The sequence below is a fragment of the Microcebus murinus genome, chromosome 6, assembly GCF_040939455.1.
Source record: "Microcebus murinus isolate Inina chromosome 6, M.murinus_Inina_mat1.0, whole genome shotgun sequence".
NCBI lineage: Eukaryota > Metazoa > Chordata > Mammalia > Primates > Cheirogaleidae > Microcebus > Microcebus murinus.
In genome coordinates this window covers 35,414,463-35,643,160 of record NC_134109.1, presented here as the reverse complement: position 1 = coordinate 35,643,160, position 228,698 = coordinate 35,414,463, and the positions used below count along the sequence as shown (strand labels likewise).

At 44.5% G+C, this 228,698-nt stretch overlaps 5 protein-coding genes and 1 non-coding gene across 13 annotated transcripts; 3 read left to right on the top strand and 3 right to left on the bottom strand.

The window, feature by feature from the left end:
* Positions 1-6,431: 6,431 nt before the first annotated feature.
* LOC142871699 (U7 small nuclear RNA) lies at positions 6,432-6,493 on the top strand. Its single transcript, XR_012919915.1, has one exon. It is a non-coding gene; the product is annotated as a U7 small nuclear RNA (small nuclear RNA).
* Positions 6,494-61,065: 54,572 nt separating this feature from the next.
* Positions 61,066-82,502, top strand: CHURC1 (churchill domain containing 1). 2 transcript variants are annotated; one of them, XM_012777738.3, is made up of 5 exons: positions 61,066-61,199; positions 69,379-69,514; positions 71,917-71,990; positions 79,330-79,439; positions 82,460-82,502. In XM_012777738.3, the coding sequence occupies exons 1-4, from the start codon at positions 61,161-61,163 to the stop codon at positions 79,420-79,422; spliced, it is 342 nt and encodes a 113-aa protein (XP_012633192.2). In that variant the 5' UTR covers positions 61,066-61,160; the 3' UTR covers positions 79,423-79,439; positions 82,460-82,502. The 2 variants fall into 2 exon arrangements, with proteins under 2 accessions (XP_012633192.2, XP_020141337.1); XM_020285748.2 differs by having other exon boundaries at positions 61,146-61,199; positions 71,920-71,990.
* Positions 82,503-85,272: 2,770 nt separating this feature from the next.
* GPX2 (glutathione peroxidase 2) lies at positions 85,273-88,540 on the bottom strand. The gene is made up of 2 exons (XM_012777732.3): positions 88,282-88,540; positions 85,273-85,951 (listed from the first exon to the last, which is right to left on the bottom strand). The coding sequence occupies exons 1-2, from the start codon at positions 88,501-88,503 to the stop codon at positions 85,601-85,603; spliced, it is 573 nt and encodes a 190-aa protein (XP_012633186.1). The 5' UTR covers positions 88,504-88,540; the 3' UTR covers positions 85,273-85,600.
* A 5,453-nt stretch (positions 88,541-93,993) lies between these two features.
* On the bottom strand, positions 93,994-115,135 carry RAB15 (RAB15, member RAS oncogene family). Of its 3 annotated transcripts, XM_020285745.2 has the most exons (8): positions 105,414-108,123; positions 104,809-104,873; positions 97,874-97,934; positions 96,930-96,990; positions 96,398-96,475; positions 95,644-95,733; positions 94,305-94,370; positions 93,994-94,152 (listed from the first exon to the last, which is right to left on the bottom strand). In XM_020285745.2, the coding sequence occupies exons 3-8, from the start codon at positions 97,918-97,920 to the stop codon at positions 93,994-93,996; spliced, it is 501 nt and encodes a 166-aa protein (XP_020141334.1). In that variant the 5' UTR covers positions 97,921-97,934; positions 104,809-104,873; positions 105,414-108,123. The 3 variants fall into 3 exon arrangements, with proteins under 3 accessions (XP_020141334.1, XP_012633180.1, XP_075860069.1); XM_012777726.2 differs by lacking the exons at positions 104,809-104,873; positions 105,414-108,123 and adding an exon at positions 114,810-115,135; XM_076003954.1 differs by lacking the exon at positions 105,414-108,123 and having other exon boundaries at positions 104,809-104,901.
* Positions 115,136-126,622: 11,487 nt separating this feature from the next.
* Positions 126,623-187,936, top strand: FNTB (farnesyltransferase, CAAX box, subunit beta). Its single transcript, XM_012777725.2, has 12 exons — positions 126,623-127,092; positions 143,029-143,093; positions 150,925-150,997; positions 153,866-153,957; positions 162,878-163,024; positions 163,131-163,214; positions 166,790-166,876; positions 173,311-173,440; positions 175,891-176,023; positions 182,779-182,890; positions 183,713-183,827; positions 186,477-187,936. The coding sequence occupies exons 1-12, from the start codon at positions 126,949-126,951 to the stop codon at positions 186,606-186,608; spliced, it is 1,314 nt and encodes a 437-aa protein (XP_012633179.1). The 5' UTR covers positions 126,623-126,948; the 3' UTR covers positions 186,609-187,936.
* Positions 187,937-201,226: 13,290 nt separating this feature from the next.
* Positions 201,227-227,434, bottom strand: MAX (MYC associated transcriptional regulator X). 5 transcript variants are annotated; one of them, XM_076003956.1, is made up of 6 exons: positions 227,170-227,434; positions 226,408-226,434; positions 218,366-218,473; positions 204,005-204,128; positions 203,437-203,521; positions 201,227-202,755 (listed from the first exon to the last, which is right to left on the bottom strand). In XM_076003956.1, the coding sequence occupies exons 4-6, from the start codon at positions 204,023-204,025 to the stop codon at positions 202,568-202,570; spliced, it is 294 nt and encodes a 97-aa protein (XP_075860071.1). In that variant the 5' UTR covers positions 204,026-204,128; positions 218,366-218,473; positions 226,408-226,434; positions 227,170-227,434; the 3' UTR covers positions 201,227-202,567. The 5 variants fall into 5 exon arrangements, with proteins under 5 accessions (XP_075860071.1, XP_075860072.1, XP_020141336.1 ...); XM_076003957.1 differs by lacking the exon at positions 227,170-227,434 and adding an exon at positions 226,971-227,149; XM_020285747.2 differs by lacking the exon at positions 226,408-226,434.
* Between the last annotated feature and the right edge of the window lie 1,264 nt (positions 227,435-228,698).

Sequence of the window (228,698 nt, the reverse complement as noted above, 5' to 3'; positions counted from 1 at the left end):
CCCAGAGTGCTAGGATTACAGGCGTGAGCCGCCGCGCCCAGCCTAGAATCTCCAATTTTTACCAAACTGTGGGTTTCTAGAGATGAAAAGCAAAAGGTTGTCCTATGGCCTTTTTGTGACACCAGCATTAGGAGACAGCAGGATCACCTGACTTACAGACCTGCCAAGCTGTAACAGCCTTTGACAAAACAAAATTATCACTTTTGGGGGAGGAGTTTCTGCGTGCTCCCAATGCCGTGAAATGAGCTCTGCCATAGCCCATCTATTCTCTTCACTTTTATTCCTGTATTAGTCAAAAGCAAGCTGGGGTATACGCTCTTCACTTTGGAGGCAAATTATTTTTGGCTTTTTAAAAATTTTATCAGTTTGATTTTTATTGTGTTTGTGTTATTTATTAAATATATTTCATGGTCAGGCATTTTGGGCCAATCTTGATTTTTTTTTTTTAAACCCACTCTATATGCATAGATAGACCGTGGAGTTCAGATAAAATTTGTAATGGCCTCACAGTCCTTAATAGATTGAAAGCCACCACTGGAAAGCACGCTTGCAACCACAGCCTAATGCACCCAGTGAAACACTAGATGCCACGTTCCTGTATCACCCTGTGATCAGAACGAAAGCAGAGAACTGCTACTCCTGACTGGTGGTGAGTAACTTGATTATAATGCATCAGGATGACTGGAATTCCCTTCTCCCTACACAGAGAAGCTGATCTCAACAACAGAACAAAGACTGTGCGGTAATTAAAAACCCTGCCCCAGAGGTGCAGTGGGCAGTGGACCTCATTCTCCTTAAACCCTTTGAAAGGGTCAGGAAACATCGGAAGGCTGGGAGAGGCTGGGGGAGTTGCAGAGCCCCTCAAAGCTGGGGTACGTGTTCTGCAGGCTGTGGGTACAGGGGTGACTGGACCTCAAACTTTGCAGAGGATGCTCTGCCAAAGGGGTCTCAACAACACACCGCTGTTGAAAGCCTGTGTTGGGACAGAGGAGCACCTAGGATCCTGCAAGGGCAGCAGAATGCACAGGTTGTCACTATTCGTAGCTGGATGAAAGAGCAAGGCAGATAAATGTGTGCACCTGTGTTATGGCAGCTGATTAATTCAATTAATATTTACTGCGCACCTGCAGGACTCATGGCCACATACTGTGGGCAAAGAAAGTATCTACTGCCTTCAAGGAATCATGATCTGGTTACAATAAGGCAATGACAGGGAGATGACATAACAGTATATTCAGGAACCGTGTGGCCCATACGCATCCGTGGCTTGTTTAAATGGTGTCTAAACATACGACAGAAAAGGCCGTTGTCTCACCGACCCTTCACATCCTTGGATGCTAAGAGCAGAAAGACGTCAACTCGGCCACCAGATTCCAGTCTGCTCTAGAGTTCTGCTGTTAAGCTGGAATGGAACATCAGGAGCCCCTGCCACCGACTGGGAGCAGAGGAGCAGCAGCTCCTGTGGACAGGGAAGTGCTTGCCGACAACGTGGGCATCAAAGGTCGAGAGTCTGTACCCAGCCCATAAGCCATCAGGAGCCATTGCCCGCCCACAGTGCCTCCTGCCTCACATCTCTCAGCAGTTGTGAAAGCCACTCGCCTATGTGTAGTCACTTCAGGAGGTGATCTCCCCAGTTTTTCCACCAGCTGATTTTTAGCCTCAAGTCTGGTCAATTCTTGGTCCCGTATCTAATCACCAAAGCCCCAGAAAATTAAAACAGAATGTCATCAGGAAACAGTGGCCCAGCAGGCCTGTGAAAAGAGCCCAACTTGGCTGCTGGTCTTTCTTCCTAAAAAACAAAGGCTAAAATCCTCGTCACCTGAGGGCACGTGCTCTAGCCACATGAAGAATGGGCAGATCATATCAGAGACAGCCCTCCTCCAAGTGCAGCATGAGCCTCAGGCTAAGAGGACCCTAATGTGGGCATCTAGGGGAGAATTTTCCAGCCTGTGCCCAGTGAGAATGGAGTGGAGGGAGGATGAGTAGGGAAAAGCCTATTTATCTATCCTTCAGGGACCTTCCCAGGTTGGCTGTAGCTCCTGGCAAGCCACACTAGCTGTGTGTCAGAACAGCAGCTCAGAAGTGGAAATCCAAGGCCTGGGAGGAACCACCGAAGTCCTCAGCCTCACAGCAAGCAGGACTCCAGAAAGTCTGAGATGAGAGCATTTACTACCATGAGACACCAGCCAGCTGGTGGGAAATGCTGACCTGTTATATTCCCTTCCTTTTCCGGCCAGATTCTAAATAAACCACTTGAAACTCACTGCACAGCTCATGCTTAACAGAGCATGCCACCCTTTGCTGTCGTGTCAGCCGGCACAGACCAGCACTCGAGAAGCCTGCCTGCTCTCCTCGATGCTGCACGGGCACCACCGCAAACCCTCTCCCGGGTGAGGCAGAGGGAGGCCCCCCAACCTCCACTCCCCCCACCCAGCTGTGGCCAGGAGGCTGCTGCATCCTCCACCTTTAAGGCGGGTTTAATGGTTACACTGATCGGCCAGCCAGCGCCGCTCTTAAACGCCTTCCGAGAATAGGGGAGTCCATGGCCCTCTTTGATAATGTCTTCCAGCCACTCACCATCATCACATTTATAAGTTTTATGTTTTGCTTCAATTCCTTCACTGCCATTTAAATCTACTTTTTAAATATAAAAACCAAATGATGCTTCCTCCTGTTTTACCTTCAACAAAGGTAGAAATCTGAATACAGGCATACACTTAGGTTACTCTCACTTGTCTTGCTTTTTTTTTTTTTTTTTTTTTTTTGAGACAGAATCTCGCTTTGTTGCCCAGGCTAGAGTGAGTGCCGTGGCGTCAGCCTAGCTCACAGCAACCTCAAACTCCTGGGCTCGAGTGATCCTTCTGCCTCAGCCTCCCGGGTAGCTGGGACTACAGGCATGCGCCACCATGCCCGGCTAATTTTTTATATATATATCAGTTGGCCAATTAATTTCTTTCTATTTATAGTAGAGACGGGGTCTCGCTCTTGCTCAGGCTGGTTTTGAACTCCTGACCTTGAGCAATCCGCCCGCCTCGGCCTCCCAAGAGCTAGGATTACAGGCGTGAGCCACAGCGCCCGGCCTGTCTTGCTTTTAATGTCATGATCCAAATGACTTTAGCTTTTCACTGTGGGTCCCATTTTTGTTAATCACGTTAATTTTCACAGCCACTGCAAATTCCCCTCGTTTCTCTCAAATGGGAGCTCCCAAATGAGATTCAGTCCTGTGCAGAAGGCTGGCTAGACATTTGAGAGGACGGTAGCATTGTCAATATTATAATTATATCACTTACTCATTTTCACCCCATGGTTTAAATTAGTTGGGACTGGGGCACAATAAACCTTCTTTGAGGTCCAATTTTCATCAGTATTGTTAATAAGTTAATTACTGTGTATATTACATTACTGAATTACAAAACCACAAGTCAACTAGTCCATCCTTACTGAATTACAAAACCACAAGTTAACTAGCTCGTCCCCACTCACCTGCCAACACATACAGAGTCCAATTGCTTTTTCTTATTTACCACTTTCCAACCTATGATCCATCAAGTTAGCTTTTGGTTTAATTATAGCTTATAGAGTAGTTCCAACATTTTCAAAAATACAGTTTGAAATTAGAAAAGTGGAAAGATAAATAAGGGCTAGTTGTTTAATATCTATATACCACTCTTGACTTATGCCATCATGTTTATGTTAATAATAATCAACTGACTTTTAATGAGCACCTACTATGTGCATATACTGAGCTAGGCATGGTGGAAAGTACCTTCCCCTATACTCACAGAGCTTCCAGTCTAATTTAAGAGACATCATATGGGTCGTAATCCTTTATCTGCCACAATTCTGAAATTCAAAAAGCTCTCAAAGCAGAAATTTTTTTGCAGTTTATTTGGTGGCAAAATCTGCCTTGAACTGAGGTTAAGTTATAACCTTTATTTATCCTCATTTGTATAAATATTCATAAATTTTGCTGCAAAAATAAAAACATGTTTGATTATGGGATGCTGCCCTAAACACTAAATTTAAATTTAAAACTAAATTTAAACTAAATCTAAATTTAAAACATTCTGAATTCCAAAGCATATGTCCCCAAATGGTTTCAAACAAGAGACATGGACCTGAAAACTGACATGAAAAGGGAAACAGCACAAGTCAGAGTTTCCCTGTTGACCGAGCAGGAGACTAGGCAAAGATGGGGTAGTCCTGTTACTTAGTTCTCAATACTATGTCTAAAAACTACAGCTAACAAATGGGTGTCACAGCCATGTTTGAATTAACCTTTTCAATTTGAAAAAAGATAGGGACAATTATAATGTGAAATTCTGGCCCCATTTTATTAAAATTTAGGCACTTGAACCTAACGCAGGCCAGACAAAGCAATATTTGTGCATCTCCTCTTTGAGGGCAGAATTTTGCCTTTTCACCTTCTGAGTGGAATCTTCCTCATTTCAGGTCCTTTGTCCAATTCCAACATCAGGTATTTCCATCTCTGTTGCTGAGATGAGGGCTATTACTAGCATGAAGTCACCACGAGAGTAAAGTAAGGACATTTTTTTTTTGTTCTCATTAACCAAAAGTCACCCTTGTTGCCACGGTAACCAGGAGGCCTGGGAGAGAGGCCGGGTGGTTAATGACACTCAGGTCACCGTAGGCAATAATGAATAAGAGTCCCTGAGTGCCGTAGTCTGCAGGCCCCTGGTCTAGAGCATCACCCCATCTCATACCACGCAGGCTCCACTGTCCGGAGACAAAGGTGAGCATGACCTGGGGCCTCTGGGCCACTCCCTCACGTGTGGCAGAGCCTGAAGCTTCAGCTGGATTTCACTCTAGACCAGGAGGGGTCAAACGACGACAGCCCCTGGTCTGTTTTTGTACCACTCACAAGCTAAGAATGGATTCTACATTTTTAAAAGATTGTAAAACAAACAAGAATATGTGACAGAAGACCACATGCAGCCCACAAAGTGGAAAATATTTACTATCTAGCTCTTCGCAGAAAAAGCCTGCTGACTCCTGCTTTCTCACCGTGAAGAGGGAAAGGAGAAGGCTCAGCCCCACCGGGATGCAGGAGAGGGGACGTCAGGTGGGCGTATGAGTGACTTCCAAAGCAGTGGCAGGAGCAGGGCCTCGCAGACCCTGTCCACACATACATGTGGGGGGCTTCTTCAGACTCCCACCTGGGAACTTGCCAGCAGGATCTTAAAACTATCGCAGGAGATTCAACCTCAGACTTACTTCAAAAACAGCCCACTTTTTCTTACAGTATCTTTCTTCCTCTCCATTACATCAATAAGGACACATCGGCAATATCCTCAAGTTTCAGGGCCCTCCCCAGCACCTGCTCACCAACCCTGGCTTCTTTCAGAGCCTGGACCTGTGCTGTCATCTTGGCCTGGGCTAAGGCACAAGTCCCTCCTTCCCCCAGAAAGTGAAGATTCCAGTTCTTGGGAGAAGCCAAATAAGGAGAAGCCCTGCACTTCACATTCTCTTCCCATTCGTTAGGTTAATTGTCAGTGTGAAAACTGTGTAGAAACGAGGTGATTTCATGGGGACCCCAGCCCTCCCTTCTTCCTGGCTTCCTTTCCCAGTGTCCATAATTCTTCCTGCTCTCTCCTCTCTCTCCTTTTCCTTCTGTCAAACTCTGTTCTTACGAGGTACCAACAATGACCAGAGTCTGACATGCTCCCATTCTCATTCAACACAATCGCAAAAGACCAGATCATTACATGTGGTCTTTGAGACATTTAGAGATGAAAGTATTAAACCCAGGACTAAGCTGGCCCCGATCCAGTTCTTCTTTCCATCCATCTACACATTCACATTCTTTTGAACCTGACGCCACCTTCCAGGTAAGAACCCACAACCCATAGAAATGTCCAGAGAGACCCACTGCTTACCCTGTTAGGCTCCCTTTAGACTCTTTTTACTTTCTGAGAATAGAGAACCCTATCAGACCCACAAAGAAACACAAACCAAAAAAAAAAAAAAACAAAAAAACCTTAGATACCTATTGTTTAAAAGTTCATGTATGTTATCTCTGCTAGTGGAAAGGCAATACAAGGATTAAGGGCCAGGGCTACAAGCAGATTTCCTGGGTTCAAATCCCAGCTCTGCCACTGATTAGCTATGTAATCTTAGACAAAATAACCTCTCTGTGCCTTGGTTTCCTCATCTATAAAATGAGGATACTAACATTACCTAGTTTATGGAGTTGATGTGAAGATTAAAGACTTCATATATGTAAAACACCTAGAACAATGCCTGGCACCTAGAAAGAGTACAATCCCCGTTAATGTCAGGAGCGGTATTAGTACGAGTTTGCCCCTCCATGCCACTGTTTGGACTCACTCATTCTTTCCCTGCAAAGGCATGCTATGTGTCAAGCCCGGTACTAAGCATAGGGGTTACAAACATGATTAAAACCTGGTCCCTAGTGCAACAGCTCTTTTAGAATTTGTCTAGCAGGTTTTCCAGTCCTCACTGGAGGATCCCCGCCTCCACCCGATGCTTTAAAAAAAAAAAAAAACAGGTCCCTGCCCCCAGTAGCTTGCAGTGGAGTATTTGAGACAGTTGTAAACACAGGCTCGGCTCCAACATGGCGTGGTGAGAACAAGGATAGAGAAGCAGAGCTCTATGGGTGCACAGCAGACAGCACAGAAGGCCTTCTGCGAAGGTGGGCGGGTGGGGATCAGAGCTGAGCCTTCGAGGAGGAACAGAAGTTACCCAGGCACACTTGGGGAGACGGAGAAGAGGTGGCAGGCAAGGGCATTTCGAGTAAGAGGAAAGCACAGCACAGCCATGGAGGGAAGGCAGCAGCAGCCTGGAGCTGACGGGAAACTGACAGCAGCTCAGGGAGGGGTGAGAGCTGAGGCTGGGGCGAGGCAGGGGCCAGGGCACACCTGCCGTGCTGAGGGACTTGAGTGAGGGGGAGTCAACAAAGGGGCCTAAATGCAATAGTGTGGCCAAGTTTGCCTTCTAGAAAGATCCCTCTGGCAGGTGTGTAGAGCTATGGATTTAAAGGGGGAGGGACAAGAAGACATGCAAGGGAAATGATTAGGATGTTACTGCAGTAATTGAGACAGGAGATGATGTGGGCACGAAGCAGGGCTTTGGTAGCCAGGATGGGGAGGGGAGATCAGGTTACAAAGCTATTTAGGATATGAGCAGGTGAGTGGAAATAGCAAGTGAGAGGAAGGGAAGGGCCAAGAATGACTCCTGTACCTTGGGTGACCAAGTGGATGATGCTTCTATCAACCAGGATGGCGATTACAAGAAAAGGAAGAAGTTAAAGGAGAGGAATGATGAGTTCAATGGGTCAAAAATGTGTATCCTGCCCTTACTCTGTGCTACCCATAGTGTTAGGGGTTGGGGACACAACAATGAAACAAAATGGACAGGCTCCCTGCTCTTGGGGTGCTCTCAGTCCAGCAAGGAAGACAATAGCCACTGAATGATTATACGTAATTAATTTTTAATTTACAGTTGCAGAGTATTACAGAGGAGAGGTGCAAGTATCAGACAAATGTTATTAGGGAGGTATCTCCTAGCCTGAGGGTGGGCCCCTGAGAAAGGGGCCTTTAAATGGATACCTATGGGACAAATAAGAGTTGGACAGGAAAGAATGGGGAAAGAGTACATGCAAGGCCAGCAGCAGGAATCTTAGACATTCCATGGCAGGTCTGGGTGGAAATGCTTAGCCTGAAGCGGGGTCCCCAAGTCTTGAAACCTGCGGAAATGGCTGGAGCCTGGAGATATTTAGAGTCATCTCAGTAAATAGGTGGCAGCAGAAACACTGAAAGTTGGCAAGATTATCCCCAAAGAGGGCACAGTGTACCCAGAATGGGAGCTACGGATGAACCCGGGGCAACTTTTTCCCTGTTATATGCCCAGGAAGTCATCAAAGAACATAACAAGTCAGGAGACAATCACATCAGGAAGCTTCGGTGGGAGAAAATTCCAGAAGCAGGGAGCACACAATAGTGTCCAGCACCCCAGAGAGCTTTAGTGATTCTTTTGTTATTCACAACTGGCAACTGCAGTGACAGCAGTGTCAGGAGGGTTGTGGGGACAGGAGCTGATGGCAGCAGGGAGTGGAACAAATGAGCGTGAAGGAATGGGTATAGCCCGTTCCTTCAAACTGTTGACAGGAGAGGGTATGGAGTTTGGTGGGTACACGGACAGGGCTGCAGGGCCAAGGGACAGCTTTATTCCACGAGAGAAATCCAACTTTGTCTACAGGCGAGACAAAAATAGCCAGAGGGAGGGAGGACTGAAGCCTCAGATGCCGTGTGCCAGGCCCTGAAGGGCATGGCAATGTTTCCTGTGTCCACCGGCCTAGGATCTCACACACAGTGGGAGTTTAGTAAAACCTAATACTTATCTTGTGGGGCAAAAACATTTAACAGCGGTCCAGACCCCTGATTGGAGACGGTTCTCTCTCCACCAGAGGGTCCCACTCTGGGCTCCCTAGACTAGTTATGCCTCCGCTGGTCTTGTAGAATTTCCAGTAGCTGGGCCAGGGTGCGAGGAAACCTCCTCAGGTTACACCGTCCCATCCTCCAGGATGCCGAGAGGCTCAACCCCTGCTCCAGGCCAAGGCCTCACCCTTCATTAAGGGGAAAACTGAGAAACTTGGTATTATTTCCTGGTGAACAAAACAGTGGTGCTACCTCACCCCAGAAACTCTCCTACAGATGAGCCCTCTGTGCACAGAGAGGCTGGCGGAGAAGGGCCGCTGATGCCCCGAAGATGGGCCTGGCTCCACCGTCACCCCTCTCAGGAAGTGGCGCCGGAATGAGATCATCCTCGGGGCCCTGGCCCTTAGTTCACGGCAACGCGCCAGAAAGCCAGCGCCTTTCACAAGCACTCCGTGGTCAAATGACAGCAGGGACGCCTGGAACCAGTTGGCTCCCTGGGACAGAAGGGCGGTGCCCTGCTCCATTCGCCAGGCAGAGGGCTTCCCAACCAGCCAAACCCTGTCAGGAGTGAGGGATAAAACGAAAAAGCAGCAAAAGCTTGAAAAACCAAGAAGAGAGGGGGAGGAGGAGAGAGAAAGACAGAGAGACAGGCAATCAACAAGGTGTCTCTGAGAAGAAAAGTCTAGCAAGGACTATTCATCTCACCACAGGGCAGATCGCCAGAGGACACCAGCACAGGGACCCTGGCCCATCCCCGCAGGAGAATTCGCTCTCAACACGGCCCTTTATGAAATATGAAAATGCCGCTCTCACAAGTTATTCTTTATGGTTTGGGGAGATGAAAAAGGAGAGACTGTACTGATAAAATATTTCCAACACAAGACACTAAACCTCATCATTCCTTGTGTTTTAACACAAGATAATTGAATGAAGACAAGCGTGGACCTTCTGTCCTCCAGACGTGGATTTTCCACACAATTCCACTTGGAGCCACCCGGACCACAAAACCCATGAAAAACAAATACATGACAAAGAAAGAAACGAGGGGTCTGGAGCCGGAGGCCTGAGAGCACCAGCAGGGAAGGAGCCACGTTCTGTTCCTTCCTCCCCGGGGAGACCTCAGGAGGGACTCACTCCAGCCCCACCCCTTCCCGGGGTACCGCACCAGCACCCTGGTAGGACACCCGCTCAGTGCCGCCAAGAAGCTGGCAGGGCTGGAACGCAGGGCAGAGCTGCGGAAGCACTGGCTGAAGCCCAGACTGCGGCCCGAGGAGTGAGGCCTGGCAGATGGCGAGGACACACACGGCCCAGCTGGCCTCAAGCCTCCTTGCCTGGTTCAGGAGAGGGAAGAAATGGGAGGAAAAGAGGTGAAGAAAAAATGGAGGTTCCAGAAAAGCCAGCAATGGGCTGACGCTGGAGTCTGGAGCTCCCGCTGGCTTAAGTGGACAAAGCACAGTGAAGCCCAGAAGGTCGTGTCACCAGGTGTCTCGCTCCAGGAGCAGACAGGACGGCTGCTGGTTACCGGGCAGCTCGCCTCCTGAGAAACCAGCTTCCTGACGCTCACGTTACAGGGTCGGGCCAGGGCCCTCCCGGAACCTCCCTCGCCAGGGCTCTTCACAGCTGCCACCTGAGAGGGAACATCCGGCTGGAGGGAGGGAGGAGCCCCCCACCAAGTTCTTTCCCTTACCTGACCTGCCCGAGCCATCAGCATGACGCCCTCAAGAGGTTTAGCCAAGTTCACCAAGGAAGCAAGACTTCAAGGTTTTGAAGGGAATATTCAGTCATGCTGGGATGCTCTGGGCAGGTCATTTCTCTTAGTCACCAAGCCGTCTTCCATTTGAAAAGGAAGAGAGCACACCTCCCAACCTGCCCCCAAATGATTGATAGGAGCAAACTTTGCAAATCGAACACCTTGAGTTTAATAACACCTCCCAGGCACACCCTCCACAGGGCAATGAAAGATTCGAAAGGTTTATGTCGTTCAAAGCACCTCAAGGGAGATGAGCTCTGTTTGAAAGGCAAGAGTCCTCAAGAATTTTTTTCCTGCTTGGCATGAGAGGAGGACAACTCGGCCCCAAGGACTGATGGCACTAGAGATAAAACGCAAGCTGTAGCTGTTCATGATACACTGTGAGACCCCGGACAAGTTCACTCCCTCTGTGGGCAGGGAACAAAGTTCTTAGTTTTCCTTTGGGACGCAAAGAAAATTTGAGTCCATGCTCTAATTTCCTTATCATTAGTCCATATGGTTTGGTGAAACCCCTTGAGGGATTAGCACCAAAACCAGTCAATGGAGACTGGACTCCAAACCAAGTAACTCCAGAATGCCGAGTATGAAACCGCAAAATGCAGCGTATCTTCTGCAAGCAACCAGAGTACACAAATTTGATAGTTAGGGTACCAGAAAACCAAAAAAATCTATGACAAATCCTCAAGTGAACTGGTAAAGTCTTTGCTTAGAAATCCTTTGGTGCATAGTTGTGGCAATAATCAAACCACTAAGAGCATCCTCCCAAACAACTGTTAGACCTCAGAGAGAAAAATAAACCCTAATTCTGGGACCTATTTGGGGTAAATAGGAACAGGTATTCTCTGGAATATATAAATTACTTGTAGTACAAGGGGCTTCAAAGAGGCCCCTTGTATATCTACATTCTTGTTCTAGATTTTTATTTTATTATTTACCATTGCCAGAAGTAGGGGAAATGTTAGTTGCCAAAACTATTTGTATTCAAAATTTTATATCTTTATAGGGTCCATTTCTAATAGGACCTTGCATGTTTTAATTCTTTGATCCCTTATAACACATAATGAAATCAGCTAAAAATTAACAAATTTGCTAAAGAGAAACCAAGCTCTAACGACAACAGTAGCTAGCATTTTTGCTCACCTACCATATGCCAGGCATCTGACACACATTTTTATCCACATCATAGCACAATCCTATCTGGAAAGTGGGTATTATTATTCCCTACTTTACTGAGGAGGAAAATGAAGATCAAAAAGATTAAATTACCTGCTGAGGCCACACAGCTAGCAAGTGTCAGAACCTGGATTCGATGCCAGGTCAGACCGTAGCCAAAGCATGTACTCCCTCTGCCATGCCACACAACAGGAGTTTCTACTAAAAAACAAAGTTGCTTCACAAGGAATGGAAATTTACTATTCCCTGCACAAACAGAGGGTGAGCATAAGTGCTAGGTGACATTGGGCAAAGAAGCTGCTGGGCAGCTGTGTGAAGCTTGATTTTTGTTTAAATCCTTTAAAGGGTAGGGCAAGTGACTTGGGGAAGCAGATTTAATATATTTCTCAGAGGAGGCTACAGGGGAAGCCAGCAGGTACTAACAAGGGCACCATCTATAGAAGCTGGAAATTCGAGCAGGTACAAAACAAGATCAAAGTCAGGCGTGGTGGGAAGCCCCGCTGGGGGAGGGGAAGGTGAGCAGAGCCCGGGCACCCTTGGGGGACTGGAAGAAGAGAGGGGAGATAGAAGGGGAAGCTGAAACTGGACACTGAGTTAGTAAAAGAAAAGGAAGGAAGGGAGGAAGGAAAGGAGAGAGGACAGGAAAAGCCGAACAAAATGGCAATGTCATTTGGTCTAAGGATACATCCTAACAAAAGGTTGGTGCCTGGACCGTGTCTGGGAGAAGGGGCAGGTGACTCCCCTGGGCTATGAGAAAGGTCTTTCCTTATTCTCTGTGTTAGGAGAGAATGGGGCAAACCTGGCCTCATTTTACCAGCCCCCTTTAGCTTGGAACAGACCACCCACGCCCTAGGAGTTTAGAACTAGCGCCATATTATCAGAGCACCAACAAAACAAAACAAAAATCCAGAAACAACCTAATCAGGCATCATTTAAAACTGTTTAAATAAAGTACGGTTCTTCCATACCACAGAATACATTGGAACAATTGTCAATGAGGTAAATCTACAGGTATGTATCTGTGAAAAGTCGACCTTTATGTATTAATAAGTAAAACAATGTAAGCTGTTAAATAGAATATAAGATATTTCCTATAAAAATAAATAGCAATCATATTTTATTAGTATATATATTAAAAAGTTGGAGGAATATGCATCAAGTTATAGTCAATGATTATCTAGGGGATAAGGAAGGTGGATGATAAGGAAATTTCATTTTCTATGGTCTGTATTTTTACAATATTTTCTATTAGTAAAACTTTGTGTTACATTTATAATTGGAAAGGAGAAAGAAAAAAAGAAAAAGAATAAAAAATTTTTAAGTGTTCCCAAAAAGACCAGGAGTAAAAAGTTCAAGTCTTCTACCTCATCTCAATGAGAAAACGCAAAATTGCCTAAATCTTTAAAAAGTCAGCTACTTCCCACTTCATACTCGTAAACTCTAAAAGAACTGCAGCAAATAGGACTTGATGATCCTTGAGCTCTGACCTTCCCAAAAATAGAGTGTGGAACGGCAGGAGCTGGACTTCTTAGCAAAGAGTCCTCCTGTTTACTGGGCAAGAGGAAATCCCCCAGCGACATGAACCACGCAAAGAAAGTGCATTCACACCCAGAGAGCTTTCAGGAAACAAGATCCTCTCTTATCACCATCAACCAGGAGACTCATCTTTCACCAACTCATTGAATGAGCCCCTTTGTTTCCCCTAAAGGATCATCATTTATTCTTTCCCTGCTTCTATGGACCATCCAGGTGCCCCAGAATTGGGCACTGAGAAACACAGGAGTCCCAGTAAAAAACTCACTCGTCCACATTTTCAAGAGAAACAGGACCTGGGCAGGCAGGGCCCTGAGGAAAGTGGACAAGCACCCAGGTAGGTGCAAAACTGTGAATGCCAGGATGGTCTGCTTGTGACTATGCTCTGAAACTTATGGGTGTGTCACCTGTGTTCTTTTTCATATCTCATATGTCCCATAGTGGAACACCAAGAAAGAAAAAGAATGAAGCCTGCTTCAGGGTGTCGTAGGACAGGTGCAGTAAATCCATCGGTCTGAGACAAATACGTCCTCTGTGCCACGCACTACTAGAGCCACAAAAAAAAAAAAAAACAAAAACAAAAACAAAAACAAAAACGAGCAGTAAACAAAAAGTTCCTGCCCTGAGAGCAGACAGTCAACTCATAACCTCACATGCTACCTAGCAGGGTCCCTTGTACATGGCAGGGGTTCAAAAACCGTTCCTGAAATCACACTGCTCATCTGCAGTGGGGCATGGCAGTGCTGACTGGCCACCCCACTTCCTGACGCTTTCTGGCACGGACCAACCCTTTCTTTGTCCATTCCTAGATGCCTTATCAACCCCACTTCCTTTCCAAGGGCTCCTCACCCTCTTAGCATGAAATCATATTGTCCAGCACACAAAACTTCCCCTGACCTCTCTCAAGCCATCCTTTCTCCTCCATGCCCATAGAAAAGCAGTCTGCATTCACTGCCTTCTCCTCCTTGTCCATGCTTCACCTAATTCTTGACTGCCGAGTTCTGACCCTCCACGGAAACTGCGTCCTTGAGGGCCACTTGAGCCTCTTATGAGGCTAACAGCCTCCTCTTAACCATCTGTTTCTCCAAGCTGGGTTTCCATGGCTTTGGATTCTCCTGGTCCTTCACCCTCAGTGTGCTGTTACCTAGCAATCACATCCACTAGGTCCTCTATTTCTGCCCACCCCTTAAATGTAGGCATTACCCAAAGTTAAGGCTTCTGCTCTCTTCTGTCATGTGACACTCTCCCCTTTCTGTACTGACTGAAAGCCATCAAAGTGACACCCCCGGCCCTGGCCCCTCCTGGGCCCCAGACTTGCTATTTCCCACTTAACATGGTCAACACTGAATTCTTTCTTTGAACCTCCTCCCCACCCTCAGAGATGCTCTTTCTTTTAAGACTTAAATCTCAGTCAGTTAGCAACAGCAACCTCCCAGATTCCTGAGCTGGAAAACTCCAGTCGCACTGAGCACCCCTCGCCCCTCACTTCAGCGCCACTGGACACTAATGCACCTACCAGTTTTATAAGGATCTGCAAAAATGCTTTAAGACTTGAAAAAAATTGGCTGCCTTCAAGTACTAAGACTATAAAATCAAAATTAAGTATAATTCCAAAATCCTTTCAAATATTTCTGACAGCAAAAACATAATACTTAACATGGAACACTGGTGAATTTTACTGCCTTTGATTCTCTCTGTGGTGAGGCCTGCAAAGATTGACAATAATTCCTAACTCACACAGAAAGTCCAGATACTTTGACTTTTCCGAGGCTCTTGAATTTACCGCCTTCCTTCCATTCCCACTGCCCTAGCTTAGACCTTCTTGAGCCCACCCTTATTTTTCTGAAGAGTGTCATAAAACACAGTCGATTTGGGTTCAAATCTAAAGCTGGGCACTTAATTGACCACGTGAACTCAAGCAAACCTAGCTTGATTAGCCTCAGCCTCCTCATCAGTAAAATAGGAATTATAATGTCTAACTGGAAAGACTGATGGGGGGATTAAATGACTGAAGGCATTTAGAGCCCCTCTCATGGCACCTGGCATATGACAGGGGCCCGTAAGCAAGTAGCAGCAGCAAATAGCGGCAGAGTCTCAGATTTCGAAAACCATCTGGGCCATGTGACCTTGTCAGAAGTCATTCCCCTTCCTAGATGCTCATGTAAAATAGAAATTCTTACTTCAACATCATGAAATCAGGGCTCAAATTCCACAGTGCTTCTTATAACTCTGAAATTCATCATGAAGAAACAAAAGGAGCATAAAATACTGTGCAGCTGTTAAGAATGGAAGAGGTCAGTCTCTACGTCCCGAGATAGAAAGATGTCCAGGGTGTTTCATCATTAAAGGCAAGTCACGGAGTAGTATGAAAAATAAACAACCACAACATATATATACACACACACACACACACACACACACCCCTACACAAACACTTAGATATCTATATCTATGTGTGCCTAGAAAATCTCTAGAGGAATATACAAGAAATTGTTAATAGTTGTTACCCCCAGTAATGAGTCGAGGAGTGCCATTTATAATTTTCTGTACTGTCTGAATTATTTTTACACTGGGTAAAAATAACATGTTCATTTTATAATTTCTAAAAACTGATTTTTTTAAAAAGTTGTAGAAGACGAGGAAGGAGGAAGAAGGGGAGAGACGGGGAGGGAGGAAGGTCTGGGCCACAGAGCAGGAGACCTGTGTTCCATCCGGCGTCCTGCAACTAACTTTGCAACCTCAGGCAAATCACCCCCATCTGCGGATCTCCCTTATTGGTAAAATAAGGGAGCTGAAACAGATGCTCTTCCGGGACTATTTCTAGTTTATTAGATGATGCCTGCAAGATACTTGGAGTAGATTTTATCCATGGAACATGTCTATTTGAGGAGTCTTGATGCTTTAAGCATCAGGTTTTAGAAAAACGAAAATGCATACACAATTTCATTTTGACCCCCTTCACATTGCGATGAGAAAGCATTCCCACCCTTTTACAGACAGAGAAACCAAGTATACACTGTAATGATCACTTGCCAACCAAACACACTGCTCGCTAGACTCTGCTGTTTGCAAAGAATTATGCCTGCCAGGAGTTTTATGGCTCCCAATTCATTCTGTGCCCCTTCTGCAGAGGAGGCACAGGCTTATGCAAAACAAGCAGAAGGCACTCTTTGCTTATAGAAACAGAGTGAGATGTAAAGTGACTTCCTCCGGGTCAGAGCATAAACAAAGCTCACTCCCAGCATATTTAGAAGTATTGAACCCTCGGGATCAACTCTGTCTCCCTCCCCCACCTGGACTGAAAGCTTCACCTTGAAGATGCTTTTCACTGCAGTCATTTTCTGAGCGTTTTCTGGGTCAGACGCAGTGAGAGCAGCTACACCGAGGCTACCAACAGAGTAGCTACACGGAGGGCGCGGTACTGAGTTACCAGCGCTACTACATACCCACCGAGCTCACCGTGACCACAGTGAGAAGAGCCTGGCTGGACTGGACCAGAGGAGTATTTTTCCAGTCTCCTGGGCAAAGTGACTTCCCACAGCTTTGAAATGCAAATGACCTGGTCTGTCCTCACCCAGCTGGGTCTCTGCCTCACAGTGGGGACTGACTTCCTCTCCCAGAGCAGTTGGCTTTGATTCTACCATGATACCTCAACTCCTTACACCAGCAAACACCTTTGTTCTTCTCATGTCTCTACCCAGCAAGGGACCCTCCTCCCACAACTTTAAATTGAACATCTGGGCATCAAGATTTCCTGACAGTTCCAGAAAGCACATACAGAATTCACACACCCACCTTGCAGAGAAAGACAGACCCTGGTCTATGGCCCCTCCAAGCAGTAGCCTAGATTTTATTTTTTTTTTTTTTTTTTTTTTTTTTTTTTTTTGAGACAGAGTCTCACTTTCTTGCCCAGGCTAGAGTGAGTGCCGTGGCGTCAGCCTGGCTCACAGCAACCTCAATCTCCTGGGCTCAGCGATCCTACTGCCTCAGCCTCCCTAGTAGCTGGGACTACAGGCATGCGCCACCATGCCCGGCTAATTTTTTTTTGTATATATATTTTTAGTTAGTCAATTAATTTCTTTCTATATTTTGGTAGAGACGGGGTCTTGCTCAGGCTGGTTTTGAACTCCTGACCTCGAGCAATCCGCCCGCCTCGGCCTCCCAGAGTGCTAGGATTACAGGCGTGAGCCACCGCGCCCGGCCAGTAGCCTAGATTTTAAATGAGGAAAGACAGAGACCAGAGCATGGCTGAAACACTACAAAGTAAACCATCTCTGAAAATGAAAAGGACTGTTCACCCAGAAAGCACGCAGCCCTGCCACTAACTAACTAGTAGTTGGCCTAGTGGTGACCTTTGCTATGGCTCCCAGTAATTCTTGAGATGAAATGATGATCACTGGCATTCATGGCTTCCAGAGCTTCTAGAAGCTGCTACTAGTTTATCTCCCACTGTCACCTCGGGATCAAGTTTGCTGACTGCTGTCTGCTTATCACTGGCTTTGTGACGCCCCTCAGAACTCCGGAGCCTTCCTTAGTCAGGCTACCCACGGCCTGCTCACAAGGCCTAACTTTGCCCTCTGCCATTCGCCATCCTGGGCGCATCTCATCATCCGCTTATCTGTTCATCTCAGACCCCACCACGCATTTATAAAGGCCTGGGAGCTCCACTCACCACCTCTGGAAGTTAAATACCGGCTCCTGTCAATCAGTGGGCACAGAACGAGGCGAGAGAAGAGCACGGCCGGGCTGTAGTGGGAGTGTGTCCATGACAGAGAGTTTTGTTGAAAGAAACAAAACACACTCAAAGGCCTGAGCAAGCAGAATTCTGGCGAGTCCAGCCATTGGTGACACTCACTTTCTGTCCGGGCAAAGCAGAAATGAGCACAGAACAAACCAGCCAATAAGTACTGTCATATTTTACCTGGTAGTTTCTATTTCGATACGCCTTAAGGACAAACAAACAGGTTAAATGTACCCAGAAAAACAAAAGCACTAGACTGGAATTTTTAGTCTTTTCTCCTGAAATGTTTTTCTTAACTTTTTCCTGTGATAAGACAAATCTCGTACATACGGGTGTGAAATGCCCACTCAAAGAGCCTTTCATAGCTGCATTCTGAGGGTCAGCCTCAAACATTCCCTGAAAAATGAGGTGGGAGTGACTGTTTTCTGGATGAATAGCTAAATTTTTCTAGCAACAGACACATCTGATGCAAGTTAAAATCAGCTGCTACTTTTCCCTCCAATAAATGGGAAGCAGTTGGAGAATACAGAAGTGGGAAGACAGCCTCCACTCGGGCAGACAGCGTCCCTTGTCACTCCTTACCTCCACGCCATCAATAGTGTCTTCTTTAAACCCCTCTTCATAATCGCCTATGGATCTGTAATTTCTGGGTTATGTTCAGTGCTGAATATTCTTGAAAGCTCCTCATCAGCCAACTCAACCAGTGTTTCCTGAGCACCACACGTGAGCCAGGCCCCAGGTTGGGCACCAGACACTGTCTCTTCTTCAAGGAACTCATAAACCGGAGGACAGTCAGACTGTGCATGACCAAGTGTGAAAAGCAACAGGGAAGAGGGAAAGAGGTTTACAGGAAAGCTTCAAAGGGCGGTTATGTCTGAGTGGGGACTTAAGGCATACATGTGTACAAGGTCAAGGCTGAGGAAAGGGAGAAAGATTCCAGGTGTGGGAGAAATAGCAGCATAGTCGTGGAGGCATGAAAAGGCACCTCAAGCTTAGCAAGTCACAAGCATCCAATGCAGGGTAAATGGAGAGAGGACGAAGCAGGCAATGGAGGGGGGACAGAGTGCAACGATCCCTGCTTGCCCATCACACTTTATTTTGGGGTGATGGGGAGGCGCCGAGGGTTTTAAAGCAGTGGAACGACTCAGTCGGACTCGTGTTTTTGAAAATAAGTCAGAGGTCAGGGTGTGGGATGGGTTAGAAAGATAGAGACTGAAAGCTTGAAGGACAGTCGTCCAAACGGAAGATAAGAATGGTGATAGTGAAAATTAAAGGAAAGAAGCTGATTTGAAAATTTCAGAGAAAAAAACGAACAGGAGTTGGCAGCCAAGAGGATGTGGAAGTGTGAAAAGAAGAAAGACCAAAACTGTTGCCGATGTTCTTGCTTTAGAGGACGGTGACAACACAAACCTAGCTATGAAAAAAAGGCAGAAGAGCGGGTTTGGGGGAAGCAGAAAGCTGAGAGGTCCCATTAAGACGTTGTGAGTTTGAGACATCTTGATATGACTAAACGAAGACGGCCAACAGACTGCTGGGATTCATCTGGATGTCAGGCTAGAGTTAAGGATTTAGAAGCATTGGCAGTCTCAACAATTAAAAACTGGCAGAGAGGAAGGAATGAAAAGAAAAACAAAGAAGAAATAGTGGGAAACAAGCTAGAGGAGAAAAAGGAGAGCCTGGGTCACAGAAAGCTAGAGAGGGCACAGTTTCAAAGGAGAATGGTCAAACGTTGCTGGGAAGTCAAGAAACCTCAGGTCTGGATGAAGGCTATCGCAGTTGACGATAATTCAGACCTTTCCCGAAGCAGTTCTGGTACAGATGCCTTATTATGGCGGGTATATTGCGCAGTACTAATTAGCATCTTCATCCTCAGATGCCACAGAACTATGTCAGAAGTAGGAGTCAGAACATTAATTATTTATTAAAAGCTAATAAGGAAATTCAAGGCTATTAGGTTAAATCATTGGAAATATAAAGCAACATATAAAGGTGCACAACTAATTACCTCTCTAATTTCAGACCATTAAAGATGCAGGATAAAAAGCAAAAAGAAACTCTGAGAATCAAGAGTCATATAATGTTGGCCTCCACCCAACCAGGTGGGCACAGTGGTTCACATAACTGCTCTAGAATAAACACACGTGGGTTCAAGTCCAGCTGTAACCATACTCAGTGGGTTATCTCAGGTAAGTGAACTTTTCCAAGCCTGTTTATAAATAAAAAATGCACATGAAAGCCCTCAGCATAGTGCTTAGCATATATTATTTTCTCAATAAATGTTGGCTTATTGTTAAAATAAACTCATTAGTATTATACAATAATACTTCACATCCAACTTAATGTATATGAACTCAGTTACATGTAAAGTCAAGCATTTATTTTTTAATCAATAAATATTGTTGAGCCACTCTCCTATGTGTACCAAGAATTCTAGAAGCTGAGAATATTTTTTTTTAAAGAGCAGGACCCAGTTCCCCATTGCAAGAAGCTTGGACAAAGAGTGCACAGGCAGGTTGACAGTTACAAAACAAGATGATCCATCCTGTAACAAAGGAATGAGAAAGATGCTGTGAAAGCAGAGGCACTCGATGCTACCCCAGACCTGGTAAAGGAGAGGGGCTGTCAGACAAAAAGCTACAAAGCTTAAGCTTTACAGGGGAATCTGCAAGGAAAATTTTAAGAATAATAATAAACATTAAGGCACCATCACACACACAAAAAGCCATGGGAAAAAAAATGTCAGAGAAAGAGGAAGTTCTTTGCCCAAGGGCAAACAGCAAGAGAATAGGAGCTGGAAGCAACCCAGACTCTTGTCATGCAGCTCAAGGAGATTTTTTGGCTAAAATAAAACATCACCTAATGTTTATACCCTTCCCCATCTGAGTTTGGGCTACTTGTTCTACAAAGCAAATTAAACATCTCCTGCCTGTCCTCTAAAAGTCTATAGTCTAAAAATAGGCAAACTAATATATGAACAAATTCAAGAACTCTGATGACAAACTAGCCCCCAAAGTCAATGTTTTCAAATGCTTCTCAATTTCATTTTGGCCCCAAAGGAGAGAATGTTAATAAATTTTTGCCTTTCCCTTTGGAGATGTTAAACACCTGGCAGAAATATTAAAATTTCATGGACAGGTTCCTCAAAAAATTAAAAATAGAATTACCACATGATCCAGTACAACATCACATCTGGGTATATATCCAAAAGAAGTGAGAGCAGGGTCTCAGAGAGATATTTGCACACCCATGTTCATAGCAGCACTATTAAATAGCCAAGGGGCAGAAGCAACCCCAGGGTCCGACAGCAGATGGGAGGAGAGGGAATGGGGAGTTAGTGTTTAATGGACACAGGTTTTGAGTTTTGGAAGCTGAAAAAAGTTCTGGAGAAGGATGATGGTGATGGCTTTACAGCAATGTGAATGTACTTGTGCCACTAACTGTACGCTTAAAAATGGTTAAAATGGTAAATTTTATGTACTGCATATTTATCAAAATTTTTAAAAAATAAATTAAAAAAAACTGCAATGATTGGTATGTTAATTAAATAACTATTCTTCATCATTTAGGGACAAATGAAAAAATTTTGTTTCTGACAGCTAAATAAATGCAATGCCATCTTAATGTAGTTACATGTAAAGTCAAACATTTATTAATAAATAAATATTTTTGAACCACTCCCCTGTATGTACCAAGAATGGCCCTAGGAGCTGAGAATATTTAAAAAAAAAAAAAAAAAAAAAAGGAGCAGGAAAGCATGAGATCAGGCATATCAGAAAGTTCTTTATCCAAAGGGGCAGCGTCCTGTTACCAATCCCTGGAATGAACACCTTTGTAACCCACTAAGAAGGTGGCCTTGTTGGCAGCCATCATTTGACAATTTTTAATTAATATAATCCCTGGGCACCAGCACCACTCCATTAGAGGATGATTGTCAATGTGCACGTTTCAAAAATTACTAACTGAACTTCTGTACATGCAAACGCATTAGTTAGGGCGTTATGTAAGACTTATGGCTATAATTCACAAATTAGTTCTTGCCCTTAGGAGTTTACTGTCTAGTTGAGCAAATAATACATGTATACAAGAAAAGTTAAATAATAATAAAAGAAGTCTGTGATAAATAAATGGTACATGTGACCATCCCTTTAACAAACTTGGAGAGAGATTATAAAAGGCTGGAGTATTCCAGGAAGACTACATAGCCTTGAACCCAAGTCCTGATGGAAACCACCCAAATCTGGGAGAAATGTTCAAGACTCAGCAAACAGAAGCAGACAAACCTAGTTCAGGTAGAGGGCTTGTGATGGGACATGGTACGAAATAAGAGTAGAAAAAGACACTGCAACCAGATTACAATGGCTCTTAAAAGCCAACTTTACGAGTTTGGATTTCTACCTCTACCTAGAGGAGAACCATGGGAAGCTTTTGAGCAGGGGTGTTACACGAAGAACAGGGTGTTTCAGTGTGGGACGGCTTGAAGAAGAAGACCCTGAATTGACAGAAGCTAGACTCCAAGACACTTTAGTATATGTCTGAGGGTTACTAAGTCACAAAGCCTACTACTAAGTCTGAAACCAAACATGTGCTATTGTTAGGTTAAACCTATGACTTTAAAATATGTCAGGGCAAATGCTCATACATGCATGGAATTTATCTTAAAAGATACACAAGGAAGTGTTGAGAGTGGTAACTTCTTAGACTAGGACAGGAGGTAGGGGAAGACTTTTACTTTTCATTGCATATCCTTGTATAATATAAATATACATTTAAACCAGGTACATGAATTTATTGTATAATTAAAAAAAATTTTTTTTCCAAATATTTCAACCAGTAAGCATCAAAAAATATTTGGGCTTTAACCATCAAATTCAAAACATTTCTAACTAAAAGTAAAATATATTTCAATCTTTGTTTCTACCATATCTTAATCTCCATCACATAGTGGAGATGTGACAATGATCCAAAAGTATTAGTACAAAGCACATCTAAGGCTTCACTTCAAAACAAATAGATGTCATGAACCACCCACAATAAAACATCTCATTTTTGATGTATTTAAATGAAAAGTCTGCCTGAGACTATTCCAAACCAACTCCTCAATGAAAACAGAATAGTCCACAGTACATTTGATAAAATATATCACCATCTCAGTAAATGGCCTTTTTATTCTTCTAGTTGTTCAGGCCCCAAACAATTGAGTCATCTTGACTTATTTTCTCTCATCCTCTGTATCCAAATCCCATCAACTCTACCGTAGCTTTCACTGGACTCCCTGCTCCCACCTGGCCCCCCACAATGGAGCCTCCTCAGGGCAGCCAGAAAGACCCTCTTAAAACATGAATCCGAATAAATCACTCCTCTGCCCACAACTTCCAGTGGCTTCCTATCACACTTGGACTAAAACCCAGAGTCCTCACACGGCCACAAAGCCTGCAGACCCAGTTTCCTCTCCGACACTGTGGTCTGCTGCCCGGCTGGCTCCCGCACTCCAGGCGCACTGGCTTCCTTGCCATTCCTTGGACACAGCAGCCACCACCCCCGTGGGGCCTTCACACTCACCCTGAATCTCTTCTCCCAAACATCTCGTCTCAGCTCAAACGAAACCTCGTCAGAGAGTCCTTGTCTGACCATCCTACCTCAAATAATACCACCTTTTTTTCCCTCATGCTACTTTATTTTTTCTTTATAGGACCCAAAATTATGATACAAATTCATCTGTTGTTTAGGGCTGTCATTTCGTGCCTGTCTCCCCCAACAACAATGTTGCTCCATGACATCAGACCTTTTTTTCTGCCATGTTCACTGTTATATCCCTGGGGGCCTAGAACATTTCCAGCAAATAAATGAGAGTTCAATAAATATCTGTTGAAGATTGAAGTTGTTGAAGTCCAAAATGAGGCATAAGCATGATAATGCCCAGTAAAATCGGGGTAAGAGAACAAAAAAGCCAAAACACAATCGACAGGCATAAAAACCCTTCACTTATCTACAGCAAGCTGCCAAGAACCCATTAATTCTTGCTTTTGGGACATCATCCGTGTATGCTCTGGAGGGCCATTCTTGAGGTTTTGTGGCTATGTTAAAGAGTAAATACTATAACAAGTTTCCTCTTCCCTCTCCCCAGAACCAATGAATTTAGATGGAATGTTCCGAGGAAGAAAGAAAGCAATCACTGTCTCAACCAGAAGGCCCAGAATATTCAGTTACTCCACTGAGGAGATCTGGAAAAAGCCCCAGCCTCGGAACTAGGAAACTGGGTCAAAGTCAGATTTTGGAATAAACTACTAGAGGGACCTTGGGTAAATAAATGCACATTTCTAATCCTGTCTCCTCAATTGTAAAGCAAGAATAATGAGCTCTTCCCTTCACATGGCCACTACAAGATAATATGAGATGATGCATCAACAAAGACATCCTGAAAACTGATGGACTGCACAGCGTCTGTGTGGTCACCATCTTGCCCTGGCTGGCCTCCAGTTCACATTCGCCACTGCCGCTGGTGAGCTTTGTCTAAACGGGGATCTGATCGGGTCCCTTTCTAGCTTAAAAACTTCCAATGGCTCAAACTTCTTCACCACAAACTGAGCCCAAACCACCTCTCCGGTCACATCCCCACCACATGGGACTACTCCTTATCCCCCAATCTAATCATGCTCTACTGTACGTCCAGTGCAACTGCACGCCTAGACCCTACGCCCCACTCACACTGCCTTCTTCCATTAGGGGAATCCTAGGCACTTTCGAAGGCCTTGTGGGATTCCCCAACCTGTCCCATGGCCTTTCTCTCAGGCATCTGTTGAATCATTGCTTATTTGCAAGCCCATTTCCCCATCAGATCAGTGGTTCTCCATCTGACCTCCTTCTGTGTCCTCAGCACGTAACAGTGTAAGGCACATGGTACATGCTCAACGTTTTGAATACATCTCAGGCTTCTCCAGCTCTAGCTCTCTGTGACTTACGGCTTAGAGTCAGTATTATAAAAGCCCTTTCTTTGCTTTTCTTACTTTTCCATCCCTGAGGAACTATGCTGGAAGGTAAAATTGACCACTCCTAGGGGTCTTCTAGAAACAGGTAGGAACTGAGCAGAGGGACAGAATGAGGTTACAGGCCTCTTTCTAGACCTCATAAGTTATATCTTTAAAGTATGCATTGTCATATTTGAATTGCTATAAATTCTCAAATGAGACACACCCATATTTAAGTCTGATACAAATGGCAATTATTTTCAACATATCTATTTTCACCATTATTCAAGTTTCTGCTCCTTTTCACCATGGTGGAAACTCCTAAATTGACTATAATTCAAAACAATTATGGTTCTTTAGCTGTCAAGGTGCCCTGTTATTCTTTCCATAAAAATCTTGGATGATCTGAGCCCAGTTCAATGCAAAGTCTATTTTTTTCTAACCCTGTGCCTTTTCACTTGCTAAATTTATAACATTCAAATGAAAGAAAGGAAGGAAGCCCGCTTTTGCCCCCACTGCTAACATGATGTATGTCTGAGTTTTAATTGCCCTTGTAATTATACCCTCAGCCAGGTCTGCACAGGTATAGTGTGGAGATAAAACATTACGGCAAAGCCTGCAGAGGCCTTGATGAGGTAGGAAGAAGACGGCTCTTTGTAACTTTCCTGCAACAAGAAGGAAAGAGAAAAATGAAAGGTGGTCTGGAAATGTCCTATGCTAGCCAGACAATTCATTAAGGAAGCATTTTTTGTCTACGGCCGCCTCTAAGACTGCATGAGCTGTAAAGGCTAGGGATCCCTGGTGGTTTGATATCCAGCCGAGGCTGGCTGAAAATGGAAGAACTTGGATCGCTTGGCTGTGAATTAAGAAATAAGCACAGCAACAAAGGGAAACACGGTATGACATTTTCTAAATATTTACCAATGGGAGTTGACAATCTGTGAGTAGAGCCAGATCTGACAGTGAATTCTCCTGACTGCTTTCTACACTATTCCTCAATCACCATCTTTATCTCCAAAACCAGGTGACCTTCACCTCTTGGGGTTGTCAGAGGAAAGAAACATCTCTGTAATAAACCCCGGAAATACTACACGATGGCTCTGGCACACGGACCACTGCATTTATGCTTCCTTCCCACATTTCTCATCTAAAATAAAGGAGTAATCACAAATATGTCTGTAAAAACCAGTTGAGTCAATACAAACTACTTTTAAGATCAAATACTTCTCTCCACAGTCATTTTCGGCTTGTAATATCTGTATGGTTTCAGAACCTAGTATCCATGAAATCCCCTGCCAATCCTCTATAAAATCAAATTTCTCATCAGCCCACACAGCATAGTTACTTTCACTCCTGATCCTCCTAAATCCATTAAGAAATGTTAATTTGCAGGTCTGAGGTTACAGAAAATTACAGATAATGAAGAAGTATATCTTACATCGCTTTAAACCTCCCACTGGTCATGTTTCCTATCTTTTCAGGTCTGGGGCAGACAGTAAAATTTTGTGTTTGATTTTGAAACTTAAAGTAATGCTCTTCAGGATCAATTTGGTGATTTTTTTAGGTAGAAACAGGTACCTGACAGTCCCAAAAGTTCTATAAAGTCCTTCCTCATCTTCCCCCCAAATATATATAATTATTTGTCTTAAGATTTGTACTGTCTCTAGATAGTAATGTCCATAACTAGTGTGTAAAATGTATACATCTGTACACCTAACAAGCAATGGGGAGATTATAAAACAGTTTTGAGTTTAACACTCATTCAAGTCTTCTTTCCTGCCTATCTTCAATATCTTTTCTTTCAAGATTTCACTAAAATGAGCATATTGGATATTAAAATATGTCTTCTCATAATCTCCCCAAAAGGAAAGACAACCTCAGTAGTTTTTGTTTTGGTTTCCAGAAACAGAGTCTTGCTCTGTCACCCCAGCTAGAGTATATTGGCATCATCATAACTCACTGCAACCTCAAACTTCTGGGATCGAGCAATTGTCCTGCCTCAGCCTCCCAGTAGCTGGGCTACAGGTGTGTGCCACCACACCCAGCTAATTTTTCTATTTCTTGTAGAGACAAGGTCTTGCTCTTGCTCAAGCTGGTCTCAAACTCTTGGCTTCAAATGATCCTCCCGTCTCAGCCTCCTAGAGTACTAGGATTATAGGTGTGACCCACAGCACACTGCCCTCAGTAGTTTGATTAGGCAGAACTTCAGGAAATAAATCACATTGGCCTTGAGAGTGAGTCAAGAAAGAAATGAGCTCGAATGACAGGAAGTATGAAAGGCATGTGCTGTAGCTGCACATAAATAACCAGGTAAATTCTGTTAGGTCTCCCTTTTAAGCAAGTAATTACACAAAGGGAAGTCTGGACTCAGTGACCTCCAAAGTCCCTTGCCACTCCCAGTGTTTGTCTCATGAATTTTTTATAGTCATCCTCTATCCTATCACACCGTCCCTATGTATCATCAAGCCCTCCTGGCCACTTCCACGACTGAAAGGAAAATCCGTTTAAAAAAATCCATGCTTTGACTACTGCCAAAACTACAGCTCTGTCCTTGAAACAGTGACCTGCAAATAATGGGCAAGGCTAAAAGCCTCTGAGAAAATAAATGCCCAATATTGTCCTCAGGCAGTATTTTTTAAGCTTCTTGGATATAAGCAGAATTATTACCTGAGATCCTAGGAGTGAAGATTATGAAGCTAAAAAACAATGCTACAACCAACTCTTGCCAACTTGTGCTTCTATATCCCCCACCAAATGTCTAACCTTAAAAAGAGGGTGGAACCAAACAGCTGAGTTTGAATCCTGGCCCCATCTCTCATTAGCTGTGTGATGTGAGGCAAGTTATTCAATCTCCCTAAACCTGCTTCCTCACTTGCAAAATGCTGATAACATGAGCTACCCTGCAGAGTTACCGTGACAATTAAATAGGATAATATAAAGAAGTCTCTGAGCATTCATTTATTCATTCCCTCATTCATTCGGCAAAGATTAACTGAGGGTCCACTACCAGCCAGGCACCGAGCTAAGCACTGGTACATAAAAGATAGAGTAAATAAAAGCTATTATTATTTTTATTTACCAAAAACAATCTGTTTCCAGAGTTGTGGCAGACCTATCAGACTCTGACTTTCATTCAAAACTTTCATTCACACCTAGTTTGCCAAAAATATTCATTTTTATTTTGTGAAATATGATCCCAGGTGGGAGTCTGCCTCCTGCCATGACTTCACCCTCAAAGCTAATCATCTAGCAGGTGTTCTGCTATAGGACACCTTCAGAACACTTGGAGCAATGACCAGAGCAAACAGTGGTATCCCAGCTCTCCGCTGGGCAAGCTACTCAAAAAAACTTGATATGCCTGTGCTACAAGCCTGTCCCAGATGCCTGGGAGTTCTTAGGTGCTTTCAATTCCATGAGTGGACTCTGAGTCTTCCCAGAACTTGAGATTAACAGGACTGGCTCATCCCCAATCATTGCCACTGGGGCATCAACAAAGCTAAAGAGCAATAGCTAAGGGGTCTAAAGGCCACATTTTCATAAGAGGTTATCTCTTTTAATGGTGCTTTTCTCTACTGTTTGATAAAATTCTATATAAATGACCCACCTCTAGAGTTGGCTGGCTTCAAGATTGGTGGGCTCTTCTTCAATGTAAGATTAATATTCCTGGCCAGGCGCGGTGGCTCACGCCTGTAATCCTAACACTCTGGGAGGCCGAGGCGGGCAGATAGCTCGAGGTCAGGAGTTCGAAACCAGCCTGAGCAAGAGCAAGACCCCGTCTCTACTAAAAATAGAAAGAAAATTAATTGACCAACTAAAAATATATATAGAAAAAATTAGCCGGGCATGGTGGCACATGCCTGTAGTCCCAGCTATTCGAGAGGCTGAGGCAACAGGATTGCTTGAGCCCAGGAGTTTGAGGTTGCTGTGAGCTAGGCTGACGCCATGTCACTCACTCTAGCCTGGGCAAAAAAGTGAGACTCTGTCTCAAAAAAAAAAAAAAAAAAAGATTAATATTCCTTTTCCTAGCTAGCCTGCAAGCCTCTGGGCAAGTACAAACAGCTGTGTTAGATGCTGGGCATCCAGTACACATTAACAAGCTTTTTGAATTTATAAAAACGCATTCCGATGGCATTTTGGAACCCAGGGCTCATAGCCAAAGAGTAAAAGGTGGATCCCGGAATAGGAATTGACCTGCCCTGGGTTATAGTGTGGGGAGTGGTTAAAGTGGGAATTCTAGAATAAAATTCAGAACCATCTGAATCATCTGTGAAGCTAAGGAATAGGTTAGTGGACAGTTTACAGGTGCCTAAAATTTTTGCTTTGCAGACTCCTCTCCTTTGGGAGCTACCTAAATCACTCTCCTTAGAAACTGAAATACAGATCGCATGGGTTTTGTATGACTGCCTCCTACCTCGAGGTGACAGCCAGTCTCTCCCCACAGAAGTTCTCAGTACAAAAGTGCTGTTACTATATTCCCCCACTCCTCCGCCCCCCCCCCATCTGCTGCATCTAAAATTTAAATTGCAAAAAACAGTGGCTTCTTTTCATTTTCCTTCAGCGAGTTAAGCGTGTTATTAACTCCTGGCGCCGCTAACTGCTCACTGAAAACAGTGGTTTGGATATTAATAGGCTATAAATCAGGGCCCTACCTGAGGCTCGTCGTCACGGAAACAGTTCTCCAGCCCCGCAACTACTTCCCCACCCTTGGAGCGATGGATGAGTTGGTGGGAGTTGGGGATTGTTCTAAAGCCTGTTATTTCTCTCACTTTCTGCTAGTTCTCGGGACCAAGCTGTTGGAGGGGGAGGCCCTGGCGAGGCAGGTGAGGGTACAGTGACGATAGCAGCTTAGAGGAGGAGAGGAACTCTTAGGGAGAGGAAAGGCGGGGGTCTTCGAAGTATGGCTTGGGGCACTCGCATATTTCCTCCCACTGCCCACACCGGGCTACTCTTCGCGTCTTTCCCAGAGCCCGGGGTCCCGGTCCCCTCCGCTGCCCTGACCTGTCCCTCCTGCCTGGGCGCTGGGTGGCCCGGGGAGCGCGCACCCAACTTCCCCAGACGAGGATGCGAGCGACCCCCCGGCTGGGAAGCCGAGCACTGAGAGCGGCGCAGAGGTCAGGCAGGAGGAGAATCCCCTCAGCTCCCAGGCCAGGGTCCTGGGGGAAGCAGACAAGAACTCGCACTCCCTTCACCTCGCTCCCAGCTCCCCCGGGCAACTCTCCAGGATCCGGCTCTCCAAAGCTAGCGCCCAGATCGCCAAGCGCCTCGGAAGCCGGCGCGCGCTCCCGCGTCCCGAGGTGATCCTTGCCGCAGCTGCCAGGGCCTCCCGGGCCCCGCACCCCTCCCACCCCACGCCCGGCACCCACTGCTGTGCCCTCACCGGGTCCCCTGGGCCCCGCGCGTCACTCGCCTCCTGGGCCCAGCGGTTCCCTGCGCTCGCGCCGCGCGTCCCAGCCTTGCGCACCCGCACCCAGCTCCCTCTGGCCGCGGGGCCCTCCAGGGACTCACCTGCGCTGGGGCTGAAGCGGCGGCCACCCGGAGCCCGGGGGCGGTGGCGGCGCAGGGGGAGTAGGGCAGCGCGGGGCTCCTGGCACAGCGGCCGCCGGGAGCCTGGTGCTGCCGAGCCGCGGACCCGCCCAGAGATATAAATAACATTATCTGAGGAGGGACATTCCTGCCAGGGGACATCGCTGCTGCCGGGACCAGATAGTCCCGCGGCGGGGGCGGGGAGGCGGGGCCGTAGCCTCCCGCAGCGCCAGGCCCAGCCCCCGCCTTCCCCACCCACTCCCGCACCTGCCAATCAGCCTCCGCGCCAGGGACACCTGCCTGGCCTCCGCCGGGTTCCTGCAGCTGGCCTCTGCCTGCCGGCCGGCCGCCTGAACCCCGGGTGTCCCCATCGTCTCTCACCGCCCTTAACCGGGCGCTACCCCGATCCCCCTGCGGCGGGAAGAGGGTTGGATTCTGCAGCTCGGGCCTAATTCCTGCGCCCTGAGTGGCGAGCCTGGTGGCGAAAATGAGCACTCCTGCCTTTCCCGCCCTGCGTCCCAGTCGCTTACAGTCCGATATTTAGAATATAGTAAAAGACATGCTTAGGCCGTAAGGTGGGAGCGACCGGCGCCGAGGCGGTGCTCCCCCACGGCGGCGGGTTTGGGAGGGACAGATTGTTCCCCGGGGCTAGTGCGTTAGAAAGCGCGCTCCTGGGCAGGCTTCTCCGGCTGGCGATGAGAGCAGATGCTGGGAGGGCAGGAGGTGGGCACTGGGCCCGAGGCCCCCACCCTCAGCCTGGGCTCGGTGTCACTGTTTCTACCCGCAAAACCTGGTGTAGTCCAGAACCGGGCAATGCCGGCGGCACACAGCCTGCAGCCCCAGGACGCTCGCCCATTGCAGGGACCGTAATCAACAGGCAAGCTGCCACACCTGCCCACTAGCACCGCCTGGCAGGCCCGGGTCTCCCGGCGAGCGGGGGCTTCCTCACTTGCAAGACGGGTGGAGTGGGGTGCAGTAGGCAAGAGAAAACACTAGAACTGATGGTGCCTAAGGGCATCTCTGAGTCACCTCTGGAGAAAGACTCAGAAGAACATAAACAGTTTGCAAGGCAGTCCATTTTCTTGACTTTCTTACGAGACAAGGTCATTGTTCAATAAGATTTGCTGCACACCTTGCTGTAGCTTTCATCTCTCTTCTCCTCCCGCAGTGCCTGGGATGATTCCTCACCTGCCATCAACCTAGATAATCTCAGTTATTATGGAGACGGCAGTGGAAATGAAAGGTGCATAGATGCAGTAGGAAACTTTTAACTTTTACTGATGCTGCCTGGTATTCTTAAGAAGAGAACAGATTTACTCCTGAGTTATTTGCTTGGGAGTATAATTATGCTGTTTTCCAGGATTCACCAGGAAAAGGGTGTTTAATTGCCAGATGTTCAAGCTTAATTTATATATTGAATGTATACAAAGGTGTTTCACTTCCTGCTGTAGTCTCACTTCTTGAGAGTGAGCATTTAGACACTGAGATGTGTTAAGTGGGGCAAACTCCCCAGGTATTACAAAGATACAACTCTCTAACCCACCCTCCTCTTCTCTGAGCCCTCGTTACAGCTCAGTTTTCCAAGAGACAATAGTAATATAGGAAAGATGATACAAGAATATTCATGGTCATCCATTAGATTAGCAGTGATCTCTTCCCCTCCTTTGCTGATAATATTTAGGAACCCATTTATTTATTGTGGAGTTAGAAACAGGTCTTACTCATGAAACAAAATTATTTAAAAATCAAATCCTGGCAAGGAAAGCTTAAGAAAAACAGGCCAACTTCAAAAGCTGAGACTGTTACATATCTCTAGTTACAAATCCTTGATCTATTTTTGATAGAAAAAATGGAGGAAAATTATGTATTTATGTTTTTTAAAAACCTTGTATGAATAAACTTATTAAATAAATTCATGATTCTCTAGAATTACAGTTCTGCAGCTACATAATTATATACTCCATGATACAGATAATTCCTTAGCTGTAGGTTTGTGGCACTGAACTGAATAGTTGTACACATATTTTTCTTTCTTAATATTTATAATTTTCAACCACAAGAAAAAATTAATATGACAAAAGCTCCAAATCAGCAGGCAGATTACCCCAAGATTTTACAAACCAGCTCAGCTACTTTAGTTATCTCCACTTTAGCTGAAAGCTAAATAATTCAATACAACCTCATTTGCTACAGAGCCTGTTATCCTGACAGCATCCTCAAATGCTTCACAGCTAATAGAGTTACAGTGAAATGATAAATTAGAATTGAGGGAGAGAGGAAGTTTAGAAGTACCCAGGCTTTGTGAGAAAAAGGGGCAGATCCCAGGGCACAGGGATGAGAAATTCCGGGTGGTGCAAGAAGGAAGAAGGAAAAGCTTACTGAACAGTTTATTATCGAGGTCATTGTTGTGGGCAACAGGGATCAAGTCTGCAGGGACCTCCTCAGAATAGTATAGAATGCCTCTCAGAATTGTCTGTGACAGGCAGGTGATTGGCCTTCATCCTGGTTGGTCAGGGAGCTGTCCTTGCCAGCCTCCCGACATGTTTACATCCTACACTTCCAAGCTACCCAGCAAGCTCCCCCACCCCCCACCTGCAGCTTTAGAAGAGTTCTGGGGCCAGAAGAGGTGTGCATTTGAGAATAGATGCTGTCAGCCAGCGGGTGAGGGGTAAGCCCTCCTAGAACTGTCTGCCCAGCTCTAGCTGCAATCAATACATGAGGCCAAGAGGATATATGTCAGGACACTAGAGTCATCTAACATATGAGGGAGCTTTCAGTTTCTATAGTCTCTGAATTTTGCACAATGAGCTTGTATTATTGGATAGTGAGTAGCGACAATACAGAAAATAATAAGATTGGATGGAGATAGTGGATTAAACACATACATTTAGCTTCTCTTATCCCAAATTTCATAAAAAGATATGTCTTAAAAAGAGAATAAGCATCTAAAAGCACAGGGAAATAAGAAGATTAATGTTTGGAGACTGGGAAATCCTGAAATATAGAAAAGACACAAGATCTGATTCACAGAGAAACAAAATCAGAGGAAACGAAACAGGTACAGGAGAAGGAAGAGTTTAGGGAAGTTTCAAGCAAAAGTCAAAGGATTCAAGAGGAGGAGGGGCCCTGGGACAGAATAATTCACTGGGGAGCCTCCTCTTTCTTGCTTACCTTGAGTATCAGGTGTTTGCCTGTGGGATAAAGCAGTTAGTGGGATCCTGGGACCCAATGGGCAGGGCTCAGGTATCTACTGACCCCTGGAGATGTCAGGGACCCTTCAATCTCTCGGAATGCATGTCTCGCCCTCCTTCGCAGCCCCTGAAGACAGGCTATGCTAGACAGAAAGGGCAGGCAAACCCAGTCCCACATAAGAGGTAATAGTACCGAAGCACAATTCACAATCACGAAGATGTAGAATCAACCCAAGTGCCCATGATTTCATGAGTGGATTAACAAAATGTGGTATACGTATACCATGGAGTACTACTCAGCCATTAAAAAAATTAATACCTTTGCAACAATCTGGATGGATCTGGAGACCATTCTCCTAAGTGAAGTATCACAAGAATGGAAAAACAAACACCACATGTACTCTCTATTAAACTGGAACTAACCAAACAGCACTCATGTGCACAGATGAAAGTAAACTCAACAGAAAGCATGCAGGTGGGAAGGGGAAGGAAACGATGGGTGAAATCATACCTAAAAGGTACAATGTACACTATCTGGATGATAAGCACACTTATAACTCTGACTCAAGCAGTACAAAAGCAATCCATGTAACCCGAACATTTGTACACCTGTAATATTCTGAAATTAAAAAAAAAAAAACATGATAGGATAATCAAGTCACCAAACACATTGTAGGAGGAGGGGAGCCCATGCCAGGAAAGAGAAGTGCCAAAGTCAACTAACAGAAAGAAATAATATCAGAGGAAATTAAGTGAATAAAGGAAACAGAAAATTAATTTTAAATGAAATTTATTCAGCAATATTTGAAAGGATATTGCATCCATGACAAATAATCAGTGATAAATCTTAGAAAGTCAAAAAGTTATTTCTGATATTAAAATTTATTAGCTGATAAGCAGAAAAGACCAAAGTGAAGAACAGATTAGTGCAAGCAGAAGCCAACAAATTTTCCCCTAACACAGGGCAGAAGACAAATGAGATGGAAAGATGAGGACACAGGTGAAAGCCATGTAGGCAAGATCCCCAAAGTGCAACATCTGCTTAAGAAAAATTATAAAAGGAAAGAAAAGAAAGTGGAAGAAGGTATTAATAATAATGAGAAAACAGAATAAAATGTCTCTGAGTGGAAGAAAAATATGAATTTTCAGATTATAAAATCCTATTGAATTTAGAGTCAGATGAAGATTTTTAAATATAGTTTACAGTTTTATGAATAGTTTTAAAGTTTATGATTTTATTTATAAACTCTAAGATAGTGAATAAATTAAATCATAAACCAAAAACTGTAATAAACTAAACTAACTTGCTGTGTCTTAAATTAAATTGATCCTAGAAAAAATTTTGAATCACGGAACAAAATTTATTTGTTTGAAATAAATAAAGCATTTTGAATTAGAAATGCACATATATATATGAAAGCTACTGAAAAACATAAATACCAAACCAAACGAACCTGAACCTACCTGATGTTCCACTCAATTCAAATCCCTGCTAATAACAATGGAGCAATCAAGAATTCATGATAGGCCGGGCGCTGTGGCTCACGCCTGTAATCCTAGCTCTTGGGAGGCCGAGGCGGGCGGATTGCTCAAGGTCAGGAGTTCAAAACCAGCCTGAGCAAGAGCGAGACCCCGTCTCTACTATAAATAGAAAGAAATTAATTGGCCAACTGATATATATATAAAAAATTAGCCGGGCATGGTGGCGCATGCCTGTAGTCCCAGCTACCCGGGAGGCTGAGGCAGAAGGATCACTCGAGCCCAGGAGACTGAGGTTGCTGTGAGCTAGGCTGACGCCACGGCACTCACTCTAGCCTGGGCAACAAAGTGAGACTCTGTCTCAAAAAAAAAAAAAAAAAAAAAAAAAAGAATTCATGATAATGCACAGAAAATAGTGCCTAGAGCTCAATAAACATTACTTCTCCTCTTCTTGCCAAGAGATGCATTTCATGAAACTAAGCTAAACTGTCCATTCCATTTCTGGAAACATCCAAGGGCATCACATCCTCCACACTTTCAAAGACAAAGAAGCAGGAGGATGAATTCAAAAATCCACCCTTTACTATATAGAGGAGCTAAGTTCTAGAGATCAAACTTGCCCATCAGATGCCTCAAATAGAATGGACAATGGAAGGAACCTGCAGCAAGTTTGCAAACATCAAACTGCCCACCCTCTGAAGGAGCAGGTGACACAATTTCAAATTTTCCTCCACCAGTAATGGAAAAAGGCAGAACAAGGCTTGCATCCTCATCCACCCATCCGTGGAAGCACTGAACAGGCTTCGGAATGAATGAGCATCTTTTCTTATGTAGCCATTCCTGAGCTTTTCCTCCTTTACAGGATTAGATTTTGTTACCTCGTGGGATCTTGTGCAGATGTAATGTCATGCTTATATTGGGGTGTGCTGATGAGCTGGTGCCTGCAGGTGCTGCTGTCCGTCCTACTGCAGTTGCCTTATTCAACAGGCTGTACTACTTTGCTAGGGCCCCCATAACGAAGTGCCATATACCAGATGGCTCAAACACAGAAATTTATTTCCTCACAGTTCTGGAAGCTAGAAGTCCAAGATCAAGGTGCTGGCAGGGTTGATTTCTTCTGAGGCCTCTCTCCTTGGCTCATGGATGACAATCTTCTCCCTCTGTCTTCCTGTCATCTTCCCTCTGTGTGCACTTATGTCCTAAACTCTTCTTATAAGGAGTTATGTTGAATTAGGGCCTAGCCATATGACCTCATTTTACTTTAATCACCTCTTTAAAGCCCCATCTCCACATACAGTCACTTTCTGAGGAACTGAAGGTTAGGACTTCAACATATGAATTTGTGCAGTGGGATCCAGTTCAGCCCATAGCACAAGCCTCTCATCTTTTCTTACAATGAATTGCTGTGGAGCATCCTCCCTGCATCCTCACCCACACTCCAGTTTCACTTTCCTTCAATTCTTCTTCCACATAGTAGCCAAAGTGTACTTCAAAAAAGGATATCTGATCCCATCACTCTTGCTCCTTTAAGTCATCCAGTGGCTCCCTATTGCTTTCAGGATATAGTTTTAAATTTCCCAGCACTTAGCATAATATCCGACACATAAGATGTATTTAATAAAAGCCTGGTGAGTGAATGAGTGAAAAAATGAATGGATGAATGAATGAATGAATGAATGAACGAATCATGCAAACTAAAAGAGGTTGCGATCTTCAAGATTAACCAAAGAAATAGGTTATTCAAAGTCATTTCTATTTGGCTTAAAGATGCATATTTGTGATTTTTTTCAGGAGATTCACTTTCCTATTTATGTTCGAAAAGGTGATTTAAATGAATGAATGTTCCCTGAGACATGGCTGGCAATATTTGTACCTGAATTTCACCAGCTCCTCAGCCACTTGGGCACATCTGTACCTTACTTACTGTCTGTGGGTGAGAAATGGGATCACGGTTACCACCAAGTTCATCTATGGGGCAGGGGTCTGCCATCTTCCACTGTCTTCATAATAAGGTAGAACAAACATAATAGTGATGGCTCAGATGGCTTTTTTGTCCCTGTTGGTTCCACGCTTTCAGTGCCATTTTCAGACCTCATCCTTGGGCAGTGGCTCTATGCTAATCCCCATGCTCCAATGTGCCAAAGCCTTGAGCACACAGGATTAAGAACATAGGGAGGTGGATCAAAAAGCATTTTAAGGGGTGAGTTAATGTTGTTTTGATATTAACACTCCATTTGAGTGCCCCACAGAATGGATAGTCAGTATGTGAACAATCAAGAGTACCTAACCCCGAAACCTTTGTTCTCTTTCTTTATTAATATTCTATCAAGCCAGAAACTCAAATCAAGCAGAGAAAAGACAATTTTAAAAAATCAAGTTTGTTAATGTGAAATGACAGCTGGAGTTTTAACAATTCAACCAATTAAACACTTTTGTGTTTATATGGTAATTATTGCCAGCATAAATGGTCTTGTTAATTGCTTTTATTTGTTAGTAAGCAGTTTCCAAAATCACAAATATTTTTTTCATAATACTAACCAAGACCTTTGGGAAATTTTTAATAAAGTTTGGAAACATATTGCAATAAAAGACTATATTACCTCTGCAGATTCATCTCATTTTCTATTCTGTGGGATATTTTTATAGCTGCTCAGCATCTGTTTGAATATTTCTTTTGTTTTGTTTTGTTTTTGTTTTTGTTTTTGTTTTGAGATGAGGTCTCACTCTATTGCCCAGGCTAGATACAGTGGCATTATCATAGCTCACTGCAACCTCAAACTCTTGGGCTCAAGCTAAATCCTCTGCCTTAGCCTCCCAAGTAGCTGGGGGACTATAAGCATGCACCACCATATCTGGCTAATTTTTTTTTTTGTAGATATGGGGGTCTCACTGTTACCCAGGCTGGTCTTGAACTCCTGGACTCAAGTGATCTTCTTGCCTTAGGCCTCCCAAAGTCCTAGGATTACAGTTTGAGCCACCACACCCAGCCTGAATATTTCTTCAATGCTTTAAAGTCTACAGGAAACTGATTCAACTGAATCATGATATATTTCATAGAACACATAGAATACATCAATATATCATCAACATGATATATTTCATAGAACACATAGAATAAAACTGGTTCTTACTGAAAACATAATTTTCTTTATTTTGTATGTGAAATCTTATTTTTAGAAGATTATTTATCATTTTCTCTTTTCAAAATGCCTTACAATAGTTTATATGCAATTTCATGCAATTTCATATGCTATCATTATCCTTATTGCTAGTAAAAAAAAAAAAAAAACAAGAAACTTGGCTTTTACAAAGATCATATAGAAATCCAAATCTCTTGCTTATTAAAGAGTTATTTATCCAAGAAGCAGTATCTCATGATCTTTAACAAGTTCCCATTTAATGTAGCTGATCCATATCATAGTCTAATAATTTAAGTCAATAATTAAGTCAAGAATTTAGCCCCAAATTATGCTAAGCATGTACAGTAACATTGTGTGCTGCTTTTCCTCTCCTATCATCATCTTAATCATTAAAATACACTTAACTTAAGCACCCACCTATGGACCTTCCATAGCAGAAACCAAACCAAGTGAAAACTCTAGGCCCTTCTTTTGGGAAGCGTTCCAAGTAGCACATGACCATTGGTATTCCATCCATGACCCCACCACCACCTAACACTATTTCTCAACTTTCACCCTTCACCTCCACCAAATACTGCCAGAAATAAACAAGTAGACGCCTGCTCCATATGATTGTAAGTACTTGATACATCCTTTGCCTTCATTCCAAAGACTATCCAGGAACCAGCTCACTTATTTCATAACTAAAAACAAATATTAAAATGCAATGACCCTGAAAGAAGATAGCTTTTAAGGTAGGATCTTTTAGTATTGGAGTAAGAAAAAATGTGAGTGCCATTCAGTGGCATTTTAATAACCAAGTAATATTTTTGTAGAACGTAGCAGGGTAGACTGGAAAGATTGGTAGTTGTAAAGGCAAAAGACTTGGATTCCAGTTCCCCTTAATCTCTCTGTGCAACAATTCCTCATCTGCACAATTATTGGCATTGAATTAGCTAGTCTCTAAAGACTCTTTTAACTCTAGCTTTCTATATTTTATGCTTAGTACTAGATGTTAATTATAATAGTGAAAAATTGGAAATCACTTCAATGTTCATAAAAAAGGAATTGGTTAAACCAGTTATGGTGTGTAGGTACACACATACACATATAAATTCTATGTAGCCATTTAAGTGATGATGTGGTTTCATATTTATTGATTGGGAAAGATGTCATGACATACTATTGAACTTCTTTAAAAAGTAGGTTCCAAATACTTTCCATTTTACTAATAAATAAAACATCAGGAAGGATATTCCTAAATATCTGAATGATTTCTAAATGGTGAGATTGAGCGTAATTCTTCCTTCTGTATTTTTCTATGATGTTTGGGTGTTTTATAAGCATAGACCATTTTCATAATAAATAAAGTTTGGCCAGGCGTGATGCTCATGCCTGTAATCCTAGCACTCTGGGAGGCCAAGGCGGGAAGATCACTTGAGGTCAGGAGTCTGAGACTCGCCTCAGCAAGAGTGAGACCTTGTCTCTACTAAAAGCAGAAAGAAATTAGCCAGGCAACTAAAATAGAAAAAATTAGCTGGACATGGTGGCACATGCCTGTAGCCCCAGCTACTCGGGAGGCCGAGGCAGTAGGATTGCTTGAGCCCAGGAGTTTGAGGTTGCTGTGAGCTAGGCTGATGCCACAGCACTCTAGCCCAGGCAACAGAGTGAGACTCTGTCTCAAAAAAAAAAAAATAATAATAATATTTTCAATTTGGGGAAAGTATAATAAACTGTAAATAGTGAATATTAGACCATTTCCTGCAAACAGGCTTTGATAGAAAAGAGGGTAAGGACAAGAACAAAACAGCAGTGAACTAAAGGAAAACAATGTCTAAATTTTTCATCAGTAACTCAGATAATAAAGTACATTTGCCATGAAGGTAAAAAACAAACAACAACAACAAAAACCTATCCTTTTAATACAAACCTGGCATGGCTGAGCTGCTTTTCTGTCTGGGATACCTCGCCAGTGTGGGAGATGGATTTGCCTGGCCCCTGCGCGCTCCCTCACCAGTCCGTCCCATGCACAGGGGGAAGTCTGTCAAGCCATCAGACTGGCCACTGGATGCAATCTGAGGCTGTGGAAAGAAATAGTCCTGTCTCAGTTCATTCTGTGTTGCTATAACAGAATGCCACAGACTTGGGAATGTATAATTAACAGAAATTTAATTGGAAAGTCCAAGATCATGGCGCTGGCATCTGGCAAAGCCCTTCATGCTCAGTCATCCCATGACTAAAGGCAGAAGGGCAAGAGAGCGCCAAACTCACTTTTATAATAAACCCACTCTTGGGATGATGAACACACTCCTGAGGTAATGACATTAATCCAATTATGGGGACAGAGCCCTCATGACTTAATCACTTCCTCAAGATCCCACCTCTCAACACTATTACATTGGGGATTAAGTTTCCAATGAACTTTGGGGGACACATTCAAACTACAGCAGATCCTCACCATTTTATGACTGGATTGAGCTTATAACTTTGTCCTTCCTTACCACCATTCTTTAATTGTTTCCTAAGGTTGCCTAATCAATCTTGATAATTACACTTATCAAAAAACCATGAAGAAATGCAGAACTAATTATTAGAAGATAGATTAAATCAAATAGGAATTCATTCATAAGTCATCAAAGGAAAGGAATAAGTTTTGTGTGTGTTTTCTAAGAGACAGGGTCTTGCTATGTTGCCCAGGCTTGCCTCAAACTTCTGAGCTCAAGTAACCATCCCACCTCAGCCTCCCGAGTAGCTTGGACTACAGGCTCATGTCATTGCACCTGGATAAGAATAAACTTTTAAAATACAAAATGGTGAATAGTAGTTTTAACTCAAGTTGAAAATTGGTAGGAAAAAAAATTCTTGTGGGAGATCACAAATTAAATACAGGTCAGCAATGTGGTTGTCATCATTCAAAAAGTGTGAGGCATGGTTGCAACACCCAACAGGAGGGTCTCAATGGAGGATGAGAGATTTGTAAGTCTGACAGTTTAAGCTTTTGGTGCACTCTACTTGAGGGATCCTTCTGTTGCTTCTGTTACTTAAATCATTACTTCCATAATATTTGTTTTTCCCCAATTGTATCATGCCTTTCATACTAAATTCCTTGATTCAATTTGGGAGTCAATGGCTAGAGAGGTTAACTATCTAAGAACAGAGAGAGTGCCTCCTTCTTAGCCAGAGGGAGTTACATTCTAAGGTTCTAACAGAATTTCTAAGGTTCCGATCCAGAGCACCTCAGCATGTCCACTGGTCTTTGTCTACCGGAAGTGCTGGAGGTATGCAAGACCACGGTGGGAAACTAGAAGTGGAGTCACTACAAGTCAAGGACAGCCTATGTATAATTTAGGGTAGTATTTTTTACAAATGTATTTATTTTATTTGTCATATTTTGATTCCTGAAAGGATTTTTGAGGAGGTTCTTGCATTTTATTTACCAGAGCAATGTCTTCTATTAGTCTTCTCTTCCCAACTAGATTGTATAATGCTTGATACTTAAAAATATGTCTTAAGTTTCTCTTCTATTGCCCAGGGTGCCTGGTATAATGTTGAATAATGACAGATGGGCAAAAATAATGCTGAACATTTTAATAGTTAGCAAAAGTACATAGTTACCAATGGTTGCTTTAATGAGTAAAGCCATGTTGCAGATTCTAGCTGTCTCCTGGAGCCCACAGAAGACATGGTGAGCATAGGTGACCATATGTCCCACTTTGCCTGAGACAATCCTGGTTTGCACCTATTGTCCCGATATAATCATTAATAATGTTCCCTTGTACTCTCAGAAGTGTGCTGGTTTGTACAATAAATTATATAAAGACTTTATCAATCAGCCACACCCAAGGAGCTTCCCAGTAAATTCCAATATACAAAATGTAATTTGGTTTTAACTGTAAATGAAAGCTTTGTGGCAAAGGACAACCACAAAGTACAAAGTTAAAATTATATTATTAACTACTTGCTATTTCCTATGTAAGATGATCTATCTCTGTATAAATTTAAGTCAATTCTGCCCTCTACTGTCTTAATGACAGTACTATGACACCATGAAGACAGAACTGTTTCAGCTTCATTGATGGAAGCTGATTGTGTTAGTACTGTTGATCACTTTAGAGTGCAGGTCCTCAACCTTGCTTACTGCTATATTAGCTTTTATATTTTTTTTTCTTTTCAGTGATACTAACAGTGGTATATATTAGCTTTTAAAAGTCCCCACTGCCCATGCTGTGTCCCATACCAGTTAAATAAGAATATCTGGATGAGACCCAAGCATCATTTTTTTCTAAAGCACCGTAGTTGGTTCCAATGTGTAGTCAAGGCTGAGAATCATTGCTTACAATGTCAGATGAAATCGTGAAATAGTCTATTGCAGTTCACTTAGCTTTTTGATTCCATAATCCAGATTAGACTATACTTCTAATCATGTCTGGGGGAACCTTGGGGATTGGAAGAAAAGATGCTTATATCAGGACAAATCTACATCACTACTGGAAAAAAATGGCATTTAAAAAAGCCATTCTAGGCTGGATGCAGTGGCACACGACTTTGGGAGACTGAGGCAGGATGATCCCTTGAGGCTAGGAGTTCAAGATCAGCCAGAACAAGAGTGGGACTTCATCTCTACAAAAAATACAAAAATTAGCCAGGTGTGATGGTATGTGCCTGTAGTGCCAGTTACTCAAGAGACTGAGGCAGGAGGATCACTTGAGCCCGGGAGTTTGAGGTTTCAGTGAGCTGCGATGATGCCACAGCACTCTAGCTGGGGTGACAGATCGAGACCCTGTCTCAAAAAAAAAAAAAAAAAAAAAAAGCCATTCTAGGCTGGGCACAATAGCTCACGCCTGTAATCCCAGCACTTTGGGAGACCAGGAGTTCAAGACCAGCCTGGGCAACACAGCTAGCCTCCATCTCTACAAAATACTAAAAAAAGTTAGCCAGGTGAGGTGGCATGAACCTATGGTCCTAGCTACTCAGAAAGCTGAGCCAGGAGGATTGCTCAAGCCCCAGAGTTTGAGGCTGCAGTGAGCTATGATCCTGCCACTGCACTCCAGTCTGGGCAACAGAGTGAGATCCTGTCTCAGAAATAAATAAATAAAAATTAAAAAGCCATTCTAAAGGATAGCTTTTTCCTTGGGCATAAAAATAGTTTTTTTACTTATAGTGATGATATGGACAGTCCATCAGCCTTGACGCCATAGCTCAGCCCTAATTCTCTGTTGATGGAATTATCTGCTGAAGAAGCTCTAGGATGGCCAAGAAGATCAGACTAGGAGATGGGGGCAAATGAGGTAGAGCCCATTACATTAAACAACTGCTTCCTTTTTCTTGAATGTTCACAGACTTGTTAATGGAGTTTATCATATGGAAAAGCATTGATGTGAAAGCCCAGGAAATCTGCTGGAGTGGAAGTTGCACTAATTAGAACATTAACTAAATTAAGTCACTGGGGAGAGGTGGATCCCAAAGGGAATAAGAGAGGAAGGAGAAAGATACAGAAAAAATCATTAATCATCAGCAAGAGAGAGACAGCTTTTGCAAAAAACTAACCAAGAAAATGTTTTAAATAATAACCTAAAAGTTTACTTTCCACTCCTTTTAAAAAAAAATTCACCAGAAAAAGATAATGGATCTAGCATCTGAAATTCGCCCTGTTAGAAGAGATTTTTATTCCTCTTAAACTCTTAACTAGAACGGTGGGATCAGCCGTTAAGTGTTAGCATGAGAAAGAAGGGATCACTTAGGAAGTCTGACAGTGAGCATCTGAATAAAAATCTCCTGTGGCCGGGCGTGGTGGCTCACGCCTGTAATCCTAGCACTCTGGGAGGCCGAGGTGGGCGGATTGCTCAAGGTCAGGAGTTCAAAACCAGCCTGAGCAAGAGCGAGACCCCGTCTCTACTATAAATACAAAGAAATTAATTGGCCAACTGATATATATATAAAAAATTAGCCGGGCATGGTGGCGCATGCCTGTAGTCCCAGCTACTTGGGAGGCTGAGGCAGAAGGATCGCTCGAGCCCAGGAGTTTGAGGTTGCTGTGAGCTAGGCTGACGCCACGGCACTCACTCTAGCCTGGGCAACAAAGCGAGACTCTGTCTCAAAAAAAAAAAAAAAATCTCCTGTGAAACCAGCAAAGGCCTCCTAATACCTAAAGGAATAGGGAAGAAGAAGATGTATGTGGCAGATGGTGAGGTCTTTATACACCATGTCTGCGATTGCATTACTCTGTTCTTCAATCCAGCCAAAGGCAAGACTCTTAGCGTCAGTGGGGACAGCATAGACGTTTGGAAGCAACATCAGGAATTATCCTGAATGATTCTATCTGTGACTGGTTCTGTTTGTGAGATACACACTGATACTGAAAAAAAAATTCCTTTGCAAGTAATGAATAGAGACAAAACAAAAATGTTTCTACAGATGTACTGATGCATAAGAATAGTTCCTACTCTTTTCTGGGTAACAGACCCCTGGGAGTATCTGATGAAAGCTATGTACCCTCTCCCCAGAGAAAAATGGGCATTTATACATAAAGTTTAAGAATGTGTGATTTATAAAATAATCTGCAAATGGATTTATCATTAAAATTATTACTATAAAACATTTTTTAAGAGCTTATGTTTACAAATATTTGAATTGAGCATTTCATAAACTAAGTTAAACAGTAAAAAGTGTCTGTCTTCCAGCTATTTATAATCCAATACGTAATGTTTTTATAGCCATATAAAGGACATACAGATGCTACAATTAAGTAAAAGAATTTTCCTATTGATAGGAAGCAGTAAGAACATTTTGAGAGATGATAAGCAAAGGCAGAGTTATTTGAAGGCAACCCCCAACCTCTTTCCAATATAATCAGGGAATTTAAAACATGTATTGAATGTCCCTGTGCACAAGGTATAGTACTAGACCCCGAAGGGGATCAGAGATGAAGGCATATGGTCTTTGTCCTCAGTCTGCATTCACGCTAGCAGAGTGGAAATAAGAGAAGCACACAAATGACTCCAAAATAAGGCGGAATTTGATAAATGCCATATAAAAATTACAAACAAAATATTTGAGGGGAGGGTGCAGACAGTAAGATCCCATTTAATAGGAAGTGAAAAATGATCCTCACACCTTCTACCCTCCTTCATATGTGAATTACCTGTTGTCTTTGTGGGGAAATTTTGCATGGCCACTCCAGATAGAAAGACCTCTTTTTCATGCCTGTCAATCAGTTTGAATATGAAGAAATTGTGGAAATTAAGACAGAAAAGGTAAAGGAAAGGCATATTGTGTCCGGCTTTAACCACCAGGGTGAGGAGCCAGTACCTAATTCAGTTGACAATGGTAATTCATTGAAGGCTCTTAAGCAAGGCACAGATAGGATCGGGACCTCACAACCGTGCTTTAGGGAAATTAATCTAGCAGCAGTGTGTAGGCTGGCTGAAGTGAGGAGAGACAGGAGACAGGCTATCACAGTAGTCAAGGCGGGAAGTAATTAGGGCCTGAACTAGGACGGTGGCTGAGAAAGTAGAAAGCAGGATGGATGTCAGGCTGGGGAATCCGAAGGTTTTTTAACAGGGGAGTTAATTGGTGGATTTGGAAAACTCTTGAAAACCAACCAAACAAAAAACTCTTCCATATTCTAGGAATACCAACCTAAATTTCTACCTGAACAGAAAGGGGCCCCCGTGACATGAAAGAGATTAGGTCCATTTTAATCACCTGCTGATGAGTAACTGTTGAATCCTTTGTCAGTTCTTTTCCTACTCGTATTTTCTTCCTCCCATGCTGTAGTAAACTGCTTGCTTGGAGTTCAGAGGAATAAAAGTGCTCTGAACAATCTGAAAAGTCAGAATTTATTATAAGCAAATAAAGTGCTATCTATAGTTCAATACAAAACATAAGTTCCTTATATCCTTTTAAAAATGCTTCCTTGATCTTGGCTATTTCTTGAATTTTCACTCCATTTTTCTCTCTCTTTACCACCAAATATCTCACAAGATCAGCCTTCACACATTATTCCCCTTGACTCAGCACCTACTCATCCCTTCACCTTTATAACGTGGAGCACACCTGTACAACGACAATAAAATCATACCCTCCAAAGACCCCAATGTCATCCTCATCATCAAAAACTGTGAATTTTCTCCTTTTTCATCTTCCTTGACCTCTTTCCAACATTTGGCTCTGTAGACCAACCTCTCCAGCTTGAAATTTTCTCTTCCTTTGGTCCCCTTGACTCCACACTGTCCTGTGTCCTTCCACCTCTGGGATCTCTCTTCCGCTATCTTTACAAGCTGTATTCCTCCCTACTTTACAAATATAATTGCAACCCACGTGATAATCTTGGGCTGTCTGCTACCTATGAACTTGAAGCACACTTTCCTATTCAATTATTCAATGCTCCACAGAATTCTTCAATCCACATCTCTAGCCATGACCTCCTGTCTGAGCTCTGATTCCATAGTTCCTACTGGACATTTGGAAATGGATGTCACTAACTCATCAAGTCTAGAACAGAGCTTATCTTTTCCCTCAAAAAGCTACCTCTTCCTCTCAACTCCCCCACATTCATCCATGACACTATCATTTTCTCGGTTACTCAGGTTTGAAATCTTGTCCTTCTTGACTGTTTCCTCTCCTTGCATAGTTGGCCAGTTGCCAAACTCTATTTGTCCTCCCTTGGCAAACTCTCTCAAGTCTGTCTGTTCATATTCCTTTTTTACTGTCACCACTGTAGCATAGACTCTTGCCATCTCTCTCCTAGACATTTCCCACACTTTTGAAACTAGCTCTTCTCCTTCCTCTTTCTTTTCCTTTTACTATATTGAGCAGTTTAGCTGGGAATAGTAATCTTCCAAAAACATTTTGTTGTAAGTATCATTTCCTACTTAAAACTCTTCCATTAGATTTCTATCACCTACAGGATAAAAGTTAAGTTTCTTAATCTGGCATTTAATACCCTCCACTATCTTTTCTTTACTTTTTTCTATTCTTATCTTACACAAATCCTCTACACAAATTCTCTTCTCCAGCTAAAGTAATATTCCAATTGCTCCCAAATATGACATACCCTTAGGGCCAACAGTTGCACAGTCCAGAGGGCACTGTTCACAGAGAACATATGTGAACGGTGTCCCCTGGAGTTGTGCCACGGCTGCACTTTATTCCCACGTTCAATTTGGTGCCTTTGTTCTTGATCTTCTCCCTGTAGACTCCTCTCTTCTCGCCTATGCCCTAACTCTTCCTTCAAGGCCAACTCAAGTTCTGCCAGCTCCATGGACTTCCCACCAACTGCCCTATCCATTGATAATCACACCCTCCCTTTATTTCCTACACTACTGGCCTCTACATATATGGTAACCATATAATTTATCATTCAGGTTGTGATGTTTGAGAGTTCAAGGGGGCACAATTGCGCTGAACCAGCAATAAACTGGAACCATCCAAGACAAACTGGGCCATATAATCAGACCACTTATATATTATTCATTTTGCACTCAGTATGTGTTATATGGTAACTTTTATTTGTTGGTTTGTTAAAATATATGTATGTATTTAAATGTACATGTCATTTTCTCAAGATAGTAAATCATCTGAGTGTAAATCATATATTCTCCCTCTTTGCTCTCCTGGTGCCTGGTGTCTTACATATAATATACACTAAAAATTGTTTGTTCATCATGATGATGTCTTTATTATTTAGGAATGAAACATGGGATAAAAGTGAACTTTTTTTTTTTTTTTTTGAGACAGAGTCTCGCTTTGTTGTCCAGGCTAGAGTGAGTGCCTTGGCGTCAGCCTAGCTCACAGCAACCTCAAACTCCTGGGCTTGAGCGATCCTTCTGCCTCAGCCTCCCGAGTAGCTGGGACTACAGGCATGCTCCACCATGCCCAGCTAATTTTTTATATATATATCAGTTGGCCAATTAATTTCTTTGTATTTATAGTAGAGACGGGGTCTCGCTCTTGCTCAGGCTGGTTTTGAACTCCTGACCTTGAGCAATCCACCTGCCTCGGCCTCCCAAGAGCTAGGATTACAGGCGTGAGCCACCGCGCCCGGCCTAGAAGTGAACTTTTTTTTTTTTTTTTGAGACAGAGTCTCACTTTGTTGTCCAGGTTAGAGTGAGTGCCGTGGCGTCAGCCTAGCTCACAGCAACCTCAAACTCCTGGGCTCAAGCGATCCTCCTGCCTCAGCCTCCCGAGTAGCTGGGACTACAGGCATGCGCCACCATGCCCGGCTAATTTTTTATATATATATCAGTTGGCCAATTAATTTCTTTCTATTTATAGTAGAGACGGGGTCTCACTCTTGCTCAGGCTGGTTTTGAACTCCTGACCTTGAGCAATCCGCCCGCCTCGGCCTCCCAAGAGCTAGGATTACAGGCGTGAGCCACAGCGCCCGGCCTAGAAGTGAACTTTTAAAAGCAGTAAATTCACCACTCAATTATCATTCTGGCAGAAAGACAAAGATCTCTATGTCCATAGAAACAGATATTGACTTTAAAAAATTTCTTCAAGATATTGATGAAGAATGTGACTCTGGCACATGGTTCTGCCTTGGTACTTTATTGCTTAAAAATGTCTTTGGTTTCTATCTTGACAGCACCGTCTTTCTGTTGTTCTATCACACCGCAGAAAGATGACAGCCCCAACCAGAGGATTTATGGAAATAACATCAAAATAAAACTACATTTGAGAAAATGCAGCTGTGAAACTAACCTGAAACAAAATATTTGGAAGTTTTGATTCACCTGACTTATTTTGCTTAATTTACATTTGACCTCAGTCCAGCATTATCCCTGCTAAACTACCAGTAGCCAAAGGAGGAGGAGGAAGACCTCAAAACAAACAAAGAAAAGGACAGCAGACAGTCATGATAGCTTAGGCTCTGAAAATAAACTAGAACACAAACTGCAAAATGAAAGACACGTGGGGAAGAGATAATTAGGACAGAATCATCTCTCAGGAGTAAATACTTAACAACACTACAAAAGAGCAGCAGGTCAAAATGAAGTGTGGGTATGAGTCAATGTTGAAAAGTTCTGGGAAAGAAAACCATCTTGTTCAAACTACCAACAGTTTGGGCCTTTCTAAAATCCCTCCTACCAATTATATGACAACTAACATGAGGCAGCATTTATCTATTTTTACACGAGATGATATAAGGATGTTTGTCTTTGATGACTCCTCTAAAATTTGGTTCTCAAAGAGGTTTCATCTGTAAATGTTTGGACTAACGTTTTTGCTTATATCTAATAGCAGTCTCTGAGCCCCTCGTAACATAGTCATCTTAATAGACACAATAATATTTCTAAAGATTCTCTAAATAGTCTCTGCAGTTTGATACAGAGCTCCTTGGAAAAGACGGCTCCCTAACATTCCCAGAGATGCTCTGCTTCCTTCTACTTATGATCTTTTTATATCTGGACTTTGCTGGGATTATTAAATATATGATCTCTTGGAGTTCCCAAACCCTTCATTTGGTGTTCATGCAATTCTCGAAGTCACCATCTGCCTTGGAAGTTTGAAGCCATAAACAGTCAACTCTAGTGGCAGATGTGCCACCGAAGTGTATTTCCTACCCCCTTTGCCCTATCTTTCTGCTTCCTTTTCTTTCTTTCTTTCTTTCTTTCTTTCTTTCTTTCTTTCTTTCTTTCTTTCTTTCTTTCTTTCTTTCTTTCTTTCTTTCTTTCTTTCTTTCTTTCTTTCTTTCTTTCTTTCTTTCTTTCTCTCTTTCTTTTTTTGTTGCCCAGGCTAGAGCACTTTATTTCTTGTTCACTTCTTTCTGCTTGTGATTTTATTTCATCCTTCCCCCTCCACCCCCAATCTTCCCTCAGATATAGTTAGGGCCCTTTGTGGCAGGCAAGGCTAAACATTATTGATATAAGCATTGATCTTGGATGCAGAGGAGTATGTTAGATAACTTCTTAAGAGTTCTAGCTCTGGGATTCTCTGAGGCTGCAGTTAATTACCACCTCTTGATTACCAGGCATTCATTCTTATATCTTCATTAGGTTCTCTGGAATAATCATCATCATGGCTAACATTTACGGAATACTTAATACATATATCAGACCCTATGTTATGTGGATTATCTCCTTTGATTCTCACAACAACTCTGTGAGGAAGGTGTATTCCCATTTTGCAAATGAGGAAAAAGGCATAGATAAATACCTTGTCCAATGTTTCACAGCTAATAAGTGACAATTAGGATGTGAATCCACATATGTAGGTCTCCACACGACCACTTTGATGGAAAATGTGATCCTGATATATAGTAGGAAGAAGCCTGAGTAATTTTTTAAATTAATTACATGATAACTTCCACAAGCCTTGGCATAATTATGAAGTCAGCCTTCCCTGACATGTGCAAAAGTACAGAAGCATGGAAAACAAGTTTAGAAGGGGTGGCCCATAAGGTAGGTAAGTAGCACAGATCTAAGTAATGTCAAATTCTTTCATGATAAGGATAAAGTTTTGCACATGTTCCTTCTGTTATGGGAACACCTGACCCCCCAACATCCCATAATATCTACCCAGTATTTGTTTTATTTTGTTTTTTTGTAGACTTGCTCTGTTGCCTAGGCTGGAGTGCAGTGGCATCATCACAGCTCACTGAAAGCTCCAATTCCCTTCTACCCAATCTTTCTTTTTTTTCCTTGAGATAGAGTCTCATTCTGTTGCCCGGGCTAGAGTGTTATGGTGTCAGCTAGGCTCACAGCAACCTTGAACTCCTAGACTCAAGCAATCCTCCTGCCTCAGCTTCTTGAGTAGCTGGGACTACAGGCATGCACCACCATGCCTGGCTAATTTTTTTCTATTTTTAGTAGAGATGGGGTTTCACTCTTGTTCAGGCTGGTCTTGAACTCCTGACCTCAAGCAGTCCTCCAGCCTTGGCCTCCAGAGTGCTAGGATTACAGGTGTGAGCCACTGTGCCCCACCAGCCCTCTACCCGATCTTAAAGAGTCTGCTGACTCTTCAAGTCTCCTGGGAAATCTTTTTTGAGAGGGTGTCCCTTCCTCTCTCCAACCTCTCCCTACGCTAGGATTCCTGCCCTTTCTCTAGGCCCCAGTAGCATTCCAAAGACCAGTTATTGCATTACATTGTGACCACTGGTTTTTCTTTCCTGCTGGATTTTGATCTACTTGAAGACAGGTATGGAGCAGATACTCCAAACGTTATAGGAATTGAATTGCTTTGAATTCCTGAGCTTTAATGTTATCATCTTACTTTGTTAATGAGCTTATAAGGGGGGAGGTTCACTGTTGTTTGCTGCATAGAAAGTCAATTATTGAGACAACAGGACTGTCAAGGAAGAAAGGATTTATTATAGTGGATATGTCTACTGGGAGAAGAGAGGTATGAACTGTTTCAAATCCACCTTCCCCATTAACAGGGTCAGGGGTTTTTTGGGAGGTGAAATGAATAATGTATGGGGGAGTGAGCATCATTATGTGTTTGGGGTAGAGAGTAGGGCACGTAAGTGTAGTGAGAAATTATGTTAGTATATATTTTATGATCAAAAAATGGCAGATAAGTCTCTCCCAGGGCGAGGATTTTTTTTTTTTTTGAGACAGAGTCTCACTTTGTTGTCCAGGCTAGAGTGAGTGCCGTGGCGTCAGCCTAGCTCACAGCAACCTCAAACTCCTGGGCTTGAGTGATCCTTCTGCCTCAGCCTCCCGAGTAGCTGGGACTACAGGCATGTGCCACCATGCCCGGCTAATTTTTTATATATATATCAGTTGGCCAATTAATTTCTTTCTATTTATAGTAGAGACGGGGTCTCGCTCTTGCTCAGGCTGGTTTTGAACTCCTGACCTTGAGCAATCCGCCCGCCTCGGCCTCCCAAGAGCTAGGATTACAGGCGTGAGCCACAGCGCCCGGCCTGGGGCGAGGATTTTTGTATTATAATGACTTAAGGGGTAATATTGGTCATTTTTTAAAATCTCGTGTGTAGACTCAGTGGGTCCTTTGGCACAATCTGGGGTGGGGTATCGCTTATCTTGTCTTTTTTTGACAAACAGGTGGTGTAAGATTTTGTAGTTATCTTGTGGCTGTAAGGAGGTTCTGTCGTTTCTAGGAGAAAAACTTAAAGGAACATATTGGTATAGCAAAGGTATATGGTTTTGGTCATTAAATTTTATTGAGAGTTTTTGTGGGTTTTTTGGTCTATTTTGAAACTGTAGTTGTTAAGTTACCAGTGTTGAGATAAAATTTTCCGTCAAGGCCACTTAGAGTGGCCAGTCCTAGCCACAATATGAACACTGAAACATCATTTAAAATATGAGAGAACTAAAAACACTATTAAAAAAAAAACCCTTTTTACAACTTCTTCCAGGTATATTTGCATTTTGAGCACCATGTTAAATTTAGAAACAAAAGGATCTCTGATGCAGACATCTCAAGTACTAACTGAACTGGTGAGGGAGGACTAAGAAACCACACTGGTAAAAGAGTCACTACTCTTCTTCAGCCCAAGTCAACAAACCATTATGGATCCAAAGATCTATTATATAATAGAGAAACACAAAGATAGTGCAAAGAACCAATCAAAATCAGGAAAGCGTTACTAAACTTCCAGGAATGAGGTGGCAAACTGAACTCTGAGTTTTCAGATCACTTCCTGGAGAGCAATGAGGTGTTAAATCAAATGATTTAAGGGCCTGTTGTTTTCCTTACTGAGTCATCCATGCTGTAGGCAGAATCTTCCTTCTGGTGGGCACAGCATGAAGATATGACTTAGCAAGACGTTCTTGGTGATTTATTGAAGAAGAGAACATTCAATTTAAAAACAAGTTTTTTTAACCAAAACTCCTTCTCCTAAAAAAAAAAAAAAAAAATTTCCTTCTGAAATTTTAAAATCTTTGAAAGTGAGGACCTGCAATGAATAGGGTGAAATCTAAATGAGACTGGTGGACTAGTGGCTGCTGTTGGCCATGGCATTTGGGGTAAGGTGGCGGGATGGGTGAAACTGTGTGCTCAGCTTTTGTAATTAATCAAAAAATACCTATTGTGCACCCACTATGTATCAGACATAATGCTAGATGCTGGGAAACAAGCATCATTCTCAAGGAGTTCACAGTCGAGTCCTGATTATGCATCCATAACAGGAGAGTGAACAAAGTGCTGTCATAGGTACTTAGAATGAGATACTCATATCCAGTCTTCACGTAAGAGGTGATGTCGAAGCCATGTCTGAGACTGAATATGAGTTCAAGGGCTATTCTGGGCAGAGAGAGTAGCACGCAAAAAGCTAGAGAGAAGACTTATAAGAATTTGGTGTGTTCCACAGCTCTTGACTGAGAAAAAAAAAATAAGAAAAAAAAAAGAATTTGGTGTGGTTGGGGCCATGATGGTGAGACTAGAAATAGGAAATGTGGGATAATAAGGAAAGGACAGCAGTGGGGGAATTGGGAAGCCCCAAGGACAAGGGGCTAGAGAAGTAGGCGGGGCCAAATTTTAAAAGGCGTTGAGTGCTTAGGCTGTGCGAGGTGGCTCACGACTGTAATCCTAGCATTCTGGGAGGCCGAGGTGGGTGGATTGCTTGAGGTCAGGAGTTCAAAACCAGCCTGAGCAAGAGGGAAATCCCATCTCTACTATAAATAGAAAGAAATTAATTGGCCAACTAATATATATAGAAAAAATTAGCCAGGCATGGTGGCGCATGCCTGTAGTCCCAGCTACTTGGGAGGCTGAGGCAGAAGGATTGCTTGAGCCCAGGAGTTTGAGGTTGCTGTGAGCTAGGCTGACACCATGGCACTCACTCTAGCCTGGGCAATAAAGCAAGACTGTCTCAAAAAAAAAAAAAAAAAAAAAAAGGCTTTGAGTGCTGTAGGAAGCAATTCCTTTATCCTGAGGGCTATAGGGAATCTTGGAGCTTTCAAAGCATTGACATAATGAGATTTATTATAACCGTTTCTTTCTTGGCACTGTCTACTATAGTTGCTTAATAATATGCCTCAGTTCCCTCAAACTTTGCTATGTACTTTCTTACTTGTTCTCAAAGAAGATTTTGTAAAGAGCAACAAGTACAAGGAACCAGAAGAAGAATCTGTTATTAGGTGTGAGCCCCAACATAGCATCTACATAGAAGACTACCTGTCTCTTTGCGCCTTTAGGTAACTTTCCACGTCTGCTTCCTGCAGGAGCTTGGGCATTCGTTCACCCTCCAGCTCCTGTGGTTTCCCTCCCCAGCATAACCCTTCTGTCACAGTGTCACCTCCAATACAACATGCTCACTCGGTATTTTGGTTTTGTTTTTTTTTTTTCTTGAGACAGAGTCTCACTCTGTTGCCTGGGCTAGAGTGCCATGGCGTCAGCCTAGCTCACAGCAATCTCAAACTCCCAGGCTCAAGCAATCCTTCTGCCTCAGCCTCCCAAGTAGCTGGGACTACAGGCATGTGCCACCATGCCTGGCTGATATATATATATATACATATATATATATACTTTTTTTTTTTAGTTGGCCAATTAATTTCTTTCTATTTTTAGTAGAGACGGGGTCCCGCTCTTGCTCAGGCTGGTTTCGAACTCCTGGTCTTGAGCAATCTGCCCACCTCAGCCTCCCAGAGTGCTAGGATTACAGGCATGAGCCACCACGCCTGGCCATGCTCACTTCGTTTTTTCAACTGCACGTAAACCACCTTGTACAAATTCGTTAAAGTCCACAGTCTCATATTACCCAATTCAGCCAGACACAAAGTCATATAGTTGAGTCATTACCAGTCCCCTTTCCTACTTTATTAGCCTCCCTTCTACCACCTCAGGCTTAAGGCCAAAATTATTTCCTTAAAACCATTTAGTCATATGTAGAAACTCGTATTTCCAAAACATTTGCATATCATTTTATAAAGCAACCCTGTGAGGTAGGTGTATTTATTTTTGTCATTATTTTCCAGATGAAAACATTGAACATCAGCCAATAAGCGACTTGTTTATGGTCCTTTTGTTATTATGATGCAATTAGTACTAGAATCTAATATTTTAACTTTAAATCAGCGTGTTATTTCCCAAATATTCCTTGTACCTTCTGTGTATCCCTTCTCTATTCCTAGTCAAAACTACTCTTTTCAAGACTATGAAAGTTTCTTGATTTCTGTAGATTTTGTGCCTGAGTTATCTTAAAGTAAAAAACAAAGACCTCTTGACTTTCCTTTTCTCACTCCCCCAGTTTCTCTAAAAATTCCAAACTCCTTCACCTTTCAGAGTCAATATAGGTGGAGGAGAACAAAAGTCTACTCTAAGTCTTACTATATCCTTGGGGCACACATTAGGGAAAAAACCCGCAATAAAATATATCTAAAACATATCTGATTGGTCATCTGGCTAGCTCAGTCCGTAGAACATGAGACTCTTAAAACATATCTAAAACCCAGTTACATTTTGATTATTATTATTATTATTATTTTTGAGACAGAGTCTTGCTTTGTTGCCCAGGCTAGAGTGAGTGCCATGGCATCAGCCTAGCTCACAGCAACCTCAAAGTCCTGGGCTCAAGCAATCCTGCTGCCTCAGCCTCCCAAGTAGCTGGGACTACAGACAAGCACCACCATGCCCGGCTGATTTTTTCTATATATATTAGTTGGCCAATTAATTTCTTTCATTTATAGTAGAGACTCTATAGGGGTCTCTCTCTTGCTCAGGCTGGTTTTGAACTCCTAACCTTGAGCAATTCCACCCCCCCCACCCCCCACCCCCCCCACCCCCGCCTCCCAGAGTGCTAGGATTACAGGCCACCGCGCCCGGCCACATTTTAATTATTAACTCCATCCCAATCCATGAAAGAAAGATTTGAGAGATAGTATTTCCTCAAAGGCTACTACTTAACAGATTTTGACATACATCAAGAAAATTTTTAGTGGAAATGTTCCTCTGTATTTGAAAAAAACGTGAGATGAGCTTAACAAATAGAACCAAAGGAAAATGGTGGCTATTCCTTTGCTTGTAAATGCCGTGTGTTTCAAAAGCTGGAGCTTATAACCTGTATAGGGGAAGTAGCCCAAAGTGGGCTATAAGAACCATAAAGGGAAGAAGGTCCAACTCCACTGCTGAGCTAAGGAAAAAAAAAAACAAAACTGCTGACTCTGAACTTTTAGGAGCCTTGTTATACCTGTCCTCATCCAGGCTCACTTGTGTTCACTCTCTTAACCCACAATTGTGGCTAATTCATTCATCCCAGGCAGGTGAACTAGGTAAAGACAACCACAGACTCTTATTTCACACTTTCCTTGAGACAGTGGAAAGAATGACATACACCTTCACCAGGCAGACAGAGCTTCTACTTGGAGATGAGCTTCCTTTCTTCCATCTGTGGGATTGGTCTAACACTGTTACCACAAAGGCTCAGGGCACTTCCTTGCACTTTTTATAAAAAAGGATAAAGAGGATAGATGATCAGCATTGCATCCTTCAGCCTCTTGGCTTTGAGCATCAAAACAGGCAAACAAAAAAGGTAATACAAACTGTTAAAAGGAAATTCAAAGCATTCTTTAGGGAAAACGTTAATCTTGCCCCAGGCATGTAGTTTAGCACATGTAATTGAGCCAGCAATTAGAATCATTTTAACATTTAGATTTTCCTAAATCAATTTCCTTTCACCAAGAGATAATCTCATGCATACACTGCATAGGCATAGGTGTATTTGATATACACCACTGATATCACATGTTTATTAAAGACTCATGTGGCCAGGGTATTGTCCCGGAGAAAATTCTATTAGAAGATAATATTAAATACTAAAATATTTCTTATAAACTTTATTTTACATAATTACTTAAAAGAGAAAATAGATTATTTTTTACTGTTTTGCTTATTTTACACCACTATTTGTTCATTCCTTTCAGGTGCTAATCTCTTTCTGCTTTGTAACTTCTATTTTCCTTCTTCCATCTGTCAACCTCAGTGACATTTATATTCCTATTACCGCAATCACAATCTAATTTCTGGTCCTGTCCAACTCCTACCTCCAGTCTCATTTGCTGCCTCTCTTCCCTGAACGTGGCTAGATTTAAATGGAAGACTTCATTGGATGGATGGCACTAGCTCTTGAACTTTTGTGCCTATGAATAAAATGACCTTTTTTTTCACTTGCTCATTTTTTTTCACTTGGTCATTTAAATAACAAAATATGATATCACTCTGGGAAATAAAAAGACACTCATAAATATGTAGATTGTCTTTCATGCCTCAGTACATAAAATCAGTTTGTGCCAAAGGACATGCTCTTTGAGATCTGCGACTGCAATGTAATTTTTAATTTATTTAATTTTATTTTTGTCAAGTATGTTCTCTGTCAGTGATGAGGCACAAAGCTATACATCTCCCCCTTGTGGTTCCTGCTAGTGTCTGCCTTTCTTATTTCCAATTTCTTCCAGTTCCAGTAAGCCCCAATAAAATGCTGCTAAAAGCCAGACGTGGTGGCTCATGCCTGTAATCCTAGCACTCTAGGAGGCTGAGGCGGGCAGATTGCTCGAGGTCAGGAGTTCAAAACCTGCCTGAGCAAGAGCGAGACCCCGTCTCTACTATAAATAGAAAGAAATTAATTGGCCAACTAATATATATAGAAAAAATCAGCCGGGCATGGTGGCGCATGCCTGTAGTCCCAGCTACTCGGGAGGCTGAGGCAGAAGGATTGCTTGAGCCCAGGAGTTTGAGGTTGCTGTGAGCTAGGCTGACGCCAAGGCACTCACTCTAGCCTAGGCAACAAAGCGAGACTCTGTCTCAAAAAAAAAAAAAATGCTGCTAAAATAATCTTCTCAAACCACAACTCTGGCATCACTCTCCTGCTCAAACCTTCAATGGCCCTCTATCCCCTAAAATTCAAACTCCTTGGCATGGTCTACCTGAAATTTCTAAACTAAAAATCTCTGCTTTTTTTTCTTTTGGTAATTTATTATGTTTTTAGGGATAGGGTCTTGCTCTGTTGCCTGAGATAGAGTGCAGTGAGCAAGAGTGCATCACAGCTCACTGCAGTCCCCAATTCCTGGGCTCCCACTTTAACCTCCCCAAGGATCTGGGACTACAGGCACATGCCACCACGCCTGGCTAATATTTTGTTTTGTTTCTGCTTTTTGAAATCCTGTACATTCTTCAAGGACCAAATTCCTTTTCCCCAAACCTCCACCTGGGAGTAGTCTTTTCATTTTGTGCTCCTATTCTGCAACCTGCCAGTAATTATGGGTATCAATGCTGACTTTGTCTCTCAGACTAAATTGTGAGTATCTGGAGAGCAGGAAAGCCCAGGCTAGAGTGAGTGCCGTGGCATCAGCCTGGCTCACACCAACCTCAATCTCCGGGGCTCAGTGATCCTACTGCCTCAGCCTCCCGAGTAGCTGGGACTACAGGCATGCGCCACCATGCCCGGCTAATTTTTTACATATATATTTTTAGTTGGTCAATTAATTTATTTCTATTTTTGGTAGAGACGGGGTCTCGCTCAGGCTGGTTTCGAACTCCTGACCTTGAGCAATCCACCCGCCTCGGCCTCCCAAAGTGCTAGGATTACAGGCGTGAGCCACCACGCCCGGCCAGGACAATGACCTTTTATCTTCCTGTTGTCCATACAGTTCCTTGCACACTAAGGCACTCAACAAATATCTACAGAATGGACTAAAATAGATATAAAGCTTAATTAAATTAAAAGTCAGCATTAGCCTTTAAAAACAGAGAAAGCATTTAACAATGAATCAAGTGTAGATCTGTCTAATAAAAATGAGAGCTATGCGTGTAATTTTAAATTTTCTAGCTGCCACACTAAAAAAAGAAACGGGTGAAATTAATTTTAACAAATATATTTTTATTTAATCCAATACATCAAAAGGTTACTTTAACATGTAATCACATAAAATTATTAATGAGATATTTTACATTCTTTTTTTCATACTAAGTCTTCAACTCTACAGTGCAGGATGTACTTGCAGCACATCTCAGTATACTTGCCACGTTTAAAGTGCTTTATAGGGTGGGTGTGGTGGCTCACGCCTATAATCCTAGCTCTCTGGGAGGCCGAGGCAGGCGGATCGTTTGAGCTCAGGAGTTCAAAACCAACCTGAGCAAGAGTGAGACCCTCGTCTCTACTATAAAAAGAAAGAAATTAATTGGCCAACTAATATATATAGAAAAAATTAGCCGGGCATGGTGGTGCATGCCTGTAGTCCCAGCTACTAGGGAGGCTGAGGCAGCAGGATTGCTTGAGCCCAGGAGTTTGAGGTTGCTATGAGCTAGGCTGACACCATGGCACTCACTCTAGCCTGGGCAACAAAGCGAGACTCTGTCTCAAAATAAATAAATAAATAAAATAAAGTGCGTTATAGTCACATGTGGCTAGTGGTTATTATATTAGAAAGAAGTTGAGCCTAGGACAGGAACAGTAGGAACAATAGTCCTGGCTGACTACTGAATAGTTTTGCTACCATAGACGCTTTGTTGTCCAGGCTAGAGTGAGTGCCGTGGCGTCAGCCTAGCTCACAGCAACCTCAAACTCCTGGGCTCCAGTGATCCTTCTGCCTCAGCCTCCCGAGTAGCTGGGACTACAGGCATGCGCCACTATGCCCGGCTAATTTTTTATATATATATCAGTTGGCCAATTAATTTCTTTCTATTTATAGTAGAGACGGGGTCTCGCTCTTGCTCAGGCTGGTTTCGAACTCCTGACCTTGAGCAATCCGCCCGCCTCGGCCTCCCAAGAGCTAGGATTACAGGCGTGAGCCACAGCGCCCGGCCCATAGACAAGATCTTTAACCCATTATTTCTTAGGTTTCCTCAGCTGAAAAGGAGAGACATACATTTCTTGCCATGCTTATGAGGTTGTAAAAGCATAAAATTAGGAACTGAAATGAGAACACTTTTGAAAGGTTGAAAATATCATACAATGAGGGGCTTTATAATTATTCTAAGAACAAGGTAAGCTCTGATGGCTCTAGTTCTTGCAGTGTTTTTTTTAGCACACCCGTGATTTTGAGTAACCATTGCAGATACTAACCAGAGGTTGAAATACTAAAGGTTACAATTTCAGCGCTTCAGCGGAGATATAATTCCCATATTAGCAAACCCAATTAAACTGGCTTGCTTTGAAATGGTTATTAACCCCTTCTTTAAAGAAGCTGGATCCCAGAGTCTCCTGTGCTCCACAGTCTCCACTGATCTGAAGGCAGTAAAGCAAGGCTGAGGGAGGGTGCTGATGTTCTTCCCATCGAGCAGTAGGTGAGATGGAGACACGTTATTCAGAAGCACAGAAACAGTCTTTGGAGATTTGTATTCAGGTTAATTATATCATTGCGAATAATAAGATACTTTCCATACATAGAGAAAGGAAGAGGCGTGAAGCCAATCACAAACATTTCCAGACTGAGATTGGGAAATGATGCAGGGTTAATCGACCGGGCCATTTTCTATTTACATAGTGCTTGCCGGCCACTGAGGTACTTCTGTGACACGTAGAGAGATGGAAGCACGTTCCCCATCGCTGTGTCCTCCAGAGGACTCTGGTACGCGTTCTTTTTAGGAGATTCTCTGCAGAGCACTAAGCGCCTCTTCCCAAAAACTTCAGTTATTGTTTGTTCACCTGCCGTGATCTGATCTCTGATGACTCTCATTGCCCTAAGAATTGGTACAGAATGGTATGTATGTATTTAGAGACAGAGTCTCACTTTGTTGCCCAGGCTAAAGTGAGTGTCGTGGCATCAGCCTAGCTCACAGCAACCTCAAACTCCTGGGCCCAAGCGATCCTCCTGCCTCAGCCTCCCGAGTAGCTGGGACTACAGGCACGTGCCACCGTGCTCGGCTAATTTTTTTCTATTTTTAGTTGTTTGGCTAATTTCTTTCTATGTATAGTAGAGACGGTCTCGCTCTTGCTCAGGCTGGTCTCGAACTCCTGAGCTCAAGCAATCCTCCTCTCTCAAGCCTCCCAGAGCGCAGAACAGTATTTAAAGTGTGGACTTTTCAGTTTTCTTTATGGAGTAAGCCTTTCTGTCAGCCTAAGCTCAGGAAGGCGCCTGTGAGACCTTTGCTCAGTCCAAGATCCACTTTCCCTTCCGGCCTCATCTGCCAGTCTACCGTTCCTTCCTCTTTCTCGGAAAGTTTCCATACTCTTCGCCTACGGATGTTGCCGCGGAGACTGTGCCATGCCCTAACAACAGTTGCTAAGGGGCGGAGACTTCGACTAGGTTCCAAAGACCAAATACCCAGCGTTGAATACTTGGGGCGCATGCGGCAACTTTCTCTTAGCTCTCGCGAGATTTCGTCTTCCCGGAAGCGGTGAACATCGTTCCCTGTTAACAGCGTCGCGATGTGTGGTGACTGTGTGGAGAAGGAATATCCCAACCGGGTGAGCGAGTGGTCGCCGACAGCCTCCCGCTCCTTTGGCCCACGCCAGCCCTTGAGGCTTCTCATACCCCTGGCCAGCCTTACCCGAGCGCCCGTGCGCTGGGCGGACTCGGCCGCACTACCCTTTCTAGTGACCCGGTATCTGTATTTAGGCACTTGTCACCAGGGATGGCCTGTGGCCGTCCGTGCTCACTCGTCCCCGCCCTGGCGGCTGACATCAGCCATCATGCTCATTCTCCTGGGCTCCAGGGGACAACAGAGGAAACCCCACCACCACTACGACCCCGGTCGACACCCGAGGGGCTCCCCCACCCGTACTGCCGGTCTCACCCTCAAGCTCGATTTGAAGTTGAATTTTCTTACCGAATTATATCGCTGGAAGGGACCTCTGAGGTCGTCTGTTCTAACCCATTTTGGCAGATGAAGACAGATGTCTAGAGAGGGGAAATCACTTGCTCAAGTTCACATTCTAGTTAGTGTGAATGAGAGCCAGGACTAGAATTCAGGTTTCCTGGCTGTTACTTTCAAATCTCTATTCCTCTCAGACTCAGGAGATTATGAAGCTTGTCTGTTCTCATTCATTCAAGGTGTACTTGTTGAATATTTATGTGTATATAGCTAGATTACTTTGCTAGGCCAGAAAGGGATTCTTTATTTCAAAGAAGAAATAAGAAGCTTTTGTGCTGCCTAAGAGTTTACAGTTTGGGGGCTTATGTGATTAACAAAAAATGACTCGCACAGTCCATAATGCTATTCAGGTTTAGAGAAAGGGGAGAGCAACGGGGATAATTTTGTTCTCCCTCCAAAAGGTGGACGTCAGTTGGAGCTTGAAGAATAGTTGTGATTAGGGTAGAAAAGAAGGAAAGGAGGAGCTGGAGGCTGAGGGAAAATAACAAGAACAGAATTCGTGCATTGATTGGGAGGTAGAAAATCTCCATAGTCGCTTATGTTTCAATATTTTATGAGTAATACTTAGTCTTTTGAGAAGGATATATAATAGTGTGAATTCTCATATGGTACAACCACTTTGGAAAAAAAGTTTAGCATTATCAAGTCAAGTTAAAGATATGCACACTGAAATGACCCAGCAATTCCCATTCTAGCAAAATGCATGTGCATATGCTCTTGGAGACCTGTATAAGAATGTTCATAACAGCATTATTTTTGTAGTAGTAGACTGGAAAAGTAACCGATATAGAGTGACACACCATAAATGGATGAGTAATGGAAGGAATTAGAGCAGTGTTCTCACCAGGACTGATTTGGCCTCCCAGGGGACATTTGGCAATGTCTGGAGACATTTTTGGTTGTCATAAAGGGGAGGGGGCACTACTAACATTTAATGGGTGGAGCCAAGGATGCTGCTAAACGTCCTACAATACACAGGACAGCCACCACAACAAAGTATTATTCATCCCAATGTCAATAGCGCCAAGGTTGAGAAACCCTGAACTAGAGTAATGAAAATAAACCAGAATTACATGCAGCAACCTGAAGAAGTCTTAGAAATACATTGTTGATGAGCAAACACATAAAGTATAATTCAAAAACAGGCAAACTAAATTATATTATTTAAGGATGTACCTGGTGGGAAAACTATCAAGAAAACATTCTATTACCGTAAAGTGGGGATAATGATCACTGCTAGGGTATAAAGTTATGATCTAGATGGGTCATATGAAGAGAAGTCTACCTGGGTGCAAGCAGTATTTTATTTCTTGATTTGGGTGTTCACTTAATTCTTCATTATTCTGTACATTTATGTTCATGTAGTTTATTGTGTTCTATTTCACACATTTTTAAAGTTTAAAAAGATTTTTATGAAACCAGTAACATTGCACATTACAGGGACCATGAGGGAGAAGTTTGCAGTAGAGAATATTACAAAGATTAGGTTGGATTCTTAAGAGTAGACCTAACTGAAAGACTTAAAAGTCATATTGAGAAGTTTAGATTTTACATTTTAGGCATTGGGCAACCATCAAAATAATTTTTAATAGGGAAATGTTTCTGAAATCTGTTATTTAGGAAAATGAATCTTAATGGCTGTATGTTGGAATGATGGGGTGGGAGGAGTGTAAAAGGATAATCCCATGGCATTTGGCAGAGCCATGGCAACAGCATTGTAGGCATAAGATAATGAAGATAGGGCCGGGCGCGGTGGCTCACGCCTGTAATCCTAGCTCTTGGGAGGCCGAGGCGGGCGGATTGCTCAAGGTCAGGAGTTCAAAACCAGCCTGAGCAAGAGCGAGACCCCGTCTCTACTATAAATAGAAAGAAATTAACTGGCCAACTGATATATATATATAAAAAATTAGCCGCGCATGGTGGCGCATGCCTGTAGTCCCAGCTACTCGGGAGGCTGAGGCAGAAGGATCGCTGGAGCCCAGGAGTTTGAGGTTGCTGTGAGCTAGGCTGACGCCATGGCACTCACTCTAGCCTGGGCAACAAAGCGAGACTCTGTCTCAAAAAAAAAAAAAAAAAAAAAAAAAAAAAAGATAATGAAGATCTTTTTTCAAAAAAAGAATTAACAGGACTCAGTCAATTTAATGTAGGAGGGAAAAAGGGATGAGCTATACATGATCTCAAGGTTTTCAATCTAGGCAACTGGAAAATTGGAACTATCATTACAGAAATTGGAGGCATATGGGAGAAAAACCAAAAAGGAATGGGGGGGGGATGGTCAAATTGTTTTTATCATGCTTCATTTGAGGTTGAAAGTGTATTATCTGAGGAGTCAAGTGAAGATATACGATTGCAGTTTGGGTACACCTGCGTAGATAGATGAGTCTACCAAATAAAGGTGTCAAAACAGGATTTGTTCTCTGAGGAAAAGAAGATAAAGAATTAAAGATTGAGCTTCAAAGACTAAAGTAACATAGGAAATAAATAAAAGTATAAGAAAGAAGAGTAAAGGATTGAGGTGATTGAAAAACCAGGAAAGTGTCTTTCAGAGATACTTTTCTGTCATAAGGAAGAATTAAACTTTTCTTTGGAATTTTCAGAAGGCAGATTTTAAAATAATTAATGGGGCCAGGCTCAGTGGCTCACACCTATAATCCTAGCACTCTGGGATGCCGAGGCAGGTGGATCGCTCAAGGTCAGGAGTTCCAGACCAACCTGAGCAAGAGCAAGACCCCGTCTCTACTAAAAAAAAAAAAAAATAGAAATTAGCTGGACAACTAAAAGATACATATAGAGAGAAAATTAGCTGGGCATGGTGGTACATGCCTGTAGTCCCAGCGACTTGGGAGGCTGAGGCAAGAGGAACTTAAGCCCAGGAGTTTGAGCTTGCAGTGATGACACACTGCATTCTACTCAGGGCCACAGAGTGAGGCTCTGTCTCAAAAAAATAAAAATAAATAAAAAATCTTGAATCAATAACCTAACCTTGTGCTTAAGACAGTAGAAAAACAAGCAAACTAAACCCAAAGCAAGCAGAAGGAAGGAAATACTAATAATTATAGTAGAAATTAATGACATAGAGAATATAAAAACAATAGAGAAAATCAATGAAACCAAAAGTTGGTTCATTAAAAACCATATTCTCCATTTTTAATTTTAAACATTACCTGGTTAAACATATACATTATACTCATATGTACATTAACTGTTAACTTGTACCATCTGAAATAATAGTTTTCTAGGTAAAGCAAATTAGTCCAATCCTTGTCAAAACAATTACAAACCGGGCGCGGTGGCTCACGCCTGTAATCCTAGAACTCTGGGAGGCTGAGGCAGGTGGATTGCTCAAGGTCAGGAGTTCAAAACCAGCCTGAGTGAGACCCCGTCTCTACTATAAAAATAGAAATTAATTGGCTAACTAATATATTTATATATAAAAAAAATTAGCCGGGCATGGTGGCACATGCCTGTAATCCCAGCTACTCGGGAGGCTGAGGCAGGAGGATCGCTTGAGCCCAGGAGTTTGAGGTTGCTGTGAGCTAGGCTGACTCCACGGCACTCACTCTAGCCTGGGCAACAGAGTGAGACTCTGTCTCAAAAAAAAAAAAAAAAAAATTACAGATTTCTCAGTAGATTTTATAATATACTGTCATATATATCATCATAGTTTTTAGCCATTTCTTCTTGCATACTTCATACCTTTACAAATAATCCACCAGGATTTATTGGAATCACATTTTCTATGGGCGCTTAACTTTTTCCTTTCTTGAAACTGTTATGGTTTACTATAATTATTGTGGAGTTGATTTGGATTATATTCTTCTTTTTCCTCTTATTATGGGAGCCTCAAAAGCTTCCCTGAATATTGTGTACATTAGTTTACCTTCCCAAATTTGGTTGTTAATAGTCTTGCCTCATCTAATAAAAGAGCAATGCCTCACTGATGAAGGTTACCCTCGCTGCTTTCAAATGACCAGGGCTCTTAGAGAAAATCCTGTCAGTTTCTTATGTGCTGGGCTTGCATTTTGCCATTTCAGGTATTTATTTACTTACCACATGACCAGATAACAGGTCTTTCTTTTCTCTTCTATCAGTGTTTCCTTAGGTTAAGCCACATTGTGCAAAGCACCTGTGTTTATGGGTACAGTCCAGTTGAGAGTGCTATTTATTTGAAATTGGCATTTGAATCTTTTTTCTTTTAAGACTGTTCTGCTTTCCTTAATTTCTTGGAGTCTTTGGCAATCAGCTTTTTAGGTTCAAGGCAGTACCACTTCAAACCTCAGCAGACTTTTTTGTAAAAGTTTATAAGCTGATTGAAAAGAACTTAAGAATAGCCAGGTTATAGGATATAAACTACCTGATTTAAAGAGTTACTATAAAGCTGCAGTAATCAAGAGAGTATAATATTAGTACAAATATGTTTACATAAGGGAACAGAATAGTCAAAGCAGACCCACATGTATATGGTCATTGATTTTTCCACAAAGACACTATTATAATTAAATGAGGAAAAGACGGTCTTTTCAACCAGTGTTTCCAGAACAACTAGATAGCCATATGGAACTAAATAAACCTTGATCCTTACTTTATATCATATGTAAAACTTTTTTCAGAGTGGATCATAAAACTAAACCTACAAGATAAAATTATAAAATTTCTAGAAAAAACATAAGAGTTTTGCAACCTTGGAGTAGGCAGAAATGTCTTAGGAGAAAAAAATGCATAAATCATAAATGAAAAAATGTTGAGGCCGGGCGCAGTGGCTCACACCTGTAATCCTAGCACTCTGGGAGGCCAAGGTGGGCGGATCGTTTGAGCTCAGGAGTTCGAAACCAGCTTGAGCAAGAGGGAGATCCCATCTCTACTAAACAGAAAGAAATTAATTGGCCAACTAAAATATATAGAAAAAATTAGCCAGGCATGGTGGCACATGTCTGTAATCCCAGCTGCTTGGGAGGCTGAGTCCAGGAGTTTGAGGTTGCTGTGAGCTAGGCTGATGCCACAGCACACTGGCCCAGGCAACAGAGTGAAACTGTGTCTCAAAAAAAAAAAAAAAAAGACACCATTAAAAAAAAGGCAAACCAGTGACAAGGAGAAAATATTTATAATACATATATTTGGCAAAGGACTTGTATCCAAGATATCTAAAGAACTCTTACAACTCAATAAAAAAAATAAACAACCTAACTTTCAAAAAAAAGACAAAAGACTTGAATAGACGTTTTGCAAAAGAAAATAAATGAATAGGCACCTTGAGAAGATGCTCAATGTCATTAGTCATTAGGGAAATGAAAAATTAAAACTGCAGTGAGATACCACTTACTATAATGAGATAAAACATCATTATAGTGACTAAAATTAAAAAAGGCAATAGCTAGTATCAGTGAGAATGTGGAGCAATTGGAACTCACATATTGCTGGCAAGAATATAAAATAGAAAGCTTTGGAAAACCATTTGGCAGTTTTCTTATAAAGTTAATTATACCATATTTTTACCATATTACTCAGCAATTATACTTCTATTTACCCAAGATAAAGGAAGACTTATGCCCACACAAGACTTGTACATGAATCTTCATTGCTTCTTTATTCATAATAGCCCCAAACTGGATCAACCCAAATGTTCGTCAACAGGTGAATCCTACGGGGAACATTAGTTGGCAATAAAAAACAACGAACTACCAGTACATAGAAAAACAGGTGATCAACATGGACCTTATGTTGAGCAAAAGAAGCCTGAATGTAAAACACTGATTCTGTTTATATAAACCATTCAAGACTAATGTATAGAGAAAGAAATCAGATCAGTGGGTGTCTGGAATGGGATGGAGATTAGAGATAGACTACAAAGCATGAAAGAACTTCCTGGAGAGATAGAATTTTTGTGTACCTTGATTGGCGTAGTGGTTTCATGGGTATAAACCTTGGTTAAGTCATTCTCTTGTACCCTTACAATGTGTGAATTTTATTATATGTAAATTATATCTCAGTAAATTTTATTTTATTTTAAAATTAAAGCATTTGTTCTTAATAGCTGGAAATGTATACTTTAATTCCAAGGCTTTTTTCCCTTTTGTAGTTAAATCAATGTGCCTGTGATTTAATATATAACTCTGTATAGTAAAATCTTGATTTCTGTCACCAGAGTTACTGTCTTTAATACGTAGAACTAAGAAGCCACTCAGAAGGGAGAGATTGCTGGGCGCGGTGGCTTACGCCTGTAATCCTAGCTCTCTGGGAGGCCGAGGCGGGTGGATTGCTCGAGGTCGGGAGTTCGAAACTAGCCTGAGCAAGAGCGAGACCCCGTCTCTACTATAAATAGAAAGAAACTAATTGGCCAACTAATATATATAGAAAAACTTAGCCGGGCATGGTGGCTCATGCCTGTAGTCCCAGCTACTTGGGAGGCTGAGACAGAAGGATCGCTTGAGCCCAGGAGTTTGAGGTTGCTGTGAGCTAGGCTGACGCCATGGCACTCACTCTAGCCTAGGCAACAAAGCGAGACTGTGGTATCATTTAAAGTGATTCTTAATTCTCCTGATACTTCTTAAACTCCCTGAAGGTAGAAACATATTTGGCTCATCCTTGAATCATCGACTGTGCTTTGCACAGTATGAGACACATAGATGTTGGAGAAATGTTGATTTGAATTATTTTTAGTCACATTGATTAACTATTTTAAAATACTTTTTAAGTTTGTTGCTCAGAAATGGAGTTGGGCTAGATTATTTGTAAAATGACTTTTAATTCTTAGCAATTATTAGAAGCCTTTAGCAAAGACTTCCCTTGATGCAGGAGCATAAGTTATCTGCAGTTTCTTAGTGATATGCAAACCCTTTCTTTCTTGAATACCATTGTATCAATCTGATTTATTGAAAAAGTTAACCTTCTCTACCTGAATCACACATATCCTTAAGGACTAACATCTGTAGAGCTGAATTTATTTTTTGTTGTTGTTTATTTTGTGGTATGATCAAAGCGTGACAGAAAGCTATTTCAACAATCAACTGAACATCACAGTGTATGAGATCTTCTTTACCATTGGCTCAATGTTTCAATTTTGATTGAATTTTAATTCTAGTTTTGATATACCTCCTTTAATATTATTGGCTACTAAATTTTTCATTTTCATATTTTATATTCTTAAGATTTCCTTAAGTTGTTCCTAAATATGTTTTGTTTTGTTTTGTTTTGTTTTTGAGACAGAGTCTCACTTTGTTGCCCAGGCTAGAGTGAGTGCCGTGGCGTCAGCCTAGCTCACAGCAACCTCAATCTCCTGGCTCAAGTGATCCTCCTGCCTCAGCCTCCCAAGTAGCTGGGACTACAGGCATGCTGCCCGGCTAATTTTTTGTATATATATTTTTTAGTTGGTCAATTAATTTATTTCTATTTTTAGTAGAGACGGGGTCTTGCTCAGGCTGGTTTCGAACTCCTGACCTCGAGCAATCCGCCCGCCTCGGCCTCCCAGAGTGCTAGGATTACAGGCGTGAGCCACCACGCCCGGCCCTAAGTATGTTTTTGCATTTAGTCCTCCTTGTTAAACATAGTTGCAGCCCTCAGAGACTTAAGGATCTAATATTGTGCTTTAATTTTATTTAACATGAATAACAGTTCTTTAGGAAAGCTAGTAATTTCAAAAATTATTTGGTATAGTCTTCTATTATAGCAAGTACGTTCTGGCCTTTTTTTTTTTTTTTGCCTTTAGAGTCTATGAATCATTTTCACTAAAGATTTTGGAATATAAAGAAATTAAATTCCTAATTCTAATATTTTAGGGCAACACCTGCCTAGAGAATGGATCTTTCTTGCTGAACTTTACAGGCTGTGCAGTGTGCAGTAAGCGGGATTTTATGCTGATCACAAACAAATCCTCAAAAGAAGAAGATGGAGAAGAAATAGTAACCTATGATCGTAAGTAGACTTTTTTTTTTTTTTTTTTTAACACGAGTCTGTTAGCAGGTATCAGTTTTTGGAAGTTGATATGTTGTGTAAAATATTCTGAGGTCTATTTTAATGTTGTATTGCAACAAATAGTTACCAGTTAGGTTTTAAAGAGGAAGGTATAATTAATACCTCATTTATCTAGCATCACCAGATATTCTACATAAATGTATTTTGCATAAAGCTTGTGTGCTTCAGGCACTGATTTTTTTTTTTATTAAATTGTTTTTCAGCTCAATGCAGAAATTAGATTCATAGAGAAAAAAAAATTGTTTTTCAGGGACATATTTTTAAAGCCTTTATGCTACTTTGAACAAGATATAGAAACTTTTATTTTTTATTATTATTACCTTAGGGTTGTCCATGTGAGTTTTCACTTTGTACTATATTTTATTTTATTTTATTTATTTATTTATTTTTGTTGCAAAGTTAAGGTATTATGTACTATATTTTAATACAGTGATGTCCTCCAACAGCTATTAATGTGTTTAGGGCTTTTTGCCCCTATACTAAATGACCTTGGGATGCTATGTTTTTGTCAGTTTTGTTTCTATTTTTGTAGCTTTTTTTTTGTCTCTCTCACTGTCAGTCTGTTGCTTCTTAGTTTTGCTTCTATAAGCTACCTTCATATGGTGCTCCTTGTCCTCAATACGGGAACACCAAATAGATGAACTGTGTTAATAAAAATAAATCAGTTCTGAAGTTGGCACTAAGAATTTCTATGAGTAAATTAAGTATATATACTCTTCAGTGTCCACCTATTGTGACAAATATTTAAACTATTCATATCCTTTTTTTCTTGCCTCCTGGTTCTTGGGTATGTTCTGAATAAATGAGAAATAAATGTGCAGATAATGATATTTTGAAAGAAGGGTATGAAAGGCACAAAGCCTTTAGAATAGAGTCAGACAATTGAAAATGTGTGGGGTTATTTTATTATTTTTTTTTTTTGAGACAGAGTCTCACACTTGCCCTGGCTAGAGTGCCATGGCGTAAGCCTAGCTCACAGCAACCTCAAACTCATGGGCTCAAGTAATCCTACTGCCTCAGCCTCCCAAGTAGCTGGGACTACAGGCATGTGCCACATGTCCGGCTAATTTTTTAGATATATATTTTTAGTTGTCCAGCTAATTTCTTTTTTTAAATGGAGATGAGGTCTCGTTCTTGCTCAGTCTGGTCTCGAACTCCTGAGCTCAAATGATCCTAGCCTCCCAGAGTGCTAGGATTACAGGTGTGAGCCACCACGTCCAGCCTGAAAATGTTTTAAATTGGAAGAATCTTTTTCTTCTTTTTAGCCTATGCTTCCTTTAAACTGTATTTTGTTCCAAGCAATGGGGCATAGTTGTTAAGAGCAAGGGACTAGAGCCAGACTACTTGGGTTTGAATTCGGGTTCCAACACTTCTTAACTTGGTAGTCTTCCTGGTTACTTAACCACAGTGTACCTTTGTTTCCTTATCCCTAAAAAGGTGATAGTGATAGTATCTACCTCATTGTTTTTGAGACAGTGGTTGTTTATAGTAGCACAGTTTCTATCATTCCTGAGAATAAAAGCTTTTACATAGTTAAATGGGTCTAGCTAGTGTGTTTAAGAAACACACTTATGTATTTGTTAATTGATTACCTCAGAAAGCTTTCATTGGGAATTAATATATACACATTCAATCTCAGAGTTTAGACCCTTAATTATTTAGTATTGCTATATAATAGTGGTCCCCAACCTTTTTGGCACCAGGGACCATTTTCATGGAAGAAATTTTTCCACGGACAGCAGGGAAGGGGGATAGTTTCAGAATGATTCATGTGCATTATATTTATTATGCACTTTATTTCTGTTATTAATACATTGTAATATATAATAAAATAATTGTACAGACCTCTCTGCTAATGATAATCTGTATTTGCAGCTGCTCCCTAGTGTTAGCATCACTTCCTCAGCTCCACCTCAGATCATCAGGCATTAGATTCTCATAAGGAGCACTCAACCTAGATTTTTGCATGTGTAGTTTATGGCGCTGCTGATCTGACAGGAGGCAGAGCTCAGGAGGCAGAGCTCAGGCTGTGATGCAAGCAATGGGGATCGGCTGTAAATACAGATGAAGCTTTGCTTGCTCATGCCTGCTGCTCACCTCCTGCTGTGCAGCCCAGTTGCTAACAGATCACAAACTGGTCCACAGATGGGGGTTTGGGGACTGCAGCTATATAACAGATACAGGATTTTTTTTTTATCAAGGTAAATATTATAATGGGTTTCCTGCTATGTTAAATATGACAAAGTTAAGATCTTTTTAGGGAATATCATGCTGAAAATAGAAATTTTACTGTTTGAAGAAACTTTCCAAGACTTAATTATGAAAGTCTCACTTTGTTTCAGCAGATCTGTGTAAGAACTGTCATCATGTAATAGCCAGGCATGAGTATACCTTCAGTATCATGGATGAATTTCAGGTAAATGTATAAATATGGGTATGTTATGGGGGGAGGGGGATAAGAAAAGTACCCTTGAAAATCTAGATATAGTTTTTATAAATGAAGTGCAAGCATATATGAAAGGAGACCATCCCTCTCTTCTACCTGTACAAGTTGAAAGACAGACTTCAGATGTGGGTGGATCCATATAAACCTCTTTTCACAAGAGTCACAATGTGTGTGCTTTACAAATGATATCTCAGTCCTGTCTTTTTTGTTTATAAAATGTAGCACATTATGGCTTCTTGTGAAATTACTATTGTGCTGCTTTTTTCACTGCTCACTTATGTGATTGCTCCATTGTCTTTAAGTGATGGCCTGTCCACTGCCAATTTCCTTCGCGTGGAAATTGTGATAAGGAGAGTATATTTGTTTTCCCTAGTTAGCATATAGAGTTGAACAACTCTGTAGTCTCAATTGCAATAAGACATTTTAATATTATTTGTTAAGCAAAATTACAACATGGGTATATCAAGGTTGGAGGTCAAAAGCTGAACCACTATGAAGCTAGAGATTAGGGGATATATTATAAGAATTAGTCCTTTGACAATTTTGAGAACATGTGGAGAATTCCATGGGAGGTTGGTGTAAGCCCCGAGTTGCTGAAGACTCACAAGTCTGATGGTCAGGAAGAGAAGCTGGACAGTGGGCGCAAGAGCCAAGCACAAACTGGAACCCGTGTCTGCCCCTCACTGCCTGTGTTTTCAAGTCTTCAAACTCTGTAACTTGTTTTGTATGAACTACATGTTCACCCATGGAATATAAATATCAGGGTAGAACTTTTTTATTTTTTGAGACAGAGTCTCACTCTGTTGCTCTGGCTAGAGTGCCATGGCATCAGCCTAGCTCACAGCAACCTCTAAGTCGTGGGCTCAAGCAATCCTTCTGCCTCAGCCTCCCAAGTAGCTGGGACTACAGGCATGCGCCACCATGGCCAGCTAATATTTTCTATATATTTTTAGTTGGCCAATTAATTTCTTTCTATTTTTAGTAGAGACGGGATCTTGCTCTTGCTCTTGCTCAGGCTGGTCTCGAACTCCTGAGCTCAAATGATCTGCTGGCCTCGGCCTCCCAGAGTGCTAGGATTATAGGAGTGAACCACCGTGCCCAGCCATCAGGGTAGAACTTTTAACAGAGAAGGGAATTTTTTTAAGTCCTTCAAATTTGGAAAGTACTTTAATTAGAAAAAAATCTTTCATAACAGAATCATAAAATAGTATAACCCATCATCTTCATTCTTATTTTAGTGTGGAAAAAAGTGCTTAGTCACCTGATCTGATCTGATATGTTGTGGTTAATCTAAACAACATCTTCATTATATCTCCTCAGCATCCAAACATTATGCCTTGGAAAATATTTATATGATATGTGTAACTTAGGAAAAAATTGATATTTTGGGGAATGAATGGGCTTAATTCAAAACAGCTCTATTTTTTGTATGGGAGGAAAAGAATGCCTATAACTATTTTCAAGTCCTTCCTGAAGCTCACGTGAGCTTTTTAGAGCCCCTAAATGAGTATCGTGATGGTTGTTTATGTCCTAACCAAGCCATTGTAAATCACTGCCATGAGACTGAAGTCTAGCTCATTTTTCCTTTGTGATCAAATGCAACCATTTTCAAATTACTCTGGAGTGGGAAGAAGAAGGTAAAGAAAGATGGCTTGTAGTCATGATTCCTAGAGACTATGATATTTTCTTGAAAAGACTCTTAAACTGGACTCTACCTTGTCTTCTCTACTCCAGCATCTACTCCCCCCACCAACACATTTTCTGGACTTTGCCATCAGATTACATCAGATTATTTTTCTTAAAGTGATGTTTGCCAGCCATCTCATTGGCCTTTCCATAGCACACCTTTAGCTACAGTACAATATCCAAGCTCCTCGTTCCAGGATTCTCACTGGTCTGGCCCAGCTTCCCTTTTTCTTATTTCCCACTACTCTTCCCTACATACAGCACATGTAGCATTGTCCCAACTCCACACTCTCTCTCTTCCCTCCTATTATAGGGGAACATTTTCATTTATTCCTCTCCAGTGCTACCCCTATGTATTTCCTTTGGCATCTCATGTTACCTTCTCTTTCTAGTGTCATCTTTTAAAAAAAATAAATCCATGGGGTTAAAAAAATTTTTTTACATTAAACATACTTAGCCCTTCTTTATTTGTTAAAAATAAATTAAGGCCGGGCGCTGTGGCTCACGCCTGTAATCCTAGCTCTTGGGAGGCCGAGGCAGGCGGATTGCTCAAGGTCAGGAGTTCAAAACCAGCCTGAGCAAGAGCGAGACCCCGTCTCTACTATAAATAGAAAGAAATTAATTGGCCAACTGATATATATATAAAAAATTAGCCGGGCATAGTGGCGCATGCCTGTAGTCCCAGCTACTCGGGAGGCTGAGGCAGAAGGATCACTCGAGCCCAGGAGTTTGAGGTTGCTGTGAGCTAGGCTGACGCCACGGCACTCACTCTAGCCTGGACAACAAAGCGAGACTCTGTCTCAAAAAAAAAAAAAAATTAAAACTCTTTGATTCATCCTATAATCATCGCTTTCCTTCCTTTTGCTTCTTTACTTGAATCAGTCTGAACCTATTTCCCTTATTTCCCTATGCTCCTCTTCAATACCTACAAACTGGCTTTCATTTTCACTGTACTGAATCTAAAACTGTTCTGCTGTCGGTTTCCTATAATCTAACCAAATCCTGTGACTTTGCCTCAGTTCTCTTTTCTTAAAATCTCTTCTGGGTCTGGTTTTGTTAACTGTTATTTATTTATTTATTTATTTGAAGCATTTCTACCCTTATCCATAGTGCTTGACTTTTTTCCTTTTAAAATCATTTTAACTTCTCCTTTGCTTTAATTTCCTTTCCTGTTTTCCCTGACACCCCTGAGCTTTGGTCTGTGGTCTGGAACCTACTCTGTGCTCCCTCATATAGTGAGTACACATGCACTCAGGTTGAGACCTGTTAGACACCTTTTACGTTTCCTTCTCTGGCCCTATCCTTCCACCTGCCTTCCTTTTTTCCTTTATTTCTCTTGCCTTTTTCCAGCTGTGCTACCATACCTCATGTCATGGACCACACCCATTCAAGCCAAAACTACTGCAGGATCCCCCGAACTGTAGTCCACACTCCATGTTCATCTATCTTCCTTGAACATGTCATCCCGCACTCCCCTGCTAACAAACCTCCCAGTGCAGCTTCATTTCCCTTTTATTCCATATGCAATATGCTGCTCTTTTCCATATTGCCATCCTTATTCATTCCTCTCCCTTGATTTGAATTGTCCTTTTCTCCACCTTCAAGCCAAGTAAATCTTACCTATTCTTAGAGAAATTAAAATTCTGTCTCCTTGCTCTTCATAGTCCAGCCCTTGCTGCTTCTCCCTTTTCTGAACTTTTATTGTACCTTTGTCAGGCCCTGACTCTAGTGAATAGCCACTTGGGAACTTTCTCCTCAGCCTGATGACCACAAGAACTCTTCATTCTCAGCTGCCATGACTTATGGGGAGCCTATCCCAGCCTCCATCCAATCTGGCAGTAGTTCAAGTTCAAGGTGGGGTTCCTCACCACCACTTTCATTTTATTTTAAACGTCTCATGGGAAACTTAGACATAACCAGAAGTGGGCAGAATAGTGTACTAACCTCCACTCCCTGGCTTCAAGTTTCTTTATTTATATTTTACCATTCCCACATCTGCCCACAAGATTGTTTCAAAGCAAATTCCAAATATATCACTACCTCTGTAAATATTTCATTATGCAACTCCAAAAGATAAGGCTTCTGCTTTTAAAGCAACCATAATGTCATTATTGAACAAGGTAGGATTTTCTGATGGTAAGGCTAGATGGGAATGTGGAGACAGTGGTGCAGTTTAAATGGAAAATACATTATAAATAATTATAGGTATTCTTTAGTTTTTTAAATCCCCCTAGCAAAAGCTCTTAAATGGACCGTGTGTTTACCTTGGGAAGCAAGAGGGAAACTTTAAGACTACTTTCTATTCCTCTGTGGGCCAGGGATGGAGAGGAATTGGAGTCAGAATTAATAGGGAGGAAAAGGGGTAAGAGACCCTCACAATGAAACAAAGGATCTGGTCTTACCCAAAGGTTATTCTACCCACACCGCCTTTCCTTACAAATCTCTTCCCCTGGGCCCCATCCAGATGGAGTCTTTGAGGGTCCCCATGAATCACTGGGGGGAATTATTCTCCCTACTTGGATGGTTTTTTCTTTTTTAGAGACGGGGGTCTTGCTCTTGCTCAGGCTGGTCTCGAACTCCTGAGCTCAAGCGATCCTCCCGCTCCTACTTGGATGGTTTTGATAAAAGGTGTCCAATTCTTCCATATTCCTGGCAACACGAGAAGATGTGTTCCTGGCATCCCAAGTTAGAATTCTAGACATATTTTCCCACAGAAGCCCTGCTATATATGGTTAAATTCCATAGTACTTGTATAATATAAATTTAAAAGACTTGTGGAGTTTCCTGAGAACCTAACTACCATATATAACATTACTTTTGTGGGAAACTGCTTTTAAATTTCCAAATAATTGACTTGCAATGAAATTTGGATTCCACACCACCTATAAACTAAAGATTCCAGATGTATTCAGTCTCTCTGATTTAATAATCTTTCCAGATTATATTATGTTTTATTTTTATTTTTTATTCCAGGTTAGATTATAAGTTTTGTAAGGTCAGACTTTATCCTTGTCTTCCTCCACATCTGGCAGTGCGCCCAGCACATTGCAGAGCACATAGGCACACTCAGTGTAAACTTGTCAATGGATAGATTGGTTTGAAAACTCAGTATTTGTCTGGCTTCAAACTTTTTCCCTTTGTTGCTGTTACTTTTTTTTGAGACAGAGTCTCACTCTGTTGCACTGGCTAGAGTGCCATGGCATCAGCCTAACTCACAGCAACCTCAAAGTCCTGGGCTCAAGCAATCCTTCTGCCTCAGTCTCCCAAGTAGCTGGGACTACAGGCACGTGCCACCATGCCCAGCTAATTTGTTCTATATATTTTTAGTTGGCCAATTAATTTCTTTCTATTTTTAGTAGAGATGGGGTCTTGCTCTTGCTCAGGCTGGCTTTGAACTCCTGACCTTGAGTGATCCTCCTGCCTCGGCCTCCCAGAGTGCTAGGATTACTGGCGTGAGCCACCGCGCCCTGCCATTACTCTGTTACTTTTTTCTTCATTTACAGTGAGAGGTTGCCATCCCACTAGTGCTGTCTGGTGGGTTAAAACAGTAGAAGTATTTGAGAGCAGTAAAAGACCTTGAAGAGAGTGGATTTTTATTTTTTTTTTATTTTTATTTTTATTTTTATTTTTTTTTGAGACAGAGTCTCACTTTGTTGCCCAGGCTAGAGTGAGTGCCATGGCATCAGCCTAGCTCACAGCAACCTCAAACGCCTGGCTCAAGCAATCCTTCTGCCTCAGCCTCCCAAGTAGCTGGGACTACAGGCATGCGCCACCATGCCCGGCTAATTTTTTGTATATATATTAGTTGGCTGATTAATTTCTTTGTATTTATAGTAGAGACGGGGTCTCGCTCTTGCTCAGGCTGGTTTCGAACTCCTGACCTCGAGCAATCCGCCCGCCTCAGCCTCCCAGAGAGCTAGGATTACAGGCGTGAGCCACCGCGCCCGGCTTGGATTTTTATTTTTAATTTTAATTCATGAAACTTGAATTTGTTCTCTGAGCTCTAGCCTCCATGTATTTCTGCTGTTTGTGTAGAGTAGACTTTGAAATTAAATGCCATCTTTAAGAAACAATCTTTCCACTGCCACAACTAAACTCTGCTACTGAACTCACCAATAGGCAATAGAAAGGCAGCTAGCTGCCTGCTTCTGATTCTTTGTACTAGTCATTGTTTACCTCCGCTGTCTTCTCTAGTGACTGTCTACACCTGAGTAACACAAGCTGCCTTGACTGATCAATTTCCAGACAGTTTGCAAACTCAACAACAGGTGTGGAAGGACTAGTAGATTTAACATAAATGTTTGTTTTCCTAAAGAAGATAAAAGGTTTTTAAACAAAAAGTTTAAGAGGCCAGGCACAGTGGCTCACACCTGTATTCCTCACACTTTGGAAGGGCAAGGTAGGAGGATCCCTTGAGCCCAGGAGTTTGACGTTGCAGTAAGCTATGATGATGCCACTGTACGATAGCCTGGGCAACAGAGAGAGACCCTGTCTCAAAAAAAAAAAAAAGAAAGAAAGAAATATGTCTCTATTGTTTATGACTATATTAAATATTCTAGAAAGGGACAGCTATAGGAACAGGACTTAAAAAAAATTTTTTTTAAGTAAAAAAAGAACAGGACTTTGCCCTAAGGATTTTTTTTTTTTTTTTTTTTTTTTTTTTGAGACAGAGTCTCGCTTTGTTGCCCAGGCTAGAGTGAGTGCCGTGGCGTCAGCCTGGCTCACAGCAACCTCAAACTCCTGGGCTCAAGCAATCCTTCTGCCTCAGCCTCCCGGGTAGCTGGGACTACAGGCATGCGCCACCATGCCCGGCTAATTTTTTTTATATATATATATCAATTGGCCAATTAATTTCTTTCTATTTATAGTAGAGACGGGGTCTCGCTCAGGCTGGTTTTGAACTCCTGACCTTGAGCAATCCGCCCGCCTCGGCCTCCCAAGAGCTAGGATTACAGGCGTGAGCCACAGCGCCCGGCCTTGCCCTAAGGATTTTTGCCTAAAATAAAATCCCTTCTGTCACCAGTCTGGACATTTGTTAATGTCTAAGCCTAAGAAACATAAAACTTTTTAAATATATCAAATTCCAGACAACTAGCTTTCTAAATATGAGGCATGACATATTAGTGAACTTAACATAATTGTTTATTTTCCTAGAGTAGATAAAAATAGCTTTTATGGTTTGGGAATTTTCTCCTTTTTTAAAAAATAAATCATTTCTGTTGCATATTAGAAATCATTTCTGTTGCATTAAATATCTTAGAAAGGAGCAGCTCTAGGAACAGCAATTTGTCCTCAGGGACCCACACTCAAATTGCTTCATTACTTTAAGTAGCAGCACTCAGCTAAATATGTGTGCTTTCTAAGTCCAAGAAATAGCCAGGCATTTCCAAGATAACATTTGTATAAATAGAGCCTCAGCATGTATTCAATTTGTGTAAATAAAATGCTCTGGAATACACAGAAAAAGCATAAGACATTACTGATAAGCATTGAAGAAATTGATCTAATGTACAGAAAGAGTGTCCATGACAATTTGTAGAGAACAGCTTTACTAAACATAGTAAATTATGGAGCATCTTTCTCCCTGTTCCTCAAGGTAACTGTGCACTTTGTCTTGTTCTAGGAGTACACCATGCTGTGTCTGTTATGTGGCAAAGCCGAAGATACCATCAGTATTCTCCCTGATGACCCCCGACAAATGACTCTGTTATTCTAAGGACCCTTGTAATTAAGGTATGTTAGTTTACAATATAGCAAGCCCAATGGTTTGTCTTACTTAGTTTATAATGAAAATTCTTTGCATATTATTTTCTGCTTAGACTTACCTATCCTTTAAAAGAAAAAGTAATTTAGGCCGGGCGTGGTGGCTCACGCCTGTAATCCTAGCACTTTGGGAGGCCAAGGCGGGTGGATTGCTCAAGGTCAGGAGTTCGAAACCAGCCTGAGCGAGACCCCGTCTCTACCAAAAATAGAAATAAATTAATTGACCAACTAAAAATATATATACAAAAAATTAGCCGGGCATGGTGGCGCATGCCTGTAGTCCCAGCTACTCGGGAGGCTGAGGCAGTAGGATCGCTGAGCCCCAGAGATTGAGGTTGCTGTGAGCCAGGCTGACGCCACGGCACTTACTCTAGCCTGGGCAACAAAGTGAGACTCTGTCTCAAAAAAAAAAAAAAAAAAAAAGTAATTTAGAGGCTGGGCACAGTGCTCACGCCTGTCTGTAATCCTAGCACTCTGGGAGGCCGAGGTAGGCAGATCACTTGAAGTCAGGAGTTTGAAACCAGCCTGAGCATGAGCGAGACCCCATCTCTACTATAAATAGAAAAAAATTAATTGGCCAACTAATATACATAGAAAAAATTAGCTGGGCATGGTGGTGCATGCCTGTAGTCTCAACCACTTGGGAGGCTGAGGCAGCAGGATTGCTTGAGCCCAGGAGTTTAAGGTTGCTGTGAGCTAGGCTGACACCATGGCACTCACTCTAGCCTGGGCAACAGAGTGAGACTCTGTCTCAAAAAAAAAAAATAATTTAGGAGATCATTATTCTCTAGAACTGAGCTTTTCTGCTCAAGTTGGAAGCAGAACCCTCAATGTAGCCAGAGTGAAGCATCTGGTTTGCAGTTATGTGGCCAGAAAATAAGTAGAATAGGAGCACACCTAGTGCCCTGATCTTGCTTTCCAATAAAAGGAACCAGGGCTCCTTGGAAATAGGACTGCTTCTGGCACTGGGGCAGGAAATATACAAGATGATCCTGGAGCATCTTGTGCTGCAGAAAGATGAAGTGCTAACTTAAAAAAATCACAGTGATTGGGAGTATGTCACATAGATGGTGGAGCCAAGTGAGGGAGCTCCCAGTGACCAAACCTGGAACAGTTTCAGCAACAAAATAAAGTAGTATTGGATTATAATCCAAACTATATGATAAATATCAGTGAGTCCATACTGATATAAATAAATGAAAAAATAAATGGGAGAGGATAGACAAATCTCTAGTGCAGAAGAATTCCAAATAACTTTTGTAGATGCTTAATTGTGAGGTCTGCGTAGTGACTTCCTTGCAAAGAGTATAATATGGAAAGGGGGGAAAAAGAGTAACTGTACAGTGGAGAAACCTGACAAACACTAGCTCAGCCATGGATCCAGGTTAACATCATCCTTGGTGTTAACCATCATCCAATGGTAAGCCCTGTTGATGGCATGTACCCTTGATATGATGTGATGAGAATGGTACTTTACCTGTGGTCTTCCTACTCAAATCCTATAGCCTCAGTCTAATCATGAGAAAAACATCAAACAAATTCCAATTGAGGGACATCCTACAAAATATCTGAAATATCTGACCAGGGCTCCTCAAAACTGTCAGGGTCATCAAAAAACAAGGAAAGTCTGAAAAACTATCATAGACAAGAAGAGCCTAAGGAGACATGATAACTAAATGTAATGTAGTATCCTAAATGGGAGCTTGTACTGGAAAAAGGACATTTGGTAGAAACTAGGGGAATCTGAATGAAGTGTGGACTTTAGTTAATATGAATGAATAGAATGATTTCAATTTCTCCAAAGGGATCTTAGAATATCTTACTTTGCATAGTTGAGTGAGCACTGGCTTGGGAGTTGTAAACTCTGACATTTAGACCTCCCTGCCATTTTATAACAGTATAACCATTAAGCAAAGCATTACCCTGAAATTGATTGTCCTGTTTCTATAAAATTGACATAATAAAAATTGCTATTATACTTCCTTCATAGTATTGGTAGGAGATCCAAATGCATTAATATTAATATAAAATACTTTGGAAAACATATAAAGTACTAGATACATTGAGGTAGCTTCAGTTAATTCTTATCTTTCTGAGACCGAAATATTAAGGGTCAGGCATTAGAAACAATTGTTTCCTCTTCATAGCTAAGAGATTTAGAAATTCTGAACTAAGACTTTGCTTATAAGAAAAAAAAATGAGCAAAATTTTGTAGATACCAAATTGTATAACAACTATTATATTTGTATAACAAATACAATATTGTATAACAACAGTAATAAAAGTTGAGGTTTATTGAGTACTTAGTATGTGCCAAGGTCCTTTTAAGCACTTATTTAATCCTTATTAATAACTCCATGAGGTAGAAGTTGTTATTCCAGCTTTAGAGCCCAAAAAACTAAGGCACAAATAAGTGAAATAGCTTGCTCAATGTCACACAGCTAGTGTAGTGACTCCCTCTCAATAGTAGTGTTCCATTGTAAACATGACGTGTGAGGGTCTGGCAAGGTTAGGAAGAGGTTGAGAATATCAGTGACAGCCCTCTGAGGCATCTAGGCATGTCAGATCAAGATTTATTATTCAGAGAAGTTAAGTCAGCTGCTCCGTAGGGATAGTTGTTTTATTCCTGGAAAATATTTTCCATTTTGCAGCAAATCTATATCTGACCTGCTGAGGAAATCATTTGGTGAAATGAATCCAGAAAGCAGAGAAAATGCTTCATTACTTTAAATAGCAGCATTAAGCCCATTATAGCCTCTGAATTGTCCCTTATTGGAGTTTGCTAATGCTTCCAACTTAGTCATTTGAAGCTCAAGAGTATGATTTTGTATGCCCCTGCCAATGTCCTCGTCTATTGCAAAATGGATAATTATCTATTTGTTTTGGACTATATATTACAAAATCTAAAACATAAGGTCCTATCCACATATTTCATTATTATTAAACCAATATTATGCTGTTTTGTGATACTTTCTTTTTTTGTTTTCTAGAATTCTTCTGTGGATCTAATAGAATAAAGACCTCTTGAACCCAGTTCCACTGAATTCTTATTTTTCTGTTCAAGTAGAGAGGAATCAGACAAAAGCATTGTTCTTCTTAACTTCCCTTCCTGAGATAGAAGAAATCTCCTGTGTGTATAGATGGAAATGTGGACTTGTTCTGGCACCTCATTTTTTCTCTACACGTTCCATGATGTACAGATCTGGCTAGTTAGGCTCTTGAAGTTAAAAGCTCAGCCTACATTTGGTGTTGTGTTGTTTTAGCTAGCTCTTTCTCAGATGGTCTTGGGCTTTCCCAATATTAATTAATCGACATATGAGATAGCTTAGGCACTACCACATACGGCTTGTTACTTCTGAATTATCACTACGAGGTATATGTTTACTGTTCTTTTTTTCAGTGTATCAAAAATCCTTTCAGTTCCACTTCATTTGTGAGATATAGTATGATTGGGTAGAAAGGAAGTTAAGAGAGCTGGTGATATTTTGATTTTTTTGTTCTTTTGGAGGATTTGGTTTTGTTTTTGTTTTTTTGTGGGTTTTTGTTTTGTTTTGTTTTTTTGAGAGTGAGTCTCTCTGGGCGCTGTCATCTGGACTAGAGTGCAGTGGCGTCATCATAGCTCACTGCAACCTCAAACTCCTGGGCTCAAGCTGTCCTCCTGCCTGGACCTCCCAGAGTGCTAGGAGCCAGCACCCCCTACCCCCAAGCTATATTTTTTGTAAGAGCCCTCAGATTAGTGATTCTCTCTGTCCCTCCTCTAAATTGAGTAGCATTATCTCAGCACTTCTGGGAGAGCTTTTTAATGAGCCTTCTCCCTATTTCTGAGTCCCCTAGGGAAATTTGATTAAAAGATTTGTTTATCTAGGAAAGTGGGTAATTATATTAAAGGTTTGCCTTGTCTGTTTGTGACCATAAACTAATACTTCTGAGAATGAAAAGTAGGACAAAAAAGATGAGGAGGAGAGGAAAGGAAACACTTTCTCATTTCTCTTCATTTTAACAACAGCACAACTGAAGATCTAGGATGATGCAAGTGCTTAGAAAATGGTTAATGGGAAGCAGAGTGATTAAATGAAAAACATTTTCCCGTTAGCATTGGAATTCTCAAAGCTAAAAGGTCCTTTTAAAAAGTTCCTGTTTTCCTACCCTCCCTGAGCCAAACTGGTCAGATCTTGTCTGAAGGAAAACAGCATTTCCCGCCCAAGTGAAGAGCCCTCATTCCAGCATTATGGCCCTTTCTGACTGCAAAATCACTTGCACTATAATTCCCATTCCTTTTGGAATCCTAAATGATTTTTTCAACTTGACCCAGGGCCTTAACTGGTGTCTCAGACCCTAAATTGCCTGTGGCATGATGCCAACATCCTGGATCACTGGGTCTGTTATTGGACATAATAACAGGCATTAAGATGATGAACAAATCATCCTGGCGTCCAACTTGAATTCTGTTTCATTTCATCAGGAAAGCTGTTTGTCTACAGTTATTGCTCTAAAATCAGTGCATGGTTCTGCCCCAAAAGAATTCATGTACCAGTTGTTGGCTTGAAGAACAGGAATCTGAAAGCCTTGAGGTTTCAAAAGAGTCAAGTTAAGAGTGGCCTTAATTTAGCAGAAGACACTGCAGAAGGATGCTAGGGGATTCCCACTGTAACACTCAGGTTACTCTTTTGAAATAAAGCTCCATGGATGACAGCATTAGTTGAAGGTCAAGCAGTAGAAATGCTTAACCTCTATTTCACATTTACTTCTCAGATGATGCAAGTGCTTAGAAAATGGTTATGAGAAGCAGAGTGATTAAGGGGAAAACATTTTCCCCTCAGTGTTGGAATTTTCAAGCAGTATGTTCAGTTTGGAAAACTGTCCCTTCAGGGCGTCAATAAAGAGAAGTAAAATATTCCATCTAGTGGTCAAAGAAGGGAAAGATAAAATGAGAAGCTTTCAGGACAAGGTTTATGGGGCAGAGTAACAAGGGCAGTGGCCTCTCAGCAAGTGTCTTCTCCAGAAAGTGATAGAACTTGGTCTTCAGTGTTGGTACTCTTGAAATATGCCTGTACTAGATGAGGAATCTGGGACACCATCCTAACCAAGCCACTCAGCGAAACTCCTCACAGTGAACAGTGATCATATTGGCAGGTTATAAACCATCTGATTCTCTGAAGGGAGACCCTCTCCCATTCTCACCTTCATGAAGAATAAGTGAACCCAGTCACTCATACCTCTAAGTTTTTTGTCTTGTGCTGGAATTTGTGAATATGTGAGTTTGAGAGGAACAAGAGTGTAACATGAACTTTAAAAAGGAGGGAAAATCAATCTACCAAAGGATCAAAAACAAATGTTACTCAACAAGGTAATCAGGAAGAAGATAAGGTACTCTTTGTGTTCCCAGTAACTGCACCCTTTATACCCTTGCTTTCAGTAGAAGTTGACTAACATGACTTCCTGGTAATTTCCCAAGGTACAGGTCATATTTAATACCTAGTTGGTCCAGTACCCACAGTGCTAGTGCTTCCTGACTGTAATCCTACAACAACCACCTGTACTCTGAACCAGAGGGCCCACTATCTTTTCTTCCTGTACCTCCCATTATTCCTTCTTTCCCCCAGTTCTGGGGAAGAGCTATAAAGCAATAATACAATTCACATTTCCTGCAAATCCAATTGCCACTGCAGACCTTAATCAGAGCCTGCTTTCCAGGCAGTAATTAGGGTGTCCCTTTATTCAGAGCCTCCCTCTCCCAAAGCTTAGCATGCTACCAGCTCCTCTGTCCCACCTTTGTCAAGGAAGAAGACACAGGGAGCCTGGCTGTTTCCACACCTGCCCTTTATTGGACTCAACTAGCAGGGTGGCTCCAGGCCATTCACGCTTCTCAGACACCATCCACAAGGGTTTAGGAAGGTGTCATCATTCTGTGAAGACCCAGAGCCCACCCAAGTCTTAGAGCCCCAGGTTGAATCACCAGCCAGAGGGTTAGGAGAGGAAAAGGAAACAGGTGGATGGGAAAGGCAAGGCTCTTCAATGAAGGAGGCTGATGTCAAGGGGACACTTAGGTCCAGCAATGTCTCCTGAGGGCATGCCCAATCCTAAGGAAGGTACTGGATGGATGGGAGATGTGTGTGTTGAGCTGCCCACACCTATATGGCCACTTTGAGGAGGCGCCTGATGTCAGGCTCAATGTTGATGGTGTGGAAGGTGCGGCTGTAGCGTCGGAAGGGCTCCCCCTCCGGCCCTATGAGGAACTTCTCAAAGTTCCAGGCCACATCTGAGCGGCGCACCGGGCTCCAAATGATGAACTTGGGATCGGTCATGAGGGAAAACGGGTCATCGTAAGGGTAGGGGAGCTTGTCCTTCAGGTAGGCGAAGACAGGATGCTCGTTCTGCCCATTCACCTCACACTTTTGGATAAGGGTAAAGGTAGGCTGGTATCCACCCCCAGGGCGGACAAACTTGAGACTGTTCAGGATCTCCTCATTTTGACAGTTCTCCTGGGGGAGGAAAAAGACAAAGGCATGGAAAAGGGAGGGGGAAATAAAGGATGGACAACATGCATATCATTAACCCTCCTACACTCCCTTCCCAGGATCATTCTCTTCTTTCTCGGTGTGTATGTGTCTCTTTCTCCATGTGCTTTGCCCTACTCTTGACTTGCAATTTTCCCTCTTATAGTTATTGTGTGATGGTTTGCTAGTCCATTTCTCAAAGTTCTTACAATTCCTAGCTTAGCTGTTCTTATACTTAGAAATTTAGCACTTTTGAGCTGTTGCTTCTATCTCCAGTCTACCCTGAGCAGTTATTAAGGTGTTTGAAGCTTCGAGGAACCTTGAGTTCGGTGCAGAAGAAAGAAAAGGAAAGGAGGCAGGTCATACTGCCTGGAACCTCCGCTTGGACTCACCTACCTGCCTACCCATATAAACATACATACACACACACACACACACACACCTTCCCTTTCCCTCTGCCTTGGTTTGGCCTCTTATGCTTCCAATTACATATGTGTGAGTACAACTTTTGCCTGTGCCCTACTCAGCTCCTCAAACAAAGGGTGAAATTGAGGCCCTGAGGAATGCAATGTACAGCTTCTTGCTTTCATCTTGCCTTGTCCTAGAACTGATGTGCAAATGGGAGGAAGCTCTGATGAAGGAAGACCACACCCAAAGAAGTCTAGTTTCCAGGTGCCATGAACGCAAAGCAAGTTAGACACAACAATGAATGTATTTTAAATGGAACTACTTGGTGGCCAAGAAGAGTGAATTAAATAGGATAGAGGGTTTTGGGTTCTGGAATAGGCTAGAGAGATGGGGAGTGGAGGAAATAAGTGCTTGATGGCTAAAGGTTGTGAATGTGTAATATTCCTTTCACTTCTAGGCTGCTATCCAGAGACTCCTGTATCACATAGCCATTCACCGTATTCAGCTGTGAATGCTTCAGCTCAGAACCTGTTCCCTGGATTCCTTGCCCAGTGCCATCTCTGTCCTATCCCCATCTCAGCTTTCCCCACCCCTGACAACCCCAAAGGCCTGTAGGAACCCTTATTTTCCATCCCCTTCTACCTAGTTTGAGTCAAATAGCTCCCTCTGGGAGAAAGTTCCTGTCTCTAACCAGTAGAAATGATTAGTACAGTCATTTCCAAGCCACCATGACATGAGCCCAGAAATGATCTTTATTAGACTTCCTATTCCTTAATGCAGATGGCTGGCTGGATCCTGGTAGGCTATAGACTCCCTCTAGCAACTTGGTGGCCTGAAGAGATGATGTAAGGCTGGCGGCACTTCTAGGGTACGAGGCAGACCTCTCAAGAGGTTCTGCCCTTTCTGTCTCTCCTGCTCTAGCAAAGGCTAGAAAGAGAACCGAGACAGGGAAAAAAGAGTGAGAGCAGTTAATAGTTTGGGCTCAGGTTTGTCAGAGCCAATGATACTTCAGCCTTCCTGCTTATATCTCTTCCTTGCCTTCATACCACTGTGAATTGAACTTAAGGGGATTATTATTAGAGGGTTCACTTGGGGACATTCTGCCTGCTTGTACAATTAAAATCATAAGTGGAAATAGAAGAATCCCTACAAGAAAAATTGAGGTGTGTGGGCTGAAGATCTATAACAACTTTACTCGTGTATCAGAGATAGAGAGGTACATGTGATGCCCGGAGGAGACATGCCCATTGAAAACCTTTCCCTTTCCCCTATTCACTTTCTACTTGGCTAATTTAAACCAACAAACAAAAAATCTTCAATCTAAATAATGAAGTTGTTTCTGTTGGCACAGTGCTTTATATTTTTCAAGTTACTTTTGTATATTCTATCCCTGAACCTTATAATATTCCTATGAGCTAAGTGATATTATCCCCAATTTACAGATGACAAAACTAAACCAGAATAATCAGGTGCCTCTTCCAAAGGCACAGAGCCATTAAACAGCAAAACCAAGTCTAGCTAGAACCAAGGTCTCCTGAGTCAGTCCAATCCTAGTTTGACTCTTGATCTTCTATTTCTTCCACTCATTTGTTCAACAAACATTCAATGAGTTTCTTCTGTACCCTAGGCACTGAGGACACAAAAAGAGAGAAAAACAGACCTGGCACCAACCCTCATGGAGTACAGAGGGAAGACAATAAACAATAAAACTGCACACCTTCAGGGTTCAATCTTAAAACATATGTACTTCCCCTTGGCATTTCACATGCACCTAAAGACCTAGATTAAAAAAACATACCCCACAATTCCAGACACTCCAACACACAGTCAGTCGTTCAGCCTCCTCTCTTATCCCACTCGAGCTATACCAACCCAAATCCTTGGGGACAATACAAGGGACCCCTCACCTGATGTCCAAATTGGTTGCAAGGGAAGCCAAGAACCACCAGGCGCCTGGGAAAGCGGCATTGCAGCTCATTGAGCTGGGTGAAGTCCCGGGTAGTGGTGCCTCAGAGGGAGGCCACATTCTCAATCAGTACCGCCCTGCCTCGGAACGTATTGAAATCTACCTTCTCGCCATCCAGGCTGATGGCACTGAGGTCGTAGAAGGACTTGGCGATGTAAGCCATGGCAAAGCGCAGAGTGAGCCGTGCAGAGCTCGTCAGCCTACTTAGGAGTCTGTCAAAGGGGTGGGGACGAAGGAGGAGCCAGGAAGGAGGACAGAAAGGATCTAACAATGGGGCTTTGATTATCCCCAGGATGACTTAGCAAAAACAGGCACTCACCTGTAAGTGCCGTTGGAGCAAGGTTTATAGACGCTGAACAAAACCACCTCTCCGCCCCACCCTGCTGGCCACCTCTGAAGGGCCAATTTGGTATTTATGAACAGATGTGAATAATTCACTACTTGCAGGAAACCAGAGCCCTAAAGGTCGAATGGGGAGGAAAAAAGGGAGGGAGGGAGGGATGCAGGATTGACTCCGACTTGCCCCAGCAAGTCGTTCCCACTTGGCACAGACATTTATTGAATACCCCTGAGTGCTAGTCTCTGAATTGCGCAGTGAGAGGTCAGGGGCTGCTGAGATCTGAAAGATGAGGAGAACTGGGGCTAGTGTGCACCTGACTCAGACTCCAACTGAAATGTACATATTACGTTCACATTGTTCTCTGCGGCTGTTACTTTCCACAAGCACAAAATCAAAGGGACCCTTAGGAGGAAAGTGTCATTTTCTAGAAAAAAGTGGGTTTCAGTGCCTCAGTTTGCACCAGACTAAGGAGATGAAGTTGTGTTTGTTGTGAAATCTTTCAGTGAGTGGTGTTACTTGCCCTGGAGAACACCCCTGCCCTGGCCCCTGCACTGTGTGTCTCCTACATTATACCCCCACCTCCACCTCATCCCCCAAAATCATGAGGATGCAGTCCTTGCACGCAGAACGCATGGCCACAGTGGATGAACTGCACCTCCGTCCCTCTCAGACAAAGGGCCAGTCCCCAAGACGTCACAGAGGGGGCTTGTGCAGGTCATCTCCCCACAGGAGGGAGTCAGAGCTGCTGTGGTTCTAGGCCCAGGTAGGCGGACACTTGATATTTTCAACACCAACCATGCGACGTATTGCAAGACATCTGCTGGGAGCTAGTGTGGGCGCCTACCCCCAGAAGCCCACAGAAACCATTAATGACCCTAATGCCACTTCATTCCTCTGAGTACCTACCAACTCAACGTGGGACTTTTTTTTAATGCCTTGATTTCTCCATCAGTAAAACTAGCAATTAGGCTTTACCTGGCTTTGGGATTTGAGAGTGAAATCTCAGTAACCAAGCAAATGTTTACTATAGGGTGTTTTCACAGGTGCACACCCATTGGGAATGGTCACCTGGTACAAAGAATAAGCAAGTCTGGGGAGCAGCTGGCCCTGAGAATCTGATTTGTTGAGGAAATAGAGGAGCTACTCACCCAGGGAGTGCCCAGCTTTTCTGCCTTGCACCTTGTTCTCTGCTGGCTGCTCCCTAAAATCAAATTTCCATTACCTAAGTGGATAGAAGGGGTGACAGGAAGTGTAAGGTGAAGCATGTACCCTGCTGAGGCTGGGTGGAGTTTCTAGAAGCAGCTAATAAGCATCCCTACCAAGCCACTGAGTCACCAGGACTTGGCACTGACAGGGGGCGAAACTCTACTTGCCAGGTCTATCTGCATGCCTTGGCCTTGCCCCAAGACTCTCTGTGCTTCCATAGACACCTTACTCAATTGTCTTTGGCAAGCCCTCTTCAGGAAGGCCGCAGAAGTTCCTGAGCCAGGAGTGGGGGGTTCTTTCCTCCTTAGGTACGTGCCATCCCCTTCCTGCAAGTGCAACTTTGGACCCTTCTGAATCTCCCAGGGTTGTTTTCACAATTGAGTAAAATTGATGAGGCTCTCCCAAAATACCTCTTTGTCTCCAACTGTCCCCATTTTCCAGAAGCTTATAACTTTAGGTATGCATTAACAGGCATGTGACTCTTACGACTTTCTGGAGGCCCGTGCTTGTTAAGGACACAGCACCAGCTTAGTAGGCAGAAAGCCTCTGCTGGTGGTTCTCTATTTTAACTGCAAATGAGAATTGCTTATAGGGATTTTTCTAAATAGAGATTCCAAAGCTTGACCCTCCAGAGATTCCAATTCCGTGGTTTCTAGCCACAGTCCTGCCACTGTTACTTTGGTCTGTTAGGCAAAGCTTTAAGCTCTCTAAGCACCTGTTTCCTCATCTGTTGAACATGGATAAAGATAACCACCCTCTCTATCTTACAGGATCAAAGGAGATAAAGTATCACAATTGCTCTGTAAACTGTAAAGTGCTAAGATCTTAAGACTACCATTGCCTTACCTTTACTCCTTTCTTCATTCTATCCTTACCCCAAAACATTCTCTGCCTCCTTCATCAACTCCATAGCCCAAAGTATAATATTAAACACCTGCACAGCCCTGAGATTCCAGTCTGCCTCTGCTGCCCTGAGGTATTTAATCACATAGCTGAAAGATTATTCAATCCCTCTTCATGCCTTCAGAAAGACCTGTTCCATCCCAAACAGATGAGAAACATCTTGCCTTTAAAGGCTCCCTCAGACGGTGGCTCAAGCCTATAATCCCAGCACTTTGGCAGGCTAAGGCTTGAAGGACTGCTTGCAAACCAGAAGTTCAAGACCAGCCTGGGCAACATAGTGAGACTCCCTCCCTCCCTCCCTGTCTCTACAAAAGATGAAAAAATTAGCCCAGGTTGCTAGGGAGGCTGAGGTGGGAAAATTGCTTGAGCCCAGGATTCGAGGCTGCATTGAGCTATGATTGCACCACTGCACTCCAGCCTGGACAACAGAGCAAGACTCTGTCTCTTTAAGAAAACAAAAAGATTCCCTCAGACACAGATGTTTAACATCCTCCCAATAACTGTGCTTAATTTTATTTCTGCAGTGTGAGCCCACTGCAGGACAGTGCGGCCTTTGCCAAAGCTTCCCTGCAGGTGGCACGAGGGAAGGTGCAAAGGCAGACAGTGTTTCCTATTCCCATTGACATTTTCCAGCTGCTGCTTTCGGGTTCTGGAGCCTTTAAAACCAGCACTGCCTCTCTCCCTCCCCACACCACACACAGGCAGCCACCCCTGTGATTTGAAATAGTCTTTATTTTGTAAACATTTGTTTAAAATAGATGAACCCTGCTCACAATTCATATAATGGACCCGAGACACAGTACGTGAAGTTCACCCGTCACAGGGAGATGGAAGGGGCTTGGGCGCAGGTGGCAGGCCTGGGACTGAGCTGAGTCTCAAGACAACAGGTGCCCAGCAAACAGGCAGGAGCGCCTGCTCAATGGCACGGGCCTTAAGCCACAGCCCAGAATGGCCCCGGACTGCAGAGGTTTAGGGGTGAGAGGCCGACTCTAGTACCTGGTGAGCATGGCTGCAGCCTACAGTCCCAAATCTCTGGCTCCCACTCTCTTTCCCTGCTGCGGATGCAGCTCAGCGGTCCACAGAATCGGATTCCATATTTTCCCTTCCAGAACCCCCAAGGTACAGTATAAATATAGTCCCTCTTTCCTGAGGGGGCTAGGAGAGACAGACAATGGGGTCTGCCTGGTCCCCTGTGAAGCTGCAAAGCTGATCTGCAGGCTGGAGCCAGTGCCTCATACATCTCCTCTCTCAAGCCCCTGGCTGAGGGCCGGGTCCCAGCCCTCACTTGATGCTGCATAGGTCTCAACACCAGAGGAGTCAGTCCTCAAGGAAGCAGCCCAGCCGTAGTCATGGCTCCATCCTAGAGTCAGCTCTCTGTTTCTCAATAGGCAATGATTTATAACTATTCCTGCCCTTTTCCTCCCTCCATCTAACCTAACCCACTCCGAAATCCTGAGCCACCCTCTCCTGCTGGTTTGTGTCCTGGTTTGGTAAGAGCCAGGAGGAAAGGTTTGGTGGTTTTACCCCCAGCCCCTTTTTCGGAGGAGTAAGAAGTGGGGTTCTTATTCCTCATATGTGCGCCCTGGATTCGGGTCCTTGGTGAATGCCTGATGCGCAGTTCTTTGTTTTGGCTCCAGCCCCAGCCACGCCACAGGGCTCATGTATGAACAACCCTCTGACCTAGGCCTCTACCACGTGGGGAAGGTGGGGAGGAACCCTAGTAGGACTGGTAAATGTCTCATTCCTTTTCGAAGGGGCCTCCTTCAAGCTACTCTTGGGCCACATGGGGTTAAAGAAACTTCCAAACACAGAGCTCTGGAGGAGGAAGTCCTCTTCCCTCCACCTGCAGCCACAGTGCAGTTGGCAAACCCTCCAGCCTGCTCAGGAGCTAGAGGGCAGGAGCACTTGTCTCAAAGGCTGAAGAGAACAGCACCAAGCACTTCCACCCGGGGCCTGCCTTCTCTCTTCCCATGAAGACTGCCCTTCTCCCACAAACTGTGGATCCCAGGAGAACCTTGAGAGCTGAAGGCTGGGCTCAGTACTCTGCCAGGATGTCTGGGGAATTGCTCTTCTTACCCCAGAAATGGAAGATGGGGCCCAGGAGGTCCTGCTGCCATTTTCCCCCCTGCTTTGCAAAATGCTCTCCCTTGCCCTTAACCTGACACGTAGGAGCTAGTCCTTCATTCCCAAATGCTCCTTCCCTCAAGTGCTCGGTAGGCTTCACAGTACCACTGGCCCCAGGGCTCTCCCTGCCCCTGAAGTACCCTCAGGCCTTGGTCCACATATTTAAATTCAGGAGCCCAGGTGGAGAGAAATTGTGTACACGCTGCATGGGAGGTAGACAATGGAGGTGACTTTTTATCCCTGCCACCCCCCATCACTTATTTTCCATCTCTGAAGCACCTGCCTCTGAGCTCAGTTCCCCAATGAGGCAGGTGGACAGCCAAGCAAGGCCAGAGCTCAGGCAGGGGGAGCAAGTAGAGGTAGGAGGACCACCAGGTTGGTGTTTCCTTCCTACCTTGATGTTCCGCTTTCCCAGGTCACTGGGGAAGCTGGCCCATGGCGGCAGAGGGACAGTGAGGAGGGGAGGAGGAAGCAGCACCCTGTAGCCTTTGGCCCACCCACAGAACAGGGTGGGGGGCTCTCCCTGGAGCAGCGGATGGCACGTCCCCTCGAGCCTGGGTCCATTCCCTTGGACAGGGTCAGGAGGAAAGGAAAGCACTGCACCTGCAGCCACACGGCAGGACGTACAGGGAAAGGGGCACGAGGGGCTTTGATGCGAAACACACTGGAGGGGAAGGGGCCAGAGAAAGACCAGTGGGGAGAAGGGAGAAAAAGCAGAGAGGAGACAAAATGCACCGAGAAAGGAGGAGCCTTACAGGGGCCTCAACTCCAGCCTCGGCCACTGTCTGGGGAGCTCAGGGCGGTGACACAGTGCTCGCAGCACGTTCTGGGGTCACAGCAGGCCTGTGGCTGGGGGAACAGGCTGAAGGGTACCACTCCAGGGTGGAGGGGCTGGGGCAGAGGCTGCTCGGGGATGACAGCAGAGCTGCTCTCAGGGCCAGGCAGGGGGAGTGGCAGCTACCGGCATTCCACAGGGTCATCAAATGAGAGGGCAGCAGCAGGGCAAAGCCAGGCTCCCCCGTCTGCCCACAGGCCTCCTGAGGGAAGAGGGCACCGTGTGGGGCACCCCACGCAGGACTCTCAGCACCAGCAGGTTTTGGAAGAGTTCGCTGGACCATCAGGTTTGCCCTCCTCTTCCTCCAGCTCTGCCAACGCCAACTCGTTGCTGGCACGTGTCCGGAGACCCTCCAGCTCCTTCCTGTGGGCCTGCAGCACCAGCTCCGTCAGCCGTGTGAACGACTGGAAACCAAGGGCACAGGTTAGTCAGGCGTCCTCTCTTCATCCCCTGGGCAACCCGTGAGGCCTATCTTATCCTGGGGCTCCACCTCTCACCTCCCCACCTTGCTGGACTCGGCCAGCAGGAGCAGACAGCTGGGCGCCAGGGTTCTCACCTCTTTAATATTGAGATTGGTGCAGGCACTTGTTTCATAAAAGTCCATGCCATACTCCTTAGCCAGCTGCAAGAGAAGGACATTTCTGAAAGAGAGTCAGTAAGGGAAGGGAGGTGCCCACACCACCAGGCACACCCTTCTGCCACTGCACTCACAGACTGTGCTACCTTGTGACAATCTCTCAGAGCAGATGACTTCTCAGACCACACTGGGAGCTCCAAGACACAGGCTGGCAGAGGTGGGGGCAGAGGCTCCACAAACACAGTTCCCTGACCCGCCCACCCCCCAACACACACACACACACACACACACACACACACACACACACACACACACACGTCGTATACCAGGAGACAAAGACACCAAGCTGTTTTGGCCGCACGGCACATTCATGAGAAACAGGGGATCTGAGTCCAACAGCCCCACACAGCAATAACAGGGCTGCCACTTAGCAGCTGCACAGCCTGGGGCAAGTTACCTGTTCTCCCAAAGCCCCGGCTTCATCATCTGTCAAAGGGGCCTGATAGTGTCTATCATCTGAGGTTGTGGAATGATTAAATGGGGTCATACACCTAAAAGCACTTGCTTAGCACAACGCCACACACGCGGTACTTGATAAATACTATTATTCAAGTAGGCTTTGCCTCTACTTTCAAATTTGTCAATAACCATGTATTATTTTTTTAATACAAATAATCAATTTTATTTTAAATGCTAATGGAAAGCTATTGACTGAAGAGGAAGAGAAAAACTCTTGAGGCCCATTGAGCAAGTGGATGACTTGTCTGAGAAACATCCCTCTTCCTTTCTGTGCTCCAGGAAGATGGTCTCCCTGCAGCCTGGCCACTGCCCCCACCCCATCCTCCTACCCTCTCTGCCCCGGGGGCTTCTCCAACAGCAGTGGCCTTCCTCCCCTCATTTTCCTTCCTGTCTCTTCCTCCTCCAGGCATAAGGAGGCATGGGGTGGGACACGAGATCTGTTTCCCAACTGGAAAATGGCAGCTGTGCCAGGATGCTGTTAGAGACGTCAGCAACTTGAAGTCCTTCCTCATCACTAACCCGGGGATGGGGACCTCTTAAGCAGAGGGCAATCTTGCTTTGGGGAACTTGGACGAGGGAGACTTGCTGTCCAAGAGGTCTTTGTTTGTGGACTTTGTTTGTGGACCCAAATCACTGTCCTGAAGGACGGAGAGGACACCGCTGAGCATGGCCACTCCCCAGTCCTCAGGATGCAGGAACGTGTGGGAGGACCCACCGGTGGCAAACACATTCACACTCTTGGGTCCCCACGCTCAGGGCTGGCCCTGGACATGCGACAGAGCAGCCGGGGTAGACTTACCTGCTGCCCTTGCTCTCTCCCCACCTGCCGTTTCTGCTCCTCATCGGCCTTGTTCCCTATAAGGATCTTCTGGACGCCTTCTGGTGCGTACTGGGGGCAAATGGGCAGAACTGCCAGTGAGTGCCACCCTTCCTGCCCATCCCCCACACCACCTGTACTAGCCCAAACCGTCACCGAGTTTAAGAGCCTAGGGACAGGGTGGGCTGACTGGATGCAGGTGCCAGGCTCCCCCAAGTACCATGACTGATACCAGGGAGTTCTGGGGACAGCTTAGGGCAGGAGATGCTCTTAGCTAACATTGGTGTTTCCTTGAGTTGGACGATTGGTATCTGAGCTGAAAAGGACATTGGACTTGAGTCCAGCCCTCATTATAAAGATAAGTAACTGGGGAGCCAGAGAGTCCAAATGGCTAGCTCGAGGCTGAACAGCTGTTGTGCAGAGCCAGGACTGGAACCGCAACTGTGCAACTCCACCTGGACCTGAGGTTTCAGGAAGGAAGCTGCTCACAGGGCAGACTGGGAACTAACTCGTTTCCAGGGAGGACACGGCCATGGAGGCCTGGCGGGGTGTGGAGTGTGAGGGCGTGCCAGCTTCAGCCCCTTCCCCAAGTCTTACTCACCCAGAGCTCTTCATCCAGGGCTGTGGGAGGCCAGGCTTCCTAGAGGCATTTACGCACCAGCCCCGCCTGGCGCCCTGGCCTCGCCTCCCCTCTGAGGCACCCTCTCCCCCCTGGTGGTGAGGCGGCATCTCCTACCTCATCCACATCACTGACCCACTTCATGATGTGCTGGTAAGAGCGCTCGCTGCTAATGTCGTAGACTAAAAATATTCCCTGAGAGAGAGAAGAAAAGAAAGATGGGGAGGTGGATGCACACAGAGAGTGCATAGTCACGGGGCCAGCAAGGGCTGTGGCACCTTAAAGGTTGGGTCCCACCCTCCCTTCTCAGCATCCAGAAACGTCTCCTTCTCTCTCAGACCCTGCTGACCCCACTGCCACTTCTTAGGCCCATCACAGAACTCTCTGGGGTAGGGAGGCACCACGTGCTCTGGCCTGGACCTTTGGCCCAGGATGGAGATGAGGTTGGGGCCTGCCTACAGTAAGCGCTCCGCGAATAACTGATGAATGAATGGTCAGTGAACAACTGACGGATGGCCTTGAGCTCCCTCCCCAGCAGGCAGTCTGAGGGCCCTATTTTAGGGGTCAGTGGCACAAAAATCTCAAACACCCATAGCTAGGAATGTGGGTGGCAGCTTCCCACTTCCAAACCCCCAAAAAGGTGGCTCACCTGGGCCCGTCGATAGTACTGCTTTGTGATGGTCTGATACCTCTCCTGCCCCGCCGTGTCCCTGCAGTACAAAGCCAGTCCGTCAGAGGAGCAGGGCCACGAAAGCAGGTGGGGAGGGGAGAAGCAGAGCTGGGAGACCCTTTGCCCTTGCAGGAAACACTGAGGAGGTGCAGGGTAAAAAATCAGGGGTGCTTATATCCCTAAAGGGAGGAAAACACACCTGACTCTGCAGCCAGAGGCCTGGTCATCTGTACTGGTGCTGACGAGGTCTGCAGATCCCCAGCCCCTCCTGACAAATGCCCCCTGGCAGATATCAGGAACCACAACCATAACTGGGCCTCGGACAACTCTCTAGAACTGAGCCATTGTGGCCAGATTTGGTTGGGCAGAGGTGGGGGAGGGATGCTGCTCCTCCCCCAGTCCCTATGGGACCTCTGAAGGCAATGCCCATACTATTCTGGAACTGGGAGGCAGCTCCAGCCACTGGCAAAGCCTGTGCTTCCAAGGCCTTCAGGCCAAAGAGCCACAGTGGCCCCCTGTGGCTGCTTGTGGAAACTGCACTGTGCTGTCCCGAGGAACTCTCGCCTGGTCCCACCATAAATGAGGGGGTGCAGCCCGCCCTGTTCCAGTCTTAACCACGGTGCATCATAGCCTAAGGAAAAAGGGTAAAGCCTCACTCTAAGACAAACTCACAGTAATTTGCCAATTCCTTCTAGTTCCTGCCCTTGGGAGACTCCATGGTCAATGCCATGAAGTTTCTTAAGAAAGAGATTGGCCATTAAGGCTCATGGGAGTGGAGATAGGTTTCTGAGACTTCGTGTCTCTCCATCATAGAGTCGGCCAGTTATCCCAGATGAAGCCTGGGAATCACACACATGACAGTGGCAGCCAAGGAGCAGCCCAGGGTCATCTCCTCCTCCTCCTCCACCTCGTCCCCAACTCACCAAATCTGTATCCGCACTTTGATGCCATCTACCTCTATGGTCTTCATCTTAAAGTCAACACCTGGAAAAAGGAAGAAGCAAGAAGGTGAGAGGTGAGTGGGAAAGGCTCTGTGTACTCACAGTTGAAGGGATTTCATTTTGGTTTAATTTGGCAAAGAGAGGAGATGTGGCAACGGCCTTCTTTAACCAAAAACTGATTCTAAGGAAGTGTCTGGAGCTTCGAACGGGGCTTTCCTTTCTCCCTGAGATAAAGTTGCTGACAGAAAAGGGCTTGGAGGACACAGGAAGCCAGAGTGAGGCTGGGGAAACCCACTTGACCACTGCTCCACTGAATGGTGGAGTCTTCCTACTCATAGTTCCAGAGAGAACCACTTGTATTCATCCTTCCTGAAATTCAGATCCCTGGGAACTGCAGCCCATTTCATTTGCCTGTTCTCTTTCTCCACCTTGCCAATGACCAGGAGGGGTTGCAGCGTGGTTGGGAACGTGGGGAAGGCATGCGGACTGTTTCAACCATGGCTGTGCATGAAGGCTTGGCACCCAGCAAAAGCCCACGAAGGCCTCGGTGGAGCTGTTGTTGCTAAGTCCTGTTTACTGTTGCTGTTTACTAGAAGGAGCATGGGCTTGGAAGTCCTAACTCTGGCCACTTAATGCAGAGCTGTGACTTTAGGCACCTAGCTTCATCGAGCCTCCATCTCTTGGTCAGTAAAGTCTTCACTGGGGACATTACCAACCATCTCAGAGGGTTGCTGAGAAGACCAAAGAGATACAGTGCCTGGCCGAATCAATAGCAGCCATCGGAACCTAGTACAGTGCTGGTACATAGCGGGTGCTCACGAGTGACTGTCATATACCCAGATGAAGAGGCGGCCGCATGACGTGTCAGTGGGTGAAGGATAGGAAGTGCAGCGTTCTCAGCCCCTCTGCCCACGGGCTGGAGGAGCTAAGCTGCCACAAGACACAGGAGTACAAGGGATGTGGCCGACGAGCCCTGGGCAGAGACATATTTGGGGAAATTTGCAGGTCAAGTTAGCACCAGCAGCTGCAGCAGTCCTGATTCTGAGTGACAACAAAATGAAGAGGGGAGATGTTTCAATCTCCCTAACCCTAACTGTACCCAAGCACAGTGCCCAGTGATTCAAGAGCTGTGTCTAGGGGGTTAATGAAGCTCCCTGGAGCCAGGTCAGGAGTGGACATCTTTAGCCAGAGCTAAAGGCAGAGTTCTGGACAGCCTGTCTCCAGGCTGCACTGCCCCGCCCAGAAGGCCCCCAAGATGCCAGCATCCCTCACACCTCTGCCCTTCCGCCTCTGCATTGGTTATTTGCCAAACACGAAAACATCTCCCTTATCCATCCTGTCCCCAGCTTTCTGCAAATACAAACAGACTAAATTCTGTCTCTCCCTTCCCACCACTGAGACCAATCATCATTTAATTACAAGGGAGAAAAAGATTCAGAACAGGCGACCTGAACTAAATCAAGTTGGTCAGACATGAATCATTTTTTGCCTGCCCAAGCTGATTCATATCTACTGGGTTGTACTTTTCCAAATGGGCCATGTCTGGCTGCCATTCTTCCTTGTGTGCAGAGAAAGAGCGAAGACGGGGAAGAGGGAAGAAGGAGAGAGGCACCTGGCCTTGGTGGGAGGCAGGCGCCCTTATTCCTGTCTGGACAAACAGTCATCAAAAATTTGCTTCTCCCTAATACCTGCCATGGAAGGGAATAAAAAAATTCTTATTGTTTCATGGTATACAGGGCATTCTTCCAAGCAGAACCAGAAATTTTGTTTATTATTTATAATAGACCTAGCTTGTCCTCATACCAGCCTAGCGAGCCTGGCTAAGGACAGTGCCTCGTGCAAAGTGGTCACAAGGGGAGTGGGGAAAGAGAAGGTTTTATGTCTTCCATGAACATTTATGGGAACTACGTGCCCTGCACAGTGCTCAGTGCAACAGAGCAGTGAAAAAGACATGGTCCCTGCTCTTATAGCACTAAGTGGAAAGGAAGCAAAGGCCCCGAGAGGTAAATAACTAGCCAAGGTCAGCACAGAGATTCACACACAGATCTGTTCGTGCTGTAGCCCATGCACGAACCCTTGCACTGTTTCCTGGAGGAAGAGAAGAGAGTTAAGTGTTCACTAGGCAGACTTAACCCTGCTTAGTTTCCTGTCTCCCTGCGGGGCCTTGAGAAGGGCTTTGCTGGAAGAGGAGCTTCCAATATTAAGGGGGATGGAGGGAGAGAGGAAAGCAGGCGACTGTTACCAGAGGCAGGACTGACAAGGAGACAGGGACAGACACTGGAAGTGAGGCTGGGCTGTGATTCCGTCTCACCTCCTCCCTCACTTCTTAGCCGTGTGGCCGGGGACCAAGGCTGGGGAATTCTGGGGCTCACAGCAACCCCCACATCCCCCACCATCTTGCAACCTAGGCCCTACTGGCCACCCATTAAAAATTGTCTTAACATCTCTGACAAGTAAACTGCTTCCATTTTGGCTATTCATATGTACTAACATTTGATGGGAGAAACAGAGTAAGTCTACGCCTTTGGAAACATTTTCCTCCCTCCCTGCTCACCCACCCTTTTTTAAATTTAAAAAAGGTTAACAGCCCCAGGAACTTCAAGTGGCATCTGTTCCTTCTGCTCTCCATTCCCACACACCCTGGGCCCCTCACCGTGTCACCTAGCACTCGTGTCCTGGCCCCTTCCCTCTCCCTGCATGGCTGCTGGTTTTTTCCACTGCTCAGCACTGCAGGACAAAGTCAACCACTGGCCTTATTTTGTCCCCTACAGACTCCTGTTCTCTGACCTCGGCTGGCCTCACTGCTCAGCAAATAGTTTATTCACATGTGTGTCCACCTATCACATCCCCATAGCCACTGTCCTTCCCGCTAAAGGCATCAGCCCCAAGGCGCCCGCTCCCCAGCCCTGTGCTCTGCATAGCGCACCTTCTCCACTGTTCCACGGCCCAGAGAAAGGCACCTGCTGAAGCCTCTCCCCTGAGGCCACTTCTCTTCTGCAGTTTCCTGTTCTCTCTGCTTCCCTGGGAACAGTCCTCTGTTCTTCCCAAGTCTCACCTCTCCTCTATCCTGGTCACCCCATCTGGGGCACTCCCCTCTTTGCTGCATCTTCCGTATCCGCGGGAAGAAGAGATGTTCTCCATCTACTTCTACCCCCGGTGCTTTCGCATTCTGGCTCCTCCAAGGCAGCCAAACTTTAAGGTGCACACGAATCACCCAGGGACAGTGTTAAAATGTAGAATTTTTTTTTTTTTTTGAGACAGAGTCTTACTTTGTTGCCTGGGCTAGAGTGCCGTGGCGTCAGCCTAGCTCACAGCAACCTCAAACTCCTGGGCTCAAGCAATCCTTCTGCCTCAGCCTCCCAAGTAGCTGGGACTACAGGCATGCACCACCATGCCTGGCTAATTTTTTTTTCTATATATATTTTTAGTTGGCCAATTAATTTCTTTCTATTTTTTATAGTGGAGACGGGGGTCTCGCTCTTGCTCAGGCTGGTCTCGAACTCCTGACCTTGAGCGATCTGCCCACCTTGGCTCCCAGAATGCTAGGATTACAGGCGAGAGCCAGGGCACCTGGCCTAAAATACAGATTCTGATGCAGTAGGTGTGGGGTAAGGCCTGAGGTCTGCACGAAGCTTCACTGGAGCCCGTGGGTCACACTCCTGAGTAGAGAGCTGCTAGGACAGTGCTCCTCAAAGTGCACCCCTGGGCCTGCAGAGGCGGCAGCAGCAGCAGCCCTGGGACTTGTTAGAAATGCAAATTCCTGGGCCCTGCCTCAGCTCTGCAGCTCAGGCCTTTGTTCCACCGGATCTCAGGTGGTTCTTACACATGCCTAAGTTGAAGAAGTACATGTGGACAAAAGCTCTGCACCTGCAGTGTCCTGAGTGGCAATACGGGGCCTTGTTTCTCCAGGTGCACTTTGCAGATCCTCAGCTTTAGAATCACCTGGGGTGATTTTTTTTAAGAAACACAGCTACCTTGACTTGCCTACAGCTGCTGAATCATAATTTGAGGGTGAGGCTCAGAAACCTGTACTGTTGACAGCACTGTGGGTGGATTTTTAGGTGGAGGAAAGTTCGAGAGTTCTAATGTAGTTGAGGAAACATCCGTTGGCATTGAATCCTCGGTTTGGCACTTGCTGTGTGACTCTGGGCAAGTCTTAACTTCTCCCAGCTTTAACTTTCCTATCTGTAGAGCGAGACACTCGCCTCGTAAGGGTTGCTGTGGGGTATAAATTAAACAATGTAGGTAAAGCACCTAACACATCACAGTTCTCTCATTCCTACCTTCCCTCTCCTGAATAAAGGCTTCCCAGGAGCAGCCAGGAAAACCAGCCCAGAGAACCCCTGAAGTGGAAGGAATTACAGACTCGTCCCTTGCTACCTAGATACCCTCGTGTCCAGGGACCTGCAGCACCAACATCATCAAGGAGCTTGTCAGAAATGCAGATTCTCAGGGCTCACCCAGCCCTACTGAGGCTTATGCACATTGAAGTCTGAGAACCACTGTCTAGGAAGGGCACAGCGGCTCACGCCCGTAACCCTAGCACCCTGGGAGGGTGAGGAGGAGGGGTCACTTGAGGTCAGGAGTTCCAGACCAGCCTGAGCAAGAGTGAGACCCATTTCTACTAAAAATAGAAACAAAACAAAACAAAATTAGCTGGACATGGTGGTGCATGCCTGTAGTCCCAGCTACTTGGGAGGCTGAGGCAGGAGGATTGCTTTGAGCCCAGGAGTCTGAGGTTGCTGTGAGCTAGGCTGACGCCACTGCACTCTAGCCTGGGCAACAGAGTGAGACTCTTGCTCAAAAACTAAAAATAAAAAAGAGAACCCCCGACTAGCACAGCTCCAGGTAGAACCACACCCAAAGCCCATGCTATTAACACTACTTGTCTTTATAGCACACCCCTTGGCTGTGGAGCCCCAAGCTCTGTGAAGGAGGCAGGAGTGGGTGCAGCCACAGAGAGGCCCAGACAGGCCAGGAAACTTACGCCTGCTCCCACATCCCATAGCTGAGCCAGACTGCAAAACTGGTCCCTGAAAACCTACCCAGGCTGTCCTTCCCTCGACCAGCGGCTTCCAACCCTTTGAGGCTGATGAATCTCACTGCTCGTTCACTCACATGTGGCATACCTGTTCTGATACTACAGTACAACTAGAAGTGAGGCAGCGGGTGCACACAGAGCAAGCCTGATGCTATGATCTGAATGTCTGTGTCCCTCCAAAATTCCTATGTTGAAACTTAATCCCCAGCGCAGTGACGCTGGGAGCGGCTTTGGTCACGAGGGTGGGGCCCTCATACATGGGATCAGTGCCCCTGCAGATGAGGCCCCAGGGAGCTTGTTTGCCCCCTTTTACCTTCTGCCCCGTGAGGACACAGATAGAGATGCCACCTTTGTAGCAGAGAGCAGTCCTCACCAGACACCAAATCTGTTGTCCTTGATCTTAGACTTTCCAGCCTCCCACGCTGTGAACAGTAAATTTCTGTCGTTTATAAATTACCCAGGCTGAGGTCTTTTGTTATAGCAGCCCTAACTGACTAAGGCACCCATCATAACCTATTTTCAGGGACACCCTTGCTCCTTGAGATAGTTCATGACTGCAGTAAGCCCAGATTCATCACCCTGACAGTGTCCCTATAAGAGTGTCTACTTCCTTTCCTGGGTATAAAAGGAATAGGGCTCATAGTGTTAAGATACTAGCAAACCGCCTCTACTTAGCTCCAGCAGATGCTGGTGGAGACCCTGGGGGCCCCAGGAGGAGAAAGTCAGAAGGGCCCTCTCCTGACCAAGTACCCAAAGCACAGTGAGCAGCTCATAGTTTTGCCCAGCACAACATGTGTCCAGCGTGGTGTCTGCCACACCCAGTGTCCCTCTCTGGCTAGAACTTCTCAGCCCAAAACTCCTGCTCAGAGAAGCAGAGCTGGGTGCAGCATGTTCTTTGTGCAGAAGCAGCTTCTGACGGGACCATCCATGGGCTTGTAGGCGACCTGGCCCACAGGGCCAAGGAAGTTAGCTAACTAAGCTGATCAAACCAGCTCCCTCCAGACAGGGCAGAGGGGACCAGCCAGTTGGTGGTGAGAGGAGCAGGTGCAGACAGACACTCAGAGAGAGGAGGAGGCCTGAAGATGACGGGCAAGCTGGCTGGAGTTGGGGCTGGGTCTGGCCATAGCTGCCAGTCCAGACACCAGGTTCAGCTCCTGGGTATCCACACAGCACATGCCCCTTTTCTTAGTGACACCTGGGAGTGTCTCAGGGTTGCCTGCGGCTGTCCACTGCTGCCTAGTGGCTCCCCCACGCCGGGGGCAAGATGCTTCGGCTACGGGGCTGGGAGGAAGACATCTAAAATAATGTTCCCCACTCCTTATGCCTTACGTTTTTTGTCTTCTAGCCCCAACTAGACATAAAGAACCAAGAGGCAGAGAATATTTTGTGCCTTACAAAGTTTTGTTTGCTTTTTTTAAAATCTCAGCCCCTGTGCCAGCATAGTGCCAGGCACAAAAGCAGTTCCAGGAAAGGAACCCCCACCCAGCATATGGAGGGCTGGGTGCCCGTGGCTCAAGAGCAGGGACAGGTTTCCTGCCATCTGAACACCTCACAGACACTGGCAAGAAAAGCTCCTCGGTTAAGTGACTGTGCCAAGTCCTGATATGGCCATGGACAGTGCTGCTCTCGACATGTCACCGTGGCCTGAGGCAGCCCCAGGCCCTTCACTCTTCCTTCTGTGTCCCTGGCTGTGTGGCCTCTGTCCCTCCAGCGGCAGGCCCCAGCGACTGCCAGGCCACAGCTGGAGCCTGGAGTGCAGGGATGGCACTGCCGTGGGAAGAAATGGGAGGACAGGCGAGGCCCTCCTCTGGGCATGAGGGGTGGAGGCAGGACCAGGGGAGATGCCTGGCACTCACTTGGCCCTAAGACAGCTCACCTTGGGCAGGTAAGCAGGGAAGAGCTGAACGAATCTCCAGTCTCGCAGAGGAGGTACTGTGAGGACTGTGGAAAGGAGACAGGGCACATCCAAATGAAAAAACACTCCTTCCTAGGCCGGGCGCAGTGGCTCACGCCTGTAATCCTAGCACTCTGGGAGGACGAGGCGGGCGGATTGCTCGAGGTCAGGAGTTCGAAACCAGCCTGAGCAAGAGTGAGACCCTGTCTCTACTATAAATAGGAAGAAATCAATTGGCCAAGTAATACATACAGAAAAAATTAGCCAGGCATGGTGGCACATGCCTGTAGTGCCAGCTACTCAGGAGGCTGAGGCAGGAGGATTGCTTGAGCCCAGGAGTTTGAGGTTGCTGTGAACTAGGCTGACGCCATGGCACTCACTCTAGCCAGGGCAACAGAGTGAGACTCTGTCTCAAAAAAAAAAAAAAAAAAACCAAAAAAAAAAACCACTCCTTCCCATCACTGTCTGCCTCCAAAGAAAGCCCTAGAGTGTAGAGGAAGCACGGCTCAAGAAACAGCAGCACGGCCATTGAGAACGCGATCAGGAGGTCAGACTCAGTTGCAATCCTACCTTTTACCACTAATTACCTGCATGGTCTTAGGAAAGCCAGTTAGCCTCTCTGCCTGTTTCATCACCTGGCAATGGGGGTGACAATCTCTGATGTCACAAAAGGTGTCAAATCCATAAAACGGGGTCTAGCGCACAGAGCTTTATGAAGTGTAGCAGAAGCAGCTATGGGTCTTCCTTAGGGAAGGATGAGATTAGGAGCCCAGAGACCCAGCATGGGGCATGGCCAAGAGCTCTGAGAAATGGGGTGGGGGAGATTCCTGTTGGGGAGAGAGCGCAGGGTGTGGCAATGAGCATTAAGCTGGAATGTTCCAGCTTAATTAATGGACATTAAGCTGGAATGTCCAGCATTAAGCTGGAATGTTCCAATGAGAAGAGAAAATGCCACTCCTGGTAGAGCCCAGATGGCTCCTAGAGTATGGCCACAACCTAAATTCTGGCACAGGTAGGGAGTGCCTGTTGGCAGGCCAGCACCTCATGGGTTAATGTCAGGTGCCAGCGTGCCTGCCGCCAAGTGCCACATGCTTCAGTGGAAACAGGACTGCTTCTGGGTGCCAAACGTTATCACCATCATCAACCACAGCCCAAAGGCCCAGCAGCGTGACCTGAGCCTTTTCATTAGCAATGAGACTCCACAACAAGAAACAACTCAATACACCTGAAACCCAAGGCAGACACCCAATCCCCGGCCGCACTGGCTCCACTTACCAAGCACCAGTCCCAGGAATGCCCCGTCCCCTCCCCTGCAGGAAGTGAGCATGTGCTGAACACGTGGAGCTCCTGCAGGTTGTGGCAGGAGGTCACCTCCAAAGAGGTCACCCCTGAGCAACCCTAAAACAAGCTTTAGGAAAGGGCAGACCCGGGGGAGGTGGTTGCCTGACTTTGCCACCCAAACAAGGTATCACAATAATCCCCACTTCAAACCCCTCTTCTCTCAGCAAAGAATGTATCGGGAGACCAAAAATGCCATCTCCCCTCAGCTGAGGACAGGTGAGGGGAAGGACAGGGAGGGGAGTGACAGAGAGGGAGAGCTGGGAGACGAAGCGAGACAAGGGGTCCTGGCTCACAGTGTCCCTCGCAGCATAGGGGGCACCTGTGTCCAGATCTGCCCCTTGCTCGTCAACGTCCTTCCATCTGCAGACTCCCAGCTTGCCACTGGCCTACTTGCCGCCCGACTTTCTCCTCTGCAGAGCTGCTCACGCTGGCTCCGCTCTGGGGAAAGGTGGACTCAGGCTCTCTGAACAAATGCATTAGCACTCGCACCGCCTTGCTCTGGGAGTGATGGGAAGCAGAAAGGAAACTTGGGGCCTGGGTCTGGGCAGACAGAATCCTGCTCTTCTAACTCACTCCAAGGCTGTGTTTTAATGTCTAGAGCACTGGGGTCAAGGGCTCTGATTCAGATGCCCCCCACAAGAGATACTCTAGATTTCAGAGTGATACTATTTCTTGTTCAAATCTCAAACAGATGCATGCACGCCCGCACACAGGCACGCACACACAGACAGACACACACACACACACACATATACCCTCAACATAGGACAGTCAAGAAAAGGGGACCAGGACAACTTTGGGGGCCACCACCTTCACATATAAAAAATCTTAAAGGGTCAGACCTTAGAAACCCCAGACCTCAGACCCCAGGGGCTGTTATCACATAGGAAGGTGTCCAGCCAAACATGTACCCTCCAGAGGCTGGAAGGAATGGATGGCCCCAGTGCTTGAGTGCTAGAAGCTCCTAACTCTAGAGGCCCTTGCTGTAGATATGGTCCTGGAAGGTGGAGCTGATGGGCATCCTCTGACACTAGCAGTGACCCTGAACCACAGATAACCCTGACCCTAGTCTAAGACACTGACCCCTCACCTCTGCATACACCAAGGAAGACCCCACACACACAGCAATCACAGGAGGCCCTTGCTCACTCCCTGCTATGTATGAGCTTCTCCTATGACAGGTCTCTGAGCAAGAGTGAAAAGCTACTGGAAACAGTTCACTCTTGCAAAAGACCCCTCTCTTCTCACACTCCCAACCCCATGCCTACCATGATGAGCTTCTCACTGTCTTATGAGTCCCAAGAAAACACTACTACCTGCAACTTCCCTCAGGGAAGAGCAAGAGTCCTCTAGGAAAATGCATCCATATATTCATTGATTTGTTCATTCATTCATTCAAACTGCTATCAAATATTTCCTATGTGCCAGGAACTAAGCTAGGTACTAGAAGACAAGCAGTGAACAACACAGAAAGATCTTTGTTGTCAGGGAGCTTCCCATTCCAGTGGGGAAGACAGATAAGTAACTAACACCTAACTTCAGAGAGCAGTGGGTGTTACAAAGCAAAAGCAGGAGCAACAGTAGCACCTCGTGTTCAAGCTACTTTAGACTGGCTGGTCAGAGAAGGCCTTTTAAAGGAAGTGACATTTGAGGTGAGACCTGAATGACAAGAAGGTACCAGCAGGAAGGAGATCTGAAGGAGCCTCTGTGATGTGGGCAGTGTGCTCCACCCCCCTCCTCCCTCCCCTTTGGCAGACCTTGCACCTGGGCCTCCCCTCCCTGAGCTGGGTGGCAGCCAAGACCTGCCAGGCCACCAACCCCTCATTCCTGCAGGGGCCTCCTCCTGAGCCAGCATTGCAGACAGGGCTGTGCTGACTGGCAGCAAAGGTTCAGGGAAGAAGAGGGCCTCCAGGTGCCTCTGCCGTCACCCAGAGCCTAAAGCAAGCTCCTGGCAAGGATCGGAGCTGAAGCTGGGATGACCATGGTGTGGCCGCTCCCAGCTGGCCCCAGCCAGGCTGAAGGGCAGCAGCCCCATTCTCGAGGCTCTTCCCCACCCCCTTGTCCCCTGGGGAATCCTACTTACTCTTTAAAACCTCACCTAAATGTCACTTCCTCTTTGAAGCCTTCACCAACCTCCCCAGGAGGGATTTCTCACTACTCTCTGATTGCAAAGCATCCTGACATTTCTTCTGCATAATAATCTGGTTGTTTGGATGCCTGACTCCCCAGCTACACTGTGAGCTCCCAGAGGGCAAAGCAGCGTCTTACTCATTTCATATTCTCAATGTGTGGCAGGAGGGAGATCACTAACTATCACTCAATGGAGTTGAAAAAAATGAAAGAAAAACTGAATGAGTGAATGAATGAATAAATGAATGAAGTCAGTACATACCTGGAGAAAAGATCAGCAGGGAGAAAAGTTTAGGGATAGCGACCAGAGAATATACCCATATTTGAAAGTCACCTGCTGGCCCTGTCTTTAGAGCACAGTGCCACAGTCACAGAGTTCTCAGTAAACCTGTGATCAAAATGGTGATGGGGACATCTTCAGAGGCCCTCCGCTGACTCCTCTGTCACAGGCCTGACTCTCTCTCCAGGGGACCGTGCAAAGGGAGCAGAACCTGCCATCAGTGGGGGCACCGCCACCCTTCAGTCCCCGAGCCCTCACGGGCACTCACCCTCTCCCCCTCAGCCAGCAGGAGAGAGGTTCTATGTGGCAACCTGCAGAAGGGACTTCTGGGACAAAGGGCATACCCAAAGCCAGTCTGGAGTAACCGGAGGACAGGGGACAGTTCAAGTTTGGATCATCTCCATGCAAGACGGGAGTCATAGCTTCTCTCGGGGCCTCACTTTTCCCAGTTATAAAATGGGGTTGATGATTAGCCCTTTCCTCCTCAGTGGGAGGAATCAAATGTCCAGGAAGCCCTTGCCTCCTTGACAAAGCTCACTGGCCTGGCAGAAAAGCCAAGGAGAGGTCAGAGGCCTCTTCAGAAAACTGGCAGTTTTACAGGGAAACTGGTGCAAATATTGGATTACAGAAGGCGGCATTCTGAGAAGAGCTACTGATCAGGGTAGAAGGGTAATGGCCAAATATCAACTTTCATGTTATAAAGCTCATCACCAACCTGTCTGGGAAGGAGGGAGGAGGCGGGAGGAATAGAAACCAGGGAGTGCAGAGAAGCAGGAGGGAACCCAGCGCTCCAAGCCGTGGGTGAATCTGCAGATCTGTGGATGTTGCCTAGATCAGCTGAAACCCTCTGCGGGTCTCAGATATGTTCTTTCCAGGGATTGTGTCCTTGGGGAAGATGAGGGTGGCTGGGTCTTAGCCTGTGTCAGGAGGAGGAACAGAGGCCTGAGCCCTGAGGCAGAGCCACCCCTGTCCCCTTGAGTCATCTGATGGCCCTGTACCTCCTCACTACCTCACACTTCCTTCTCAGATGCTGGCACCGCCAGGGCAATGGGGGTACTGGGGCAGAAACTGAAATGAAACACAGAGCCTACCCGTGCTCCCCTGCACAGGAATCCGGCACCCTGGTTTCTGTTTTGTTCACCCCTGTATCCTCAGTGCCTAGCACGGCGCCCGGCACATGGTGGTGGTCGGTAGACAGTGTCCGAATGACCAAATGCACAAGTGATGGAGAGCATGACCTCTCAGCACACTGTTGACAGTTTATTAATCTCTACAACATTCTTATAAGTCAGGAATAATAATAATAAGATGATGATGATGATGGCTACCATTTTACTGAGGTCTCTGCCAAGTGCTTTGTATCCATTAGCCTCTGTAATCTTTGGAACCTTTAAGTAATATTCTGTTACTACCTTCAATTTACAGATGCAGAAACTAAGCACAAAGATGTTACCTAAGTGTCTGAATGTCACAGAGGCAGTGAGGCCGCAGCCTGGGCTCTTCCCATTCTATTCGCCTCTTCTCACCTTCCCTTCCTTCCTACAGGGCCTGGGGACAGGGTGGGAAGAGACCGTCTCAGGCTGCCTGAGGGCTGGAGGGGAGCTAAGACCTGCCAATGCCGGGCAGCACCAGACCCAGCCCTGCCCCTCCGCAGGTGTCACACTGCACCTGTACCCAGCTCCTCTCAATCCGGAAACCCGCAGCCCCCAGGGCCCTGGTGCCCAAGCATTTGCCCCAGTGACTGTTAGGTCACTCAATTCCAGGCTCAGACCTACCCCCTCTCCCCCCAGCCTCTTCCTCCCCGTTCAGTCTCCACAAGCCCTTGCCCCAGGCAGTTAGAGGCAGTTCCAACAGAACTTCCTGAGAAAGGTGACTGGGCAGCAGCAAAGCCAGCCTGAGAAAGCAGCCCTGAAGCCACAGGAGTCCAACCAGTCCGACCAGAAAGTCCACAGGCCACAGCCTCCTCCTCACCCAGAAGGGGTGTAGCCCCAGGGTGGCCTTTAAAACAAAAGGTCCAGAGACCAGGTGGCAGGTCTACTCAGGGAAGACCAAGGATGGGAGGGAGAAAACCAACTTCTGTGTAGTCCCTTTAGTTTGCATTCACCACGCAGAAAGGTCCTCAAAGGTCCTTTGAACACAGACGTCCAGGTGGGACATCTTCTCCCTGCCTGGCCAGATCGCACAGGTCGCATGAGATCCTTTCAGAAGTTGCCAGTTTGAGCAGTTTGAACCACTCTCCACTTCTAGAGGGAAACTACAGCAGGCAATTATGCGGAGGGTGTGGGTGCAGTAGGGGGTGGGCGGCCTATATGCCCCGAGGCTACCACAGCCTCCCACTGCTGTCCCTGCTTCCAGCCTTAACTCCCTCTCCCAGCCAACATCGTCAGGACCCTCCTCAAAACCCTTTACTGCCACAGCCAAGGCTCACGTTCCATCTTCTTAGCCAGGCCCAAGGCCCCTACGCCCTCTGCCAACACTTATTCCTTAATTTGACATGAATGGGGACCTGCCTGGCCTCACACTGGAAACTATGAAAACAAAGAGGAATAAGATTTGGCCTCACCCTCTGGGCACTTATAGTTTGGGAGACAGAGAGATAAACAGAGGAACATTCTCACTCTTCTCCCAAGAGCTCCCCTTTGCAGCAGCCAGACTGCCCAGAGTCCCAGGGACGCCCACGCAGTTCCCACCTCTGCCGTCTCTGCCATGTTGCTCCATCTGCTGCCCGAGCAGCCCACACGCGGAGGCCGAGCTGCACCCTTCCCTGCCGGTTCTAGGCCACAGGGCCTCTCCTTCTCCAAACCTCGGCAGCACTCAGTCTGGCAACAGCCCTCACGGTCCCACCGCCATTCGCTGGCCACCTCATGGCACGTCTCACGTCATACTTTAGCGTCTGATACCCACTGCGAGACCTTCGTTAAGAGTAACCGTAGTGATCATAATCGATCCCTTACATTTGAAGTGTGCTTCACCAAGTGCTTTCAGATATATTATCTCATCTTGGCAATAGCTCCTTTTCGCCTGTCTTGCCTCCCCAATGAGATTATAGGACTCTGTGGGCAGAAAAAAGTAGGCAGCTATATGTCTCTAAAATGTCTGGCGCAGCACTTTGTGGTGAATGCTCAATTCATTTAGCAGGTACTAAAGGGGACGACTGCTCCCCTCTGCACCCAGCCCCATGTGGGCCAGCACAGCAGCGGGGCAAGAGAATGCTGGTAGCAGAGCTCCAGCTGCAGGGCCACCTCCCCACCTGCTGGCCAGAAAGAAGAGACAGATGGGGAGAGGGACACTCAGTGCCTCAGTCTAGGGAGGTCTCCTCCCTGCTCCCTGGCAGGCTCATCTCTGGAATATCACAGGCTCCTGGAATACACAGTAACTCACAGAAGTGCCATTCTAGGTGACATCAACATGAGGTGAGCCAAGAATCTGGCTCATCTTGGCACTAACTGGTGAATTGTTTTGTTTTCCCCATTCATTAAAAAAAAAAAAAATACCCTGGGGGAGGGGAAAGGGGCCTAGGTCAATGCCCAGACTGGTCAAGAGTGTGTTTTGGATAAGGCACAGCTTGAGAGTGGTGACTGTAAGTACTGTTCATCTTGGAACGTCTAGGTCTTAGCGCACAGCCTAGCACACAGGACACGCACTTTAGGACTTGGTAGCACCCATTTCCTTGGCTCCTTGATTTGTCTCCTGGCTGCCGCTTCCATCTCCTTGAGAAACTTTCTGTATCACTTAAGGAAAAAGCTTTTCTTGACCATCCAACTCCTTCCCTTAGGTTTTACTTAATGCTGAAAAACAGACCCAAGACAAGGTAGAATGACAAGCCCCTTAGTAAGCTTTAAATAAAGCATTTAAGAAATGCAGCGGGGCAGGCTACAAAAGGCTGGTGTGTGGAAAGACAGATTTCTTTCTATTCCACAGAACCTAAACTCTCGAAGAGTCATGTGTGTCCTGTGGAAAGCGGGACCAGGCCATGAGCAGCAGAGGAAGGACTCTGGGAACCATCTTCAGGTTTTAGACCAATGTCCCAAGGGTCTTGTGGGGTGAGGGCGCTTCAGAGACACTTCTACCAAGTTCACTGATTTACCTCGGCCCCAAAGTGATCTGCCCTGGAGGGTTTCTGGGAAGTCCCTGTGACCTATCTACTATCCACCCATTAGCAGGCAGAAGCTGGAACAAGGGAGATGGCAAGGTGAAGAGATAAGGAGAAGGGCTGGTGATTAGAGGTGTGGGACAAAGGACTCTCTTTAGTGAATGTACCAGCATCAGAGAGCCATCCTGGTAGGTATTTTAGAAACAAGGGTTCCCTCATTTTCCTGCTGAAAAGGAGAACACGAACACGTGTCTCCTAGGGGAAGCTAACTCCCACGACACTAAGCAGCAGTCCCAAGAGCTTCTGGGGTGGTTGAATGAAGCCCTCAAGGAGGAAAGCCCAGGTCACTCCTAGGACTTGGACCGTGGCCAGGATACCAGGGTGCAAGCTACTGCTCTTCAGGTAAAAGCCAGGGGGCCTCCAGGCAGCCCACAGCTCTCAGCAGATAGCTCAGCTGCTCCTGGCACAAGGCCCATCCCGAAAATAGCCACTGCAAGTTTCCTTAAATGATAACCTGCTGCCCTTTGTCCCAGAGCCTGCAACCTGTCCCCATACCCCAGCTGGTTCCTCTGCCACTCCCTTCGCTCACTCCCACGCCTGTCTCCAACAGCTGCCTCTTCCCGGAGCCTGACCCAGCAGGCAGCCCCCCCTTGGCCAAGGCTCCCTATCTGTACCTTACCCTTCTCTCTGAAATGTCTCTCATCCAAACTGTGGCCCAGCCCAAGCTCCTGGGTCTCCTAGAGGCTTGCCTTATAGCTCCTTTGAGAAACATGGATGAGTTCCCTGACCCTAAGTTCTTTGAAGATAGCAAAACAAAGAGAGAAAGAGACCAATGAGCTCATTGATAATGACAACAGTAAGAACAATCAGCATTTGCCCAGCTTCACAGTGGGTCTTTGTGCTAAGTGCTTTTACACATTATCTCATTTAATCATTACGACACCTTGAGAGCTGGGTACCAGTATTATACCCATTCTACAGATGAGAAACTAAAGCTCAGAGGCTTAAGCGATATTCAAGGTCACTCTGCCCCAAAGTGAGGTCTCCAGGTCTGTCTGACAACAAAGCTCACCTCTTAAGTCAGAAGGCTCTGTTCCTCCTGGCTCTATCTGCTCCCTCCTCTGTCTTGGCAAGGAGTTTGTTTTGAGGGAGGGGGGAGGGTGGGGGTGAAGATGAACCCTCAAGAGGAAGCTGAGAGCTGGGTCCTCCCAGATGGCAGCAGGGACTTCTAGGAGAGCATTCCAATTGGATGGCCAGCCAGCAGGTGTTTCCAGGGGCCTGGGCAGTGCGAGGCTACTCCAGGCTGAGCAAGCATGGAGTCTGTGAGGTGGAGGTGGAATTCCCTCAGCCCAGGCTTCCCAGAAGAGGGGGCCTTTCAGAGGGGAGGCCTCAGACCCACTCCCAGAACAGAGTGCTGTCTAGGATGCCAGCAGGCCTTGTCCCTTTACCCAGAGGCTTCGGCACTGCCAGACCAGAGACATATTCTACGGCAGGTCTGCCTGCCTTCTGACCCCGGGGTCTGGACAGGCATTCCTGCCACTCCTCCACCCTCTTTAGCCTTCCTCAAAACAAACGCGTGGTCCACTGGCTCATCCCTGTCTCCTGCACTGTGGCTTCTCCCCTCATCAGTGCCTCCTCCAGGTGTCCCGCCTTGCGCTTACCTTCGCTGACTCTCCCTTCCTCCCTTCCCCATCCTGGCTCCACAATGGGTCGCCCTGAAGTGAGGGTACCTCAGTGACTCCCTGAGCACGAGCTTTACTTCCCCTCCCCCTCTCCAATCGGGGGTGTGGGGATTTTATTTCAGTGGCTATGATTCTCGCTGCCCCAGCTCGGGGTACCAGGCCTACACCCGCTGCCCGTGTTCTCCCTCGATGGGGGGGATGGCAGTCTCCCCGGCGAGGGGGCGCAGATCCTGCTCTAGTCCCGGACGGCAGGCAGCAGGGACCCCCGCCTGCAGGGACCGGTGCTCAGGTCCCCAGCGGGCGGCCCGCTCGCCCTGAGATCCATTCCCGGCCCTGGCCTCCTGGGCCACCGCCTCTAGCCCGAGGGGCGGACAATTCCCTCCTGGCCAGGGAAGGGGGCGGCAGGGGACCCCGCCGGGCGGGGAGGGTGGGGCGCCCTCGGGCCACCGCCCCTTACCGATGGTGGAGATGTGCGAGGAGTGGAACTCGTTGTCGGTGAAGCGGCACAACAGGCAGGTCTTGCCCACCCCGGAGTCCCCGATCAGCAGCAGCCGGAACAGCACGTCGTACTGCTTCGCCATGGCTGGGGCTGGAAGGGGCTGCAGGGGCCGGGGGCTGCGGGCGGGCGGCGGGCTCAGCCCCGCTCGGCCGCTGCCATCGCGGCCCGCGCCCGCCCGGGGACGCTGCGGGCGGCCAGAAGGAAGCCGGGCGCGGCCTCGCCCGCTCGCTCGGCGCGGGGAGCGCGGCTGCGGCGGGAGCAGCGCCCGCTCTGAGCGGCGCGGCCGGCGCGCGGCGGTGGGCGGAGAGAGCGGCGCCCCTGCCCGCCCCTTCCCCCGCGCCGCCGCGAGAGGGGGCGGGGAGCGCGCCGGAGAGCGGGCGGCCGGGGCGAGGCCGGGCGGGCCCGCGCCCAGCCCAGCGCAGCCCCTCTGTGCCCGCACCCGGGAGGGCTTGGGGGGCGTTTTCGTTTTTCCGCGGACGTTCTGAATGGGGGCGTTGGGGTCGAATCCCACCCAGCCCACCTCTACCGTGCTCGCTTTCCCGCAAATCCCACCCCCGGTCTGGCCCCGGTAACTCCGCCCCACCGGGGCACCTCGCCCCTGCAGGAGCCTGGCCGGGCCTCACAGTGGCTGGTCCTCACCTGGGCTCACCCCAGGTCGGAAGGCCTAGAGCGGGGTCTGGATTCAAGACTCATCTGAGTCTCCGTGAGCACTCGAGTGTTGCTGGCATTCTTCCTCTGCCACCTGGCTTCCCCATGACACTGTGTGACTCTGACGTGGCCCCCCCTGCCCAGTTTTTCTTTAGGGAAAATGCCTACTGACTCCCTTCACCAGGACGAAGAGATAGATGATCATAAAAACATCTCTAAATGCAAAATCCTTTGGAGGTGTTGTGCAGGCGTAAGTCTCTTGTTTTCCCTGTAAGCTGTTTAGGATAGGTGCTCAGGTTGCCAATACATCGTTTCAGATCACTAAATATCTCTGCTGTGGTGTACACTGGTGGCCCCAAAGAATGAATGGGCCTCTCTCGAGACCCAATTTACTACTACTGAATGTGCTAGCACCGGAGAGAGGCAAATAAATGCTCTCTGGAGTTGAGAAAATTGCTTATTCCTAAGAATGAGTATTAGGGGAAAGCAAGTCTAGTCTATTAGATCTTTAGAAAGCAATGAAAAAGGGTGTGTTTTCAGCCAGGATATTGGATGGAGAATGTATTTTTCAGTAGTAGGTCAAAGAAAGTGGCAAGTCCATTTACTTCATTTGAAGAATTATATTTCAGGCAAAGTGTCTATAATTAAGAAAAAAATCCTGAATCTAATAGCTACCTAAATTACACTAAAAGCTAAAGAAACAGAGCCTGTGGATTTCATTATTTTCAGGTGCGTTTCTCTACACTGGGTTTACGCTGGCTCTCAGGTGCATGCTGAGGGCTCTGGAGTTAGGCACGCTTGGTTTCCATTCTGAGCGCCACTGCTCATCAGCTGTGCACCCTTGAGCACATTACTGAACCTCTCCATGCCTCAGTTGCCTTATCTCCAGATAAGGATGTTTAGAGTAACTACCTTACAGGATAGTTTGAAAGATGAAATAAGATAATGTGTAGAAAGGACCTGCACAGCCCTTGACACAGTACTGAGTAAATGTGAAGGTACAGAAAACACCCTGTCAGGTTTTCCCGATGTATACCTGGGTGCTGAGAATACCCTTAGATGAATATGGCCCAGGATGTTTTTGCTCAACTTAGGCCCAAACTGCTGTGATTTTCTTCCCACCACCACCAGAGTAGAGCACAGGTTCAACTCAGCCTCTCTGGGCACCACGGCTGTCTTCCCTCTTATCTGCGCTGTAATGGTAGGTACTCTCCACACAGTCCTGATCGGGACCTTTAGTGGCTTTTTGCTGGCTTCTGTCGGCAGAAACAGAAAAGAAGATGCAATCTGAAGTGGATTCCTCACTCCACTTTGAAAGAAATGGCTTTCCCTAGACAAGATGGGAAAGGGAATGAGATTTCCTGAATGAATCCACATCATACTTGGCTGACCTCAAACTCAGTAGCTTTAAAAAATGGTGAGGAGGAATATTCTAGAAGTCTAAGCTTCCATTATCCATTCTCATCCTGGCTCAGTCACTTTCAGAGCCATCATATAGAGATGTGTGTGTGTGTGTGTGTGTGTGTGTGTGTGTGTGTGTGTGTGTGTGTGTGGTGAGACGGAGGAGCTAAGACTTGGGAACAAAGTTAACAAAAGAACCAAATAGACTAGTGGAGACAACAAAGTTTGCTTTTAACCAGGATCTTCGTAAATGAAATATCTAATCCATCCCCTTCAGTCACTCAGTGGGACATTTTGGCATCCTCCCACCTGTGGTTACCTTGGACTGGGACAAATTTCAGTAGAGCTGGGAGACATCCGAGGAATGGTTGCTGAACATCTCTCCCACAAGAAGCCTCCTAGAATCAGTCTCTCAATAGTGGTATAGTGATCCTTCCACCAGGGAGACAAGTGCCTGCCCCTGCTCACCCCACCCCCACCCCAGACACACTGAGCATGCTCCCAAGGGCACCACTGTGGGATACGCCATAGCAACAGCTGAATGACTGGAGAGATGCACCCATGGGCAACCCATCACCAAGACTCAGCACAGCTGGATCATGGGGCTCCTCATTAGCCAAACCCTGCGCCTCTTCTAGACCCACACCGTGTTTCTAACCCTGGGCGACTGGCAGTGCATGCTCATCACCATGTGCTCGCCGTGCAGAAGGGTTTCCGCCTTGTCTCTGGCTTAGAAGAAACAGGACAGACACCCCACCCCATGGTCTCAGTACTGTCCTCCATTCACATCGTTTTTCTTTTCTGTGATAAAGGTGGAGGAAAGAGACTCTGAAATGACAAGGAAAGAGGGAGAGGGAAGATTGTCAGAGGCATGAGCATATTGGGGCTGGAAATAATTCTGATGGTAATCTGTGCTGACACAACGTGACCCACAGTACCATTTCAGGTTGTCTGGGTGTCTTGGCCACGATCTTCAGGACTGCATCGATTTGCTAGGGCTGACATAACAAAGTACCACAGACTGGGTGGCTTAAACAACAGAAATCTATTTTCTCACAATTCTGGAAAAGTCCAAGATGGAGGTGTTAACAGGGTTGGTTTCTTCTGAGTCTCTCTCCTTGCCTGTAGATGGCACATGGTCTCCCCTATGCCTGTCAGTGCCCTCATCTCCTCTTCTTAGAAGGACACCAGTCAGATTGGATTAGGGCCCACCCATATGACCTGAATGACCCCTTTAAAGGTCTTATCTCCAAAAATATAGCCACACTTAGAGGTACGGGGGGTTAGGACTTTAACATGAATTTGGGCGCAATGGGAACACAGTTCAGCCCATAAAAAGGACCAAACCAGGAACCTCATCAGGTAAGATTTCTAGTTCAGAGGTAGTTTTAGGAATTATTTCATTCTTTCTGAGTGGGGAATCAAAGTTGTGGTGTCTTTCTTGTGGCTTCCTGATAGGTAGTCTAGACCGTCCGTGTGGAGGGTTTTGAGATGGGAGAGTCTCAGAAGAGAGGGCCTTCCCTTTATGAAACTAGAGTTGAGAGATAGGACTAGCAACCATGAGCTATGCAATGTATGTCATATTCAATTTTTATTGTCAAAGTTATGGTTTTGGAAGACAAGATATAGTCTGCAGTTAGGAATACATGCAGGAATGAGTCATTACATGTATTAGGTAAGATAATGCTAATTGCTGTAAAGTCTAATGGGCAGCAGAGAGTGGGGCGTGAGGGTGGCTCTGTTCCACAAAGTCACTTAGGCACCCAGGGTGGCAGAAGCTCTGCTGCCTTCAACAAGAGGCTCCCATTGCAGGACTTCTTTTCAAAGCAAGATCCGCCTTGCGGGAAGGATGGGGAGAGTGTCTGCTGACCAAGAACACAAGATTACAGACTTTCCTTTTTTACCTAAGACCCCCTCTGACATTGCCCTATAGACAGCAGGGGAGGAAGGGCTCTGTCAATCAGAGAGGGTATTCTTCTTGACCCTGTAGTTCTAAACTAGCAGACTTGGCCGGGTGCAGTGGCTCATGCCTGTAACCCTAACATTCTGGGAGGCGGAGGCGGGTGGATCCTTAGAGCTCAGGAGTTCAAGACCAGCTCTGAGCAAGAGCGAGACCCCGTCTCTACTAAAAATAGAAAGAAATTAGTTGGGCAATTAAAATATATATAGAAAAAATTAGCCGGGCATGGTGGTGCATGCCTGTAGTCCCAGCTACTTGGGAGACTGAGGCAGGAGGATTGCCTGAGCCCAGGAGTTTGAGGTTGCTGTGAGCCAGGCTGACACCATGGCACTCTGGCCCAGGCAGTGACCAGCTGCAACTGTCCTATGTGGAAGGGGAGCAGGACTGGGGTGGGCAGCCAGCATTTCTGACACATATAAAGAAGGTTCACAGTGGCTCCCAACCCTAGCTGTGTGTAGCATGACTTGTGTAGCATTTAACAAAATGCATGTGCCTGGGCCCATCCCTAGAGATTCTGTTTCAGTAGGTTGGGCTGGTGCCTGGGAGGATCTAGATTCTTAAAATCTTCACCAATGACACCAATGCACAGCCAGGCCTGAGAGTCATTAGTATGCCCGTAGTGTAGACTTCTGGCATTGCTCTCAACAGTTTTAAAAATCATTTCTCAGAATTTTCAATGTGAACAATGTTTAGTTGGCTTCAACCCAAAACAGGACTGAGAGTCAATACTTTTGCATAGGTTTCCAGTAATAGAGTATATGTAGTGATTAATAATATATAGTATGATTTATTTTCTTTTTCTTTCTTTCTTTCTTTTTTTTTTTTTTTTTTTTTTTGAGACAGTTTCACTGTGTTGCCTGGGCTAGAGTGGACTAGAGTGCCATGGCACCAGCCTAGCTCACAGCAACCTCAAACTCCTGGGTTCAAACAATCCTCCTGCCTCAGCCTCCTGAGTAGCTGGGACTACAGGCATGCACCACCATGCCCGGCTAATTTTTTCTGTATATTTTTAGTTGTCCAATTAATTTCTTTCTATTTTTAGTAGAGACAGGGGTCTCTTGCTCAGGCTGGTTTTGAACTCCTGACCTTGAGCGATCCACCCGCCTCAGCTTCACAGAGTGCTAGGATTACAGGTGTGAGCCATCACGCCCAGCCAAGTGTGATTTCTTTTATACCAATATATGACACAATAAAATAATGCAGGCAGCCTGAGTAACATAGCGAGACCCTATCTCAACTAAATGTTTTTAAAAAGTTAGCTGAATGTGGCAATTCATACCTATAGTCCCAGCTCCTTGAGAGGCTGAGGCAGGAGGATCATCTGAGCTCAGGAGTTTGAGGCTGCAGTGAGCTATGATCATACCACAGCACTCTAGCCCAGGCAACCGAGTAACATCCTGTCTGAAGAAACAAAGAAGAATGTAATAATGCAGGTATGTAGAATTGATTATTTATTGATTTCTGAGAAGCTCACAGTTGTTCTATGTGCCATAAAATCATTGCACTATATTTAGAAAGCTATTATTTTTTTTGGTGATTGGAAACATGATATATTTCCTTTTGTGTATTACAGGATATAAAAATAAAAATTGCATTTCACAATTTCTAAATTCTAATGTAATCATTTAAAATTATTACTGGAGAATATTTACTCTACTGAAATATTACTAAATACAAATATTATATATTAAAAGGTTATTGTCATTACATATACTAGATTCTACTTAGTAAAGATAAATAGAATGAATTACTCCTTCACTTAGTCTACCACCATGAGACAATACACTCTTGAGGAATATATTCTGTGTAAATACTATTTCTTATTTTATATTTTTATTTATATATACATGTTTCATGTTTGCATTTAAAATTTTATATACTTAATATATTTGTTTGCATTTATACATTTATATATAGTTTATTAGATAGTAAGCTTAGGAAAGGTAAGGCTAGTATTATTATGTTCATTTTCATTATCTTCTATAGTATGTTACATGAACAAGCACACAAATATGTATTACAATGACCGGAAACCATTTAACTTATTCAATGGTGATTATGTGTCAGGGAAGTACAGCATTGAAGAAAACAGGCAAAAATCCCTGCCCTGTAAAGAGACAGAGCAAGGCCCTGTCTCTAAATAAATAAACAAATAAAATTTTAAGAAGGAAGAAGATTTTGAGTTAGACTAAAGAATTTGAGTAAAAACTACATTCTAGTGAGGGAAGACAGGTAGTAAACATAATAAATACATACAATATAAAGCCTACAATCTGGTGATGAGTGTAATGGAGAAAATAGAGCAGGAGAGTCGGATAAGGCATTAATGGAGGGGGAAGACTATTCAATTTTATATGGGAAGGTCAGAAGAGACCTCGAGGAAAGGGATTTTTGTCAGGCATAGTGGCTCAGGAATGTAATCCCAGCACTTTGGAAGGCTGAGGCAGGAGGATCGCTTGAGGCCAGGAGTTTGAGCCCAGCTTGGGCAACATAGGGAGACCCACCCGTACAAAAAATAAAATAATGGTATGCACCAGCTACTCAGGGGGCTGAGGCAGGAGGATCACTTGAGCCTAGGAGTTCTAGACTGCAGTGAGCTATGATCACACCATTGTGAGTGACAGAGCAAGGCCTGAGTGACAGAGCAAGGCCCTGTCTTTAAATAAACAAAATTTTAAAAAGGAAGAAGATTTTGAGTTAGGCTAAAGAATTTGAGTAAAAACTACAAGAGTGAGGGGCAAGCAATGCATCTATCTGGGGAGAGCATTGCAGGGAGAGGGCATAGCAAGCATGCATGCTCTGAGGCTGGAGCAGGCTGCATGCACAGGGAACAGCCAGGAGGACAGTGTCAGGAGACCGAGCAGCAGAAGAGCACAAAGAGAAGAGGCCAGAGAGAAGGTCGGGGCCTTCTAGGCTACCTTGACTTAGAGTGAAATGAGAAAAAGTCTTAGAGTGAAGGGGTGACTTTGCTTGCATTTAAAATGGCTCAGTCTGACTTTTATGTTTTGTCTTAGACCTTTCAGGCAACTGTAACAGAATACCATAAACCGAGTGGGTTATAAACAACAGAAATTTGTTTCTCACAGTTCTGGAGACAGGGAAGTCCAAGATCAAGGCATGCACCGATTTTGTATCTGGTGAGGGTCCCCTTCCTGGTTCATAGATGGCTGCCTTCTCTCTGCCAAGTAACAGATGATGGTGGCTTGGACCCTGGCAGTGGAATTGGAAAGCAGGGATCAGATGCTGGATATATTTTGAACAGAACTTAAGGGGAGTGAGAGAGAAGCATCAAGAATGGCTCCAAAGGCCGGGCGTGGTGGCTCACGCCTGAAATCCTAGCTCTCTGGGAGGCCAAGGTGGGTGGATTGCTCGAGGTCAGGAGTTTGAAACCAGCCTGAGCAAGAGTGAGACCCCGTCTCTACTATAAATAGAAAGAAATTAATTGGCCAACTAATGTATATAGAAAAAATTAGCCAGGCATGGTGGTGCATGCCTGTAGTCCCAGCTACTCGGGAAGCTGAGGCAGGAGGATCGCCTGAGCCCAGAAGTTTGAGGTTGCTGTGAGCTAGGCTGACGTCATGGCACTCACTCTAGCCTGGGCAACAAAGCGAGACTCTGTCTCAAAAAAAAAAAAAAAAAAAGAATGGGTCCAAGGTATTTGGGGCAGCACGAGAGGGGCGGCAGAGGGGCTGGCCCTAGGAAGGAGCTGGGACAGTCATTCTGTCCAGGGAAGCAGGAGGCACAGGACCTCAGAGTAGAAGGGCGCAGATGATGTAGAGGCGTAAATGTGGGGGAGGAAATTAATTACCTAGCAGGATAATAGAGGAGTTCTTTCCGTTTTCCAAATGTTCCCATATGCAATATTACATAGTTTCCCAAGATATTAAAAGAAACAATTCATTCCAACACAGGCTTGTGTGAGTAATGCAATGAGCAGTTTCAAAGCTTATTCTCTAAGCCTGCTCTAGGGACAGAAGCGACCTCTAGTGGTCCTTTTAGATGATTACTTTTTTCCTTTTCTTGCTTTTGAAAGTACAAAATAGGACTGTCCACATTTAATATTATTATTATTATTATTTTGAGACAGACTCTCACTTTGTTGCCCAGGCTAGAGTGAGTGCCGTGGCGTCAGCCCAGCTCACAGCAACCTCAATCTCCTGGGTTCAAGCAATCCTGCTGCCTCAGCCTCCCAAGTAGCTGGGACTACAGGCATGCGCCACCATACTTGGCTAATTTTTTGTATATATATTTTTAGTTGGTCAATTAATTTCTTTCTATTTTTAGGAGAGATGGGGTCTCGCTCAGGCTGGTTTCGAACTTCTGACCTTGAGTGATCCGCCCGCCTCGGCCTCCCAGGGTGCTAGGATTCACATTTAATATTATTTTTTAAAGAAACACGACTCACAGTTTAATTTAGAAAAGATTATCAGGCATTTGAGTAAAATAAACCCAAACCATCTGCAGTCCAAGCTGGAGTTGCTATTAATTATCATTACTAAGACTCTCTTCTCTAAATACATCATTTTCTGTGGTACCACCTGTATTTGTGTTCATTCTGCTTCTTGAATGAGTGGTTTTATTAAACCTGGAGGAGGGACAACTGGTGGACCATTGCTTATCCAAGGCTGAACAATCTTCTCGATGCTCCCAGAGAGTACAAACTCCTCACAGTTTTCACTACCAGTGTCACTTGATTTTTGGTTGTCACTGGGTTTCCTCTGCATTCTCTGGAATGCTCCCTCACCTTGGGTTAGTTAACTCATTTCTTCATAGAATTCTTTCCAGGCCTTCCAGACTACCCTTAGGTCTCCCCTGTTACGCAATCTCACAACGCCCTGTGCTTTCTGACTCATGCCATTTCCTCCAACTGTAATGAAAGTCAATTCTGTAATTCTTGTTTAATGTTTGTTTCTTCTGGTAAATCATGAAACCATCAGGGCAGAGACTGTGTCTGGCATCTTCACCACTGTCTCCGTAGCACTTAACTGAGTGCCAAGCACATACCCCGTGCTCAATAACCATTTATTAACTAAGCAGACACCATCCCGCAGGAGACTCTAGCTCCTATTATCTTGTGGATACCGATGCAGAGGAGACTGAATTTCGGTAATGACTTTCTATTTCTAGAATACAATTTGCAGTTGCTTAAGGTGCACCTGTGAGAGATGCAACACTTTGTTACAAAACTGTTCCAGCTATTCTTTCAATAGCACAATCTTTAGAATTCAAATGTCATATTTCGTAAGCAAAGAAACTCTTTTACCAGGAAGGCTGAATCCTTAGATATGACCCTAACTGTATCAGATTTTTTCCCTCTGGAAACAGAACTAAGGGAAAGACATATAAGGAGACCATTTCACATTGTGCAGCTATATCTATGATCCTAAAGCACATAACTCCACTTATTCCCAGATTTGGTGACATTCTGGTGCCTATAGGTTTTAATTTGGCAATAGTGCCACTAAGATGGGCATGCTGTTCACCCACCTGAGGCCTTTATGCCATCCCAGCCTCATCTTTGGAATCTTTCTGAGTGCTTCTAATTACCACCAGAGACTAAGAACAGGGGGATGGCCAGTTGTACATTATCACACTGGCCTACATTTCCTGGATCCAAAAAGTGTGATGTGGAATTGAGTGGGAACAGAGTGAAATGCTCTGAGCAGGAAGTACAGCTTGTCTCCAACTGTATCTGGAATGTCTGCTATTACTGTATTTTCTCCCCTCCCTTGCAAATAGTTTAACCTTTTAGTATTATAATTTTGGTATAGTACTTTCCATGCATGCCCTGAAAGAAATTCTCTTCTTCTTCTTCTTTTTTTTTTTTTGAGACAGAGTCTCACTTTGTTGGCCAGGTTAGAGTGAGTGCCTTGGTGTCAGCCTAGCTCACAGCAACCTCAAACTCCTGGGCTCAAGTGATCCTACTGCCTCAGCCTCCCAAGTGGTTGGGACTACAGGCATGCGCCACCATACCCAGCTAATTTTTTCTATATATATTAGTTGTCCAATTAATTTCTTTCTATTTATAGTAGAGATGGGGTCTCGCTCTTGCTCAGGCTGGTTTCGAACTCCTGACCTCGAATAATCCGCCCGCCTCGGCCTCCCAGAGTGCTAGGATTAGAAATTCTCTTCTATTGCTTGTCCAAAGGCAGCAAGATTTTCCTAAAGTCAGAACTCTAACATTGTTTTCATGGGGGTGTATGTGATGATTCAGTCTACTCGGTAAGAATGTCTTTTATTCTGGCTGGGTATGGTGGTGCATGCCTGTAGTCCCAGGTACTCTGGAGGCTGAGGTGGGAGGGAGGATCACTTGAGCCCAGTGATCAACTTCATCTCTAAAAAAAAGAAAGGAAGGAAGAAAGAAATTTTTTTTTTATTGTGAACACAGAGCAAATAACAGAATTAATACATGCGTAAATATGTATATTTGTGGCATGTCCTCTCAAGGTTGCTCTTTCTTCTTCGTGTTTTTTTTTTTTTTTTTTTTTTGAGACAGAGTCTCACTCTGTTGCTCTGGCTAGAGTGCCATAGCATCAGCCTAGCTCACAGCAACCTCAAACTCCTGGGCTCAAGCAATCCTACTGCCTCAGCCTCCCGAGTAGCTGGGACTACAGGCATGCACCACCATGCCCGGGTAATTTTTTCTATATATATTAGTTGGCCAATTAATTTCTTTCTATTTATAGTAGAGATGGGGTCTCGCTCTTGCTCAGGCTGGTTTTGAACTCCGTATCTTGAGCAATCCACCCACCTCCGCCTCCCAGAGTGCTAGGATTGCAGGCGTGAGCCACCGTGCCCGGCCTCTTCCTCATGTTTTTTTTTTGTTGTTGTTTGTTTGTTTTTTTGAGACAGAGTCTCACTCAGTTGCCCTGAGTAGAGTGCTGTGGCGTCTGCCTAGTTTACAGCAACCTCAAACTCCTGAGCTCAAAGGATCTTCCTGCCTTAGCCTCCCAAGTATCTGGGACTACAGGTGTGTGCCATGACTCCCAGCTAATTTTTCTATTTTTAGTAGAGATGGGTCTCACTCTTGCTCAGGCTAGTCTTGAACTTCTGAGCTCAAGCGATCCTTCTACCTTAGCCTCCCAGAGTGCTAGGATTACAGGCGTGAGCCACTGTGCCCCACCTTGTTTCTTCCTCTTGAAGAGCTCTTTCCTACATTGTTCATCTGGATGGCTCCTTGTCCTCCTTCAGGTCTTAGCTTAAACGTCTCTCAGAGAGGGTTGGCCTGACCGCCCAATCCAATTAGTCCCCTTTAGTCTCTCTCACAGACTCTGTTATTTTCCTTCATATCATTTATTACAAGTCTTCATATATTTACTGTGTTTATATATTCAATTTCCTTAGTATGTAAAGTTCCCATGGGCAGGGACCTTGTTTGTTTTGTTCACTTTTGTATTCCTAGGGCTTGGCCCTAGCACAATGCCTGACATGTAGATGTTCTACAATTATTTGCTGGCTAACTGCCTGAATATTTGTTTCACTTACACTTGTTCTTTCTACTGCATTTTAATTCTTGCTACTGCACTACAACCCCCAAGACGTAGGAGAAAGTTACATTGCTCTTTCCCTCCATCACTGATTACTGAGCGAGCAATTCTGCACATTTGTTGAGAGCGAAGCTGTCAAGTACTCAAAGGTGCACAAGACTTCTATTAATATTAGCATAGTGAAGCAATACGGAGAGCTGTCAGAAGCGCTTTCAAAGTTACACTCATTGGGCTCTTGGGCCCCTGAAACTGCAAACGACAGCATTACAATTAAATGAGAATTAGCAGAATGTCAAAGTTTTTCTTTTTTTAATTGCATAACAAACCGAGGCATCTTACGCCATCTCTCTGAAATGAAATTCAGATGTACACATCTTTGCGCTCCAGGAGCTGAGCTCTTGCAACAGCACCTCTTCCCAATAGGGGGTGGCAGCATCTCAGTAACTCACTCCCCGAAGACGTGTAGGTGGGAGGAGAGATTCGCGTTCAAAATCTTTTTGACTCTACCCGCTCCCCGTAGCGCCTTAGCCCGCTCGAGTTTCAATGCGCGTTGTTGCTTAACGAAGCTGAGTCCTACACTCCGCCCGCTGCTCTCCCGGTCATGGCTTCTCCGAGTTCCTTCACCTATTATTGCCCTCCATCTTCCTCCCCTGTCTGGTCAGAGCCGCTGTACAGTCTGAGGCCAGAGCACGCGCGGGAGCGGTTGCAAGACGACTCGGTGGAAACAGTCACGTCCATAGAACAGGTGAGGTGTGGCAGGACTAGGCGAGGTGCCCGCGCGGGGGCTTCTGGGAGCGGGAGTCCCGTCCGCAGGACCGCCCGGGCTCGGGACTCGCCGGGGAACTACAACTCCCGCAGTGCACCGCGGCGCTCCCGCTGGGAAGCCCTGGGCGCCCAGGCTGGGGCTTCGGAGAGCTGAGCGTTTGTAGGGCCAGGTCGGGGAGGGGTCGTTTCAAGGTTGGGTTTGGATGAGAAGATAGCACCCAGGTCCGCTCTGCCTTAGAGAGCGGGAACGGTCGTGTTCTGTGCCTAGAAGACAGAGGCAACCCCGGCGCATCAGACAGCCCACTTCACTCACCGGGACTTCGGGAGGTTCTGAGTCCCCAACCTGCTCTCAGTTCCGGGACAGATGGGGAGAGAGGGGCCAGACTGCAGTCATGCCATTTCACAGTCTGTTTATTTCTGATCTACAGTGCTAGGTTTGGGGCCTGCCTCGTGGGTGGGCATTTTGGTAGTAGTCATTTCAACACTAGTTATGTGTCCGACACGGTATTTCACGCTGGAAATGCAAGGAAGTAAAACAGCCCCTGACCGGACTGGGAAGCCTGGTTGGAGAAAACAAGCAGGAAAACAATACAGTTTGGAAAGTGCTCTAATAAAACTATGAATTTTGGAATACTTATCATTCACTGAGGCCTAAGTAGGATTGAACCTATCAGTTTGAAAAGTGTTTGGGGAGTGAGTAGTGAACTATAGTTTTGTTTTTCTTCCCATTCCCCAGTTGGAATTGTTCCCAAGGTAGTTATTGCAGAATTGTTTACCCATCTGGCGCAAGAAGTGGTTAGGATGATTCTTTTTAGCACTAACAAGTAAGCATCCGGCTACTTACTAAAATAAGATCTCTTAATAAGTGAGATCAGTCTCCAGGCTTAACCTTGGAGGGACCTGCTTTGTTTTTCATACCTGAAGTTGGAAGCCGCTCTTTAGGCAAAATTAATAGCAATAATTATTGTACAGTTATGTTTAAATATAAATTTATAACAAAAATAAGGGCTCTAATACCTGGTTATTCATGAAGTAGCAGAGAGACTATTTTAACTGAAATTTATACTTCATGGATTTTAAGGTGGCAGAGGAACTCCTTACCGTATGAATCTAGCTCCTCAGGTTGATTAGTCCACCACTGTGTCCTACAGAAGTCTGCAGAAGATTGCAAAGAAATCTCACATCAATGAAAAACCTACAGCATCTTCACAGTATTTCCTTCTGATGGATTGTTCAGTATATTCAGGTCAAGTCTTTTTCTTTTCTTTCTTTCTTTTTTTTTTTTTTTTTTTTTGAGACAGAGTCTCACTCTCACTCTGTTGCCCGGGCTAGAGTGCCAGCTAGAGTGCCGTGGCATCAGCCTAGCTCACAGCAACCTCAAACTCCTGGGCTCAAGCGATCCTCCTGCCTCAGCCTCCCAAGTAGCTGAGACTACAGGCATGTGCTACCATGCCCGGCTAATTTTTTTTATATATTTTTAGTTGTCCAGCTAATTTCTTTCTATTTTTAGTAGAGATGAAGGTCTTACTCTTGCTCAGGCTGGTCTCGAACTCCTGAGCTCAAACGATCCTCCTGCCTTGGCTTCCCAGGGTGCTAGGATTACAGGCGTGAACCACTGTGCCTGGCCTTGTCTTTTTCTTTTTATCTGACCGTCACCTTAGACTATGGGATCACCTTTTATGTAGTTAATTGAATTGACCCAGCAGATAAGCATATGAATAGGATTCTCATGGAGAAAAGGGAATCACAGGTTGGACTCTTAATTTAGAGCCTAAAACAAACTTCTACAGTTAGAGAGGCAAGTCAAAAACAGGAACATTATCAGGAGCTTTTCTGATATGCGTGTACTCTCTTTTTTTTTCCTCAGTAGAGTGCTGAAGTTTCCACATACTTAGTTCCTACCAGGAAAACACCAGCATTTATGTTGTAAGTTCCTACCCATAATGAGTGACACAAAAGTGGATACAACAAGGTTCTCATCTGGGAAAGGCCAGAGCCAGGAGTGGATATTCTGTTGTGAAATACTGGTATAATAGAGTAATTTTCAAATCTAGGCCCAGTGGTATGGTAGACAGCAGAGCATCTTATTAATGTTTCTTTTCCATGTCATTGTTATAGCTCACATTTTAAGAGCCTGGGACCAACAGGAAGATACTGTGGTATCTTGTTCTCATGGCTGCCTCACTATTTTAATTATCGCCTTAGTTAGTGGCCCCAACCTTTGTGGCACCAGGGACTGGTTTCCTGGAAGACAGTTTTTCCATGGAACTGGGATTGGGGCTGGGGGAGGTGGAGCTCTGGGGCCTGGTTCCTAACAGGGCCTGGACTAGTACCGGTCCACTGCCTGGAGGTTGGGGACTGCAGATCTTAGTGGTTGTTTATTGAGCCCCAGCTTAGTGCTAAATGCTCTCCATACATTGTATCATACAATTCTTATACATTTTATGGATGAGAAGACTGAGGCTTAGAGAAGTATCAGGTTGGGAGGATAATGATGGTACATTCATCAGAAATAACAACCTTGCTAGGAAGAATTGTTGACAGAGGATGCTACTCTTATTCTTTCGGTTTTGATTGATGCTTCTATTTACTGACAACTCAATTTTGTGCCTTTGCCAATAAGAACAAATACTTGTCACCTGCTTCCTATCTGATTATCAGGAGACTTTGTCAATCAATAATTTGATAATAGGAATTAAACCCATAAACAGTGGGAAAAAACCCTTAGCTATGGGTCCTTCTGCCATTCATTGATTTTCATTCCTTCAACAAATACTCGAATGCCTTCTATGTGTCAGGCATTGTTCTTGGTGCTCGGCATAAGTCAGTGAACAAAAGAGGCCAAGTCAATGTCTTTATGAAACTTTTGTTCTAGGCTAGGGGGGCAGTCAATTAAAAAAGAAAAAAATATCTATATGTATATAAAATGCTAATTAGAAGTGCTGTGGAAAAAGACAAAGCAGAAGAAAGGGGGTGGGGGTGCCAGGAATGGGTAGGGTGGGAGCAGGGGAGGTTTTCACATAGGTGATGAGGGAAAACCTTTGATGAGACCACACTTGATCTGAGACCTGAAGTAGGGAGCAAGCCATGCGTGGACCTGGCAGAAGAGTATTTTGGGCAGAGTAAGCAGCAAGCCCTGAGGCAGGAGTATGCCTGGTGAGCACAGAGGTTAGCAAACAAGAGAGTAGGAGATGGGCTCAGATTATGTAGGGCCGAATCAGCCCTTGGAAGTACTTTAAAATACCTCGATTGAGATGGGGAGCTATTGGCTGGATACCTTCCATTCACTGCCCCTGATTCATTTGACACTTTTCCACCCAGCTCTGTAGATGTGTCCCAGGAGGTGCCCTGCACTGACAGGCTCCCTTGCCTTATGGCTGCTGGTGTATTTGGCCTTGGGAAGTATTGCTAGGGGGTGAGAGAGAGGGAGAAGAATGCTATTGGTGTATTTCTTCTCTCCCGCTGGAGTTTCCTACCAGGTGCCGCCTCTGTGGAGCCCTTTGTCTCTCTCTCCACTCTTCTTCTCACTTTTAGGTATAGGAGGAGTCAGATAGCCCTGAGTTACCAGCTCCAGATACTGCACTTTACCTTGTGGTTTCTCTATACCCGCTCTCACCTTTGTAAATAGTCACTTTATAAACTCCCCTCAAATCACCCACTTTGTGCCATCTGTTTCCTGCTAGACTCAGACTTATGCATGATCAGAGGGTTTTCAGCAAAGAGTGACATAATCTGACTAGCATTTTAATAGGCTCATTGAGGTTACTGTCAGGAGTAGAATGTGGAGAGTTGAGGATGGATGCAGGGAAGCCAGTTCGGAGGCTATTCCAGTATCTGAGTGAGATATGAGGGTGGCTTAACTGACAGTGACAGTAGTGGAGGAATGAGCAGCTTCTGGATATTTTTTGAAGGTCTCTACCTTGATAAGCTGTTTTGCTGATGGATTTGATGCAAGAAGGGCCTTTTATGACACTAGAAAGCAAGATGTGGTTGCACTGTTAGTGCCTTCCTTCCTTGTTGTGCCATCTGGAGTCACCCCATTGCAAACACTGTGATTCAGGCCAGTAGGTTAATACTGGTAGTCTCAGAGGTAGCAGGCTTGCCAAAAACAGTTGTTTACAAAAGATGCTGTTCCTGCTTTTCATTTCTTTTGAGACAGTCTCTGTTGCTCTGGGTAGAGTGCTGTGGTGTCATCATAGCTCGCTGCATGCAACCTCAAACTTCTGGGCTCAAGCGATCCTCTTGCCTCAGCCTCCCGAGTAGCTGGGACTACAGGTGCGTGCCACAATGCTGGCTAGTTTTTCTATTTTTAGTAGAGATGAGATCTCACTCTTGCTCAGGTTGGTCTTGAACTCCTGAGCTCTCAAGCAATCCTTTGTCCTCGGCCTCCCAGAGTACTAGGATTACAGGTATGAGCCACCTCGCCCAGCCCTGCTTTTCTTTTAGTTTGCCCTTCAACAGGGGCAGAAGCATCCTCCACTTGAAATGATGTCTTTAGACAGCATTCAGTCAAATGGCAGTGAACTCTAGGGGAAATATAAAAGAATCATTAGTCTTGTTCCCTGCCCTCAAAATTCTTTTCTCTTAGAAAAAGAATATGCCTGAAGCATTCAGGGTGCTAAATTGTGCCAGCATTGCATGAGGATTTCTGGAAGGGGAAGAGCCATCTGTGTGGCCAAGGTGTCAGGGTGACTTCATGGAGAACCGGGAACCGGGGTGGGGCTGTGAAGAGTAGAGGTAGGGGCAGCCGTTCCAGGAGGAGGAGCATCGTGAGGGAGGATGCAGGCTTCCGTGGGGACAGTGAGGAAGACAGCTTACCAGCAGTAGAGGGAGCAGGTTGGGTGTGAGCTGGGTGGGAGGGCCTGTCAGGTTGGTGAGAGGCAGGCTGGCTGCTGGCTTCTGTGTGGGCAGTGGGCCACCACAGAGCCTGAGGAGGGACTGGCAGCGTTCCTGGAAAGAATCCTGGCCCCCTGTTGACTTGCTTCCATAGTTACAGGCTCTGAAAGATTAGTAAATGGAGATAGAACAAATCACTAAATATGATCAAACTTCCCAGTTTCTTATGCCTCTGGTAGAAGGAATTAGAGCTCCCCTTGATTAAGTAGTGGTCAGTAGGCTAGGTTTGTGAACCAATTTTACTTTATTGAAATTTAGCATATACCATATTGCCCAACTCTAAGGTAATCCCAAATATCAAAATTTCCCCATAAAAAAGTCCAAAAAAAAGTTTTTCAGTCAAGTTGAAAATACATTTACTTTTAGGTATGTAGGTGAACAAAGCAAATGCCTACTTAGAAAATTTATGTTTAGATTTAGGTACATATACCTATTTAAAATCACATACTTTATAAAATAACACTAATTTTGAAATATTCATTTTCTTCCTCTTGTTATTCATAAAATGTTTTATTCAAACTCTTTACATGCATCTTTGATTTTAGTATTTTTAGCATTGTTGGAACTGCTTTTTGAGTCAGCCAATGTTATTCTAGACCACATGTTCAGTTCTTTGAGATTCATCTTTTTTTTGTATATAAGATGTTATCATTGAACATTTTTTCCCAAGTTACAAGTATCCACTTGCATAACATTAGAATTATTTTTTACAATATGTCCAGTTGGTGTATAGTTTTGATCACTACAACTTAGCCACTTTATTACTTTTTAAAATGATCTTTAAAAGACTGGCTTATAATGGCAGTTTACACATGGAAGTGTGAGTTCAAATCCTCAGGAATAATGACTAAATTGTGTTTGTCTTCTTTTTTGCTGATACCACTAGCCAAAGTGGCCCAAATTAGACCTTGACCAAGGTTGTTTTAGGCTATCATGTCAACCTCTACTGGTACTTTGTATTCAAAATAAAGAAATTGAAAGAACTTCCCACAGAAAGAGGTACTTTGTACGTATTTGAGTATGATGTATGGGATTTTTTTTTTTTTTGGAAGAATCTTACTTTATGTTAACATTTAACATATTAATGCTTTTTTTTTTTTTTTTTTTTTACTTCGGCTTCTGCAATAGCATGAATTTCAGGCAGCAAATCTGCTTTCTGGAACAGTTCTCCTCTGGGAGAGAAGGGGAGATGTAGGAAGAAGGGAAGTGATAGTGCTATGAAAGTTGGTGCATCATGAGATTGGCTTTAGATAGAAACTGAGAGAAAGTACCAGATGCACTAGTTGGTTTTTAACCACTCATTGGAGAATGTAAATTATTCTGTGCTTCTATTGATTGCATTTCTAGAAAAACTCCATGAGCTATCTTTTAAACAGAGCTGTCGAGAATGCAGGCAGATGGTTAGTTCTTTATTTATTGCCATGGCACCTAAGTCTTGGAGCCTTTAGCATAGTCACTTCATCGCTGGCCCCTAGAGTCTAACACAATCTATCATTGAAAAACACAAACTAACACACACATTTAGTCATGTGTCACTTTATGACATGGGGACATGTTCTGAGAAATGTGATTCTGTTTTTGTGTGAACATCATACAGTGCACTTACACAACCTTAGATGGTATTGCCATCTACACAAATCTACATGGTATAGCCTACAATACATCTATATATGGTATGGCCTTTTGCTCCTAGGCTACACGCCTGCACTGAATACTATAGGCAGTTGTAACACAATGTATTTGTGTATCTAAACATGTCTAAATGTAGAAAAGGTACAGTAAACATACAGTATAAAAGATAAAAATGGGCCGGGCGCGGTGGCTCACGCCTGTAATCCTAGCACTCTGGGAGGCCGAGGCGGGCGGATTGCTCGAGGTTGGGAGTTCGAAACCATCCTGAGCGAGACCCCGTCTCTACTAAAAATAGAAAGAAATTAATTGACCAACTAAAAATATATATACATAAAAAAACTAGCCGGGCATGGTGGCACATGCCTGTAGTCCCAGCTACTTGGGAGGCTGAGGCAGGAGGATCGTTTGAGCCCAGGAGTTTGAGGTTGCTGTGAGCTAGGCTGACGCCATGGCACTCACTCTAGCCTGGGCAACAAAAGTGAGACTCTGTCTCAAAAAACAATAAAAAAAAAAAAAAAAAAAAAAAAAAAAAAAAAAAAAAAAAAAAGATAAAAATGGTACACCTGTATAGGGCACTATCATGAATGGAGCTTGCAGGACTGGAAGTTGCTCTGTGAGTCAGTGAGTGAGTGGTGAGTGAATGTGAAGGCCTAGCACACTGCTGTACACTACTGTAGAATATAATCACTGTACACTTATGTTATACTAAGTTTATTAATTTTTTTCCTTTTTCAATAATAAATTAACCTTAGCTTACTGTAACTTTTCTACTTTATAAACTTTTTATTTTTAAAAACTTTTTGATTCTTGTAATAACATTTAGCTTAAAACATAAGCACATTATACAGCTGTATAAAAATATTTTCTTTCTTTCTTTCTTTTTTTTTTTTTTTTGAGACAGAGTCTCACTTTGTTGCCCAGGCTAGAGTACCATGGTGTCAGCCTAGCTCACAACAACCTCAAACTCCTGGGCTCGAGCAGTCCTTCTGCCTCAGCCTCCTAAGTAGCTGGGACTACAGGCATGTGCCACCATGCCCGGCTAATTTTTTCTATATATTTTTGTTAGCCAATTAATTTCTATTTTTAGTAGAGATGGGGTCTCACTCTTGCTCAGGCTGGTTTCAAACTCCTGACCTTGAACAGACCTCCCGCCCTGGCCTCCCAGAGTGCTAGGATTACAGGCGTGAGCCACCACGCCCAGCCATCCTGAATCTTATAATAATGACAAGCACCTGTCCTTTGAGTGAGGTGGGATTATTGCTGATAAGATAAATTTTTTTATCTGTGGGCCATTGGGAATCCCACTAGTGTTCATTTTAATTTACGATATAAACATAGTTTTCCTGGCCAGGTGCGGTGGCTCACCCCTGTAATCCTTGCTCTCTGGGAGGCTGAGGTGGGCGGATTGCTCAAGGTCAGGAGTTCGAAACCAGCCTGAGCAAGAGTGAGACCCCCGTCTCTACTATAAATAGAAAGAAATTAATTGGCCAACTGATATATATAGAAAAAATTAGCCGGGCATGGTGGTGCATGCCTGTAGTCCCAGCTACTCGGGAGGCTGAGACAGCAGGGTTGCTTGAGCCCAGGAGTTTGAGGTTGCCGTGAGCTAGGCTGACGCTACGGCACTCGTTCTAGCCTGGGCAACAAAGCGAGACTCTGTCTCAAAAGAAAAAAATAAATAAACAGTTTTCCTTCGTTACTTTTAGAAGCACCTGGTGTTAAAACAAGGTTTTTTAAAAAAGGAATTGATTCCATACCTATTTTTTTAGGAAAAAAAATAAAAATAAAAAAAAATAAAAAAAAAATAAAAAAAAAAGGAATTGACAGTGAGGGTACTGGTTCTCAAATCTGGCTGTACATTAGAATCACCTGGGGAGCTCTTTGATTTCTCCCCTCTAGCCTCCCCCAACACACCTCACACCAATTAAAGCAGAACCTTTGGGGGTGGGACCCATGCATCCATACTTATTTAAAGCTCCCCTGGTGGTTCTATGCAGCCAAGACTGAGAACCCCTGGTACTGTTCGTGGAGGATTTCAGCCATGCTGGACAAGAACACAAGCTGGGTAAGGAGACTCAGCCTCCTGTTGAATCATGGAACTGTAGGGGAGGAAAAAATTTTCTCTCTACTTTTTCTTTTTCTTTTCTTTCTTTTTTTTTTGAGACAGTCTCACTCTGTTGCCCGGGCTGCAGTGCCATGGGATCAGCCTAGCTCACAGCAACCTCAAACTCCTGGGCTCAAACGATCCTCCTGCCTCAGCCTCCTGAGTAGCTGGGACTACAGGCATGCACCACCATGCCCGGCTAATTTTTTCTATATATTTGTAGTTGTCCAATTTTTTTTTGTCCAATTAATTTCTTTCTATTTTTAGTAGAGATGGGGTCTCGCTCTTGCTCAGGTTGGTCTTGAACTCCTTGATCTCAAACGATCTGCCTGCTTTGGCCTCCCAGAGTGCTAGGATTACAGGCATGAGCCACCACGCATGGCCTCTCTACCTTTTTTGAGTTCTTAGCAGGGACCCCCTATTTACAAAGACAGATTAATGAGAGAAACAAGCTTATTAACACATCTGTCCTGTGTTTATGGAAGATACCCAGAGAAATGAGTAAATCTCCAACAGGTGGCTTATAATTCAGGCTTAACTACCATCTTCAGTTGAAACAAAGAAGGATGTTGGGAGGCTGGTAATGGGAAGGTAACCTGAACACAGTAAACAAGGGTAAGGTTTGGCGTGCAAGCTGGTGACTTCTGCATTGATAAGAGTCCCTAGTGGTTTAGGGTCATTCTTCTCTTCCTGGTACAGAAAGAGACAGGTGGATGTTTCCTTTATACATGTACATTTCCTTTACGAAATGGTAACTTCTACTCTGTTTTCAGAGCTTCTCCTGTGTCGGCTGTTTCTTAGAATAATCAGCTCAAAATAATCCTTTTGCCAAAGAGGCTTATTCTGGGGTGGCATATTCTGATCTCCTGTGTACCCAAAATATTAAGTTATTTACTCAGAGAAATGTTTGTTAAACATTTAAAAAATATTTATCTTTTGTTATCTTTTATTATCCTTTGGATTATCCTTTGTTTTATTCAGAAGAACAGTATGGTGAGCAGTTTAAAAAACAATAACAAGTAATTATGAATGAAGAAAGTACTATTTGAAGTACAACTTTACACATCAAGTACACTTTACACATCTGAATTGAAATTTAGTGACTGTTATCACTACTAGAAACTTTGATCAATCAAACTTTCAACCTAAATTGGCAAGCAGAGAGTGTCTCTAAGAGAAAATATTTGATACAGGATATTGCATTGGGAATATACATGCCATAATAAACTGTATACATATTCAGGGAGGTAAAGGAAGGCAAAGGTTTGTTTATTTATTTATTTATTAAGGCCATGCTGTGTTAAGGGCAAAGGTTTTTAAAGGAAAAATAAGGATTATGTAATTGTTTTAAGATAATTATGCTTGGCCACAAGGACTAATAACAAGGGTGATGCCAGTTCAATCGTGGACAGACAATTGCTGGACAATAGGTCCTTGCAGAAGTATCTTTTGTGATGGCATTTGTGCAAGGTTGTGGTTTTTGCAGAGTCTTTTGTGATGGTTTTTGTTATCAGGCATTAATGCATGAGAAGCCTCCTTCATAGCCATCCCTGGCTCTGTTTGTCAGGATTTTTTAACACAGGTGACTCCATTTGGATTCTCACAACTTTCATAAATGTTACCATGCATCAGAATTCTCTGGAAGGCTTGTTAAAAACAATTGAGTGGCTCCCTCCCCCACCTGAGTCTGACAATTTACATTTCCAACGAGCTTAGCTTGGTTCCCAGTGAACATGCCTCTTGGAAGAGAAATTCTGGTTTCTGTAACCCATAGATGCATTATTCGTAACAGCCGAAAAAATGGAAACAGCCCAAATCAACTGATAGATCACATTTTGTTTACCAATTTATTTATACAATGGAATAATATTTGACAAAAAAATATGTAACAGAAATATAGGCCAGGCACGGTGGCTCATGCCTGTAATCCGAGCACCCTGGGAGGCTGAGGCGGGTGGATCATTTGAGCTCAGGAGTTTGAGACCAGCCTGAGCAAGAGCAAGACCCTGTCTCTACTAAAAATAGAAAGAAATTAGCTGGACAACTAAAAATATATAGAAAAATTAGCTGGATGTGATGGCACATGCCTGTAGTCCCAGCTACTTGGGAGGCTGAGGCAGAAGGATTGTTTGAGCCCAGGAGTTTGAGGTTGCTGTGAGCTAGGCTGACGCCATGGCACTCTAGCCTGGGCAACAGAGTGAGACTCTGTCTCTCAAAAAAGAAAATACAGTACTGGTACATGCTACAACATAGATGAGCTTTGAAAACATGCTAAGTGAAAGAAGCTTGTCACAAAGGACCACATATTGTATGATTCCACATATGTGAAATTTGAGAATAGGCAAATTTATGGAAATAGAAAGTAGCTTAGTGGTTAGCAGGGGCTAGAGAAGATAAGAAATTGGTTGTGATGGGTAAGAGGCAATCCCAATACTGGGTATCTACCCAGAGGAAAGTAAGTCATTTTATCAAAGACACCTGTACTCGAATGTTTAGTGCAGCACAATTCACAGTCACAAAGATATGGATAAATTTAAGTGCCCATTCACTTCATGATGGTTAAAGAAAATGTGGTATATATACATTATGGAGTACTACTCAGCCATGAAAAAGAATAAAATGTCTTTTGCAGCAACTTGGATGGAACTGGAGACCATTCTAAGTGAAGTATCTCAGGAATGGAAAACTACGACATGTTCTCACTTATAACTGGGAGCTAAACCATGGATATACATGGGCACAAAGATGTAAAGAAGGGGGGAGGGTGGGAAGGGGATGAGGGGTTAAACACTTACCTATGGGGTACAGTGAACACTGTTCTGGTGACTGCACACTAAAAGCCCTGACTTAAGCACTGTACAGTGTATCCATGTAAGAAAAACATTTGTATCCCCTTAATGTTTTGAAATCAAACACCAGTTCTTTAGAGAAAATATTTATTATTATGAACAGCTGACCTGTTATACTCAGGTATTTATCAGAATTCATAACTTGAATTTTCACATATGAATCAGTCACTAACTGCATTGGAATGTAACCTGGAAATCCAAAGAGAAATGATGCTTTAAGCATTTTCCACTTGTGGTATGACATATTTCCATGTTTTGTCAGGTATCTTAGTTTAGAAATAAACCTCATTTTCCTTGTCTGCTTAAGCTGCCTGAGTGGGAGCTAAAGATGGGACTTCTCACGGAAGAGTTGTGGACTGGAAGTGTTTCTCCCTAGGTGTCCTGTTGTCAGGACGCTGAGGAGGAGGAGGCTCATCCACTAGCTTTGGAATGTTACTGAGTCATATGGATTTGAAGAGGCCTGTACTGGGGTAAAGGAAGTGAGGTTTCCTCCCATTTGATTTTTGTTTCATTCAGAATCATCAACTCAGGGAGTGCAGATGGTACTGTTATTTCTAACTGTCAGTGGGTTCTGCGTTTGTGAATTTAACCAACCATGGATTGGAGACATTTGAAAGCCAGTGGCTGGTGCCTGTAATCGCAGCTACTCAGAAGGCTGAGGTGGGAGGATTGCTTGAGGCCAGGAGCTCAAGACTAGCCTAAGCAACATAATGAGACCCTGTCTTTGAAAAAAAAAAAATTGCATCTGTACTGAACATGTACAGACTTTTCCTTTATCATTCCCTAAACAATATGTACCTAGCATTTACATTGTATTAGGTATTATATTAGTATTAGGTATTATAAGTAATCTAGAGATGATTTAAAGTACAGTCATGTGCCATATAATGATGTTTCAGTTGACAGACTGCGTATACAACAGTGGTCCCAAGAGATTATAACACTGTATTTTTACTGGACCTTTTCTATGTTTAGATATGTTTAGATATACAAATACTTGCCATATGTTACGAGTGCTGTTACAGTAATCTGCTGTGCAGGTTTGTAGCCTAGGAGCAACAGGCTATGCTGTGTAGCCTAGGAGCATAGTAGGCCATACCATCTAGATTTGTGTTACACTCTGTGATGTTTACACAATGATGAAACCACCTAATGACGTGTTTCTCAGAATCGATACTTGGTCACTAAGCGACGCATGACTGTATACAGGAGGCTATATGCAAATACGCCACCATTTTATATCAGGGACTTAAGCATCTGTGGATTTGGGTACCCTTGGGAGGTCCTGGAACCAATCCCCTATGGGACAACTGTATTATCACAGGCAGATCTTTATTTAATGATCTAATATGTTTCTTGTATATTTTTCTATCCCGTGCAGCTTACAGCTAAGAAGGGCATGGCTGAGAAATGCAATCTGTGTTCCATTTAGGCTGGTGCTTTATTTTAGTTGTGTATGAGTGTCTGGAATGGAAAAAAGGTAATGAGGGTTCTGGGACAACTTATTCCTCCTGAGTCAGATTCTCATGATGACTTCAGACTGTTTCTTTTGAAATATTGTAACATCTTGGGCCGAACACAGTGGCTCACGCCTGTATCCTAGCACTCTGGAGGCCGAGGTGGGCTGATCGCTTAAGGTCAGGAGTTCAAAACCAGCCTGAGCAAGAGTGAGAACCCTGTTACTACTAAAAATAGAAAGAATTTACTTGGCCAATTAAAAATATATAGAAAAAATTAGCCAGGCATAGTGGTGCATGCCTGTAGTCCTAGCTACTTGGGAGGCTGAGGCAGGAGGATCACTTGAGCCCAGGAGTTTGAGGTTGCTGTGAGCTGACGCCATGGCACTCTAGTCCAGGCAACAGAGTGAGACTCTGTCTCAAAAAACAAACAAAACAAAACAACTTACTGTAACGTTTTAACCAGATCATCCCTCAAATTCATGTTCAAAGGCATATATCAAAGCATATCCTAAAACCAAATATAAATGAAATTTAGATTGGCTGCCAGTTTAAGTGATTCATGTCACTGCTCCCCTTGTCATCACAGATAATTCTTGCACACCTGTCAAAGCGACTAGGAGGTCTAACTCCTAACTCCAGAAATAAATGACACATTTTTGAAATTTCCCAGGGAGGAGATTACTATGTATCTGGAAATCTCTACAAGAACATTCCTCACTACAAAGGTCAGGGTGTGGAGAAAGGTGAAACCCTGTGCCCTGTTCACCAGCCTGCCCCCAGTACCACCCCGAGGCCTTATTGGAGCTCTCCTGTGGGACCACATTATAGTGTGGCCTTCAGAGGAGGCAGGTGGTCGAATTTCTTTTGTGACCTGACTTTCTGAGAGTTAGGTTTACTTACAGTGGGAACCCAAAAGGCATCATAAAGCCTGTGAAACAAAAGCCGCAGGAGTCTGGAGAGTCCGATGCTGTGAATCTAACTTCTACCACAGACAGCTGCAGCAACGCCGGCATTCCCGGCCTCCCCCCCAATAAGGGCAAAGCTACCCCCTCCCCTATGTCTGCAGGTATTACTCCCCCACAAAAAAACTCTCTATAAAACCCAAGGCTTTTCCCTCCCTTGGGGTGGACACTTTTTTGGCCTCCACCCATCTGCCCCCAGATGCACAAAATGAACAGCATTTTGCTACCTGAGGCTTCGGGTGTGTCTGTTGGCTCCAGACCTAACACTGAGATCCTTTGTTTTATGGGACTGTGGAGTCCTCTGTGTGACATAGGACCAGACTTGCTATTTCTTTGGTGTTTCAACAATTGAAGTTCTTATAAATGTCTAGGATGACTTCAATATTTTTATTAACCTGTTCACTCTGGTAATGAGAAGTATGCCCCGTGGCAGGCACTGGTTGTGTATTTGAGGGTAGCCAGTTAATGAACACTCAGACCAACTTCATAGAGCAGACAAGAATAAGTCTTTCAAGAGTAGGGGAGGAAAAAGATCATTTTCCCTCCATCCTTCTAAGTATTAGGCTGGGATCCCTATAACAAAAGGCAGATTAACAAAAGAAAAATAAGTTTAATATGTATATTTCATGTATACATGGTAGATACCTAGGGAAAAATAAGGGGGAAAGAGGTGGTCTAGAACTCCAGTTTGTGTAGCATCTTCAATTAAAAACAAAGAAGGGTGTGGGGGAGGCCAGATATTGTTGCCACCCAACCAGGTTCATTTGCCCGCTGCCCAAGAAGCCAATACGCTGAGTCAGGAGGTTTCAGGCAGAGAAAGAGTCTTTATTTCACATAGCGCTAAGTGAGGACAGGAGAAATTTCTCAAAACTGCCTCCCCAAGAATTTGGGAGACAAGAGTTTTTTAAGGGTAGTTTGGCAGGCAAGGGATTAGGCAATTAGGTTTGTTAATTGGGACAAAATTATGGGAGTGTATAAATCTTCCTCTTGTGGTATTTCAGTCCCTGGGGTCACAATTCCAGTTGAGTCACTTTCTTGGTATGGGCCGCTGGTCTGGGTGGGCCAACCAATCCACTGGAAATGCAGGGCCTGGAAGATATCTTAAAAACTCCCTTTAGGTTTCAGAAAGATGATGTTATCTATGGAGAAAGTTAAGAGTCTTTATGGACACCAGCTATGGGGAGAAGTTAAGAATCTTTATAACCACCAGCTGCGGCCTCAGAGTGGCAATTATAGGGAAGCAAATGGGGAGATGGTGACTAATTAGTATTATTTTTAGCTAGGTCTTTACCATAGTTCTCACCTTGTATCCCGTTATGGAAGGGTGGTTTCAGTTTGGGGAGATGACCAGGAAAAGTTTGGTAAAGAAGACTAAGGTTTGTTACTTAGATTTAAGTAGGTGCCTTCTACATTGATTAAAGTTTCTTGTGATTTAGTTTTTTCCTCCCATCTGGTACAGAGAGGAAGACACACTTGCAGATGGAGATTTCCTTTATAAATATACATTTCCCATACAAAAGGGTAACTTCTCTGTCTTCAGAGCTTCTCCTGTACCTGTAGTTTCTCAAAAACCAGCTCAAAATAATTCTTATGCTATTGAGGCATATTTTGGGGTGGCATAATCTGGTCTCTTACACAAGCAAAAGGCATGTATCTTCATTTGCTCCCTGAGTAATTAATTGGTGCCAGAGAGCCAAACACCAAAACTGCCATTAGTTTGGATGTTATGGATGAGGTTTCTGGAGTTGCTTGTGATGCCAACATGGTACTGGGGATTTTCTCTCTCTCCCCACCTCTCTCTCTATATCTCTCCCTCCCTCCTTCCTCCTCCCTGCCCCCTTGTCCTAAGCCTGTCATCCAGAAGAACCCCTGAATCTAGTCTTACAATACTATCAGGTACCAAACCACACCAAGCAATTCTAGCCAAGAAGCATTTGTGGCAATAGGAAGAGAAGTGGATAGAGGTCTCATCTGTATTTGTTTTCTCTCTCCTATCTCCTGCATCCTTACTAGGCAAAAGTAGAAGAAAAGATCCAAGAGGTCTTCAGTTCTTACAAGTTCAACCACCTTGTACCAAGGTAAGCTGTGGTTAGGAATTTGGGGGATCTGGGAGGGCACCACCTCCTGTGGGACACTTTCTTCCTTTCGCCTTGCCTTGTATGTGTCTAACTATGGGGGACGGGGGAAATCTGCTGCGAGACTGGTGTTTCTTGACCCTGTGGCTACCTGGATGTGCTTATGACTCCGACTCCTCCCTCTAGTAGAACGCTGTTTGGAGGAGACGCTCCACTCGAACTGAGCCGCCAGGTGTTACTGGGGATGCCCCTCGAGGCCTAAACTCTGAGGTCTGAAGATGGACAGAGGAATTCCAGGGTTTTGTGTAGTTATGACCTGCCGCTCTGGTGTTCGGATGAGAACTCTCAAGTTTTTCATACTGCACTTTGAACAGACAGAGTCCAGGGTGATGGCAACGGTTGGATTCCTTTAATGTAAATCATTATTTGACGAGAAAAACATGAGAAGTTTGAACTTCTCCCAATTACCAATCGTTAATCATTGTGCAGCAGATCCCAAGGATGAAATTTCAAATGAGAAATATAATGCCTTTTGTTTTCCTTGGAGCTTAGGAAGTTAAAGTCTTCTAAGCCCTGTGAGGTCAGAAATTCCAAAAAGGAAACTATAAAAAGAAATGTGATCATTTGAGCCTTTCTCTCTCTTTTTTTTTTTTCCAGTATTTTATAATGTATCACACTAGAATTTTATAAGATTGTTTGATTCTTTTATTAGTATTTCTCTTCCAGGCACAATTTGTTTCTCTGAAGCCATCCTGTGTTATATTTCCAGCCATCAGAATTGATCAATCAGTAGTCCAGAACTGTGTGTGGTCACCATTCTACCTTAATGATAGAAAGCTTTTCTTTGACAACCTCTGAACAAAGTGTGGTTAAGCCACTGGCTGATTCACTGTGATTGGGAAGCTGCAGGGTCTACAGACCAGCCTCACCTCCTTATGTCTCCTGACTGCTGAGACCTTCTAACACACCGGATCCTGGCAAGCCAGGCTCTGGGTACTTCTGCTTATTGGAACATTACAAATGCTTCCAGCCTTGTTACCTTTGTGTCTTTTTTGCCACCATTTCCTTAAAAAATAATTCTGATTAGCTAAGACGAAAAACAGTTGGAAAAGGCAAGTACTTAGAGGGAAAGACAGATGGGAGGGTTAACTTCACCTTCCTTCCCTGGGGAAGGAAAGCAGGAAGATATTAGCTAGAGGAGTCCTCCCCCAAATCTCTGCATTCACCCAAAGGTCAGGCCTCAATAAAATGAACTATTCCTCTTGTCATGAGCCACAGCTGGAGATTAGCAAATGATGCCATTTATTTAAACAGCTTAGGAGAATGAGCTCTTATATACAAAGCATCCATGGCAATTCCACTGCCCCTATGCACTAGCAGGTGCCAGCAGAGCTTCGCCAGAGGTGGGGGACTTGGAGAGGGGTGTGACTGCTCTAGGAGGGGCTTTGTTATGAGCAGTTGCCCCCCCAGATGACTCACCTGATTGGTCTCTGAGTCACAGTCTACTGCCTGGGCTCTGTGGACACACATCTGTGTTCTCCATACAAGGGACCTTTGATTATTTGACATCCCTTTTCCTCCTACCATCAAGATAGGGCCCTGGGACTCTTTTATTCTTACTGTGATAAGGGGGAGAATGGGAGGTTATAGTCTGTCTGGGAGGAGGAAGCTTTTTGGGGAGTGGTATTAGAGACCACAGAGGAGTGAAATCCCCTGATTCAGAGGTCTTAGGTCAGATGTGGGTGGAAAACAAAAATGTTCCTCTTGGGCTTGGTTCCTTGTGGAATTAGGATGTATCAGGGCTCTCTGTTATTTCAGAAATCTGACAGTTTCCTATTTTATCATGGGTTGTCTATGAATATGAGTGTTTTTTTTTTTTTGTTTTTTTTTTTTTTGAGACAGAGTCTCGCTTTGTTGTCCAGGCTAGAGTGAGTGCCGTGGCGTCAGCCTAGCTCACAGCAACCTCAAACTCCTGGGCTCGAGTGATCCTCCTGCCTCAGCCTCCCGGGTAGCTGGGACTACAGGCATGCACCACCATGCCCAGCTAATTTTTTATATATATATATCAGTTGGCCAATTAATTTCATTTATAGTAGAGACGGGGTCTCGCTCTTGCTCAGGCTGGTTTTGAACTCCTGACCTTGAGCAATCCACCCGCCTCGGCCTCCCAAGAGCTAGGATTACAGGCATGAGCCACAGCGCCCGGCCTGAATATGAGTGTTTTAAAGAGTGCTAATAATATTAGAGATATTACACGTTTTGGCTGAATGACTAAGTACCTAAATCAAACATATCAATATAAGGCTGAAGCCAAACATCATAGAATGAACTTTTAGGATATGAGAATAAATCTGAAAACTTATCAGAATTTTAAATTACTATCACAGTTTCAAAATTTAACATTTTAGTAGCCAAAATTTAAAAGTCTGACAGCATAACGCAGGAATAAACCTTCAGTGTTAGCTAAAGTCCATATTTGGATATTAGCAGTCAATCTAGATGGCTTGTGTCTCCGAGGTTATGGTGCTGATCAGACGAGACAGAACACACATCCCAGGACCACTGACCACACACAGGCCCAGGGATGCCTGCGGTGATGCTGAAGTAGGCATTTGCCTATTCAGCCTTCCAGAGGCAAAGCTGAATAGCAGATTTGGCTGAAATTCAAGGCTGGAGCTGAATGTCAGTATATTCTGCAACTAATCCCCATCCCAAGAATGATTTTCCTCTCTCTAAGGCTGTGACTCTACTTAGATATGGGGTCATCAGTCCCAAGGAGCTCTTTGACCATGCTTTTAATGGTTTTGTTTATGAACGTCCTGCTTTCCCACAAAAATTAGTTTTTCCTTGCCTGTGGGTAGTCATTTTCACTGTTCCACACACTTAATGGATTCGCCCTTTTCCATGGCTTTAATAAGATTCCTGCAATGCATAAAGTACACATGCACCACTCTCACATATAATTTTAAAATTGTTTTCTCTTGGGCAAAAGGGGCCTGGTGTTCCTCAGAAGTGAGAAATATTAATAATGTCCCTGTGCTAACAGAGCCCTGGAGGTTAAGTGTTGACAGTGGCCTGGAAGCCTGACCACTCTGAGTCAAAGCTCTCAAAGCAGGTCTCACACAGGTGCCTGCTTAGTATCCGTGTTTCCTGCCATTTCTAGGTGTGACGCTATTTTAGAATTTCCCAAATCCAGAGCACTGAGAAGATACAGTCCTTACGTTCTTTTCAAGGTCTTACAAATAAGTTGACCTTTCCTCAAGTGGCTTATTACTCATGTGCCAGATGCTCGCTGTTTGGCTAGAGAGGCCCTTGGCTTTAGTGGGTTTAGAAAGTTCCCAGGAACCAACAATGGACTGAATCCCCTGCCCTCTCATCTGTCACACCAAAGGCGTGATGCCTGGGGATGGTCCAGGTTTGTGGGGAGGGAGGGTGTTTGCTGTCATTCTACTCTGCTGTATTCACATGAAGTCATTCATTTTCTCAGCAACAGTGTCCGGAGGGGACCAGAGACTCTGTTGGACTCTGGGAAATGGGAGCGAGCAAAGCTGGCCCCTGTCCTGCCCTGCTGGGCTCTCAGTCTCATGGGAGAGGTGGACAGTAAACAAGACACACAGACACACAGTTATCAGTGGGATGGACTGAGAGAGAATCACAGGGAGGGTCTAATTTTGATGGGAAGCCAGGGAAGGTCTCTCAGAGAAAGTGACATTTATGCTGAGACATGTAGGATGAGTAGGGTGGGCTGAGTTAGGAGATCTGGGTGGGCTCCAGGCAGAGGGAACAGCATGTGCTGAAGTCCTGAGACTGAAAAGAGCAGAGCGCAAAGAAGGCATTGTGGCTGGACATGAGTGAGGGCGCAGATGAGGCTGGAGAGAAGTGGGTGGAGGCACTCCGTGAAGGGCCTTCAAGCCCAGTGAGCTGTGCTCAAGGAATACGACTTGTGTGGCCACCCAGTGCATGCATGTTTGAGAGTTCTTTCTCAGGCAGTGGAAACCTAACTTCTGATAGCCACAGATTTAGCTGGTTTTTGATTGCTTTTGCACGGCCCAATCTCCAGTCCCCCATGCACAGTTGCATGGACATCCTCTTAATCCACTTGAGTTCTGACACCCTGCATGACACCCCTGTACCCCTCAACTCCTGCACAAAGCCCATGTTGTTTGACTCCATGTAACTGAATGGTTTGGGGGCTGACTTGTTCAGGGAAAAAAGGGGAGGAGCTCTAGCTTTTGTTTTTGAGAAAGGGTCTTGCTCTGTCATACAGACTGGAGTACAGTGCTGTGATTGTAGCTCACTACAGCCTGAAACTCCTGGGCTCAAGCAATCCTCCTGCCTCAGCCTCCAGAGCAGCTGGGACTATAGGTGCCTACCACCACACCCAGCTAATTTTTAAAAAATTATTTTTGGTAGAGACAGATTGCCCAGATTGGTCTTGAACTCTTGGGCTCAAGTGATTCTCCTGCTTTGGTCTCCCAGATTGCCAGGATTATGGGCATGAACTACTAAGCCAGGCCTAGCCTTTCTTTTTTTTTTTTTTTTTTTTTTTTTTTTGAGACAGAGTCTCGCTTTGTTTCCCAGGCTAGAGTGAGTGCCGTGGCGTCAGCCTAGCTCACAGCAACCTCAAACTCCTGGCTCAAGCAATCCTCCTGCCTCAGCCTCCCAAGTAGCTGGGACTACAGGCATTCGCCACCATGCCCGGCTAATTTTTTGTATATATTAGTTGGCCAATTAATTTCTTTGTATTTATAGTAGAGACGGGGTCTCGCTCTTGCTCAGGCTGGTTTCGAACTCCTGACCTCGAGCAATCCGCCCGCCTCGGCCTCCCAGAGAGCTAGGATTACAGGCGTGAGCCACCGCGCCCGGCCTAGCCTTTCTTTTTTAACTTTCTATGTGGGAAAAAAAATTCAGATAGAGGTGAATTGGGAGTGAAGGACTGGTAAGGGTATTGGTCAGCTTGGGCTGCCCTAACAAAGTACCATGGACAGGGTGGCTTCAACAGCAGTTTATTTTCTTGCAGTTCTGGAGGCTGGAAGTCTAAGGTCAAAGTGTCTGCAGGTTTGGTTTCTCCTGAGGCTCCTAACTGACTTCAGCAAAATTTAATTTCCACTAGGCTTCCCTAACTAACTGCTTTATCCTTCTATTCACGTCATGTGGATTTTCAAACACATTCAGCACTGTGGCCAATCCACAACCCTCCCGTGATCTTGATTCCTAGTTCCTGAGAAAATTGAGGCCGACCCACCTGAGCTTTCTGTTTCCTCTTCCCACTTTGAAGTCCTACATTTGGCCAGCTTCATACTCGTGCCCATCATTTCTGGCTCCAAGAGTGGAGAATCCTTCCTTATTGCAGACTCACCCCTCCTGCCGTACCCTCATCCCAACCCCCTCCCTCTTCTCTGGGGACCTTCCCTGATGGATTTATCTGGGCTCTTGCATTTTCAGCATCTGATTTCTCTCTGCTCACTCCCTTGCACTATTGCTCCAGCAATAGTGAGTGAACTAAACTAACTTGAACGTGCCATGGTGTCCTCTTCATTTTGCTTGGCTAACTCGTGTCCTTCTGGCCTTAGGCTCAGTGCTGTTCCACCTTGGGAAGAGTTTTCTGACCCTCCCTGCCTTCCGGTGGCTGCCAGGACCCACCGCACCTCCCTGAGCACAGTGTTTATCAGACAGGCTCCACTTGCCATCTGTGGGCCTGGTCCCCCGCTGGACCTTCGCTGCGGGGGCAGAGCAGCATCCATCCCAGCACCAGACACTCCGCCCACCCCGGGTGGGCGCCCTGAGTCCTGACTGGGCTGGACCTTCCTGAGAGAGAAACTGAGTCTGGCCCCCTCTTCTTTATGGCTTTTCCTCACCACTGCCCTTAACGCTCTTGAAGGTCACCAGCCACTCTGTGGTTTTGTCTTTTCCCTCAGTCTTGCTGTAGCATCTGCCACTATTAAATGTCATCCCTTACTGCCTGTGACAGGACCCTACCTCTGGCCTTGCCCTGTGCATGTAAACTCTCATTTCTCTCCTTCACTAGCTCCGCATCCTCCATGCCCTGAAAGATGGGTATTCTCTCAGTTCTGTGCTCAGACCTTCTCTCCGCTCTCTTACCTTCTCTCGTGGCTTCAACAGTCACTTGCAGGCAGGTAAATAAACGGTTCCTCTCCTGAGCCCCATGTGTTTCCAGCAGCCCAGTTGACACCTTACCTGAATATAATTCCAGTGCTCTAAAATCCACATGTCCAGAAGTCAGCTGATCACGGGCCTCACACTAGCTCAGGCCGGAGTACCTGCCACCAGGCCAGCTCCCCACAGCTTCCTACCCAGCCTCTCCTTCCCATCTCTGCCCCCTGCCGTGCTTTCAGTCAGTTCACTTTGTAAACATGGATGGAGTACCGCTGTCAGAGGTTTTCTCCAAAGCACTGTTCTAGTCATTTTTTTTTTTCCTCAGCTCAGAAAGCTTGAGGGCTTCCTTTTCTCCACTAAATTGAGTAGAAATTCCTCAGCTTGCATCCCAGACTCCTGTGAAAAGGGTCTCAGCTGCTTTTTCTACCATTCCTCTTTCATTCCTAAATTTAGGCCAAGTTATCCCACCTGTGACTCCTCTTGTGCACTTTGTACCTACAACATAAGGCAGTAGCTGTTAGCTACCTGCAGCTATGTAAAATTTAATTTCAAACTTCTCCGTCTACCAGGGCCCTTCATCTCAAATTCTACCTCTTCCACATGAACTTTCCTGTCTGCTCCTTTCTTTATGAGATGCTTCCCTCCCTCTTGAGCCTCATTAATTTTTATATGTTTGTTTATTTTTAGAGAGAGGGTCTCACTATGTTGTCCATGCTGGTCTCAAACTCCTGGGCGTGAGTGATCTTCCTGCCTTTACCTCCCAAGTAGCTGGAACTATAGGTGCAAGCCACTACAATCAGCTAAAGTATTCTATCTTTCCTTTATGAATTTCCTTGTATTGTAACTGTTTATGTACTTACCTCACTTTTGAATTGGAAGATTTTTTTGAGGTAAAGACTACATTGGGATCTTATTCTGAGCATAGTACAGTGGGAGTTTGATAAACAATTGTTGAATTGACTACCTAGAAAAGGGAATGGTTCTCTTGTTTCAGTAATCAGCAAGCACAGTGAATGTCTTGACATTCTGTTCTTGTTTCCTTCCTTCCATATTCACACAGGCCCCCGCGAGCCCAGGCAAGAAGTGCAGCCTCCGTCCTTTGCCCTGCCTGTGCAGGTGGCCATGGGCGGCACATTCCATCTTAAAGCCAGTATTGTTGACATCGGTGCCAAGGACAGTGACCGGCCAGGGCTCTGGGTCACACGTGGGAGGTAGAATTTCGGGGAGGGAAGAACAGAGGGATGACCAGGGACAGGCAGCGTACAGACTAGAGACCTTGGGGACGTGACCCCAGAAGGAATGACTGAAACAGCAGCAACTAACGGAGCCAGGGAAGTGGCGAGGCTTAGGTTTAACAGGATGGGGAGACACCAGATATCTGTTCTTAGACCCTGGAGGAGCTTTCTGGGTGGGCTGTCACTGCCTGGCTTCGTGTGCTCATTGTAGCTTTTCAGTTATCCCAAAGTCACCTCTTTCAGCAGACTCTCACTCAAAACGCCTGCTGGCATGGTCTGCAGACACTTAGAGATGTTCAGACGCAGGCCTCTTCTCTCTGGTGTGGCTGCCCTTGCAGCCGAAGAAGTTGCTGGTTGTCCATTCAGTGACTGGGGGACGCCCTGAAACCGAGGGTGCACATATGTGTGCACGTGTGTGTGCGCGTGCGTGTGGTGGCAGCACAGGCTATTCGAATGGGCTCACAAGCTGTTTGTCTTTCCAGGCTTATTTTACAGAGGGAGAAGCACTTCCATTATCTGAAAAGGGGCCTTCGACAACTGACAGACGCCTATGAGGTAAACGCGCCGCCCAGGAACTCTTTATGACAAGTTATCAACCATGTGTTCCTCCTTTTTTTCTTTTTTCTTTTCTTTTCTTTTTTTATTTTTTGAGACAGAGTCTCGCTTTGTTGCCCAGGCTAGAGTGAGTGCTGTGGTGTCAGCCTAGCTCACAGCAACCTCAAACTCCTGGGCTCAAGCGATCCTCCTGCCTCAGCCTCCCGAGTAGCTGGGACTACAGGCATGTGCCACCATGCCCGGCTGATTTTTTCTATATATATTAGTTGTCCAGTTAATTTCTTTCTATTTATAGAAGAGATAGGGTCTCGCTCTTGCTCAGGCTGGTTTCGAACTCCTGACCTTGAGCGATCCTCCAGCCTTGGCCTCGCAGGGTGCTAGGGTTACAGGTGTGAGCCACCACATCCAGCCCTCCTTTTTTTCTATATGGAGTAAAAGGCTGTGGGGCCTGACCTGGTGCCAGTTCATGCCACGTACCATGTGGCTCTGGCGGGAAGCAGGGTGCTGTCACAGAGCTGGGACTCCCACCTCTGAAAGGAGCAGAACCAGGTCTCCTCCAGGGTTAGTGGGGCACCCTAGATCGGGTGGGGCTTTCTTCTGCCATTACAGCACAGCTGAGGGGTTCCATGCTTGCTTCTGGAGCCCTTGACAGCTGGCTAAAATCAGTTGCCTACTCATCCCTAACCCTTTGCCCTCTAAACTGATCTGATTTCTGTACTAGCCAGAGGACCAATGTGTGAATCCCAGAGAGTACTACTCGCAGTTTGACACTGTAGGCCCAGACTCAGAGCGGATTTTAAGTCACATTCCCAGCGCCTGAGGGCTCGCAGAGGAGCCACAGGGCTGGAGGAGGTGGAGGTGTGCTGGGGTGGGGTTGAGTGGCAGCAAAAAGGGAACGTGCACTGGGGTCCTCCAGTCTTCCTGCCCCGCTTTACGCAGAGCACCTCTACTTTTCATCTGCTTTTTTTTTTTTTTTTTTTTTTTTTTGAGACAGAGTCTCGCTTTGTTGTCCAGGCTAGAGTGAGTGCCGTGGCGTCAGCCTAGCTCACAGCAACCTCACACTCCTGGGCTTGAGTGATCCTTCTGCCTCAGCCTCCCGAGTAGCTGGGACTACAGGCATGCGCCACCATGCCCGGCTAATTTTTTATATATATATCAGTTGGCCAATTAATTTCTTTCTATTTATAGTAGAGACGGGGTCTCGCTCTTGCTCAGGCTGGTTTTGAACTCCTGACCTTGAGCAATCCGCCCGCCTCGGCCTCCCAAGAGCTAGGATTACAGGCGTGAGCCACAGTGCCCGGCCTTCATCTGCTTTTTATTTAGAGTTCTGCATTTGATTTGTGGCAGAGATCTGCCACCTCAAATGCCAGTGAGGCCTGAGCTGGCAGCACAAAGAAGTGAAGTGGGCTGGGTGGAAACTGAGGCAAACTGGAAGCCTCACACCTTTATCCTGTTTCCACCTGTCGCTGCCATGTGGGAGTGCAGGCCCAGGGTTGCCAGATCTTTTTTTTCCCTAATGAAGCCGGAAATTCATATTTTGATGTGACTCTCCTAATAGCTAAACGTCGCAACCAATTGCAGTTAAACAAAAACATCCACAGGCTAGATATTGCCTGGGAGCCATCGGTTTTCAGTCCTCGACTCTAGTCCTCAATGGTTAGGGTCCAGTCTGCCCTGACACAGTTAATTCCATAACAGCTAACAATGTATTGAACAGTGTGCTAAAGCTTACCCTGCATTCTCTCCCTTCATCCTCATAACTACACCGTAAGGTAGGTTGGCCTTTATTTTTTACAGATAAGCAAACAGGCATTGCAAGATTAAGTAATTTGCTCAAAGGCATGTAGCTAACAAGAGGAAGAGTAGGGATTAAATTGGGGCCACAGTAGTGTCTTCAGTTGCCCACCCGTCTGCCCCCTCCGGGCACTGGGTTAGCTGCAGTTGGGGACATCACATTTTTGAAGAGGGCAGCTTGGCTGATGGCAAGAGCACTGGAATGAGAGTCTAAAAACCTGAATTTTTTTTGGTCTCAGTTCTGATATTTACTACTTTTGTAACCTGGAAAAAGTTAATCTCTCTGGATCCATTTATATACCTTTAGTCTGAAAAAGTGGAGCAGTACTACTCCCTGCCCTGTCTAGTCTTGAAGGCACAATAACCACTTATGGCTTGAAATAGGATCGAGATCTGTTCACATGTCACCTTTGGAAGCCTCCGCCTCCCCAGCTCCCCCAGGTAGGATTAGCCAGTCTCTTCGTGTGCTCCCTCAAGACTCTGTTTCTGCCCATTACAGCATTATCCAGGTACATGTACTCATGTGTCATGTTCTGCCTTGTTCCAGAAAGACATGAGGTGACTTGTACTTGTGTGTCTGTCTGGTGCCCTTGTCCTCAACAGATAACCACACACATTCTGTAGCCAGGCATCTCAAGAATAGGAACCAGATTTTATTCATTATTTTGCCCCTAGTGTCTAATACAGTGGTTGGCATTAGTAGATACCAGATATTTGTTGAATCAATGAATGAATTAATCCAGGAAATCCTTTTCTTAGATAATATATCTCCCTGGGTCTCTAGGAGCCCTTAACTTCTCGGCACGTAAGAAGTCTTCTGCTCAGCCTGCCTTAGATGCCTGCCAGGGAAGCACCCATTGGGTTCAAGGTCAACTTTTTAAATCCCATTGTCTTTTCCCACAGATGGTCATTTAGCCCTTAGCTGAGGCCACAAAGCAAAGCATCCTTGTGTTCAAGCAAGGGTGCCCTCCTCCCCCTTGCCGGGCTGCCGGGAGGAAGACAGATGTGGCCTTGTCAGCAGTGTCTTGGAATGGTTCTGAGTAAGGGGTGTGTTTTCTCCCGTCCCTCTTGCAGTGTCTGGACGCCAGCCGCCCCTGGCTCTGCTACTGGATCCTGCACAGCTTGGAGCTGCTGGATGAGCCCATCCCCCAGATAGTGGCCACAGAGTGAGTCTGGCTTCGGGGAATCTGGTGTTCTCTGAAATTGCATTTTGAGTTTTGGGTTCTTTCTGTTTTATTTGTTTGGAATGGAAAAAACCAGAGTGCTACAAAGAAACCCTTGCCTTTCTCATGACCTCCGGAAGCTTCCTGAAACTCCTCCGCTTTCGAAGCCTAATGTAAGCTGGTGGGTAGAACAAGACTTTGAACTCCCAAGAGAAGGATTCTGGTTTCTTCTGTGGCCTTTTCTTTTGGCTCTTGGCTCTGGTCTTTGAGAAAATTCTTCATCATCAACTCTGAGAGACGTGATTTCGCCAGAAAGTACAGTGTGCATTTGAATAGATTCTGTGGGGAAGCGTGTGCCAACTCAGTGAACAAAAATGCCTCTGCCTGCCTCGAACACCTCCATAGAAGTGCCTCCTCCCTGGTGCCTGGAGGACAGTACAGGCTCTTGAGGGGACTGGTACGCTACTGTCCTGGTATACAAGTGCCATGACTCACAGTTTTCTGAAACCTCTGAGTTAGGGTTCGAGATCTCAGCAACTGAGATTCTTCCCAAGCTGCTTGTGTAGATGAGATTCTCAGAGGCTCATCACACTTGGTGTCTTAAAGAAGGAAAAACTGGTCATTACTCCAGTCTTAGGGATACCTGGGTTAGGAAAGAGCAGCCAGGGATTGGATCCAGGAGATGCTCCTGGAGCGAGCGTGTCCCCTGGTGCCATCTGGAGTTCATTGGCCTCCCCTGCTGCTCCCCAGGGCAGCGAGGGTCCGGGACGGGGTCTCCAGAGCCAGGTTCCTTTTCCTGCAGCCAAGGAGGCAGCTGTGCCAGGACGCGCAGAGGCTAGCCCGAGCCCCGCTCTGCGCATGGTGCCCCTGCCTCGGTCACACTGTCAGGTCAGGAGAACAGAACTGCACATTGTCTCATTCATTCTGTCTTAACAATGACCCCTCATTCTTGCCTTCCTGGGCAGGGTGTCTTGTGATGAATGCGGATGGGGAAGATAAGAAAGAACTAGGCCATTAACCCTTGCTATCCGTAGGTTGCTCTCTGAGGGGGCGGAGCCTGCGCGGGTCTGTCATCGGGATGCGGCTGCAAGCCTGCCCCGTCCAGCACCGGAGGTAGAGTTGGACAGAGTTTCTGCAGTCACAGGAATTTCATTGTCAAAATAAAGGCCCATGTGTTTTTGAAATACCAGCCGGGGGCCGGGGGTGGTTTGGGAAGTTTCCCCCCACACCTACGCAGCCAGGATGTGTGCTAGGAGAATGGGAAAGGCGAAGAAATGGGAGGTGTCTGAGCGTGAGTGCAGAGGGCGCTGTAGGAGGACACGCCCTGGGAGGCAGGAAGGGAGAATGACAAGGGGGTCCTGAGGTGGAAGAACTCGGGTCAGAGTTGACTCGACTCGTGAGTTCTTTTCTCGCTTCTGTGATTGGCGTTTTAGAGTGAAGGCTTTTCTGAGGAAATAAGCGTCAGCTGCTTTTGTGGCAAAAATCACACAGGAAGACAGGAATCCTTTCTTTAAAGGGATGTTCACAGTGAACAGTTGGAAACAACCTAAATACCAACAGTAGAGGCTGCTTTAAAATTTATTTTAAAGTTTAAGTAAATTATGGTGCAATACATATAATGAAATACTGTGTAACCATTCAAAAATTTATATAAATGTATATATTTGTATAGAGAGATATGAAATGAAAAATAGTTTAAAAGATTCAACTTTGATTTATTGATTTATTGATTCATTGATTGACAGAGTCTTACTCTGTTGCCGGGGCTAGAGTGCTGTGGTGTCAGCCCAGGTCACAGCAACCTCAAACTCCTGGGCTGAAGAGATCCTCCTGCCTCAGCCTCCCGAGTAGCTGGGACTACAGGCATGCGCCACCATGCCCGGCAGATTTTTTCTATATATTTTTAGTTGGTCAATTAACTTCTTTCTATTTTTAGTAGAGATGGGGGTCTCGCTCTTGCTCAGGTTGGTTTCAAACTCCTGACCTTGAGCGATCCTCCCGCCTAGGCTTCCCAGAGTACTTCAACTTTTACAGAATAAAAATATAAATGATTGTATGCATAGAGAAAACCAGAAGGATACACACACACATTTGGTAGTTATTTTTGGATGGTGAGGTTAAAAGTGGTTTTTACATTTTCTTTTCTAAGCTTATTTGCATTTTCTAAAATTTCTATAATGAACGTTTGTTTTATAACTAAATGTTTTAAATATAAAGAGTTGATTTGTCCTGATTTCAAGAAACACTTGATAATTAATGACTGAGTTTCTGCTTCACAGCTGCCTTGAAAGCTTTTCTGTGTGGTTCTTATAAATTTAATGAACTTTCAAAGAATTACATAGTTGAAATACTATTATTCCAATAATAGTATTTTGTGCCTAGTAGGCAGTTAATTCTAGGTGCAGATAATATTTGTTATGAACAGTGCCTAACAGCTCTGACCTATTAGGCAATAAACTATTTTTAGCAAGATACAGAGTAATCTTAATGACTTTTATAAAAATTGGGGCTGGGCGTGGTGGCTCACGCCTGTAATCCTAGCAGTCTGGGAAGCCAAGGCGGGAGGATTGCTCAAGGTCAGGAGTTCAAAACCAGCCTGAGCAAGAGTGAGACCCCCGTCTCTACTAAAAATAGAAAGAAATTAATTGGCCAACTAAAAATATATAGAGAAAATTAGGTGGGCATGGTGACACATCCCTGTAGTCCCAGCTACTCGGGAGGCTGAGGCAGAAGGATCGGTTGAGCCCAGGAGTTTGAGGTTGCTGTGAGCTAGGCTGATGCCACGGCACTCACTCTAGCCTGGGCAACAGAGTGAGGCTCTGTCTCAAAAAAAAAGAAAAACTGAAAAAAAATCTAAAATGGGATTTATTTTTTAGTCTATCTGAAATAGGATGATACGTTTTTACTTATTTTGCACAAGGAAAAGAAATGCTTTGAAATGTGGTCAGATTTTTTCCTTCATACAACTACTAAGGTGACCCAGAGGCAGAGTTTAGTTTGGGAGTTTTATTGTTTTCTTGCCCTCTTTCCCTGCATGCAACATAGACACCCTATACATACACAGAGGTTTCTCACTTCCCTTATTCTGTTCACTATTGTGCTTCTATTTGTTTGGGGAACAATGATGAGCTAGGTTCCCTCTAGTGGCCGAAATCACTTTTGTCAGCTAATGTTACTGCTAACCAGCAAAAGCAGGCTTTTACTGCTGGTATCAGGTTTCCAGAATAATATATTTATAGGTAGGAATTTAGCTTGCCTCTCTTAAGAGGTTATATACGCAAATTTATTCATGTTTACATAAAGTAAATTAATATTTGGAACCAGACTAAGTACATTTGCCTTGCTTAACGATTTCAGCACTGGCGGAAGCATCCTTTAATGAGAATCCCATGCCTTGTTACTGAGAGCTACGTCAGTGAAACGGAGCAAAATGAGAATTACAGGGAGACATTGCTGTTAAAGTTCAGTTTTTAGCTTCTGTAAGATCTAAAAATTGCCTTTCACGTAAAAACTGTTTTAGGTTTCAGTTGATAAGGTTTTTCCAAAGATAAATTCAAATTGACATTTCAGTGTTTTATTATTTCCTTTACAAAAGGTTATTAGTAGCATGTCCCCTGAATAGCCCCTTAAGTATTTCTTTTGATTTTTAAATTTAAATGTAATTTGTTTCCTTATCTTTCCAAAAATGCCATATCTAGGCATTTTTGGCTTCTGGGCAGTTTTTTGGGCCGGGTGCTGCTGGCATCTAGTGGGTGCAGGTCGGGGAAGCTGTTAAATGTCCTCCACGGGACAGTCCCTGCAACAGAGTTATCAGGCCCCAAATGTCAATAGTGCTATACATTAAGAAACTCTAAAATAGGCCGGGCGCGGTGGCTCACGCCTGTAATCCTAGCTCTCTGGGAGGCCGAGGCGGGCGGATTGCTCGGGAGTTCAAAACCAGCCTGAGCAAGAGCGAGACCCCGTCTCTACTATAAATAGAAAGAAACTAATTGGCCAACTAATATATATAGAAAAAATTAGCCGGGCATGGTGGCGCATGCCTGTAGTCCCAGCTACTTGGGAGGCTGAGACAGAAGGATCGCTTGAGCCCAGGAGTCTGAGGTTGCTGTGAGCTAGGCTGATGCCACGGCACTCACTCTAGCCTAGGCAACAAAGTGAGACTCTGTCTCAAAAAAAAAAAAAAAAAAAAAAAAAAAAAGAAACTCTAAAATAACCAACTGTAGACTTGACCATATTCCAAAGCAGCCACCAGCCGGAGGGTTGTCAGTGCTTGATGAAGTCAGATGGCCCATCCTATCCTGTGAGCAGCACTGGCCTCGGGTCACAGAGCTGCTGCCTGTCATTCACCTGTTCACTGTTGTACTCTACCTGGGGGAAGGTGTGTTCCTCTCCCTGTAGCAAGCTGAAGCTGTTTTACAGTGTGAACTTTGGAAGAATTAGTACTAGAAGAACCCTGATGTCAACTCATGCATCTTGCCTTTGCATCTACCCCTAAGCCATTCTGCTCAAGGATGACTGTTTTCATTTCCAAAGCTACAATCTTTATAACTTATTCTAGGCCTTACCTGTCCCTGGTAATCTACTCTGGTGTGGAAGTTTTTTCTTAAATCTAACCTACATTTTTGCTACAGATTAGCCTCAATTTTTGTTATTTACTAGAAAGTTTGTGTAATTACCTTTTGTATATTTGGGTATTTTGCTGGGTAGCTTCTCCATTGTGGTTGTCTGTAATATTAAGCTTTTTAATATCTTTTTTACAATATAGCCATTTTTACTACTCTAGTGCAAACTCCTTTGAGTTGGAAAAGGAAGGCTCAAGCCAGATACCGTTCCGACCAATAGTGTGATTTTTTTTTTTCCCCTTTTCCTTTTTTTTTTTGAGATGGGTGTCAAGAGATTCTCCCACTGGGAACTCCTGGGCTCAAGAGATCCTCCCGCTGGGACTATGGGAACATACCACTGCACCCAGCTTGTGATGCTTTTAACAAGTGTTCTGTTGTTGACAACTCATGGACCCTAACCTCTGGTTCCTTTCCCCCTATGTTCCTAGTCATCTTCCATCTTGTATTTAGATGCTTTACCCATCCCCCACCGCCGCCATTCCTAAATGTAGTTCTTGCTACTTGTACTTATTTCATTTGTTTTATTTTTATTGGCTTCTGATTTGTTTCCCTCCTCATTTTGTATTATTTGCTTATTTACTATACATGCTTTTTTTTTTTTTTTTTTTTTTTTTTGAGACAGAGTCTCACTTTGTTGCCCAGGCTAGAGTGAGTGCCGTGGCGTCAGCCTGGCTCACAGCAACCTCAATCTCCGGGGCTCAGCGATCCTTCTGCCTCAGCCTCCTGAGTAGCTGGGACTACAGGCATGTGCCACCATGCCCGGCTAATTTTATTTTTAGTTGGTCAATTAATTTATTTCTATTTTTGGTAGAGACGGGGTCTCGCTCAGGCTGGTTTTGAACTCCTGACCTTGAGCATTCCGCCCGCCTCGGCCTCCCAAAGTGCTAGGATTACAGGCGTGAGCCACCTCGCCCGGCCCTATACATGCTTTTGAATCCTTCATTCATGTTGGTGACAGTGATGTTTGGAGTCAAACACTTTAGGTCAGTCCTCAACTATCACCTAAAAGTCCCAGTAAACTCCTTGTAAGGCTTGATCCTGTTATAAGATTTACATACTCTTTAATGATTGAATGATGGGGTGGTGGTGTCCAATAGAACTTGCCTTGATAATGCAAATGTTCTATATTTGTGCTGTCGAATATGGTAGCCACTGGCCACATGTGACTGTTGAGCACTTAAAATGTAGCTTGGCCTGTAATCCTAGCTCTCTGGGAGGCCGAGGCGGGCGGATTGCTCAAGGTCAGGAGTTCAAAACCAGCCTGAGCAAGAGCGAGACCCCGTCTCTACTATAAATAGAAAGAAATTAATTGGCCAACTGATATGTATATAAAAAAAAAAAATTAGCCGGGCATGGTGGCGCATGCCTGTAATCCCAGCTACTCGGGAGGCTGAGGCAGGAGGATCTCTCGAGCCCAGGAGTTTGAGGTTGCTGTGAGCTAGGCTGACGCCATGGCACTCACTCTAGCCTGGACAACAAAGCAAGACTCTGTCTCAAAAAAAATAAATAAATAAAATAAAATGTAGCCTGTATGACTGAGGAGCTGAATTTTCAATTTTAATTAATTTAGATGAAAACTTAAATAGTCTCATATGGTCAGTGGCTTCCTGTTGCACAGTGCAGATCTATCTCATTGCTACATAAAATGTGGGCCCCAGACCAGGAGCATTGCCATCACCCGTTCTTGGTCTGGGGCCCACATTTTGGGTAGCAATGAGATCTCATTGTTAGCTTGTTAGAAGGGCAGAATCTCGGGGCCACCTAGTTCTGGTGAATTAGAGTTGCATTTAACAAGTTCCATGGGTGATGTCTATGCACACTCAAATTTGAGAAGCACTGCTACTTGGCTGAACGTTGGTGTCACATGGGGAGTTTTAAAAATACTGCCACCTGGGTGCTACCCTCAGCGATTGTGATTTAATTGGTGTTATGTGTGCCCTGGGCATTGGGTTTTTAAACATCCTCCACATCCCCCAAGTGATTGTAATTATGCAGTGAAGTGCAGTGGTGCTCAAGCTTTGTGTGTATCTGAATCACTTGGGAATGTGGTAAAATGCAGAGGCCTAGGCTCTTTTCTGCTTCAGCAAGCCTGGTCTCTGTATTCTTTAACAGCTTCCCAATGATTCTGATACACACATTTTGGGTTTGAAAAATCCCTCATCTAAAGGATAGTTTCCCACTTTGTTGGTAGTTTTCATGTAAGCTAGAATGGCATGCTTAGCTGACATTAAAGAAAATTGATCTGTTACAGCTTTTACTCATATTCTAAATGAATAATTTTGTGAATACTTGCTTTTCACAAACTGTGCCACTCTAGGTGTTTGTACAGTGTTTCTTGCTGGTAATTTTTTTATTAGTTGGTGGGTTTCTGGTCTCTATGATAAGTTTTTCTCCCCATTTTTATAGATAGAAGTATCATGAACATTTTGGTTTTCAGACTTGCTAAGAAGTCTGCTAGTGACAGCTGGTAGCTCTAAGGTCAATTTGCCAGTTCCTTAAGGTTCTAGTTGGAAGGCCTCAGGATCAGAATGTCCTGTAATACAGAGGTGTCTGAGATTCGAGAGAAGCTCAACCTCCAGTTTTCTAGCACAGTCCCAAAGACAGATGCAGTGTGTCAGCTGAGGGAGGTTGGCATGGAGGGATGATATCTAGGTGTCTGGAACATTCAGATCCGAGCTCATTCCAGACTTTAGGCTACAGAGTCAGGAGTGCTGTGTTCGACAGGATTCTATGTTAGGAGCCGGGGAAAGGAATGAACAGCTAGGTGACTCTTTCTTCTTTTTTTAAATGTGCTGTTAAGTTTTCTGTCAGCAAAACCTTTTGTTTTTGCTTTTGATATGCTAGTGCAGCCAACCTTTGTTAGGACAGGAGTTTATTAGCTGTTTGTTTCTGGAAAATGACATAAGAATTGATGACGATTTGGAAAATATGTTAGGAACAAATTCAGTTTCTCTATGAAAATTAATTGCTGTTAAAAACGTGCCACAGAATTATCTTCCTTCTCTAATTATCAATTTCAGTTTCAGTCCTTGTGTTTCCTATAGCAAAATTTTAGGTGTAAATAGAAGTGAATCTGTATTGTTTTAACCTGTGAAGATTTTAGGACTCAAAGAGAAAGTCAGCAGCATTTTTCTTTTCTTTTTTAAATCTTTTTCAACTGCACTTGTGAAGATCAAGCAGCATGTTCTTTTGCTGTCCCTGCCCAGATAAAAGGTCTGAAATCAAAAGTAATTAAATGTGATGTGGGAAAGCAGTAATGAACTTGTGTCTTCATAGAAATTAACTAGGCTGTGTGGGTTCATTGGCAGCAGTAGGTAAGAGATAATGAGGTGAAAGAGCCCAGGAAGAGAAGGCCCCCTGAGCACTAGAAGGACAAAGCTGGCAGCTTGTTCTCTTAAATGGAGGCTTCTCCTGATAGGAAGTCAGCGGCCCTGCTGAGTTTTGGGGAGCAACTTGATAACCAGGGCTTTCCTGTAGCACCTCTTTCCGGTGAACCTCAGAGGAGCTTGGAGAAATAGGGGCTCTCTTGATTTGCAAGAATGAACTTCTGGGCAACCTGATGCCAGGCTTGGAGGCAAACCCTTGATAAACAGTTTCCCTCAGTGGGAACTGGAGCGTCTTTGAATTAGTGTGACAACTTCTCCAGAACCTGCTCACAGTGACGCAATCTCATGGTATGAGTCTGTGGTGCTCGTCTTGCGGGTGCTGCGGTTGAGGTGAGCGTAATGGAAGCTTGCTGCTCTTTCCTTCTAGCCCTGGAGGCAGGCTCCGTTAAAAGCTGGTTTCTTACTGGTGGAAGGAAAAGAAGTCAGTAGCCCCCTGGGGCTCAGAAGCAGTGGGAGTGAGGAGGCCTCTCTTTATGCTCTCAGGGGAGGCTGCCCTAGGTAATGCATCTAGACTAGAGCGGTCAGTGTGGAAAGAAGCAGTTGAGCACCAAGTTCTAGGCAAGATCCAGGGAGGCAAATGAGTGAAAAGTCTGGGAAAGGTTTGGTCAAGGAACATAGGCGACTCGCACCCACATGTCTGGGAAGGGCTGCTTCTCCCAGCCGTGCGTTCCTTGCTTCACGACTGGGCACGTGTTAAGTACAGAGCTCAGAGAGGAGGGCATACAGGCTCGTGAGAGCTGCAGAGAGGGTTAAGCCCTTTGGGAGGGTTATATTCAACAGGTAGGAGGAGATGGGTTTTTTTCCTCTCCTTTTGAGGGAGGGAGGATCATTGGAAAGGCCTGGAATCCAGTGGGAATTTGGTGTTTTGAAATGAATGCTCTCTGACTTTGTTTTTCCCTTTGACCGTGTACCTAGTGTGTGTCAGTTCCTGGAGCTGTGTCAGAGCCCAGACGGTGGCTTTGGAGGGGGCCCCGGTCAGTACCCACACCTGGCCCCCACGTACGCGGCAGTCAATGCGCTGTGCATCATTGGCACCGAGGAGGCCTACGATGTCATTAACAGGTACAGCGACAGCCGCCAGCGGTGATGGAAACCCAGAGGGGCTCCCCTCGTGCCGACACTGTACTGACCACTGCCTCTCCCGCCTCTGTCCCTTTTTGTTTCTCAGAGAGAAGCTTCTTCAGTATTTGTACTCGCTGAAGCAACCCGATGGCTCTTTTCTCATGCATGTTGGAGGTGAGGTGGACGTGAGGTGAGTGGGGTTTCTCTCAGGCTGCCGCATCCGTTGACTCTAGAGCTTGTCTGCTGTTAGAGGCGCCGAGCCTAAGGAACAACACGGGGAAGCTGCTGCTTTGCCTCATAGAACGACAGGTCAATGACACGGTGTCATAATCATTGCCGATGTGATACGGATGTCTTCAGGTGTCATTCTCACTTGACTTCTTTTATGTAAATGTCAAAATACAAGTAAAACAGAAACAAAACATGCCTTTGTTTTAAAAATACGTTTGTTTGGTATAAAATGGTATGCCACAATGCGACTAACTGTATAGTGTAGTATAATCTTTCCTCTCCCTGGGATAGGAAGGGAGAAGTCGGGACTCAGATAATGCTTTCTGAATGAATGTAATAGAATCATGAGAATGTCCCAAAGGTGTGTGAGTCTCTCTGGGAGGTGCAGCGATCCTTGTGGGCCAGTAGAGTGCAGTGCAATAAAGTCGCATTAACTGATAGTACCAGTTGGCTCAAAACCATTATTTTACTCAAGAAGTGTTGGATATACCTAGCAAGTAGCATCCTCCCCTGGCAAGAGATTACTTATGAGGCAGATAGGGAATTCACTGAATAAGTCATTTCTCAAAGACAGCGGCTTGTTGAGATTTTAGACTATTTTCTTATTTAGTCTGAGAAATACATTACTTGTGAGGTTTTTACATCAAAGTCATTGCCTATGTATAAATGGGTTCGATTCTACACAAGTTGATTAATATTCTGGCTTAAGCACCTGGCTTGACCATTGGTTTGAAAGTATAGGGGAAGAAAAACATAAGAGTTGTGGAGCATAAAACACATTGCAGATAGAAGTAGGTAACAAAGCTGAAAAGGCTTTTAGTAAAAGATTTTCTTCAATCTCTAACTTGTCTATTCAAACCAAAAAATTAAGTATCTCTAAATACCAATAGTTAACTATTGAAGTAAAGCAGTATTGTGTTGATTCTTCTTAAGGAAAAGGTTAAAAGATATTCTTCCCCTCATGGTCACTACATTTTATGTGTAGTCTGTAGATATCCTACCTAAATACACAGTCTTGAAACGTAGCTTTTTAAAACCTACTGAAATTATTTCGCTTAAAGCATAGCAGATCCCTTTGGTATTTTATCTCATACCTTTTTCAGATATGATTATTCTTATTTATTCCAGCACCAGTTTTTTTTTCTGTGTTCTTATTCATATCTCCTAGACAAATGCTAGGAGACTTCTCCAATAAGTCTTGAAACTTAGCTTTTTAAAACCTACTGAAATTATTTCACTTAAAGCATAGCATATCCCTTTGGTATTTTATCTCATACCTTTTCCAGATATGATTATTCTTATTTATTCCAGCACCAGTTTTTTTTCCGTGTTCTTATTCATGTCTCCTAGACAAACGCTAGGAGACGTCTCCAATAAGATGGATTTGTTCCACTGCAGAGTGGTGTAGCCATATTCTTCATCCACCCACACTCTTCTGGTGGAGAGCCTGTGCTTTCTACTTACGTAAAGGATTAAAGATGTGAAAGAGAAAACCTAGTAGATTGCATCCAGTTTCCTTGCCTTGCCTGGTTTCTCGTACCCCAACTCCATTGTTTTCTACATGGTGGTCCTTTAATTGTCCTTTGCCTGGAAGCATCAGCCGCTACTCAGGAGTGTGTGTTGGGTGGATTTGGTCTGGAGAGAAGCAGCAGTGACCGGGGATGGTTTGGCATGTGGAGGCCAACTTGCTGCCCTTCTGCCTATATGATCTGGAGCATTCCATGGGGAAAAGGGGAGGCAGGGATCCAGCATTTGCACAGGTTTAGATGAGAGATCATGGGTGTGTTCAAGAAACTCCAAGTTCAGTGCTGAAGTGTAGGGGCCTCATGGGCAGGGGAGCAGTGGAGCTGGAGGGGCTGGCTGCAGACAGGCTGGGGAGGCCCTTGGATCTCTTTTCATGGAGCCTGGGGTTTATTCTGATGGGTTTTAAGTAGGGAGTGATGTGATCTGATTTGTAGTTTGTTAGAAGTTCTCCAGCTGCAGTGAATGGATTGTAGTGTTTTAGTGAAAGTCGTCTGGTTTCGGGGCTGGAGGGAGGGAGACAGGATAGAAGACTGATCCAGGTAGACGATAATGGTGGCTTGGATTTGGGTGGCAGCAGTGAGGATGGAGAGTAGTGGACAAAGTCGAGACCTGTGATGACTGGATGGGGGTGGGTAGAGGAAGAAATACATGAAAAGGTTGTATTCTGTTTGCTCTCTGTCAGTGTGAGATCTGGGACTGATGTCTTCAGGCATCACTTCTCAGTTCTCCCATTTATGAGAGGCAAAACTGTATTATAGGCCATCTCCCCACCTCAGAGATCACACTAGGGTTCAAGAGCAAATATTTTTGAGCCTCATTGAGGGCCCAAGACCCAAAGGAAGTTAGATCAGACCTTCGAAGTTAGCTTATGGTAAATGATAACATTTGGCATTGGCACGTAGGACTCTTGCGTGCTCCAGATGCCTGCTGCTGTACCTAAACTTCCGCTGCGCCTTTGGCCAGCCGGAGCAGCGCTGATGAAAAGCTGCCAGTAGGATAATAATGCATGCAGCTTCTGCAGAGGTTTCTTTGGAATGCCTCAGTAAGTTCGGCTTCATGGTATGTCTGTCCTGAATAAGATGGAAACTAGACCCTTCTTTTTCCTCGCTTTTATGTTCCTTAGGGAAAGGATTTGTGAGTAGAATTCGAACAAATAGTTTTTGTCTTCCCCATACTGGATATTTGAAAAGACCATAGAGGGGAAGGGGAGGCAGCCTGTGGTTCCATGACACAGGGAGAAGCTGAAATAAAATGTGTCCCAGGAAGAATTGGGGCTGGGAGGTGGAAGGACAAGAATTATCTCAAATCAAGTAGGATTATGTTAAAATACACACACACACACACACACACACACACACACACTCCTCCTTTTTCATTTAAAGGTATATATCTATATGTATACTGCTGAGGTCCTTGAAATCAAAGCTCTTTCCTCCCTTTGGAGGTTTAAGGAATATATCTGAGTGGGCTCACCTCCTATGCCTCTTGTTTGGTCTAAACAGCTGTTAGGGTTTGGTGGCCTGCTTTGGAGTGTGTCTGTTGCATAAAAAATATAGAGAACCTTCAGTGTGTCCAGGCCATAGACAAACAGAAATCCTGGGTCTGAAATAGTACTGACATCTGGATGAATGAGCATGTTGGACGTACCTGAATGACACCGTGGAGTTGTGGGAACCATTGTAGGTCTTTGAAAGAAGAGCTAAATCCACTTGTGACATGAATTGATATGGCTGTTATTTCCTCTGATGTAGATTTGACCATGTGGAGGTAGGGAGAATAGAATGTCATGTTCTTTCACTGAAGCCATGCCATGCCGTGAGCAACTCTATCCAAATAGAATGTCACACCTCTCAGTTGGAGACCCAGGAGGACTGACCGTGTGCCAAGAGTGAGGACAGGAGGTGATTACAGCTTACTAGGCAAGGCGAGCTATCCACCCACGAAGTTCACTGAGCCTCGTTGAGCTCTTCCTTAGAGCTTAACCCATTTCCCCTGTTTTTGTCTTTCCAGAAGCGCATACTGTGCCACCTCGGTAGCCTCTCTGACCAACATCATCACTCCGGACCTCTTTGAGGGCACTGCGGAATGGATAGCAAGGTGAGAGAACCCAGGGTTTCTCCTGGCCTCTTGAGGAGCAGGTGGTCAAAACTTGACTTTGGAAAAATAAAGACAATGAAAAAGGGCCGGAAGGGAATATAAAATTACAAGAGATGTATTAGGGTTATCTAATGACTATGCATTTAAAATATACTTAAAAGTTCTTTTTTTCCAAACTTTCTTTAATGTTGTGTTATAGTTTAGATTGGCAAAGATCAAAAACTGTGGTAAACAGTATCAGTGGGAATCTAAATTGATTTAACCAGTTTGGAGAGCAATTTGGCACTATCTCAAAGGTGCCCTTGATGGCAAGCCAGGAATTCCACTCCTGCAGAAACACACACATGCACAAAACGGACGAGCCTAGGACTATTTATAACAGCAGAAAGCTTGGAACAGGTTCAGTGTTCATAAACAGGAGATGGTTACGTTGTAGCATAGTCACATTGGAATATGATCTAGCAGTCAAAATGAATGAACTATGTATCAATATGGAAAAATCTCAAAAACAATATTGAAATAAAAAATATGTTAAAGAAAACACACAAAAACCCCCATACAGATCAGCACATTTACTTAACATTTGAAAACATGCAAGACAATTCTGTATCGTTTATAGGAAGAATCACATGTAGTAATAATATAAAAACATGCACAGGAAAGATAAACAGCAAATTCAGGATGGTGGTTACTTCTGGGGAGAGAGCAAAGGAAGTGAGATCAGGGGAAGCCTACAAAGGAGACTTCAACTGAAACAGTTCATTTCTTTGAAAAAAAAAAAATGCCTTGGCCGGGTGTAGTGACTCACACCTGTAATCATAGTAGCAATCTTGGAGGCCGAGGCAGGCGGATCGTTTGAGCTCAGGGGTTTGAGACCAGCCTGAGCAAGAGTGAGACCCTGTCTCTACTGAAAAAAAAAAAAAAAAAACATAGAAATTAGCTGGACAACTTAAAATACACACACACACACAAATATATATATATATAAATTAGCTGGGCATGGTGGTTCATACCTGTAGTCCCAGCTAATCGGGAGGCTGAGGCAGAAGGATTGTTTGAGCCCAGGAGTTTGAAGCTGCTACGCCACGACACTCTAGCCCAGGCAACAGAGTGAGACTCTATCTAAAAAAAAAAAAAAGACTAAAATGTGTATGACTAAATCTAAGGTAGGTGTTAGATCCATATATGTTCTATATATTATTTGCTATACTTTCTTGGATGTCTCAAACATTTTATAGTTTACAACAAAAGGTATAGTAGAATACACATGTAATATTATGGAATGATAGCTAAGTTGTATTGTTTTTCAAAATTTTGATTTTTATGTAGTACTTGTTTACAGTGAAACCAGATGACCATATTTACTCTGATCATATTTATTCTTTTCTCTAACTTTCATATTCCTGGAGTTAATAATAAATATCATGAATGTATATGTCATGAATTTATTCCCTAATTCTCTGCCAGAGCTATAAAAAAATTACTCTGAGTGTAGTCAAACATTTCAGGTAATTGTGTGTGTGTGTGTGTGTGTGTGTGTGTGTGTGTGTGTACGTACGTTTCCAGTCACCCCTCCTAAAGCCTCTGCCCTCCTGCTTCAGTCTGCACAGATTGCTCCCAGCTTGCTGCACAGCAGGCATCCAGAAGCTTCCTTTCAGCATGAAATTCTTGTCACTTCTCTCCTTTGTTGAAGCCCCAGGTCGTCTTTGCTCCGTTTACTTACTCACTTTAATGAAACACATACTCCAATAGATCCCCAAAAAGGGTACAGGGGAGATAAATTTTTAAGATTTTGCGTCTTTATTTTAATCTTACACTTGATTGACAGTTTATTTGGTTAGAGATTTCTAAGATGGAAATGGTATAAACTGTATTCTTTCTGAATTTTGTAAGCATTGGTCCATTATCTTCTAGCTCTTAGTATCATTGTTAACAAGGCTGATGATAATAAGAACCTGCATTCATCGAGGACTATGTAATGCTTAGTAGGAAGGTAGCTATAGTTTAGAGATTGAGAGTAGGCACTACCAGGGTTTGGTTCTTTTTTATATTTTATGTTTCTCAGCTGAGATTACCCATCTTTTTATTCATTATGAGTGTATTTTTCTTCACTGTGGTAAATAAGTAATTATAACATCTACTTTCAAATCCTTGTCTGGTTATTTCCACATTTGGGTATCTTAGAATTGCCATGTCACATTTTCCTCTCTGTATGTTGAGTGATTTTTCGATTGTATGTTGGACATTGTGATTCTGTGTTGTAGGTATAATACCACATAATATTATGGATTCTGTTAGAGTGCTCCAAAGGGTGTCGGTGTTTTTGTGTTAGCAGACGATCGACTTGGTCAGACTCAAACCGCAAACTGCCATGCCTGGCCTATAGTGGGCAGTGGCTTCAGGTCTCGATTCTTAGCAGCTGCTTTCTGATTGCCCAGTGTGGTTCTCATTTAGAGGTCAGGCAGAAACCTGAATTGAGTTTAAAGGTAGAATTTGGGGTTTTCCTTTGTTGACTCTCCTCTTTCTGGATTCCTCCTCACCTCCTGGCATCCTCTTTCTCTTGCCAGAAAAGTGGTTGGCTTTCTATTAGACACCTGGTCTGCTGTCGCCCCTGGATAGCCATGCTCAGCGCAAACGCAACAGGAAAAAAGTGGGGTGGTGGGGGATGAATGAATGCCTTGCTGTTGTCTGCTCCAAGTTTCAAACCCCACCAAAATCTGCTTGCCTCTTTTCAGTCAGCAGAGCCCCCAGGAAGCTGTTTTTTTGTATTTTGTTCAGAGTGTATAGCTGTTGTTTGCAGGAGGACTGATTTGTTAGGCACTTGCTGGACACAGAACTCTGACAGCCTGTGTTTGAATCCCAGTTTTGCCATTTATATTAGCTTTGTGCCTTGGATGAGTTATGTAATTTCTCTGTGTACCATAGTTTCCTTATGTTGAATGATGGGATATTGAATTTTTTATTAAGCTGAAATACGAAGAAATCAAGTGGATTCCACTGTGCTCTACTGCCTGGCAGGGCCATTGTGATTCCTAATCCTCTGTGTGTTTTGTTTTGCTTCTCCCTGTTTTCCTCCACCCCATCCCATCACTCTCTCAGGGATTTTGGAATCTTTATTCTTGCTATTTGGAAACTTCATGATGATGAACCTTAATGTGGATCATTTTTCATTCATCATGCTGGGCACTCAGCAGGCCTCTTCAATTTTGACGTTCACATACTCCAGTACCAAGAAACTTCACTATAGTGTTTCTTTGACAATTTCTTCTCTTCCATTTTCTGTTTACTCTTTTTAAACAATATCCTATTAGTAGAGTTGATCTTTTAATTTTTCAGAGTATTTTTTTGTTTCACATTTTTTAATCCTTCTTGTACTTTCTAAGAGAGTCCCTTTTCATTTATCTTCTAATCCTTTGAGTTTTTTTTTACTTTGTTGTCATTGTCATCATTTTTTTTTGTTGTTGTGTTTTTTTGTTGTTGTTGTTTTGAGACAGAGTCTCACTCTGTTGCCCAGGCTGGAGTGCAGTGGTGTCATCATAGGTCATTGCAGCTTCAATTCCTGGGCTCAGGTGATCTTCTTGCCTCAGCCTCCCAAGTAGCTAGGACTACAGGCATGTGCTACTGCACTTGGCTAATTTTTAAATGTTTTTTTGCAGTGATGGAGTCTTGCTATGTTGTCCAGGCTGGTCTCAAACTCCTGGCCTTTAGTGATCTTCCCACCTCAGCCTCTCAAGTTGAGTTTTTATTTCTGTAATCCCCTTTGTAATTTTCCAGAGCTCAGTTTTCTCCCCCGAGTGCTTATTTTTTACATTTTGTTGTTTTAGGGATATGTTACCTTTGCAGTATTCTTACTTCATATAATATTTTTTTCTAAAGATTTAACTTTAAACATTTTTCTTCTGCTCCCTATAATATTTCCTCCAATTTATTTTTGTTTGCTTGTGGTGTCTTTCTCTCTCATATTAGAGACTTCACTCAAATATCTGGTGCTCCACAGCTGTCTGTGTTTCAGTCCAGCACTAAAAAGCTGACGGGGAGCTATGTGCAAGGGTGGGCTATGACCCAGCTAGTCATTGGAGGGAATTCTCATGTGTCAGTATCTGTAGGGTTTTTCCTTGGTCTTACCATTCTCCTTAGGGAGAAATCTTCTAGATTCCTGCTTGGGGTATGAAGCTGACAGTCGGCTTTGTGAGATGCTAATAGGGAAGGAGCTGCAGGTATTCGTGTTCAGATTGTAGATTCTCACTTAACCCCCTTGTTTGGTGCGGTGCCTCCCTCCTGCTCTCAGCTTGGAATCCAGATCCTTTTGACTAAACCCCTAAAACTCCCATTTTGCTGGGTTTGGGGAGGGGACCTGGAGAGCTGATTCTTATATAAGTTTGCAGCCAATGAACTTGATTCAAGCTCATCTCACTTTGAGGGGCACCTTGTGTCTGTCATCTACAAGCCTTTCCTTGGAGCAAATCACCTTGCTTTTTGTTGCCTCTTCCCCACCTCCACCCCCACCCTTTGGCTAGGGAGAGTTTCTTCTGCTAAATCAGTTACTTTTTATTCTCCTTCTTTTCTAGCTTTCAAAATTTTGTTATCTCTTCTCTGTGTTCATATCTTCTCTGTTCTCTTTTCCTTGTGGGTTTATCCATTTTTAAAATCCTTTACTTTCATTTTACTGGGATCCTATAGTTAGCTAGAAGACACTCCCAAAGAATTTTACTAAATGAAAAAAGCAAGGTGCAGCGTGTATCATATGCTCCTATCTATGTAAAAACAAAGGGAAGGAAAGTAACATATATGCATATCTTGTGTGTGTGTAGAAAGAGAGACTGGGATGCAGAAACTGACAGTCACTGCTGGTGAGAAGGATGAGGTGGCCAGGGTGGGCAGGAAACCTTTTCATTATTTATTTTATGCTTTTAAAAGTTTGGACTTTTTAGTTGAAATGGTAATGCTCACTAAAAAAAAAAAGACTAAGAAAAAAATTTAAAGAGGTTCCTTGCATGTTTTTCATTCATCACACCTTTCAAACTTGAGCTCTTCCTGCACTCCAGGTAGCCACATGCACTGAAGTGCACCAGAAACAAAACTTAGGGCATGTGATTGTGCAGTGGTGGAGGGTGGGGGAGAGAGGATGCTAAAGAATCCGTACAGTGAGTGGTGGCCGATCTGTGACACTGCGGTCTGCACTGCTCATCTCCCTGGGCCTGGAGCCTCTCTGGAAAAGGCCTGTGAGTTCCCAAGATGCCAGGCCTCTAGGGAGAGGTGCCCAGAATACAAGAAGTTATTACTGCTAGCTTTCTCTCCTACCCTATGTTCTACTGGCTTTTGGATTAGGTGTCCATGACCTGTGTACCTGTACTACAGTGGGATTGTGAAGCAGACTCACCTCTAAGAAATGTGACTGTATGAAAATAATTAGAGATAGTTGGAAGTAAAGTTCTACAGGGTTTAATGAAGATAAACCTAAAAGAAAATTTCTTTATTTCACAGATAAAATATGTTTATTATAGACAGGCAAAAAGAAGGAAACCTAAATCACTTATAATCCACCACCCAAAAGAATAACCACTCTTTTGGTGTATATCTTTCAGGATCTTGGAAATGAAATAGTAGTACAGTTCATTATCATTTGATAAACTTATTTCATATATTTGGAATATCTTTAAATACACTTCTCTATCATCATTTGAAATGCCTGTGTAGTATTCTGTTGCATAGATGTACCATAATTTACATAACCAGTCCTCGATTGTTGAACTTCTGAGTTGTTTTTAACATTTCACTGTTATAAGTTGGAATACAGTAAACGTTCTTACAGCCTGATCTTTGGACACATTCTTATTTATTTTGTAAGATTGATGCCTAGAAATGGCCCTGTATTGCTGTGCTAAAGATTATGCATGTTTTTGTGACTAGAAAATACATTCTTAATATATACTTTAACCCCAAATAATAATAATAGATGGATGATTTGAATATGTAAGAAATTATAATTTTTTAAAATAGTTTCATTTTGAATAGTATACAGGTTCATTTATAGAAACTTTTCGAAAATAGAGAAAAACAAAAAGGAAAAATATTACCATTACACCTGCCCTCAAAGATCACCAGAATCAGCAATTATTTTTCAATTTTATTTTAACCTGGTGGTTATCATACCATATATACGATTTTTATAACTTTTTTCAAAGAGTAATAATTTGAATTACTATGTATCCTGCATAAGTAGATGGTTTGCAAGTTTCTGGGTTTTATTTACTTATTCATTCACTCATTTATTTATGCGGAAAAGGCTTCTCCTACAGTTAGTTGGCCTGTTTGCACTCATAGTTGTGACGGCTTCTGCCTGCATCTGAGCGAACTCCTCTGCCTCCTGGGAAGGTCCTGTGCTTGTGTGCATCCACTCACTGCCCGCTGTGCCTTTCTCCGTCTCTTCTTAGGTGTCAGAACTGGGAAGGTGGCATTGGCGGGGTGCCAGGGATGGAGGCGCACGGTGGCTATACTTTCTGTGGCCTGGCCGCGCTGGTAATCCTCAAGAAGGAACGCTCCTTGAACTTGAAGAGCTTGTTAGTGAGTATCTGCTGTCTCCTTGTCAGGCCCCAGGTCACTGGTGATGTGACTGTACCCAGACTGTACCCAGGCTTCAGGGAGGGTGTGGCTGTGGGAAGGGCTGACGGGGTTCTGGCCTTGAGCTCACAAACTGCAAGTGCTGGGGTGAAGTTTAGATGTAGTTGTTGGAGCTCTCCGTCTCAGCCCCCTTCTTCCCGCCTTTTGATCTTCCCTAGAACTTTCTGCATAGTGTGATAGGCCAACTGCAGATGTTCTGCAGACACCTGGTGTGAGCTGGAATACCTTCCCCATGCTTCAGTCTCTTAGAATTGGAAGTTTTCATGGGTCTTAGAAAGAATCTTCTAAGAGGAAGAGTTATAAGAAGAGCTTTGAAGCATTTTGAAGCCCAGCTTTTATTACCTGCTGCACTATGTGAACATTTAGTACCTACGTTTAAATGAGTTCTCCAGGCAGAGCTGCATTGAGAAGGCAGCCCAAGCATTTATGTCTGGAGTCCAAGCTCCTGGCAATATTGAGAATAAGCTCAGAAAGCAGCCAGCTTCCGGGAGAGAGATCACACACACCCAATACACCCCCAAAGCCACCACAGGGAAGAAGGTATTCCCCCTTGTGTCATTGGGGGGGTTGCACCCCCAACCAGGACCTTAAAGCATATCAGCTGCAACTGACATGTAGCTCCTCTCCCTGAGTTCACACGATGCTGTCGTGTGGCCCATCGTAAGCTAGTTTCTGTTGTACTCTGCAGAAAGCTCAGAGTTTTTGCCCTTAACTTCTTCAGGAAGCCTTCCTGAGCCAGCTCTTCTTAAAGCTTCCTGAAGACTTGAAAGTTTGTGCCACAACCACCAATTTTGTACACTGGGCTTAGAGTTTATCAGACATTTTAAAATCTCATCAACAACAAGGGATAAAACATAAAAGTCCCATCGCCCACACAGAAGCAAGGAATATAATTAGTGAATGCCTGAGTTATAATGACAATATTCTAGATTTGAACACTGCCCCTACTGTTTCCTAGACATGAGATCTTGGGCAAATTGTCTATTTTAGCTTGAGGTTTGTTTGGTTGGGTTTTTTTGTTTGTTTTTTCCTTCTATAAGGTAGGGCTAACAGTCCTATTCTTTGAAGGTTAAAGGAAAGAATGTATGTAGAATGTAGCCTGGCATATAGTAGGTGCTTAAGAGATGTTAGTGTCCCTCTTACTCAAACTACTCCATTCCCTCCATTGGCTTAGGGAGAACTAGGCCCTCTATCTGAAGGATTTTATGAATTCATATAGCCAAGGGAAATAAAGCCAACTCCTGGGTTCAGATACTTGAAAAAATAAATTAGTCTGACCTAAAAACATTTAAGATGTGTGGTAAGTAAAAATGAAGAATGCCCTCCCCCCCACTGTAGTTCCTTCTGCTATTTCTTGAGAAATGCTTAGCCCACTTTCATTAAATGGCATCATCCCTAAAGCACTGGTTCATTTAAGACCAGCTGAGGATATATTAGCACCTGAGCCTGCAGTGCAGGGTTTTATGTCTTTAAGAATGTGGGAATGTGACTCTCTGTGGGTGGGTGTTGCCTTAAACAGGGATGCAGTTTAAACTACAACTGTGAAGGGAGAGCTGGACCCTCTTCCATCGAGGGTCCCCAGTGGCTGCTTTCAGGAGCTCAGTCTAGTGGGACTCTGGACGTGGGAGCAACATCTTGCCCATTATCTGCTCAGTCAGTTGGTTCTGCTCGTTCCTAGAGGCCAAACCCATGACTATCTTGATCTCTGGAGTAGAGTGTGTTCAGAAAACTTGGAGATAAAAGAGGGATGGTGGTGTCATGTGTGACCACTGAGTGACATCAAGAGCTATTTTATAGCTTCAAAGTAAAAGATTTTCTTCTATCAGCCATAGAGACTGGGCAGAGTCATCATTTGGTAATCAGGACAAATGGCTTCAGCTTCCAGTCAAGCTAGTGACTTACTACGAGACCGTGGATAAATTTCCCCAGGTGCCAAGTAAAAGGAACAGTTTGAGATCATCTGATGAGATATAGCATAAAGCTCCATTTATCTGCCTTTAATAAACTTCCCTGAGCAAGGAATTGATGAGAAAGGAGCCACTGGTGGTCTAGCCTTACATTTCCTATTTAAGCCATGTTTATTAAGAGACTTTGCAGGTCTTCTTACAAACCAGCGTGTCCTCTTTATCCTCCCAGCATCAGCACAGCTTTAGGACCTGGGCAAAGGTAGTTGTCTGCTAGGCACGGAGCAGAGATCAATGCTGGTTGCCCCAGAGGGTCAGCTTAAATGCTGCACCCTACATCTGTGGCCGGGAGCGGGGAGCAAAAAGGGAAGAAAATCAAAGCACTGAAAATTGAGTGCCAAGAGACGGGAGGACTCTGGAGAATCCTGTCTTGCTGGATTTTTGTCTCTTTTAGCCTACAACTGCCTCTCCCATCTGTCTCCTTCTCAGCAATGGGTGACGAGTCGGCAGATGCGATTTGAAGGAGGATTTCAGGGCCGCTGCAACAAGCTGGTGGACGGCTGCTACTCCTTCTGGCAGGCGGGGCTCCTGCCCCTGCTCCACCGCGCACTGCACGCCCAAGGTGAGCCGGGGAGCCGTGAGCTGGGCTGTGTGATTTCCCTGGGGTGTTGGCCCGGTCCAGAAGCTAGAGTGCTTTTTTAGAAGGGTTGAAATGAGCTCTTGTCTGTCCTGGATTGGGAGGGCCCAGTGCGGAGCCTCCTGCCTTGGGCCATGCACGTGCAGAATAAGGTTTGGTTCCAGTGGTTTAGCTTTGTTCATTGCTTTTTTAAAGTGTCTGTGGCAAAGTGAGCTCCCTTTAAACTGCTAGGAGGGGGTGGAGATGCTGCCTCTGTGTTATCTGGAGGGAGCAGCCCACTCCTGTCCTGGGCCCTGCAGCTGCTGCCACCTCGGCTGGAGGTGAAGCCATGGTTTCCAACACAGAGCTGTGTATTGGTTGTGTCAGAGCTGAAAACCCACGCTGTGGGTTGCAACAATGACAGGAAGAGCAGTTGCATAAAGGGGTAGAGAACAGAACCCATGGAGAAAGGACCTGCCATGTCTGGCTGGCTGCATAGTTGCCATTAGAAATGTTTTGAATTCATTGAACAAGCCTAAATGTGAGTTTGTTCCAGCTGTACTGCTGGAGTAGAGAAACCCATGGTGGTTTCTATGGGGTCGCAACTGGGATGCAGAGCTGAAGGAGTTAGATGGCAAAAGCTCTGGGAATGTTTGCTCGCTGTCTCTTAAAACCTCAGACTGCCTGCTGACTCCAGGATCATCTTTCTCAATTACTTTACCTGAGAACAGGGTGTCTCTGAGGAAGCTGGTGGGACAGGGGCGGTCATGGTGCACTGCTAGTGGCCGATGTGTTCCTGGAATGAGATCCCTTGGCCCAGGTTGCTGTTCTTTGGACTTAGTTGAGTAATCAATTGCTCGAATGTAAGAGATGGGATTCTTTTCTTCTGCTCCTCCCCACACTTTTTCTTCTTGTTGGTTCTTTCTGAGCCCCTTTCTTTAGTTTCTTAATTTCCTTTGACTTGAGTTGTGGCCACTTTTGATATTGAATTAAAGTAATTGGAGTCTCTGTCCCGTTTTCCCGGCCGGGGGCCACCAGGCTTTAGGTCACAGAGTGTTGAGGCATGTAATTCCCGACTCTGGAGCCTGCAAATCTGTGGTTGACCACTGGCAGGAAGGTCAGGAATTCCCCGAGAGCTCAACGTTTCCAAAACAGAAATAGGTTGGGGTTTTGGTGATCTCTTTCTTTAGAACTGATAAGGCCAAGCACCTGGTGAAACTGTCAGTCTTACCAGCCTATCCCTGGCAGGGATCAGACTCGGTAGTCCTGCAATGCTCGGAACACCTAGAGCTCTGTCTGCTGAAGTCTTCCAGGGGGGCTGCTGGTTGGTAGTTTGTTTATTGCAGTATAAGTTCTGGAGGACTTGGTGACATTCAAAGCTTTGCCTGTGGAAAAGGGTGCCTGTGAATCTTGGTGCTTCAGCTCTTTTCATTGCTTGGGAGAATGCCCGTGTTGGGCCTGAGGCTCACCTGCTTCTCTGACACAGTGAGTTTCTTGGACTTGGCGCAGACAGGACGAAGGGAAGTGCTGTGAGTGGTGGGTAAAATACTGACTTTAGGAGTCAAAGGAGATGCAGTGTAGAAAGGTATTCACCATAGGTTGTGATCATATGAAAGCAGTATGTGTGTAATCCCATTTTTTAGTGAAGAATCAACTCCAAAAAAATCAATCGAAAGTATCTGGGATATGAAATCACAGGTGATGTTTGTTTTCTTTCTTGTTTGTGTTTCCTCATTTTTTCTACAGTTGATGTATTTCTTGCATAAAGAAAAACAAAAGTTATTTTACAACAGGAAGGAAATTCTATAAACAAAACAAGTAGCGTAGCAAGGTGGGAAAAATTTGTAACGATGAAAAGCTAATTTCTTTAATTTGAAGAATAAAATTGTACAAATCAATAAGAAATGTGTGAGCAACCCAGCCAAAAAAACAGGCAAAGGATCTAAACAGACAGTTCCCCTCAAAATAACTGTTACTATTACTTTTTCTGTTACAACTGTTGGGACTACTGGTAGCCAAGACTGTGCTCACCGTGTGCCAGAGACTGTGGTATTTCACTTACACTTTCTCAGTTGACCCTCAGAACAACCGTATGGAATAGGTCCCATCGTTATTTCCATTTGACAGACGAGGAAACAAAGTACAGGAGGCTACGTGACTTGCTTTATAATCCTGATTGGCACCCCCGGGGATCAGTGGGTGGTTGTGTGACTCCAGCCTAGCTGGCGTCAGAGCCCTGCCCTGCTTGTCACCACTACAGATGACCGTGAATCCAGCGAAAAGTTGTTCCAGGTCACTTGTAGGTAAGGAAATGCAAATCACAGCAGTGAAACTATTTTTATTATCAGAGATTAAAAACTTGATACTCTATATTGCGGAGAAATGTGCGAAAACAGGCACTTTTGTACTGTTAGTGAGGATGTGGATAGGTAAATCGTTTTTTGGAGGGCATTTTGAAGATATTTAAATTATAAGGGCACTTACTCTTTGAACCCAGCAAGTGCACCGTCAGGAATTTACCTGTGGAGATATTAGCAAAGGATTTATATTGAAGTGGACTTTTATAGCAAACAACCCAAATGCCTATCAAAAGGTTAAGGGTCAGCCTGGAGTGGTGGCTTATGCCTGTAGTCCCAGCTGCTCAGGAGGCTGAGGCAGGAGGATCACTTGAGCCTGGGATTTTGAGGCTGCACAGTGAGCTGTGATCAGCCACTGCTTTCTAGCCTGGGTGACAGAGTAAAAAGCAAAAAAGGTTAAGCGTTTTAAATAACTTATGATGATCTCCCAAACAATAGCTGCATACAGTGGGCTGGTAAGGAGAGGAAAGCTCTCCAAGATCCCACGTGAAGTGTAGGAGGCCAGGCCTGGAGCAGTCCCTGTGCACACAGGCTGGGGTACACACGGGTTTTCCTGGAAGCCTGCACAAAACCCCTTTAACAGTGGGTAGCTTTGGGAGAAGGGTTGGAGACAGAGGGATGGAGACTGACTTTCTGAATTTTATATCCTTTTGTACTATTTGGTAAATGAACAAATACAATTTTTAAAGGCATTGAGCATATTGCTGACTAAAAACGGAGGGGGGGGGAGAGCCTCAACACAGTGCAAGGCACAATTCTAGTTCGTGTCCTGACTTGGTGAGTGACTGTCAGTAGTTCCATGCCAATGACTACCTTCCACATGTGGAAGACGGTATTTGAGTAGAAGAATGAATTATCAATAGCCTAAAAATATGAAACGCTGATTAAATCAGTGAGTTATTTTGCTTTTGTGGAGCAATAAGAAAGCAGCAGAACTGTGAGTTTCTCTCGGGCTTGATGGTTACTGGCTTCCTGTATGTTCTTCGGGATAACCCCCAAGGTCTGGTCTTGTCCACCTGTGAAGTTGAGCTACAGATGGCTGCACCTGTCAGTTACGGTTTGGAAAGACATTTGATTTCTTAGATAAAAGGAACCTTTGAAATGCAAAATGACATTATAATGGGGATCTGTAATTTAAGGAAGAGGAGAGAGAAAAGATTTAAAAGGCTGACTCCAGAGCACAGTTATCACCCCATAATCCTGTCTCCCTTCATCTTGCTGTGATCTGTGTGCCGGCATCCAAATGCAGGATGTCTGCAAGCTCCTTATGGAGTTTATGAACTTTGAGCTTTTGAACTTCAATAATGTAGGAAGTAACTGAAAGCATCTGTAATCTTTTTAATAATAAACATAGCATTTTCTTTTCAGATTCCAATTTTAGCCATAGGTTATCATTTACCTTATAATAATAGTCTTTTACGTGTTACAGGATATGAAATAAATGCATATTTTATACAGGTGTTTAATGCAGTTTCCTAAAGTTTAATAAATATGCTTTTTAACATAACAGCTTTATTGAATCTTAGCTGAAGTAGCTAAGAGTTGGGAGAGTGTTAGACTAGAGATATAATTCACATACCGTGCAACTTATTTAAAGTGTATAATTCATTGGTTTTTACACATTGGTTTTATATTCACAGTTGTACAACCATCACTCCAATAAATTTTAGAACATTTTTATCATCTCCCCCCCAAAAACTACATATCATTAAGTATGCTTTTTTAAAGAAGAAATCACAAAGGAAAAAATCAACAGTATGATTATAGCATAAGTATAAAATATATTTTTTTAATTAAAAATTTTTAAGCCCACATAACCAAAAAAAAAGAGCAAAAGAGAAAAATAGGTATAGCATATGTGATATATACAAAGGGCAAATATAATAAAAAGCTAGATTAATAAAATTGACAGTTGGCTCTTAGAAGACAAAGGACAGATACCCTCAAAAGGAAATGTGATTAGTAAATAAAAGTTAAGGAAAAATTTTACCCTAATTAGTAATCAGAGGCATGCAAATCAGAATTAATGAGCGAGCACTATTTCTTTTTACCATTTTAATTGCTGAGAACTTTTTTATAGTGACCTATGTTGAAGGAAGTACAGTAAAATTTAAAATTTTGCTGGCAGACATAAATTCTTAGTTTATTAGTCTCTATTAAAGACTTTAAAAATGTTTAACTGAATAATTCCACTGTGGTCAAATATCTGAAGAAAATAATCCTAAACACAGAGAATATTCACAAAGGTGTTCAGTGCAGCATTTCTTATAATTGCAAGGAACTGCAACCAACCCTGGAAGCAAGTGAAAGATAGAGTGAAGTCCCATCACATACGTTATGTATCTTCTAGAAAGTCAACTGTGCTCACAGGTGGGGAAAAAGAGAGGAAAGGAATTAAAACAGTGCAGATGCTTCAGCTGACATGAGGAGGAAGGACAGATGTGTTTCTCTTTGGGTCGGGATCAGCTTCCTGTGCTGCTTTAGGTGTGACGGTCTTGTTGGGCTGGTGTGACTCAGTTGTTGAAGATGAGGGGCTTTTGCTCAAGGCCTCATCACATCAGCCAGCCACTGTCCTTTACTGCTTAACCCAGGAAACCCCTCCCTCATCTCTCTAAGAAACAAAAAAATTATTCTGTTAGAAACATTCCACAATTAAATATTTTGCTTACATATTCTTTTTAGACTGTATTTACCATAAACTTTTATAAATTTTTACCATATAAGTTTATATACTCACATATATGCAATTTCTATTCCAGTTCCTTTGATGATGCAGTTAGCTTATGCATCCACTTAGTGAAATACCATATGTCTAGTCAGAGTGATGGTTATGAAGATATGTAGCAGAATAGAAAAGCTTATGCCTATAGTGTTAAAGGAAAAATGTAAGATACAAAGTTACAACTAGATAGAAAAATATATAGAAATAAAGAGATTGCAAGATGGAAAAATTAGCTTTCAATTGCCACTTATAGATTGTTTGGCAACTTTGTAGCACAAATATCAAAGTATAAAAATTTTATTAAAGATTTAACACACATCCTATATGTGTATTTTTTTTAAAAAAATCAATTTCCTGACTGGGCGCAGCGGCTCATGCCTGTAATCCTAGCACTCTGGGAAGCCAAGGCGGGTGGATTGCTCGAGGTCAGGAGTTCAAAACCAGCCTGAGCAAGAGCGAGCCCCCGTCTCTACTATAAATAGAAATAAATTAATTGGCCAACTAATATATATATATATAAAAAAATTAGCCAGGCATGGTGGCGCATGCCTGTGTAGTCCCAGCTACTCAGGAGGCTGAGGCAGTAGGATCTCTTGAGCCCAGGAGATTGAGGTTGCTGTGAGCTAGGCTGATGCCATGGCACTCACTCTAGCCTGGGCAACAAAGGGAGACTGTGTCTCAAAAAAAAAAAAAAAAAATCAATTTCCCCACACCCGTTAGCAATTTGTCCCTCCTCCCTACTTGGTAACTCTGTGGCCCACAGAACCTTTGACCGTACTAACTGAACGTGAGAGTGAAGAAGCCCAGTTGCTTGTCAGTACTGTAGTATGACTACCAGAATGGCCAAGTTTTTCCTTGGCCTGTCATATGACGCAGGAGGGTGGTTACTAATAAGGCTTCTTAGGAAAATTTTTTGAGCCAAGAGAAAATCTGAAGAATGCCCTTTGGAGATAGATTAAATTCAGGTTAAGAAAAGTAGGAGAAAGGGGCACCCGTCTAGCTCAGATGATAGAGCATAAGAACCTTAATCTCAGGCTTGTGGGTTTGAGCCCCCCATTGGGCATAGGTTTAGCAGTCTGGTGGCATGTGCCTGTAGTCCCAGCTACTGGAGAGGCTGAGGCAGAAGGATCGCTTGAGCCCAGGAGTTTGAGATTACAGTGAGTTATGATGATGCCATTGCACTCTAGCTGGGGTGATAGAGTGGGACTCTGTCTCAAGAAAAAAAACAAAACGGGAGAAGAAACAGACTTTGTTACCCCTGTTAAGAGTTCACGTAGCTAATGAGAGTCTGATGAACAGGTTTTGGAGGTGTGCTAGAGGAAATGTCTTTAAAAGCCCCGAGTAAAGAGTCACGGACCAAGTTGGGGGCCGTTGCAGAGGTCCATTTGGGAAGCTGAGTTAAACTGCTAGTTCACTGCCTGCCAGGGACATGGTTTAGGATTGCCATCCAAGTTAACGGGGCGCACTTCAAGAAAGTGAAAGTGCCACTTCGAATTGTTGCTGTTTGACGCATGTCAAAGTTCAGGAGAAGGGACGTGTGTGGGACGTGGGTGAAGCAAGTGGGCCAAGAACGAGTGGAAGAGGAGGGAAACTTCACTGTCCCCACTGTGCGATAAAGTACAAATGAGGCGCCGATACTTGGCTGGACCCGCAGGCCCTTCTGACCCTTTGCCCTCCAACAGGCGATCCTGCCCTCAGCATGAGCCACTGGATGTTTCATCAGCAGGCCCTGCAGGAGTACATCCTGATGTGCTGCCAGTGCCCGGCCGGGGGCCTTCTGGATAAGCCTGGCAAGTGAGTGCTTTCTCTCTGGGCAGGGAGGGGTGGCAGGGAGACAGGTGTGCACCCGAGGCCTGCCCAGAGCCAGACCTTTGACAGCCGAGGGGTCCCCTTCCATCCGCTGCTTAGTGTTCGTGTCCCGTGGAGAACAGCACCCCTTCGAGTGCCACTGATCTGGCACCTCGGCTGCCCATCTTGTCCCCCAGCTTCCACGCGCCACCCCACCCCTCGCCCCCAGAGAGGTAAACAGATCACATGCAGGGTTGGTAGCTCTCCTCCCCAGACCCTTTTATGAAAAACCTGATTTAAATAGAACAGGATACTGGACTTTATTCTCTGTTTACAACGCTTAGAGGTTTTACAGTCACAACAACTGTTACAGAGTAAATGACTGACCTCAAATCTGAGATGCTGTAATAAGAGGGGAAATAGGTCCTGTTCCCTGTCACTCACCCTCCTCACCAACCCCAAACCCACACTGTGCTGCTGTTGGCACAGGGGAAGGCCTGGCCCAGCAATTTTTCAGGAAGAATTTGGCTCATAGCTAGATATTTTGGTATTTTTCTGGAGAAATATGTTAATTTAGCACTAGCATAGCCCCTGGAGAGCCCCTTCCAGAAGACAGCTGGAGTGACTGACTCTAAAATGATTGTTCCCGCTGGGAAGGGCTGGAGAGTGGGGCTTTTAAACACACGGCTGGGTCAAACCATGCTCCTTCCAGCCACATGGAGGACAGGGTGTGCGATTGCACCTCGGGCCTTGGGCTTGCTGTGGCCGTGTTCGGGGGACAGGGGGGGCACACAGGAGCACCTGCTGAGAGCTGCCCCGCCCTTCCAGGTCGCGCGACTTCTACCACACCTGCTACTGCCTGAGCGGTTTGTCCATAGCCCAGCACTTCGGGAGCGGAGCCATGCTGCATGACGTGGTCCTGGGGGTGCCTGAAAATGCTCTGGTAAGACAGGCGGGGGCTTCACACGCCTCCTCCACAGGGGCCCCGACAGGAGGCTTCCCAAGCGAGCAGAGCAGCCACTCGGGTGCGGCAGAGCCGGCTCTGTGCGTGCCCCGTGTGGACAGGCTGGGAAGCTCAGGGTCCCCGCCCTCCTTGCGCTGGGCAGCCCGTTAGAGAGGACGTGGCCGGGAGGACGCGCACCCCGCGCAGGCCGGTTCCCGTGGGCAGTCGGCCCTGTAGCAGAGCTGTGGTGCCTCCACCCTGAGTCAAGGACCTCGCCCGCCACTCCTATTCGTTCCCTCTCGCCACGGTCACCTGTCACTGCAAGGCCCTGAGTTCAGCAGGCCCGTGACAGCAGCTGTAGCTGACTCTGACTCCGGGAGGTCTCGGCTTAGGTGCCCTCTCTTCAGAGAATGGGCCCCCTGAACCGCTGTGCTGCCGCGCCTCGCTCATTCCCTTCAGAGCGCTCGTCACAGTCGGGGACGTGTTTGCTCAGTTCCTGGTTGTCTGCTTCCCCCAGAGCACGCCAGCCTGGGGAGGACGGGATGCTCACGTGCAGCCAGCCCCGCAGCAGCCTGGCACAGGAGCCGCCCTGAGCCCAGACGTGACCCCACGGAGGCTGTCCCCAGCGATCACATCGCGGGGCCTGTGCAGATTGTCATGAGCGCGAGAGCAGTGCCACACGGCCCTGCTTCTACAGATGTTTCCTCATCTGTGTCATTTTAACTTCCCCTGTTGCTCTTAATTGGGAAATATTTCAAACAGAAGAAACACAATGGCCAATAGATGAAAAGACACAGCCTCATTCTCAATCAGAGAAAATCTGGCTGGGTGTGGTGGCTCACGCCTGTAATCCTAGCACTCTGGGGAGCTGAGGGGGGAGGATCACTTGAGGTCAGGAGTTCAAGACCAGCCTAAGTAACAGCAAGACCCCATCTCTACTAAAAATAGAAAAAGTAGCTGGGCGTGGTGGCATGCACCTGTAGTCCCAGCTACTCGGGAGGCTGAGGCAGGAGGATCGCTTGAGCCTAGGAGTTGGAGATTGCTGTGAGCTATGACGATACCACTGCACTCTACCCAGGGCAATAGAGTGAGACTCTATCTCAAAAAGAAGAGAAATCAGAGAAACAACCATTAAATTTTTCTAAATCTTAACATTTCTCCCTGTTTGCCTCTTATGTACCCCAGGGGTAACCCTCTCTTAAATTTGACATGTATCATGCCTGCAGATGTTTTTGTACTATAACTACATATGTATGCATGAACAATAACTATGCAGTTGTTTTGTATGTTTTCAATTTTTTTTCCTGTTTAATGGGAAGGCTTCCATCATTTCAGCACTAAGTGTGGTACTGCATGCAGGGTGGTGGTAATTGCTTCCTATCAGGTTAATGTTCACCTCGGTCCCTTGCTAGGTCGTGTGTATTTCAGTCATAGTTTAGTGTTAATTTTTGAATGCTTTCTCTGCATATGATTTTCTTTAATATGGTATGTTTCATTATGAGTATTCTGATAAGCCTTACATTCCAGGGACACGCCCTTCTTGGTCATAGTAGAGTATGCATGTGTTGTGTGTGTTCGATATACTACTGGATTCAGTTTGCTAGTATTTTTTGCCTAGTATTTTTTATAAGAAAGATCTAAAATTTTATTGTTTTCCAGTGTTTCAGGATAATATCATAGCTCATAAAATTAGATGAGTAGCTTCCTCCCCCTTCCACTTTTTTTTTTTTGTCTCTGAAAAAGTCTGTACAGGTCAGAGATGATCTGTTTCTTGTAGGTTTGCTAATACTTGCCTGAGAAACCAAAGAAAATACCAGAAACCATCTAGGTCTGGGATTTTCTTGGAGAATGGCAGTAGCAGAATAAACAGTTGTCATTATTGATTTAATCTGTTCATATAGGATTTTAGAAATTCCTTCTTGAGTCAATTTTGACAATTTGTTTTTACAAATTATTCAGTTTATCTGAATTTTTATGTTTTAACATGAAGTTGCTCATACTGTTCTTAGAAATTTAAAAATCTGTCCTGAAATTAGGTCCCCTTTTTCATTCTCCCACAGTAGGAGAGTCCTGAGTACTGGGCTACATTTATGCCCCATCTCAAACCTAAAGCTGTGCTTGAGTTTCAGTGATATAAAATAACATAAAAGAATATAAATATGACTTGACATCCTCATTGCATAATGGACTGTGGTCATTTTTCTTGATTATAAATGTAAACACATGTTCAATGTTTTAATAAGCATATATAAAAATATAAATAAGAAAATTAAAAACAATCACATCATTTAATATTTTGGTGTATGTCCAGTTTTTGCCTACTTATATATATTATGTCTACACATTTTTTAAAAGTTTGAGATAGTACTATATATACTGTTTTTCACAATGTTAGAAGCATTTGCCCATAGCATTAAATATTTAAAAGGGCGTTTTGAAATAGCTGTATAATATTCGCCTATGTCCCATGTACTATCTAAAATGTTTTTAGTAAGTATCCTATTTTTGATCATTTGGGCCTTGGGTAATCTTTGCATCTCTGATAATTGCTTATATGAAATTCTTTGAAGTGCATTTCACAGGGCAAAGGATGTGCCTGTTTCCAAGGACACCAGCGTGACTAACTGGCATCTGTGCTTCCCTTTGCAGCAGCCCACTCACCCCGTGTACAACATTGGACCAGACAAAGTGATCCAGGCCACCACGCACTTTCTGCAGAAGCCAGTCCCAGGCTTCGAGGAGCATGAGGCTGAGGCAACGGCAGAGCCTGCAACGGACTAGAGGACCCGGGCCCCCACGGCTCGGTGCTCACCCGTCTCCCCAGTCAGACACGGTTTATACGTTTCGATACATTCTGTGTTACACAAGCCTTAGCCACTGTGGAGCTGTGGTTCTCTTTGTCCTTTCTTGTACAACAAAACAAAACCAATGGCTCTAGGTTTGGAGAACACAGTGGTGTGGTTTTTAAAATTCTTTCCACCTGTCAAACCAAAAATCTATCAGCCCGTGTGGCTGGGGAGCAGTGCATGCTGGGAGGAAGCAGCCCCTCCCTGCCAGTGTCCAGCCTGGACAGTCTGGTTGCGATGAATGGTGTCTGAGTATTACAGCACCCAGAGCCGCTGCTGTGACTCCCACTTGCATGCCACCATTAAATCGCCAGACAGGGTCCCTCCCATGGGTGGAAATAAGTCATTCCATGTCAAGGGTGGGATTTAGGTCCCACCAAAGTGAGTTCTCCAGAAAGGAGAACTTGGTGGGGTGCACCATGGTGGGGTGCACCAGGCGGTGCCTCTGCCTCTCACCTCCCACCGTGGTCAGGAACGGGGGGTGGAGAGAGAAAGGTCTCCTTGAGTTGAGTTCTTTCCCTTCAACACAGGAGAACTGAGCCATGGGTCACTCCAAAGCCACACTGGTGCACAGGCAAGGTTTGTTTCAGCCCAGGTGAGGCAACTTAGACCCAGGAAACCAATTATGAATGCAAAACGAGCCTCTCGTCCAGCTATGCCAGAGGAAGCAGCCCCTGGGGTCCCCCATCATGTACTACGGAACCCCTAATGTCCTCAAGGCAGCGCCTACAGCCCATGGTCATTCTGCGTGTTTCCATCTTTCTTCTGCCAGACTCGCAGCCCACCCTCCAAGACAGTGTTGTCTTTTCTCACCCAGAGTATTAACACTACTAAAAGTCTTTCACCTTAATTTATGACTCAGGATTTATTCACGTCTGCCCACTCTAGGCTCACAGAAATAAAATCAAGTGCTAGACTAGCTGGCTGCTGCCCAGGCAGAGGTCTCAGAAGCTGGTGGTGGCAGTGGGGAGCACCGCCCGGCGCGCTGGGCCCTGGCAGGGCCTCTGCTGCCCCCACGGAACCCTTTCTCGGTCACTGAGGTGTCGAGTTGGGTCATCTGTCCACTGCTGTGGTCACAGCAAGCCCCGTGTCACTGGCCCAGTTTTTATGCAAGCAGCCGTGGGCAGACAGGAGCTTACAGATGCAACATGAGGCTTTTCTCAAAAAAACTGGCCATTTGCTGCCTCTAATTCCCTATTGCTTTGGTGTATTGGGCTACGTATTTACCTCCTTGAAATAATAAAGGAATAACATTTTCTATGATGTCGCTTGTGATCTGTACCAAGAAAATGCCTTCAGAATGCCCAAGGTTAGGCGCTGTCGAAGGTGGTTCACGGGGTGGCGAGTCTGTGTGCGAGATTGCGGGCCATTTGTGTCGGCAAGTACAAAGAGGCATGACCCGAGTGCTTCCCTCACACCGTGTCCTCCATTCGAAGCAGTGAGCCTAACCTAACAAGGGGTGGGGGGAGTTATTTTCTAAGCTCCCTGGAGCAAATTCAGTGTGCTTTGTCCCAGCTCTCTACACGCTGCCTTTTAGGGGCTCTCTGTGTCTGTTTCTGACCTACGAGCAGCAGGGACTGTGCCCCCATAGCATTCAGCATGGGTGGGTGGATGTCCCGGCCAGAGGCAGGGGCAGTCACAGGGACTGATCGGAATCCTGTGGTCACTTGGCTTTCCTCATCTGGTGAGAGACCCTGTCCCAAGGGAGACCAAGAAGGTAGCTGCCCTGTGGCTTGATACTCCTGGAGGGGAGAGGAGAGTGTCCTCAAAGGACACCCCAATCCACATCTGGGAATGTAATTCCTGCCTCCTGTGCTATATCCAGTCTGCAGAGCAACATAGTGAAATGCATCCTTTCCCTCTAATAAAAGGCAAAACCTCTCAGCACCAGAAGCCTCAAGATACTGTGAGATTAAAGTAATAATTGGTGTGGTTAAGAGACAAGGACTGCCTTAGTCTGAACTGGCTTTATACCAAGGAGGAGAGATTTGAGCTAGGCCCTTAAGGGGAGGTAAAAACAGCCTTCAAGGTGGGTCCTGGAGATAAATTCTTGGAGAAATTATGTGGATCCTTGAGCAGAAGACACTTACATAGCATTCCAGATGGGTCACCCCAAATATTTTCTCTTGTCAATAAATACAAAACTACTACAGATCTCTGTATCCAGACAGGCCCCAACTTTCCCCTTAGAGCCCATCCCAGACCCACCCCGAGTGCCGTACGAGTTGGGAGGCCTGCCGGACCCACCTGGGAGCAGAGGGAGCCTCGTGGAGCAGCAGCATAAACTCCCCTGAGATAACAACACACATCAACAATATCCCTAGGCTGCCCTCTCCTCATGGTGTCACAGAGCATGCTTTCATGGCTGGGATGCTTTCATGGCCAGGATGCAATATTAGTGTCAAATGACAAATGTACTTGGTCAGTAAAGCTTGGACCAAACATTCTAGTCACCCACATCCACTGCTTGGTGGCCTTCATTGCCTCTACATAGAAAGGAGAGCATAGTGTGATTTTAAAACACTATTGCAATGGACAGAAAACCTGGTCCAAACTGGCTTAAAGCACAGAGGAAATGCTGACTCCAAAACCGAGTCCAGGAATTAGGTTGGCCATGTAAGTGGCTTCAGAAGGTTTCTCACCCTCCGTCTCTCTCCATTACCTCCAACCTCAGGCTCTTTCCACATGGTTAAAATGGCAGCAGCAATAGCTCCAGCCCCTACATCCTCTTGGGTTAAGTTCCGCAGACAAGAGCACCTGGTACCACCCCAGCCTTCCTTCCCAACAAGTACCATTGCGTTTCACTGGCTTTGATCAAAGCACGTGCCTTTCTGAGAAGCAATCCGGTGGTCAGCAGAAGACAGGGCACTGATGGGCACATGCTTCTCCCATGCCTGGGAAATGAGACTCCATCAGAAGCACATGGTCCTAAGAATGGGAAGGAATGAAGCCCCAGATGCAAAGTAGGGTTGCCAAAGGGGGAATGGACGCTGGAGAGGCAGCTGGCCACCGTGCTCTACGACAGTGGAGACACCTGTGGGGGCACTGCTGGTGTCCACTCCCCTCCCACACTGTGGCAGCCCAGAGGTGCCTGGGCTTGACCCCTCCTATCTCCAGGCCCAGGCCCTGCGATGGGCCGAAGCCAGTCATTGTCATCTGCCTCTCTGTCTCAGTAGTTTGTCCAGGTTGGTAGTTACCAGGCCAAAGCCAGTCACCTTGTCATACATAGCTTCAGCGACTGATTCAGAGCCAAGTGTGTGATCTAAGATAGTCCAAAGACAGAGCAGTCCTGGACATTTGATGGTAGGGAAAATGCAGCTCTCTCCTACTAGGGAAGGTAGAATGTGTGGCCTGGGACTCCTATGACCATTTGCCTACCCAGAAGGAAGCCGGCCTGGGAAACCAACACATGCACAGGCCCACGAGAGACTGAGAAACACGGCCTGACCACACAGCTCCTGAGGCCCACGTTGCCTCTGATTTTCAGTTACATGAGCCAGTTTGAGTTAGATTTACCGTCACTTGCAACTGAAAGCATCTTAATACAGTTGCGTGTCACTTAACAACAGCGGATACATTCTGAGAAGAGTCAGGTGATTTTGTCGCGTGAGCGTCACAGCATGTATTCACACAAACCCAGATGGGACAGCCTACTGCGCACCCAGGCTATACGGCATAGCCTGTTGCTCCTGGGTACAAGCCTGCACACACTGGTAAGTATTCGTGCATCTAAACGTATCTATACATAGAAAAGGCTCAGTAAAAATATGGTATGATAATCTTATGGAATCACCATGTATGTGCAGCCCATCTGTGTCCGAAATGACATCGTGTGGCACATTAGTATATGTACTAAACTTTACCCCAGATTAGCCACAAGACCTTTTGCTTAAGAAACGCTGACCACCCTTGCCACATCCACCCAAACAATAACCCCTTGGAGTCCCTTCTGGTCTGCTGCTTCTCATTTAATCCCTGACTCAACCTTGTGGGTGAGGCAGGTGTAGGTATTATCTGCATTTTACAACCAGAGAAACAGGTCAGAGAGCTTAAGTGAATCATCCAAGGTTTCCTAGCTCTCAAGTGGAGTCTAAAGCTGAGCCCAGATCTGCTGCCTCCAAATCCCACTGTCTCCCCCCGCCCCCAGGCCTCTGCAGGTGCAAGGGGTGGTCTCTACGTGGCCAGTGGTTAACATGCTTGCGTTTATCTCCAGGCTGGGTGACAGGCCCTGAATGCCAGGCCCCATCTCACCAGGATGGGGATGGTGACAGCAAACACCCTTTCTCATGGTTCGCCTGCTGTCTGCCAAGTGCGTGCCACCCCAACGCAGAGCGTGACTCGCAATGAGGCCCTGGTGAGTCAGTCTTCCCTGGAGCTGACCAGAGCCCTGACAGTAGCCACCCAGCTCTAACCAGGCCCAGCCTGTCTAACCGGTTCCTGGACATCCTCTACATCCTCTTTCACTTGCCAGCAATGCCCCCCTGCCTCTGCGGGGCCTGCCGCTCCTCCCTCCTGCTTCTCTGGCACATCCAAGAACAAAACTAGGCAGGGCGTAATGGAAACTTTCTCTTACCCTTGGCTCCCCCCCTGAAGAAACACAGCTCTAACAAAATAGAAATAAATGCGCTTTTTGAAATAAACTATTTTAGAATAGTTTGAGATTGACAGAAAAATTGCAAGGATAGTACACAGAATTCCCTGGGTTTAACATTTTACATTAATGGGGCATGTGACGTAATGAATGAACTAATATTGTTATGTTATTAACTAAAGTCCATACTTTATTTGAATTCCCTTAGTTTTTACCTAATGGTCTTTTCCTGTCTGAGGATCCCATACAGGACATGGTACATTTAGTCATCATGTCTCCTTAGGTTCCTCTTGGCTCTGACAGTTTCTCAGACTTTCCTTGTTTGTGAAGACTTTGACAGTTTTGAAGAGTCCTGGTCTGATATTTTGAGAATGTCCTTCAATTGGGATTTGTGTGATGTTTCCTCATGATGAGGCTGGGGTTATGGGTTTTTCGAGGAAGACCACAGAGGTAGAGTGCCATCTCATCACACATCAAGGGTACACGCTGTCAGCTTGATTTACATGTTTATGCTGGTGTTTGCCTTGGCGACCCAGCAGAGGCAGTATGTGTAGGGTTTCTTCAGAGGTTACTCTTTCCCCCTTTCCATAATGTGCCTTTAGAAGGAATTATTATACGATGTGCAGCCCACACTTAAGGAGCAGGGAGTTCTGCTCCATATCCTTGACGGCAGACTATCTACATTTATTATTTGCAATTCTACATGGGAGATTTGCTTACTTTCCATTTATTTATCCAGTCATTTCTTTCTATCAGTATGAACTCATGAATATTTATATTCCAGGTTATGCTCTAATAACATTTTATTTTATTGCTCATATTGTTCCAGCTTTGGCCATTGGGAGCATTTTCATTGGCACCTGTTTCCCTTTGATATATGCCTCCTTTCTTTCAGTAACCATAATGCATTTTTTTAAGCTTGGTTATTTTAATTTTTTTTAATTTTAATTTTTTAAAATTTCAGAATATTATAGGGGTATAGACATTTTGGTTACATAAATTGCTTTGATACCATGAGTCAAAGTTATAAGTGTGCCCATCCCCTGGATAGTGTGCATTGTACCTGGTAAATGTGAATTTACCCATCCCCTCTCCCACCTCCTACCTGCTGGATTTCCTATGACTGTTATTTCCATATGTGCACATAAGTGTTGATAGTTTAGTTCCAATTTAATGGTGAGTACATGTGGTGTTTGTTTTCCCATTCTTGTGATACTTCACTTAGTAGAATGGTCTCCAGCTCCATCCAGGATAATACAAGAGGTATAAGTTCACCATTTTTATTTTTATGTCTGAGTAGTACTCCATGGTATATGTATACCACATTTTATTAATCCACTCATGTATTGATGGGCATTTGAGTTGTTTCTGTATCTTTGCCATTATGAATTGTGTTGCTATAAACATTCAAGTGCAAGTATCTTTTATATAGAATGTCTTTTTTTTCCTTTGGGTAAATACCCAGTAGTGGGATTGCTGCATCAAATGGTAGCTCTACTTTTAGTTTGTTTTGAGGTATCTCCATACTACTTTCCATAAAGGTTGTACTAATTTGCAGTCCCACTGGCAGTATAAGAGTGTTCCTATGTCTCCACATCCATGCCAGAATTTATTGTTTTGGGACTTTTCAATAAAAGCTATTCTCACTAGAGTTAAGTGATGTCTCATTGTGGTTTTGATTTGTATTTCCCTGATGATTAGAGATATTGAACATTTTTTCATGTTTGTTCGCCATTAGTCTATCTTCTTTTGAAAAGTTTCTGTTCATGTCTTTTGACTACTTTTTAATGGGATTGTTTGATTTTTTTTTCCTTCCTTATTTGCTTGAGTTTATAGATTCTAGTTATCAGCCCTTTATTGAATGTATAACATGCAAATATTTTGTTCCATTCTGTAGGTTGTCTGTTTGCTCTAATGATTGTTTCCTTGGCTATGAAGAAGCTTTTTAATTTCATCAGGTCTCATTTATTTATTTTTGTTGTTGCTATGATTGCTTTTGGGTCTTCTTCATAAATTCTTTGCCTAGGCCAATGCATGTAAGAGTTTTTCCAACATTTTCTTTTAGAATTCTTATAGTTTCATGCCTTAGGTTTAAGTCTGTTATCCATCGTGAGTTGATTTTTGTCAATGAGAGGTGCGGATCCTGTTTCAGTTTTCTACATATGGCTATCCAATTTTCCCAGCACCATTTAGAAAGCTCAGTGAAATACAAGAGAAAATAGAAAGCCAACACAAAGAAACCACAAAAATAATGCAGGAAATGAGTGAAAAATTCACTAAAGAAATTGAATTATTAAAGAAAAATCAAACAGAACTTCTGGAAATAAAAAATTCATTCAAGGAAATATAAAACACAGTGGAAAGTTTTAAGAATAGATTAGACCAGAAAGAATCTCAGAGCTTGAAGACTACACCTTTGAATTAAATAAGTCAAAGACAGCAGAGAAATAAGAGAACAAAGCCTACAAGAAATACGTGATTAGGTAAAGAGGCCTAACATAAGAACCATAGGCATTGATGAGGTCAAAGAAGAAAATATACAAGGGTTGGAAAACTTATTTGAGGGAATAATTGAGGAAAATTTTCCCGGTCCTGCTAGAAATCTAGATATCCAGGTACAAGAAGTTCAAAGGACTCCTGGAGATTCATTACAAAGAGGCAAACACCCCAACACACAGTCATCAGACTGGCCAAAGTAAACATGAAAAAAGCACTCCTATGGGCCATAAGGTGAAAGCCTCAGATAACTTACAAAGGAAAACCCATCAGACTAACCACAGACTTCTCAACTGAGACCTTAATAACACATTTTAACCACTTTGGTACGAGTGTCGACTATAGTCAATAGCCACAGATGAATGCATACATTGACTTTAGCTGATAGTCGTGATATGACTTTTCTAATTTTTCATTTATCAAAATAAAATTGTGAACATTTAAAAGTAACATAATGAAAACATATATGTATGTTACCTATTCTGATTTACATTACAAGTAAAGCTGCCTGTAAAGTAAAACAAACTTTCAGGGCTTTCAAGCTTTCTTCATCACACAAGAGCAAAACGGATTTGTTATCAATGCACACATCGTGCAGACTATGAATGCCGGCTGTGGGCAAGGTTTTGTGGCCAGTAAGCGCCATACCAAAGTGGTTAATCATCGCTTTCCTTTCAAGAAGTATTGCATGCTGGTAATTGTTCACACTAGGTAATGGGCACATTTGGGTTCAGTATACTATTCTCTTAACTTTTGATCATATTCCACTCCATAAGGAGCATTGCATGTTGGTTACTTTGAGGGTGAGACTTTGTTGTCTTCTGCTGTCCTTGTGATAGTCTGGGCTGTTGGGACCAAAGTGACAGGAGCCTAGGACTTTAGTTCCCAGACCAGGATTCAATGTCACAGTTCTTTCAAGGGGGAAGGGCTGCAGGGGCACTCCTCCCAGATGTGCTGACACCCAGAACCCTGAGAGGGAGATGCAGTCAGTGATGATAGTACCAGGAGTCTACGCTGTGCTCCTTGCTAGTCTCCCTCTCTTTAGTCCCGTCTCCAGAGCAGTGGCTGCCATGTGCCTGGACACCGAGGGGCCTGTGAAGTGGTGGAACAGGAACAGTGCTCCTGTCTGTGCAGAGTGAGAGGCTCTGGCCCACTCTCCCCCTGCCTCTCTGGATGGCTGCATCTGGAACCTGAGGCTGGGCTCTCGGGAGGACAAAAAGAGAGACCACCAAGAGCTTGAGGAGTGATGACCTGGTCCTGCCCTTTGACCCTCTCATGGTGCTGACCCTCTCTCATTAAGGGGCTCATCTCTTGAACTCCTCTGGCATTCAAAGCCCAGATGTGCACATTTGTGTCATGTGCACAAGTCTCATCTCTACCTACTCAAAGATTTGTAAACTGCCCACACCTCCCCAGTGGCTGGCAGAGAGCTGGGCTGAGACTATGTGTTGCTCAAATACCTGTGAGTTGAACTCATGCACAGGCAATCCCAGAGCAGACCTATCAAGGGCAGAGATGAACGTGCCCCACAGGGCTGGAGTCCATCGGCACACACATATCTGTGTATGGTATTCATAGAGTAACCGCAACAGGCCAGGCACCGTGCTAGGGGTGCAGCAGCCAGTGTGTGCAGAGCAGTTGCTGACCTTGTGGGAGCTCCCAGTCAGAAATACCTGCTTACCACCACTCTCTGCACAGAGGAGGGTCCTCCTCTCTTATTTCCTGCAGGGGCAACATGCTCAAGTTGTTGTCCCTCCTCCCCAAAGTCTGCCACTAGCCTTGCAGTAGGTAGTCACTGTGGACGTGACATTCCTTCTCTCAGCTGGCTGGCCTTGCTGTGCCCTTTTGGCCCAAAGCCGTTGGCCACTGTCCTTTAGCCTCAGATCTGCCCTGCCACCCCTGAGCTGTTGATGTCACCAGGAGATAGGAAACAAACACTGTGCATGTGAGCCACAGGCAGCCACACTGCCAGCTGGACTCCCCAGGCTGGGGATGAGAGGCTGGGGGTGTGGGCAGTGGCTCTGTGAGCCCATTTGGTTACTTCTTGAACCAGACTTTGCCTGGCTCATTCCATGCTCCTGGTCACTGCAGGAGCTGGCATGAGAGAAGGCACACCTCTCTCTGCCGGCCTACAGGCTGTCAGGTTTGTTTTTCTTGGCGGGAGGCTTAATCCCTCACCACGTTCAGCACTGAAGTGGAAGGTTCTGGCACAGCTTTCTTAATATTGGATCCTTGATTATTTTTCTTCCCCCCTCTGGTCTTTAATTTATTAGAAAAATTTAATAGCAGAGACCATGCTGGATAATTTTGCCCAGAGAAGGCCATGGGCATATGAGAGCCCCACCCTGCAATGGACATCAGAGGAAAACAATCCTAAATGGGGCCTGCTGGGGCAGCTGGCATTAGCACAGGGCGCAGGAGGGGACCTGCTTGGCTGGTTGTGAGTTGTCCAAGGCCACCTGCTCAGTGCTCTTCTAGACACACCCATCCTGCTGGGTGTGCGCGCCCGGGAGCCAGGGTGAGCTGAAGCACGTGGGCCCCTGGGTCCGGTCAGCAGGCTTGCCTATCCCCACTTCACCCCACCAGGCAGGGTCTGCTCAGGGGGCCCCTGTGGGGGAAGGCTGAAAAACGATGGCTTGACCACTATCATAACCAGTCCCTACAAAAGGCAGGCACAAGATGTGGTTGTAGTAGCTCTGTGCCTGGCACCAGGCACTGCAGAAATACAAACTGGAACTGGAAGGAAGGATGGTGCAAAGTCACCAGGATGTTAATGGCTATGAGCCAGCCAGCTAGAGTATATTCATTACCCAAGTCCATTTTTCCCCCAAAAGGTAAGAGATTTGGTCTTGCTTGGGTTCTTTCAGAAAACACAGCTCATTTGTTACTGCCTTTTGGCATTCAACATACATTTATCTCCCCTTTAAGGATTTTAACACACTGAACCCTTATTACATCAGATAGAAGGTTACAGTTTACTGTACATTTTGATAAAATTCAGAAATGGTTGCTCTGCCCAGGACCTATGAAGGCAAACAGACCTAAGAATTGCTCACATTTTACGGAGTACTAAGTGCCAGACACAGTTCAAGGGCTTTTCACACTTACGCCTTTAAATCTCAGACAATGGCATTTGGTGCTGTTACTGTCCTCATGTTATGGCCCAGGAAGTCGGGGCAACGTCACCACAGAGGTAAGGGCTGTAGCTGGTGTGCCGATCCAGACAGGCGGACTCTCCCACTCCAGCAGTGGTTCTGAAGCTCCCTGGGCTCCCTCCCCACCGATGCCAGTGAAACCCCATGCAGTGACACTTACCAGCTGGGTGAAGACGGTTCGCCAGGAGAGCCTCCAAAACCAGAGCATGGTCAGGCAGGTGCAGTTGCTCCACTCCCACCTAGAGTTAAGGCTGGCTCAGCCAAACTGTGCAGGAATGGAGTATTTGGCCAATTTGATTTTCTCCTTGAGGAATTAACTAGAAAATATTTTTGTTTATCCTTTCCTAGGGAAAATCTGAGGATGTATTATTAGCCCACGCCTTAGTATACCCCAGACACTGAAGGAAATTCTTTGACAATTCACCATCTAGCAGAGTAGAGGTTGGTAAAACTCTTCCTCCCTAGCTGGGTTTTCCCCTTAGGCTAGAGAAACAGTTTTGAACAAAGAAAGGCTCTAGCTTCACATCCCCAGAGGCTGTCGAGAATGGAGCCTGGTGCACAGGCCTGAGAGCGGGCCTTGCTCTGGATGGATTCTAAGCCTGCCTGGGCACCAGGGACCAGCCAGCACATGGTATAGAAATGGGAGCTGCACTGTGATCTGATCGCATCATCCCTGCTTGGGGAATCTAAAGGGAGTGGCAGGGGCAGCCCTTGGCTTTCTTCCTTCTCAAGTTTAACCACTTCGTTACCAGCGTCGACTATAGTCGATAGCCTCAGATGAACACACACAGCCGAGCGTCGACTTTAGCATTAATAACAAAACTTAGACTTTTCTAATTTTTCATTTATCAAAATAAAATTGTGAACATTTAAAAATAACGTAATGAAAACATATATGTATACGTTACCTATTCTGATTTACATTACAAGTAAAGCTGCCTGTAAAGTAAAACAAGCTTTCAGGGCTTTCAAGCTTTCCTTATCACACAAGAGCAAAACGGATTGGACGTCAATGCGCAGCACAAACTATCGTGCAGACTGTGAGTGCCGGCTGTGGGCAAGGTTTCGCGGCCGTTGAGTGCCGTACCAAAGTGGTTAAGAACGTGGTTGCTCCACTAGCCCTGTGAGACTGTTAGCGCCCCAGAGAAGCAGGGAGACTCATCAAGGCAGATCTAAGGACTGGGCTAGTTAACAAGCCTGCTTCCCCCAGTTTCCTCCAAGCACAGCCTTAGAGGGCGCTGGCCACAGAGCCACTTTGCTAATTCAGCTCAGCTGTGCCTAACTTTCCCCAACAGCACACTTTTGTTTGCCAGGTTATTTTGCTTTTGGGACTCAAACCTGAGTGACATGAGGACCACCTGAGAGAGAGCTTGTTAAGCTGACTGTTGGGCCACAGCATGCTTTAGGTCAGAGGAGCTGGAGCCCAGGAATCCTTTTAACAAGCACCCCCGGGCACAACCCAAGGATCCCACTTTGAGTAACACCGCTATAGAGACTTCTGAGCAATCCTGCCTGGGCCTCCAATTATGTCCAGAGCTCCATACGGTGGAAGGGAATGGGCAGAACCTCACTCAGGCTGACACGAGATATGACTCATGCACCCACAGGGACCTCCTCGGTCTTGAAGGGTCAGTCCAGTCCTGGGGTCACCTTGCTGCATCTAGCCACTGTGCCTGGTGAGAATAGGACACATCTCCGAAGAGTGCAAAGCATTTGTGAGACATCAAGAAATCAACCCTGACTCACTCCAGGGAAGGTGTCTGGCAGCTCCATGTTTCTATCTGCAGAGTCAGCTCTGGTCACATGCTTTGTGTAGCTAATGACAATGGGCACCTTAGTGCTCACTTGTGCTGAGGTCAAGCACATAATAAGCATTATCTCATTTAACCCTCCTGACCACCTCATGAGGCTAGTACTATTATCATCCTCATTTTACAGATGTGGAGACCAAGGCTGGAAGAAGTAACACAGCTGCTGAGTGGCAGAGACAGGATTTTGAACCAAGCAGTGTGACTTCAGAGGCCAAGCAGAAAACATACATATTATTAGAAACAAAATCCTGCTTAGTGCAGTCCTAGCTCAGGCTCTCTCTTCTACCACCTATCTTTTCAAACCTGCCCCAGCTGATGACAGCTCTCTGAGCTTAGGTACATTTTTTTTTTTTTTTTAATGAGACAGGGTCTCACTCTGTCACTCAGGCTAGAGTACAGTGGCATGATCATAGTTCACTGTAGTCTCAAATTTCTGGGCTCAAGTGATCCTCTTACCTCAACTTCCCAAAGTGAGCCACTACAACAGGCTTGTAATTCTTAAGTTGTAGGTGTTTTACATGACTAGCATATCAAGAACTTTAAAAAAGGCTGGGTGCGCTGTGGCTCACACCTGTAATTCTAGCACTCTGGGAGGCCGAGGCGGGTGGACTGCTCAAGGTCAGGAGTTCAAAACCAGTAAGAGCAAGACCCCGTGTCTACTATAAATAGAAAGAAATTAATTGGCCAACTAAATATATATATATAATTAGCCGGGCATGGTGGCACATGCCTGTAGTCCCAGCTAATTGGGAGGCTGAGGCAGGAGGATCTCTTTAGCCCAGGAGTTTGAGGTTGCTGTGAGCTAAGCTGATGCCATGGCACTCTAGCCCAGACAACAAAAGTGAGACTCTGTCTGCAAAAAAAAAAAAAAAAAAAAAAAGGAGACCCCTTTTAAATACTCTTGCACTTGGGGCAATTGTAAAGGTAGGGAAATATTAGGTGCACCACTGCAAAAGAGAAAATGGTGGCTTTTAACAGGTCCCTCAATGAAGCCACCTGTTGCAGTGACCAAGATCAACAGGTTATCTGGCTCTGCGCAGGAGACTGTCCAGAGAGCAAGGTCAAAAACAAACCAGAGATTACCACCATTGTAAGGGTACAATGGTCAGACTTTGGTGTCCTGTGGGGGATACTTACGCTCGTTTCCTAGACACACGTACAGGAAGGGACTTGGCTGTAACTTTGATTTGTTACCGTCAGCTGAGCAGCCTCCAGCCCAAGCTCTCATGCCTTGTTTTCCATCCAGGCAGCTGCTCCCAGTGGCTCCGCCCTTCCCCCCACCATTTGCTAGTCTGCTCAGCACGGCCGGCCATCAGGTGGTTTGGATTTTCCCGGTGAACCAGCTAGCCATTATGCCCCTGGTCTTCCAAATGGTTTACTGAAATCCAGAGAAGCCTAAACTAGACTCCTCGGTCAGCCAACATGCCAGACCCAGGGACTCACTCTCGGGGACACAATCTCCGTGTCAACACAGCTTCACCTGCAGCTCAGTTCTAATGCCAATCCTGAACAAACCAACTGTGTGGTGTCCAAGTTTATACTTAAACCCAGATACATAAAGAGATACAGTTAAGAGCAATGAATAAGAGGAGGAAAGCATGCTAACCTTGAGGCTTATGCAATCACTCCTTATTCCCATCTTTTTCCTTATTCCAGTCTCTTTCCTCGGCCCTGAAAAGGAGTAGCTTCAACAAAAGGCATCTTGCTCTCCCAGCATCTTTGTTGTCCTTAATGAAATCATGGCTTTGGGGGTTTGATGATGTTTCAGATTGCCTCTTGTATAAACACTACCCATCTGCCAATGCCCATAACCAGAGATACTATGGATTTGACATTCAATTGACAGGAGCCCCAGCACTCTCAACCATTCTAAAGATAGTGACAAATCAAAAAACTGATTTGACTTCACTTCCTCCCATGGTCTAAGAACAGCTGTATTTCCTGTCAGCCAGAGAGGAAAGCCAAAGCAAAGCTGTGTTCTGGCCATAATTCCTTTTCCTTCCAAGGTCAAACAAGTTCAGGCTGGTGTTGGGTCCCAGCCTGAGTAGAGCCAACCCGATGCTATTGTAGTCTTCTTGACTTCCAGCCCGTGGCAGCTCTGCTGCCTCCTACTATGCTGGAACTTTCTACAAACTGAAAGGTCCTGGACAACAGCCACCTCTGAACTGGGCATTCATTACCAGGAGAATCCAAACCACAGCTCTGGGCTACCAATTCTCCCAAGGGTCATTCGTTTAGCAGAAACTAGATCTAGAAATGTTGCTGCAGATAACCCGACATCCCTGTCTGTCCTGTGAACATAGTCACCAGCACCTGTTTATCCACGCTCTCAGGCTGAGCGAAGCCCTCAGAACAAAGAGGAAACAGCTCTTGGTTCTGTAAGCCCAGGTGAGCCACATCCGCTCCTCTCTCGGGAATCCACTTAGGACCAGCAGCTTCCAGAGGGCTCTTCCCTCAGCCACTTTGGCCTTTGCAAGGGCAAGAAGACACCACCACCAAGAAGGATAAAATAAGTTTTTATTTATAGTCTTATAGTAAAGGGGGAAGCCTTAACTTGCAAGACAATTTTTCGGCAGTATGTACAACATACTTTTTATTTCCATGGAATGGAATCAAACACAGACTGAGACTACAGAGTATACACTAGAAATCAGCAAATGCCAGGAACGGAGTAGGAAAACGACAAAGAAATGAGGCCTAAACACACAAAACCCTTCACTGGGATCTGTTGACCACAGCCAGAACCAGGGCTGGATCACACCATGGAGACAGGTTCCAGGACAGCAGGAAAGGAAGTGGGGTGAGGGCAGGAAGGGTCCGCACTGGGGTGCGGGTTAGTACCAGGTAAATTGCTCTTGGTATTTACATAGAAAATCAGTTGGCTCTATTTCTTAGAAATATACATGGAAAGAAAGGAAGATTTGATCATTACTTTATGAATCTGTCGCTTTGCAATATCGACATCATGAGAAATAGGGACAATTCACTCAGATTCAAATTTCAGTAGCAGGAAATAAATATCAAAACATCATCACTGGCCCTCAATACAAAACCTCTACCCCACCCAATACTCCCTCCCTGTCCCACCCCCAAAATAACCACTCCTGGAGGTTGCCGATTCACTGCTGCCGTCTCCCACACATACCCCTAGAGTGTCACGTGGCCCTCCGTAAGGCTGGTACCGCAGGCTTAAACAGCTGGCTGCAGGAGTGAAATGCGAAAGACTCTGCGCTGCAAATTTGTCCCCACTTTCCTTACATGCCACAAACTTCTTTAAGGATCTGGTCTTCCAATAGGAGCGATAAATAGCTTTTTAGAAAAAGAAAAAAAAATCCTTAAAAAAAGGAAGAGGGGTAATTCTGATTACTCCAATCCGGTTGTCTTCTCAAAGTAGAGCAGTTCACAGATTCACAAAGTCTATCAAACAGAGGTGCGGGTGGACCGGGAGGAGACGCCTGGGCGGGGCAGGCATCCTCCAGGCACGTGCCGGCAGGGCTGAAGGAGCTGGTGGGGTGGGCAGGACACTATGTGCTCAGAGGTCCGGCCGGCCGTCTGTCCTCCACAGAAAAAGCTGCCAAGTTGGGGTGTTTTGGTTTAAAAATTCCTGGTGGGGACAGGGAATCCCTGAAGGGAATACATTAAAAAAAATAGTGGAAATGGGGAAGGAGAAACGAGAGCTGTTGTCCAAGAGCTTCTACGTAAAAATAAAAATTAAAAAAAAAAGGGAGAAAGAGAAAAATAAAGAGTCTCTTAAATGGTTCTGAGGGTTCTAACGATGAACTGAAAGGAGGATGAGACGATGGAGACAGACAGTTTTTATTGCTGGCCTGCCCCGAGTAGCTTAGCTGGCCTCCATCCGGAGTTTCTTCCTGCTTTGGGGCTCTTCAGGCTCCGACTCCGAGCTGGAGTCCGAGCCCCCATCGAAGGCAGAGATGGTGCTGCCCTTGGCGTTGGTGTAGAGGCTGTTGTCTGAGGAGGGGTAGTTGGTCTGCAGCTGGGCACTTGACCTCGCCTTCTCCAGTGCACGGACTAAAAGGCAACCAAGGGAGCGTGTTACCACCTTCTGGAGACTGGGCCCAGACTCAGACTCAGGGTCCAGCCTGTTCTTCCTAAGAGCTTGCTTGCTGGCCCCCAAGGTGGAGGGTGGCTCAGAAGTAATTCCTTCTGGTGGCTGTTCCGCCCACACACTTCACTTCCCTCCCTCCTCTCCCAGCTGGACCTGGGAGCCCAGCAGACATGACCAGTCACTCTGCATTCCCACCCAATGCTGAAGAGAAGGCTTGTGATGTCACCGTCCTGCCATGGAAGCCCAGTGTAGAGACCGGAGCATGTGCTCCTTGTGGGATGCAGCAGTGCAATGACAGAGGAGGAGCTGGCCCAACAACGTCAGGCTCCGCAGGGTGTGAAGGCCACACAAAAGCAGGAAAGGATGACATAAGATGTATCAGCCAAAGGAAAGTTTTGGCTTAGCTCTCATTTGTACATGATCCCACTTGGAATGACAAGCTGGACACTTGGAAGCAAGTATACACACAAAATACCTGGGCCTTTGGACAGATTGCCCCTACATGCAGGCTGCTTGGCCCGGTAACCAACCCACTGATGCCTCCCACTGCCCATCCCTTGTTCAGCTCAGCTGGAGCCTGGAAGGTCAACCCATTTATTTTATTTTATTTTATTTGAGGTTTTCTAACCCAAGTGGTTACTTGCATTTCCTTTTACTTGCATCTTCCATGAGGGAGGAAGAGAAGTGAATTCCCCAGGAACAAAGAACTTGATCAGCTCTCGCTTTCCCCTGTGGTTGTAGGAAAAGGTGGGTGTGAGCATTTGAGAACAGCATGGGCTTGGCCCATAGGCTGCCCTGATTGGACTACCATTGACAATGGGGAGGGCTCACTGTCCCTGAACACCTGGAGTCTCTGGTACTTACATAGCACATTCCACTCCAAGAACCTGAAAGCTCTTTCAGACACCTGATGCCAGGTGTGATCCCTACTGCAGGCAGAGTACCTGAGCCTCAAGAGGGGAGAGATCAGTCAGAAAAGAGTCAAATCTCCAGATGTCTAACTCCCTAGCCTGCACTGGCTCTTCACTGGCGGCTCAGGTCCTTCCTCAGGATGGCTCTAACACTCAACTACTCAGGCCCCAGGAAGCAGGGCCAAGGCTGCTTCTGAGCGCATGCTCCAAGACTGGCTCTGCCTCTGCAGGCCCAGGTGCGAAAGCCCTGACCTGGCCGGAGCACAGCAGGGCTGGCCGCCCCACAGGCTCAGGTGCTCACCTTGCTGCTCCAGAAGAGCATTCTGCCGCTTGAGGTCGTCAATGTCTTGCTGGTGTGTGTGGTTTTTCCTTCGCATATATTGGATATACTCTGTGGCTTTGTCTAGGATTTGGGCCCGGGATGCCTGTTGCAATATGAGAAAAAGCACAGGGGACAAAATAAAGACCAAGTCCAGGGAGTGAGGGAATTTTGCTTTTCTGCAACAGAATGGGTGGCTGGAAACAGGAGGGTGAAATGGGAAAAGGCTAATAAAATAGAAAGTAACGGCTATTTAAGGCTTCTCTGTACTAGACAAGGCACCAAGTACTTTACAGAGCTTACCTCACAAGCATGGTCTCAGAGGTGGCTCCACCAGGAACCCAAGGCTCAGAGAAATGTACTGGTTTATTCAAAATCAGCAGCTAGGCAGTAGCACAGCCTGGATTTAAACTCAGGTCCATCTGACTCCTGAACTATACTTCTCCCAACCCCCTTGGTTATTTAGGTTGCTTTAAAGTCTTCAGCTTGGCTATGTCTGAAAACATTAAAATACTACTTAAATGAAAGCTTAGGCCACTCACTCTGCCAGGGACTGGCTACAGGCAGCTGGTCCAGAAAGGCAAAAGCAAGATCTCAGTTGGAGCTGGCATGGTATGGGTACAATTTTTTCATCAAGGTCCGAGATTTCAGCCAAATTCTGAACCTTTTGTTAACTATTCCCCACTGAACGATGCTGCTGTGTCACTATTTCAGCCTTCCTGGCTAAAGAAACTTTCATGAAAGCTGTCAGTGCTTGATGTCAACACAGGAAGGGCATGAGATTGGGCCATTTCAGGAAGCAAGCACACCTCTACAATGGCTGCGGGTAGCCTGGGTACTGCCCTGTCTGAGGAACAAGATAATAAGGCAGTAAATGTATGTCAGGTTACTGTACTCCTGAAGTCAAACTTGTCTGGGAGATCCCCTCCAGGTTGCAAACATGGCCAGAGTTACTTATGGCCAGGCAGCCAAACTGGTAGGTGGTAAAAAGCCAAGAGAAGCCTAAGGCAAGGCAGTCTAGTAGCTAAAGTCTGGCAATCATGCCACAGAGGCACCTGATCAGCAGGAAAGCTTCTCACTCAGGGTAGGGAGTACTCAGCAATTCTGTATTATAAACCCCGTGGGTCTCAAACAACCAGAACACAATAGGGGGGAAAAGGCAAAGAAAACATCCACACTCAGGCTAGCAAACCAAATATACTCATATTAAATCCTAATAATCTCAATGTATAGACCTCAGGTTGGCTGGGTATCAGAGAGCTTTATAAGGCCTAAATTTATTCACCAGTTCTTGCAAGTACTAGAATTTCTGGGCTTTCTTGTTATAGCACCTTAAGGAAATTTCCTTAAGAGGAAATCCTTCATATACAATCAACCATTTTTATCTGGTACAAATTACATGCAAGGCACTCGGCAGACATTGGGGAAACAAAATGTATTAGTCATGGCTTCTTTGCCCAGAAGCTTGCTTACTATCTAGCTGAGAAGATAAATATATCTATGTACAGACAAATCACAGGGCAGTACTGACAAGTGTAATCTGCCTAGTACAGATTAGAAAGGCCTGGAGAGATGGCTTCTGGCTAGGGCGATTACCCACTGTGTGCCAGGTACTGGCTTTGGCACTGCACATGCACACACACACTCCTATCTGAAATAGTGAATCCTGCACTGGATCGAGGTAGAGTTTATGGGAAAAGGTCACTCTGAGTAGAGAGAATAGCACAGGCAAGGGCATGGGGTGGAGAAAAGCCAGATGTATTTCTTTAGTTAAGTCAACTTATGCAGGAGGAATTAAGAGTACCTAGCAGAGGATACTTCCAATGCTGTTTCCCATTTCTGCAATGGGGCCTTATTAAGGTCTAATTATTAGGTGATAACATAGGAAAAAAGGACACATAATGAGAAGGGGTCTAATTAAAATACCCTGCTTCTCCAGATTCTAGAGATGGAATTAAAAATGATTAGTATTGGCCGGGTGCGGTGGCTCACACCTATAATCCTAGCACTCTGGGAGGCAGAGGCAGGCGGATCGCTTGAGCTCAGGAGTTTGAGACCAGCCTGAGCAAGAGCAAGACCCTGTCTCTAATTAAAATAGAAAGAAATTAGCTGGACAACTAAAAATGTATACAAAAAATCAGCCGGGCATGGTGGCACATGCCTGTAATCCCAGCTACTCAGGAGGCTGAGGCAGAAGGATTGCTTGACCCCAGGAGTTTGAGGTTGCTGTGAGCTAGGCTGACGCCATGGCAACAGAGTGAGACTCTGTCTCAAAAAAAAAAAAAAAAAAAAAAAAAGGATTAGTATTATACCAAAGGAAGAAGAGTGGCAAGGAAGAATCTGGGAATTCAGCAGACAGGTATACCCTAGACTCTTCATTAATAGGTTCTGCGACTGCAGATATAACATTTCTCTCCATGTTTACTCCTTACCTGACAAGAAGTTCCCTAAGAGCCCACCTAGGCCTCCAAATTCTACCCTTTCCATCACTGGTGTAACTGCTATGCACATATACACCCCAGGCTCTCTTTAAATTTGTCTATTTTAAAACTATTTTTTTAAGCAACAGTTCCCAGAAGGCAACATTAGCTCTTATGTAACAACTCCTATGCATCTGGGACAAGGGAAAAAAAGCAAAATCTCTGAAACCAGAGAGGATTTGCAAATATTCAGTGATAACTTTTCATGAATGATCAGACTGAGTAGTGGCCTTCATGTTGCCAGTTTTTCCTTCAAATATTTATCCATGAAACCATGAAATTAGAACCAAGAAGTAAAAAGTGAACAGTAAGCACAGCAAAACAAGCCAGAAGAGGGAAAAAGATCCTGCGAGTGATAGCGGTTTCCACTTCAGGGTAATTTTTGGATGAAGATAAAATTCATGGATGCTCAGAATATAGAGTACCTTGGGAATAACAGGTTTCCAAAGAAGGCTGGGTTAGTTTAAACCCAGCATGAGGCCTCCTGAATGCTAAACACAGACCTTCCTCCAACCTCTGCTAAAAAAGCAGAAGTGCCCCAGGTCACTCAGGGTGTCTCTGACACATCAAGTAGTCCAAAAGAATACTTCAGCGGTAATTTTATTTTGCCTTTCCCAGGGTACTCAACAAGAATTAAAATCCAACAAGAAAAAATTTAAAGTACAAAATACAGAATTCCCCCAAATTTCCACATGCATGTAGTCCAGGGAAGAAAATGGAAAAGGTTGAAGCTAAAAATGCTAGACTCATCAACATCCCCTCCTCCCATCTTTCCAAACCACACAAGATCATGTGATCAACCACAGCAGTAGGTGTGGGTAGGGTAGGCCCTTCCTTGCCTTAATGAGTTTATAATATGTGACTGGTAAACATGAAGCCAGCAAGAAACCCTGGGATTTATGGCATGGACTATGAACAGCCCCAGGCTTTCAGTTTCTGTTCCCTGAAAATGCTCTCAGTCAGCTGAGTCAACTGACAATCTCCATGTGAGTGTGACTGACCAGACAGAACTTGGTAATTCAACATATTCACAGATCAAGTGTTGCCTCTGGGTACTTGACAAGGACCTGAATAATTTTTTTCCTGCTAGTGTTTACAATTAGAAGGTGCTAATTCTGATTCTGCCTTTCTGAGCAAAAATGGCTCTCCTGAATGGTTTGGATACAACCCTGAGACAAGACTGACTATGGCTGACGGGACTGAAAAGGTAGTTGGGCCTCCTACATGAGTACTCTTGTGTAAATGCAAAGTGACTCCTCAGACCTCTTGTTCACCTCTGGGAGCCACAAGAAAGGATGCTGGACAGCCTTGCCAGATCTTATTCCAAAGCAATACAAATGATGCCAATGCCAATGATAATAATGACAGCAGCTAACACTTACTGAGTACTTACTAAGTGCCAGGCATCCTCACACAACCTTCTGATATATTTTTTTCCCTATTTTATAAATGAGGAAACTAAAGCACAGAGCTGTAACTTACACAGTGGTATGTAACTAGTAGGAAGTAGAGTCATGATTTGAACCCAGGACTCCAGGACACCTGTATTTAGGGAACATACAGGCTATAGAACTAATTAAAAAGATCAATAGGCGACTTCTGGGGCCCCCCTCTTGGGGCCCCAGAACCTCGTTTCCCCCCAAGAAAAAGAAGAAAAAAAAAAAAGGAAAAAGATCAATAGAATCACAGGGATAGTGTTGTCATGGAGGGGAAAGTTCGAGAAGGAAAAGGACTATGAAGGAATCTCCTGATTTGCCTACAAGGGTGTCAATGGAAGACCCTAGTGAAGGTGGTTTCCTTGGAGGAATGAGTTTACCAATGGGGTAAATTGTCTCCCCACAGCTAACAGCTGCAAGAGTGAGATGAAGATTGTTTTTCTTTGTCTTTTAAAGACAGGTGAGAACCAAACAGGCTTCTAATAGAAACATATTGAAAGGAAAAGGCTGAAGATGCAAGCTAGCTTGAGAGCACTGATTGAACTTGGCCCTGGTGCTATGTCAGCTTCCCACAGTGCTGCTGGCTTCATTACTTCTTGGCAGTCCAGAAGAAGGGTAAAAGCAAAATGGACAATGGAGAAGACCCAGGGTGTGGCAGAGGGTCCAGCAGGTTCCTGCTGCAGGCGGCCTATTTGCACCCCTTCCTGTGGCAGCAGGGAGACAGGGGAAAGTCAACCCATCCTCCAGAGGCACCCACTTTCACAGACCTCTGCCTTAGAACACAGTCCACCCACCCTATATATCACAGCAAGAATGGACTACATATCTCACAAAAGACCTCAAACCCAAAAGAGTTTGATTCTAATTAGAACCTTTTAAGGTCCCAAAGGACTCCTGAAGTAGTTGACAATGATGATTAGTATGAAGTCCAAGGCTGATAAATCTCATTTAAGACAGTGGCTCTCAAAAATGTTCATATGTTAAGGCAAGAGTTCCAAACACTTCTGGAGTTGTAAATCTTATTACAATAACTTGAATTTGTATAAATATCCAAGTTGTATCACCAGGCACGGTAACATGCACCTGTAATCCCAGCTACCAGGCAAGCTGAGGTGGGAAGACTGCTTGAGCCCAGGAGTTCAAGACCAGCCTGGGCAACATAAATGAGACTCAGTCTCAAAAAAGAAAAAAATAAAAGAATCCAAGTTGTTTTAGAAAGTGGGTAGGGATAGATGAGGAAGATAGATGAGGAAGAGAACAGTAATACTAGATTGTTAACCTTCCCTAGGGTTCTAATGCTGACTTGAGAAACAATGATCTTAGCTGTATTCATGACTTTTCCTCTTCACTGTCAAAAACAGATCCTACTGGGCTGATGTTACAGCTGCAATGTTTCCCCTAGAACCAAAATACAGTATTCTGGAGGAAAAAAAGAGCTACTGCCTGATTCACCAACTGACATCTGCTTTATTTTGTACTAGTTATTTTAAAGAAAATAAAACCATTTATTTTCTGAAACCTGCACAAGCTTTTATACATATGAAAGTAAAGGGAGGGCTAGGGCAAAGCCAATATTCATTTCTACTTGAATAAGCTCTTTTCTGAAAACAAAATTAAGAATTTTCACAATAAATTTGGGTCTACACTGAACTTGTTCATCCAAAAAAGGAACCCCATCAATACCATCAAGGCTAGAAGGTTGTGTGGTCACAGTCGGCATAGCCCTGGGGCCCCTTGAAGACTTCCTGCTTTTAGGCTCTCCACTTGCCACAGGACCATTTTGTTGATTCCTAGGAAAAGGCGGAGCTATCATGCCCTGCAAGGGGCTTAATGAAAGCCAGGAGTCAGACATTTGCTTAAGGGTCAACACAAACTATTTTTCAAATCTTACATTCTTTTTCCTCATGCCCTTTGTAACTGGAAATGAAGGTGTGGCACTTCCCCATCAAACTTTGGCCATGAAAGACGGAGCACACAGTTCCCCCAATAGGAAACAGGTCAAGTAAATAAACATGTGAAAAAGCATTTACTCTCACACATAATAAACAAAATACAAAAGTAATTACCAACTTTTGTCTACTAAATTAGTCATCTATTTCAAAAAACAATTCCACTGATGATGAAATTGGTATTCTCAAACACTACAAATGACTGATCTTTAGAATTTGCTTAGAAAAAAGTAGAAAATGAAAGAAAGAGGACATAAAACAATACTCCTAGAAAGCATTTTGGCAACACACAGCAAAAAAACCAGACACTTATACTCTTCCACCCAGAAATTTAACTTCTTATAATCTATTCTATGGAAATGGCCACAAACACCAAGATGTTCATCATTACATTATTTATAAAATTTAAAAACTGGTTGCAACATTAACAGACAGAAACCTAGCCTAATGACTAAATATGAACATTGTATCACCTGGGAAAAAAGCATATTATGCAAAAACAGCAAGCTATATAGCATTTTACCCATAGAAAGCAGAAAGGAATAGACCACATAATACCATATTTCCTTACTTCTTAGACTCCATCAATAAATCCACGGATTTAACATTAATAGCAGCTTTTTGGGGTGAAAAAAGGGAGGCAAGTTTCTCTTGAAATCTACTTGAAGATGGAGCTCAATTTCAGTCATATTAAAATGGGGGGTGGGGGAAGGAGATTGCACTATCCAATCTAATAGTCCCTTGTCACATGTGGCTAATAAATACTTGAAATCTGACTACTCTGAGATGTGCTGTAGTGTAAAACATCTGATTTTTAAGACAGTGTGAGAAAAATAATGTAAAAATCTCAATAATTTTTAATATATTACATGCTGAAGTCATACTTATTTTTGAAGATTAGGTTAAATAAAATATATTAAAATTAATTTCACCAGTTATTGTTCACTTTTTTAACTGTGTCTGTGTCTAACTAGAAAATTTAATTGTGTTTAAATTATATTTAAAGTATTTTCAAAAATTTATTTAAAGTGTATTTATGACTCACATTAAATTTCTATTGGGCAGCATTTGTCATAGAATTTTAGAATAAAGGGAAGGTTGTAGCTATGTTAGAAAAAGGAAAAGACTCATGTTTTTTCTTCTTCTTCCCTTTTTTCTAAAGTTTTTGCAATTTTGCTGGAGGATAAAAAGAAACAAATACTAAAAGGAAGGCCTAGTAATCAATCCCCAACCTTCCAAATCTCAAGACACAAAAAGTGCTAGGTGAGAGTCTCCTAGCTTTCTAGGACTCTTCATGGGAGTGAGACCTCCTCCATTCTGCACTGCAAAGAATTGCAGGACAATTAACAAGGTTCCTGCCCTCAGGGAGTACACCCTTTAGCTAGGTGAGAAGATAATCACAGAAATAAGGAAGACACAGGAGAGACCCCACGAAGGACCACTGGGGTTCAAGGGTGAAGAGAGATAGCACAGGGTTCTAAGGGCTGGCAGTATTTGATACAGCCTTGTGGTGGGGAGCTGGGAAACAGAAGAGGGGCGCTCAGCAGGACACAGAGCACAGACCCCTGGAGAGCCCCTGTGAGCCAGAATCTTCAACATGAAACCCAGAACTGTCCAACATGAAACCCAGAACTGTTGGGCCTTGAGGAAAGGATAGAACACAGACAAGCTGAGAATGACATTCCTGAGCAAAAGAGGAAGGTGTACACCCTTCACGTTAACTGAAGTGTTAACGTAGGGGAGAAACAGGTGGGCAAGTTGGGTATCTATCTAGAGAACATAGAATGCCAGTCCTTCCTAAATGGGCAATGAAAAGCCTTGTAGGTTTTAGGCAGTGTACAAATAGCTTATAAGGAATTAAATAAATATATTTACAGTTGCTGTGCTTGGAGCTTAAGGGAGACTTGGGCAACAATTTAAGATGTAGAAAATTTAAGAAGATAATTGCCCAAGTTGGAGTCTGGCCACCTAATAACCTTAATGAGCATGAGGTGAAATGGATAGGGCTGTGGTTTACATTTAAAAGACAATCCCAGGCCAGGTGCGGTGGCTCATGCCTGCCTGTAATCCTAGCTCTCTGGGAGGCTGAGGCGGGCGGATTGCTCAAGGTCAGGAGTTCAAAACCAGCCAGAGCAAGAGTGAGACCCGTCTCTACTATAAATAGAAAGAAATTAATTGGCCAACTGATATATATATATATAAAAAATTAGCCGGGCATGGTGGTGCATGCCTATAGTCCCAGCTACTCGGGAGGCTGAGGCAGAAGGATCGCTCGAGCCCAGGAGTTTGAGGTTGCTGTGAGCTAGGCTGACGCCACGGCACTCACTCTAGCCTGGACAACAAAGCAAGACTCTGTCTCAAAAAAAAAAAAAAAAGACAATCCCTTCAGCAGCCCCAGATATGATAATGTAGACATAATATTGCTGAATGACCTGCCTGCCTTAAAAAGCATCCACTGGAATGAACCATCTCCCAGAATAATGTGGGCAGGGTAGATAGGGGCTTCCTCCCCTCAGGTAATAAATACTCATTGTGCTCCCTACTATGTACCAGATACTGAGGGAAGAACTATGACCAAAAGAAGACATTTTCTTTGCCTTGTTATGGTATAGTGCTGGCAGATAGTCATCAAATAACAACACAAATACTATGTAAAATTACATACATTAAGTATAATATCTAAGTGTGTGCATATATATTTGTACATATGAGAGAGAGAGAGGGTATGTGTATGTATATACACATGTGTAAGTGGTCTGAGAGCATTTGGCCTTCAGAATCATCACGTTCCCTGCCATAAGTGAACTGTTTGGTTTCAACATCTACCTGTTAAGAAAACCAGGCTTTAATGGAAATGAAACTGAGATTAGTTCAGTGTTTTAAACCTCTTAGTTGATGCTTAGCATGTTATCTTATTATTGTTAACTGTTAGGTGTAATCTTCTTTCCCAACGAGGGCAAGACCCTTAAGAGTAGACACCACTTATTATGCCTTTTAAATCTCTACAGTGCTCACAAGGGTCTCAATTACATGGGTGAGCACAGTGTTAACTGTGGCTGTTTTCTCCTGTTTCCTCTGGCTTTCTCCCTCCACAACTATGTATCAAGAACCTCCTATGTGCCACAGTGTGCAACAGGAACTGACAGAGGCAGTATTCTCACACCAAAGTAAAAAAATTCTGAATTTAATGCTGACTATAAGAAATCCTAGTTTTTCTTTCTTTTCACTTGAAGTTATATTTTTCAATGCAGGTCTAACCAGAAGGGAGAAATCCAGAGCACAACTGCCTGAGAGAACATTAAGTGTGATAAACAGGTATTTAGGGAAAGACTTAAAAAATGAGAAATTACTATATACCACTATAGAGCTACAAATGGCAATCCTCTATTGCTAAAGTCAACCATGATAAGGAGGCAGTGTGACTAGTATAATCATTCTGGCCCATGTAGTAGGACTAACTTATGGGCTAGAGGACAATTATACCCCCATGTAAAGGCAAAGTGATGGGCTGGCCACCAGGTCTTGCCTCCAACATAAACATAAAAAGTAGCTCAGTGCCAGTAAACCACTGAGTAACACTCTCTAGTACCCAACCAAGGACACTTAAAACAAAAAATAAATTGAGAAAAGTTAACCCTATAAAAAAAAATGGAGCCACAGTTGATTTTGCCCTCATTCCATTACTCCAGTTGACTGGCTGATGGTTTTAATTCCATCCTATCCTTCCCAGTGAGCTCCATGTCCAGCTGAGAAACTACAAGAAAAAAGACTCTTATGTGAACCCAGAATTCACACTTTAAATGATCCTCAACCCTGTACTTCAGTGTTACTTCCATTTGCCACCTCATAAGAGAGTAGCCCTGGTACAACATACTGCCAAGATTAATAGCCGTATCCAGGAGTAGCTCATCATTGAGGGATGATGACAAAATATAACTTATTCAGGTAAGATTTCTTTAAAATATCCTTCAATTGTTCACCCCTATAGTATGGGAGAAGGATGGAACTTGACAATTGTCAGTTCCAAGTTCTAATCCCTGTCCTACTACAGAGTGGAATCATGATCTTGAGCCTGTTTCCTTGGATCTGATAGTAATGCTGGCAAGAGCAGCAGCAGTAGTAATTGTCCAATAATAGCACGGTCCCTCACAGAACTGTTGTGGGAATTTAACTCTACATTGCAATATGGATGTTAGTTATTACCGATTTTCTTTACTTAGGCAAAAGGTAACCATTCTTTATAATATTTATTTTATAGCAGAAATACAGGAGTATAGGAAACAAAGGATAAATGAAGTTTGAGTCTCACATTTAAAGCTATTTTCCCCTTCAAATATCCCCTATTCTTAAGTAGGATCCAATTCAATCAATATTGTCTCTTTAAAAAACACAAGGCATGTTTGACAGACAATCCAAATGGTAAGTGAGAAGTCACCTGTAACATAAAGATGCTCAAATCAAAGGAGACTGGAATATAGATTCACATCAAAAGAATGATTCACATCATTCTTTTTTTTTTTTTTTGAGACAGAGTCTCACTCTGTTGTCTGGGCTACCGTACTATGGCGTCAGCCTAGCTCATAGCAACCTCCAACTCCTGGGCTTAAGCAATCCTTCTGCCTCAGCCTCCCGAGTAGTTGGAACTACAGGCATGCGCCACCATGTCCAGCTAATTTTTTTTTTCTATATATTTTTAGTTCACTAATTAATTTTATTTCTATTTTTAGTAGAGACGGGGTGTTGCTCTTGCTCAGGCTGGTCTCAAACTCCTGACCTTGAGCGATCCGCCGGCCTCAGCCTCCCAGAGTGCTAGGATTACAGGCGTGAGCCACCACGCCCAGCCAATTCACATCATTCTTGAAGGGAAACTTTAAGAATCTAAGTTCCCCAAAACTTACATGGTTAAAATAATCATTTTATGATTATTTACATAATGTCACAACTGCAATCCAAATCAAGAATGAGCCAATTTCCTCTGGTTCAAATACCACTTTTGGTTTTTTTTTGAGATGGTATCTTGCTGTGTTGACCAGGATAGAGTATAGTGGTGTCATCATAGCTCACTGCAACCTCAAACTCTTGGACTCAAGTGATCCTCCTATCCCAGCCTCCCAAGTAGCTGGGACTACAGGCATGCACCACCACACCCAGCTAATTTTTCTACTTTTTGTAGAGACAGGGTCTCACTATGTTGCCTAGGCTGGTTTTGAACTCCTGGTCTCAAGCCACCTTCCCACCTTGGCCTTTCAAATGCTAGGATTACAGGTGTGAACCACCAAGCCTGGCCGTATACCACATTTTTAAAAATTACAACATTTAGTGAGAACTCAGAAGTCTAAGAGATCAAAGTATTTTGTTAGACTCACTGTACCTGTGAAGCAGTGTTGGTGGACAAAGAGAATAATAAAGATCATGCTCTTTAGATGGGAAGGGGTTGGGTTCAACCAGAGCTAACAGTCATTTCCTTCATTCACTCCCAGTGTGACATATTTGGGTTATAACACAGGACAGGAGGATTCTGAAATCAGAATGGCAGCTAGTAAATTCTCAAACTGCGGCCTTGTTGATTGGTTCCCTGGGCCACTCCTCTCCCCTAGTCCCGCTGTTTCTCTGCCACATCTCCTGACACCATGCCTTCACTCATTCCACTTGAGCCACTCTGGCCACTTCGTTTCTCCTGACTGGCCCAGGAATGCTCCTAGGTTTCTGCCTCGGTGCTATTAGCCTTGCCTTCCCTCTGGCTGGAATGCTCATTACCAGACAGATGCATGGTTCTTTCCTTCACTTTCTTCCAATCTTTGCTAAAATGTCACCTTGCCAGTGACACTTTTCTTGTCTGTCCTAATAAAAATTGGAGCTCTCGGTGCTATTAGCCTTGCCTTCCCTCTGCCTGGAATGCTCATTGCCAGACAGATGCATGGTTCTTTCCTCCACTTTCTTCCAATCTTTGCTAAAATGTCACCTTGCCAGTGACACTTTTCTTGTCTGTCCTAATAAAAATTGGAGCTCTCGGTGCTATTAGCCTTGCCTTCCCTCTGCCTGGAATGCTCATTGCCAGACAGATGCATGGTTCTTTCCTCCACTTTCTTCCAATCTTTGCTAAAATGTCACCTTGCCAGTGACACTGTTCTTGTCTGTCCTAATAAAAATTGCAGCTCTTCCTTCTCTGTTTAATTTTTCTCCATAGCACTTATCTGACATATTATATATATATCATTAATTATTACTTCATTTTCTATCATTTCCTCATCAGAATAAGAGCCTCTGTTATTGTCTGCTTTGTTCACTGCTATATCACCAGTATCTAGAACAGTGGCTGGCATGTAGTAGACTCTCGGTAAATATTTGTTGAATGGTACAAGTGAGTGAACAAATTACAAACTATTCCATCTGTAAGACTACCAAAGTCAAACCTTCAACTTCTTTGAAGAAAGAAAGGAGACAACAGGATTTAGGATAACATGATTAAGACTTAAGGAAGAACGTGATGGCAATGTAAATCAGCCTGGATAGGGGAAAAGGTACAGTCATCATCTTATGACCTACATCTTCCCAGTTATTCTCAAACTTAAGAATGCCTAAAAATCATCTGACTGATTATTATAAATACAGATTCCTAGGCTGCCTCCAGAAAGACTGATTTGGTAGTGATTCTGATATGGGTCGTCCACAATCCATCCCTTGAGAAATACTGCCTAGGCCGGGGCACAGTGGCTCATGCCTGTAATCCTAGCACTCTGGGAGGCAGAGGCGGGAGGATCGCTCAAGGTCAGGAGGTCAAAACCAGCCTGAGCAAGAGTAAGACTCCGTCTCTACTAAAAATAGAAAGTAATTAATTGGCCAACTAAAAATACATAGAAAAAAATTAGCGGGGCATGGTGGAGCATGCCTGTAGTCCCAGCTGCTCAGGATACTGAGGCAGGATGATCGCTTGAGCCTTTGAGTTTGAGGTTGCTGTGAGCTAGGCTGATGCCACAGCACTCTAGTCCAGGCAACAGAGTGAGAGTCTGTCTCAAAAAACAAAACAAAACAAAGAACAAAAGAGAAATACTGCCTAGTGCCGCTGCTGGTTAGACGTCAGACTTAGGAGAACTCTTATCCACGTAAGTTCACCAAAGCAATTTTAATTGATACCATGGTAAAGCAATAAGCACTAACTGTAAACAGGTCAGACACGCACAAGAGATAATCTTTTGCACGTGTGTACTTTGACTAAAAAGGTAAGTCTCTCTCCACAGTCATAAAGATTTCTGTGGTACTTAAGGCAGTGCTATGCCCAGGAAGGTTGTTATTCCAGGTAAGTACTTTGGTTCAAGGTCATTAAGCCAAGTCCACATTAAGTAGGCTAAACTCATGGCAAATTCTGGTTTTGCAATAACAGGTATTCACACAGTCTGTTTTTGTGTTTTTCATAAAAGCCAGACCTTCCTCATGTTTCTGCCACACAGAAAGCCACACATTAGATAAAGGATAAAGTATATGACCTACCAGAGTGACAATATAAACAAAATGAAATCATAATGGTTCCAAATTTGATCTTGAATAAACAAACAAACCCAGGACACCCCCCACTACAGAGCTAAATCAGTAGGGCCATACATAGCACACCTAAGGACAAAGATTGAATAGCTGCTTGTTTAAAGACTGGATCATTGAAATAAAAACACAAATCCTCTTCCCAATTTGCCAGTTATACCACTGAATTGCTACAGAGAACAGATAACTACACTCTGTGTCAAGAATGGAACTAGCTCTACAGATGTTTTCTCCAAATTCCAAAGAATGACCCTAACCCATAGGCTTTTTATTCAAGGCTTTTAAGTTTGTTTTTCGAATGCAGAAACAGCTGGTGCCTACCCCTCCAGGGAAAACACTAGTTCTGGAAAGCCACCAGTTGGGGGATAGTGGGTGGAGGGGAGGAAGAGTGGTTATTTTCTTCTTTTATTACAAATGAACATGTTCCTTTACTCAAATCTTTTGTCCCAAGCTTAAAATGCTCTTTACACACCTTGAAAATAACAGTCATCGGAGCTGGAAAATCAGTGGTGCCCAGCCTGTTTTACAGACATTCCTGAAGTGTTCATTTACAATAAATAATAATTTTGAACCAAAGGAAATTCTCATGGAGGTCTAGGGTATCACTGACCTCAGGAATCTTTGGTGTTGTCCCAAACTATGGGCCACTCCTCTATACTAGTTTTAATAATTTCTTGAATATATTACAAATAATACTAATTTTGAAAGATGACTCCTACTAATATCTTACAAACAGCTCCCCATTACATCTGACATATTTTGCTAAGGATAAATAAGAGCAGGTAAGGTATGTGATGATCCTCCAAAGAATCAAAAAATAAGGGAACCATGCTACCTGAATATCCCTGACTACATTTCTTTCCAAAGAGGTGAGTGCTCTGCTAAGCCCCACAAGGTCCAAGTTGGTAGTGGCCAGCTACTCGGCTTTCTCAATAAACTCACCTTCTCTCCTTGGAGTGATGGGACTGAGTCCCGCAAACTGTGAAAGCTGTCTTTAATGTGGTCCCTACGTTTTCGTTCCAGTGCATTATGATGAGCCCGTTTGTCAGCCTAGAAGAATAGGAGAAAGAGCACATTAGGAATGTCACTCCTTTTGCTTGGTACTTGGTGAGTGGGGTACAGCCTGGAAGTATATGCTGTCAGCGCTGTCCCTGGCGAGTGGACTGGGAAGGATTTGTCGAGGTGGGCAGTTAGGAGTCTCCAGAATTAGGCTCTGCTAAAGGGGGAGAAAGGGGTGAGCAAGGCTTGTGACAGGAACATCCAAAGTAGCTCGATGCATCCAGCTCATGCATAAGTAAAATAAAAGTTATTCATGGGGGCAAAGTGTGATTCTCCTACAACATTAGTGGTCCCAACTTACTTATGTGACAGAACAGCCACCAGTCTGTGGTTAGGAGGTGACTATGGAAAGCTCCAGTGGGCCCCTTCTTAAGATGTGATCACCCCAACTGTAAGAGATTCCCCAAGTTGGGTTGCCCAGAAAAGGAGTTAAGTCATTGGTGCAGTGCTTCATTCCATGTGAAACCCATCACCGTGAGTCTCTGGAATTTCTGGCCTGGTCTCCAGCCCGCTACAAGGCACTAGTTTAAGACCTTCTCATCAGATCATACAATAGAAACTAAAACCTTTAGAAAACCCAGATGCATGAATCTGAGATCATTATGACAGAGCTGATAGAGATGCCAACTGCATTCTGAGTTTCTGTTTTTTAAAGTAGATCCAAGGTGCTATCCTGCCAAGGGCTTCCCTTCACACAGACTGTGCCAGAAAGGCAGTTCTTAGAGGGCAGACCGGACACCCGCATACTCAGAATAAATTCCCTCAGGCACCTGGGGCAGGTCTGGCTAATTTGGCAGTATCTAAATATCCCAAATCAAAGTATTTAACCTGTCCTGGTTGGAATCACAAAGAACAATCAACTGGAAGTGGACAAAGGCTGCCAACAACAAATCAGGAACGACAAAATGCACTGGCTTCAGATGTAAGAGACAGTACTGGAGATCACAAGAGTGCTTCAACAGGTCCCCATTAAAGGGACACCCCCTCTCCAAATGGTACACAAACAATGCAAAAGCAAGAACTTCATCACACCTATACTCTGGAAAATATACTTTGAGAATTTACCATAAATACACAAATTACACATAAAGAGGTTCAGGTAGTTTTAATCTACTCAGAGTGCCAGGAATTTAAAAAATGAAGCAACAAAAGTAAATAACTTGCCTTAGCACAAGAATAATCCAGCTTCAAATGAATCCTTGTACTAAACAAGATGTACGGGCAAAAATCGAGTATAAAGACGAGTTGCTAGATGCAGTGGCTCATGCCTATAATCGCACAACTTTGGGAGGCCTAGGCAAGAGGAGCCCCTGAGACCAAGAGTTTGAGTCCAGCCTGGGCAACACAGTGAGACCCCATCTCTTAAAAAAAAAAAAAAAAAAAAAAGCCTGGTATGGCAGTGTGAGCCTCTAGTCCCAGCTACTTCAGAGGTTGAGGTGGGAGGATCACTTGAGCTCAGGAGTTCAAGGCTACAGTGAACTATGCCATGCTACTGCACTCCAGCCTGGGTAACAGAGTCAGATCCTGTCTCCAAAACAAAACAAAACAAAACAAAACAAAACAAAACAAAAACAAGAGTTGTGGGAATGAAAGGATTTGAAATTCTCATATTATCTAGTCTTAAAAGTCTGAGTCATTATGTCAGAAGAGGCAGAGAGCTCCTGTGGTCATTTCAGTTACTTCCTGGTCTCTCCAGCACAATACCTCACCTACAGTTTTGTTGAGTTGGACATGTGGTTTCCATCACAACCATGGTTCTCCATACCATATCACTCTTTTGGAGGGGCAGAAGCTTGGAGCACTTCTAAAGCTGTCTTCATCTTGTTAAGTCTGAATTCACCGTAAAATGAATGTTTATTGAACTACAATGATATACGGAATATTATGGGGAAACTGAGGCTAGAGGTAGGTACTCTGTCTTATCTATTACAGCAAGAAAATTGTAGATGCCTTCTGACAGATGAAATGGCTTGAAAGAACTAAACGTATTTAAGTACCTAGTCCCTTTCTAACTTACTATTTCCTCTAGTCATCCATACAAAGGTAAGTTGGGCTGGGACTATACCTAAGGAGCTTAGAAGGCCAAGGGACAGCATTTGGCAGGTATCTCCCTCTCCTGTCTTTGCTACATAATACCTAAGATGGTTTATTTACATGCAAATTAATCACCCAGCTTTGGTCTCCAGCAGTAGCCCAAGATACTCTCCTCTACTAAATCACCCTGATTCCTGGCCCTCCTCCCAGCTTAAGAGCTGTGCACAGAAGCAGTGACACCAGAGTTACCCACAATCCCTCCTGTTGATACAAATAAAATTCTAATTGTTGTGTTTTCTTTCTGGGAGAGTCTTACAAATCTCAAATGGCTGGAATCAAGTTGGACTTGGTTTCATGTGGGCCTGCACTAGAAGGGTGGAGCTAAGTATAATCTGACACCAGAATCATGCCCATAATGCACAACCCGCTTCCCATTCACTGAGCCCTGAAAGGACTCAAATGGACAAGTCTTTTGGTTAGAGGACTGTAAGTGAACTTGGCTTTGGACCATCAGCCGAAATCTTGGCTTCTCATCTGGGGAGCCAGCCAAGTTTGAGAAGTTGGCTCAACAAGGAAAGGCAGCAGTCCACTGCCTGGTAGAAAGCCTGGGCTGGGGACTGTTGTTCTCAAAGTAGTGGATGGAATTTCTGTAGTGGTTCCAGGTCCAATTTAACTAGTAGAAGAGTGGAATCTTAGACCAATCCCTGCTGCCATGTCCATCCCTGAGCTGCTACCAGAGTCAATTTTAAAGCTCTCAGAGACAATGGCAAGGATGTTATTTTTCCTCTTCCCTAAGCCTCATTTAAAAGAGCAAGTTAAAAACATGCAGAACTAATATGCCAAATTCTAGGCAACTCTGAATTAAATATCTATATCACGAGTATTTTAAAAGATCACATGAAAAACCTTTACACAAGGGTAAGAATTCTCTTTGGAAAACATTTCCAAACCACAGATCCATCCAGCCCAATAACTTTGCCCCCTTCATGGAGGGCCACTTGGCAGGCTCACCACAGCCTTGTTAACTGTCTTCACTTGCTGGCAACCCTTTGTGAAAGGGCCAAGATTTCAGAGATTAGAAAGAAAAACTGGGTGAAGACTCCCAGTGTAAGGCATCTATGATCCTCTCACAAAGTTGAAACTGGCTTAAAAAAAAAAAAAAAAAGCCACAATTGTGTCTTAAACAAATAAAAGTCAACTCAGATGAGCCAGCTTTCTCTCCCCTGTACTGAGAATGATGTTTGATAATGAAAACAGACGGTACTGAAAGCACCCTTGTGGAATTAATTAGGCTCTATTCTAGGAGACAACAGAGGTATTCCTGGGCTGTACAACAGGCCCCCAAATATCTCTCCTACACATCCTATAGGAGCAGTGGCTGGACGCTGCCCACTCTTCAAGTACACTGGATTTGCACAGCTGGGTTTCCGCCAGAAAACCCTTCCTTTAGGGCATCCCAGTCTAACAGAAATACTAAGGGGCTGTGCAGTGGCCCACAGATGCTGAACAGCAACTCCCTCACCAAATCACTTCCAGCTTTGACATCTCTGCCAAGGTTTTTACTCAGCCTCTCTCAGTTTTATTTCTACCAAACTTTCCACACTGGCAGCCAGAATAAAAATCTTCACCTACAATTTGTCCATCTTTGACACTCACCAAGCATGTGTATCTTAAGTGTTGTTAAATGTTAAAGGCAAACATTATTTTGTTAGCCAAGAAGTTGCTAAACTGGCAGGACGTCATTCAAGCTAAGGAGGTCTGTTCAGAAAACTGAGGGAAATCTCTTGAAATTATTTCCTTCCAACTTATTGCATGGAGAATACGTCTTCATTCAAGCATTACATCAGTCAGCAACCTTATTTCCTCCAAGTTTTAGGAAAATAGCATGGGGAAATAAATGCTTCATCATTCAAGGATGCACAAGGTTCTCCAGAACAATGCCATTTCTTGCACTCTGATATCTAACCCTATCTACAAGGGGAATCTTCTCAATCCCAGTACAGAAAGTTCTTAGCATACAGAGTATTAGAGTTGTCCACCAAATATTTACCGCCTTTAGGAAATTTAAAGCTTGCAGTTTAGAGGAAAATAGTGTTCCTTACATTATCAAGCTATGTGTATTAACACTAAGGACACAGAATGCACAGGCCCATAATTCTCATCAGAAAAGACCTATTTATTAATTCTGATAGATAAGAACCAGATAGAACAAAGCTGAATTTCTAAGTAAAATATTCATTTTAATCAACATGAAAATTACAACATGAAAGAATGGGCAGCTAGGATGAGATAAACTCACTAAGGTCCCTAACAGAAAGATACTAATTTCAATTTCCCAACATCTCTCCTGTTTGTAGCCAACTGCCTGGCATACATTTCCAACATTATCTAATGTGTACATTTGTCTTCAAAACTTTTCCTATCATTTGGCGCCTAAAAGAACTTGAGAACACTATTATCCAGACATGGCATCATACTACAGCCATTTAAGAAGGACGCTTTTGTCAGGAAATTTTATTTGAAAACCAAGTTGGATTCCTTTCATCATTACTTGAAAAAAGACTCTTTTCAACATAAGAACATCTTTTACTAACAGACAAACATATTTAAGAACTTAACCTGGCATTTCTGTTATCTCTGTCAACACTCTAAGCAGAAAGTACACGCATCATGCGGCACTTGTGCCATGTAACCGATTCCAGGTAAAACAGTTTCCTGAGTGAATTCCAATCTCAAGAGACGACCAAACTCATTCTCTTCTGAATACATTGCAATTCCTAAAGAAGCAAAGAGCTCTGAGAAGTTAAAAACATTTTATACCAGAAAGGTCCAGAAGTGGAACTGCAAACGTCTTTTATTTAACCCCCCTAATAGGTATACCGTAACTACAACATGTTCAGGTGCCATGAAGGACAATAACTAAAAAAGGACTTGTGTTTCCTGACCAACACATTAACCCTACACTTCTTGTTTACTTTCACTCTTTCACAAAGAAATTTCCTAAACAAAAGTAAAGCAAAAGGAGTCCCTTGAATAAAACATACCTGTCCCAGAAATTAATCTTTAAAATGCAACCATTTCCTTTCAAAAAATAATAAAAATAAGATAATATCTGTGGGATTCTGCAATGTATTGTATTTAGTAATAAGATATTGTTTGGGGTTACTTCCTTTAAAAAACCTTACTGGTCACTGGAGAAGCTGTTTTCGGTTTGTACTGAAGCAACAGAAAAAAATATTCATCAAATTAGTTTCACTTTCTGTTACAGTTAGCCTCACTTCTTAACTCTGTTCTTGTTCAGTAGCCCACAATTCTCATGCAGTACGGCCTAGCTATTATAGTGACATTATAAAACAAGAATGAACGTCTCTTTTTACATCAGGACCCACAGAACCTTTTCCAAATAACTTTTTTAAAGTTCTTCTCTAGTTCTAAATATTTGGTTGTTCACAGTCCACACCTTTTTCTGGACATTTTTGTAAGGCAAAACTTAGGAATAGCTTCCTCCTAAAATTTTTAAAAATATATTTATTTATATCAAATCTCAGAAAGTAAGCAGATGCATTTATGGAGGGAAAAAATGGAATCCTTTTTACCCTACACATTCACAATAATAGTTTGATATACTATAAAATTTGTAACACATCTGCTTTTTCTTTCCATGCTGTTGTGATTATCTTATACCAGATAATATTTAAAAGTTTCAACAAATAGATGACTCAAATTAAAAACAAAGAGTCAAATCTACTTCCCTTGCTAACCCCCCAAAATTAAAGGTAAAAATCCTAGGCACCTTAACAGCAAACCAGAAACATCTAGACAAAACAATGAGATTAGCATTCTGAGAGGAGAAACATTTTAATAATTTAATAAACAAATTTACATCAACACCCACGTGGATGAACATTTTGAAAAGCAGAAAGCTTTCAAGAACTGTGAACCAAAATTCACAAAGAAAACTTTTTTCTCACTGGAAAGCCAAGATAATTTCAATTCAAAGGATGATTCTGCAAAGGAAGCCTAATCAGTCCTTACCCTCCAACCCTGATCAAACCCTAAGGCAGATTTCACAACTGGAGACTTGGAAGAAAACAAAATGTTTTAAACAGACTGAGCCCCAAACATGAGGATAACTGTAACTGAAAAAAAAGGAATTCAACTTTCAAATATATGTGTAAGTATGTGACAATACTTCAAAGAGAAATAAAACAAATTCTCTTTAACGTCCATTATGCAAGAACAATTTTTAAGAGCGCTGGAACAACAGCATCCTCACATTTTATGGAAATAGCAGCTCTCAATAAATAAAATTTTTCTGAATGCCAATTTGCTTGAACAACCTACACAATCTTTGCTTGCTCTAATGAAAAGCAGGTACAACTTACAACTGTAGCCTTTATCCTGTGGCTATTAAATTCTTATGCCAGAGGTCAAAGTGGAATCCTGCAAACTCTAACAAGCCCCCAAACAACTGTTCCACATATCATTTTAAAAATCAGAAAAATAACATAATAACATAATATTTAGAATTCTAATCTTTCTTAAAAATTAGGATGATCTGGCAACAGTGAGCCCTTACTCCCACATAACAACCCACTGGAGTAGCTGCCCTTTTAGAAGAGGCACATGATCTCCAGTACCCAAGTTCTCAAGTCTTCTATTTTATCCCTCCCCACAACCCCCACAGGGTCTCACTTTATTGCCCTGGCTAGAGTACAGCGGTGTCATCATAGCTCACTGCAACCTCAAACTTCCGGGCTCAAGGGGTGTACACCACCATGCCTAGCTAATTTTTCTATTTTTTGTAGAGACAGGGTCTTACTGTGTTGCCTAGACTGGTCTTGAACTCCTGGCCTCAACTGACTCTCCCACCTTGGCCTCCCAAAGTGCTAGGATTACAGGCGTGAGCCACTGTGCCCACTGTACTTTATTCTTGACTGTCCCACTGCTTGGCCCACATGTGCATTTGAATTTTTGACCTCCATTCTATACACTTCTTACTGTTTCCAACTGTCAAATATCAGACACTTATTTTTCTTCCCCTCCGATTCTGATTTATTCTGTCTACTCTGTTTTTTCTCTAATCTAATCATGAAACACCCACATTACTGTCTCGGACTCCAAAGACACAAGATTAGTGCATATCTAAAGCCACAGAACCATCTACTGAGAATATTAATATCAAAACCCTAAGCAATTATTGATAACATTATATGGTCTCACCTATTACCTTTCAGCAAAGCTGTCTCTGCAATGCCAGTTTCCTTCAACAATTTTTAAAATTGTCTTTATACCTGTCTTTTAACTCAAATATAAAGAGTCAGATCATAATAACCTGTATGGGACACTTTTATAATTCAACCTTTGGCTCTCCTACATTTCCAACTTTTGCACTAAAATACCATGTCATGCTAGATTCCATGGGTATGCAGCAGTCACATGACTTTTGGTTAAAGGTGATTATTGCATGTGGCTTCAGCTTCACACTACTATGCAGATATGGTTTAAAACCTACTTGTTCCTAAGTAAATCGTTCGACCATTTTGCCCTGAAATAATACTACCACTTACTTCAGAATGCTGTATTTCTCGTTTCCCACTTACATAGTGGCAGTTGGATCCCACCATCTGAAAACTACAGAACAATTCAATTCTTTGATAGAGCTCCTATCACTCGCCTATAGTCACTGGAATTTATCACCTGAGAATCTAAAATTATGGGATTTGCAAATGCCCCCCCGCCCCAGAACCGGCCCCACCTCCACCTTGGCGATTAACGGGAGAGTATACTACAATATTAAAGGTAATAGAAAAATCTTTTTTTTCTGTGTGACCCCAAAAAGGACTAGAACTGAACGGAAATGAAAATGAAATGGAGAGTAGGAGACGTACCGCAGATTGAAACCTCGGTTGCTCTTCCTGGAATAAGAGAGAAAAAAAAAATAGAAAATATAGAAGTTATTTTTACACTTAACATTCAATAATAAGAAAGAAAATGCCGGCGGCAGAGGAAGCGGCGGGTGGGGAGGCAGCCCGGCACCCCCCTCCCTTTCTCCGTCTCCACCCTTTGCCCCCACCCTCCCACCCTCAGCAGGATCCGGTAGCGGGGTAGGGGGGTACCGAGCGCCGCCCCTCCTTCCGGGATCAGACACGGGCCAGAGGGGTCTTAGCACTGTCTCCTCCCCTCCGACTCAGCTCGGGCATCCAGGCACTCCCAATCCCTCTCCGCCCTCCCTCACCCCCAGGATCCGCGGGTCACGGGAGCAGGGGGGTCCTGGACCAAAGGGGCAGGTCCTGAGCAGCGTCCCCTTCCCCAGGATCCGGACAATGGGATCCCAGGCGCCCCTCATCGCTGTGCCTCGGATCCTGAGCGGGGTAGGGGGGGAGTGGAGGCTGCAGCACCCTCATCCACGGGAGAAGGTGGGGGTCCCAAAGGCCGCGTGTCTCCTCCCCACCTCCAGTCCCAGGAGGCCGCTCCAGCCAGGAGCCCGGAGGGGAGCGAGCCGGGAGCGCGACGGAGGCGGTCCCGGCCCGGGAGCGAAGAGGAAGGAGGAGGCGGCGGCCCGGCCCCCTCCCGCCGTCGCCCCGCTGAGAGCCCCGGCCGCTGTCCCCGCCTGACAACCCGCAAGGGAAGGAAGAAACCCCGGGACTCACGTCGCTCTCCACCTCGATGTCATCGTTATCGCTCATTTCCTACGGCCCAGGGAGCGGCCACTGCAGCGGCGGCGGGGAGGGGAAGGGGTGGAGGGGAGGGGGAAGTCACCGACAACAACAAGCCGAGTCCCCCCACACACACACTCACTCACTCACTCACTCGCTCTCTCACTCACACACACACACACAACACGGGTAAGAACCACCTCCTCACTGCAGCACCGGATCAACGGCGGCACGCACGCCCTGTCGGCCTCTTGCCACGTGACCGAGCTCGTCACGCCGGGGCAGCCGAGACTTGTAGTTTTTGTCCCTCTGACTGACGGCCCGGCTAGAGCCAGCAAAACTACAAATCCCACAAGACACTGTATCCAGTCGACGCCTGCCCGGCTTGTTGACGGAACCCAGAGCGCCTGCGTGTCCCGGGTAGGGGGGCGGGGAGAGAGGCGGCGCGGCCCCTCCTGGGAGTCGTAGTCCGCAGACCGCGAGTTGTCAGGAGGTTTTCCTCCTGAGGCAGCAGAGGAGGCTGCTGGGAAGACAGGACACGTGGAGGGAGCTGGGGCTCCCGGAGCCGGGCACCGTCTGAGCTCCGGGCGCCGGGCCCAGGGGACTGGGCGGAGGCTCACGAGGAGTAGCCAGCTGCCTAAATAACGCTGCCTCTCTTTGGTGCGACTGGTTTTATTTCGTCTCCTTGGTGTCTGAGTCGCCCCGCTTTGCGCTTTGGGGCGTAACCCGCCCAGAAGGGAATTCTGGTGCGGCGACCGGGGGGCGCGGCTCGGGACGCCCACGCGGACCCTCGGGATCTGGGGGGGAGGTGTCAGTGGCAGGTGTTAAGTGGGGTTACAGGGCACGCAGGGTGACCGGCCTCGCTGTGGGGCCGCTCGCAGCCACGAGAATCTTCCTATTCCAGAGCGACCATCCTCACTACTCAGCTAGTCACGTGAGGTTCCTACAGTCACAGAACCTCAACAGCCGGGAATGTGGGAGTAAAGCCCCTTCCGAGGTTAGTGTAGCACAGGCAGTCTAGGGAGTGCCCCACTTCAGAGTACCATAATTAAGACTGCAAAAAGAATCAAAAAGGGAAACTTGTGCAGCTCTCTGTCCAGTTAAAATCATATGTATATACTGTGGCATGAGGTGTAATCACATCATTCCACCAGTATTTATTGAACACCTAACATGTGCCAGCACGAGGATGCCATGGTGTCTGAGACCGGAATGGTCCCTGCCCTCGTGCAGCTCGCAGCTGTTCAGGCAAACAGGAGATTGTCCTGCCGCCATTTTAAGAGTGCGCATCAAGTCCCACGGGAAGGAAAAACAAAACAGTAAGAAAGACACGCTCCACCGTGACATAAACCACCAAAATGCTCTTTTATATCTGGTCTCCAAAATGAAGAAAATCTTGAGCTTTTCCCATGAGTTGCTGATTCCAGAATGAAAACCGTTTTATCCCTGACTTTTGAACGCCAAATCTCGGGATATGTGGTCTCACAGACACTTTGTGCCATATACCCCCAGTGTGAGCGTAT

Excerpts from the sequence above, each read along its gene's own strand:
- MAX (XM_012777735.3), bottom strand. The coding sequence starts at position 227,205 with ATGAGCGATAACGATGACATCGAGGTGGAGAGCGAC. Across the intron at positions 226,435-227,169 it reads ACATCGAGGTGGAGAGCGAC|GAAGAGCAACCGAGGTTTCA; the intron begins GTGAGTCCCGGG and ends CTCTTATTCCAG. Across the intron at positions 202,756-204,004 it reads TGCTCTTCTGGAGCAGCAAG|TCCGTGCACTGGAGAAGGCG; the intron begins GTGAGCACCTGA and ends GTTGCCTTTTAG.
- RAB15 (XM_012777726.2), bottom strand. The coding sequence starts at position 114,933 with ATGGCGAAGCAGTACGACGTGCTGTTCCGGCTGCTGCTGATCGGGGAC. Across the intron at positions 96,476-96,929 it reads AGTACTATCGACGGGCCCAG|GGAATATTTTTAGTCTACGA; the intron begins GTGAGCCACCTT and ends TCTCTCTCTCAG. Across the intron at positions 94,153-94,304 it reads CCAATCTCAATATTAAAGAG|TCGTTCACACGGCTGACGGA; the intron begins GTGAGAACCCTG and ends CTTGGTTTCCAG.
- CHURC1 (XM_012777738.3), top strand. The coding sequence starts at position 61,161 with ATGTGTGGTGACTGTGTGGAGAAGGAATATCCCAACCGG. Across the intron at positions 61,200-69,378 it reads AGAAGGAATATCCCAACCGG|GGCAACACCTGCCTAGAGAA; the intron begins GTGAGCGAGTGG and ends CTAATATTTTAG. Across the intron at positions 69,515-71,916 it reads AGAAATAGTAACCTATGATC|CAGATCTGTGTAAGAACTGT; the intron begins GTAAGTAGACTT and ends ACTTTGTTTCAG.
- FNTB (XM_012777725.2), top strand. The coding sequence starts at position 126,949 with ATGGCTTCTCCGAGTTCCTTCACCTATTATTGCCCTCCATCTTCCTCC. Across the intron at positions 143,094-150,924 it reads TTCAACCACCTTGTACCAAG|GCTTATTTTACAGAGGGAGA; the intron begins GTAAGCTGTGGT and ends TTGTCTTTCCAG. Across the intron at positions 166,877-173,310 it reads ACTGCGGAATGGATAGCAAG|GTGTCAGAACTGGGAAGGTG; the intron begins GTGAGAGAACCC and ends GTCTCTTCTTAG.